Source organism: Balaenoptera acutorostrata, chromosome 4 (assembly GCF_949987535.1).
Source record: "Balaenoptera acutorostrata chromosome 4, mBalAcu1.1, whole genome shotgun sequence".
Lineage (NCBI taxonomy): Eukaryota > Metazoa > Chordata > Mammalia > Artiodactyla > Balaenopteridae > Balaenoptera > Balaenoptera acutorostrata.
In genome coordinates this window covers 85,054,275-85,330,943 of record NC_080067.1, presented here as the reverse complement: position 1 = coordinate 85,330,943, position 276,669 = coordinate 85,054,275, and the positions used below count along the sequence as shown (strand labels likewise).

The 276,669-nt window shown below is 37.8% G+C and overlaps 3 protein-coding genes and 2 pseudogenes across 6 annotated transcripts; 2 read left to right on the top strand and 3 right to left on the bottom strand.

Annotated features, from left to right (window-relative positions):
* The first annotated feature begins 47,656 nt into the window (after window positions 1–47,656).
* On the top strand, window positions 47,657–50,372 carry NR1I2 (nuclear receptor subfamily 1 group I member 2). Its single transcript, XM_007198673.2, is given in 4 exon segments — window positions 47,657–47,783; window positions 48,998–49,185; window positions 50,023–50,053; window positions 50,056–50,372. Coding segments are annotated over 4 exon segments (663 nt in total).
* Window positions 50,373–58,425: 8,053 nt separating this feature from the next.
* GSK3B (glycogen synthase kinase 3 beta) lies at window positions 58,426–258,706 on the bottom strand. 4 transcript variants are annotated; one of them, XM_007181869.3, is made up of 13 exons: window positions 257,634–258,706; window positions 191,576–191,769; window positions 158,311–158,394; window positions 136,220–136,330; window positions 134,257–134,387; window positions 126,990–127,096; window positions 123,771–123,868; window positions 99,437–99,532; window positions 90,680–90,718; window positions 87,708–87,894; window positions 73,430–73,528; window positions 67,748–67,797; window positions 58,426–58,605 (listed from the first exon to the last, which is right to left on the bottom strand). In XM_007181869.3, exons 1-12 carry the CDS (start codon window positions 257,719–257,721, stop codon window positions 67,793–67,795), a joined length of 1,239 nt encoding a protein of 412 aa, XP_007181931.1. In that variant the 5' UTR covers window positions 257,722–258,706; the 3' UTR covers window positions 58,426–58,605; window positions 67,748–67,792. The 4 variants fall into 4 exon arrangements, with proteins under 4 accessions (XP_007181931.1, XP_007181928.1, XP_007181929.1 ...); XM_007181866.3 differs by lacking the exon at window positions 67,748–67,797 and having other exon boundaries at window positions 257,634–258,705; XM_007181868.3 differs by lacking the exons at window positions 58,426–58,605; window positions 67,748–67,797 and adding an exon at window positions 67,837–69,569.
* Window positions 151,589–152,558, bottom strand: LOC102998348 (hypoxanthine-guanine phosphoribosyltransferase-like; annotated as a pseudogene).
* LOC102998622 (nuclear cap-binding protein subunit 2-like) lies at window positions 235,811–236,514 on the bottom strand (annotated as a pseudogene).
* Window positions 257,895–268,620, top strand: LOC130708068 (proline-rich protein 12-like). Its single transcript, XM_057544933.1, has 3 exons — window positions 257,895–257,920; window positions 258,120–261,944; window positions 268,326–268,620. Exons 1-2 carry the CDS (start codon window positions 257,895–257,897, stop codon window positions 258,985–258,987), a joined length of 894 nt encoding a protein of 297 aa, XP_057400916.1. The 3' UTR covers window positions 258,988–261,944; window positions 268,326–268,620.
* Window positions 268,621–276,669: the final 8,049 nt, after the last annotated feature.

Genomic DNA, 276,669 nt, shown 5'->3' with positions numbered 1-276,669 from the left:
TTTTCCCACAATACTGTGGAATGGACATTGACAGTGGGGAATTGTAACAAGAAAAGAGCCAATTTTGACTCCATGTTGGATCTGTTTCTTTGACTTTAACCTTTGCTTTTTGTAACTTTTGTTATACATAATGGTCTGCCTCAGGGAACCCTGTCCCTCTGCCTGAATGTTAAACTAAAGTGCCTTTGTTCAGCTCACTGGGAGACGATGTGACCCTGCCCACCTGTGAATGACTGCAGACAAGAAGAAATTAATACATCCCCTCCCCATGCTGGCCAAGCCAAGCAAAACTAATGGCCTTTTTACTTTACTTCCTCACCTCCTCCCCCTCTCTGTTCTATAAAAGAAACTGGCATCCAGACCCCGATAAGATGGTTATTTTGAGACTTTAGTCTGCCATCTTCTCGGTCTGCCAGCTTTCCGAATAAAGTCACTATTCCTTGCCTCAACACCTCGTCTCCTGATTTATTGGCCTGTCGTGTGGCGAGCAGAGCGAGCTTGCACTTGGTAACAACATTACTATAGGAAACAACCTTTAGAAACTATCTGCTTGGTGTTTTTAATAAGAGGCAAAAAGAAATGGCCTCTTAGAAAACTGAAGCAGGGAATCATAAGAACAGACAGAGGTTAGCCCTGGATGACCAATCCTACAAGCAGTTGGAATTCTTAAAGATGAAACAAAAACAAATAAAATAGAAACAATAATCAAAATTATAATAAAAAATTTCCTGAGCTGAAAAAATACCTGATCATACAAACTTGAAAGGTTTTACCTTATCCTAGGAAAACTAGGATTGGGGCAACGTTTTTGTTTTTTGTTTTGTTGTTTGCCTTGAGGATCACTGATCGACAGAAAAGTACTGCACAAGTAAGAGGCAAGTGAATTTTATTTTGTTCCTTTAAAATTGCTAACCTTAACTAGGTAAAGGTTGTATTATTCACTTGTGAAATGGAAAATCGGGAACACAAAATGAGAAGACATGAGTTAGGGATGATGGGGTACAAGGTGGGAGGAAGGGAACAGCAGAGAACAGGAGACTTTTTCTGTAAAGAGCCAGATAGTAACCATTTTAGACTTTGCAGGGAAGATGGTCTCTGTTGCAACTACTCAGCTCTGCCATTTTAGGGTGAAAGCAGCAATGGATAACACATAAATGAATGACTGTGGCTGTGTTCCAAAAAAACTTCAGGTACAAAAACTGGTAGCAGGCCAGATTTGGTTCATGGGCCATCGTTTGCCCACCCCTGCTATACAGCAGTGAACTAAAGTTAAAATCAATACCTACTTTAATAAAGGATTTAAAGCAGCTTCTACTAAAGAACATATGATGAAACTTACAATAGAATATTTTCTAAAAAAATCTTTATCCTTGTATCGTCTTCTAAAATTAAACTTTGTGTTTAGGCAAAAAGAAAACTATAAGGTATTACAAAATTCTCATTACCTAATTGAAGTTTACCAAGAAAGGAAAACTTTTTCCTGATACTGGCAGCCCTCTGCTTATAATGACTTGAGTTGAAACACCCCAACTTTAATAAATCTTTGCTCTTGAAAAGAAAACATCCTGAGTGATGAGCAAAACTTGTGTTTAAAGCCACGTGACCATGACAACTGGGGCCATGTAGTAGGTTGGGGTTGCTGCAGTAGTACAGTCAGTAGCAATGCACAATCACAACAAACTGATTTCTGAGGCAGGAAAAGTTTTTTGCATGCATGCATAATTAGTCACAGTGAATCCTTGTGCTTCTTGATAAAGGCCTTGCCTCTCTTCAAAATGCTTAAGAATAGACAAGGTAAAATCCAAGGAAGAAGTCTGTAGTGTGACTAAAGGATCGCTTTGGGATGAGAAACTGTTGGCACAAAATTGTTGGAGAGTCCGAATTCCTGAAGCACAGAGCTCCCAGACAAATTAAAGTCTGAGTATATGTTAGTTCAGGGGAAGCTCCCACTACTGACTCTCATCCCCCTCCTCAATTCTAGATCATGGTACACACTTGGGAGTGAGTTGCATCTACTAGGGAGACTTGGAATACTTTTATGCAGCAAGCATACATGGAAAGTAGCCCAGTGGGTTTCAATCTCTAACCAATCAGATGAGTTTCTCCATCTTACCTGGAGAAGAGTAAGAGAGAGACAGAATATGGATATGCTGTCATAAGTGAAGAAGTGAGAGGAATGAGTGCCTCATGTTCTGCAGAATCTAAGTGTTGATAATAAGGGGTCCCTGGCTACCAGACATCACAGCAGTTAGAAGGAAGCCGTAAGTACCATGAAGAAGAATTTCCCAGAAAACTTAAAAAACCATTGAAGAAGGAAGTATCTTTATTGTAGGTGTCAAATGTTAAGAAAACTGGAAATGGGGACCACAGTGGTTCTCAACCACGGCTGCAGCATGTTAAAATCATCTGAGTACTTTAAAAAAGTGGCTCTTCAGCCTCTGTCTAGACCAATCAAGACAGATCTTTAGAAGAGGAGCAAGGCAAGGGTATTTTTTCCAAGTGATCTAATGTGCATTCAAGTTTTAGAATTGAAGACTTTCCCAAGGAAACTGTCCCTCCCCAAGCATTTACCATTCAGAGAGATTTACCATGGAAGACATGTCTTCAGTACAGGTTTTAATGATATTTTATTTCTAAACCCTCAAGGATTCCAAAGGAAAAAATGTGGGAGCAAACACTGATACTGGGCACAATCATAACACCTGAGCTTCCTCTGCCATGGCACATATCACACTTGATCCTAACTGCTTATGGAATCATCTCTTTCACCAGTTGGCCTCTTAGGTCTGAGGGGAAGGCAGGAGCTGCGTCTCGTGAGTTCACTTGTTTATAGCCTGGTGCCTGGTACAGTCTCTGGCACATGGTAATCTCTCAATACGTATTTATTCAATGAAGTTCTACATACCTAATGCTTGTAGAAGCAAATATTTGTGTGGTTTTGGAAAACATTTATGATGTCTTGGTATTTTATATTATAAAATGAGTTAAGAACATAATTCTAATTTATAACATTAATTTATAGTAAATAATATTTAACTTTTTTTTTAATATTAAGAATATTCTCTTTTTTTTAACAGCTTTTTTAAAATTTATTTATTTATTTATTTATTTATGGCTGTGTTGGGTCTTCATTTCTGTGCGAGGGCTTTCTCTAGTTGTGGCAAGCGGGGGCCACTCTTCATCGCAGTGCGCGGGCCTCTCACCATCGCGGCCTCTCTTGTTGCGGAGCACAGGCTCCAGACGCGCAGGCTCAGTAATTGTGGCTCACGGGCCCAGTTGCTCCGCGGCATGTGGGATCTTCCCAGACCAGGGATCGAACCCGTGTCCCCTGCACTGGCAGGCAGATTCTCAACCACTGCGCCACCAGGGAAGCCCCAATATTTAACTTTTTATGATTCAACTGGTTAAGGTTATCAAGGAACCAAGTAAGTCATAAAGGGAGTAAGGGCCTTCTGAATCCTGAAAGGGACTTATCCCATTTATCATTGCACAAACAACATTCAACAACTTAAGAAACCTCCAATGGAGGATTTAGAAAAGATGCAGAAATGTTCTCCTCACTGTTTTTTATTTTAAATAAAGGTTAAAGGACTTCCCTGCTGGCACAGTGGTTAAGAATCCACCTGCCAGTGCAGGGGACATGGGTTTGAGCCCTGGTCCGGGAAGATCCCACATGCCACAGAGCAACTAAGCCTGTGCGCCACAACTACTGAGCCTGTGCTCTAGAGTCTGTGAGCCACAACTACTGAGCCCACGTGTCACAACTACTGAAGCCCTCACACCTAGAGACCATGTTCCTCAACAAGAGAAGCCACCGCAATGAGAAGCCCACGCACCACAACGAAGAGTAGCCCCCCTGCTCACGCAACTAGAGAAAGCCTGTTTGCAGCAACGAAGACCCAACACAGCCAAAAACAAAAAATATAAATAAATAAATTTATTTTTAAAAATAATAAATAAATAAAGGTTAAAGACATTATATTAAAACATAATTATAGTCAGCTTCCAATTATGGCAGAAAGAAGAGGTCAGCAATCCACCTTACTAAAAAAGTATATATCTGGGGGCTTCCCTGGTGGCACAGTGGTTGAGAGTCTGCCTGCCAATGCAGGGGACACGGGTTCGAGCCCTGGTCTGGGAAGATCCCACATGCCGCGGAGCAACTGGGCCCGTGAGCCACAACTACTGAGCCTGCGCGTCTGGAGCCTGTGCTCCGCAACAAGAGAGGCCGCGATAGTGAGAGGCCCGCGCACTGCGATGAAGAGTGGCCCCGCTTGCCGCAACTAGAGAAATCCCTCACAGAAACGAAAACCCAACACAGCCAAAAATAAATAAATAAATTAAAAAAAAAAAAGAGTACTGTTTAAAAAAAAAAAAAAAGTATATATCTGGACAAAATTGTCAAAACACCCATTTTTAGGGTAGTAGTAATCTACCAGAGATGGACAACAAATTGAAAACTTGCTGAAGATTCAAGTAAGAGCAGCAGAAGTCTAGTACCCACCCACCCCCAACCCCTCATCTACCTCAGTCAGCAAGAATGGTAGTCTTCTAACCCAGCGGCTCTGCTGCCAGACTGGGAAGAATGGATTTAGGGTAGGCAGTGGAGGAGAAATCTTGTCACTTTACATGCCAAACTTAGTGAACTTAGTTAGAAGTGAACAGGGAAAACCCACAGCTTTGTTAGCCCAAAGATGTAGTCTCAGTTGGGATGAGCAGCAGACCAACCAGAAATTTAATGGGGGAGACCCTGGAAGGGTTAAGACAAGTTCTCCATGCATCCCTAGTTGACTGGGAATATGAAAAATTAACCCAGATGAGGGAAAGAATGGAAAAACAGAAGACCACAACACAGATGGGACAAATAGAAAACAAACAGCAGGGACTTCCCTGGTGGCGCAGTAGTTAAGAATCCGCCTGCCAAAGCAGGGGACATGGGTTTAAACCCTGGTCCGGGAAGATCCCACATGCCACAGAGCAACTAAGCCAGTGTGCCACAACTACTGAGCCCGCGCTCTAAAGCCCATGAGCCACAACTACTAAAGCCCGCACGCCTAGAGCCCATGCTCTGCAACTAGAGAAGCCACTACAGTGAGAAGCCCGCGCACTGCAACGAAGAGTAGCCCCCACTCGCTGCAACTAGAGAAAGCCCACGTGCAGAAGTGAAGACCCAATGCAGCCAAAGATAAATTAATTAATTAATTAATTTTTTAAAAGTTTTAAAAAAAGAAAGGAAACAAATAGCAAAATAGTACACCTAAACTCAGCTATAACATGCATTAAATATAAGTGGATTAAGCACTCCAAATAAAAGGCACAGATTGTCAAAATGGATTTTTTTAAAAAAACGCAAAACCCAACTATATGATACTTGCAAAAGACCTTTAAATAGAAAAAGAGAAATAATCAGAGTAAATAGATGGAAGAAGTATGCCAGGAAAATATTTAACACAAGGAAACTAGAGTGGCTCTTTTATTATATCTGGCAAAGAAAGCTTCAAGGCAAGGAGTATTACCAGAGATTAAAAAGGACGTTTTATAATGATAAAAGGATCAATTCATCAAGAAAACTGAATAATCTTAATTATTTATGCTCCTAATAACTGAGCTTCAAAATTCATGAAGCAAAGCTGAGTTTGAAAGCCTGTGCGCAGCAACACACAGGCTGTATAGGGATGCTCCCACATAAGGACACCCCTTCAAGATCACAATAGGTAACTTACACAAATTTCAGAGACAGAGAAACATAAGAAAAATGAGAAGACAGAGGAATTTATCTCAATTGAAAGAGCAAGAGAAAACCACTGAAAAAAACAACTAACAAAACAGAAATAAACAATTTACTAGATAAATTGTTCATCTAGATAAAGAATTCAAGGCATTAATAATAAGAATGCTAACTGAATTAGGGAAAAGAATAGATGAGCACAGTGAGAATATTGATGAGGAATTAGAAAATATAAAAAAGATCCAGTCAGAACTGAATTATACAATAACTGAAATGAAAAACACACTAGAAGGACTGAGTAGCAGACTAGGTATTACAGAACTCATAAGTGATCTGGAAAAAATAATGGAAATCACCCAATCAGAATGGCAAAAGAAAAACAAATTTAAAAAACTGAAACCAGTTTAAGGGATTTCTGGATAACATCAAGTGTACCAATATTTGCAATAAAGGGGTCCAGAAAGAGAAGAGAGAGAAAAAGGGGTGAAAATGTATATAATGAAATTATGACTGAAAAACTCCCAAGCCTGAAGAAGGAAATGGATATGTAGATACAGGAAGCACAGAGGCTCCCAAAGAGATGAACCCAAACAGACCCACACCAAGACATACCATAATTAAAAGACATAGCACAATTAAAATGGCAAAAGTTAAACAGAGAATTCTAAAGGCAGCAGGAGAAAAACAGAGTCAAAGGAACTCTCATAAAGCTATCAGCTGATTTTTCTGCAGAAATGTTGTAGGCCGGAAGGGAGTGGCATGATAAAGTGCTGAAAGGGAAAATCTGCAACATAGGATACTCCATTCAGCAAATTACCATTTAGAATTGAAGGAGGGATAAAGAACTTTTCAGACAAGCAAAAGCTAGAAGAGTTCATCAATATCAGACCAACTCTAGAAGAAATGTTAAAGGGTCTTCTCTAAGTGGAAAAGAAAAGTCTCTAACAAGAAAAAAATATCTATAGGAAAGGAAAAATCCCACTAGTAAAAGCAAATATAAAGGGAAGTCTGATCATCAACCACTTAAATAAGGTAGCATGAATAGTAAAAGACAAAAAAAAATTGTGAAATTAAGTATAACTATAATAATCAATAAAGGGATAAACATGAAGATGTAAAATATGACATCAAAAACACTAAGTATGGGTGAAGGGAGTAAAAAGGGTACATCTTTTAGAATGTTTGAACTTAAAGGACTACCTGTTTCAAGTTATAGGTCAACATATATGAACTCCATGGTAACCACAAATCAAAAGCCTATGATAGATACACAAAAACAGAGAGGAAAGGAACACAAACAAGCATACCACTAAAAAAAAAAACATCAAACTACAAGGGAGGAAACTAAATGAAGAAGAAAAGAACTACAAAAACAACCAGAAAACAAGTAACAAAATGGTAGTAAGTACAAACTTATCAATAATTACTTTAAACGTAAATGGACTAAATGCTCCAATCAAAAGATATAGGGTGGCTGATTGGATAAAAACACAAGACTCATCTATATTGTGCTTACAAAAGACTCACTTCAGAACTAAAGACACACATAGACTGAAAATGAAGGGATGGAAAAATATTTCATGAAAATGGAAATGACAAGAAGTTGGGAGTAACAATACTCTTCATTAGACAAAATGACTGTAAAACAGTCTATAACAAAAGACAAAGAAGTGCACTATATAGTGATAAAGGGATCAATACAAGAAGAGGATATTACACTCATTAACATATATGCACCTAATACAGGAGCACCTAAATATAGAGAGCAAACATTGACAGACACAATGGGAGAAATTGACAGCAATACAATAATACTAGGGGACTTTAACACAGCACATACATCAAGGGATGTATTATCCAGACAGAAGTGGTCTTAAATGACACAATAGACCAGTCAAACTTAATAGATATGTGCAGGACATTCCATCCAAAACCAGCAGAATACACATTATTTTCAAGGGCACATGGAACATTCTCCAGAACAGATCACATGCTAGGACACAAGTTTCAACAAATTTAAGAAGATAGAAATTATATCAAGCATGTTTTCTAACCACAATGGTATGAAACTCGAAACTAATTACAGAAAGAAAAATGGGAAAAGTGCAAACACATGGAGACATACTACTAAAAAATCAATGGGTCAATAAAGAAATCATAGAGGAAATTAGAAAATACCTTGACAAATGAAAATGGAAACACAACCTTCCAAATATCTATGGGATGCAGCAAAAGCAGTTCTAAGAGAGAAGTTTATAGCAATATTATAGCCTTCCTCTAGAAACAAGAAAAATCTCAAATAAACAACCTAACCTTCCATCTAAAGAAATTAGAAAAAGAACAAACAAAGCCCAAAGTCAGCAGAAGGAAGGAAACAATAAAGATCAGAGAAGAAATATATAAAATACAGACCAAAACCAAAAAAAGAAAAAATAGAAAAGATCAATGAAATCAAGAACTGGTTCTTTGAAAAGATAAACAAAATTGATAAACCTTTAGCCAGTCTCATCAAGAAAAGAGAGAGGGACCAAATCAACAAAACAGGAAACGAAAGAGTTATCAAAATAAGAAATAACAACCAGTATCACAGAGATACAAAAAATCGTAAGAGAAGGGACTTCCCTGGTAGTCCAGTGGTAAAGAATCCACCTTCCAATGCAGGGGATGCAGGTTCGATCCTTGGTCGGGGAACTAAGATCCCACATGCCATGCGGCAACTAAGTCCATGTGCCGCAACTACTGAGCTAGCATGCCTCAACGAGAGAGGCCAAGTGCCACAAACTACAGAGCCCACATGCTCTGGAGCCTGTGCACCACAACCAGAGAGAGAAAAACCCCTCACGCCACAACTAGAGAAAAGCCCATGCACCGCAACTAGAGAGAAGCCTGCATGCCACAACGAAGAAGCTGCGCACCACAAAGAAAGACCCCACATGCCTCAGTGAAGATCCTGCATGCCACAACTAAGACTTGACGCAGCCAAAAAAAATAAAGAAAATTTCTTAAAAAATAAGAGAATACAATGAACAGTTATACACCAACATATTTGACAACCTACAAGAAATGGACAAATTTCTAGAAACTTACAAACTTCCAAGACTGAATCAGGAAGAAACAGACAATCTGAACACACCAATCACTAGTAGTAAAATGGAATTTGTAATAAAAATATCCCAGCAAACAAAAGTCTAAGACCAGACAGCTTCACAGGGGAATTTTACCAAACATATAAAGAAGAGCTAATAGCTATACCTCTAAAACTATTCCAAAATATTGAAGAGGTGGAACACTCCCAAATTGATTCTATGAGGCTACCATTACCCTGATACCAACACCAGACAAAGATACCACAAAAAAGAAAATTACAGGCCAGTATCTTTTATGAATATAGATGCAAAAATCCTGAACAATATATTAGCAAACTGAATCCAAAAATATATAAAAAGGATTACAAACCATAATCAAGTGGGATTTATTCCAGGGATGCAAGGACAGTTCAATATTCACAAATCAATCAATGTAATACACCACGTTAACAAGTGGAAGGGAAAAAAATCACACGATTATCACAATAGACAGAGAAAAGCATTTGACAAAATTCAACATCCATTCATGATAAAAACTCTCATCAAAGTGGGTATAGAGGGAACAAATCTCAACATAATAAAGGCCATCTATGACAAACCCATAGCTAACATCATATTCAATGGTGAAAAACTGAAAACTTTTCCTTTAAAATCAGGATCAAGACAAGGATGCCCACTCTTGCCACGTATATTTAACATAATACTGGAAATTCTAACAAAAGCAATTAGACAAGAAAAAGGAAAAAAGGCATCCAAACTGGAAGGGAAGAAGTAAAACTGTCACTATTTGCAGATGACATGATACTATATATAGAAAACCTTAAAGTCTCCACCAAAAACTATTAGAACTAATAAATTAATTCAGTAAATTTGCCAGATACAAGATTAATATATAGAAATCTGTTGCTTTTGTATACACAAATAATTACTATCAGAAACAGAAATTAAGGAAACAATCAGGGAAGTTTATTTCTAGGTATTTTGTTCTTTTTGGTGTGATTGTAAATGTGATTCCATTTACAATCACACCAAAAAGAATAAAATACCTAGAAATAAACTTCACCTAAGAGGTGAAACACCTATATTCTGAAAACTATAATATATTGATGAAGGAATTTGAAAATGACATAAAGAAATGGAAAGATAGATAGCCTGTGTTCTTGGATTAGGAGAATTAATATTGTTTAAATGACCATACTACCCAAGCAATCTACAGATTTAATACAACACTATCAAAATACTCATGACATTTTTCACACAACTGGAACAAATGATCCTAAAATTTGGGGCTTCCCTGGTGGCAGAGTGGTTAAGAATTTGCCTGCCAATGCCCACAGGTTCAGGTCCTGGTCCAAGAAGATCCCACGTGCCATGGAGCAACTAAGCCTGTGCACCACAACTACTGAACCTGTGCTCTAGAGCCCGTGCACCACAACTACTGAGCCCGCGTGCCACAACTACTGAGGCCCACACACCTAGAGCCCATGCCCCACAACGAGAAGCCACCGCAATGAGAAGCCCGTGCACCGCAATGAAGAGTAGCCCACACTCACCGCAACTAGAGAAAGCCTGCATGCAGCGAAGACCCAACACAGCCAAAAATCAAAATAAATAAATTAATTAAATAATAATAATCCTAAAATGTATATTGAACCACAAAAGACCCCAAATTGCCAATGTAATCCTGAGAAAAAAGAACAAAGCTGGAGGTATAACTCTTCCAGACTATACTACAAAGCTACAGTAATCAAAACAGCATGGTACTGGCATAAAAACAGACACATAGACCAATGGAACATCATATAGAGCTCAGAAATAAACCCACACATCTATGGTCAATTAATCTATGACAAAGGAGGCAAGAATATACAATGGAGAAGAGACAGTCTCTTCAACAAGTTGGGCTGGGAAAACTGCACAGCTACATGTAAAACAATGTAATTAGAACATTACCTCACACCATATACAAAAACAAACTCAAAATGGCTCAAAGGCCTAAATGTAAGACCTGAAACAATAAAACTCCTATAAAAGAACATTGATGGAAAACTCTCTGACATAAATTGTAGTAATATTTTTTTGGATCAGTCTCCTAAGGCAAAAGAAATAAAAGCAAAAATAGACAAATGAGAACTAATTAAACTTAAGAGCTTTTGCACAGCAAAGAAAACCCCTGACAAAATGAAAAGACAACCTACAAGCAAAGAAAATATTTGCATATGCTATGACAGATAAATGGTTAATGTCCAAAATTAATAAACATCTCATAAAACTCAATATCAAAAAACCAAGAACCCAATTTAAAAATGGACAGAAAACCTGAATGGACATTTTTCCAAAGAAGATATTCAGATGGCGAACAGGCACATGAAAAAAATGCTCAATATCACTAATCATCAGAGAAATGTAAATCAAAAACAGAATGAGGTATTACCTCACACCTGTCTAAAATGGCTATCATCAAAAAGTTTACAACTAACAAACATTGGTTAGGATGTGCAGGAAAGGGAACTCTAGTATACTGTTGGTGAGATTTTAAATTGGTATAGCCACTATGGAAAACAATATGTAGGTTCCTTAAAAAACAAAAAGTAGCACTACCACATGATCCAGCAAATCCACTGCTGGGTATATATTCAGAGAAAATGAAAACGCTAATTCAAAAAGATACATGCACCCCAATATTCACAGCAGCATTATTTACAATAGCCAAGATATGGAAAAAAACTAAGTGTCCATCAACAGATGAATGGATAAATAAGGTGTGATACACACATGCGCACACACACACACACACACACACACACCCCAGGATATTACTCAGCCAAAACAAAAGAACTGCATTCTACCATTTGCAAAAACATTTATGGACATAGAGAATATCATGCTTAGTGAAATAGACAAAGACAAATACTCAACATTATTACTTGTAAGTGAAATCTAAAAAATAAAACAAATGAATGTATATAACAAAACAGAAACAGACTCACAGATATAGAGAAGAAACTAGTGGTTACCAGTGGAGAGAGGGAATGGGGGGAGGGGCGAGATGGGGTATGGGATTAAGAGACACAAATTACTATGTTATAAAATAAATAAGTAACAAGGATATATTGTACAGCCCAGGAAAATATAGCCATTATTTTGTAATAACTTTAAATGGAGTATAATCTATAAAAATACTGAATCACTATATTGTATACCTGAAACTAATGTAATATTGTAAATCAACTATATTTCAGTAAAAAAAATCCTAACGTTACCATCCAGAAAAAAAAAAAGAGACTAGGGGAAGGTATCACTACAATGAAGGAGAGAATGCCACTACAGATCATACAGGCATTAAAAGATTAATAAGGGAACATTTTGAGGACTTATGACAATAAATTTGATATTTTAGCTGGAATGGACAATGTCCTTGAAATATAGAATTTACCAAAACAGATACGAGAACAAATAGAAAATCTGAATAGCTCTATACCTATTAAGTAAAATGAATTTGTTATCAAAAAACCTTCCACAAAGAAACCTCCAGGACCAAATGGTTTCAATGGTGAATTCATCAAATATTTAAAGATACCAATACCAATTTTACACAAATAAAGAGGAAACACTTAACTATCACGTTTTAAAAGGCCAATATAACCATGATACCAAAACCTGACAAAGATAAGAAAATAAGTTTATAGATCTATATCTCTCATTAATGTAGATGCAAGTCATTAACCAAATGTGACCAAATCAAATCCAGCACTACAAAAACAAACAAAAACCTGGACAATACATCAGGACCAAGTGAATTTATTCCAAAAATGCAAGGTTGGTTCAACATTCAAAAAATCAGTACAATTTACCATATTAATAGAGAAAAAGGAGAACATCATTATCATCTCCATAACTGAAGAAAAATTCAACAAAATTCCACTCATTCATGATCAGAAATTCTCAAAACAACTAGGAATAGAAAAAGATTTCCTCAATCTGACAAAAGCATCTATCAAAAACCTAAAGCTAGCATCACATGCAACAGTGAAATAGTGGATGCCCCCCACCTCAAAACTGGCAACAAGTCAAGGACATACACCCCACCACACTTCAATTTTGTAGTAATGGTTCTAAATGGTTCAATAAGGCAAGAAAAAAGCACAAAGATTGGAAAGGAACAAGTAAAACTGTCATTATTTGCAGAAAACATGTTTTTTTTTAACATGGAAGACCTAAGGAGTACTAAGGAGCAACTACTGGAGCTATTTAACAAAGTCACAGGACATAGGGCAATACACAGAGGAAGGAAAAATATGTGTGTATGTGTGTGTGTGTGTGTGTATTAGCAACAACTAGAAGATGAAAAATTTTAATTTATAATAACAATAGTATAAAAACCTAAATACTTAATAATAAATTTAACAAAAGATATGCAAGATCTCTGCACTGAAAATTACAAAACACTGTGAAAAAATAAATGACCTAAATAAATAGAGAGATATACCACGTTCATGTATTGGAGCACTCAACATTATGATGATGTTGATTCTCCCCAAATTGATCTATAGATTTAATGATAACAATCAAAATACCACAGGCGGGCTTCCCTGGTGGCGCAGTGGTTGAGAATCTGCCTGCCAATGCAGAGGACACGGGTTCGAGCCCTGGTCTGGGAAGATCCCACATGCCGCGGAGCAACTGGGCCCGTGAGCCACAATTACTGAGCCTGCACGTCTGGAGCCTGTGCTCCTCAACTAGAGAGGCCGCGATAGTGAGAGGCCCGCGCACCGCGATGAAGAGTGGCCCCCGCTCGCCACAACTAGAGAAAGCCCTCGCACAGAAACGAAGACCCAACACAGCCATAAATAAATAAAAATAAATTTTAAAAAAAGAATAGAGAAGATGATCTTTAAAAAAAAAAAATACCACAAGCATTTTAGTAACTTTGATAAGTTGATTTTGAATTTTATATGTAATGGACATAGGTCAATTTTAAGCAAAGTTGAATGGTCCACACCACCTGATTTCAAGACTTGCTGTAAAGCTTCCATCAAAACACTGTGATATTGGCATAAGGATAGATAACTAGATAAATGTTACAGAATAGGGGGTCCAGACTTAGGTCCAAGCATATATAGTTAAATGAGTTTTGACTAATGTGCCAGAGCTGTGTAATGGGGAAAGGATCGTCTTTTCAACAAATGATGCTGGAACTAGTGAATAAATGAAAGGGAGGAAAATGAATCTTAACACTTACATCACACCAAATACAACTAATTTGAGATGGATCTCAGAATTAAGTTAAAAGCTTAAACTATAAACCTCTTAGAAGAAAACATAGGAGAATATCTTCATGATTTACCTGCACAGGAACCAAAAAGTACTAATCATAAACTAAAAAACAAAATGATGGATGCCTACAGCTCCTTCTGGGGAGAGGTCATTCACCATTATGGCCAATGTGGACGCAAAGCCCAACACAAAAAGGTCTTGGGCTTGCGGACAAAAAAAAAATGTTGTCTGCCATTTTAGTAAACAAAGAATGCCTCACAAGCCATCAGTCACTGCAGCTACCAACGATGGTGCACCCTGAGGGGCATTCAGGATGGAGAAAAATAGGCTATTGGCCCTAGATAGTTAAGATGCATGTCAGAGGAATAATCTCAATGAACCCAGACTCTTGCATCTTCCCATACATAAAAAGGCACTAAAATCATTAACTCAAAATGTCTGGATTTTTTTGTGACTTGCAGTAATCTCTTCATGTTCAACTACATTTTTTTTTTCCAGCAAAACCTCCTTTATATCTTGGCTCCTCTCTTACCTCTTCAGAAAGTTCTGCAAAGCTATCTAAGAGGCTGTTTACATACTATAATCCTCAGTAATATCCTCGAGTAAATCATAATTCTCAACTTTTAGGTTGTGCATTTATTTTTCAGTTGACAGACTTCTGGAATAGGCTTGTTTTGTTTTAGCGATCATTTCTCTCAAAAGGAAAGCCTCACTACAAGCTCCCTGTATCATCTCCTGTACAGAAAAAGGAACTGAGACAAACACAAAGTTAAGAAGTGAGTCATCCACGAGCACTGATGTCAGCAAAATGGCAGAATGGGCGGCTCCGAACTCCTGTTCCTCTACACAAACACTGACAAACAAGCAGCACCTGTCAGAACCAACTTTGCCAGAACTCCTGAGAAGAGTCAGAAGTTTACAGCAACCAAGCAAATGCTGAATTAAGAAAAAGGCCACTTAAAAACGGTAGGAAAGCTCTGTGGCAGTTTTACTTTTCTTGCTACATCCCCTCCCTGGCTCAGCAGCAGTCTTGAAATCAGCAGCCTGTATTCCCAGTGTGGACCCCTGGTCCCTGGTTCTGAAGGGAGCAGAGCAGACCTTATTCACTAATTATTGTGTCTGTGTGTCCTAACCTGTCTGGGGGCCAAATGAAGGACTGTGTAAAGTGCTGTCTCTGTTTTGACTCACTTGGAACCCACACGGGGAAGGGTGTGTGTGCGTGACAAGCACTGCTCAAGAACTCTGTAAGGCAAAGAAAAAATCCACAGCTTCCTGTGGACAAAAGATTCAGGTGGAGACATACAACAGACTGCCTAAGGCCTGGCAGGAAAAGCCAGGGAGAGAGTCTTTGGGAAATAAGGACCATTCAAAAGTGTAAAAGACTTGAGAAGACCCTAGGCTTTTATAGTTGGCTACTCTCCAAAGTTCAGCACAAGCAGGAAGTGAGGGCTGATGGAGAGTTGCAAATGGCTAGGTGTTAAAAGCAGTGCCCTAGGACAAGCCACTCCACAAAGAGTAGGAAAGGTGGAGGGTTTGTTTGTTTTGTTTTGTTTAGCTCCTGGATTTCAAGGAAATCTCCGTCAAACACTAACTGAATATAAGCTAAGCCTTCAACAATTAAGAAAAGCAAACCCAGGGGGACAGGAAGAATCTGGCTTCCAGAGTTAACACATTATAATATTTGAATGTCAAATTTTCAACAACAAAAAAAATCACAGAGCATACAAAGAAGCAGTAAAGTATGATCCATTCAAAGGAAAAAAAAAAAAAAAAAGAACTGACAAAACTGTCCATGAGGAAGCTCAGATACTGAACTTACTAGACAAAAACGTTTTAAAAACTGTTTTAAATATACTCAAAGAATAAAAGAAAACCAAGGACAAGGACTAAAGGAAACTAACTACAGCTGTTGAGAGAAGGTCATTGCCATTAATATTGCCAGAAAGAGGCACTGTCGTGTTATCAGATTCCAGATTTTCACATTCTTTCCTCAATTCCTTTATCCCTCTTATACACTATAGTGATTTATTTAAAAATAAATTTAAAAGTCCAAATCATATCTTAGTTTTTAGGTAATTCCATATATATTTAATACCCAAGTATTTCTTTACTGTCAAAATATAATTTATCTCTATCATGACTTCTGCCATCATTGTGTACATAAGTTTTAAAAAATTAAAATTTAAGAGGTTTTACTCATTTGAGTAATAATTCATTTAATAATAAATTAAAAGTAAGCATGAGTTTCATTCAATGCTATCGTGAGCTGCAAGGAAGATTCTTTCAAGGTGGTTGTGAGCTGATTTCTTTTCTCCTTTTCAATCAAAACAGAACTTTATTAAAGCAGTGTTAGGAAAGACCATCTTTAAAAGAATTATTGAACTGAACAGAGCATTCACCAAATGAATGTGGTACAGGTGATAGAAAACAGGTCAGGGGCTCTGCCCTCAGGGAGATTACAACCTACTAGCAAAATCAGACACAGGTATCACATTCTGCAATATAATTCATAAATGAGGGGAAACCAGTGTTCCAAGACTCTGAGAGGAGAGATACTGGGGCTCAACTGATACTGAGCAGGACTTGTGGGGCTCCTGGGCACAAAAGCCTTTCTGTGTCCCCCATTTCTTAATTACAGGAAATAGGCTTCATTCAGCCTCCTTGACCTCCTCTGAGTTGCAACAGGCAGATTCAAACAGATGCTAATTAGGAAGGGAGGAGATGCAGAGACAAGGGGGGAGCAGTCAAGAGGAACAACAGTGCAGCCTTGGGTCAAGGTCCTGGTCCCCCCTCAGGGGATACACATAACAGTATCTTTGAGCTGTTGTGCAGATACGGAAGCCCCACCAGGTGGGAGAAGTTAGCGGTCTGCTGCCCACAAGCCCACAAGCACGTAGACCCCAGACCGGTTGGAACCAGAAGGATGATGCTGCTGCCTCCCACTTACCTCACCACCAACCAATCAGAAGAATGACCACAAGCTGACCACGCCCTCTTTGAACCATTACTATAAAACTCCTCACTACCCCTCCAGGTGGGGACACAGAGTTTTGAGGGCATTAGCCCACTGTGGCCCCCTTTGCCTGGCAAAGCAATATGGCTATTCTTTTCTACTTCACCCCAAACTCTGTCTCTGAGATTTAATTCGATGTCAGGGTACAGAGGCTGGATTCGGCTTCACAACCACAAGTATGACTGATGGTGCCTTGGAGCAATTATAGGGTCTGGAACAGCTGGAGCTCAATTTTAGTAGCTCCCCCAGTTGCTGAAACCTGCCATTTCTAGGAAGGGAAGATTCTTGGCACTGCTCCCACTTACGAAAAATGGGACCACATTCAAAGAGAAGGTTCCTATTCCTTGTCTTCTTGGGTCTTTTCTATCTCCACCCAAGGACAAAAAGGGAGAGGGTTCCTCCAAGATTGCGTCACGTGGGTCAGAGCTGCACCTCCATGTGTCCTGCCCTGGCTGCCCCCTTTTCCAGGGGTCTCCTAGAGTACACCCCAGGGGCATCCTAAGAGATTTTGAGAAGGATACCTGTCTGGTTGATAAACATCTATTTTCCTCAGGCTCGACCTGAATTTATACCATTAGTGAAGAAGTTTTATTCGGGGATCTTACTGAGGACTATAGCCTGGGAGATGGCCTCTCAGACAGCTCCGAGAAACTACTCTGAAGAGGTAAGTGAGGAGCCAGGATATATAGGAGTTTGGGGGCTGGAAAAACAAAACAAAACAAACACGTGGTCGAACATCAAAAGATTACTGTGAATCACAAGGAACAGACATCTCAAGTTAATGATTTTATTGCTTTTCTATGTACGGGAAGATGCAAGAGTCTAGACTCATTGAAATTATTCCTTAGATATGCATCTTAACTATCAAGAGCCAGTGTCCTAAGCACAGGATGTTTCCTATTTTTCTCCATCCTGAATTCCCCTCAGGGGGCACTGCTACAGTGGCTAATGGCTTGATCCTTGTAGACCTGGGGTGGTGAGCAACATTCCCTGTCCACACATTTCTCCTTTAGTTGACTCTCTCTGTTCTTTTTAAAAATACAAATATTCCTCAGAGGGAGGTAAAACATTAAGTGGATTCACACTAAGGAAACTCCCTAGGTTTATCAGATATGCTTTTCTGTTACCAGCAGCTTAAGAGCTTCACATTTCTGGTTGCTGCAAAAGAGTAGAATATAGGTCAGGGACTCAAAATTTCTCCTACTTTTCAGCTGTGCTTGAGGCTGACTCATCTGGAGACATCAGTGTGCTGTTCTTAATAACAAGAGTGTACTTTCTGGGTGTTTCTTAGCTTAGAGCTGTGCCTAAAGTTAAAACTGCCCTTATAGACTCAAGAGGCCTGGCAGTCCTGCAGCCTTTTTCCTGTCTTCTGACCACACAAGAGACCCAAAGGAAAAGGGATCCAGAAGATCCCTGCAGAAACCTGAGAATAGTTTCTTTGCCTCAGTGGTTTTATTACCTGTTCTTAGTTCCCTGTTCCTACTGTAAATAATTTGCTATTTTTATAAGAAAGATAAGGCCAGGCCCTTGTGAGCCAGGAAGGACTGAGAAATGAAAGCTATGTATTTTACCCATGACCCAAGGACTTCTGGCAAGCTGCCTTACCTGAGCTGGGATCTGCCTTTTTCTCCTGGACACAGAAATAAATGCCTGTCTTTACAAAAGGGCCTACTTCTTTTTTTAAGACTTTGGTTTTTTTTAGAGCAGTTTTAGTTTCACAGCAAAACTGAAAGAAAAGTACAGAGTCCACATATACTCTCTGACCCTCACTTGCACAGGCTCCCACCAAAATGGTGTAACAGGGAAGAGCCAAACCTAACTACATGTTGGATCTGTTTCTTTTACTTTAACCTTTGCTTCCCATTGCTTTTGTTCACTAAAATGATACTGTCTATACACAATGGCCTGCCTCAGGGAACCCTACCCCTCTGCCTGAATGTTAAACCAAAGTGCTTTGTTCAGGGAAGCATCCTGACCCTGTCCACCTGTGGATGGCTGCAAGAAAGAAGGAATTAACACATCCCCTCCCCGAGGCTGGCCATTCCAGGGGATATGTGCAAATCTTTTGGCCTTTTTACTTTACTTCCTCATTTCCTCCCCTTCCCTATGCTATAAAAGAAACTGGCATCCAGACCACAACAAGATGGTTATTTTGAGACATTTAGTCTGCCATCTTCTCCGTCTGCTGGCTTTCCAAATACAGTCGTACTCCTCGCCTCAACACCTTGTCCCCGACTTATTGGCCTGTTGTGCAGCCAGCAGAGCGAGCTTGGACTCGGTAACAATGGGACATTTGTTACAATCAATGAACCTACACTGAAACATCAGAATCACCCAGAGTCCAGAGTTTACATCAGAGCTCATTCTTGATGTTATACATTCTATGGGTTTGGATAAATGTATAATGACATGTATCTACCATTATAGTGTCCTACAAGATTATTTTCACTGCCTAATTATCTCCTTTGCTCCCAGAAAGACCTACTTTGAATCTTGGAAATAAAGTCTCCTGGGATGAGTTCCTAACCATTTTCAGCCTTCCAACCCCATGTGGCTGTGGTCATGACCTTCTGGTCATAGCTTAACAGGGTACCAGAGGTGCCATGGGGCTCAGCATGCAGCCCCCAGGGCACACTAGAGAGGCTGCTTCCATTGGGACCAGGATCCAGTATTTCACTTATTGTAGGTTCTTCCTGTCCAAGGCCCAAGTCAACCTCCCAACCAGTGGGATGTATTATTCAGTGCTTCCCAGTCTTAGCAGAATCCCCCGTGGACAGTCAGAATCTTGACTGAAAGAAAAGAGCTCCATGCTCAGGGGTCCCAGTCACCACTGCTGCTGCAGATCTCTTGCAGTGGGCTGTGTGAGCTGCCCTATTCTCTGCGCTTGGCTGGGAGGAGCAAAGCAAGCAAGCACTTGAGAAATGTTGACCCCTAGGAAGTCCCAGACTCAAATCTTCCTTATCCCCTGGGAGGGGCAAACTGAGTAGAAGAGAGGAAACCAATTTAAACACCAACCAAACAAACAAAAACCATACTTAGATATTCTTGCTTTTCTCATTAGGAGGGCTGGATTAAGACATGAGTTCAAAATAAAAACAATTTAAGTCAGGAAATAAGTGTAAGGAATCCGAAATTTTCACACGAAGATTGCCACAATAATTTTTTGGGAATCCCTAGTTCTCTTCCCCCTCCCCCACCCCCCATCTAATCAACAGTTCTTCTCCCCTTCCTCTCCCCCTCCCTCTTCGTGGCCAGGACCCTCTTACTGTTGTCTGAAACATGTATCTAGCCCACTCCCTACATCTGCCATAAAGCATCCTTAAGAACAAAGCAAGTGGAAGAAACATATCCTGTGAAACTCACCACTTTGGGCTTTTGTCTCCTCTTTTCCCTTGAGAGCTAGAACAGCCACCAGCAGCTGCTGCTGGGAACCCAAAGGATTAGGCTGAGGAATGAGGGGCTGCTGGCTGCTGGCAGGGCCTGGTGGAGGAAAGAACCCTGAGAACCTTTCCGCATGGTCCATGCTCCCTGCTCCTGGTCAGCCAGCCGTCCTGAGGTCAGAGCCACAGGTCACACTCTTGTGAGCTGTGCTCAGACCCCTCATCTCAGACTCTTTCCCTCTCCCTGCGAGCTTGCCTCTCTTACACAAACATGCAGTTTCAAGTAAGTAACCCTATCCAGGAAGGTGGCTCAGACAAAGGAAAGCAGTGTTTGGAGATCTAAGTTCGAATTAACTTTGCCCCAGGGGCTAAAGTGCAGAGCCCCTCAGATGCATGAAATTTGCTCAGAACTAATTAGACAAAGCAGATACTAGCAATATTCCTCCCCTTCTCCTATGTTTTACAGTGAAGACATCTGAGAGAAAAAGTTAGGGGCACATAATGAGAGCAAATACGGTAATCTGGTCACTTGCAAGTTCAAGTACTGGACTTGGGACTTAGTAGTGCCAGATGGGGGGCACTTACAGCCTCCCTCTGACCTGGACTGAAATGTGGGTGACAGACGAGATTGGCTCAGATCCTGGGAAATAATAACCTATGACTACAGCACAGGGAAGAGGAAGCACTGCCCTGACGAGAGGCAGCCTCTCGCCCAAGAGAAATGTTCACTCCTGTGAAAAGCAAAAGATTAAGCTAATGCTCCAGTCTTCAACAAGGCAACTACTTCAGGGATACTGATGTTTTGATTGATCCTTTATTCCTGATTGTTCAAAGTGGACCTCAAAGGAGAAGTCAGAGCAAAGAAGTTACCACCTGACAGGTATGGTTTTTCTTTTTCTTTTGCTGGGGGCGGCCTGCCCCCAGTTCCATGTGAAAGAAATGTGGGAACACAAATGTATCTTAAGTTTGAGGTCACCTTCGCAGTGGGACGTGTATGTGTTGGCCTTGCTGCTCTCCACATTTCCGGGGTGGAAAAAATCATGAAGGAAATCACTTAATATTGAGTCTCATTCATAATGCTTCCTGATCCCGCACTTGCCTCCTAGAGAAATAATCACAGTGGAAACCTCAACCATAATGAACCGCCATGAGTCATACATACACTCAGCCCACTCTCTGTTGCAGTTGGAGTCTCCTGGCCCAGAAGATACCATGGTCAGGGACTCTGGGAGCTAGACAGTGGGAGCATACCAGCCCTGGTTCCGCTCAGCCTGCTGAATTAGCGTTGGCAGACCCTGGGACCACGGCTGAGACAAAGCAGCATGACAGTCACAGGGCCTCAAGTCCTCAGTGAGGGGTCCCTCCTAGGCCTGCCACACACTGCACAGCCCTGGGGCTGCGCTGGCTTTGCCTCAGTGAGTTTTCTGCCTCCACTTGCCAGGACAGGCACCTTGTCCCATAGAACCAAGCCTCTCCTACAGGTGTCAGCACCACCAAGCCCTCCTCCCCACCTCACAGCCCAGCCTGGCTGAGCCTATGGCCAGAGACTTTGCTTTAAGGCAACTCCACATCTGGGGATGGTCAGGAGTCACCTCTGAGGCCACTGAACCTTGACTCAGTGAGTCACGTGTGGCAGGCACTATCCCCGCCATCCCATGGATGGCTGTGCGACTCTGCTGCTGGGAAGGCCAATGGTCACCACTGAGATGGCCAAGGTAAATGGATTATCTCCACTGGGATGGGTATTTGGTCTCTAATGATATGTCCAGAGTCTAAAACATTCTAAGCAAGGCCCCAGAAGCTACAGCTTATTTAATTAGTTGGTTAATACAAAAGATTATTTTTCCATACAACAAAAGCACTTACTTAAAATACATTTTAGTTACATAATAAACTTAGTCTAAACAAGGGGTTGGCAAACTAAACCAAACTAAACTAAACTAAAACCATTTGGGGTTTTTTTTTATCATTTTTATTGGAGTATAATTGCTTTACAATGTTGTGTTCTTTTCTGCTGTTTAACACAGTGAATCAGCTATATGTATACATATATCCCCATATCCCCATATCCCCTCCCTCTTGCATCTCCCTCCCACCCTCCCTATCCCACCCCTCTAGGTGGTCAGAAAGCACCGAGCTGATCTCCCTGTGCTATCTGGCTGCTTCCCACTAGCAATCTATTTTGCATTTGGTAGTGTATATATGTCCATGCCACTCTCTCACTTCGTCCCAGCTTACCCTTCCCTCTCCCCGTGTCCTCAAGTCCATTCCCTACGTCTGCATCTTTATTCCTGTCATGCCCCTACGTTCATCAGAACCTTTTTTTTTTTTAGATTCCATATATATGTGTTAGCATACGGTACTTGTTTTCCTCTTTCTGACTTATTTTACTCTGTATGACAGACTCTAGGTTCATCCAACTCACTGCAAATAACTCAATTTCATTTCTTTTTATGGCTGAGTAATATTCCATTGTATATATGTGCCACATCTTCTTTATCCATTCATCTGTTGATGGACACTTAGGTTGCTTCCATGTCCTGGCTATTGTAAATAGTGCTGCAATGACCTCTGTAGTACATAACTCTTTTTGAATTATGGTTTTCTTAGGGTATATGCCCAGTAGTGGGATTGCTGGGTCACATGGTAGTTCTATTTTTAGTTTTTTAAGGAACCTCCATACTGTTCTCCATAGTGGCTGTGTCAATTTACATTCCCACCAACAGTGCAAGAGGGTTCCCTTTTCTCCACACCCTCTCCAGCATTTATTGTTTGCAGATTTTTTGATGATGGCCATTCTGACCAGTGTGAGGTGATACCTCATTGTAGTTTTGATTTGCATTTCTCTAATGATTAGTGATGTTGAGCATCCTTTCATGTGTTTGTTGGCAATCTGTACATCTGCTTTGGAGAAATGTCTACTTAGGTCTTATGCCCATTTTTGGATTGGGTTGTTTTTTTGATATTGAACTGCATGAGCTGCTTGTATATTCTGGAGATTAATCCTTTGTCAGTTGCTTCGTTTCCAAATATTTTCTCCCATTTTGAGGGTTCTCTTTTCGTCTTGTTTATGGTTTCCTTTGCTGTGCAAAAGCTTTTGTTTCATTAGGTCCCATTTATTTGTTTTTATTTCCATTTCTCTAGGAGGTGGGTCAAAAAGGATCTTGCTGTGATGTATGTCACAGAGTGTTCTATGTTTTCCTCTAAGAGTTTGATAGTGTCTGGCCTTACATTTAGGTCTTTAATCCATTTAGAGTTTATTTTTGTGTATGGTGTTATGGAGGGTTCTAATTTCATTCTTTTATATGTAGCTATCCAGTTTTCCCAGCACCACTTTTTGAAAAGGCTGTCTTTTCTCCATTGTATATTCTTGCCTCCTTTATCAAAGATAAGGTGACCATATGTGCAGAGGTTTATCTCTGGGCTTTCTATCCTGTTCCATTGATCTATATTTCTGTTTTTGTGCCACTACCATACTTTCTTGATTACTGTAGCTTTGTAGTATAGTCTGAAGTCAGGGAGCCTGATTCCTCCAGCTCCGTTTTTCTTTCTCAAGATTGCTTTTGCTATTCAGGGTCTTTTGTGTTTCCATACAAATTGTGAAATTTTTTGTTCTAGTTCTGTGAAAAATGCCATTGGGAGTTTGACAGGGATTGCATTGAATCTGTAGATTGCTTTGGGTAGTATAGTCATTTTCACAATGTTGATTCTTCCACCAAGAACATGGTATATCTCTCCATCTGTTTGTATCATCTTTAATTTCTTTCATCAGTGTCTTATAGTTTTCTGCATACAGGTCTTTTGTCTCCTTAGGTAGGTTTATTCCTAGGCATCTTATTCTTTTTGTTGCAATGGTATATGGTAGTGTTTCCTTAATTTCTCTTTCAGATTTTTCATCATTAGTGTATAGGAATGCAAGAGATTTCTGTGCATTAGTTTTGTATCCTGCTACTTTACCAAATTCTAGTAGTTTCCTGGTAGCATCTTTAGGATTCTCTATGTAAAGTAACATGTCATCTGCAAACAGTGACAGCTTTACTTCTTCTTTTCCAATGTGTATTGCTTTTATTTCTTTTTCTTCTCTGACAGCTGTGGCTAAAACTTCCAAAACGATGTTGAATAATAGTGGTGAGAGTGGACAACCTTGTCTTGTTCCTGATCTCAGTGGAAATGCTTTCAGTTTTTCACTATTGACAACGATCTTAGCTGTGGGTCTGTCATATATGACCTTTATTATGTTGAGGTAAGTTCCCTCTATGCCTACTTTCTGGAGGGTTTTATCATAAATGGGTGTTGAATTTTGTCGAAAGCTTTACTGCATCTATTGAGATGATCATATGGTTTTTATCCTTCAATTTGTTAAAGTGGTTTATCATGTTGATTGATTTGCGTATACTGAAGAATCATTGCATTCCTGGGATAAACCCCACTTGATCATGGTGTATGATCCTTTTAATGTGCTGTTGGATTCTGTTTGCTAGTATTTTGTTGAGGATTTTTGCATCTATGTTCATCAGTGATATTGGCCTGTAGTTTTCTTTCTTTGTGACATCTTTCTCTGGTTTTGGTATCAGGGTGATGGTGGCCTCGTAGAATGAGTTGGGGAGTGTTCCTCCCTCTGCAATATTTTGGAAGAGTTTGAGAAGGATAGGTGTTAGCTCTTCTCTAAATGTTTGATAGAATTCGCCTGTGAAGCCATCTGGTCCTGGGCTTTTGTTTGTTGGAAGATTTTAAATTACAGTTTCAATTTCAGTGCTTGTGATTGGTCTGTTCATATTTTCTACTTCTTCCAGGTTCAGTCTCGGAAGGTTGTGCTTTTCTAAGAATCTGTCCATTTCTTCCAGGTTGTCCATTTTATTGGCATAGAGTTGCTTGTAGTAATCTCTCATGATCCTTTGTATTTCTGCAGTATCAGTTGTTACTTCTCCTTTTTCATTTCTAATTCTGTTGATTTGAGTCTTTCCCCTTTTTTTCTTGATGACTCTGGCTAATGGTTTATCAATTTTGTTTATCTTCTCAAAGAACCAGCTTTTAGTTTTATTGATCTTTGTGGTCATTTTCTTCATTTCTTTTTCATTTATTTCTCATCTGATCTTTATGATTTCTTTCCTTCTGCTAACTTTGGTTTTTTTTGTTCTTCTTTCTCTAATTGCTTTAGCTGTAAGATTAGGTTGTTTATTTGAGATTTTTCTTGTTTCTTGAGGTAGGACTGTATTGCTATAAACTTCCCTCTTAGAACTGTTTTTGCTGCATACCATGGGTTTTGGGTCATAGTGTTTTCATTGTCATTTGTTTCTAGGTGTTTTTTCATTTCCTCTTTGATTTCTTCAGTGACCTCCTGGTTATTCAGTAGTGTATTTTTTAGCCTCCATGTGTTTGTATTTTTTACAGATTTTTTCCTGTAACTGATATCTAGTCTCATAGCGTTGTGGTCGGAAAAGATACTTGATATGATTTCAATTTTCTTAAATTTATCAAGGCTTGATTTGTGACCCAAGGTATGATCTATCCTGGAGAATGTTCCATGAGAACTGGAGAAGAAAGTGTATTCTTTTGCTTTTGGATTGAATCTCCTATAAATTTCAATTAAGTCCATCTTGTTTAATGTGTCACTTAAAGCTTGTGTTTCCTTATTTATTTTCATTTTGGATGATCTGCCCATTGGTGAAAGTGGGGTGTTAAAGTCCCCTACTATGATTGTGTTACTGTCAATTTCCCTTTTTATGGCTGTTAGCATTTGCCTTACATATTGAGGTTCTCCTATGATGGGTGCATAAATATTTACAATTGTTATATCTTCTTCTTAGATTGATCCCTTGGTCATTATGTAGTGTCCTTCGTTGTCTCCTGTAATAGTCTCTATTTTAAAGTCTATTTTGTCTGATATGAGAATTGCTACTCTGGCTTTCTTTTGATTTCCATTTGCATGGAATATCTTTTTCCATCCCCTCACTTTCAGTCTGTATGTGTCCCTAGGTCTGAAGTAGGTCTCTGTAGACAGCATATATATGGGTCTTGCTTTTGTATCCATTCAGCCAGTTTATGTCTTTTGGTTGGAGCATTTAATCCATTTACATTTAAGGTAATTATCGATATGTATGTTCCTATTACCATTTTCTTAATTGTTTTGGGTTTGCTTTTGTAGGTCTTTTCCTTCTCTTGTGTTTTCTGCCTAGAGAAGTTCCTTTTGTATTTGTTGTAAAGCTGGTTTGGTGGTGCTGAATTCTCTTAGCTTTTGCTTGTCTGTAAAGGTTTTAATGTCTCCATTGAATCTGAATGACATCCTTGCTGGGTAGAGTAATCTTGGTTGTAGGTTTTTCCCTTTCATCACTTGAAATATGTCCTACCACACCCTTTTGGCTTACAGAGTTTCTGCGGAAAGATCAGCTGCTAACCTTATGGGGATTCCCTTGTGTGTTATTTGTTGCTTTTGCCTTGCTGCTTTTAATATTTTTTCTTTGTATTTAATTTTTGATAGTGTGATTAATATGTGTCTTGGCATGTTTCTCCTTGGATTTATCCTGTATGGGACTCTCTGCACTTCCTGGATTGATTGACTATCTCCTTTCCCATATTAGGGAAGTTTTCAACTATAATCTCTTCAAATATTTTCCCAGTCCCTTTCTTTTTGCCTTCTTATTTTGGGACCCCTAAAATTTTAATGTTGGTGCGTTTAATGTTGTCCCAGAGGTCTCTGAGACTGTCCTCAATTCTTTTCATTCTTTTTTCTTTATTCTGCTCTGTGGTAGTTATTTCCGCTATTTTATCTTCCAGGTCACTTATCTGTTGTTCTCCCCCAGTTATTCTGCTATTGAGTCCTTCTAGAGATTTTTTAGTTTCATTTATTGTGTTGTTCATCATTGTTTGCTCGTTAGTTCTTCCAGTTCTCTTCTAGTTCTTGTTAAATGTTTTTTGTATTTTCTCCATTCTATTTCCAAGATTTTGGATCATCTTTACTATCATTACTCTGAATTCTTTTTCAGGTAGACTGCCTATTTCCTCTTCATTTCTTTGGTCTGATGGGTTTTTACCTTGCTCCTTCATCTGCTGTGTATTTCTCTGTCTTCTCATTTTGCTTAACTTACTGTGTTTGGGGTCTCCTTTTCACAGGCTGCAGGTTCGTAGTTCCCATTGTTTTTGGTGTCTGTCCCCAGTGGGTAAGGTTGGTTCAGTGGGTTGTGTAGGCTTCCTGGTAGAGGTGACTGGTGCCTGTGTTCTGGAGGATGAGGCTGGATCTTGTCTTTCTGGTGTGCAGGACCGCGTCTGGTGGTGTGTTTTGCTGTGTCTGTGAACTTAGTATGATTTTAGGCAGCCTCTCTGCTAATGGGTGGGGTTGTGTTCCTGTCTTGCTAGTTGTTTGGCATGGGGTGTCCAGCACTGGAGCCTGCTGGTTGTTGAGTGGAGCTGGGTCTTAGCATTGAGACGGAGATCTCTGGGAGAGCTCTCGCTGATTGATATCATGAGGGGCCAGGAGGTCTCTGGTTGACCAATGTCCTGAACTCGGCTCTCCCACCTCAGAGGCTCAGGCCTGACACCCAGTCAGAGCACCAAGACCCTGTCAGCCACATGCTGTTGTTGGCAGGAGCCAGTTCCTCACAAGCTGGCGAACTGAGGAGGTCAGTTCCTCATTGGCTGTTGGCCGGAAGTCTCAATCCTTTGCCATTTGAATCTTTCCGTAAGGTAGCTTACACATGGCAGGTGGCTCCATACATATATGTCTCTGCGGATTCTCTCCCTGGTAGGCTGCTCTCACACCAGTGTTCCCTGCTGGTTATGGAGCCATTTGTTTTTATAAATAAAGTTTTATGGGAACACAGGCATGCTCATTCATTACGCAGTATTAGTTATAGCCGCTTTTGCCCTACAACAGCAGAATAGCTGCAAAACTGCTGGTGTAGCTCCCAAAGCTTAAAATATTATCTGCCCTTTTATAGAAAAAGTTTGCCAACTGCTAGTCTCAAGCTATCAACTTTTCTCTCAATTATTATGGAATAAACATAATAGACAACCACAAAACTGACTAAATTACTGTTAGTAATAGCTTTTAAAAATTATAAATGTAATACATGATTACACGCTCCTTGTAAAATGACAAAGCCGTACCGATGAAACTAATTCTCCTTTAGCCATCCTGCCAGGGCCCATCCCCTGTTCCTCCAAAAGTAACTGCTCTAATCAGTTTGGTGTGCTATTGTCTGACGGTCTCCTCTGCATTCACACATACATATATGTCCTAATATACTATGTATTGTCTTATTATTCTCCTTGTTTTTCCACTCAACACTTTCCATATGCATATTCCATATGAAGACTTTCCATACCTATGTATAGCTTTATCTCATTAATTTTAACTGCTACATAGTATTCCACAGAGTACAATCCTTTCATTTAGCCATTTCCTTTTTAATAAATATTTTAGCTGTTTCCAATTTTTCACTCTTACCAACAACGTTACAGTGACCCTCCCTCTCTCTGTCTTCTTGTGCCCACGTGAAGTGTTTCTCTAGAGGAGACAATGAGAAGTTGAATTGCTCCATCATAGGATATGTGCATTTTAATTTTTGATACTGCCAGATGGCCCGCCACCGTGCCTGCACCATTTTATACTCCCCCAGCAGAGAACAACAGTTACTGCTCCTCCACACCTTGATGCTTGCTATTTATTAAACATTTGATTACTTTTCCAACTGGATGAGTGAAAATAGTAACCCATTTTAAAAATACTTAACTTTCTCTGGTTACTAATATATTAGTTTGCCAGACTGGCTGGCTTAAACAATAGAAAATTATTTTCTCACAAGAAAGGCAAAAAAGTCCAAGATCAAGGCGTCGGCAGGTTTGACTTCTCCTGAGGCCTCTCTCCTTGGTTAGCTGATGGTGCCTCCTGTGTCCTCCCATGGCCTTTCCTATGGAGTGCATCCCTGGTGTCTCCGTTTGTGTCCACATTGCCTCTTCTTACAAGGACATCCATCATACTGGGTTAGGGCCCACCCTAACGACCACATTTAAACTTAATCACCTCTTTAAAGGCCCTCTCTCCAAAAACAATCACATTCTGAGGTCCTGGGGGGCCCAAGTCAACCCATAACAACCAGTGAGATTGGGCATTTTTAAAATATAATTCTTGACCATTCTATTTCCTCTTAATTGCTCATTCTTATCCTTAGTTCATTTTATATTGGGTTATCTTTTTCCACCCATTGTAGGAGTCTAGTATTTATTCTTGATGCTAATCCTTTGATATACATATAATAAATATTCTAAGTCTGTTACTTGTGTTTTTAACTTTGCATTGTGTTTTTAGTCAACAGAAGTATTTACTAATATCGTTTTTGCTATTGTTATTTTGATGTAGTTGAATTTATTGACTTTCTGCTTTATGGACTTTGTTCTTTATTTCTTATTTAAGAAAGCCTTCTCAACAGCCAAGATTTTGGCACACTTTTATCATTTAAAAAATAGGTCGTTAGTCTACCTGGAATTTATTTCTATTAATTATTCCAATTGCATTTATTGAAAAGTCTGTCCTTTCCCTATTCATCTGAAATGTCACCTCTATCATGTACTAAGTTCTCTATCTTACATGTCTATTCCTGGATACTTTGTTATTTTGTATTTATTTCCTATTCCTGAGCCAATTTCCATTATAGCTTTACTGTGTCTAATTGATTTTTTTTTACTGATATAGAAAATCTATTTTGTGTTTTGATATTTCATCTGGTCACCTCACTGAATTATCTTAATCGTTGTATAAATTTATCTGTTGATTCCTTTGGAATTTCTTGGTAGACATCATATTATATGTAACAAGAGTTTTGCTCCTTCCTTTCTAATTTTTACACAGTCCTTTTTTTGGGGGGGGGTCTTATTGCCTTTTCTTGGCCTTCCAGCACAATGCTAAGTTATAGCCATGACAGAGGATAGTCGCAGGGCTAATGTATACAGTTGTGTATGTTGTACACCACACAATTCTAGGGGTACCAATCACACTTAGATGTCTTAGGTATTCTTGTCATGTTCCCAATTTTAATTCATTGTTATTTCATACTGTGAACTAATATTTCTCAGTGATGTCTCTGCAGGATTCTATGGGGCTGGGGTTGTGCCCTGGTCACAACCTGGGAACAACACCAGAGTGTGTGTGGGACTCTTCTTGCACACAGGGGCCTTCTAACTGGTGTGATCTGAAGGGGACTGGGAAGAATTCTCTGCCACCCGATACCTGTTCATCTACCTGCCGTACCTCCTGAACTTCTGTGAAACACTGAAATAACAAACTGAATACCCAACTGAAAATTAAGATAAGGAGACACAGTTAAATCCCTCATGTAATATATGAAACGATTCTCCGGGATCTCCACAAATTCCAAACAGAGTCAAACTATAAAACCATAGGCAATAAGAGCACTTCACATGTATGTAAGAGACAGGCAGTTAAATCAGAGATCAGTGCACCTTATTAAATATTGGAAGAGGGGGGGATTAACCAAGATGGCGGAGTAGAAGGACGTGCTCTCACTCCCTCTTGCGAGAGCACCAGAATCACAACTGGCTGCTGGACAATCACTGACAGGAAGACCCTGGACTTCACCAAGGAGGATACCCCACGTCCAAGGACAGAGGAGAAGCCACAGTGAGACGGTAGGAGGGGCACAATCAGAGTAAAATCTAATCCCATAACTGCTGGGTGGGTGACTCACAGACTGGCGAACATTTATACCACAGAAGTCCACCCACTGGAGTGAAGGTTCTGAGCCCCACGTCAGGCTTCCCAACCTGGGGGGCCGGCAAAGGGAGGAGGAATTCCTAGAGAATCAGACTTTGAAGTCTAGTGGGAATTGATTGCAGGACTGTGACAGGACTGGGGGAAACAGAGACCCCACTCTTGGAGGGCACACACAAAGTAATGTGTGCATCGGGACCCAGGGGAAGGAGCAGTGACCCTGGGGGAGACTGAACCAGACCTACCTGATGGTGTTGGGGGGGTCTCCTGCAGAGGCGGGGGTGGCTCTGTTTCACTGTGGGGACAAGGACTCTGGCAGCGGAGGTTCTGGGAAGTGCTCCTTGGCGTGAGCTCTCCCAGAGTCTGCCATTAACCCCACCAAAGAGCCCAGGTAGGCTCCAGTGTTGGGGTGCCTCAGGCAAAACAACCAACAGGGAGGGCACCCAGCCCCACCCATCAACAGTCAAGTGGATTAAAGTTTTACTGAGCTCTGACCGCCACAGCAACAGTCAGCTCTACCCACCACCAGAGCCTCCCATCAAGCCTCTTAGATAGCCTCAACCACCAGAGGGCAGACAGCAGAAGCAAGAAAAACTACAATCCTGCAGCCTGTGGAACAAAAACCACAGTTATAGAAAGACAGACAAGATGAAAAGGCAGAGGGCTATATACCAGATGAAGGAACAAGAAAAAAACCCAGAAAAACAACTAAATGAAGTGGAGATAGGCAACCTTCCAGAAAAAGAATTCAGAATAATGATAGTGAAGATGATCCAGGACCTCGGAATAAGAATGGAGGCAAAGATTGAAAAGATGCAAGAAATGATTAACAAAGACCTAGAAGAATTAAAGAACAAACAAACAGAGATGACCAATACAATAACTGAAATGAAAACTACACTAGAAGGAATCAATAGCAGAATAACTGAGGCAGAAGAACGGATAAGTGACCTGGAAGACAGAATGGTGGAATTCACGGCTGCGAAACACACTAAAGAAAAAAGAATGAAAAGAAATGAAGACAGCCTAAGAGACCTCTGGGACAACATTAAACGCAACAACATTTGCATTATAGGGGTCCCAGAAGGAGAAGAGAGAGAGAAAGGACCAGAGAAAATATTTGAAGAGATTATAGTCGAAAACTTCCCTAACATGGGAAAGGAAATAGCCACCCAAGTCCAGGAAGCGCAGAGAGTCCCATACAGGATAAACCCAAGGAGAAACACGCCGAGACACATAGTAGTCAAAGTGGCAAAAATTAAAGACAAAGAAAAATTATTGAAAGCAGCAAGGGAAAAACGACAAATAACATACAAGGGAACTCCCATAAGGTTAACAGCTGATTTCTCAGCAGAAACTCTGCAAGCCAGAAGGGAGTGGCATGATATACTTAAAGTGATGAAAGGGAAGAACCTACAACCAAGATTACTCTACCCGGCAAGGATCTCATTCAGATTCGATGGAGAAATCAAAAGCTTTACAGACAAGCAAGAGCTAAGAGAATTCAGCACCACCAAACCAGCTCTACAACAAATGCTAAAGGAACTTCTCTAAGTGGGAAACACAAGAGAAGAAAAGGACCTACAAAAACAAGCCCAAAACAATTAAGAAAATGGTCATAGGAACATACATATCGATAATTACCTTAAACGTGAATGGATTAAATGCCCCAACCAAAAGACATAGATTGGCTGAATGGATACAAAAACAAGACCCATATATATGCTGTCTACAAGAGACCCACTTTAGACCTAGGGACACATACAGACTGAAAGTGAGGGGATGGAAAAAGATATTCCATGCAAATGGAAATCAAAAGAAAGCTGGAGTAGCTATACTCATATCAGATAAAATAGACTTTAAAATAAAGAATGTTACAAGAGACAAGGAAGGACACTACATAATGATCCAGGGATCAATCCAAGAAGAAGATATAACAATTATAAATATATATGCACCCAACATAGGAGCACCTCAATACATAAGGCAACTGCTAACAGCTATAAAAGAGGAAATTGACAGTAACACAATCATAGTGGGGGACTTTAACACCTCACTTACACCAATGGACAGATCATCCAAAACGAAAATAAATAAGGAAACAAGCTTTAAATGACACAATAGACCAGATAGATTTAATTGATATATATAGGACATTCCATCCAAAAACAGCAGATTACACGTTCTTCTCAAGTGCGCACGGAACATTCTCCAGGATAGATCACATCTTGGGTCAAAAATCAAGCCTCAGTAAATTTAAGAAAATTGAAATCATATCAAGCATCTTTTCTGACCACAACGCTATGAGATTAGAAATGAATTACAGGGAAAAAACGTAAAAAAGACAAACACATGGAGGCTAAACAATACGTTACTAAATAACCAAGAGATCACTGAAGAAATCAAAGAGGAAATCAAAAAATACCTAGAGACAAATGACAATGAAAACAAGACGACTCAAAACCTATGGGATGCAGCGAAAGCAGTTCTAAGAGGGAAGTTTATAGCTATACAAGCCTACCTAAAGAAACAAGAAAAATCTCAAGTAAAGAATCTAACCTTACACCTAAAGAAACTAGAGAAAGAAGAACAAACAAAACCCCAAGTTAGCAGAAGGAAAGAAATCATAAAGATCAGAACAGAAATAAATGAAATACAAACAAAGAAAACAATAGCAAAGATCAATAAAACTAAAAGCTGGTTCTTTGAGAAGATAAACAAAATTGATAAGCCATTAGCCAGACTCATCAAGAAAAAGAGGGAGAGGACTCAAATCAATAAAATCAGAAATGAAAAAGGAGAAGTTACAACAGACACCGCAGAAATACAAAGCATCCTAAGAGACTACTACAAGCAACTTTATGCCAATAAAATGGACAACCTGGAAGAAATGGACAAATTCTTAGAAAGGTATAACCTTCCAAGACTGAACCAGGAAGAAACAGAAAATATGAACAGACCAATCACAAGTAATGAAATTGAAACTGTGATTAAAAATCTTCCAACAAACAAAAGTCCAGGACCAGATGGCTTCACAGATGAATTCTATCAAACATTTAGAGAAGAGCTACCACCTATCCTTCTCAAACTCTTCCAAAAAATTGCAGAGGAAGGAACACTCCCAAACTCATTCTATGAGGCCACCATCACCCTGATACCAAAACCAGACAAAGACACTACAAAAAAAGAAAATTACAGACCAATATCACTGATGAATATAGATGCAAAAATCCTCAACAAAATACTAGCAAACAGAATCCAACAACACATTAAAAGGATCATACACCACGATCAAGTGGGATTTATCCCAGGGATGCAAGGATTCTTCAATATACGCAAATCAATCAATGTGATACACCATATTAACAAATTGAAGAATAAAAACCATATGATCATCTCAATAGATGCAGAAAAAGCTTTTGACAAAATTCAACACCCATTTATGATAAAAACTCTCCAGAAAGTGGGCATAGAGGGAACCTACCTCAACATAATAAAGGCCATATATGACAAACCCACAGCAAACATCATTCTCAATGGTGGAAAACTGAAAGCATTTCCTCTAAGATCAGGAACAAGACAAGGATGTCCACTCTCGCCACTATTATTCAACATAGTTTTGGAAGTCCTAGCCACGGCAATCAGAGAAGAAAAAGAAATAAAAGGAATCCAAAGTGGAAAAGAAGAAGTAAAACTATCACTGTTTGCAGATGACATGATACTATACATAGAGGATCCTAAAGATGCTACCAGAAAAGTACTAGAGCTAATCAATGAATTTGGTAAAGTTGCAGGATACAAAATTAATGCACAGAAATCTCTTGCATTCTTATACACTAATGATGAAAAATCTGAAAGAGAAATTAAGGAAACACTCCCATTTACCATTGCAACAAAAAGAATAAAATACCTAGGAATAAACCTACCTAGGGAGACAGAAGACCTGTGTGCAGAAAACTATAAGACACTGATGAAAGAAATTAAAGATGATACCAACAGATGGAGAGATACACCATGTTCTTGGATTGGAAGAATCAATATTGTGAAAATGACTATACTACCCAAAGCAATCTACAGATTCAATGCAATCCCTATCAAATTACCAATGGCATTTTTTATGGAGCTAGAACAAATCATCTTAAAATTTGTATGGAGACACAAAAGACCCCGAATAGCCAAAGCAGTCTTGAGGCAAAAAAATGGAGCTGGAGGAATCAGACTCCCTGACTTCAGACTATACTACAAAGCTACAGTAATCAAGACAATATGGTACTGGCACAAAAAGAGAAACATAGATCAATGGAACAAGGTAGAAAGCCCAGAGATTAACCCACGCACCTATGGTCAACTAATCTATGACAAAGGAGGCAAAGATATACAATGGAGAAAAGACAGTCTCTTCAATAAGTGGTGCTGGGAAAACTGGACAGCTACATGTAAAAGAATGAAATTAGAATACTCCCTAACACCATACACAAAAATAAACTCAAAATGGATTAGAGACCTAAATATAAGACTGGACACTATAAAACTCTTAGAGGAAAACATAGGAAGAACACTCTTTGACATAAATCACAGCAAGATCTTTTTTGATCCACCTCCTAGAGTAATGGAAATAAAAACAAAAATAAACAAATGGGACCTAATGAAACTTCAAGGCTTTTGCACAGCAAAGGAAACCATAAACAAGACGAAAAGACATCCCTCAGAATGGGAGAAAATATTTGCAAACGAATCAACAGACAAAGGATTAATCTCCAAAATATATAAACAGCTCATTCAGCTCAATATTAAAGAAACAAACACCCCAATCCAAAAATGGGCAGAAGACCTAAATAGACATTTCTCCAAAGAAGACATACAGACGGCCACAAAGCACATGAAAAGATGCTCCACATCACTAATTATTAGAGAAATGCAAATCAAAACTACGATGAGGTATCACCTCACTCCTGTTAGAATGGACATCATCAGAAAATCTACAAACAACAGATGCTGGAGAGGGTGTGGGGAAAAGGGAACCCTCTTGCACTGTTGGTGGGAATGTAAATTGATACAGCCACTATGGAGAACAGTATGGAGGTTCCATAAAAAACTAAAAATAGAACTACCATATGACCCAGCAATCCCACTACTGGGCATATACCCAGAGAAAACCGTAATTCAAAAAGACACATGCACCCGAATGTTCATTGCAGCACTAGTCACAATAGCCAGGTCATGGAAGCAACCTAAATGCCCATCAACAGACGAATGGATAAAGAAGTTGTGGTCCATATATACAATGGAATATTACTCAGCCATAAAAAGGAATGAAATTGAGTCATTTGTTGAGAAGTGGATGGATCTAGAGACTGTCATACAGAGTGAAGTAAGTCAGAAAGAGAAAAACAAATATCGTATATTAATGCATGTATGTGGAACCTAGAAAAATGGTACAGATGAGCTGGTTTGCAGGGCAGAAGTTGAGACACAGATGTAGAGAATGGACATATGGACACCAAGGGGGGAAAACTGCGGTGGGGTGGGGATGGTGGTGTGCTGAATTGGGCGATTGGGATTGACATGTATACACTGATGTGTATAAAATTGATGCCTAATAAGAACCTGCAGTATAAAAAAACAAACAAAACAACTAATACTAAACTTTCATTGGGTTATTTGTATGGAAATATGTTAATATAAATGTTTCAGACATTACATGAAATTTCTAAAAATCTTATATTTGTATTTGTATGGAAATATGTTAATATAAATGTTTCAGACATTATATGAAATTTCTAAAAATCTTATATTTGTATTTATATGGAAATATATATGGAAATATGTTAATATAAATGTTTCAGACATTACATGAAATTTCTAAAAATCTTATACGTTCTGGTATAATGTTATAAGTAATAATCCTAGTTATTACTTTAAAATGTATATCTCAGAAATAACTAATTTTCTTGTCAACTGCATTATTATGAACTTTCATCAAATCTTTAACAGTGGTCATTTTTAAGTCTTTTGTCATTTACAGACAGTTCTGGGTGTACTCTGATGCTTTTGCAAATATGTTCCTATAAAAGGCTTTCATCTTCAAGAAATTCATGGAAAAGACTCTGACAATACAGGTTTCTGGTAACTGACTGTACTGCTGAACTGAATGAATAAGCATTTTCAGAACTCTAATGAAAAACTGATGAACTCATAAAAGTGCTAACAAAAGATCAAGATGAAAAAAAAAATTAATTACATGGGACTGAGTGAACTGATGAGGATGAGTATAATTTTTGTGACTGTCTGAATTAAAAAAAAAAAATCCCACAAGGACTCAGAGGCAAAGAATATACAAATCAATTTTCACTGCAAAGTAAAGGAGCTGTTACAGTGGAGGATTACTGGACTGAATGTCAATATTGTGACTTAGTATGAGTGTGTTTCATGTTTGGTAATTGCAATCATTGTTGCTTTTGTTGTGGTCATCCATGTACAATGCTTGGTGTCAGTCTATTTATCTCTTGTAAAAATAAAATACAGTGTGTGTGTGTGTGGAAAAAAAAAATATATTGGAAGAGGGCACTGGGTGTACTTTTGACTTGGGCTGATCCATGTCTAGGAATGAACCTTCTAACCTCTTTGATGACTGTGTCCCAGGAAGCACAAAGGCCAAATTTCACTTATGGCCACCTGAAGATAGCAGCTGACCTCTCATAATTAAATTCATACAAGGTGATTATTGCTGAGTTTCCTCTGGGTGTCTGTCCCCTGCCAGGGCCAAGGAGGGGGAGACTTTTGTTCAGAGTATTTGATTCATTTCCAAAAAACTGTAAATACATGAGCTCATTTTATCCCCATGAGTTTTGTGACAAAAATTTAACGTACATAGTGTAGTGTATCTATTTGCACTATAGAAAAAATCATAATAAAGGGGAAAGAAAAGAAGCTCTATCACTTACTGCCTTTGTGACCTTGGACACACCTCAAAGCCCCAATTTCCTCATTTGTTAAAAAGATAATACAACCTGCCTTGCCTTGCTCCACTGATGATAAGCCCTGCTCTGCCCACCTCACAGCACCTCCACGTGAGATTATGATTTTGAAATCATTTTGTAACAACAAAACCTGTGAAATGTGAGTTAATAAGTTTACCAAACTTCTCCCTTCGCTGAAAAAAGCCAACAGTTTTATAAGCTTCACTGTTAACTTCTTAGAAATTCTATTCTTATATAATTTCCCTTTACCTGCTTTTTTTCCTCTTTACCCTCTGGCCCCCCCCCCCCACACACACACATTAAAGTTGGAGAATCCCCATCCTAGATTACAAGCAGGTGCTGGGGTTACCTTAAGCAGTGGGGATTCTGAAGCAGATGTGGAGAGAAGGACGGGGGACAACAATCTTAAATGCCGCAGGCCCCGGCCTCACAGAGACTTAAATGTAGTTCAAGAACTAAGGTCATGCAGGATCAAATGCAGCTTAATTGACCTGGTTATCTTTTTATTCCTCATTGTAGTGTTTTTAACCATTGTTAGTACTTTCCTTTTTGCTGCTTCTCTGCCTCATAGCTTCGGCCTCCTCACAGCCCTTCCTGGCTTCATGACCCACCTTCTGTGTGTGCATATCAGAGCCCATGCAAGGCAGGACTGAGATCTGTGGGCACTCACACTGGTCTAATATTTTGTCTTTCTTTTCTTTTCTCCTTTCCTTCCTTCCTTCTTTCTTGGCTGTGTTGGATCGTTGCTGCTCATGGGCTTTCTCTAGTTGCGGCGAGTGGGGGCCAGTCTTTGTTGTGGTGTGTGGGCTTCTCATTGCAGTGGCCTCTCCTATTGTGGAGCATGGGCTCTAGGCACGCAGGCTTCAGTAGTTGTGGCACGTGGGCTCAGTAGTTGTGGCTCGTGGGCTCCAGAGCACAGGCTCAGCAGTTGTGGCGCACGGGCTTAGCTGCTCTGTGGCATGTGGGATCTTCCCGGACAAGGGCTCGAACCTGTGTCCCCTGCATTGGCAGGTGGATTCCTAACAACAGCACCACCAGGGAAGTCCCTGGCTTCTCTTTTAATATTCTCTAAATATTTGATGAAAAACTATTTAGTGGCCGGTGATTTTTTTTTTAATTGTGTACAAAACACATAACATGATATTTACTATCTTAACCATTTAAGTATATTGTTCAGTAATGTTAAGTATATTTATATTGTGCAGTCACTCTCCAGACCTTTTTCATCTTGTAAAACTGAAACTCTATACTCGCTATTCCTCACAGCCCCTGGCAACCACCATTCTACTTATTTTTAACTTTACTGAAAAAATAATTGCAATATAATTATATATAAAGTGTACAACGTGATGATTTGATATACACATACACTGTAGAATGATTACCAAGATCAAAATAATTAACACATCCATTCCCTCACAAAGGGAACAAAGTTAACTCGTGTGTGTGTATGTGTGTGGTAAGAATGCCTAAGATGTGCTCTCAACAACTTTCAAATAAATAACACAGTATTATTAGCTGTAGTCACTGCTGTACATTGCCACCATTCTTTCTGTTTCTGTGAGTTTGCCTACTCTAGGTACTTCATATAAGTGAAGTCATACAGCATTTGTCCTTTTGACTGGCTTATTTCACTTAGCATAATGTCCTTAAGTTTCATCCATGTTGTAGCATGTGTCAGAATTACCTTCCTCTTCAAGACTGAAAATATTTCATTATGTATATACCATAGTTTGTTTATCCCTTTATCTGTTGATGGATATTTTGGTTGCTTCCACCTGTTGACCACTGTGAATAATGCTGTTGTCAACATGGGTGTGCAAATGTCTCTTCAAGACCCTGCTTTCAATCCATAAGTAGAATTGCTAAACCATTTGGCAATCCTATTTTTAATTTTTTTGAGGAAACTCCATACTGTTTTCCATAGCGGCCACACCATTTTATATTCCCACTAGCAATACATAAGGGGTTCTAATTTCTCCACATCCTTGCCGTCACCTGTTATTTTGTTTTTGTGATAGCAGCCATCCTCATGGGTGTGAGGTGAGGTCTCATGATTTTGATTTGCATTTCTGTAGTGATTAGTGATATTGAGCAACTTTTCATATGCTTGTGGGCAAGTGATGTTCTTCTCATACAAAATGTTTATCATGTATTTCATAGTCAAAATAAGTGATTTATCCTGTGCAATTTTCTAACCAGATGACTTCTTGGAAGGCAAAAGTGTTTACAGAGAATAAAACAGTCCACTCATTCCCTGCAAACAGCCCTACACCACACATGATTCTGTTTCTGCCTCTGCCAATTTCAGGAAGTTGTCCAGGTGGTTGGCTGGAGTGGCCCTGTGTATAGGCATATGAGTGCCCCTGATTGCTCCACAGACTAGTCTGCACTGTCAAGGAGTGTTTTAAATCTCCACCTCAGGGTGATGACTACCTTGGTAGGAAAGAAAACAACTTATGGTTTACCTCGTTACTGATCTATTCCAACAATGTTTTAGTGTCCTTTGAATATGGCAATAGCCCAGTCAGCGGGCCCTTTAATTTGGCCCCGTCTGTATATCTGATATTCAGATTCACTAGGAGAGGATATGAACGGGTCAGTGGATCCCTTGTCCCTGGGAGAGAGTCATTACAGCATCCCGCACAGGCCCCAGGAAGCCTATGGACCCCTGGTTCAGGAGCCACTCTGAGGGCAGCTCTGGGTGGGAGAGGCCTACCAAGCATTCCCCCCTCCCCCCCCCGCCCCCCCGCTGGGGCAGGGTCAGTCTGGGCGCGTTTATGAGTCTCCTTCCCAAGGACAGAGATGGAGGCTGTGAACACGAAACGGTAACGCCGTTTATCCCCTCAGTAACTGTCTCACAAATGTCGGCATTTTATCTGACACATCCCGTCTTCTTTTGCTATGAGGGGACGGGAGAGTAGTACTTTTTTCTATCAAAAGCTTTCCTTGATCTCGCGCATTTCAAAATCCCAGAGCTCACTTTAAGTCCCACCTTGCTGCCAAAACCCACTCCTCCGGCTTCGGAGCTGCCAGAAGGAAGAGTGAGCCTCAATCATCGCCACTCGAGCGAGACGGAAGGGTTAACAGTGCGGCAAGGAGGCCGGCGGGGTCGGCCGCAGGCCAGGCAGTCCCACTCTGCCTGGTGCCTGATCCACGGAAGGGGCCTCTCTGAGGACTCTTGTTTTGCCATGTTTGTCAAGGCATTTGGGCCTGACGATAGCATCAAAATGTAACACAGAGGAGACTGGGCAGCAAAGGCTCTGTCTGTTGGTCTGAGGTGTAAGCTCCCCTGTGTGGCTTAGTTTTATAGGGGGTGTGTGTGTGTGTGTGTGTGTTTTAGACGTGTGTAGTTTTACAGGTGTTGTATAAATATATATACAAAGTACATATATACGTGTAGTTTGACAGGTACAACAGAACCAGAGCAGAGGTGGATTTAAGCTAATGAAGCTTAGGTTTCTGGCCCTTCACTTACATGTGCTCCTCCCCACGTCATATGCTTTTGTAACCCTTTCAAAAGTAAGATATTTAACCACAGTTGTTTTAGATGATTTCTACTCACTGTCATATTTTACCTGAAGTCAAGTGGGGATGGAATGGCCGTGGGCACGTCTGGGATCAGGCTAAGGGCAGTGAGCGGGGGATACACACAGTGTGGGCGCACGGCAGCAGTTACCGAAGCAGAGCTGAGTTACTGCGAGCTACCCAGCGTGGATGCAGTCCTGGGAATGCCCCACTCTGCCTGCTCGTCCACCGTCCTGACAGGAACGTGCAGGGCCTGACTGTGTCACATCACCGCATCCTGTGGTGTCCAGCACAGGCTAAAGGAGGGGGTGGAGGTGTGAAATGTGTGGAGCCACTACTTAGACTATGGAAACTTCTTCCAAATATGAACACTTACATGAAAAAAATCTTGATAGAGGTTTTCTTAAGTTGACAACAATCCTTGACGTAGTTGTGAAGATGAAACTTTTCTCTAATATCATAGTAAAAAGCAAATTTTGATCAGCAGTGCTAGAGGAAAGACCTATCTTTCTGTTCTTTTTTTTTTTTTTTTTTAATAAATTTATTTATTTATTTATTTTAGCTGTGTTGGGTCTTCATTTCTGTGCGAGGGCTCTCTCTAGTTGCGGCAAGCGGGGGTCACTCTTCATTGCGGTGCGCGGGCCTCTCACTATCGCGGCCTCTCCTGTTGCGGAGCACAGGCTCCAGACGCGCAGGCTCAGCAGTTGTGGCTCACGGGCCCAGTTGCTCCCCGGCATGTGGGATCCTCCCAGACCAGGGCTCGAACCTGTGTCCCCTGCATTGGCAGGCAGATTCTCAACCACTGTGCCACCAGGGAAGCCCTCTTTCTGTTCTTTATATTACAAAATGACATTACAAAATCATTATCCTACAAGGAATACAATTCACTTGCTATTGCTGTTGTAATAATATCAGAAACTGGTGGCTTAAACGATACAAAATGGATTATCTTACAGTTCTGGAGGCCCAAAGTCCAAAATCAGTGCCACTGTGCTAAAATCAAGGTGTCACCCAGACTGGTTCCTACAGGCAGGCTCAGGGGAGAACCCATTGCCTTTTCCAGCTTCTAGATGCCACCCATGTTCTTGGTCTCTTCTTCCATCTTCAAAGCCAGCAACGTAGCACCAGACCTCTTTTCCATCATCACATCTCTTTCTCTGAATAAACCCAGGAAAGCCTTTTGAGAGCTCTGGTAATTAGATGGAGCCCACCTGGGTAACTCTGGGTAACTAATTCTCTGTCTCAAGGTCTGTAACCTCAATCACAGCTGCAAAGACCCTTTTGCCATATAAGGAAACATATTCACGTGTTCCGGGGATTAGGATGTGGATGTCTCTGGGGGCCATTATTCTGTCTCCCACAAGGAGACAATCAAGATATCATAGAGGAGTGTCAGGCAATTAATTAATTAAAATGTTAGGCTATTTTTCTGGATTTCATGATGTTTGCTACTTGTCCTTTTTAGTATTTGTTATTTATTGTGATTTCTCTTTTCATTCTTTCTCACAAATACATATTCTCTTTGGTACCTAATTATGTATCTGCAACTTTGTACTCTTTTTTGTAAAGAAGCTCCTCCAATTGTGTAAGCCTCAGACCCCACACAAGCCGACACATGGGCACCTCTACTCACCCACTGACTCAACTGAGAACTTGATGAAATCTCTCCCACCGCCAGCTGGGGAGGGTCTGCTGCTGGCAGGGGGGGGCGACCCGTGGGCTCACAGGCCAGCAGGGGAGCCAGGGAGTGCCAAGTGGAGCTGACTCGTGTCTCACAGTGACGCTCCTTCTGTCTGGGCCCTGGAGAGTCACTTTCCCAGCAAATGCAGCACATGGACATGCCCGAAGGGCTGCCCGGAATGACATCTCTGCTAAATTTCAAAACCTAACAGGCAGCACCTTGGACCTCTCACTGGGCATCTTCTTTCTTGCACCTAAAGACAACCAATTCCCACGTCAATACCTGATTTCTGGCCCGCTGGCCTGGACGTAGCCACGGCACCGTTCCGGTGGTCTCTAAATATCTGACTCCAAAGGTGACTAGTTGATGGCTTCCCATCCTCCTATTTCCACCCCCAGGCAAAGTCCTCCCAGCACCTTCCTTCTACTCCTTCCCTTTCACATGTTCCTTCTGTAGTAGAGGAGCGTGCACGTCACACATTTTTCTGATGTTTTCTAGTTTGGAGTCGAGATCAGCCACCTATCCCGTATCATTCATGCTGAGGGTGCTGCATCTCACAGCCTAATCCCCTGAGCAACAGGAAATGCCGGGTCCTGAAGCAGGGTCTCATTCAGCCTAGTTTAGGAACCTGAAATTGCTGAGTCCTCTCGCAGCACCAGGCTCCCTTTGTGAGCCTCCTGTAACCTGTCATCCTTCTCTGCTGCTCCCAGCTCACCCCTGGGCTCCATCTAGTTCCCATCCTCGAGGATGCCTCTGCAGTCCTTTCCTTGCTCCCTTTTCACCCATGAAAGTGGCACCCTGTGCTACTCTCCTTTCTCCCCTCCCTCCCCACTCTGTTCCTCTCCTCTGCTCTCCCCCCCCCCCCACCCCGGGGATCCTTGTTCCTTCTACTGCAGAAACAATTCACGTTTTCTTTAGAATTTACCCCCTTGTCCTCTGGTCTCGGTATGCACCACTCTCCTTCCTTTCTTCCTCCCCAAGCTGGAATCTTCTCCCTGAACAGCATGCTCTCCACCCACAGTGGTTCCCTCTGGGCCCACTTCTGAGGGACACGTGCCTCTACAGTTCCTCCTCCACTTCTCTCCCTGCCAGATCAGCCTGTGGATGGACACAGATCAGCTGGTAACATCCCCAGAAAGGCACACTCTCCTCTTCCTTTTCATGCTGAAGGCCATGTCGGCCTCTTCCAGCAGGTTCCATTTATTTATGAGGATCCTGAGCACCAGAGAAGTTAGTGAGTAGAGAGAGTCAAAGGCCAGTGGCAGGGGCTAGGCCCTCTTGACAATGAGAGCGGGACAGTACCTGCCACATCTCCAGCCCCAGGGAGCAAAATCCAAAGTCCTCTGACCTCCAGGTGACAGTAGGACAGCTGGGTCCTGTTTGGTCACAATTAGTCATTCCCATGTGTACCCCCATGTATGTCATTCATGGAAGACCTCCCTTCTCCCTAATTTAATAGGAGACCTGGGGACTTCAGCAAATGAAGTTACTGCATATATTTAAATCAGCCTGGTCAGGCCACTGCTGCATGCACCCAGGACTGAGCCTTCCACAATGTCAATGATTTCTTAGGCAGCACACACTGTGGAACCATCCTGAATGTGCAGCCACCCCAAAGCTCTCCAAAGGTCCTTTGCCAAAGCTGTTTTTTTCTAAAGGGCTTAGTAAAAGGCCCTGGCTGGTGAGAAACAAAAGAAAAAGCTCCAACATAAACAATGACGAAATTACAAAGGCTAAGAACCACTGAATCTGCAGAAAACAGGCAGCATCAGCCCCAGAAAAACTGCAGGTCCTTTTAGTGGTATGGCCATCTGCTCACATGAGCCTCTGCTTAGAAAGCGAAGGATGTGGAATACAGATGGAGCCTCCCTGGAACTGGTCAAGAGCCAGTGGACGGACACATGCTCCTCTGACTGTGAGAGGGAGGACCCGCAGCTCTCCAGAGGGTGCAGGACCAGGTGCCTCTGGATGTGAGGAGTTTGCTGGAGTGACAGCAAAGTTCCTTGGTCCCTTCTGCTGTAACCAGCATTGAGATGGCAAGAATTGAGGACCTTAGGGAATCACTTTCTGCCCAAGAACAGAGAGCTACCTCAAAGGACTCACATGACATGGAGGGCTCTGTGTGAAATGAACTGCCGAGGAACAAGTGTGCACAGACACGAAGGAGGTTTAATAAATGGTTCACCCACTCAGAAACACATCTTGTGAAGGATGCGGCACAATGCTGAATTAAGAACACAGGTCTTGTGACTTCCCTGGTGGCGCAGTGGTTAAGAATCCACCGGCCAATGCAGGGGACACGGGTTCGAGCCCTGGTCTGGGAAGATCCCACATGCGGCGGAGCAACTAAGCCCATGCACCACAACTACTGAGCCGGCACTCTAGAGCCCGCGAGCCACAACTGCTGAGCCCTCGTGCCACAACTACTGAAGCCCGCGCACCTAGAGCCCGTGCTCCACAACAAGAGAAGCCACCGCAATGAGAAGCCTGCGTACTGCAATGAAGAGTAGCCCCTGCTCGCTGCAACTAGAGAAAGCCTGCACAGCAACAAAGACCCAATGCAGCCAAAAAATAAATTAATTAATTTTAAAAAAAGAACACAGGTTTTGGAGTCAGATTGACATGGGTTCAAATTCTGGCTCCACCTCCTACTAGCTAAGCAATGCCAACTAATCACTCGCCCAAAGAGGGGGTGAGGATGTGTGCACTCAGGGCAGCAAGCCCCAGTCACATACAAACACTGTTTATTAACTTATTCATTCATTTATTGATGGCTCTTCCTTGCTGAGAATTTATCCCATCTTTGGTATTCAGCCTAAATACTGGATTTTACAATTACTTATTCTTGCAAAGGCCTCACTGAAGAAGTATTTTACTTTCATGGAATTGAAGAGGCGATCATTTCCACCCTCTGCTGGCTAGATTTCACACATTCCCAAGCAGCCAGGAACAGGTGCAAACCTCAGAGTAAATACAGCTGGATTGAATTGAAACGGCACAGCTAACTGGTCTTATTAAATTCACATGAAAGAGAGATGTGGCCGACACATACCAGTCACCTAGTCACTGTCATCTTCCTGCCCACAGGGCATCATTCTGTAAGGAGGGCTGATGTAAGAGTGGAATAGGATCAAGACTGGGGGTGTCGGCTGGCACCCCATCGACCCCAGTCCAGATCGACATCTAACAAAGCTCCAGGCCCTCTGTTTCCATGATCTCTTGCCAAGTAACAAACCTCCCCCAAACTTACTAATTAAACCAACCACCATTTCATTTCCTGTCACGCTCCTGTGTGTTGACGGGGCTCTGCTGGCTCCTCTGCTCCACACAGCATGGGGAGACACTCAGCTGGACTGGGACACCCAAGAGGGCTCGCTCACATGTCCGGAGCATGGTGGGGAAGCTGGAAGGCGGAGGCAGCTGGGCCTCCCTCATGCGTGTCATCCCAGGGCTCTCCCTTTTCATGTGGCCTCTGTGCATGGCAGCAGGGTGGACAAACTTTCTCACATGGTGGTTTAGGCCATAAGGAGGTTAAGATCTCTAAAAGGCATCTACCCCCTTGTCTCCCTCCTGGCACAGCTGTGTGGGGACGTGTGGGTGCAGGGCCCGCTCACTCCACTATTACGGGTCTCTGAACCTCTCTGTTCCCCTAGGTCCATCAGGAGAATCTGTTTTTCCAAGGGGGAAACCTTTGTCCAGTGAGGTAGAAAGCTTCCCATAGTCTACCCGGTCCTCTGGCTGCCTCTGGCCCCCCAGTCTAGAATGGGGACTGGGGAAGGCAAGGAGCTTCTTTTGTCTCTTATACTCCTGGGGACAGGTTTCCTCCGGCTCCCTCTTCCAAGAAGGAGAAATCCAGGAAGAGGCCGCCTCCACAGAAACCTGGGGGTGCCTGGGGGTGAGGGGGAAGAGGGCAGAGTGCGGGAAAGAGCGAGGCTCGGCCTGGCGCTGAAGCATCCCAGAAAGCGGCTCTGGCGCAGGCCCTGTTGGAAGCAGCGCCCACCTCCCGCATGAATGTTGCAGGACAAGTCTCCTCCCCCGCTCCCCTCCTCCAGCCGGCTCCGGGGCCCCTGGGGAAGCCCAGCACCCACCGACAGAAGCCTGAAGAGCCTCCGCCTGTACCCCTCCTGTGGCCCCGACCCAACTCAGAGGCAAAGGCAGGGCCCCCAGAGGGTGTGACTAGTGTCCGTGTCGGGAGGGGACAGGGAGCCAGGGTGCCCCACGCGGCCTACCTCTTGCTCTTTGTCCTCTCGCAGCACAGCCATGAAACGCAACGCCCGGCTGTGGTGCCCCTTCCAGAAGGGCACCTACGAGATCACCCGGAAGGGCCGGCGGCAGTGCCAGGCCTGCCGCCTGCGCAAGCTCCCGGAGAGCGGCTGGAGGAAAGACGGCGCAGGCGGGCGTGGGCACGTGAGCCCGAGCAGGCTCGGGCCGCGGGATGTGTGCGGGCGCATGCGCAGACGGGCAGGCGTCGGCCTGAGACCAGGTGCCTCTCCTGAAGGGCCGGAGGGGTGGAGTGTGTCTCCGTTCTCTGCTCTGGGAGGCCAGGTTCTCTCTGGCCAGGGTCGTGCCTGCTTCTCCCCTCTGTTGCGCTTGTGTGATTCATTTTGTTCCCTTCTTAGTTGTTTAAGGCAAATTGGGGGCGGTGAATTGGGGACGGGAAGCTGGAGACCCGTGGTGTGCTATGACCCCCCGCCTTCCACCAGCTGCCCAGACCCGGCGTCCTCCAGAGGAACTGTTATCAGGGAGTTGATAACCGCCAGTGACAGGGGGGTTCTCATTTCCCCTGTCCAGCTTTGGTATAACTGTGCTCCCAGGGACTCTGAGATTAAAGCGCATGCGGAAAAGGCTGGAAGCTTCCAGAGCGTATTTCTCTCCATCAATCACAGAGGGACCCGAGACCTTGGGCAGCCTTTCAGGGGCCAAGTTCCTTGGGCATTTGGGCAGAGAGCCTTTCCTGCAGACCAGCAGTCCCTGCCGTCCCCTCCCTGCTTTGCTCTGCACACACAAGTGGGCCCCGGAAATCCATGGAAGACCCTAAGGCTACCGGCTACATAGGAAGTGGCTGGAGTCGATATTTCTTGCTAAGCAGTAGTCCCAGCTCTCTGGGGTCTTGGAGACCCAGAGATCTTGGGGGACTCTGAGGAGTCTTGTTGGTATCTGATCCACCAGAAAAGAATAATCAGGTGCATTTATTGAACAACTATTATGTACCAGGAGCTGTTATTAGGCATTTCCTGTGCAGTGTCTGATCCTAACAGCAGTGTGAGGTGAGCACTGTCACTGCAGATTACCAAGAAGGAAACTGAAGGCAAGAGAGGTTAGGGAGCCTGTCAAGGTCACCACTAGAAAGTGGCAAAACCGTCACTCAAGCTGGTGCCTTAAGATCCAGAAGCCTGAGCAATTCCCATCGCTCCACGAAGTTGTCTTGAACCCCACAGTTACAGGCAGCACACCCGTCCTTCCCCAAGTGTTTCTCCAGAGCAGCTCAGAGTCCTCGAGAGTCTGGAAAAAGGCAGGTTTCTTGTCACAAGCATGTCCCCATCCCCTACTCCGGCTCGAGCCCTTGCAGGTGCCTGAGGCTGCTCCTGGCTATCCCTGCAGTGATCATGTCTGACACGTCGGTGGCGCAGAAGCGGGCCTTGATCAGGAGGAAGAAGAGGGAACAGATTGGGACTCAGCCCCCTGGAGCCCAGGGTCTGACTGAAGAGCAGCAGATGATGATCAGGGAGTTGATAACCGCTCAGATGAAAACCTCTGATAGCATCTTCACGCATTTCAGGAATTTCCGGGTATGAGGCTTTAAAGACGGCTCAGCTCCTGCGCTAGCTCCTCAGAACCCCAACCTCATTCCCAGGGGTTCTCAAAGAGTAGCCCCTGGACTTGCGGCAGCAGCAGCATCTGGGAACTTGTAAGAAATGCAAAACCTCAGATCATCCCCTATCTCCTGAATCAGAAACTTTGAGGTCGGGGCCCAGCAGTCTGGGCCTTGACAAGACCCCTCAGGTGATTCTGACTCATGCTCAGGTCTGGAACTCTGCTCTCTCCTTCTGCAGCAGGTAGAAATTGAGTCTGAGCCATAAATGGAGTTATGGAAAGCTGAGTTGCCCCAGGGTTGCTGGCGTTCAGGGCTTTATGAGGACAGGGGCAGGACCTGCAGGGGGCAGGACATTTGTGAACTGGTTTTACTGAACCAAGAAACTCTAGTGATCTCAGCAGTGGTAGCCATGTCTGATCCCGGTGCCCTCTTCCACCTGTGCTCACAGGTATCTCGGTGACCCGTCCAGCTCAGAGAGCTGGTAGCCAGTGGCCTCCAAAGTCTGTTTCTTTCCATATTTAGCTCCCAGATCCTTTTCTCTGAGTTTCCTGAGTGCAAGGTCAGGGATGCTTGGGACACACCCGTGACCAGGCAGGGATGTGAGGGACCATGAATTAATAGATCCACCTGATAGGAGAAGACCAAAAAGAAGGAACAAGTGCTGTGTGTGGAGGTGGGGTGTACACTCTTGCCACTGTGCAGCCACTCAGGGTGCAGCTGTGGCTGTGTGTGCCTGTCTGGGGCCTGTGTCAGAACCTGTTTGGGAGAATATATGCTGTCTCTTCTCTCCCCCTTCCGGCTCATGTCCCAGCTGCCAGAGGTGCTTAGCAGTACCCACAAGATTCGGAGTCTCTGCAGACTCAGTCAAGTGAAGAAGCTGCCAAGTGGAGCAAGATCAGGGAAGATCTATGTTCAGTGAAGGTCTCCCTGCAGCTGCGGGGGGAAGACGGCAGCATCTGGAACTACAAGCCCCCGGCCGACAATAGTGGGAAAGAGATCTCTTCCCTGTTGCCCCACATGGCTGACACGTCAACCTACATGTTCAAAGGCATCATCAACTTTGCCGAAGTCATTCTCCTATTTCAGGTAGGACACAGGGGCCGGGTGGATGGTGTGGAAAGGAGCAGGAAATGGCCAACAGGTTCAAATGGTCTGGGGTAGATTCCTCTGAATTTGGGGGACGTTGGTGCCAAAAGACCCTCCTTTACCTCTGCCCCCAGGGCACCTGGTCCTGCTGGGGAATGGAGCCCTCGCTGTCTGTATGGCTCATTAGCTTTGTGACTGCGGCCTGCCCTTTAACCTGTGTCTCAGCCTCCTCATCTGCTAGACAGGGGCTAATAATGCTGTACTGACAGCACTTAATAAACGTGTTCCTGTTTACACACCTGTTTTCAGAGCTCAAGAGTATGAAAGTGTCTGCTTTGTTTGTAACGACTTTGAGTAAAAATGCTGCATTTTTCGAAAATTACATTTTGACTAACTTTACATAGGGCATCCCACACCTAAGAACCAGGCTTAGCAAATATGATCCTGTGGTCAATGTCAAATCAAGGCAAGAGGACTTCAATAATTAACTTTTGGTTAGAGATTTAAGCCTTTTTTGGCCTTCCTTTCTGGGGGGAAAAAGAAATGTGGGGGTGGTGAAATAGAGATATTATATATTTGTATATATTTCTACATTTTTAATATTTATTTTACTATTGCCCTTTACATATCTGAAGACTGTTGGTGTGAGAACATAAAAATGCATTATTTGAGCTTCCCTGGTGGCACAGTGGATAAGAATCCGCCTGCCAATGCAGGGGACACAGGTTCGAGCTCTGGTCCGGGAAGATCCCACATGCTGCGGAGCGACTAAGCCTGTGTGCCACAATTACTGAGCCCGTGTGCCGCAACTACTGGAGCCCGTGTGCCGCAACTACTGAAGCCTGTGTGCCTACAGCCCATGCTCCACAACAAGAGAAGCCGCCGCAATGAGAAGCCCACGCACCGCAACAAAGAGTAGCCCCCACTTGCCGCAACTAGAGAAAGCCCGCGCGCAGCAACGAAGACCCAACGCAGCCAAAAATAAGTAAATAAAATATATTTATTAAAAAAATGCATTATTTAACTTGGTTTGCTCATAATTATTCTATATAAAAATTTAAAACAAATGATTTAAAATGTAGTTATTAATTTTAAATGGTTAATATTTTGATTCAAATGAAGCTACAAGTTAACTGAATTTTAAGAAACAGATACTGGCTTAGCTTTTACCATTTTACAGGAAGGCCAAACTTGGAGAACATAAATCATTGAGACTATAAATCAAAGCAAACAAACATATTCTCTGCCATCCCTCCAGCCTCTTCTGCATCAAGGGGACAGAGAACGCACTCATTTTTAGAAAAGAAACTGCGGGGAAAGGAGCTCCTCTTTCCAAACACAATGAATGCAGATTTTGCCCCCAGTAATTGTGTCTAATTATACTCATTTGGAAATATAAATGTCATTTAACTGTATTCATATATACATCTCTTCTTTCCCATTGAAATAATTTTGAGTGTGCTATTCACTCAAGAGCCTGAAATGGTTGTTAAACGTAGACTACGATAAGGTGAAAGCAAGGTGAGATTAAGGTAGGATGTAGAGTATACTCCCATCTCCCAGTATTGATTTTAAAAACACCTGGGCAGTTTCACAAACATTGAATTGATATGTACATATGAATTACATATATTATAAAAACTAAGTGCAGTCCAAGCACAGTTAAGATACAATGTTAGATGCACCAAAGAGCTCACACTGGATACTTCCTTTCAGCAGCTTTGTGCATCTCCAGTTTACAGGGCTAGGAGCTAGATTCAACTTTCCTACTCTCAAACATTTGAATTTCCCTATACTCCCTTCCCTGAGCCCTTGAGCAGTTGAACTAAATGTCAGTTTCTAGGCATCCCTGCGGCCCCCATTCTTTTTCTAGGTCTTGCTTCAGTCAGGTGAGGATGGAGTCAGTCTCCAAAGCTCAGGAGAAAAGCCCTTCTAAATAAGTTACTGCTTACCTTCTGGCTGCCCTGTTAGAGCCCTCCGCCACCAATCTCTACCTAGCCCGGACTTTAAGGATCCAGTTAAAGCCTTGACATCAACAACTCTTGTGGGAAGGCCCAGGGTGTCCTCTCCTTTCCAGAGAAAAGAGGATGTAAAGAGAAACATACATTTAATGGACCATCCCTTCCCAGCTTCTGACAACTTGTTGGCCTCATCATGCCGTCTTCTACAACTGTTTTAGTTTTCCCCTTAACTGCAGCTCTCCTAGACCTGAAGGTGCTCGTGGGTGGGTGAAATATTTTTGCACCTGAGAGAGGGGTGACAGCCCCATCACTTTTGTTCACTTCCTTTCACAGACTTCTCCAGGAAGGGGAGCTGCAACCTGAGTGCTCCCTTTCCTAACTACACTTCTAGAGCACCTTCTCAACTGGCATCCAGCATCACTGCTCTCCTGAGACATGATCCCGAAGGACTGGTTTGTCACAACATTTTGGAAGACCTTAGAAATTAATGATGCAGTCTTTCAGGAGTTCTTAAGTTAAAAAGATATCTTGCTCAATCCCAATTCAAATATGGCAGGAAATAAGACAGTAGTATATCCCAAACAAATGCACTTCAATGCCATCAGGAGACCCATCCCACAAGTGACATCTTGCATATTTGTGCTGATCCCCACCCTTCCCCCCAAACCCCCGCAACTGGTAAACATGTTAAACTATTTTACAAATATTAGCTAAGCCCACCACCACAATAATAATAAAGAGGACCAGAATTTATCCAATATAAATTTGTTTTTATTGAAGCAGCAGTCACATGACTTTATATCTAGCCTTTAGATTAGGCCTGACAGAGTGAGCCAGCCCTAAAAAAAATGATGTTTCTTTTTTGCACTAAGAGACATAACATGTTTACATACATCATCCAGTATTGGAAATGAGCAGACTCAAACACAACATGTGTTGGTTACCTGGGAGGTACAGCCCCACTGTTTGTGGTGTTCATATAATTCACAGATACTCCCAAAGACCATTACTAATGGGATGAAAGTTAAAAGAAAATACAGCTACACCAAACCATGAACACAGTAATCAGACAGCAGCTTATACACATTTAAAAAATTTGTCCCTTTCAGGGATGTATTCTTTCTTTTCAAAGCAGTGTCTGCAAAGCTTCCTCTACATCAAAGCCAAAGGTTTCCAAGATGGAAGCTGCACCTCTTGGGGCTATCCAATGGAATAAGATCATTTGAAAGAAGGAGAACTAGTGTTCACATCCTGATTTTTGTAACAAAGATTCATGTTTCTCTAACTGGAGGAACGAAGTGGTGATATGACTACATATTGCAGTGGCAGAATAGGTAGGGTGAAGAAAAGAAGGTTGGGTACTGAAATAAAGACCACACACTTGTGAATTTTAATTTCATTTCCAGGCTAACCTACTTTTTATTTAATGCAAATTACAGTACCAGTTAACTATTTCCAAACCAAGTCACATAGAACGAAATGTATTTACAAGGGAATGGGGAAAGGGGAAAAAAAACATTGAGCATACTTTTCACAAAAAAGTTTATATTTAAAATGAAAAAAAAAAATCAGTCACAGAGGCATTCAAGTAGTAATAATGTTATACAGATTTTGCTTTTCCTTTATATCAAGACAGATTTGCACAAGTGTTTGCAATAGTTTGTATACAACCCACAGTCCTTTATATATATATATATATATATAATAAATTTTGTTTTTTAGATTTGATTTTAAGATGGAAGTGGTCACGCTAATTGGTATGTGTACAGGCCCAAGTGATCCATCGGCAACACATTTATGAATGCAAATTTTACAGGCAAGCACATTTTCATACATCTATCTGTATCTGCCTGTAGACAGATATAGTAAGAAAAAAAACTTAAAAATTAACACAAGGAAGTCTACTTTGTCAAGCTAACCCCTTATGTACTGGTTGTCATTTTGCTTTTATTGCAGAGGTGCAAAACGGAGCAACAAACTTGAATAAAATGTCATAACCCTTGTGAAAATAATCCAAACCCCAGGGATTACTTTCAAAGCCTCTCAAACATAGACCTTAGTCTGGGACTCTACTCTGCTTCTAGTTGTTTCTCTTATTTTCAGTGGCTCAGGTTTCTATCAGAAAAGACAGATTTTATCGTAAAGCATGCTTAGTTTATTTTTCTGTATGGGGAGAAAGTGTTCGACTCTGTGATTAGATGATCACTAACATGAACAAGAAGAATCAGATACAATTTTGGTTTAAAACAAAGAAAAATCCCCAAACTTCTGGGAATCTGGCATTGGCCAAACTTCCTTTGGAAGATTCCAAAGTTAAATCCCTTAAAAAGGAAAGGGAAAAAGAAATGAAATGCCAGTGTCTTTATATCCACAGGGATAGAGAATACAGTAGTCCTCTCAGAAACCTTTGCATTGGTGCAGACAAGATGACTGGTTAGGCAGGCTTTGTTAAAACACAAGTCAAAAATACGTGTCTAAAAATTAAGAGGACTTAAAAAAAAAAGGACACAGCATGTTGCTGGAAAGAAGGTGCAGTCTTCTGCCTTGCTGGAATGAACACGTGATATTTCAAAAATAGCAACCTTTGGTTTGGTAAAGTTTGTTTTTTTCTTCTACTCAAGACATATGGAGTACTTGGAGGCAAAACAATTTTGATTTTTTTTCTTTCGAAAAAGGCCTTCATGATGTGCGCACAGTAAGAATTAAACTGATTTTTTTCAAAGATAAATTAAAATGACATTTCATTGAACAGGGGTAGAGGTGGCAGGAGGGAGGAAAGTTCCCTTGCGAAAACAACAGTCCTCATCATGCGGGCGGCAATCGTGCAGCAGACACTAGTAATTGCACCACAGCATTTTAGATCACTCATGTATCAAAAACTGATACATTAAGAAACTTTGATTTATAAATCAAATTCTCTATTTCTTTCTCTCACTTGGGAGGGAAGTAGACAAGGAGGAGAGAGAGAGAGAGAGAGAGGGTGGAAGTCTCCTGGAATCTGCTGTTTGTAAGACCCATGGTTAGGGTTTGGGGACAGAGACGAGCAAAATCTAATCTATTCAATATCCTCCAGCTCTAGGGCTCCCTGGCACTACACGAAGTCCCTGGATGGACCGAGTGAAATGAAACTGGTCACTGCAGCTGAGGAGGAAACAGATGTTCAGAACCAAATCAAAGGCAGGGCTTAAATGAAATGAGATTATGAACATGGTTTCCTCTTTCCACTCCTGAGCATGGTATCACTGAAATTAACTGCGGAAGGGGCAAAGATACTGTGTTATGAGTGAGCTATTATTTCAAAGGGAAAGGGGCGGGACAGGGAGACATGGATAGAGAAACCAATTAAAACTTCCAAAATGAAAACCAAAAAAACAAACACATGGAAGCGAAGGCACTCCAAACTATATAGATACACTATACATTGCTAGAGTTATTGTTACAATAATACAGGCCGGTACCTACTGTACAGAGTTAAAACTATATGGCTTTAAAAAGCTCGTCTACAATTTGTCTGATTATTAAACAGAATCACTGCCCTGAACAGTAACTTTTTGCTCATTAATAACAGTTCCTGGGTCCACATATTTACATACAAAACAATAAAACTTAAATTTAAAAACATTGAAAGAAAATATAATGTACAAGCTTGAATTTGGTGAGGAGCTTTTTATTATTATTATTATTATTATTATTATTTACAAAAAGATATTCAGAGACCTGGATCTCACTTGTATAAAAGAGTTCTGTGATCCCGCCATGATCCTTGAGAAAGAAAAATCATGCACCTCAGCCCTCACACACACACACATACAATAAAATAAAAGCATTTGATTTTTCTCTCTTCTTCTCTTACCCCATTTGTGGGGGGAAAGTGTTTCCTAAAACAAGCACAGATTTTTATGGACTTTAGCAAGTATACCAAGTCCAGAGTAGTGTCTGTGTCCAAATGTTTGGCTGGGCAGTTTGGTCTGAAAGTAGGTCCATTCCCGTGTCACAGACCTGCCGTCCAGCTTCTTTACAAATCTTTTCTGAAAATGGTCTATCAAAGCCATTCCCTTTAAGAATTATGCTGCCAAATACTTTGATTCAGACTTCTTTCAAATCTTAATTTGCTCTCGGAAGCTTATTATGCAAAGTAAAATTCAATTTGATTTGGTTTGACTGAGTGTGTTTCCTTTCTCATGAACTCTGATATAACCAGAGGTTTGAGAAATGCTTCTGTGGCTTAAGAGCTTAGCTAGACAGTGAGTGAAAACTAAGATGGCTCACAGTTGTCTCTCTGGGTACTGGTTCATGTCAGCAGGCAGTACGACTCTCTTGGAGAGTCACACACACTTTGTTAAGAAGCAGGATAGGGTGCTGGGACCTGCATGAGGGCTGCCAAGACACTCCACTTCCAAATCACCTGGAGGGCGAGACCCCTAACATGTCCTAAGGTGGCAACAAGGAGGGTGAAGGGAGGTTACACACAATCTGGGGCTCAGCTCTGCAGCCCTACAGTTATCAGCTAACCTTGGAAGGTGTATGGGGAAGGAAGGAAGGTAGGCGGGGAAAGGCGGCCATCACTCAAGTGACCTTTAAATGTAAAGTACAACTGATTGTGCCTTAAAGATTCATTAGGTCAAGTAATGGCCCATAAGCACCAAGGTGACTAAGGTTCATTTTAGAGTATATAAGGCCCGCATAGATGTCAACCTTAAACATATAAAACCAAACTAGTTGTGAAAATCTATTTCCTCACTGCCAACATAATCCTTCAATTCTCCTTGCTTTCCAAGGAATATTGCTTTTTCTTCAAAAACAGAGACTGATTCTTACACTGTTCACTGATTATACAAAGAAAAACAGAAACAAAAATTCTTAACTGGGTTTGGGGGGAAACATTCTTCTCATGCTTCAACCAGTCAATTTTGATACTGTGGACAAAAACAAAAAAACAAACAAACAGACAAAAAAAAACCCAAAACAAAAGGCAGTATTGAATCTATGTATACAACATATATACACACATTTATATAATCAGCTTTCCTATAAAGTCAGCAGGTACAAGTGACTGTTTATATCATTTTGATGTGTAGTTTTTAATACTCCTACCATCTAAATTCATAATGGTCTATCTCACATGCATCAATAAATAAAATTTAAAAAGCATGAGGTTAAAAAGGCTGAAATTAAATACAGATTCTAGATTTGGATTTAAAATCAGAACTATGTGCAGAGTGTGGCACTTCCTGCAAGCTCATTTTGCAATTAAAAAATATGAAAAATAAACCAGTAGACTGTTACAGTTCACATTATTTAACTATGATGTCCTCTCAAGTGTATCTTTCCAAGGGAAGCAACTTTAGAAAAAATCGGGACAAGTTCATCCACAGTGGTGAGACCTGCCCCTGCCTGTCCCCTTCCTCCAGGTTCGTCAGCTTTTGGCCTCTGCAGTCAGAGTGGCCAGCTCAGCACCCTTTTTAGTCTCCTCCTAGGTCACTAGATTAAAACTGTACTAAGATTTATAGAGAGCCTTTGGTCAGGCAAACAAAGATCCACACACAGAGCACACATGCTCCTCCTTTGACAGCTTCCTATGTAAGTTTCTTCACCACTAGCACTGATTAAGAGCAAAATAAAACCTTAACAAATCAATTAAGAATTTTCCCCTTATAGATTCAAACTTTATTGACCTCCCGGGTTACAAATGACACACATTTCCTTTTTTGTCTGCCACACCTGCCATCAACATGCCAAAGGCATGTCTTCAAGTACCCGAGGATATGGATTAATTTTACAAGTGACATTTAAGTCCCCATTGAGTTACACCTGCTAAGCTCCCAACCAATTTCAAGCTGTGCACTATACCCAAGTCTTACACTTGACTTTAAAAGAAAACAAAGTTCAAAAAAACTTCCGCACAGAACAAAGTTTTCTTCTTTTGTGGAAGGGGCATGAGGCAGGAGTCCTGTTTTTAAAGTATACAACAGCAGACTTTTGATTAAAAAAAGACTGTCGTGGGAGAGAGACTGTGTTCTAGTGCTCCGCTTTCCCCTCCCCGTGACCCCTCCCAACCCCTGGGTCTCCCTCAAAGTGAGAATACAATGAAGTTGGTTTGTATTTATAGATATTTTACAAGGTTAAATAAGGACAACAATAATAATAAAAAAAATTGAACACTAAAATGAACAGGTTTTTTTTTCTCTTTTTAATTTTCTTTCCAAATGTGACCAGTGTTGCTGAGTGACACTCAAGTAACTGGTGGTTTTTCCTGTGCAGCTGGCTGCTCGGGACTGTTCAGGTGGAGTTGGAAGCTGATGCGGAAGCGGCGTTATTGGTCTGTCCACGGTCTCCAGCATTAGCATCTGCAAATCAAAAGCCCCAAGAGAGAGCATGAACAATGCTGTAACACCCCAGAGAGAAAAGTACGTGGCCTCAACTGCAGGCTGAGAGCTATATCTGGAACATTGTTTTGAATATGGCCAATACTATGAAATCTGAATTTCTTTCTGCTTACAGTTAACTATGTGCCTTGGCCAGGTCTTGGTGCAGACAAGATGGTATCTTTGAGTAAGTTACAGACTCAGGGAGCCAGAGACCATTTCTGTCAAAGCTCTTGCCACAGCTGGGATTAGCAGAGCATGAATACTCAGCTGGAGTCTAGCTCACTTGAAAATAAATGAACAGTGTACAGCTGCGAAAACTTGCTAAAAATTCTGAACGGTGTTACAATATGCCATCTGCTTAAGTGGGTGAATGAGTGGAGGCAATGAAAGTAATATGGGTCAGTGGTGATAGGAGAAGCACCAAGCATAAATCAAACTCAGCTGCTTGCTTTCTAGGTACAGTCCCTCTTCGTTATTCATACAAATGGAAGACACAACCAGCAAAAAAGAAATAGCCATTGTAGTACCAATTCCCTTATTCAATTCAATAAAGCATCTTATAGTCAAAGGTCTTAGCACTTGAGCTTACTTTGCCTAATCCTTTAAAAATACATATAACTTTACAACTAGCTTGAACCCCTGCCCCTCCCCCCACACACTTTTTAAGGTCCATTATTATTTCACAGCCTCCATTAACATTTAAACAGACATTTAACTGTGTCCAGACTGGCTCTCCATCTCGGGTAGGCAAGATACTACCGTTTCAGAGGCTTGTCAAGTTGCATCCCTGTCATCACACACGTGACTGGGAATATACTGCTAGGCAAATTTTCTCTCAAAAACTTCACACTAAGCCCTGAGCAAGAAGGGAGGTGGCTTGACTGAGATGGGCAACTTCCAAGAGCCATTGCCCTAGAAGTCCACTGCCCTTGGCTATCAAGGCTAGGGACACCAAAAAACAGACTCAGAAGTTTTGTCTCTCTCTGGAGACTGTAGCTCTCCTGTATCCTATGTTGAGTAGAGTAAATGTTATGGTTGAACGCAACATTTGGTCCTTGGATCTTTCTACTTTGAATTTTTTAATTGAGCAAGAAACAAAACACCCCAAGGATACACAGCAACTGTAGCTTAAGGAACTCTTAAGGATTAGCTATTCAGTTTATCATTTTGATAGCCACTCTTTAAAAACTATACTTCCTTCCTAAATTCCCGATTGTTCCTCAAAACAATCTACCCTTACATACATTTAACTCAGCCTTTGGGGAAAAAATGTTTATATCTCTTAATAAGAATGGTTGTGTTTAATTCATTTTATTTCCTTCAAAACATCTATAGCACTATTTTCATGAAAATAAGCACAGACATTATCACATCAGGATCCACGCGTTAGTTTCATATTGCCCATGGCATGGCATCATGTTAACTTATCTGCATGGCACATGGACAGGTGGCAAGAGACGGTATATGATATATAGCATAAAACCTACTCTCCAAAGGCAGGTAAACAGCCTTTCCGAATAATCAGTCAGTAATTGCACTAATACTTCATTCATAACTCCTGGTTTTTCTTGGATATGCCCTACTTGGCAGGAGTTTTACTCTGAATGATCATCCAAATTCTCTGCATCAATAACCTAACATCAATTCCTATCCAGGCCACAGGTTCCTATAAGGCTTTCTCTGGAAAAATGTTCATTTTCATAATTTAGGCGCAGGCTACATTAAAAACAACACTCCTGAGAAAGCCTGGAAGGCACAGAGATATTTCAGAATTATAATGCTCCTCACAAACCCATGCTTATTGCAGCATTTCTCATGTTTTGGATGACACTCAGAACCTGCATGATTATCATCAAACAGCACTTCTCTCTCATTTTCAGCATGTGAAGATGACAGGTAAAACTGTCACATTCTGGTCTTCCTCAGGACTTAAGAGATCAGCACACATACCAGCAGTGTTAGCAGCTCTGGCCATAGCAGCCATTAGCTACTGGCCAACATTCACCCAGGCTCCTCTACATTGCCAGCCAGCCCATTACATTAATTTACTCTTTGGCAATATCTTATTTAGCTACTAATCTGCTATTGTCCTTTCAGTGGCTATTACCTATGAGCTTATGACATTCCCAAAACTAGTCTTCCCTTCCTTGGATAAATTCAAAGGCTGCTTGTATGATCATAATAAAAAGCATAAGCCTTTTAAGTGGGCATATAACCAGAAACAAAATCACGTTCTGAATAATAAAATTTTAAAAACATTCATATTCCTCAGGTTTGGAATTTAATGATCTCTTATTTTTCTTTGAATTATTTCCAAATCACCTGATGAGTAAAATTTTAACAGCTAATTATTTTGATTACCATTATCCTTGATATCACAGGATAATATAAAGTCACAGCACTGGACTCATTCATCAAAAACAAAGAAACAAAAACCCTTTGCCCAGTGCAATGAACTCTACTTAAAATCAAATTATAGGGCTTCCCTGGTGGCGCAGTGGTTGAGAATCTGCCTGCTAATGCAGGGGACACGGGTTCGAGCCCTGGTCTGGGAAGATCCCACATGCCACGGAGCAGCTGGGCCCGTGAGCCACAACTACTGAGCCTGCGCGTCTGGAGCCTGTGCCCCTCAACGGGAGGGGCCGCGATAGTGAAAGGCCCGCGCACCGCGATGAAGAGCGGTCCCCGTACCGCGATGAAGAGTGGCCCCCACTTGCTGTAACTAGAGAAAGCCCTCGCACGAACTGAAGACCCAACACAGCCAAAAATAAAAAAAGAAATAAATAAAGTAGCTATAAAAGTAATGGATTTAAAAAAAAAAAAAAAAAAAAATCAAATTATACATGTCTTTCCTGAGAAAGGAGAGTTCTCTGCTTTTCAGAGGGAGACAAAGCACAGGGAGGAGAAAAGCAAAACAAACGTGAATCTCCATAAACTCAATAGTAGCTCCAACAGACTGCCTGGTATACTAAATGAGCAAAACTATGCTCTTAAAGTTCTTCTTGGTACATGCTTATTTTGATCTCACTGTCAAGTCTGTAAATTTATTTTACAGAGTTGAATCTGAATTAATATGGACCCTCTATAATAAAAAATGTTCATTAATGTAAAATTCTGATAAACTGTCACTAGACTTAGATGTTTACTGCAATTTCTGTAACTTTTCTTCTCAAGCATTTAAAACAGTAACTTTTTCTTTGACATTCTTTTTTTTAATATTCTTTTCCGTTATGGTTTATCAGACAGGATACTGAATACACTTCCCTGTGCTATACATTAGGACCTTGTTGTTTATCCACTCTATATATAATAGTTTGCATCTGCTAACCCCAAACTCCCAGTCCATCCCCCCCAACACCCCTCCCCGCTGGTAACCACAAGTCTGTTCTCTATGTCTAAACAGTAACTCTTTAAAAGCAGCAAAGCTCATTTTGCTTCTCCTTCATTCCCTTCCCTTTACATATGTACTGGTAAAAGTGATGCAATCCGGCATTATGATTTAAACTAAGATCTTTTGATTATAAAGGATCCAACTATGAAGAGTCAAAGACTGACTATATAGTCTCCTGTTTTCAGTCTTGAGATGCTCTTCTGAAGTTCACAGTGATATATCTTCCTTAAATCTAATCCCATTTCACAAGGTTGTACAACTTAATAACTGTGTGATTTTGGAACAAGTTATTTAACCTCTCTACCCTCAATTTCCCCATCTATAAAATGGTGATAATACCACCCATCTATGTAATAAGGCCTAAGAAGTGCTTAGTAATTGTCCAATAAATGGAAAGGTAAAAGAGACATCTAGAAATACACAGATGTATAGTTTAGTGTGACTGCAATAACCACCATCACCACCACAGTAAGTATCAGTGGTAGCAGTTGTTGACATCTGGGTGCTTACCAATGTGCTAGACATCATACTAAGTATGTTGCAAGCATGTCATTTAGCCTACAAAGCAAGAAACAGGTACAATTATTGCACCCATTTTGCAAATGGGAAAAAATGGATGCACAAAGCGATGAGATAATGTGTCCAAGGTCATAGAGCTAACAAGTGGAGAGCTGAGCACAGAGGGAACAGAGGAAGAATATGATTACCTTTATGCCTGTAGGAGACAAGCAGAAAAGATTTCCTAGCAAAGGGAGAAGAGAGGACTTTCATTCAGACCTAACCCCTACATAATCCAATGTGATTTCCAGAGGCCTATTTCTATTAACTAAAGAGCTACACTACATTAAAACAGGTGAATTTATAATATGAAGAATTAAGAGGATGGCTATTTTATTATCTAATTTTCAAACAGTCTGTATGGGGTATACAGAGATAGAAGTGTTTTGGAAACAACTATAGAGCTGATATTTCACTGACTTAAAACATTCCTAGAAACCAATGCTCATTACCACCCTTCTGATACTTCTGCACAATAAACCAACCAACCAACAAACCAAACGAAGGATGGACTTGAGGGAGAAAGGAGAGAATAATCAGTTTTGGGGGAGGAAGGTATAAGACCATTCTTTTACACTGTGGTAGCCACCCTCGAAGATGACTTCAATGAGGCATGCACCTCTTGATGTCCATGCCCTCATGCAGTCCCCTCCCCCAGTAAATAGGGTTGACCTGCATACCCAACAGGATACTGCAGAAATAATGGTGCGTGACTTCCAAAGTTAGGACATAAAAGACACTGTGGCTTCCACCTTCTCCTCCTTGGATTGCTTGGCCTAGGGGAAGTCAGCTGCCACAATGTGAGACACTCAAGTAGCACTACAGAGAGGTCCACATGGTGAGGGACTGGGCCTTCTGCATACAGCCAGCACAGATTCACTAACCACACGAATGAGCCATCCTGGAAGTAGAGCTTCCAGCCCCAGGCAACCAGCCTTCAGATGTCTGAAGCCCTGGCTGACATTTTGGCTACAACCTCATGAGAAATCCTGACCCAGAATTATACAGTTAGGCTGCTTCTGAATTTCTGACCCATGAAAACTGTGTGAGATACTAAATGTTTATTCTTTTTTTTTTAAATGTCTTCTTTGTCTTTTATTCTTTTTTAAAAATTTATTTATTTATTTTTTTACTTTTGGCTGCTTTGGGTCTTCGTAGCTGCACGTGGGCTTTCTCTAGTTGTGGCGAGCAGGGGCTACTCTTCGTTGCGGTGCGCAGGCTTCTCATTGCAGTGGCTTCTCTTGTTGTGGAGCATGGGCTCTAGGCGCTCGGGCTTCAGTAGCTGTGGCTCGCGGGCTCTAGAGCACAGGCTCAGTAGTTGTGGCGCACGGGCTTAGTTGCTCCACGGCATGTGGGATCTTCCCGGCCCAGGGCTTGAACCCGTGTCCCCTGCATTGGCAGGCGGATTCTTAACCACTGTGCCACCAGAGAAGCCCGAAATGTTTACTCTTAAGCTGCTAAATTTTGGGGTATCTTGATACACAGCAACAGATAACTAATGCATACATATAGGTCAAATAACTTAAACGCCAGTTAGGGTTTGTGTTCACAAGCCCATGAACCAAGTCCCTCTACAAAATTAGGTATGCTCCTAATAAACTGTATAAGCAAGAAAGATTGCATCAGATGTTCAGTTGTTCTTTCCCTAATGCTGAGAAGAGTCTATGGTTCTATGACTTTTGTACTGGATATGGCAAAGGGAATTTGTGCATGTACTGTATTGAGACCAATTTTACTCTGTGTGACTTCAGATGTAAAAATGACAAGTTGGGCAATCCCATAGTGAAACTAAGGGTGAAGCTCTAAGGTATTAGGTTCCCAACAGAGTCCACCAGGCTGCAATTTTTGCCCCAGAGTAAATTTTTATGTACAAAATTCCATATCTGATACATATATTTTTCAGGAGAGGATTCACAGTTTTATTCTCAGATTCTCAAAGATCTGTAAGAGTTGCTACATAATCGAGTCATGGATTTGATGGGCAGCTGTCTCAATTCCGAGGAAACTGCATCATCTAGTTGCTCAGGTGGTAAACCAAAAGTTCTTACCTCGATTCTTCACTCCCCAACCCCCGCCAATGCATCAGCAAGTCCTGTCCATTCTCCCTCCAAATGTGTCTGATCAATGTGTAAATGGGGAGGGGAAGGAGAGTGAATGGAAGGTCCCACATTTACAAACTGTCACCGAAAGGTTTAAATAGAAAAGCAGAAAACAAGGGAACAGGTCAGGAGGAAAGGACAGAGAATAAACAAAGGAGCTGGGGTTCCTAAGGCTCTGCTCAGTATTCCAGAACTATGGGTCTATAAAAGTTAAAACCTTCTAATTGATACAAGTGTTCATTGTCTGGCTCAACAGCAATAATGGAAATGTTTTGTCTGAACTCTCTAATAGGATGACTGCTAGCTACATATGGTTATTTAAATTTAATTGAAATTAAATAAAAATAAAAATGTAGTTCCTTATTTACCCTAAACACGTTTTCAGATTCTCAAAAGCTATAACATCATTATTGGCACATTAGTAGAAGAGCGGATTTCAGATATATCAAATCCTTTTTGTGCTTTACATGTACTTTACAAGTATACTTGGGAACTTTAAGTATACTTTTATTTCCTTATTTCCTTTATTATGCTCTCCCAAGCCTATATTACGTATTTCTATTCGCTAGCTATCCTGTTTTTATAACAAGTTAGAAATGTCTCATGACAGGTCAACTCCTCTAAAAGATAAAGTTTTGGAGGCCTGGGCCACGTTGTTTGTACTGTGCAGCTAACTCAAGATGTTGCTCTTCAAGCTGTTCCAAGTGGAAATGCCTCTATTATAAAACTATGTCTCAGACATTCATGTTATTAACTGACACGTGAACAAACAACACATGAACCATTACTCACAGAGAATTAAAGGTATACCCCAAAGTTATATTTAAACCGAAATCATAATCCACACTAATGAAATCAAAGTAGTATCAGTATTAAGGAAAAGGATTCAATTTTCACCTTTCTCTTTATACTGTCTACTATGATTTTGACAATTTTGTGTGTGTCATAATGAGGGAGAGGGAGGGGAAACACTCCTCAGCAAAGCATCATCACCTCTCGTGTCATATTATTCCAAGGAAAAGGTGTGGCACAAGACTCCATGGTGGCTTCAGTCATTTAAAAAATAGAACTGAAATTCAGGCGCTAGTGAGCCAATTAATCCAGCAGCAAACCTGGAGGGCTTATCAACAACACTGTTTATACTTGAGCTGCCAGCAGTAGAGGTCTTAGCTGCTGTGAGTTCAGGGGCAGAGCACATTTTAATTAGGAGGCCTGGTTGTTCAGGGTAAAAAAACTGAAGGCCATGGGGACACAGGATATATTTTCATCTTTTAAGTTAAAAGACTTAGTTTAGGAATAAAGAATAAGAAAAGGCATATGAATATAAACAGGTAACTTCAGGTAAGGAACTGAGGAACACTTGAAGAATACCCGGAAGAATGTCTTATAGGACACTCACCAACTTAATCAAGAAGGTTTTATTACATTACTTTTGGAGGAAGGAGGAAGAATGCAGGTAACATTTTTGACTTAATAGGAAAGAACATGTTTTACATAAAAAGAAGCAATTTCCTAGAAGTGATACTTAGCACTGCTCTGGTGAAAATAATGACAAAGATGGTTTGACTTTAGGTACCTATATGCAAACTCACTAACTGAACTTGAAATTCTAACAGAGGGTAGATATAGTCTCATTGGTGTCAGTGAATTTGTCAAATTGGCACATATGGATGGAAGTCTGTATTTCAAACACAGAGCCAACAGGAGGAAATGGGTATAGCACTGTACCTACACCCACCTTTTTCGTCTACTAAGTTGGTAATGCATAAAAATACACGTGTGCACATGCACTCTGCACCTCCCCCACCCCACTCTGGGCTGGCTAGTGTTGAAGTAATAGAGAAATGAAAAAATTTGTGCATTACCAATGTAGACTGGGACAAACTTTCTGGAAGGCAATTTGACAATATGTATTAAAAACTTAAAACTTCCTTATATTTTTTGACTCAGGAATTCTTCTAAAAACTGGGACACAACCCAAATGTCCAAGAATAAGGAATTAGTTACAGAAATTATGGTACAGGCTTAGAATACTGGTTGAATACTAAAGTCATGTACTCCCCTTCCCCCAAATAGCATAAGCCCATTAAAAAAATGGGACAGTTTATCTCTCTCCACTGATAACTAGACTAAAATATATTAAATAGTGTTACCTTTGATTTTCTTTGGAAGTGAGAATATGGAGAGTCTTATTTTCTAAAATAATTATATATTGTATTTTTAATAGAGAAAAATCCTTGGGTTTTTTAAAAAGTTATATATTTTTATGAAATTCCACATACATTTAGGTTAAGACAAAGAGAAAATAGACAGGAAAGAGTACAAAAGATGAACACCTGAGGGCAACACTGTGGGTTCTGCAGCTAGACAGCGTATGGGTGCAGCTTTCCCAGAGCACACTATACAAGTGCCACAGAGGCAAAGGGTAATCATACTTGCGGGGGGGAGAGGGGGGATGAAGGGATGGTAACCATCGTTTTAGGAAAGTAAGTATTTGATACACTGACTTAATTTAACATTTTATTTTTCAAAATCAGTGGAAACAAACAATGGGAGAAATTATTTTGGGTTTAATTCTGCCCGGCTAGAAAAAATTGTCTGTGATGTAGAAGGTGACAGGGTGACAGAAATTCTGGGGTAAAAATAACTATAATAGTAAGAAAAAGGGATCACTAGCCCTGGCTAAACTGAAACATGACTTTAGCAAAACGCATTTCGAAAAGCTTAGGGAACAAATAGGTATGATTTTGTAGTTACAGTCTTCAAAAGGGGTTAATAACTGACAAGAAATAGAAAATTATGAAAATCAAAATTCTGACCAACCAAACAATTGCACATACTCTCAATGCAAAGTAAAAGGAGAAGAACCAAAGAAACCAACTAAAAGGGTTTTCTTTGATGGGCTCATAATTTTCAAAGTAGGGCACACATCCCAGGAAGAGTAGAAAATAAAAATGTGCACTTGTCAGAACAGGCCAGATTTGGTTTTAATGAGGTAACAGCAAAAGGTTTTCAAAGCAAGATCAAGAAACGTTAAGCCCCCTGACCAGGTAAAAAGACAGAGAAGACAGACCTTGTCCAACTCTTATCATGATTCCCTTTTCTGTTAGAAGGGTTTTCAACCTGGAAAGGATATAACAAAAATCCTAATAAACAAAATGCAGCCCAAGGAAGGTGAGGGAAATCTATACATTTTAAATGTCATTAAACCCAGAATCTATAGTGCAACAAACACATTCTAAAATGGATTACAGAAATTCAGTTTACAAATATTTAAGTACTAGAAATTTCCCTAAGTCTTAAAAAAAAAAAAAAAAGATTTCATTTCCATCTTTGACAGAGTTTCTTTTATGATGGAAAAAATCTGAAAGTTTTCTTGACAACAGCAAAGCATTTTACTTAGTTTTCATAAAATTATTATATAAATGAGTATTGTAAGGTTGGTCTGTAGTTAAGAGACCAGTTATTCAGAGACCATCAGAAGAATAATCCCTAGTAAGCGTTGCATAATCCCATTTAACTTATTTTATCAGTAACTTCGGTAAAGGCAAACAAAACAGAACAAAAAACTAGTAGACTCTGCCTTGTCTTGTTTAATATATTCTATTAAGTTGCTTGGATAGAGGCAAAAAATTGATGTGTTTATGAAATGTGCAGATGACAAATAATTGTATAGAAAACCTAACATCCTGGTACTTTTAGAACATATTCAGGATTAGGATTTAAAAATCCTCATTAGTATGGAGGGGATGCTAGCCATCATTAAAATTTGAAGGACTTCTGCGTGCAAGAGTTGGGTTGGTTTTCTATAACCCCAGAGTAGGATCACTGAATGAAAGAGGTATAGGGGGACAAATTTCTAACAAAGTGATACAAAGATGGAATGTGTTACTGAATATTCCAGTTACTGAATATACACAAGCATGGGACACTAGTTCTCAGTAGATAATAAGGAAAGTGAAGTGAAATCAGTGGTTTTCAAATTTGTTTTAATAGCAGAGCCATTGCACTGGAAGAAACCTTACCCAGAAGACTAATATACAAAGCAGAGAGAAAACTGCTCTAGCTGAAATTCCCAACCACATCTCACACTTAACTCAGGTGGCACTGGATCAGATTATCTCTAAAGTGGTTCATATTTGATTAGCAAAACTATAATTCCTCAAGATCTATTACTCTAGATGGTCCAGATGAATGGTCTCCCAAATGGAATAATTGGGAGGATCTGTTGGGGGTGTGGAGAAAAATCAGGTATAAATATCAAAATAAGAAATTATACTTTATGGACTGAGAGTGGTATGTATACTTTTCAGGAGTTTCTCATGTCAATCAGAGCCACAGTCAGATATAATGCCCCCAGGCACTGAGGTATTCTAAAAACAATTTAAAAGAATGAAAGTTTTTGAGGGGAAAAAAAACCCCACCACCAACAACATCCATACCCACTAATTTAACACAACTGTTTTAATTTCTGTATATTTGTATCTAGTTCCTATCCACACACAAATACACATTTTGGCACAGTTACCAACATGGTACATAAGACTTTTAAATTTTCTCCACATAAATTAAGATGAATATTTCCACAAATGTAAGTTTCATAATAATTGTCTTTCATGGTTACATACAAATGGAGATTTCATATGTACTGAAACATTTTCCTACTGTTGACCATTCAGATCATATTGGCCTTCTTTTTTTGTTATTATATAATTATTCCTATTCATATCTCTGTACATGGTAGCTTTTTTTCTTCTATTAGATGTACCCTGAAGTTAAGATCCCTAAAGTGGGATTAGTGAATAAAAAAGTATGAACTCTGCTGTGATAGCTCTTGTACATAGTAATGCTTTCCAACAGGTCTTTATCCATTCATCTGCAGTCACTACCGGAACCTTGAATACAACACATGGAAAAAGTAGTTGAAACATCTGCAAAAACAGTTCCCTCAGTATTAATGTCATTAAACTGATAGAAGCTATCTTTACTATTTTCAAGAAAGGTGAGAAAAATAGCTATTACTGTGATATTCTATTGTACTGATCAAGGTTCTTTTGGAGAGGCTAGAGAATAACAACTATATATTCCCAGAGTAATCTCACCTTTAGGCCATGGAATAATAACCTTTAGGCCACAATCTGGATAAGAAAAGGTTTACTTTCTTTGCTTTTCCAGAAGCAGCAATACAGAGACTACATTGAGATTTCTGCCTACAATGTATTTAAAATTTAATAAGACCTAACATCTGAATACCATTTAATAACTTTGGCTACCAAAAGAAATTGACTAAAATCTAAAGCTTATTTCATGATAATATAGTCAGTATGATCCCAGTTGATGGCATCTTCATCATTCTACTTTGATCCTCTTCTGTTTTTATCCTACCTACTTTAGGATTTAGCTTTGCTCCCAGATCAACATAAATGCCACAGAACTCCATTCTTATTTAAGCCAGCTCTAAACAACATAAAAGCTTCTGAGGCAGCCATCTAGGAGCCTCTGTATTCTGATGATCTTGCTCAAGATACAAACATGTGTGACAGAAGATGAACTTCAGTGGTGCAGAACATCAGCAGAAATGGTATTTTAACAGATCAGAAGATAATTTCAATGCTTCTCTTCCGAAGTTGTATCTTAGTGATCTAAATCCAATGTTAGATGACTAGGAGGCACATTCTCAGGCTAGTCAAAGTAGATATTCTGCTTCTTGTTGATATGGTTTTGTCCTTAACTAAAAGTGGCTCTATTTTCATGTATATTCTCCATTAAATTGACTTAAACTAAGTAAGCCAATTGTTTAGTTAGAGGTACATACTGCAATTAATTCACCCAAAGACATATTGGGTTCTATTATTGTGGTGCTGCACCTAGGGTGGGTGATTAGAAATTCTAATTTTGATAATTTTAAATTAGAAAAATTTCCAGGTTCAGATCTTCAAGGTCTGAGGCTTTGTAGCTTAACAGTTTACTTCTTCATACCTTGGAGCAGACCCGGAAATGCTTTGTGAGGAAAGTTTCAGCCATGTCAGCAGGCATTCATTCCCTCACTGCTTGGGTGGAGAGATGGGGTGTCTATTTATTCAGGTGAGGAGAGTCACAGTTTCTTTCATAAGAATGATCCTTTTTCATAAGAGGATGGATGTCAACCTGCCTTTCACATGGCTGGTTTTTAACATTTCTGGATCTGTCCTGACTTGGCAATAACAATAATAAAAATAGTGCAGCAGTTTCCTTTCACTGAAGGTCTACCATGTGACCAGGCGAAGTGTTAAGCACTTTGTACATTTTATATCTTACTTCTCACAACTATATGTAGTGGGTATTTACTATTCCTGTTTTATGGATAAAGAAACCGAAGCTAAGAGAGACAACAAAGAGCATGTATATTTTAAGGTCTTACTAAAGAATATAACTTATACTACCAAATTCTTATTTAAAGTATGTGTACACGCACATACATATATATTTACTTAAATACAGGCGGCCGTTAAGGTCATACAGTCAATCCCTTCATCTAGATGAGCATTTCCTGAGGTATGTCTGGTGACATTTACTTTGGCTCTCATAACTTTGGCCCCAAAGAAAACTGTTTTCCTTTAACTACACTGTGGTGGTATGCCTTTGGCTTACACTGAAGGGCACTTAAAAAAGTATCCAAATGGAACTCACCATTACATTTATTGTTGAAACTTTATTGTTGAGAATTTCATTTACTCTTATCTCTTAAGAGTACCAAATCTGCGGCCCTAAAGGAGAAATACTTCTCAAACAGCAGAGTCAGAAACACTTTGCTTCTCCTAAGCCACCAGTGTGCTTTTAATCTAATGAACAATGGAAATTTTTAACAGATATCATTTCTTTATTTACTTTAGCCACTAGGAGGCTCAGAGAAATATCTGAAATCCTTTCTGGTAACTATTAAGATACTCAAGGCATACATTGCTTTAATTTTAGCTCTGCCCTTAGCCTACTATTCCTCTATTAAATTCCTCATACCCTGATCTATTTCAACTTTAAAGTAAATTCTCAGGATCAAAGTCCAATGTCAGTTTCCATATTTATGTTGAAATTCAATTTCAACAGCTATAAAAATGTATATACTACAATAAAATATTTTTTGATGACTGCTGTAACCTGTATCAAAGCAACATCAAAATCAGGTTATATACTAGGATCCTACCAGGCAGACAATTTGCCCAAAACCTTAGTTGCAATCATTAACTAGTTTAGTATTTCACATTTAGAAAATCATTTAAAATTACCCAAAACTTACCAATCATAATTCTCATTGTTATTCACAGTCTAAAACAATTCCTAGAAACTAGCTCAACAAGTAAATGTACTAGTTCGGGGTTAGGGCCTATTTAATGTTTTGAACAATCTGTGCAATCTAACCTTGGCCAGTGAATTATTAAGTTTATTAATAGCTCATCTAAGCAATTCTGTCTTCCTTCTAAATAGAGGTCATAGTTAAAAACAAAACCAAAAACAACCTCTATACTTTTACATTTAAAAAATTCAAAGCACATTTCAGTACATAATTGATTTGTACCATATTACTCTAAGAGAGCACTGCCACTCATTTTACAGATTGAGAAAACTAATAAGACATTACTAAAACTAATAAAGTTCATATGACTTTCTCAAGGTTAACATGTGCTGATGAAACTAGAACTAGAAAAGAGACCTTTCTTTCCAAACTTTTTCTGGAATGGAGACAGGCCACAGATTAGAATGAAATGTTTTAAATCCTTATTAGCAACATTCTAAAAGAGTAAGATTGGACAGGAACAAACAACTCTTGTGTCAGACAACAGGAGAGAGATTTTGACCTCACTGTTGAATGCTAAGAACTAGTAATGCAAGATTTTATCTCTTGGAGCATAAACGCCGTTGGGCAAAAACGGGTCTGATCCAACTCAATTCAATAGAAAACAGATGATTAAATAAAAATGGAGTCAGCTCCTGACATCTGCTTTTTTGGTGCTGGTGGTGGTAGTGGGCTGTTGAGGGGAAAACACCAAATTCTTTGTGAGCCCAACTGTGCTACCTATTATATTTCTAACTTCATTTTAGCTGTCATTCGGAGGACCTTCAATTCACTCAAGGGTTGGGTATTTTCAGAATATCTGTAATGACAGTAATTCTCACTAAATCAGGTCCCAACATTAGCTAGCTACAGAACCAGCAGTGTACCTGAGCTCTAAGCTGGGAGACCGTGTGGGCATTCTTTTCTTTTTGGATAGACAAGATTTGGTCATATTCTGATCTAAGTCTTAGCTAAATGTATTGGCATTGCAGTTTTAGCCCTTTCAAATGATTAAATTACACCAATCTATATTCATACTTCTTGAAAATTTGCCTCTCTAGTATATTAATATAATTTACATTCAGGGTGATGGAATTAAAGTGAATTATCTTCAATAATATTACATTTGTACAGACTGCTTTCTGCTATAAGCATCTCACTTGACATATTAATCAAGAAATTATACAGAAAGCATGATTTTGAAAATAACAATTATGGTGACATCACTTAACATTATAATAAGATATTTATACCTCATATATAAAGTATTTATGGGGTCCTTTTGTGCTTTTTGGAAATTAAAGCAACATTTTATTCACATTTAATCATTTGGCTATGTTATGTTTTTGATACTTGGAAGGCACTAAATGTTCACATTCATCAAATGAGATAAAATGAAGACAAAAACAAAATACGTTTTTATAGAAGAGACTTGTGTGTTCTCACCTGAGGCTGCTGTGGTATTTGAAGGGGTTGAAGCAGCTGCTTGAATCCGAGCATGAGGAGGAATAAGGATGGTAGCTAGAGGTGGATTACTTGACAGTTCTAGAGAAAAGGTAAGACACATGTGTTAGAATCCACTCTTAAATTTTATGTGAAACTATTTTATTGGTAACACTAACAGAAGATACAGCATTAAAACATTGGTTTAACAGAAAAAAAAAGACATGATAAACCTACATCTGAAACTAAATCATGAGCTAGCAATTAACATATAGAGAAAGTCCACAGAAACGGTGTGATACATAACAAAGGCACTATCTGCTAAAATTAGGGTATCTCTGAGAACTAAAGATAGGCCGGTGAAAGGTATTGGTCAAAAGTTTGAGGGTAAGCATATTAATAAGATACATTTCCATCTTTTATTAACTTAAATATACTAGGTTTTCCCTTGGTACTCTGACAGTATTTGACTGCAGGGATTGAGGGTGACAGTGTCACAGAAAAGAGAATATAATTTCAGTTTGTACTTCGGCATGCACAGACCAAGTTACTCGATGGCAGGTAAGATTTATCCAAACAGTAGTGGAAACGGGATTTAAGGAACATCTGTTTAAATTCTCACTGCTTTTATTAAAAATGTCTTTACTGAATTCTACTTTGCTTTTTAACTTAGTAAGATTATTACTTTTAAAAAGTTTGAAATAGGCTTTTATCTGCACGTGGAAAGTTTCTGTCAACTGTATACAAACTGGCTTTCTTTAAAGAATTAAGTTCTGTATATGAATCTTGAGAAAAAGATGATATTGGACTTAATAACGTAAACAACTACCGAGACATGGTGGTGAGCTTGTACATAAAAGTATCTGGTGTTAACTTCCGATAATATGACTTCTTCTAGTCTGCCTGGGATAACCCTGGTTTATTCTTGTAGTTCCGGCATTTAACTAGTGAGTGCTTATTTCCATTCTAATAAGTGTCGCTATTAATAATTCTTATTCCAATAATTTGAAGGAATAATTATACGACCATACTAGCTAAAGGAAGATGTTATCCTCTGAGCTACAAGCAATTCACAGTTACGGTACGGACTAAAAAAAGTTAGGAAATAGTATTTTCTTTAAATTAAAGTAAGATTCACATAATATAAAATTAATCATTTTAAAGTGTATAATTCATGGAATTTAGTACATTCACAATGTTGTACAACCATCACCTCTACCTAGTTTCAAAATATTTTCATCACCCCAAAGGGAAACCTTTAAGCAACTACTCGCCATTCATCCCTCCTGCCAGCCCCTAGTAAGGGAAATATCGTTTTAATGCAGTACTTTACAAAGCCCCTGGCAATACTGATTTATTCAACTTAGTGCCTTAGTAGCTAAATTTTGTACTAAATCCGATACTAAATGATAACCAGATTCTGGTAAAAAGAAGCAACATGCTGATGTCAAGATATATGAAAAATGAATGGGAGGAAAAGCTCAAAACTGAAAGAAGACTACTCATTATCTTTTCCCCTTAAATGAGAAGACATATTAGGTCAGCTCATCAAATAATAACCTTCCCTGAGTTGGAAAATCACTGCCCTAATGATCAGGTTTGAAGAGATGCTGTTTTCTCATAATCAGCTTTAGTAGCTGTTTCAGTTCTCACTGAGGTACAGAAAGAGCCAATGTAGTTTTACTTCAAATCAGTCCAATTTTAATGCACAATCTTATACCTAGGAAAACAAGAGAATCACTGATAATTGCCATGGCTGATGACTTTATGGTTCTAAGAATAAAAATTAATGTAAGATGTGGTAGTTACTCTTCAGTAATCCAAAAGAAAGTCAGACTTACCATCCCAATTAAGATGAAAATCTCCTAAAATAGAAAAGCTTCTTTAAAATCCACCCATCCATCTACCCACCCACACCCTCATCCAACTAACAATACTGAGCATGAAAGATTGTGTTAGGTCCCAGGATAGACAGATAAAAAGATAGTTGTCTTTGTCTGTTCAACAGAAACAGAAAATGGAAGGACAATTACACAAATAAGCTGGCAAGAAAGGCATTCAATCGATTCGAGACTGGGACACTTTTAAATTAAAAGATCTCTATGACCATGCGCCCAACATCTAAAAGAAAATCCAGAAGAGGAAAAGATGACCAAAGATTTTAATATAAGACATTTTGACAGAGCTACAATTGAGATCATCTTTAAAATAAACTGAGTATCAGTGGTCTGTGGTCACATGATGTCCATTTTCTCCCACTCACTCAATCTCTTTTACCAGATCACCTGTCCTTATGTATCTGCATGTCCAATTGAGGGCCATGGTGGTTTTGTCTTACTCTGGTTAAGGTGTATGTATGCGCGCGCGTGCGCACACACACACACACACACACACAGTTGCAGGGTTTGAGAAAAACAATCCTCTTTTTCCCTAGGTGGTAGAGGGGTAACTAATGAAAGTGAAAGATAGGAAACAGTAAAGAAAAGACGACGATAACCAAAAAAAAAGGAAGCTATGGGATCCTGGAGGCTTTGCCACATCTAAAGACACAGGGGAGAGGTAAGTAAAGTTCATGAAACAACTTAAAAGACTAAGTTCTTACCCTAGAGTGAACAGTAGATAGCCTTTGGGGGCAGGGAGAACTTTTGTGAAATTTTTGAGTCACACATCCAAAAACTTAAGAAATTCTAAACTGGACAGCCACATATAGCTCTACATCTCTCCAACTTCTATACACCATTGTCCTTTCCTCTTCCTTAATTATATGTATTCCTTCAGGTCCACTGCTTTCCATCCATTAGCTCTTCTCCACTTCAGAGAGCTTGCTAACTGTCACAGCTTTTGCTTGTGTGAATGAGGAAGCCTCCATGTATTACAGCACTGTTTTCTACACTGCAAGTCTGTCCCTTTTGTGGGGAGAGACTATGGGCACTTCTGTGGGCTGTCACAAGTAGTCCAAAATGCTTGTAATTTTTTTTTTTTTTGCATGTAACAATTACAACCTACTCCCAATCTCCCTGTCTATCCATGGCACTGAATAGTAAGGAAACGGAGGCAATGAGTATGGATACAAAATGCACTGAAAGAAAGCAAAAAAAAAAGATGGCATTTTGGATGACAGAAAGAGCAAAGCAATAGACATTTTTAGAATCAGGGAAAGTATATGTATTCTTTTTTTCTTTAAATTTTATTGATTGATTGATTGGCCATGTTGGGTCTTCATTGCTGTGCGCGGGCTTTCTCTAGTTGCAGTGAGCGGGGCAACTCTTCGTTGCGGTGCGTGGGCTTCTCATTGTGGTGGCTTCTCTTGTTGCGGAGCATGGGCTCTAGGCGCTTGGGCTTCAGTAGTTGTTGCATACAGGCTCTAGAGCGCAGGCTCAGTAGTTGTGGCACACGGGCTTGGCTGCTCCGTAGCATGTGGGATCTTCCTGGACCAGGGCTCGAACCCGTGTCCCCTGCATTGGCAGGTGGATTCTTAACCACTGTGTCACCAGGGAAGTCCCAGTATATGTATTCTTAAAGGCAGAGAATATGGAGTGTAGAAGAGATTGAAAATGAAAAGTTAACATTTATTCACTAAATATATGTGTGAGGCTTGAGAGCAGGGAGATTATTAAGGAAACAAGGAAGCCCATAATATAAAAGTGGGTCTAGCTATGGAAAAGAGGTGGGAAGAATAAGAGACTGCATTACTCCAGAGACATGGTTCAAACAAAATGGCAACAGGTTCCAGAATGTTTTAGAAAACTTCATGCATGACAAGGATTTCTTCAACCAATTGAAGATGCCATAAAACTACTCATTAAAAAAAAATCACATAGTAGTTTATGAGGAAACATTATGAATGTTTTGATGGTGTATCAATCATTATGTGGTCCACCATCAAAACATAACGCACAATCCAAACAAAAGTAAAATGAATTTAAAAATAGCTATCAATAAGCCAACCAAGAGAGGTATCAACCAACCAAAAGGTTAACCAAACTCATTTAAATAAATTTTGCTGCACTGTTGACACTAAAAACTATAGAAGAAAAATTCCCATGAAAAAACCACTGTAAGTTAAGCAATCTTTTTAAATGTTAAAAACAAGAACAGAACCTACATCTAGTTGTTTTGGAGAAACCTGAAGCTTCCCTTAAAGTTTCTCTTCTTCCAGGGCTTCCCTGGTGGCGCAGTGGTTGAGAATCTGCCTGCTAATGCAGGAGACACGGGTTCGAGCCCTGGTCTGGGAGGATCCCACATGCCGCGGAGCGGCTGGGCCGGTGAGCCACGGCTGCTGAGCCTGCGCTTCTGGAGCCTGTGCCCCGCGACGGGAGGGGCCGCGATAGTGAAAGGCCCGCGCACCGCGATGAAGAGCGGTCCCCGCACCGCGATGAAGAGTGGCCCCCACTTGCCGCAACTGGAGAAAGCCCTCGCACGAACCAAAGACCCAACACAGCCAAAAATAAATAAATAAATAAATAAATAAATAAATAAATAAATAAATAAATAAATAAAAAATTAAAAAAAAAAAAAAAGTTTCTCTTCTTCCAAATATAAGATTTCTAAATTTATTGATAAGAAAGGGCGGGTTTTTGTTTTTAATTTGCAGGGGTGGGGGATAGGAGTAGGGGTGGGAAGAGGTATATATGTTTGTTCAAACTGTGTTGTGTGAAAGCTGAGGATAAATTTGAGAATAGCAATCAATGTACAAACCAGAAGGAAGAAATCAACGCTTTATTAACTAGACCTCTTACAGTGATAATAAAATACTAGTCATAAGGTAGAAGGAAATCTTCTTTCTTTGTTATCTTTGAAAGGGCTCAACATACAGACCCCCAAAAGGAGTCACTACAAGAGGCAAACTTTCTTTTTCTTCTATAAGTAGTCTGAGGTTTTCATGTGTGTATCAGGTCTCTTAAGAATAAATGAAAATTGCCAGTGGTTGTCTATACAGTTAAAACTGCTATTTTTTTTCCTATTCACAGAAAATGACTTAACAATGGCATGGTACTTTTTTTTTGAGGAGTAATTCAAATGTTAGGATGGTGAACCTTGATCTTACACACTGAATTCTAATGTTGCTTGTTTGGATATATTTTTTTTAGATGAACAAATAACCCCATTACAACTGTTTCTCTCCTAACAATTTCAAAGGGCCCAGGAAATCTCTGACCAAGTTCCTAACGTTGACTACATACTCCATACTCATTCAGAAAAGTAAACAAATACTAAACTAATCAGAAGATCAGACAAACAGTAAACAAATTACAAGGCTTGCTCCTGCTGCTTGGTAATATTAGCAATGTTTCATGTGCGGACTACATGATACCTGTAGAAACCCATGACTACTTTGCCTTGGAACTGCCCAAGAGGGAGCATCACAATTTATACCAGTCACCCAAAAAGGTGTGTACTACATTTATAGTAATGCATTGTGTACTACATTTATAGTAATGCATTTGTGTACTACATTTATAGTAATGCACTGTGTACTACATAATGCATTTTGTGTACTACATTTACAGTAATGATACATTTACAAGTTATCTAGCAAAATGTTAGTATTTTGAAAGTCCTGGTGATTAAAAAGAATAAGCTTTAGTAACCTGAAAATCTTAGAACTCCATTCTTGATGAAATGTAATAAGTGTAGCATTTATGTTGAATTCTGCAGGAACCAGTTTGTGGTTTTTTTTTGTGTCCATTTATACCATGATTTTACATATCTTACCCTTTCATGCTCTCTGTTTTTAGCTTTATTTCTCATTTTTTCTTTGTCTTTCTGGAGTCAACATTTTTACAATCAGAATTTTGGAGCTGTATGTGTCTTTGAATATCCTTTAATCCAACTACCTCATCTTTTTAAATTAGTAAACTCAGAGATAGTGTCTTGGCCAAGATCTGCACCTAGTTAGAGAGAGACTGGGAAGGAGACTTTAGGTCTGACTTACTCCATATGCAATACTGCATATCTTTATTGCCTTGGTTATAAATCACATACCACCAGTATTCTGGTCTTCCTGGAAGTGTATCTGTCCAAACTACACACAGAACTTTAAGTCCAGACATTAGTTTTTCATTGTTTGTTCCTATAACATTCCACATTCTCTCCAGTAGTACAGTCGAGGCAGCAGAGACACTGAAATCTCAGGGAAAGGGAAAATAATCCTCATAAATAATTGATAATTTAGATCCTAAAATTTCGAATACAGTCAACACTGTATGTCAGTAGTACTCTAGTTGCCGGAACTAAAACTAACCTGCCCCCTCTTACTGGCACTCATGAATTTCCTAAGCTCTCCCTTGTGTACTTCCTTGGTTTAGCTTTCAATACCTAGAAGAGTACAGCTTACCTCGATATTTTCCTCTTCTAAATTATTCATAAAATATTAAAGAATAATTCTGATACCAATTCTTTTGATAAGTATAAACAGCTCCATCTCTCATTTATTTATTAGAATAATCCTTTTATTTATACCCAAATTTCCTCAAGTCCATTTATCAAGATCTTTTATAGCCATTTTTTCACCCAGAAGAACACAATAGAAAAACAGGGATAGCCACGTGAAAGGTTTATAGTTCAGTTAAAAAAAAAAAAAAAAAAAGAGGGGCACTGCAAGTGAGAGCAGTTTGAGTTTCTCTTTAGGATTTGATTCATATCCTACATATAAATCAAGAGTTCCTATCTTATGTAAATTTATTCTTGCTATTGTAAATTATAATAAATCTAAAACCAAAAAGTCCCTACTCAAGGTTAGAATATTAGAAGATACTTCATTACCTCAAGGTGGTTGAAACACTATGTCCACTTTATTTATTTTTTTAACTTTTTACTTTATATTGGAGTATAGCCCATTAACAATGTTGTGATATACTATGTCCACTTTAGATGTGGCTGAGGGTAAGACAGGCTAGAAGAAAATGCCCAGGATATAGAAAGCCAGGTAAGCAGGTGGGCTGACCATATTTATGCATATCACTATTTCATAACAAAAAAACTGGTTTAAAAATCATTGCTATAAAGATATGGAGCCTCCTAATTATCACAAATAATGAGTTACAACAGATTTTATAAATAAGTAGTCTACTGCTTTCAGATGAAGAAGTATAACCCTTTGGTAAGCTGGCCTTCTGTAACACTTGCTTTTGTTGCCCACCCCCAACTTGTCCTCAGCCCCTGTTTTCATCACTCCCTTTTCTTTAACACAGTCCTAAACTCATTAAAAAAAATCTCTTTCTCTGATCCTTCCCCCATTCCCTTTGCTTTTCTCTTACTCTTCCTTTTACTGTTTTTTTTTTTCACTTGATTTCTGGAGCCCCTTTGCTGTCTCATCACTGTTTTCCTCATGTCCGGATACTCTTGTCCCTGTATCCCAAGACATCCGTTGTCTGCCTGAGTTTGCATGCTGTTTTCTGAATGCTCCAAATATTCTGTTTTAACTCTCATTTAAGCAGTCCCCCCTTCTTCTGGCCTAACCAATACGCCACTCTTCCTCCTTGTTCCCCCACAAAACTATCATTCCGTCAGATAACCCAGCTAAGTGGCAGAGCAGTAGACTCTTCAAACTAAGTCACACTAATGTAAACAGTTGATAATCTTTACTTACACCTGCCCAACCCCCATCCTATCCAATGCCCTCAGGGGGACAATGTTCACTAAAATAATTTTACTTGGTAAAATCTCATAAAATTAGGCTAGAAAATTGGAACTGGGGATGTGTGTGGTGGAATTAACTGGAGACACATCTTTAAACATACAAAACTACCTATTTCCAGTATATTCCAGTCTTGGAATAGGTAAGGAATTCGTAAACAAAGAGAAAATCGATCTCTGTTGGGATTTCCTGATTCTATTTGATTCCTAAGGCCTGATTAAGTTATGTTCAACCTTTGAGATCCAATTACTGAGGGAAAGGGAAAGAAGGGTATGGTATGCTAAAGGTCTGTCCTGGTTTCCAATGCCTAGATGCAGGTAATACTGTCAGTCAGGGGATCCTAGAACACAGAAGCCCCAGTGCCAGAAAAAAAGAGAGGTGTAATAGTTATGGATCCAGAAGGTCAGAAGGATCTCAAAGTTTTCTGTCCCATATCTGTTCACCTCTCTTCTCCCTCTAGCTGATCACAGAAACACTTGTTTTGATTATATGAAAGTAATATTAATTAACATTTATGGCTATTTACTCATGGCACAGTAACAAACATCAAATTGTAGTTAGCTATAAGCTTTACTATATTCTACTCAAGTGTTTAATCTTCATAGTTCTGTTCATATGGTAGGTTTACTTGACTAATTAAAACAACAGTACCAACAACTAGAGGGAACATTAGAAATGCCCAATAAGTACAGGTTGCATGAATTAATAAATACTGTGTGTATTTAAAGTAGCAGGTATCAATCACTCAAACAGTCATTGAGCACCTACTATATGTAGATCAGGGATTACCTTTAGTTTATCTGGGGAAAATAGTATAGACTTCACTGAAAATTTGCTGTAAGGATGGAGGAGGGTTTTATTCTACCTACATACAGCAGAACCTCACTAATGACACCCTCCATCCCCCCCTACCTCTGCCCCCACGTTTCCTATCTCTGCACTCTCTCTAGCTATACAACCAACTGGAAAGTCAGTTCTCCTTCTTCATTCTCTTGAATTAGCCAGTTTTATTCTGATCATCCATTAATTGCTATTAATTAGTATGTGCTTTAAAGTTGCATCTGCACAACAGTTACATCTTTGCCTTAGTAAATAAGATGACTATTTGCAAAGACTGCTCCAAAATCAGAATAGGGAGGATCAAACAGAAATAACACAAATTGTTGACATCAAGTAGCACCTCTTTCCTGGACAGCTGTGTCCTTATATGGAAACACTGTTCAAGTATAATAGTGATCTAGAAGGATAGGGAGAAAGTACTACTAAGTGATCATAGCCCAGTTTCAGAATGGCTGCTAAGACAGGGCAGCATTTAACAACTTTAATAAAGAAGGGCCATATTACAAAATGATGTCATGTTCAACTTAATACATTGAGTTTTATGAAAAACCAATTCAAGGATATATTCACAGGGCCCATTCGAAGAGGTACAAAGATTCATGCACATCCTTTTCACTGATATCCACAGAATCACATAAAGAGTCTGACAGCCACAGAGATTGCATGCCACGTCTACATATACCACATCCATGTATACACATATTCTTCAACTCCTCAAAGTCATATGCACATTCAGACATACACAGAGTCATATTTATGTTTGATATTCTGGGCAAATATAAAAAGTTGAAATATCAAAATAAAACATTCTTCATTCCTTTTTAAAAACTTATAACTATTAGATATGTGTGAACAAAGTCTGAATTAAATTATTTACTCTTTAAAGTGAGCCTTTTCTTTACTTTAGTTGATTCTATTATTTGACAATATGAAAACTGCCCACTCACAAAACTCCTTCCAATATTTTAGAGACCATATTCTAAAATCTAAGCCAATTTACTTTCATGTTAATCTGTCTTATGAACACAATTTATTAAAGAACAGGTAAATAGTATTTACCAGGTTCTAAATCATTATATTGCAGTAAGCCTTAGGATCAAATGAGATACCACTTCACACCCACTGAGACGGCTATTAAAAAAAAAAAAGGAAGACAAGTATTTGTGAGGATGTGAAGAAATGGGGACCCTTGTAACATTGCTGGTAGGAATGTAAAATGTGCAAGCCATTGTGCAAAATGGTTTGGTGGTTCCTCAAGAAATTAAACATAGAAATACCATATGACTCAAAAAAACTGAAAACAAGTATCCAAAAAAATTCATACTTGTACACAATGGTCATAGCAGCACTATTCACAATAGCCAGAAGGTAGAAACAAATCAAATGTCCATCAGTACATGAATGGATAAACAAAATGTGGTATGTCCCTATGCTATGGACTGAAGGTTTGTATCCCCTTAAACTTCATATGCTGAAGCCCTAATCCACAATGTGATGGTATCTGGAAGTGGAGCCTTTGGGAGGAAATTTGGTCATGAGGGTAGAACCCTCATGAATGGGATTAGTGGCCTTATAAGAAGCGACACAAGAGAGGTGATCTCTCTTCACCGTATGAGCAAGAAAGTAGCCATCTGCAAACCAGGAAGTGGGCCTTTGCTGAACACTGAATTTGCCGGCATCTTGATCTTGATGTTCCCAGCCTCCAGGACCGTGAGAGATAAATGTTTGCTGCTTAAACCTAAGTGTCCATCGACAGATGAATGGATAAAGAAGATGTGGTACATACATACAATGGAATATTACTCAGCCATAAAAGAAACAAAATTGAGTTATTTGTAGTGAGGTGGATGGACCTAGAGTCTGTCATACAGAGTGAAGTGAGTCAGAAAAAGAAAAACAAACATCGTATGCTAACACATATATATGGAATCTAAAAAAAAAATTGGTTCTGAAGAACCTAGGGGCAGGACAGGAATAAAGACGCAGACGTAGAGAATGGACTTGAGGACACGGGGAGGGGGAAGGGTAAGCTGGGAAGAAGTGAGAGAGTGGCATTGACATATATACACTACCAAATGTAAAATAGATAGCTAGTGGGAAGCAGCCACATAGCACAGGGAGATCAGCTCGGTGCTTTGTGATCACCTAGAGGGGTGGGATAGGGAGGATGGGAGGGAGACGCAAGAGGGAGGAGATATGGGGATATATGTATATGCATAGCTGATTCACTTTGTTATAAGGCAGAAACTAACACACCATTGTAAAGCAATTATACTCCAATAAAGACGTTTAAAAAATAAATAAATGTTTGCTGCTTAATCCACCTAGTCTATGGTATTTTGTTAATAGTTGCCTGAACTGATTAAGAAATGATATAATGAAATATTATTCTGCCATAAAAAGGAATGAAATACTGATACATGCTACAACATGGGTGAGCCCTGAAAACATGTTAAGTGAAAGAAGCCAGACACAAAAGGTCTCACATTATGTGATTCCATCATATGAAATACCCGGAATAGGTAAATCTATAGAGACAGAAAGCAGACTGGTGGCTGCCAAGGGCTGAAGGAGGGATTAATGGAGACTGAGTGCTTAATGGGTACGGAGTTTTCTTCAGGAGCAATGAAAATGTTTTGGAATTTGACAGAGGTGATAGCTGCACAACACTGTGAATGTATTAAACACCACTGGATTGTTTACTTTAAAATGGTTCATCTTATGTTATGTGAATTTTATCTCAGTTTTTAAAAAAGTTTAGAAATTCATAAAATAACAAACCTAGTTGTTTTAAATTTTATTTTCTTAGTAATAATAGAAAATTGTTAGCCAGTGACTAAAGAATCAAATGTAATTACTTCGAAAATGGTGCATGGTAACAGTGAAGCTGAATCCTGGATTTTTAAATCTGATCAAAGAAAGGTTTAAGCAGCATCTCATTTTCAATCAACACATACAGGTGCACACGCACATTGAAGAGTATGTATCAAAATATGTCTCAATTTAAGGAGAATTATTCTCCAAAATGTATCCATCATAAATATCATCTTGTATGCATTTGAGTTTCTACCAAGTTGTTCACTTGACAAGGGGCTGTCTTGATTTGTGTATTCTGAGAAACAAAGTACTTGCTGGAGAAGATACTTAGCATGAGAAAAAACTCAATCAAGGTTCCCTTCAAAATTTGGGAAACTTTAAAGTTACCTGACAAAAATGGTAAAAAAAGAGGTAAAGAAATTTAGCACACTGGGGCTTCCCTGGTGGCGCAGTGGTTAAGAATCCGCCTGCCAATGCGGGGGGCACGGGTTCAAGCCCTGGTCCGGGAGGATCCCACATGCCGCGGAGCAACTAGGCCCGTGCGCCACAACTACTGAGCCTGCGCTCTGGAGCCTGCGAGCCACAACTACTGAGCCCACGAGCCACAACTACTGAAGCCCGCACGCCTAGAGCCCGTGCTCTGCAACAAGGGAAGCCACTGCAATGAGAAGCCCGCGCACCGCAACGAAGAGTGGCCCCCGCTCGCCACAACTAGAGAAGGTCCTCGCGCAGCAACAAAGATCCAACCCAGCCAAAAATAAATAAATAAATAAATAAATAAATAAATTTAAAAAAATGAAATTTAGCACTGACTTAGTAGTTTCTGATGTCAAGACTCCACAGTTCCACTGGATGTCACTGCATACAAAAGCCTTTTAGATACCACTTTAAAAAGCAATCCACTAAATAATTATATTATGCAGACAATAAACATATACCTACAGTACAAAAAGGAAAACAATGTATCATGTTATGTAAATGGATACATGTAGAATTTCCAATGGTGGTCTCAGACAGATTCAAAAAGTTCTTCATATTAAAAACTTCAGGTGATGTAACCTAAAAACCTATATAGATGGTTCAAAAAGTAGCTCTACTGATAACAAAGACACAGATGTAAAAGATGCATATAGAGTTTGAAAAAAATTGTTTTATGAAATTTGAGATGTAAAAAAAATTCCTAACCTAATATTAACTTTATATAATATATAATTTTAAATATATTCAAGTTAACAAAAAGAACCCTTTTGGGATCTTCTACATGGGAAAATAGAGGATCACTTTATATTCAAGGATTACCAGCTTTAGCATTAGAAAAAAGATTGAAAAGAGTTACACCATAAAATGCTAAAAGTGATTATTTTGAACGCTAAAAGTAATTACTTCGGGATTGTGATTTTAATTTTCTCTACTTCCTCTGCATTTTCAACATTTTCTTCCATCTACATGTATTACTCGATTAAAACAAAAGCAGTAAGAATTAAAAATAAAATTTATTTTCTCAAGAGGTCTAAAACTTGTATGACATGGAATCAATGAATTTCTGTTCTGGAAGAGGCCAAGAGTCTCCCAGTCTAACCTTCTGCCAAATCGGAATCATCTTATCTACAATATTTGACATCATCCAGCTTTTCCCTGATATACAGATCAATATTCTGAAAACAGCTTGTTCCACTATTACCAGTTGAAAACTTCTTTATTGATTCATCAGTAATATTATTTAGTCTCTATTTATGCCAGGGGCTGAGGTCTTTATCTGAGGTATTTTTCTCAGGAGTCCCTTAAGTCTTCACTTTTCCAGGCTCTATATCCAATTCTGCTCCTTTGTATACCCTACCTGGCATTCATTAACATTCTTCTTAGAGAGGCATAGCCAGGACTTAAAACAACATTCCAAATGATTTCTGATCAGCCCTAGTCAAAATTAATAGTCCCAGGATACCTGAACATTTTTCTTAGATGAATGTAGACTACATCAGCATTGCCAGCATTACATAATAGTGACAGCTTAAGATTATAGTCAACTGAATCATCCAGGTCTATTTTACTAGCAACTTAGATGTCCCAAATCTAAAGTTTAAGCAGCGCATTTTTCCACAATCAATTTTAGAAAAGTTTAAATATGGGGGAAAAATTGGGCTTTATAATAAAGGAAATATATCTATTTCCTCATCACAGAAAGCTCTCCATCCCCCTTCTACATTTTTAGCTTGACTAATCAATCAAAACAAGCAATCTATTTATTCCTTGTTTTATCTATAGGGAATTGTACACATTTAATGTTCAGTTTAGGAAGAAAATCATATCATCAGAGGCAGTGTGGTTGATGAATGAATGAAAAATGAACACAGAAATGGTGAAGAAATGACTATCCCTGGGCTTTTTAGAAACCACCAATGCACAAACTTAGTTTTCCAATCAGTGTTTTCTCAGCAGCGATGATGCCAAGTCCCAGAAGGGATGAGAATTTCTCTTCTACATCCCTTATATATAAAGTTATATTAAGTTCCAAGAAGGGGTTTATAGGACTCTAGTTTTCCCCTTCTGTATAATGTCTAAAATTACAAAAATACAGCCACCAATTTATTCCCAGGTTAAAAAAACTTGATATAAATCCTTGGGAAGCAAGAAATTTTAATATTCTAAGTTTCAGATGCAAAGCTGAAGGTTAAATTATACGTTAGTCTTACTAGTGATAAACCTCACTCAGTGAAATCTCTATATATCTTCTCCAAGTGCCAAGATTTATCATAATCTGCTAAAAATTAGAGAAGCTATGCCTATTTGAAACTTTTTACCTGCCATTATTTTGTTCAAAACCATACAAGTGGTAGCCTAATAAGTGGTTAGATAGGATGCTTTCTACCTGCATAAGTACTTAATATGCCTACTTTTATCCTACACAGATTTAATTAACAGAGTGTCACTTCACACACATCTGTAATTTTCCCAGAAATGGTAAAAGAATTAAGTGTTAGGAGTTACCTTGAGTGGTGAAGTTGAAGAGTGCAGGTGTGTCTCGCCCATTTGGTAGTTTGACATTTGGGTCCCGTAATTCATCAAAAAATGAATGTGCACAAGCTTCCAGTGGTGTCAATCGGGCAGTTGGGGTATACTCCAGCAGACGGCTACATAGTGCAATCGCCTCTGGTGGAGTTCGAGGTCGGAAGACCTACAGCATAAAAAAAGAGAAGGTACAATTAATGTTTCCTTGTAAGAATCTTAGCAAATTATCCTCTGAGTACTGAGTTAATTCCCACCATGTACAAAAACATGGTTGCATTTGTGAAAGGAACCTTCTAGAATGAAAGGAGTTAACTGCATATGATTTACCACAGTGATGTGAACTGCTAATTAAAGACTATATGAGAAAAGCTCAGAGAAAAAACTAGGGGAAATGGAAAAAAATCTATATATGCTAATCATAAAGCAGTACAATCAAACATGCACACAAAATGTGACAGGCACAAAAGAAAGCCTGGGTTCTGGAGGCAAGCACAACTAGAAGAATACAAAATTAATTTTAAAGTTTTGACTGCTGTGGCAATAGACAAAAGGTTGCCTCTTTTGTGTGATTTTTTAAGCAACGATTATGGATAATGGACAGCACTGTTCAAATTTTGGCAATTAATATCTTTTAAAAAAGAAAAGCTGTTTTACTCTTGGTCTATAAATATTAATGATTTGGTATTAACTCTTCAATAAGCAGAGACTATTATTATTTGAAGAAATTCTTGAATATCCAGAACGTCGTAAAATGTCCAAAATTGTTTTCTCAGGTAGCTGTTGTCATGAACACGGCCAGTTTACTCTCATTTGAATAAATATTCTAGGGTTTTAATCAGGAATAGAGAAATGTATTTTTCATTAAGAGCTATTAACTCACAGAAAAAGTAAATTGAAAGCTATACTGAAACAAAATGCAAATAAATAAATTTGCTGAAAGGAATAGAAAGCTTTCTACTCATCTATGTCTTAAAACTCCTAATAAATACATGAAACTATGAAAAATATACTGTGTTCTAAATTATGGACAGTTAAAGAATAACAGCAGAAGGGGAAAAACAAATAAACGAACAGAAAGCCTTTGAAACTAAAGAAAAATGAAACATATATCCCTTGATAGGAAGAAAACAGAATCAAACAGAAGGTGTAGTAGTGGCAGTGGTGGAGGTGGACAGACACATAAAGAGAAAGAGATGTGTAAAAATGGAGGGAAATAGACCTAAAAGTAAGGAAAGAACATGTAGATTGTGACAAGGCACAGAGGAGTGTGGGAGGCTTAAGTTTTCCTAAGAGAAAGGCTCATGTAACACTTGGCTATTCGCCTAGGCTGAAAGCAGGAGAACTGGTTACTACTACAGAACTCATTAGGTTATAAGAGACTATTTATAAGAGTACTCTACTCTGAAAATCTTTTTTTATTCCTTTTGTTTTTATACAAAGTTTATTATTAATAAAGATATTTTCCATGGAAATTGAGAAATTGGTTGGGTAGGATATTAGAAATTTATTTCCAAATATTAAAGGCCTTAGTTAATTTATTTGGCTTGTTAGAAAACCCTCTCTCTAAGGTCAAAAACTGCTTTATCTTTATTCTTTTGAGTAATCTGACTTGCCTCAGTCAAGGAGTTACTGTATTATTTGAAATGTTTAGATCTTACACTGTTCTTAGTCATTTTCCCCTTTCTTGCTCCCCAGCCAGAACCATAATCAAAGTGTGAAAGAAAATAATCAGTGGAAATATTTAGAAAATTTTTCATAAAAATATTAAGCACTACTGACATATTTTATCCCTGAGGGCAATTTGCATTTGACAGCATATGGATTTATTTTCCTAGCTAGTCTAATAAAAATGTCTCTGCACCAATATAGTAACACATAAGTAGAATTAAAAGTACCACCACCAAAAGCAGAAATAAATATCTTCTAACATTTAAATGCAGGGTAGCTAGACAGTGAGTGTAGTTTAAATGAAAAAAAATTTTGTGTTATTGCTATTAATAAATCAGTATTGTAAGCTTATTTCTGATTATTAAAAAAAAAGTCATCCACATCTTTCTGGTTTCTTACTGGCTACAAGTGACCATCCATGTTGGTACTAAGACACATATTAGCTTATTCTTGCCAGGGAATCCTAACTCACAGTATCAGAGAGTTAAAAACAATAAAGAAAAGAATTCATTCCAAGAGCCTAAAATCAAGACTTAACCTGCCTTTTAAAAATGTATCCATTATTAATTTAAACCCCTTGAGAGATTCTTGATGAGAAAAGTCTTGGTTCAGTAATCTATGGATAAAAGTTAAGCGGAAAATTATATGGGGTCAAAACCCAGTGCACCCAAAGTCCAGATTTCTGACCATAAGACTGGGTGTGATAGCATGCAACTTTCAAAAATTACAGGCCAAACTAGAAATAGCTCTTCTGAATTATGTTTGTGTCTAAAGAAAAGGAAACCAGTAACTATTGAGATTTGGCTTTTTTTTTTTTTTTTTTTTGGCCGCAATGCGCGGCATGCGGAACTTCCCCAACCAGGGATCGAACCCGTCCCCACTTCAGTGGAAACACAGAGTCTTAACCACTGTACTGCCATGGAAGTCCTTGACTTTTAGTTTCTGCTGCTTTTCATTCCTTACTCATTTAAATTGCCTAACACTCGGAATCTTTGGTTCTGTGGATCTTTGTCAATATTTATTCTTGTAAAAATAATAATTTTTAAACCCCTCAACTCCTAAACTTCGGATTAGATGTCAATAAATCACTCAGGAAACTGACAATCTAAATATACTATAAGCAAAACCTATACCATACAGTGAGTAAAAACAGAAATCACAGCTACCTACATTGTTTTTACTATTACATTTCAAGAATGAATAACTAGCCTTTCAAAAAAAGTTTTCCCCCTAGTTTTATAGACCTGCCCTGAAATTTTGGGAAAAAAAAATTAAGTACATACCCGAACTCCTGAGGTGAAATGTCCTGTTCCTGACGAATCCTAAAGATGAGAATGCAGTGAAATAATCCAAACAGGGGAAGTCAATCCAAAAGAGAATAGTCCAGCAAGGAAAAATATATCCAATGTTATAAGAAATCCATGGTGTGGGGGGGGACATAGAAAATGTTTATACAGTTATAAACTTTAAACATCAGTCTCCACAGTAGCAAGTCCAAGTTTTAAAAATTATTTCACCACAGTGTATGCAAAAAAATTTGATTGTGCAATGGTGAGGCACAGTAAAGAAACATTTTAATTTTAGTTAATCATGTTCCGATGCCAGTGCGTTTATTAAAAAAATACAAAACCAAAAAAAGTTAAAATCAAAATGAAATCTAGAAGTAAAGTTCCCAAAGTAAAGTGTTTGGTCTTCTACGACCTGGATTCATTGTCCATTGACATGGCTTGGGAGGGGGCATATCAGACTGCTTTTAAAGATACGAGTTCTCAATTTGCTAATTTTCTCTATTAATGAATTTCAGTACACAGTATAAACATTTTTTTCTAAATTATTAGTGATGAGAGAAAAGTAATAAATATATTTAATTTATATTACTATAGATTTCAAGCCAGATATTTTCAATTTGTGTGAGCTAAGAAGGATCAGGCCACCGCGGATTATTCTTCATTTTGGATTGACTTCCCTGCTAAGAGATATTTACTGACATTCTCATTATCTTAGAGGACTCTTCAGGAAATTGACATATCACCTCAGGAGTGCGGGTATAAACTTACTTTTTCTATTGTGGGCTTTGCCTCCTGATACCCTTGCACCCATTACTTAGGAAAAATCATGAACATTCTTTCTTTTTGGAAAAACTCACTGAAAAAAATTCTATATCTTTGAGCACTACAAATTCAACACAGTTCCATCTGCAAATATGCCCAATTCACCCACCAAAAGCTAAACAAAAATATATACAATGAACAATACAACTAAGGGACGGTCACAGTTATAGGTGACATGCATAGTAATGTACACCAACACCTAGGCACAACGGAGCCAATTATGCAAAAGGGAGGTAGTAGGGTCTATTATGTCTAGGTATTGAGAACAAAAAATGGCAGACCTCACCAGTAGCTGTGAATTCCCTTGGCTATTCTAAGAGAATTTAACATTCTTTTAGGATAGTTTCCAGTGGGGGAATTAAATATTTTGCAAAAATAAATAATCCGCGGATTATTTTTAGTCTGCAGACTAAAATTTAGTACACGGATTAAAATCCGGCCCATCAGGATAAAAATCTCTCATGAACTTAAAACACAACCAGGTGGACAAAAATAGAAAACCAGACTAAAAAAACTGAGAGCACAAAGTAAGACTCAACTGGGCCAACTAACAATTAGTGCGCAGACTAAATATGGCCAGCCAAGAATGTCAGCAAGGCCATGAAGAGCCCAAAACACCCCCTGTAAAAACTAAAACCAAAAATAAATAAATAAAACAAAACAGAACAAAGCAAAAAATAAACAAAAGAAGGAAAGAAAACAAAAGAGAAAGGAAAAACTGAAAAGAACCAAAACACTGACATGAACTTTTAAGTGATTCAAATACTACCTCACCTGTGCAGCAACTCATTTTCTTAAATTGAAACAAACTCTCATCACAAATACTAGTCTATAGAAGAAACTAAGAGAAAAAATTCATTTTTTTCCAAAATAAATTCTCTGTGGTACTGAACAAATGCAAACGAGTCCTTAACAGAAGAGTTATTCAAAATAAATTTGCATTTGGATAACTCAGAAAGGACAGAGGTATTTTTCTCCTTTACATGTCCTAGAATAGACTTTTGCCATCAAACATCAAATATCAACCTGGAGCTAATTGTTATGACTGAATCATAAGCCCCTTAAAATTACCATTTATAAATGGTCATATATACCACATCAAGGCCTATGGTTGATTCTCATAGCATCAGCTTTCAACAATTCCACTGTATTAAACAGCCAACCAGAGCAATGTAAGAATGCCTATGGGCAATGATAATTAATCTAAGTAGAATGCAGAACAAGTACTGTGCCTGTTTCGAACAGCTACTCCTCCCAAGTTTTCATTGTGATAAATGTACAATACAGACACTGTTCTCTGGTCATACACAAAATACACAAGCATCCAATGTTAAAAACTGATACACCATGAACACTCCTGAAGAGCAACCCTAATATATAAAATTATTTGCAATTTGTAAGCCTAAATACAGGACTAAAAGTGAGACAATGCCATGGATTTGCTGACTAGTTAATTATGTTAATTAATCAAGTTAATTAAGAAAAGAACTTAAGTCTACTGAAGTGCTCATGTGCAGTACATAATTCATAAGAAACAAAAACATCCTTTCCTTAGCCACAGCAGAGCCAGCATTCAATACATTTCAGCTGCACTAATTAAAAGGCTTATGGAGCTTTCCTGAGCTCTAATACACATAAGGAATATCATATGTGTGTTGATATCAGCATTTAACTATGAAATGAAATTTCTCTCTCTAATCTCATTTACTGATAAAATAGTACTATACTATAGAAGTGTGAATTACCAAATGTCCACTTTTCCAATCTAATCTTTCATTGTTCATAAAATGGTTACTATAGTCAGGTTGACCTTCCTAAGAATATAATATTTTCTTTTCATCCACACCTCCTTATCTTAAGGGATAGTCCCCTAAACTACAGCAATTCCTAACTTTAGCGACACCTAAGCAAATCTAAATCCTCCTTCAACAGTACCCACCCTCACTCCCCATAGCCCTCTATCACCGTTAAAGGAGGCTTCCTTTCTCCCTCCACCACCCACGCTAGAAATCTTCCCTATGATACCTAGAGTATGTGAAACACCTTTGAATACCAATAGCACATAATCAAGTATATGGTTATATATTATTCAATACTTGCTTCAACTGAGTCAGTTATATCATCTCTAAGTTTTTCAAAGAGGAGGACTATATCTTTTAGTTCTTTTGCATCCTTTACGGTAGCCAGCACAGCACTGATTACATAGGAGATAAGTGTTTTAAAGAACAATTGATTAAGTCAGAAACAGATTTTTGCCTTCTTTTTCAATCCACCCTCAACCCTATCTTTTGCTCCCCACAAGTGATCTTGAAACTTATGTCTTAGCATTCTTTCTTTTTTATATTATTCTTCCCACATATGCACTAGCCACACTAGTAGCTGGATTTTAATGTGCAATAGTTTCCAAAGAAATAGGGGTAAAGCCAGCATAAACAGAAAAGTGAGGAGGTCTATTCACATAGGAAAATAGATGATGTAGGTAGAAAATTCAGTAGAGAACGTAGTATATTTATGAGACAAGTGACAATGTACTAGTTGAGGTCAGCATGCAGATGGGGTTGAGTAATAATATAGAAATTGATTACCTAAGCAATAGAACAAAACAGACAAGTGGCAGACTTAGGAACCAACAGAAATCCCCAACACAGTTTTATGCTTTCTGGAATACATGCGAGCAAAACAAGGCAGATAGACCAGAAAGGTAGAGTGGACTTGCAAAAAAAAAAAGTTTGACAGCAATTTTTGTTTTGTGCTCTCTAAGACCCTCTGAAGACATTTTTGGTAAAGTGTGAAACTGTAGTTAGAACAGGTAAGTTTACCAAGTGAAAAATCTTGTATTCAAAGGCTCAGGGAATAAAAACCAACATTGTGAAGAAAGTCTTTTAAAAAAAATTATAGTGGGGCTTTTTGGTTTAGCTTTAAGCATAGAGAATAATACATATAATAAGCAGCTCATCTGGTCTGAGTCCTTGATGGTTGAAATAACCTCAATTTTCTGCTTACTCTATTAGCTAGCTGGAAACACTAGTATTCATTCATTTCACAGCATGTGGCCTGTGTTCTAAGAAATCAAGTATGTAAGGATTGATTTTTGTAGATAAGGCTTTCTGGGATATTTAACCAATGATCCAAGGTCCTCACATACCCTAAAGACAATTAACTATTAAGTAAACTTAATACTTAATATTAAGTTTTGGCATACATACTCATGGTATGCCAAAAACTCAGCAACAAACATTTTGAGGTAATAGATATTCATTTTATTACTACCATTACAAAAGAGAAATTAGAAACTGCTATAATACATATGGTATGAATTGATAGGTACTACAGGAGTTATGTGGTGGGAATAATCACGTAGAATTTGGATAATTAGAAAATGCTTCACGGGAGAAGTGAGATTTGAGGTCTTGACAGAAGGGCAAGACTTGGTAAGCAGAGAAAAAAAGAACGTTCTAAGTGTTCACTAGGAAGAGGTAGAAACGAATGTGGCTTCTCGGGGGAACCATTAGGAGAACAGTTTGATTAGACCAAAAAATTCAGCATGACTGCGTGATCCCTTCAAAGTGACGACAACACTGTCATATGTAGCTAACATATTAAACAGCAGCACTAGGTCAACTGAAAGAGACCAAGGCCCTTGGGATTCTAATCTACTTCCTACTAACCAGATATATCATTTATGAATTTCATTACTCTGAAAGAATATACAGACATCTGTATTATCTAACTGACCTCACAGGATTACTTATTACTGGGATAAAGGGGAATACTTGTTTTAACTTTAAACAAAACATTACTCAAAATTGGGAAGAAATTTATATAACTATTACAATGTAACCTTATTAGAAACCCTTAATCTACCCTAACTAAACACTAAGCTTTTAAATTCATTGCTTAACTGTATGCATTTAAGGGTGAAGGAGCTGGAGCACTTGGGAAAGACTGGGTTTAACGGACTAGACGCCTCAGGAAAGGTTAAGAGCAGGACAAAGAACTAAATCTCTTGTCTTTCTGGAAAGAAAAAGCAGAAATGATTAGGAGCAGAGTGACTGGATAATCTGTCACCCAAACTAGGACAGTGAAGAGTGTGAAGGAACATGGCATTAATAATTTCACTGGACAAGCATAAATTGGGACACATGATCACTCTTGTCTTTATGTGTATAGTATGTCAAATTTGCCTAAAGGCAATGAGGAATCAGAAAAATTTTAAGTAGGAGTGACAGTATCACATGTGCTTTTAAGAAAGCTGACTTTGACAGCAATGAGGGTGTGAAAGATATGAAGGAGGGAACTCAGGATGTAGGAGGTTGTTTTAACAATTCTATGATACGATGATGGGCTAAACTAAAGTCAGGGCAGTGGAGACAGAGAGGACAAATCACAGAACTACACTGGAGGTACAATCTTTACATTTACTCTGAACTAAAATGAAATAATCCTTTATATGCATATTTTGTTTTCAAAAGAATTTGGAGAAAAGACACAACAGCTAATTGCTATCTTACCAAAACAAAACAAAACAAAAAAGACAAAAATAAAAAAAAATTTGAGGCACAAAGAACGGGAGAAGTGCTTAAACTAGATCATTACTTCATACCTAATAGAACTGTCATTTGACCAAATCTCCATGTACCAAATGCAGAATATTTCAGCTTCTTCTCTTCTTCCAACCAATCTCCATCTCTGTTTAATTCTCAATTTACTTTTATTATCACTTCCTCTTGCTTCCCATCTGGCTTTTATTCTTTTAAGTGTACACCATACACCAGTGGGGAGGTATTTATCCTCCCCACTGTCACTCTCAATATCGGTCCCTGTTTCAAAACATTAGAACATATTTCCTTTCCAACTTAAGCCTCAAATGCTTATCCAATGAATTAGGTTGTTATGGCTATTAAGTAATAGTCAAGGGCATCTTATTGGATTTCTAAATTCTCAAGATTCCTGCTATATATCACACTAGGATTATTTCATTGTTTTGTTCTTCTGTTTGCTATCTTTCTTACACATCTTAATACCCTCACCTCAATGTTTCCACGGTAGACATTTTCTCCCTTGATCTTTTTGTCTGCCTACAGTTTCTGAGAACAAGAGCTCCCGGATCTGGGGCTATAGCTGTACTACACTACCGCATAGGAAAGGAGGGTTTACATGCTCACAGCTTCAGGAAACGGGGCTAAAGTGGGTTTTAACAGAAGACCTCAATAAAGGCAAAGCAGGTTTTGTTTCCAGACTCCTGTTTACCTGCCCTCCAAAGGCAAAAAGCTTTTCTCTTTAGAGAACATTTTGTATGTTTTAAAAAAATAACTCCATTGGCTGCCTAGCATAAGAGAGCATTTCTCAAGTTGGTGTTCACTATCACAAGGCAGGGGAGAGGGAACTGAGTTCCCTTTAGAAATTTAAAATTTTGTATTATTATTTTGATAACAATCTAGTTTTAAAAATCAATATATTCTGGATCACCTGGATGACACAGTAGTGCCATGGAATTTATATGTCTGAATTTGGTTTTGTGTTTACATCCACAATAACAGCAACCTAATGGTGTGCACTATTAAGAAATTAACATAAGTGTACTATTACATAATAAATGCATTTGTACCAAGTGAGAACCCAACTATGTTACATATATGAATGAAGAGTTCACAAGAGTTTGAAGAGACAAAATAGGTGGGGGAATTGAGTTATTATTCTACACATGGTACAGGAATGGAAGCCTAAATAAAACAAACAAGTAAAAGGGCTTTGTATAGTTTATTCAAGTTTGAAAAGCATTAGTGTAAGATATAGAAACATCAGGAATCCACAAAGGCAAAAGAAGATGTAAAGCATGCAAATTCACCACAAATCTTCTATTGCCTGCATGGCAATTATAATAAATCATTCTTCACATTCCATCCCGGCTAATACTTGAAGAGATATAATCCAGGGGAAAAAAATGCAGAATATGACACACACTAATACCGGTGTCAGTCTTGATTTAAAAAAAAAAAATTGAGGACAAGGACTACTAAATAAGATCTCATGACCTCATTTCAGCATTATATTGGTCAGAAACTCTATACATGTGATGAATACGTAGGTTAGATTCAACCAAAAAGAATTTTACTTTTCTTTCTTCATAAAAATAACATGCTTATTAAAGAAAATATGGAAATACAGAACAAAGAAAATAAAATCACCTACACTCTTCTTACCCTAACTACTGTTAGCATTTTGGAATATTTCCCTGTATTAATTCAATACACAGAATTCTCTTTGCTTTTCGTTTCTCTTTAACATGGTTGAAATCACTTGTTATAAACACTTTAACTTGGAGTAACTTTGCTGGATTCAAACTGTAACTCAGCTTCTAAATCCAAACAGGCCACCTAGGATTCTCTGAGTTTAGAATGAATGAGAGACCCTAAATATCTTCTGACCCAGATTCAAAATAAACTTGAAGTACAAAGACCAAAGAATGATTTACCTCAGAATATTTAGTGTTTATTGTAAACTTAAAAAGAGGATGGGGGAGGGCAACATCTTAGTCAGTGAAAGCTACAACCTATATAGTTTTGGCACTAAAATATTACTGAGGTCTTTGATTCTAAACAATAAATAATTAGTAATAAGAGGATTTTCTGAAGTGAAGAGAGGTGAAGAGAGGTGAAGAGAAGTGAAGATAGTGATAACTCAAAGGAAAGTAACTTGAATCATAATACAACTTAGAGAAAGACACCTACTTTTAATCTAAAAATGTAAATTATTTCACCTAGCCCTAAATTACTTCACCTCTTATTATAAAAGATCTATAACCAATTAAATGAACTTGTCAATGATCAAAACATGTTATATATATATATTTTTAAATATACCAAGTCTCTGCTTGAAATACATATTAAAAAGCTGAAAACTTCCAACCCACAAAATATATAATGAAATATATGTAAATTGGGAAGGGGGATGCATGCATGGCACGTAACTAGAAGTTTAAAAGACCAGGCATTAAACACACACACACACACACACACACACACACACACACACACACACACACACGAGAAGAAGCTTAATCCTGGCTTTGTCACAGCCACCTATGGAATCTTGGATAAGTCATTTGACATGTTTAGCCAGAGTTTCAGAATCTATAAAATGAGAGATTCACTCTAGCTATAAACCCTATTGAGATTTTTTCTTTTCCCTCTGCATACAATCTCACAAATCAAACTGACATGAAAACAACTTTGTAATAAAATCTCTCTAGAATCATTTCAATTAAGTATCAAAGCAAAAAATAAAGTCTTCTCATAAATTAGTACTTATGGCTCTTAGAATTGGCTCCGTCTAAATGTTGAGGTTAGGCTTTTCCAATGGCTAGTGACACGCTGTTGACATATTAATTGCTTTCAATGTATACTACTAGTATGATCAAATCTTCATTTTATTCCTGCTCCCAAAACACCAATAGGAAAGTAAACTAAAGAACACAAAATATCATCTATAATAAGGTCTATATATTAACAGTTTAAAAAATAACAATATATAAAATGTATATTTTCATATGCTATATGATACTGAACTAATAATAAACACTTCTGTGTAAAGAAATTACTTCTGAATTTTAAGTAGTCAAAATTTATATATAAGATCCTGCTCCTAATGAAATTCTTTATTTGAATGCTATGTATATGTACTGTCCTCATCCTACAAATAAAAACCCAGGCTGGAAACTTTCTACAGGAAGTCAGTGGGGATGAAACTATATGGTCAATGAAACACTGAAGTACAGCTATCTAATTATCTTTACGTGCAGAAGTGCTATTGTACTTTGTACTCTGGCAGCCATCTAGTCTCGAAATAGTTTACTTTAAGAACAAAGAGAAATCCAACTTCTAGTTAACTACTGGTTAATGTGCTTTTTAAAAAACTCTTTTGACTCACCTTAGTCCAAGGATGTGCCTTAATTTGAGGGAATTTGAATTCTGTGTAGTTTGGGTTCATTTCTCTAATTTGCTCCCTTGTTGGTGTCCCCAGGACCTAGATAAAGAAAGCAAGTTACTGCCATGTTTTTCTATATACTTACAAATATAGTCTTTATGTCTTAATGTACTGGTTTTACTGGAAAAAGGAATTCCAAAGTTATAAAATACATAGCTCATTAAACAGAGCAGACTTTATAAAAAGACTTTAATTTCTAACTGACTACAGAACCCATGCTATACTACCGTATACAGACATTTATGACAATAGTAATGTTAAATCAGGCTTGTAAAAGAAAGATCACTCAAAAATATTCAAGTAAAAATCAGGCATCCTCGTTCTCTCTAGAAAAACAATCTATTGCAATGATGGCATCTGAAATGAGAGCATCTTTTCTTCATTTAGTAAAGTAAGCCAAAGGTTTTATTATTAATAAACTATTGATATTTAGGAGGCTCTTAGTCAAACATGGTCATCAATAATTCCATTCAATCACTGAATATTAAGTGAGTGTCCCTGTGTACTAGGAACTACACTATGGTATATGAAGGGTACAAAGAACAAGAGATTTCCTGCTATGATAAACTTACTTATTTGTGTGTGGAAAAAAGTCTAACTATAATACAAGATGAAAATATATCGAGTACTTCATTGCCTCCAGAGCTGTATTAGGCACCAGACAAAGGAAAGTATATGGACCGGAGTGCACAAAGCAGATGATGGGAAGAAACACTAAATACTAAAATGAGTACTTTGAAGAAAGATGACATTTATTACCCATCGTTATAACTCTAGGGCCTGATATAAAACAAGTTTGTTAAAATAAAATGTTAAGTCATTTACAATTCAAGGATAGTTGTGCAGAAGGAGTAGAATGTAATGATAAGTACTTGATTTGTGGTGAATAATCAGGGCAAAGTAAGAATTTTAGGTTTTTGTTGTTGTTGTTTCTACTTCTGTAGACTTCATGAAAACTTGCAGAACTTAATCAAAATTTTAAAAGTTTTATTCTTCAAAAGACACTCTTAAGAAAACAAAAGGTAAGCTAGACTGAGAGAAAACATTTGCAAAACATATTCAAAGGACTTCTATCTCGAATATACAAGGACTCTTATAATTCAAAAACAGAAAGACAACACTATAAAAATGGGCAAAAGATATGACCAGATACTTCACAGAAGACACAGAGATGGCAAATAAGTACATTAAAAGATGCTCAATATCACTGATCATTAGGGAAATGCTAATTAAAACTAGAAGATACTACCTACTAAGGCGGCTAAAATTAAAAGGACTGACTATGTATACAAAGTCTTGTTGAGAATGTAGAGCAAGTGAAACTCTCATCCAGTGCTGGTGGAATTGTAAAGAAGTTATACTCATCATTCCCTCTCCTAGGTAGTTGCCCAAGAGAATTAAAAGCATATGTCCATACAAAGACTTGTATACTGATGTGCATAGCATCTTTCTTGCCACTGCCAGAAAGTGGAAATAACTCAAATGTCCACAACAAGGTGAATGAACAAATAGTGGTATATTAATACAATGCAATACTAGTCAGTAATAAGAATAATAATAATAAAAAAAACATGGATGAATAATTATACTGAGCAAAAGCAGACGAAAAAAGTACCTACTGTATAATTTAATTCATATGGAATTCTAGAACATTTTCTGCCTACAGTGACAGAAAGAAGATCCATGGTTATGAGGAGCTGGAGGCAAGTATTACAAAGAGGTACTAGGACATTTTTAGAGGTGATAAATATTTATAAACTTCATTTCCTTCTTGTAGTAGAATTCCAGCTTTACAGAGCGAAGCAAGGTGTATTGAGAAGGGAAATCTCTGATCTTTGTAGCTGTAACTATCAGATATTTAAAAGTCAGGAGCTATCTATACTTAAAATATGAAAAATAAAAGTTTTTATTTTTAAATAATAAAGCAAGCACTTATGTTCTAAATTAGACCCTTGATGAAGGGTGTACATGTGTAACATGTAATGGGGAAAACAGTGAAAAAGAAGGGAGAGTGAACTTATCGATAATTCTACCTCCTAAATGCAACTCCACTAGATTTTTTTAAGTGCTAAAGAAAAACAGCAATGACTTGAAAAAAAATGAGTATTTAAAATGCATACCTTCAGGGACTTCCCTGGTGGTCCAGTGGTAAAGAATCTACCTCCCAATGCAGGGGATGCAGGTTCAATCCCTGGTCAGGGAACTAGGATCCCACATGCTGTTGGGCAACTAAGCCCGCGTGCCACAAACTACTACAGAGCCCACACGCTCCGGAGCGCGAGTGCCACAACTAGAGAGAGAAAAGCTGCACGCCACAACTAGAGAGAACCCCACGTGCCACAACAAAAGATCCCACATGCCGCAACGAAGATCCTGTGTGCCACAACTAAGACCCAATGCAGCCAAATAAATAAATAAGTATTTTTTTAAAAAAATGAAATGCATACCTTCAATGATGCTACAACCCACTAGTTCCATTTTAAGGCATATACTCTAACCTAGAGAATCTCTTTACATATATATATATATATATATAGTCTGTAATATATATATGTAGTCTGTAATAATATAATATTGCAGGCAAAAACAAAAATCCAAAAGTAGAATTAATAAATAAACTAAATTGTGGTATAGTCATACAATGATATACTAACTAGCAATGAAAATAAATGAACTAGAGCTACACATACCTCATGGATGAATCTCACACAGTGGTGAGTTTTCACTCAATAATGAACACATATAGTATAACTGCCTTATATAAAGTTTAAAAACAGGCAACACTAAACTATATTTTAGTTTACATAGTAAAACCAAATCAAAAGCATGGGAATATTCATTAGAAAAATCAAGTATAGATTATTTAGCTTACTAGAAAGGATGTAGGATGAGGGACTGTGAGTGGGATGGGCATAAGTAGTTCTTCTAATTCTAATTCTTAATATGAGTGGTACTTACATGGATATCCACTTTATTATTATGCTTTAAACTTAATACATTTTAATATATTTTTGCATTATAATATGTTTCACAATAAACAAAATGACACTTAAGAAATGCCCACTCTCAAATCAGTGAGTATTTTTTGCACAGTCTCCCTATATTTATTCAATACCTTGTTAACACAAGGCATGGTCCTAACTCCCTACAAGCTGGTAAGAATGCCAAAAGAAATGAGCGTTGTATGCTATCTATTAGTAAATACATTTTTTTACTGTATGAACACAGATCACATGAACTTATCAGCCATTTGGCTGACTGTCCCATACTTACACACTATATAACTAAAAGGCAGGATGCTCCTTGAAGTTTCGATTCTTATGTTTTTTATTATAGCCTATGAATATTCCCAGGGGAAGTAAATCTGTGAAATATACACTAAAACAGCTGAGAAACTTATGACATGTACAAAAGGTTTGCTTAACATACAAATTTTAATAATTTACTTTATGTGAAAGCAAGAAGGTATACTGTATGTGTGCATATGTGTAGTCACTCCCATATTCTCCCTAAACTCACTGTCTCACAACCACTTAGATCTAAACATTTATCCAAAATTTTATACATGAAAAATTTCAAACATGAGAAAAGTTGCACCTTTTCTTAAATAGTGAAAATGCCCTCGCCTATACCACCTCGATTCTATGATTAATATTTTACCATATTTGTTTCATCACATTTCCACCCCTCAATCCATATATCAATCCACCTTATTTTTTGATGCATTTGAAAGTCAGTTGCAGACACTAGTACATGTCAGCATACATATAATTAACTAAGGTTCAATATTTCTGGCATTTTCATCTAAGCATTTTTTACATACCTAGAATTCTCCTTCGATATACACCAGGTGCATGGATGTGGAAAAAAATCTTTTATCACAATGGGAAATAATCTGCTTTGATGAATAGTTATGATATAAAAAAGATTCTTAATTATACTTTTTATTAGTGGTCAGTTTAACTGTGTTCTTTACCTTCAAAATGTGGATATTTGTGACTTCTAAGAAACTTAATTACTAACTAGTAAATGGAATCATTGATATATTCACTATAGATTATTTAAAAGCAATTAAGCAAATAAACTAGCATGTTACCACAAAGTGGCAATAGAGATCTCCTTACTCCTTTGTTACTGCCACATGACCTTGAATCACTAACGCCATTAGATGGGGAAAGCGAAATTCCAATGTCACAGTCTGTTCTATGTTTAATTTCTCTTGCCAAATATTCAACTACTATAATAATTTTTCTATTCTTTTTCTTCTCACTTTTAAATCTTGAAAGCACATTCTCCCCAGGCTGGCTAACAGAGATGAAAAGTAGATGGGAGATCCACTAGTCAAGGGATTAGCAAACTTTTTTTCAAGGGCCAGAGAGTAAATACCTTAGGCTTTGTGGGCCATACAGCCTCTGTCACTAGTCAGCTCTACTACTGTAGCACAAAGCAGCCATAAATAAATAGGCAGCAGACTTAATTTGGTCCCTGGGCCCAGTTGCTGACCTCTAATCTAGTCTAAACATTTTTAGAGATGAGAAAAACTGAGGCCCAGAAAGAACAACTTTTCAGAGGTCAGAACTAATCAGAAGCAGAGCTAGAACATAATTTAAATCTCGGGACTTCCCTGGTGGTCCAGTGGTTAAGACTCCACATTCCCAATCCAGGGTTCAATCCTTGGTCAGGGAACTAGGTCCCGCATGCCGCAACTAAAGATCCCACGTGCCGCAACTAAGACCTGGAGCAGCCAAATAAATAAATAAATATTAAAACAAACAAATAAACAAAAAAACAACATAAGAAAGACAAATCTGGGCTTCCCTGGTGGCGCAGTGGTTAAGAGTCTGCCTGCCAATGCAGGGGACACGGGTTCGAGCCCTGGTCTGGGAGGATCTCACATGCCGCGGAGCAACTAGGCCCGTGAGCCACAATTACTGAGCCTGCGTGTCTGGAGCCTGTGCTCCGCAACAAGAGAGGCCGGGATAGTGAGGCCCACGCACCGCGATGAAGAGTGGCCCCCGCTTGCCGCAATTAGAGAAAGCCCTCGCACAGAAACAAAGACCCAACACAGCCATAAATAAATAAATAAATAAATAAATAAATAAATAAAATTAAAAAAAAAAAGAAAGACAAATCTTAAAAAAAAAATTTAAATCTCATCAGTGGCAAACCAATTTTAGGAGATGGTATGAAAGAATCTGTTTATTGACTTGGTTGGAGGACAGACAATTTCAGCTTTTAATGTTGGTAGTTGTGAAAAATTTTGATGCTATTAAGTATGAAGGAACAGAGCTGGAAGAGAAAAAAGTATTTAAGATATTCAAGAAGAACCTGGAGGAGTTCTCCACCAAGTGGTGGATATTAAGTATATCATTTAGAAGTGAGCTTGAGGATGGAAAAACAGCTTTGGTAGTACCTGATGCACAGACGCTAGGTGGTTGTGAGAGTAAGAGGCAAAGCACGTTGAAGAAGAAGAGTGCTAAAGATGGGGACTCAAAAGACATGAATATATGGAAAAAGGGAAATTTAAAAAGAAGGTTGAGACAGAAGCCTAAAAGACTGGAACAGGTCCTACAGACGATGATACCATGGAGGACAAGGAAAGTGAACACTTAAAGGACTGAGAGGTGGGTATCTGACACAACGAGCCCAGGTAAAACAAAGCCCAAAAGGTGTTCACTGATGCTGGTCATGAAGACTTCCTTTCTGACCTTGGTGAGGTCATTCGTGAGAAGAGCAAGCAGACTATAATCATCTGAAATGAGCAAGTAAAGACAGCATATATAAGTTCTCCTTTTAAAAGGTACATCAGTGAGGGAAACGGGAGAACAAAAAGAAGAAATGTTTACTGAGTAACCAGTATTAAGAGCTCTATGCTAGGTATATTAATTTTCTTCTCTTGTTTAAACTTTACAGATACTCTATTAGCCCATTTCACACTTAAGAGAAACCTAACGTTCACTATGGTAAACAGACTTCTCAGAGTTACAGTCTGCCAATGGTAAATAAGGGATTCAATGCATGTGTAGTTGACTCCCTAAAATGGTCTACCTAATATTAAGGGCAGGAACAAGAAAAGGTTTCTAAAAAATAATTTAAAGGGACTTCCCTGTGGCGCAGTGGTTAAGAATCCGCCTGCCAATGCAGGGGACATGGTTGGATCCCTGGTCCGGGAAGATCCCACATGCCGCGGAGCAACTAAGCCCATGCGCCACAACTACTGAGCCTGCGCTCTAGAGCCCGCGAGCCACAACTACTGAAGTCCACGCGCCTAGAGCCCATGCTCCGCAACAAGAGAAGCCACCACGATGAAAAGCACTGCCATCGCAACAAAGAGTAGCCCCTGCTCGCCGCAACTAGAGAAAGCCCACGTGCAGCAACAAAGACCCAACACAGCCAAAATTAAATAAATAAAATAAATTTATTTTAAAAGTAATAATAATTTTTAAAAAATCACTTTCTTAAACTCCATTGGTTATACCATAAAATAAAACTGAATTCTTCGGAGTCATGTGTAATATATTTAGATTTTATAAGATCACAAGGCTATAGTTAAAAGTTAAACAAAAAGGTTGGACTTTTCTTGACAACTTAAAAAAAAACATGATTTAAATAAAATCTACCTATATCATGGTAAAATCTAACTATATCAATTTAATAAAAGGAGTATCTTGAACTGTTAACTTATGGATTATAGATCTTAGGCAACAGAAGAATAATATGAAGAAATACAGGCATCTATTTGTCTAAACAAGATCAAAAAGTGTAACAAATCTCAAATTTATTTTATAAATTTTTGTAAAAATGCTTTTAATAATTGAGCAATTTTGATAAATCACTTTCAGGCTCCTTTAGCTGTAGATTTTCACTGTAAATCCCATGCTTACTCATGCTTAAGCATATCTGCAATACCAAACATGTAAGTTTAGTACCTTGTATGTTAGTGATTGTTTCACACATGTAGAATTTAGATTGGAATGTTAAATGATGGGCAAGTCCCATGGATGTGCACATGATAAGTAATTCTATTGCTTAGAATTTTTAATCTCAAGGCCTAAGTTACAGAAACCATTGTTATGGAATTGCTTTGGGTATAAATATTGTGCATATCTAGCAGGGAGCCATAACTACTTTAAGGTGGTCTAATGTAAACTAAAAGCCTTATATAACATAGTACAATTCTGCATAACCTGGCATCAGTAGGTCAATAAATTTGGAATGTCATGCAGAGGCTTGCATTATTAAAAAAAAAATTATCATGGACTTCTCCTTCTAGTCATTATTCAGTACTAGAATTGCTCTCTAGAGTAAATAACTAGAAAACTAACTGACAAAATACTCTTTAAAGAAAAAGGTAAATATGATCCAAAAAGAAGAGGGGGGAAAAACTGGTCAACAGGTACAGATCCAAAAATGACAGAGATGACAGAATTGACAAATAAGGACTATAAGACAGCTATTATATTGAGGAGACACATGGAGGATTAAAAAAAAAAAACAAACCACACAGTAACTGTACAGTTGAAAAGTATGACACGTGAAATGAAAACTTCCCTGGAGGTCTAACACATCACAGAAGACAATCAGTGAACTTTAAAAAACAAAAGAAAAACAAAAAATAGAAACTACCAAAGCTGAAGCATGGAGGTAAAATGGCTAGAAAAACATATGTACGTGTGTTTGGAGTCTGAGTAGGGTAATGGGGGGAAAGATGTAGAAAAACTATTTGAAGAAACAGTGGCCAACATTTTTCCAAATTTGATGAAAATCTCAATGAAACCTATGCAGTATAAATACAGAAAATAACATAACAAGTCACAATCAACTAATAAAAGCCACTGATAAAGGGAAAATCTTTCCCAAAACAAAGGGACACATTTTAGACAGCCAACAATAAGAATGACAGCTGACTTAGCAGAAACAATGCAAGCCAGAAGAAAATAGAGACCTTTCTAAAAAAAGAAACAAGAAACTGGAAACCAAGAAATTCTATATCCAGTGAAAATATCCTTCAAAAGACATTATTAGGCAAACAAAAGCTAAGAGAGTTTGTCACCAGGAGATTTTCACTAAAAGAAAATACTTTAGGATGAAAGAAAAGGATTCCAAACGGACATTCCTCTCTATACAAAGGAATAAAGACCACCAAAAATGGTAAATACAGGCTATATGTATGACATTTCCCCTTTGCTTTTAAATTGCTTTAGAAGAAAACTGTTTAAAGCAAAATAATAAAGTACTGTAGGAGTAAAAAATGTCTGACAACAAGAGCATGAAGGACAGGAAGGGAAAATGGAAATACATTGTTGTAAGGTTCTTACTTTATATGCAAAGTGGTAAATTATTATTTGTAGTCTGTGACAGAGTAGGATGCCTATTTTCAATCTTAGAACAAACTCTAAAAAAAATGCAACATGGTGATATAGCTTAAAAAGTCAATAGGGAAAATAAAACACACTCATTATAAGCCACAAGGTAGCAGTAAAAGAGAAAAAGCGAGAGAAAGGAACAATAAAAAGAAAACAAGTATCAAGGTGGAATACTTAAACCCAAGCATATTAATAACTGCATTGAATGTAAATGGTCTAAACATTCCAATTAAAGGTAGAAATTATCAGACAATTTAAAAAAGAAGACCTAAGTATATATTGTCTGTAAGAAATGAACTTTAAATATAAAGACACATAGATTAAAAGTAAAAGGATGCAAAAAGATACACCATGCAAACACTAATCATAAGAAAGACGGAGTGCTTATTACATTAATATCAGAAAATTGTAGACTTCAGGACAAGGAAATTAAACAAAAACAAAGAGGGACATTTCCTAATGATAAAAGCAATTTTAAGACTAAACTTAAAATTATTATGAATACCGTATGTTGGTAAGAATGTAAACCACTGGAGGTCTCATACACTGCTGGTGGGAGTGAGAAACAGTGAAATTGCTTTGGAAAACAGTTTGATGATTTCTTACAAAGTTTACATACACTTATCATATGACCAGCAATTTCAGTCCTAGTTCTTTATTGAAGAGAAATGTAAACACATGTCTGCAAAAATATTTGTAAACAAACACAGAAACTTTACTCATAATAGCCAAAACAAAAAAACAAGTCAAATGCCCACCCACAAGTGAATGGATAAACAAATTGTGTTATATGCATAGAATACAACTAAGCATAAAACAGAATAGGTAATACAAATAAAACGATGGATGAGTCTCAAAAACATGATGTTGAGCTAAAGAAGCCAGATATAAAAATATATATATACTGTATGATTCCATTCATATGAAGTTCTGGAATAGGAAAAACTAATCATCAGTGACAGAAAGCAGACCTATGGTAACCTGAAACAGAAGATGGGAGACTGCAAATGTATACAAACAAGGTGATCAACTGTTGCAGTTTACCTGGGACTATCCTGACAAATCCCTCAGTCCTGGGCAAACTGGGACATTTGGTCACCCCATTTTTTGGGGTGATTGATGGAAATGTTCTAAACCTTGACCAGGATAGTGGTTATATGTTTGTCAAAACTCATTCAACTGTACACTTAAAGTTGCTACGTTTTATTGTATGTAAATTAACATCTCTATGAAATTAATTTAAAAAGTAAAAAACAGACCATTATGTAATTTGTGATGATGTTACTACCCTAAATACAACCATATGTTTATCCTTCTTCTGTTGCTATCTTAAGGTTAGCATTAAAAGTTATCAGAGTCTGTCAAACCCTAAAATCAGAATTATTATTTTATATACAGTATGTTTAGTCTTTAAGAAAGCAAAGGTATGAGTTAAGATGCAAAGGAATGTAAGAATGCAAAGGTTAGACATAATTGAGAGGCATTTAAAAATTTTTTTCAGCCTCCTTAAGTCACTCACTCAACAAAGTTCCTATGCTCAAGGAGCTCTAGGGCAGAGAGACTTGTACATTATAAATCAAGTTCAAATAGCCAAGATCAGTACAACAAAATAAGCACAGATAATGGGTAAGGTGAAAGTGCTAACAATGCACTGGAGTAAGGAAAAGATTCAGGAAAGGATCCTGAAAGGAGAGGCAAGAGCTAATTTTACTTAAGGAATCTAGGAAGCAAGCGAGTCAGATGCACATTCTATGCGCTCTAGGTACGAAGTGGAGAACAGCATGATTTGGATAACTGTAACAGTTGAGTGCTAACAGAAAATAAGGATTAGAAAATGGATGGATGGCAACATTAAAGGCTAAAAGGTAAACAAGTGACAGATTATGAAGAGCAAGATTCTGAATGCATCACCATCTGCAATCAATACCACAAACATAAAACATTTAAATAAATCAACTATCCCATTTCTACTTCTGAGTATATCTTTAAGTTTTACGTTAAGTTTCTATTAGGTTCAGAGTGTATTTCTACCTGATTTATTTCAGCTGATTTATATTTGGAAAATCTGAAATCATATACTAAAACTTTTTCATTTTATAGATTAAGAAAAAGCATGTTTGACGTGGACTTTATCACTTCAGACACAAGACAAGTCTTAGGATTCCGCCAAATATTAAGAGGTGGAAAAGTAATTTTTTTCCAAAACTTTTAGACTAAGGGTACACTTAAAAAATAATTATTATTCCTGGATTTCCTAAAAACTGAGTCCCCCACAACTTAAAGGAAACGAAACTGCACGTAATGTTTTATGCACTTTTCTGTAAGTGTATCTCTCACACAATAAAAGGGGCGGACGTTCAAAATTATCACACCATTGGGAAGTGTGTACTCTGAGTTATCTGTTATTAGAATAAGATCTTTCCATTTATTGCAAAAAAGTATTTTTTAAGTCCATTGTCCTAGAACATCATGTGGAGTAGGTGGTGGAAAGACTCAAAGTACCAGAGATTAGCCTGTCACAACCCTTTGGCGATGCTATTCATCCCTTATGATTAAATCAATCATTTCATTTGTACCCAGTCCCATCATGCTTGTTTTAACATTTTTTTCATTCATTTAGTTGCAAATTTAGCTAACACCAATAAATATCAAGTCAGGAATTATGTCTTCAAAGAAATAAAACACAGCCAAAAATCATCTGACAAAAGCTCTGAAATACATTTCTTTCACAGCTTTGCGTTTTAATGGCTCAACACCAGAGGTCGCCAAACTTTAGCAATAGAGCTGTATGTGCAGCCTTTAAAGCAAATGTGAAATAAAAGAAATTCTATTAGAAATCTGTTACTCCTCTGCTTAAAATCCTACAGTGGCTTCCAGCTGCTTACAGACTAATGTGTTCTGGCCACTGCCCACAGCTCCAGCCTTCTCTCTCCTGGTAAACTCATATTCTATCCCCACCATTCAGAACCTTAGGCTCAAACCATAAAGCAACACACAATAGACCTGACTTCACTAAGCATCCTTGTCCAAATTAAGCACGTATGTCCTCCATTCCCGTCCTTTCACTAAATGGTGAATATCTTTCCATGTTTCAAGAGTCAGCTCAAGAGTTACCTCTTCTATGAAGTCTTTCCAGATAGGATTTACCTCCAAATAGGATGTTCCTGCCTTTGTACTCTGCTCAGCCTTCTGGGATCATACCTGCCTTACTTTATTGCCCTCATTTGTTCCCTTCCTCCCCTCAATGAGTCTCTGAACTCCTTGAGGGCAAAGACCCTCTATGTTCTAGCCCAGATAGTTCACTAAATCAACATGTTGTTAACGTGGTATGTACCCTGAAAGACTAAAAGGATACATGACCAAGGCTATACATAATAAATTCAATCAAAGCTTTTAAAATAAGCAGATAAAAACTGTGTAACACAGAAGCAAAAGAGATTATATGTGACATGGCTGAATAATTAAACATCTTTATTTCCTTTCTGCATAAAAGAAATGTTTATTCAAATTGCATAACTGTCAAGTTGGCTGCCTATATCATAAATGTGACAAATTTCTCTAATTAGAAAACTGGAAAAGATGTTACTGAGCTATTCTATTTCAAAATATTAGTACTCTATTGACACTGGAATCATTTCTACACATTTTCACTTCCACAGGATTGATATAAAATGCTATGTCCTCTGGTATATTCCTACAATTTACAGGCTTTCCTTTTTTAAATCCACTAGATGTAGGTAGCCAAAATACTTAACTCTCAAGAGACACAGATTTTATCCAGTTTCTATCTACCTCTTTCTTACAATATAGGAGTGAGATTTTGGTATAAGAATTTTGTTTTTTTGGTGGTGTATGCAACGTTTCCTTCTCAGGGTTCTCCACTGATTTCCAAAAGGCAAGGAACCCCACCCCCACCCCTTCCCCGGCAAAAAAGTGCAGCAATACAAATCTTAAAATCCCATTAGGAACATCAGTGAAGAAAAGAGCATCAAGCTGTCATGTTATTTGAACACAACTAAACAATTTGGCGAAAGCATTTTCTCAGCCTAGAGGGGATAAACTAGTACAGGAGGGTCCCTTTATGTGTCCATGCTGTACTCCATTTAATCCTGTGCCATCTGTCACTTAACTTGATCTGAGTCCTTTGCAAAACTATGGTCAGAGTTTATTGCCTTTCTTAAAATATGGTGAAAACAGCAACACGACCTGACCAAAAGTTCTGTAGGTAGATAGATGCCTTCACTCTAGTCTTCAAAACAAAAATCTTTCAGATATACTTCATATATTATGAAATTCACCCCTTTAAAGTATAGAACTGATTTTTTTTAGTATATCCAGAGGTGTACAGCCATCAAGTGCCATCTAATTTTAGAACATGTTCATCACCCCAAAATGAAGCCCTGCACCCATGAGCAGTCACTCCCATTTCCACACTCCCCAATTCCTGACAACCACTAATCTACTTTCTGTCTCTACAGATCTGCTTATTCTGGACATTTCATATAAATGGAATCACATTAACATGTGGTCTTTTGTGTCTGACATTTTCTTTATCCATTCATCAACTGATGGACATTTGAAACATTTCTACTTTTTGGCTATAAATAATGTTGCTATGAACATTTATGTGCAAGTTTTTGTGTGGATAAATGTTTTCAATTCATTCCTATGAATGGAACTGCCGGGTCATATGGTAACTCTCTGTTTAGTATTTTGAGGAAGTTCCAAACCATTTTTTGTTTACACCATTTTACAATCCCTCCAGCAATGTATGAAGATTTCAATTTCTCCACATCCTTACCAATACTAGTTATTGTCTGTCTTTATTTTAGCTGTCCTGATGAATGTGATGTAGTATTCATTATGGTATTGATTTGCATTTCTCTAATGACTAACAATGTTGAGCATCTTTTTTGTGTATGTGTGCTTACTGGTCATTTGTATGTCTTCTTTCGAGAAATGTTATTCGGATCCTTTGCCCATTTTTCTATTGGGCTGTCTTTTTATCATTGAGTTGTAAGAGTTCCTTATTCTGGATACAAGTCCTTTAATCATATATATGGATTTGCAAAATTTTTCTCCCATTCTGTGTGCTGTCTTTTAATTTTCTGGATGGTGTCCTTTGAGACACAAATTTTTAAATTTTGATGAAGTTCAGTGTATCTGTTTTTTCTACTGTCACTTGTGCTTTTTGTGCCGTATCTAAAAAGTCACTGCCTAATTGAAGGTCACAAAGATTTACACCCATGTTTCTTTCTAAGAGTTTTATAGTCTTGGCTCTTATGTTTAGGTCTAACCATTTTGAGTTAATTTTTGTATACGATGTAAGAGGTAGGTGTCCAACTTCATTCTTTTGCATATGGATATCCAGTTGCCCAAATATCATTTGTTAAAAAGACTATTGTTGCCCTGTTGAACTGCCCTTGTCAAAGGTCAACGGACCATAAATGTAAAGGTTTATTTCTAGACTCTCAATTCTACTCCATTGATCTACATGCCTACACTCATGTCAGTACTATACTTCCCCCAACCCTTTCTTGAGGTTTAACTGACAAAATTGTAAGACATACAAAATGTACACAGTGGTGATTTTATATATATATAAAGGATTTCCACCATCTAGTTAATTAACATATTCATCACCTCACACTTTCTTCCCTTCCTTCCCTCCTTCCTTCTTTTGGTGAGAACATTTAAGAGTGTTATCAACTATAGCCACCATGTTTTACATCAGATCCTCAGATCTTATTCATCTTATAAAGTCTGTCCTCTTTTACCAACCTCTCCTCATTTCCTCCACCTCCCTAAGCCCTGGTAACCACTTTTCTACTCTGTTTCTATGACTTGACTTTTTTCTTTTCTTTTTAGATTCTACACACACGGAATACCATGCAGTAGTTGTCTTTCTCTCTCTGGCTTATTTCATTTAGCACAATGCCCTAAAGTCCATCCATGTTGTCACAAATGGCAGGACTTCCTTCTTTCTTGTGTGAATAATATTCCATTGTATATGCTTGTATATGCACAATAAGTTTCAAAAATGGGAAGTATGACTTTACTCTTTTTTTTAAAGATTGTTTTGACTCTTATTTTTTCTTCCTGAATAAAATTTTATATTTGGCAACAAGTACTCGCCTTCCTCCCGAAAAAGGTGATTACTGTTTTGATTATGCAAATTATTCAACATAAAGTAAAAAAGTCATTCTTGGTTAATACATATTCACAGGAGTCAAAGGCCTTTTTTTTTCTAGGTGAATCTCAGCCATAGTGGTATGCTCAAGGTAGGAGTACAAAACAGAAAAGGGGCTAGGGGTGGGATTAGAATCTCTTGGGTTTAAAAAAAAAAACACCTCACTGTATTTCTCAAACTTTTAAAAATCACACTCTGCTTTGAGACACGTAAACATTTTATACACACGTCACCCAGCTCTTGCTTCCTTTGAGAATCACTAACACTATAGTTCTTCATAGCACCACAAGCCAAGATATTCTTCATGTTTTCCTTCTATTATATATGTATCAATAAAATAAAAATTATGTTTTATAAATATGAAATGTCAATCAGTATGCTTTTAACAAAATAAATGCCTGTCTACAAGATTCCAGTGTTTCTTTATATTGGACCCTGAAATTAAGCAAACACACCAAAGAACTCAAAATGCAACCATGTGGAAGCATCTGCAGTTGATACGTGAAGCGTATTATATCCCATAAAGAGTAATTCTGTGGATGGTCTTCTGAGTCGGGTTGTAAACTATAACTATCAGTACAACAGTTTTGAGGTCACAATGTCATGAAACTTAGGTCTGTGTGAAAAAAGTTTCTTTGCATAAATAAAACATATCCTGGCAACTTAGTAAATCGTTTTATACTGCTTGTTTTGGGGAAATTAAAGATTTCAAATGGATGTCATTATTCTCAAGTCAAAAGCTAAACTAGACCACATTGCCAGGAAATAACTTCTCTGTGCCTGGGCACACTTACATATAAGCGCACAGAGATTTAACCAAGTATTAGTATTACTGTAGAGTCAGTAAAATTTCATAGTAGTTACTTAAAACTTGATGTTTCTTCTGGTCTATGTACAACATATTAATGTAAAGATGTAGTTGAGGAGTTTTACATTAAAATGATTATTCTAATACTCATTTACTCATTCACTTCTTTTTAAAACGTTGACATTATGTGCATAATATTTATACTGCAGGCAGTTACTACAAATTGTAACCATAGTTCCTTGCACTAGTATAGGGATATTTAAGCTAGGGATTCTGGATGAGCTTCAGAAAGTCCAAAGTTCATCTGATATCATACGCAAAACTCTGGCATGACTGCATTTTTCTGGGGGAGAGTTCACTGCTATGAACAGATTTTCAAAGAGGTCCATGATCCAAAAGCTACTAAAAGTTGCTGCTCTAGTCAGTAATAAACATAGAAAAATTTAAACAATAATACAAGAATGAAAAAAGCGATAAGATTTTTTTTATATATTGCATACTATATTGATACATTACAAGTAAAAATCTGTACCACAATATGTAATGGGGTGTACTTACTTGTTCTGGAGAGTGGAAAAAGGAGAGAGAACTAAGTTTAACATGCTGTCCCTGCAGTCTGTTAACAACACAAGAGCTCTATAATATGACAGCACAAGAAGTATCACCAGGTAACATATGATTAAGCTCCAAATGCATGTTAGCAAAGATAACGTCATGGATCCGTCAAAAAACTTAGGAAAAAAAGTATTTTATACTTATTAAATTCTGATTTAGTTAATATCTGAGACCTCTGTCTGAAAGACTGTTTAATGGTGAAAATGTTAAGACAGGAGAGAGTGCACACACAGGTGCTAAACAACTCATAATACGGAGATAACTGAAAGCTAAACTATTTGCTAAACAAAGATGATGAAAATGACACTGAGCTGTACTTGAAAGCAAGGAATCCACTATTACAACCTTGATTGCTTTAGATGAAGCACAACTAAATCTAGTCCAAAGACATCACAAACTGATTTCGTATACTCATTACAATAAGATTTAGGGGCTGTTTCCTTTATTTTGTGGTCACACTTTAAAAATACTAAATTAATGGGTTCTAGACAACAAGTTGACATTAAGTATCATATTGTTTTCCCCAGAGCTACAAAATACCATGAATAGAGGACACCAATTTAGCTAAAGATGAATCAGACAGGATTTTCCTACCACCCAACCCCTCCCAGATAACAGTAGTGGTGGTACTCATCTTTGTCATTATCATCTTTCTAGGATTAAGGTAAGGATTAAATGTGGTAATATATGTAAAGTGCTTAGCCCAGTGCCTGGTGCAGAGGAAGTTCTCACTGAGTGGTAGCTTTTATAATTAGCAGTATTTTACCAATATTTGAAAATGTAGACTTCTGAGGGGCCAGATAATCACTGATCTATTTGTCTATAAATTATACTGCAAAGAGCCATCAGTCAAACTGGAAGACCAGGAAAACAATGATTTAGACAGACATTTGTAATAAAATGCAGCTCTCTTAACTCTATGTAACTGTTTTTATTTGTTTCCTAACAAAAGATTCTGGCACAAAACAACTGAAAACATCTATTTTTTTCATAGTTCCTGGGATTTCAAAAAGCTGATTGTTTAAAAAAAAAAAACCAACATCACAGAACAGTAAAAAGTGAAAATCCTCTTTTTTCCCTCTCTCTCCTTAATCCCACTCTCCACTGCTAAACCTTTTTCTACTGATAGGCATCACAAGAAATGAAGTCCACTTACTTAGCTATAATAACATAATCAAAAGATTATTTGGATCTGTTATTTACTTTCAAATTTCTAAAGTTTCTGCTAGAGATAAGATTTTACTAGTTCTTACCTGTGTAAAAGCCATCTACACAAATATCTAAATTGAGTAATTATTGCTAAGAGAAAATTAAACAATAGCTTAGTAAAGTTATTTTAAAAGGGAAATTATGTAATTTTAATTGCCTTATAACAAATTATTTAAGTATGTTTTACACCCCAATGTTCATATCAGAACTATTTACAACAGCCAAGACATGGAAGCAACCTAAATATCCATCAGCAGATGAAAGGATAAAAAAGATGTGGAAGATGTGGTGTACGTATTTACACACGCACAAAACAGAATACTATTCAGCCATAAAAGGAATGAAATAGTGCCATTTGCAGCAACATGGATGGACCTAGAGATTATCGTACTAAGTGAAGTAAGTCAAAAAGAGAAAGACAAATATCATATGATATCACTTATATGTGAAATCTAAAATATGACACAAATGAACTTATTTACGAACAGATACAGACTCACAGACACAGAAAACAAACTTATGGTTACCAAAGGGGTAAGGTTACCAATGGGGGAGGGATAAATTAGGAGTCTGGGATTAGCAGATACGAACTACTATGTATAAAATAGATAAACAAGGTCCTACTGTATAGCACAGGGAACTATATTCAATATCCTGTAATAAACTATAATGGAAAAGAACATGAAAGAATATGCATATATACGTATACCTGAATCACTTTGCCGTACACCAGAAACTAACACAATGTTGTAAATCAACTATAAAAATTAAAAATTAAAAAAAAACCATCTATATGTTTAATGTCATTTTTTCTAAAAGAGATATATCCACATTTAAAAGGCTAGTTACTACAGTTATGAAAGCTATAGAGAAATTCTATCATCTAGAGGTGGACTCCTAACTACTTCTGCCTTTAAAGCTCTTCCATTAGAAAGAAATGGTCAAATTATTACAAAGCATAAGTAAATGTTTATGGAATAAATCAAAGTATATCTCTAGGAACATTAATACATTTAAAACTTGAAATTCTACAAAATGGTTGGTTTCTTTCAAATATTAAGTTCTGTGATATTTTAATCCAAAAATTCAACTCTGGACTGAAGCTTGCCTTTCCTTACTTGAAATTTACATTTTAAAATTTGGAGGCGGGAAAGAAACTATTAGTAAAACCTACAGCATTCCCAGGTCCAGAATTTCCTAGACTGCTTCAACTTCAATCCATCTGGGGAATTTTGGGGACCTCTGTCATTTATATAAGGAAGTTAATGATCAAATCTTTGAGAAGCTAAATATGTAATTTCTTTTCAAAAGCAACAGTTTATCACTTTATCTTTATATTATTCTTTTCAGAATCAATTATGTATTCAGAATAGAATCTACAATAGAATCTATGCAGTCATTAAAAAAATCACTTAGTCAACATACACTTCTTCACATGAGAAATACATTTAATTATTTAGTAAAAAAAAGTCTACAAAACAGATGGCACTTTTGTTTTAACATACATATGCATAGAAAAGTGTATAAAAATATTCACAGAAGTTATTTTTCATGATGTACCAGAACAGAAAGTGATTACTTTTGTTCTTTTCTTTGCATTTGTGTCTGGGTATATTTTCTGCTTTGAGCATATAAAATTATAGCATATATAATTATAAAAAAGTAAATCATCATTAAAAAATACTACCTTTTCCAAGTCTTCAGAAGACTCTTTAACCCCACTGCTATGACTTATGACAGAGGTGCCAAAGGACAATGCTATATCACTGAACCTATGGTTTGTGAAATTCCTGACAGATGTTCTCCCGAAATGTTTTATTTTTATCCAGGTATCTGAAACCACATCAAATATTTCTTAAGGGTATTTTAACTAGTACGTTAAGGAAGAATTTAAGAAAAAAAATCTTATTATCTGAGAAGTCCCAAACAGAATCTCTCTGTTTACAAATGCTTTGAAAATCCAAGCACTTTTTTTTTTTTAAACATCTTTATTGAAGTATAATTGCCTTACAATAGTGTGTTAGCTTCTGCTTTTTAACAAAGTGAATCAGTTATACATATACAATATGTTCCCATTTCTCTTCCCTCTTGCATCTCCCTCCCTCCCACCCTCCCCATCCCACCCCTCTGGGTGGTCACAAAGCACCGAGTTGATCTCCCTGTGCTATGCGGCTGCTTCCCACTAGTTATCTATTTTCCATTTGGTAGTGTATATATGTCCATGACACTCTCTTACCCTGTCACATCTCACCCCACCCCCTCCCCATATCCTCAAGTCCATTCTCTAGTAGGTCTGTGTCTTTCTTCCCGTCTTGCCACTAGGTTCTTCATGGCCTTTTTTTTTTTTTCCCCTTAGATTCCGTATATATGTGTTAGCATACTGTATTTGTTTTTCTCTTTCTGACTTACTTCACTCTGTATGACAGACTCTAACTCCATCCACCTCATTACAAATACCTCCATTTCATTTCTTTTTATGGCTGAGTAATATTCCATTGTATATACGTGCCACATCTTCTTTATCCATTCATCTGTCGATGGACATTTAGGTTGCTTCCATGTCCTGGCTATTGTAAATAGAGCTGCAATGAACATTTTGGTACATGACTCTTTTTGACCTATGGTTTTCTCAGGGTATATGCCCAGTAGTGGGATTGCTGGGTCGTATGGTAGTTCTATTTGTAGTTTTTTAAGGAACCTCCATACTGTTCTCCATAGTGGCTGTATCAATTTACATTCCCACCAGCAGTGCAAGAGTGTTCCCTTTCCTCCACACCCTCTCCAGCATTTATTGTTTCTAGATTTTTTGATGATGGCCATTCTGACCAGTGTGAGATGATATCTCATTGTAGTTTTGATTTGCATTTCTCTAATGATTAATGATGTTGAGCATTCTTTCATGTCTGTAGGCCATCTGTATATCTCCTTTGGAGAAATGTCTATTTAGATCTTCTGCCCATTTTTGGATTGGGTTGTTCGTTTTTTTGTTATTGAGCTGCGTGAGCTGCTTGTAAATCTTGGAGATTAATCCTTTGTCAGTTGCTTCATTTGCAAATATTTTCTCCCATTCTGAGGGTTGTCTTTTGGTCTTGTTTATGGTTTCCTTTGCTGTGCAAAAGCTTTTAAGTTTCATTAGGTCCCATTTGTTTATTTGTGTTCTTATTTCCATTTCTCTGGGAGCTGGGTCAAAAAGACCAAGCACTTTTTGATACTCAGAGATTAACTGGCATAATGAGATTCTGATCTGATAATCCTATGTATGAAATCAACTTCAGAAAGCTAAGTGTTTTTCATGCTTAAAAATGATTTCTCATGACTTTCAATTCCATTCTGCCTTATACTTCTAACTTACTCTGAAGATGTATTTTAATTTTATTCTAAATATTTTTCAAAAGCCTTATTTGAGGGTAAGTAGGGAGGTTAAGGTTAAGCTAAGTTAGCTCAGTTCAAATAATACTCTGTGTTACTCATTCTGTAAATTATTGGCATGGACATCCAAGCCAATAAAATTTAATAAACAACATATACAACAACAATCACACTAACTTTTCTTATTAATTCCCAGGTAATTCCAAATTCATGAATGAACAATGATCTAGTAGATTAATTCAATTTAAATACTTACTGAAAACTATTTTGGTGTCCTTGGATATTAAAACACAACAATAAAAGAAAGTCCCTGCTCAGAAAGTTTATAAAATAATTAGGTAATTCTACCATTTAAAATTTATAAAGTTTGCTGTACGATTGTCACTTTTTGCATAAACTCAAAATCAGAGAGAAGAGTACCTATTGTACTGGGGGCAGGGGTGTGGGGGGCTGCGTCAGCTACCTCCAGATACTCCAGAGGAATACCCATGAGGCTTTCAAGAGAGAAAATGGAAAGAGCAGAAAGGAACAGTGACATAGATTCCCTAGTTACCGAAAGGACTAAGTGTGCATGACTAACATCTCAAAAAAGCTGAGACTTGAGTTGGGCAACTGTGAGACCACTTTTCATGGAAAACTCAAATCTATTCTTGAAGTCCCGATTAGCAGAAATGACAATATTTGCTTAAAATATAAAATGTCTTAATACATTTAACTTCGAAAGCTAACCTATACAACTCTTTTCTGACATACAACTTAGATCAGGAAAACTGGAACAGTTATATCAGAATTAGTTAAGAGTTCTTATTTCAATGAAACATCACAGACATTCAATATGTAAAGTACAGATACACAGACAGGATCAACAAGACTTAGAGCTAACTTAAACACATAAAATCCCTAAAAAGTTTATTAACCTCCATGCAATAAGATTTAGAGCTATACTATACACACATACACCCCCCCCCCCAATACAATGTCTATTAATTAACCTCAATGTAATGTATAACTTTAGGTCACCAAATGGGTGGTAAACTAATACTGATATATCATTTATCCTGGGTAGTACTGCTTAAAACTGTAAAAGGGACTGAGAAGCTTGATATCCCAAACTGCCCTGGGATGTTAACTCCATTATATCATCTTCAAAACATCTATAGAAAGTGATCTTGGAACTTCAGTAGGTGATGACTATGTATAAATGCAAGATGACAAGATAACATATAAATGAAAAGTGTTTTGTTTTAGAGATGGCCTGCTACAACAAATTAATCATGGACAAACTTGCAACAAATAAGCCCTAAATAAAAATGAAGTCTTAAACCATCAGTAACAAATTGACAGTTTCTACTAAAATTAAATAAGCACACACCAATATTAGTAGAAAACTGAATTACAAGGACTGACAAAAAGTGGTGAAATAAGCTCTGGACTTAAAGGTTTATAAGATATGAGATATAGGATTTATCACAGATATTCAGTTCAGCTTCCTAAGCAATTTCATTTGTGTCATGTATGAATTCATTAAAATTAATGACAAAGAATAAACCATCACACAGTTCTAAACTATAATCAGTAGAGAAATGACGCAGTTCTAATAAGCTAAACATATATGACAAATAGAATGTCAATACGCCAGGAGAATTGTAGTATGGTAAACTCAAGTACATCAACTGAAAGCCTGGGGATACAAGAAATGCTGAATGGTTGTACTGACTAAGGGTCAGCAAACTATGGCCCAATCTCTGTTTATGTAGGAAGGGCCCAGGAACTAAGAACTGATTTTAAAGATAAACATTTGCAATCAATTTGATGATACGAAACACTGACTTTGAACCCCAATTAAGAGAAATGTTATAGCCCCCTCAAAAGAAATCCATTCCTCTAATTAGCAGACTTGAATTTCATAAATGAAAAATTTGTGGAAATTTGTTTTTTTGTTATATTGAGTTGGCCAAAAAGTTCATTCGGTTTTAAGTACAAATAAAAGACACATTTTTCATTTTCACGAAGAACTTTACTGAACAACGTGTTCAGTAACTGAACAAACTTTTTGCCCAATCCAATATATCTCAGACATCCCTAACCTTCATTTTAGCCCACGAAGCCTAAAATGTTTTATCTAGCCCTTTATAGAAAGTTTGCCAACTCCTGTATTAGAATACTAATTTGAATAATAATGAAGAATACATAGGCTTTTAGGAAACAAGGAAATCAAACTATCTGAACTTAGATCTGAGTGTAGTGTGGGAATCAGGAAGGAAGTAGATCTGTTGAACTAAGTTTAAAGTTTCAATTTGAAACTAAAAGATGGTTACTAAAAAAAGACAGCAAAATATCAGTGATCTCAAGTGCAAACCATAAGAAATTATATAGATAGTAAGGAAGATTCTTGATCACACATGGGTGTTTTCAACCACACTTGCACGCACTGATACCTAGCAAAATCATTTTATCAAAAGTAACATATTCTTATAAATGAGGTACAAGGATTTTAAAATAACTTAATCACTGTCCTGTGTATAACTAGAAAAAGCTACTGAGAACCAACAAGGACCTACTGAATAGCACAGGGAACCCTGCTCAATACTCTGTAATAACCTAAATGGGAAAAGATTTAGAAAAATAGATAATGTATATGTATAACTGAATCACGTTGCTGTACACTTGAAACTAACACAACATTGTTAATCAACTATACTCCAATATAAAATACAAAAAATTTTTAAATGAATAAATAAATAAATAAAAAAGCTGCTGAGGCTCAGCACAATAAACACTAAATTCAAGCTGCCCAGATACAGAACAGGCTGCATTCCAAAGTAGCGATCTGATGTTGGAAGTATTCAAGAAAACACTGAAAAATCATCTGTCAGGAATGTAACTAAGAAGGTTCTTTCATTGGATGGAGAATTGGACTACATAACCTCTAAGGAGATTTTCAATTTTCCACTTCTGTGAAACATTTGGAAAATCAAGAATAAAGACTAATAGAGAGTAGGTGTTATTGCTTTGGACAAACTATAACCTTAGAATCAACCAATCTAGTGGTCTAAATACAGAGACACTAGATATTACTAAAGGGGGGGTGAGAACTTATTTAAGATCTCAAATATTAAAAACTTTAAAATGTCAGTGCTGCTGTTCTTAAGAGACAATATGAATTCCAAAATAATAATACTTTGGATCTGATGTTGTTAATAAAGGTGTTGACAGACCTAATAAATAAAATTATAAGTAAAAATTTACTTAAATTATAAGTAAAAATTCTGCTTCTATCAAGTGGTCTAGTCATACATACTCATTTTTTCATTTTATAAATATTTAAATATTGACTAAATACAAGCACCTCCTATGTGCTCAGCGGAGTATTATGAGCAGAGAGCACATGGTTAACAAAAATAGACATAGCTTGGGTTTTTATTCAGTTTATATACATTTTAGTGATCTATTGCTTTTAAGTACTTTAAATAACAGATATATCCCTTTCTTGCATCATCAGATAGCCAAAATAGCTTTTCTAGTGTCACATAACAAGAGAATAACTCAATTAGAAAGCAAAAGCTGGGTTCTTAAACTTCTTCCATAGCTGAACTTGCTATGTGATCTTAGATCACGTTCTCCATTTCCTCAGTTTTTCATGTGTGTGACAGATATGGATTCTTAGAGAACAGCAATAAGATTCCTTCCAGTTCAAAAATTCTGATCCAATCTTCTCACCTTGATTATTTCTACCAATTGATCCACACCACTGTCCCCTGGAAATATTGGTTGTCCTAGCAACAGCTCAGCCAACACACAGCCTGCAGACCATACATCTGAAGAGAAAAGAAAACAAAAGCTTATTAATACTCTGTAGCTTAAGTTGCATTAAAAACTGTATTCATTTTCTAATTTTACTTTGGTCAGAGAAATATCACAAGGAAAAGACTGTATAATCCAAAACAGAGGGAAAAAAGTCATCAAACTATCCTTAATGCATTTTAAAATTGTGTTAAACTTACTAAACAGGAAACAGGACAATAAGAATATTCTAATAAAGGGTAATATCTATTTAATTATCAAATACCAGATGTTCCAGTCTTCAACAACCAAGACAGGGATTATAGAATGAAAACATAGCACATGATTATTTACTTATTATACTTAAAAATAAGTCAAGGGGCTTCCCTGGTGGCGCAGTGGTTGAGAATCTGCCTGCCAATGCAGGGGACACGGGTTCGAGCCCTGGTCTGGGAAGATCCCACATGCCGCGGAGCAACTAAGCCCGTGAGCCACAATTACTGAGCCTGCGCGTCTGGAGCCTGTGCTCCGCAACAAGAGAGGCCGCGACAGTGAGAGGCCCGCGCACCACGATGAAGAGTGGCCCCCGCTTGCCGCAACTGGAGAAAGCCCTCGCACAGAAACGAAGACCCAACACAGCCATAAATAAATAATAAATAAATAAAATTAAAAAAAAAAAAAAATAAGTCAAAGTGATACATTCTCTTCACATTGGCAGGTACTTATACAGAGTAGCAGAAAGCAAGGGCTTAATCTCCTATATACAGGGTTGTAAGCCAATGGAAATTTCTAAGAAAAAAATTTTAATACTTTAAATGGTTAACTTTTGTCTTGTAATATGACTGACAAAAATGTGCTTAAACATATGAATATTTTAGAATGCAAAGATAGAAGAATACATTTTATTTTACAAATTACAAAATATAATTCACTTTTAAGTCAAAGCAGAAACCTCAATCTTGAGAGAAAACTTTAAAAAAATAATTTAATTAATAAATTTTAATAATTTATAAATAAATTTACTAAATAAAAAAAATAAAGCATACATCCTGGCTTACCCACGATAGTCCTGGTCTAAATGACTGTCCTGGGATAATTATGAAGAGCATCCCCTTTCTCTCTTAAAAAGTATTACCAAATGAAAAGATAAATTATATGGGCACTCTATTTAGAGCCCATTACCTAAGACTTCCTGCAAGAAAAAGCTAATTTTCAGTTTCTGGATTCCTGGGTTTTGTATGAATCAGCAAACAAGTGTTTTAGGGAGATGAACATAAATCATTGCTGGGCTTTCCATCTACCAGTAGGGAAGGAGAAGAATGGTGAATGGCATGGGGACAACAAATAATTTTATCAGTCTGATGTGGTAAGATGCACTAACAAGAGGAATTCGAAACTAACACAATATTGTAAGTCAACTATATTCCAATATAAAATAAAAATTAAATTAAAAAAAAAAGAGGAATTGGAAATCCCTGCTCCAATGACTACATTTTACTGGCTTGGAAAAATAATGACAGAAAATTCATTTAAGAAATTCAAGTTGATTTTGTCCAGCTACTCTTTCACTTTTAATACCATTGTTAAAAATATTTCCAAAATATATTTGTATTAGAACACTTTTAAATATATTTATTTTTGTTTATTTATAAATCTTCCAGAGTCTTAAGAAGCAAGTATCCTAAATCTAAAAGGGAAAACCAAATCTAGGCTTGTTAGGGTTCAAAAGGCCCCAGCTGTATCAGTGGCCTATGGTGAGTCCTATGCCTAGAACATCAGAATCTGGTTTTAGTCATGCAAAGGAGGCTACTGGAAAGCAGATACTCATAATATCCAGAAAATTGATTCCTAGTAGAGGAAACAGATTACACTGGCCCTTTTTTTGTGAGAAGTGTTCCCAAAGAACTGCTAGGCACATGGACATTTATAAAAGTAATATACTCTTAAGAGGGTTAAAGGTTTATGTAAACATGCCTTAATATGTCAGATAATATGGTCATGACTTTTTTAAAAGAAGCAAACCAGGACTTCCCTGGAGGTGCAGTGGTTAAGAATCTGCCTGTCAATGCAGGGGACATGGGTTCGATCCCTGGGCCAGGAAGATCCCACATGCCACGGAGCAACTAAGCCCGTGCGCCACAACTACTGAGACTGCGTTCTAGAGCCCGTGAGCCACAACTACTGAGCCCACGTGCCGCAACTGCTGAAGCCCACGCACCAAGCCCATGCTCCACAAGAGAAGCCACCGCAATGAGAAGCACATGCACTGCAACGAAGAGTAGCCCCTGCTCGCTGCAACTAGAGAAAGCCCACGTGCAGCAATGAAGACCCAATGCAGCCAAAAATAAAATAAATAAATTAAAAATAAATAAATAAAAGAGTTTGCAAACCGCATTTATTTTTTTGTTTGTTTGGTATTTGTATGCTTTTGGACTAAGGAATTCTCTTCAGAAGCAATATATAACAATAAAATAAAGTTGACCTCCACCTGCATGCCACCCTAAGGTTGCTCCTTTCTTAGCTTCTTATTCATGTCCAACTGATCATACTCTGTATGTGCACTACTACTAGTGGGCTAAAATGAGGTAGACGAGGAGGTCAATGAAGAATGAAGCAAACTGTCTCTATTCAATTCCTTCTATCATTAAAGGTCTTTTGTGACAAATTCTACAGAATCGGTGGGTTTATCCAAACTACTAATGAAAAAATCAGATTGTTCCTTTTGAGCTGACTTAAATAACCAACTGAGACAGCACAGCAGGAGTGTCAGTAATATGGTCATCCTGCCACTTTAATCATAAACTTAATGGATGCAAATTCTCCAACTGGCGATCAAGCTCAGAAAGGAATATTTCAGGGGAATTTTCTTTTTAAGTGAAGAAAAGGTATACTTAGAATTTATTTAAAATTTTAAGTTAAAAATAACTGTAATCCTAAAGAAATCACACAATCACAAAGGAGTAGCTTATAATACAAGAAACGTAAAAGTAGAATAGTAAATATATCTTAAATTCTACATATTTTTGCATATCAATCTTTAAGAAGAAATATATTTCAAGGCATATTTATATTTAAGTACAGATTAGTAATACTAAATTACTAAAAACAAGATGCAATAAATAATTACAAGCCATTATATTCAGGTCCATTACTTACCTATACTAGAGGTATAATCAGTGGCTCCAAAGATCAACTCTGGTGCCCTATAGTACCGAGAACAGATATACGAAACATTGGGTTCTCCTCGGACCAGCTGCTTTGCACTAATAAAAAAATCAAAAGCAGAAATTCTTTAAATTAAATCTAAACCGTATCATTGCTATCGTAAACTGCTATCATTCGCAGCACAATGCTTATCTAAGATTCCCATAATTCCAATCATGCAATATATAAGAAAAAGAAAATATAAACCATAACTATCTCTGACAAAACAAACTTATAATTTTAACATATCACTCTGAAAAAAGAACAGTAACTTTTAAAGAATGCATTTGTTAACTGTCACCTGAGGAAAAAGATTTTTAAAAAAATCACAAAATGATAAATGTTGAATTTCTTCTGCTCTTGTTCCCTGAATTCCACCTTTAAAATACAAAGAAGAAAGGGCAGAAAAATGAGAGGTACTTCCCCTCACCAAAAAGCACAGTAATAGATTATAATATAAGAATGAATACTGCTTACCCAATATGTTTTTTAAAAAGGTAAGAAATTGGCCACTCTCTTAAAATTTGACTTCTGACTCAGAGTGAGTATCCCAAAGCTTGCAGATCCAATCTACTTTATTTTTTTCCACCATTTGGTCAATTTATTAACTGTCTAAACATTCGTTATCCAATAAAAAAAGATAGGCCCTTTCCTGTAGGGCAGAGATAACTCACAGTCCATGAATTCTAATTCTGCTGTCGTAAGTTAAATCACACATTCTCTTAATCCAACTTTCCTTCCCAAATACTTTGTGGCATGTATTTTAACTATTAAAATTAGTTTCTTTCGAAGTACCTCTCAAGAAAACTTGAAGACACACTGAAATAAATAAACTGCTATAGAAGCTAACCATTTTGACATAAAATAAAAGGAAAGATAAATACAGGAAATAAATACAAACAACAAAATCAAAATAGTAAAAAAGTAAGTAACAAGAAAAGGTAAAAAAAATTTTTTAGGTAAAGGTACAGGAAAATCAGAGTAGAGATAGATGAAAGTAGTCACAAAGGTTTCAGTTTGAGCTTTCTTTTCTTCCATTTATTTCTGGTCGATGATAAGTCTGACCATAACCTGGTCTTCCTTCATCACAAGTTTTGAAGGTGGGAGGCAGTTTATTTAACATTCTCACCAAGGTTTGACATACAGCAGCCATTTCATAAACTAATAAACACTAATCCCTGTTTTTAGGCTGCATGAAAATTAAGACACTTTTTCAGCAAAACTGATAAAACCTTTCTACCTTATAAAGAATTTTCTAAATTAACAAGACGGATTCCAATTATTTAGTCAGAAAATTCACTGATAAAAAAGGTAATATTAGAAATGCCACTTGATGGAGCTACCTTCAAAGTGTATCCCAAACTCTACTTGCTCAAACTAGCCGTTAAAAACAAAAAAGCAGCTTTGTTATCAGAGCTATTAAAAGTGAACTAGGCAGAGTCAAGATGGTGGTGTGGGAAGACACAGAGTTAGCTTCTCCCCACAACTAGTGTGCCTGCCAGCCGCTGGTGGGGAACGCTGACACCCAAGGAGATAGCAGGAACCCCAAAGTGAACCGGTAGGAAGTAGGGGGACTGAGGGGGGAGAAGAAGTGGAGGCCAGACAGGATTTGCGCCCCTGAGGCCAGGGAGGGAGATCAGGAGAGGCAGGCGGGAGGGACTCTCTGGGAAGAGAAGGAGAGGAGCAGAGGGTGATCGCCTGGCCCACTTGGGCCGGGGAGCCTGCTGAGCTCTCAAGCCAGTACCCCGCCTCCAGAGCCCCAACCAGGCCATGTGGGTCCTGGGGGCATAAGAGGGAAGCTGGGGAGATGAGGAGTGGCAGGCGGGAGGAGCCATCCAGGAGGGACAGGAGAGAAGTAGAGGGCGACTGCCCCACCCACTGGGGCCCCAGGCAGCCTGCTGAGCTCCCAGGCCGATCCCCTGCCCTCCAAAGCCCCCTCCAGGTCTCGTGGGTCCTTGGGGGCATAGGAAGGAGGCCGAGGGGAGAAAAGGAGAGGCAGGCGGGAGGGGCCCTCCGGGAGGAGAGGGCAAGGAGCAGAGGGCAACTGCCCCACCCAACAGAGCCCAGGAAGATTGCTGGGCTCCCCTGTGAGGTCCCCCACCCTCTGAGACCAGGGCTGGGGGGGGCAAACCTGGGTCCCTTCTGTTCCTTGAGCCTAAGCCCCCCCCCACAGCCCCCAGGGCCTTTTCCAGCCCTGTCAGTCCTGAGCATTGGCTCTGCCCACCGCCCAAACCTCACCCTTGCTTAGGCCCCGCCCTCCACAGCCAAGGCCTCCCCCCGCCCCTTTTTTTTCTTTTCCCTCCTCCTCTTTTTTACTATTATGGTACTGATGTGCCTTCTGGCTGTTGATTCATCTATACTTTTATTTTTATATTCTTCCTAACATATCTGTTTATTTTTTACTTTGTTATTGTTTTTTTTTTGCTGCCCCAGGCAGCTTGTGGGACCTTGGTTCACGAACCCAGGGTTGGGCCGAAATTCCTGTGGTAGGAGCTCCGAGTCTGAACCACTGGACTAACCGAGAACCTCAGGCCTCAGGAAATGTTCATTGGAGTGAGATCTCACAGAGTTCCTCATCTCAGCACCAAGACCCAGCTCTACCCAATAGCCTATAAACTCCAGTGTTGGAAGCCTCAGGTCAAACAACCAGTAAGTCAGAAACACAATCCCACACATTAGGGGGAAAAAAAAAAAAAAAAAGAGATGGCTAAAAAATATGTCACAGATGAAGGAGCAAGGTAAAAACCTACAAGACCAAATAAATGAAGAGGAAATAGGCAATCTATCTGAAAAGAATTCAGAGTAATGATAGTAAAGATGATCCAGAATCTCGGAAATAGAATGGAGGCATGGATTGAGAAAATACAAGAAATGTGTAACAAAGATCTAGAAGAACTAAAGAACAAACAGAGATGAACAACACAATAACTGAAATGAAAAATACACTAGAAGGAATCGATAACAGAATAACTGAGGCAGAAAGACGAATAAGTGAGCTGGAAGACAAAATGGTGGAAATAATTGCTGAGGAGCAGAATAAAGAAAAAAGAATGAAAAGATTGAAGACAATCTCAGAGACCTCTGGGACAACACTAAATGCACCAACATTCGAATTATAGAGGTCCCAGAAGAAGAAGAGAAAAAGAAAAGGTCTGAGAAAATATTTGAAGAGATTATAGTTGAAAACTTCCCTAACAGGGGAAAGGAAATAGTCACCCAAGTTCAGGAAGCACAGAGAGTCCCATACAGGATAAACCCTAGGAAAAACACATCAAGACACATATTAATCAAACTAATACAAATTAAATTCAAAGAAAAAATATTAAAAGCAGCAAGCGAAAAACAAAAAATAACATACAAAGGAATCCCCATAAGGTTATCAGCTGATTTTTCAGCAGAAACTCTGCAGGCCAGAAGGGAGTGGCAGGATATACTTTAAGTGATGAAAGAGAAGAACCTACAACCAAGAGTACTCTACCCAGCAGGGATCTCATTCAGATTCGATGGAGAAGTCAAAAGCTTTTCAGACAAGCAAAAGCTAAGAGAATTCAGCACCACCAAACCAGCTTTACAACAAATGCTAAAGAAACTTCTCTAAGCCAGAGACACAAGAGAAGAAAAAGACCCACAAAAACAAACCCAAAACAATTAAGAAAATGGTCATAGGAACATACATATCGATAATAACCTTGACTATAAATGGATTAAAGGCCCCAACCAAAAGACACAGACTGGCTGAATGGATACAAAAACAAGACCCATATATATGCTGTCTACAAGAGATCCACTTCACACCTAGGGACACATACAGACTGAAAGTGAAGGGATGGAAAAAGATATTCCATGCAAATGGAAATCAAAGGAAAGCTGGAGTAGCAATACTCACATCAGATAAAATAGACTTTAAAATAAAGACTGTTACAAGAGATAAGGAGGGACACTACATAATGATCAAAGGATCAATCCAAGAAGAAGATATAACAATTATGAATGTTTATGCACCCAACATAGGAGAACCTCAATACATAAGGCAAATGCTAACAACCATGAAAGGAGAAATTGACAGTAACACAATAATATTAGGGGACTTTAACACCCCACTTACACCCATGGACAGATCATCCAAACAGAAACTAAATAAGGAAACACAAGCTTTAAATGACACAACAAACCAGATAGATTTAACTGATATTTATAGAACATTCCAGCCAAAAGTGGCAGAATACACTTTCTTCTCAACTGCACATGGAACATTCTCCAGGACAGATCACATCTTGGGTCAGAAATCAAGCCTCGGAAGATTTAAGAAAATTGAAATCATATCAAGCATCTCTTCTGACCACAACGCTATGAGACTGGAAATCAATTACAGGACAAAAACTGTAAAAAACACAAATACATGGAGGCTAAACAGTGTGCTACTAAATAACCAAGAGATCACTGAAGAAATCAAAGAAGAAATAAAAAAATACATAGAAACAAATGACAATGAAAACATGATGACCCAAAACCTACGGGACGCAGCAAAAGCAGTTCTAAGAGGCAAGTTTACAGCAATTCAACCTCACCTCAAGAAACAAGAATAATCTCAAATAAACAATCTAGCCCTACACTTAAAACAACCAGAGAAAGAAGACCAAAGAAAACCCAAAGTCAGCAGAAGGAAAGAAATCATAGAAATAGAAATGAAGAAATCTATAGCAAAGATCAATAAAACTAAAAGCTGGGTCTTTGAGAAGATAAACAAAATTGATAAACCCTTAGCCAGACTCATCAAGAAAAAAAGGCAGAGGATGCAAATAAATAAAATTAGAAATGAAAAAGGAGAAATCACAAATGACACTGCAGAAATACAAAGGATTATAAGAGACTACTACAAACAACTATATGCCAATAAAATGGACAACCACGAAGAAACTGACAAGTTCTTGGAAAGGTACAATTTTCCAAGACTGAACCAGGAAGAAGTAGAAAATATAAACAGACCTATCACAAGTAATGAAATTGAAACTGTAATTAAAAATCTTCCAACAAACGAAAGTTCAGGACCAGATGGCTTCACAGGCAAATTCTAACAGGCGAATTCTATCAAACATTTAGAGAAGAACTAACACCTATCCTTCTCAAACTCTTTCAAAAAATTGCAGAGGGAGAAACACTCCCAAATTAATTCTATGAAGCCACCATCACACTGTCACCAAAACCAGAAAAAAGATACCACAAAAAAAGAAAATTATAGACCAATATCACTGATGAACACAGATGCAAAAATCCTGAACAAAATACTAGCAAACAGAATCCAACAGCACATTAAAAGGATCATACACCATGATCAAGTGGGATTTATCCCAGGGATGCAAGGATTCTTCAGTATACGCAAATCAATCAATGTGATGCACCACATTAACAAGTTAAGGAATAAAAACCATACGATCATCTCAATAGATGCAGAAAAAGCTTTTGACAAAATTCAACACATATTTATGATAAAAGCTCTCCAGAAAATGGGCACAGAGGGAACCTTCCTCAACGTAATAAAGGCTATATATGACAAATCCACAGTAAGCATCATACTCAATGGTGAAAAACTGAAAGCATTTTCACTAAGATCAGGAACAAGACAAGGATGCCCACTCTCACCACTCTTATTCAACAGTTTTGGAAGTCCTAGCCACAGCAATCAAAGAAGAAAAAGAAATAAAAGGAATACAAATTGGAAAAGAAGAAGTAAAACTGTCACTGTCTGCAGATGACATACACTATACATAGAAAATCCTAAAGACGCCACCAGAAAACCAGTAGAACTAACCAGTGCATTTGGTAAAGTAGCAGGATACAAAATTAATGCACAGAAATCTCTGGCATTCCTATACACCAACAACGAAAAATCAGAAAGAGAAATTAAGGAAACACTCCCATTTACCACTGCAACAAAAAGAATAAAACAACTAGGAATAAACCTGCTTAAGGAGGCGAAAGACTTGTACTCAGAAAACTATAAAACACTGATGAAAGAAATCAAAGATGACATAAACAGATGGAAAAATATACAATGTTCTTGGATTGGAAGAATCAATATTGTGAAAATGACTATACTACCCAAAGCAATCTATAGATTCAATGCAATCCCTATCAAACTACCAATGGCATTCTTCACAGAATTAGAAGAAAAAATTTTACAATTCATATGGAAACTCAAAAGACCCCGAACAGCCAAAGCAATCTTGACAAAGAAAAACGGAGTTGAAGGAATCAGATTCCCCGACTTCAAACTACACCACAAAGCTATAGTAATCAAGACAGTATAGTACTGGCACAAATGCAGAAATATAGATCAATGGTCCAGGATAGAATGCCCAGAGATAAACCCACGCACATATGGGCACCTAATTTATGACAAAGAAGGCAAGAACATACAATGGAGAAAAGACAGCCTCTTCAATAAGTGGTGCTGGGAAAACTGGACAGCTACATGTAAAAGAATGAAATTAGAACACTCCCTAACACCATACACAAAAATAAACTCAAAATGGATTAAAGACCTAAATGTAAGACCAGACACTATAAAAGTCTTAGAGGAAAACATAGGAAAAACTCTTTGACATAAACCACAGCAAGATCTTTTTTGACCCACCTCCTAGAGTAACGGAAATAAAAACAAAAATAAACAAATGGGACTTGCTCCTAGGAGCAATCAATATTATGAATTTATATCATTCCAAAAATAAGCTATGCATCTGTGTACATATGCCTATACTCTCTGTGTTTTTAGAATACAAAAGGGAACATACTATACAGAGTCTTGACCTTGCTTTTTTGAATTTAATAATTCTTAGAGATCATTCCTTTTCGGTTCACAGAGAGCTACTCCTTTCTTTTTAACAGCTGCATGTATTACATTATATGTATTATGTACCATAATTTATCTGGTAATGTTCCTACTGCCAGCCATTTATATACAATTCTATGATAAAAATCCTGGTATATACAATATTTTGTAAATGTGTGAGTATTTGTAAGGGAACAGTTCCTAGGAGTTAAATTGCTGGATGAAAGACTAAAATTCTGACAGAAGTTACCAAAACTACCCTCACAAGAAACTGCACTAGTTTATAGTCCCTGAGTAAGGGTAACAAAAAGTAACGAAAAGAGTATACAGGGTGGGAGGGTGGGGCTGGAGAGGAGGGAAGGAAGGGAGAAGAAAAGAGAGCTAGCTTACCTTCCAAAGTCACAGAGTTTTAAGACAGCTGTATCAGGATCCAACAAGAGGTTCTGTGGTTTAATATCCCGATGGCAGATTCCAAAGGAATGGATATAGGCTAAACTTCGGAACAGCTGATACATATACAACTGGAATAAAGAGTAAAACTTAATTGAATACTTACTTTCTATCCCAAACAATTCAGAGTCCTTACGCAGGAAACAAAGTAACAGATTTCCAGAAAAGAATAGTGAAAAGCTGGGGATTGTTTGCACTCAGTCTTTCTTAAACAAGTTTTATGTCATTTCTCTATCCATTAGCTAATTATAGTTTAGTTAACCAATGTTGTATTTGTACCATCTTTTAATAACTTAAAAAAGGAAAATTTACAATGTGCCTTTATAATTTTTATTTTACTAACATCTCACCACAAACCTTTTTTCCCCTAAACACAGATTTAAAAAACTCAGAGGGGTATTCCAAATCATGTGACTAACAAGTACCAATGTTTAGACCAGAAGCCAAGTCTTCTGTTTTTTAAGTTCATCATCCTTTGTCAGGGCCAGAGGTTATTGATACAGAGGTCTGGGAAAACTCACACGTGAACTGAGAAAATCTGTTATCAATGGACTATCAAGACATCAGTAAATCTATTAATAGCAACACCATTCTTCCTGTTAATATCCTTCAGAATTAAGTAGACTTCAAAATGCCATTTAAAAACAGATCCTAGATGACTACTGACATCAATTTAAAAGAATATTTATTTCAATTTTATTACAAAACAACATACACTGAGAAACTGGGTCTGTGTGGGAGAAAGAATTAGACTCTTGACTGGAGAAGAGACAGTCTTTGTGAAGAAAGTGAGTATATCTTAAACCTTCTATTTGTTCCAAGGTCAGTGTTCTGGTTCACTTATAAATTTTTCTGACTCCTCACCTTCTGACCTCTACCCCAAAGTTATATACCATGAAAAGAACCTTTGAAATGATTCAAATCAGAGATACCACTATCTTGGTGAAAAACAACAAAAAGAGAGTTAAAAGTCAGATAAAGCACTGACATAAGGTATCATCTACATATGAAGTGGTCTTGACTCCTACAAAAATATACTGAATCACCAATTTACAGGAAATACTGAGGACAGAGGAACATATTAACACCACTATAGTAATCCCATCAGCAAAATCCATTTTATTACTATAAAGCTTAAAACTATAACTATTAAGTAAAAACTTCAATACTCAAAAACATTCAGAATCAATGCCATTTTATTTTCTAGAGCTATTTGTGTAAAAGGTAAAATGCAAAAAATTATACTTAGAAAGCTGAACTTTTAAACTTAACTCCTAGTTAATTTTCACAATGTCATAGTTAAACAAATAATCTGTTTCTAATAATCTACCACAACTTCAGTCATAATTATGTTGGATAAATTGCAAGCCACTCTAACATGAGTTGTATCAAATAAAAAAGATGACATTGACATCAGGTACCAAAAATTAATTAACACCTTAATAGAGCCTGTGCATATTTAAAATTACGCAAAGTTTAAACTTCAGCTATGGACATACTATATCTATAAATGGCAATAAAACATTGCATTTGGTAATATTTATAACCATATTTTTATAATTTTATAGGATATGCTTGCTCCTATTTCAGCCTGTGGCACAATAAGGGTTATAAGAAATTAAATTAAAAGGTGCTATAGGTAGCAAAATAAAAACCCATAATTGTCTGTGAAAAAGTTCATTTGTCAGAAAGATGACAAGTATCTTTAATACCCGCGTCATGAAAGTTTAAAAAGGGAAGACTTCACGCTTTAAAACTGTACAAAAATTTAATGAAACTCTAGCAATACCTACTTTGCAGCTTTCCCCCCTCAGAACGAGACGTAATAATATAGTTAAAATACACCCAGCACTCTCCCTTGTTCATAATAACTAAAATGGGAAATTGTTCCATTTTTACATACCTTAACATAGATCACAGGGAGCGTCTGTTTGGCTCGACTATAGTGTCTGGCAACTCTGTATACTGTTTCCGGAACATAGTCCAGCACCAGATTAAGATAGACCTCATCTTTCTGAAAGAGTTTATTAAAAACAAACAAACCAAAAAAACAAGATTAGGAACTAGTCTTTAAATATTCAAATTAGAGTAAATTCTCTATACATTCACTTATTCAGATTTTTAAAGAAAAGATTCATGTGTTCCATTTTAATTATACAAAATTAATTCAGAATATAACCATAATAGTAAAAACAAGTCTACCACATTTTTTTTACTAACAATTTCATGGCAAAAACACAGCCATTTCAAGACTGTTAAGATTGCTAGTCATATTTAAATAGTTATTTTGGTTATATGATTTTAGAGGATATTACCTGTCACAAAACTTCATATTTTCTAGTTTGAGAATCATTGCTCTTACATCCTATCAGGAAAGGTGTCATGGTAGTAAAATAAGTATTGAACTGGGAGCTAAGAAATGTGCATTTCTAGCCCTAGCTCTGCTAACTGATGTATGCAAGTCATTTAATCTCTCTATGCTTCCGCTTCTTCAACTATAGCATGAAAAGTTGGACTTCAAAATTTCTCCTTAAAAAGATTCTATGGTTATTTGATTAGTTATATTAGTTAATTAGTCTATAATTAGTAAAATAATCACTTGTCTTCTAAAATTAACTGAAGAAAAAAAAAGAATAACTTATAAGGCAGCGAGTTACCATACTCACAAGTTTACTGCAGGTCATATGTTTAAACATCCATTCACAGCAGCATAAAGACACCAATCCAAGATCAGTGGAAAGAAAGAAGGGAATTCCAACTAAGTACCAAGTAGGAAAGAAGAAGAGAGTGCTACCCTCACCCTGTTCATGTGAATAATATCAGATAAGCAAACTGAAGCAGAACACAAAGTTGAGAATCACTGTGTTCAAGTCTAGAACTGGCTACTGAGTAGGAAAATCTGCAGGTAAAACTTCACAATCTTCCCAGTTTGAAATCATCTTACCTGCCAAACTAAAGTGAAGAATTTCAATTTTCAGCATTTATTGAGCATTTTCTATATGTCAGTAGTCATTGCAGAGGAAGTAAGGAAGTAAGGGTGCAGGTAAAAGACATGTCATCTAAATTGAGTATGAAAGGGGCATTTCAGGCAGAGAGAAAACTGTATTCAAGATGTGAGGTCGGGCTTCCCTGATGACACAGTGGTTAAGAATCCGCCTGCCAATTCAGGGGACACGGGTTCGAGCCCTGGTCCAGGAAGATCCCACATGCTGCAGAGCAACTAAGCCCATGCGCCACAACTACTGAGACTGCGCTCTAGAGCCCGCGAGCCACGACTACTGAGCCCACGTGCCACAACTACTGAAGCCCGCGTGCCCAGAGCCCGTGCTCCACAACAAGGGAAGCCATGACAATGAGAAGCCTGTGCAACGCAACAAAGAGTAGCCCCCACTCACCGCAACTAGAGAAAGCCCGCGCGCAGCAACGAAGACACAACACAGCCAAAAATAAATAAATTAAAAAAAAAAAAAAAAAAAAAAAAAAAACGGGCTTCCCTGGTGGTGCAGTGGTTGAGAGTCTGCCTGCCAATGCAGGGGACACGGGTTCGAGCCCTGGTCTGGGAGGATCCCACATGCCGCGGAGCAACTAAGCCCATGAGCCACAACTACTGAGCCTGCGCATCTGGAGCCTGTGCTCCACAGCAAGAGAGGCCGCGATAGTGAGAGGCCCGCGCAAATAAATAAATAAATAAATAAAAAATTAAAAAAAAAAAAAAAAAAAAAAGATGTGAGGTCAAAGAACAGAGCAGATCTCAGGAAACAGTTGAGTGAGGCAGCATGCCATTGACCCTACTACCTTTTCACTTTCCCTCAGTCTTTCATGTTCTCCTCTCTTCCCTCCATATCCAGCTTAAATTCCATGGTCTAACATTACCCTCACTCTCTAACAAGGGAGTTAGTAAACAATAGCAAAGGCCTGTTTTTAAACTCTTCTCCCATCCTCACCCTCAGCTGATACCTTGCTTGTACCACTACATGTACCCATTTACCAGCATCTACCCCCAGATGCTTTTCCTTCACTACTCTAACTAGAGATAAGCTGACCAAGCTCCTTTCTAAGGCAAACTCTGCTGCATGTGAACAAACTACTGTGCTTTTCCTATTCACACTCATTGCTTCAGTAATTTTTCTTTCTCTGTCGATTATTCTCTCTCTGTGAGAGCATTACAATCAGCACATAAACTTGTTATTTCTCCCATCGTTAAAAAGAATCTCTAATCGCACTAATCACCACCATCCTATTTTCTGGCCCCTTTAACAGCAAAATTCTTCAAGAGATGTCTAAACTGACTTTCTCCAATACCTGGCTCTTCTCATTCTCTCTAAAACTTACTCCAATAGAATTTCACCACCACTATTCCACAAGAATTATTCATCAAGATCAATAATCTCCTTGTTGCTGTATTCAATGCTAATTTTCAGGCATCATCTTTCCTTCTCTTTTACTTGACTTAGCACTACCATCTGACAAGTCGATCACGTTCCCTTCTTTGAAACACTTGCTTCACTTGGGTTTTAGAACACTATACTCTTCTGGTTTTCATCCTACCTTAAAGACAGCTCTTCTGGCTCTCTATTTCTGGTTCCTTCTATTCTCCTTTATCTCTTAAGGAATAGAGGATCTTAAGGCTCAGTCCTCAGACCTCTGTTCTTTGTGTAAGCCCACTCATCCAGTCAAATGGCTCAATACTACTATACACTGATGACTCCCAAATTCATATATATCCTGGGACCTCTGCCTTTAAGTCCAGGCTAGTATATCCACTAGCCTGGACTTAAAGGCAGAGGGGGAAGTTGGGAACATGATAATGAAAGCAGTGTGAGCAGCTGGAAACCTCCTACAAGAATCCAAGGCCTAGACTAGGGCATAGGTAATAAGGATTTTTAAAAAAGGAGGTGGGAGACAGGTATATTGGCTAGTTAAACGAGCGAGTAATAGAGAACCTGAGAAACAAAGAAGTTTGGATTAATTTAACAGTCTCTAAACCTGGGCAACTAGGCAGGTAATGAGACAAGGAACGTAAAAAGAGCAAAAAGGTGTGAGGGAAAAAGTTGAACTTTTATTTAATGAATATCAGAACATTTTAGGTAGCTTTGTTCCACAGGTGGTTGGAAATACACAGGTGGTTGGTCAAGTCAAACTCAGAAAACAAGAGTAGAGCATAGCTAGAGATTTAGGCAATAGCTGAAACTGTAAGAACAAGAATCACTCACCTAAGAAGAGTGTATACAGTAAGAGAGTGAGGAAAGGATTGAGTATAAGATTCTTGAAAATTAAGAACGAAACTTCCCTTAAGACATTAGGGGACAACTCAGCAATGAGAACTAAGAGGCATAAAAGCGCAAGGAAAGACTAGCATCGAAAGATCCAAAGTTGAGTTTCAATAATGATGAGATGTGGAACAGCAAAGTGTTTCAATGGCAGGAAGGATGGGATTGAAGAGGCTGTTGGATCTGGTATACCACGGTTCAGTGACTGTGTTGGAAAGAGCAGTTTCAGAGCATGGTGCCAATAGCAACCAACCTGTACTGAGTTCATGAGTGAGCAGATGGCAGGTAAGAAATAGGAGGCAGTTAATTTAGTTTGTTCTCACAAAATCTCTAGTGGAGAAAGTAAGGAGAGAGCTGGGAGCTGGTAACTTGAGGGGAAACAAAAGTCAAAGAAAAATTTTAAAATGTGCTTTTTGTTTGTAGTTTTTAGTGGCTAAGAGACCCAAATTTATTTGTATGCTGACTGGATAAAGATAGAAAAGTTTTAAGAAACAAAAGAAAAGGGACAACTGATGAAACAAGGTTCTAGAACATCACAAGAACAGGAAAACAAGAACACAGAGAAGTTATAGCGTGTAGTAATTAAAAGGCAAGGTTAGCATGAGTCACACAAACTACACGGAAGTCCCAACACTGCTACTACAAGCTATGCGACCACAGCAAGTTACTTAACCTCCTGAAGCCACAGTTTCCTGTAAAATAGTGCTAATGATGATACCTACTTTAAAAGGTTGTCATGCGATTATTAGAAATAATCATACACAGCTCTTGAAGCATATTACCTGGCACATAATACTTAATTTTAACTTTTATCGTCTTTAAAAAGAAACGATACCACATTTCTTCCCCCTGTACATCTAAAATAAGTGATTAGGTGTTAGAAAGAATAAATAAAATGAATGTATGTCTGATGACCCTATTTCTTGTAAAATAAGAGATAGGTTATATGTAAAACTGAGGGTAGCAAAAGTAATGCTGAGGGCTAAGGGAAGAAAATTTCAAAGATCAAGATTTAGGTAAGAATTAGTTCCAAGTGAAGGTGAGGTCTGATAAACAGAATAAACAAATAGAAAATGCTGAACTGGTGTTGAAGGGGTTGCTGCGTGAGTAGAACCCGAGGAATGGTAAGTCTTGGGTTTTGGAAGGGTCATCAATACGGATGCCAAAATTATTCTTTTTTTTTTTTTTTTTTTTTTAAAGTTTTACTTGATTTTATTTATTTATTTATTTATTTTTGGCTGTGTTGGGTCTTCGGTTCGTGCGAGGGCTTTCTCCAGTTGCGGCAAGCGGGGGCCACTCTTCATCGCGGTGCGGGGACCGCTCTTCATCGCGGTGCGCGGGCCTTTCTCTATGGCGGCCCCTCCCGTCGCGGGGCACAGGCTCCAGACGCGCAGGCTCAGCAATTGTGGCTCACGGGCCCAGCTGCTCCGTGGCATGTGGGATCTTCCCAGACCAGGGCTCGAACCCGTGTCCCCTGCATTAGCAGGCAGATTCTCAACCACTGCGCCACCAGGGAAGCCCCAAAATTATTCTTTTTTAACTATTATTTGATTACAAGGTTTCTTGATTTTAATAAATCACTTGACAAAGTTAATCACAATATATTTATAAATGACCTGGAGATGTGTACGGTAATTTAATTCATTTGCTAAATAATCATATCAAAAGTGAAGAATAAAAAGACTAAAAAATGAATACTAAGTTCAAGGGAGATTTCTAGCTGTAGGGCTACAAACTCTGTTCTTCCCTTGTCCTAATCAAATTATTGTAAATGATTTCCTTTATTAGGGGATGCAAGAGTAAATGGCTAAACAAGAAATATAAATGTGTGAAGCCAAAATGTATAATGCAGTAAGAGGCAGTGGTTGGTAAATCAGATAGTACAAGGCTTAACTAAAAGCATTCTAATTAAAAAAAAAAAATTAACAATGTGCTTGTAAAATAAAACACATCAGAGGATGAATCTGGCAGTCAATTTACAATTTTCTGACTTTAACACAACCACCTAATATTGCCACAAACCTAGGAAGAATGGCTTAAAATGGAAGACTAAATATGAATTTAAAGGACTCTAGTAGTCTAGAATGCTAAGCCAAACCCACAACTTAAAACTTAACAAAGATAAATATAAAACCCTATGATTAAAATCAAAGTATCAATTTATTATGTAGAATGACAGATTAAGACTTAGTAATTCATCTGGAAAATAAATGATAGGTGTAACTGAACAGAGCTCAAAAGGAATCAACATTGAGATGCAGCTAATGAAAAAATTTGACGCAATATTAGGTTACAGTAGAAGTATTGTGTTCAGATCAACAAAGATAATTCCACTCTACTTTGTACAATTCAGGCTTCATTTGATGTACTGATGATATCCATTTTTAGGCAGTATATTTTATTCATAATATTAACAAAACAAAACACATCAAAGGAAGGTTATCGAAACCATGTCTACGATAGGTCAAATGTTCTCATTTATTATACTGTGAGAAATATGGAGGCTCAAATTATATTTGGAGCAGTACTTGGCAGATTAATATAAGCTTATCCTTTTGCTCAAATAAATTTTATTTATTCACTTCATTAACTAATCAACAACTTGTCAATTTTCCTTAGCACCATAGAGGGGGTCTGTCCATTTTGTAAGTATAACTATCTCTCTGACATTTAAAAGTTGTCATTTTGACTATCTTCATTTTCTGAGACACTGGAGGTGTCTATACTCAAAGGCACTTTGAACAACCCTTCACTTCATGGCTCTGCACTTGTATTCAAATCAAATCCACTTAAAAATATATATATATACAATTAGTCCTAAGACTGAAAACCGAAACTAACAACAAGTAATACTACCACCAATACCAATTTGAAATAAATGGGCTCAACATCATATTCTTTAAATGCTCTTGTTAAACCTACAGATGTTCTGCTGTAAATTAAACAGCCTCAGGAGTAATCCCTGAGGGGGAAGTGCCCATTCCTAGGAAATGTCATCACAGCAGAGAAACTACTATTTTCACGTTTCCAAAGTAGCTTTGTTTGGAGGTTTACGTAAAAGATAATTCACGAGACTGAGGATACTAATATTTCAAGAAGAAAGAAGGATCAGGCTTCTGCATTTCTATCACTTGTAATTTTCTGGAAAATCTCAGGCCTGCCCTTTTCTTAATGTAATCTCTCTCTTTTGAGTTAGCAAACAGAATGCCTGAATATTCACAGATTAGCAGTGAATTGTAAAAGCCAAGTATAAAAATACAACATAAAGAGTATCATTTAGCTGGAGATACTGAAAACAGTCTACTAACATAATGAGAAAGTACTAATTTCAGAGAACAGTTACTAGGCTTCCAAATTACATGATGTACAACTTCGGGAATATTTCTCTCAATGGTTCAGTTATCATTTTTATTAATAAACTATTCTCTAACTGCTGATAATCCCTCCTCTATGAACTCCACTCTAAAACTGTTCACTGAGTTAAGAAATTTGAATGACAAAATTTTGATCACACCTAACAAAAACTCAGCAAAAGCTGTGATAACTTCATCCATTGGAAGACAGACACTACTTACTATGATGCTCTTACCCCCAAATAATTTTTCAAGTCAGGGAAACAAAATTGCTTGAAGCTGCAGTTTTAAGTAGAACCATGCTAGCATTCTAAAAATTTGATGGGATGCAAAGCAGCATATAAGAGAACCCAGTAAAAAGTCATCCAACAAAGTACCATGATAGCCCTGGATTCTCCTCAGAATTGGGTTTAGGGAACTTGCACCAGCAGAAAAACCTTCAAAGTAGATGCCTTTTCTCTGATGAATGTGCCAGGCTGGCTAAAGATGGAAATAATACGAACAGTAAAGTGGGTGTGGCTTAGGAAAAAGAGAAACATTCTTTTGCTTGGGAGACTGAGGGAGGGAATGGGGAAAGAGATGAGAACCTAGCATACAACAATGATTATGGCAAGCTTCATCCTTATCTCACACCTTCAAAGAAAATAAATATCAAAATTACATAAAAATGTACCAGAAGAAAAGATGTTTGCAAATATTGTAGGGCAAAATATTTATAAGCTATTAAGGAAAATAATGCCAATCTGATTACATAAAAATGTAAAACATTTATACTACTTTCAAAAAAACCAGAACAAACCAAATATATGACAATTTGGAAAAAAATTTTGCTTACACAAGACAAAGAACTAACTTGTTTTTGTTTAAAATGCAAATGAGACTTCCCTGGTGGCGCAGTGGTTAATAATCCACCTGCTAGTGCAGGGGACATGGGTTCGAGCCCTGGACTGGGAAGATCCCACGTGCCGCGGAGCAGCTAAGCCCGTGAGCCGCAACTACTGAGCCTGAGCTCTAAGAGCCCGCGAGCCACAACTACTGAAGCCCACATACCTAGAGCCTGCGCTCTGCAACAAGAGAAGCCACCGCAATGAGAAGCCTGCGCATCACAACGAAGAGTAGCACCTGCTCAATGCAACTAGAGAAAGCCCGTGCGTGGCAACAAAGACCCAACACAGCCAAAATAAATAAATAAATAAATAAATTTACAAAATGCAAATGGCTCTTATAAGTCAATAACAAAAGACTAACATTCTAATAGAAAAAAATGGAAAGGGGCACAAATACATGGCCATACAAATGGCAAACAAAAATGTAGAAAGATGCTCAACCTCATTCATAATTAAAGAAATACAATAAAAATAACAATCAGCTACCATTTCTTATATATCAAATTGGAAAAGAAAATTCAATCTGAGAAAACTAAGTATTGGAACGGTGTCACTGTCCGAAATGCACCATTATACACTTCTGGTGAATGTCCCAACTCTTGCAATCTTTTGGGAAGTCAATGGGCTAATACATTCATCCCAAAGTGAAGATGAACAGACACCCATTTCAACTCAGCAATGCCATTTCTAGGAATTAAGTCTATGAAAACAATTCCATGTGTGTGTGCTTATGTATATGTGCATGCACATACACAAAGATGATTGAAGATCTGTGAAAAGAAATTTAAAATAATCTATATGCCAGAAAGTAGACATGCTCAAAAACACAAACCAAAACAAAACTGAGGCCCACATTAATGGGGGTATGTCAAAGGAGAACAGATGCTAACTGCAAAGAGCTCCCAATAACCAAAGCAGGAACAATTTGATTAATAAAATATAGTACTAGATTATAACCCAAAGTATAAAATAAATATGCATGAGTCCACACTGATATAAGTAAATAACAGATTAATAAATGGGGGAGAAGAGACAATCTTTCACGCAAAAGAAATCCAAACAGTTTATGTAGCAACTTTGCCCTTAAGGAAAATAACTCCCCTCTTCTTAGGTGTGGGCTATGGATAGTGATTTCCTTCCAAAGGATACAGCATGGAAATGGGGGAAAAAGAGCAACTTTACAGTGGAGAAAACTGAAAAATACAAGGTCAGCCAGGTAATCAAGATTAATAGCATGTCTTATTGATAGCACATACCCTTGATATGATGTAATGAAAATAGCACTCTGTGGTCTTTTTCCAAATAACCTATAGCCCTAGTTTATTATGAGATAAACATCAGATGAATTCCAATAGTGAGGCAGTCCACAAAATCTCTACCTAGTATTCCTCAAAACTGTCAAGGTCATCAAAAACAAGGTAAGTCTGAGAAATTGCCAGGGCCAAGAGGAGCCTAAGAGACATAATAACTAAATGCACTATGGTAGCTTAAACAGGATCATGGAAGAGAAAAAAGACATTAGGTAAAAACTAAGGAAATCTGGGACTTCTCTGGTGGTCCAGTGGTTAACACTCCATGCTCCCAATGCAGGGCACTGGGTTTGGTCAGGGAACTAGATCCCACATGCCTCAAGTAAGAGCTGAATAAGTATATAAATATTAAAAAAAAAAAAAAAAAAAACTAAGGAAATCTGAATAAACTATGGATACATAATAATGTTATCAATACTGGTTCATTAATTATAATAAACGTACCATACTAACATTAGATGTTAACAACAGAGGAAACTGGGTGCAGTGTCTATGCACATAGACATAAAGGCCATATTATTATGCTGTTATATTAATCTATGATATATGTGCTCATATATGCACATAGGAAATTTACCTCTGTGGAAAGGGATTTGGGGAGTTAGGGATTAGGGTAAAGAAGATTTTACTGTTGTTTACTGCCTTTCTGTGTTACCTCAATTTTTTTATAATATGAATGTAATAATATTTTAGTTTTAGTAAAATATTAAAATAACATAAAAACAAGGTAATAATTGACATTAAAAAGAAACTCTTAGATTCACATTTTCAAGCAGATGATAGTTAGCATCTTATTGCTGTTAGTAACATTTATAATTTATGAGGAGGTCTTGATAATTCATCTACTGCAGGAGTTTTACATTACCTATATATTTATTCTCTAGGTCACACTCCAATAAAAACGTCAGCATTTCATCAGTAAAAGTTTCATCCAGATTATCAATGTGCCACTTTAGTAGAAATCACCATAAAATTTTAAGGAAGATACAAAACTGGCCTTATTTAGGCAACCTCTTTATTTAAGTGAATAAAATTCCTTGCTATCAATAATTTTCACACAGTAAGAAAGGCGAGAGAAAAAAAAAGTGACGGGGGTTTATTTTGTAAACTTGGCCATGTATACACTTAGCTATAACTTTGTATACCATTTCTATATGTATGCCATTTCTGTAACAGGGTCTCATTTAATTTAAAACAACAACATAACAAGAAATCTTTTTCATATAGGGAGGCTGACCTTGACCCAAACAATTATGAACCCACTTTTACTTCCTCAGCTTCACCTCCCACTACTGTCCCCACACTCCCCTAACTTTATATACCTGAAATTTCAAAATACCTGTATCTCCTTAAACAGACTATGCTGTTTAACTCCAACAAACTTTTCAAACATCCTGGACTTCTAACTTGACACATACTTATTCTGCACTATTTATCAAAATAGCTCCTATTTGGCCTTCAAAACCCTGAATAAGCATCACCTCTCCTATGTAATTCCTTTGCTGACTCCTCTGGATAATTTATTACTTTCCTCCATCCTATTTCTGTTCATAGTACAAATAATTGTCTTTCCATGTATCATTTTGCAGTATTATTTCTCTTCTTGTCCTTCTTCAAACTCATTTAGACAGATCTTATACTTTGTCTTTGTACCTAAAACACTACACAGTGCCAGTAAATTGAAATGAAGTAAACTTTACAATGTGAAGAGAATAGGAGGTTGGAAAGAACACAGACTTTATAGTTGAAGAATCAATGTTTGAAAATGGTTCCCATGGTTACTAACTAACTATATAACATTGGACAAATTCTTTAATCACACAAGACTCCAATATTCCCAGTGATAAAACTAACGAAATAGTACTATTATCTATCTAGAGTACTGTTATGATGCTTAAATGACAAAAATGCATTAAAAAAGGCACTTTATAAATCATAAAATTTTAAAAGAAAAATCTGTATTTTTATTCACGATTTAAGACATTATGTAATTCTACAGTTAACCAAAAGAATATCTCTATGAATTTGAATGTGATAAAAATTATATATAGGATATATTATATTTATTTGGTATATGTTTTATAAAGTATTAGTAAAAGGTACTAATTTTTTTGTGTTTACTTAAAATTTTTTTAGCTAATGAGGTAAACAGACATAGACGATTAGCATATGCTCAGTCATTACTTTTTAGTCTATCCCTCTACACTACAGTATGCACCCACTACAGTTGGAGGCCTCTTTTTATTCATCTTTTCTACCTAGAATAACAATTTCACTAAGTAGTCCACAAACAAAGTGTAGAAAATAGTAAGAGGGAGAGCAGGACTTCTGAAATAGCAGCACAAGGAGTTCAGATTTTCTCCTCAACAAAGCAAAATGATAAAATGATTAGCAAACAGTCGTGTAAAGTACCTGGAAATTGTTCTAAGAGTGCACAGCAAGTGAAGAAACAAATCTTGGTAAGAACTGCAAGACTCTATGGCATTTTAGCACAGACCTGCTCCTTTACCCTGCCATCCTACCTTCATGTTTGGGAAGGTCTACCCAGCACTCTTAAACCAGACAGCACCCTCTCTGCTCAGCAACCAATCAGGAACTATGGTTTCACCCCAGGAGGGAAAAGCTGCACCCCAAGTTGCAAAAGACTTATCCCAGCCAAGAGAACTGTGTCTCCCTTCCCCCACTCAGTCCCCACTAGTAAGTCAGAGAAGGCCTACTCCAGGCAGAGTAGGCTAGGGCCCCGAGAGCCTCATCCTCAATTTGCTCACAGGGAAGATCTCCTACTCTGAGAGGGCCAACTTGTGAAGACCAGGGGCTGCCATTGCATTGTGCCTCCTCCAGTGCCCTACATAAAGTGGGGATGTTACTCTGGGAAAAGTGAGTTCTCACCCCAGTTCTAGGCCAGTAGAAAAGGGGTTCTGTCCAGAGGGAAAGGCAGGCTAAGTGCTCTGCTAAAAGAGACTATTTGCAATACAGTAGGAAGAACTCTAGCCTATAGGCGTTGCCTAAAAACAGTGGAGATCTTTGTGGAGAGCAATTAAGAGGTGGCTGGTAGGTTCATAACACAAACAAGGCAAGGGAAGGCACCAGAAGTTTAATAGAAAGGACAGAGATAGCCAAGAAGAGCCTACTTGGGATTACAGTCATCTCTGGAGGTCGATAAGAATGTGTACAGGTGCTAGCTGAGCAGCATGCAGGACAAACTTGAAGCATTCCCCAAGTTGCACACAGATACATCAACGTACAGCAGAAGCATCACTGGCACAAGGGGCTTACAAGCAACCTCTGACCAAACATTTGACTAAACAATAAACTACTCTGACTCAAGAGCAACTCCCAGGAAGTAAAATCACATTCATCCTGGCAGTCAAAAAGACTGTGAATGCCCAAGGCTGTACCCTCTCAGGAGCAATCAGAGGGGAAAGTCCAAGCTATTAGTCCCTGGTTCAACATGTGGCAAAAAAATATGAACTCCCTGAACTATGATAGCAGCACCCAAGCCACTCAAACATCCAATGGTTAAGGATAAAAATATAACTGGCTAATGGGACTTTAAGCATAGCCTCTGAACAATAAGTGACATTTAAAAGAGGAAAGATCTCCAATCAATAAGCTTAACTTCTAGCTTAAAAAACTAGGGAAAAAAAAAGGCAAAATAAACCCACAGGAAGAAAATAATGAAGACTAGAACAGAAATAAATAAACTGGAGAATACAAAGGCAATTTAAAAAACTTAATGAAATCAAAAGTTGGTTCACTGAAAAAAAGAAATCAACAAAATTGACAGGTCTTGAGCTAGACTGACCAAGAAACATAAGAGAAGACTCAAATTATTGAAACCAGGAATGAAAGAGGAGACATCACAACTGACTTTAAAGAAACAAAAAGAATTTTAAGACAAAAGTATAAACTTTATACCAATAAATAAGATAATTTAGATGAAATGAACAAATCACCAAAATGGACAAAAGAAGAAATAAAAAAATCTAAGTACACCTATTACAAGTAAAGTAACTGAATTAGTAATTTAAAATTTACCACAAAAAGTGACCTGTTGTAAATGGCTTCACTGGAGAAACCTACCAAACCTTCAAAGAAGAATCAATACCAATTCTTCACAAAAATTTTCAAAAAAATAGAAGACGAAAACACTTCCTAACTCATTCTATGAGACCAGTATTACCCTGATACCAAAACCAAACAAAGCCATCACAAGAAGAGGAAAGAAAGAAAGATGACTAATTTATATTCCGTATGAATATAGATGCAAAAATCCTCTAAAAAATACTATCCAGCAACATATAAAAATTATACACCACGACCAAATGTTATTAATTCCAGAAATGCAAGGTAGGTTTAGCATTCAAAAAATTAATGTAAAATACTTTATTAACAGAATAAAGGACAAAAACTCCCAAGAGATGGGGGAAAACCATTTGAAGAAATCCAACAACCTTTCATGATAAAAATGCTCAACAAACTAGGAATGGCCAGGAACCTCCTCAACCTGATAAATGACATCTACAAAAAACACAGCTAAAAATCACACTTAAAAATGAAGGACTAAATACTTTTTCTCTCTAAAATTGGAAACAAGACAAGGATGTCTGCTTTCATCTCTTCTCAACATCATGCTGGAGGTTCTAGCCAGGGCAGTTGCAAGAAAAAGAAATAAAAGGCATTCAAGACATTATATTTTGATAAAAGGGTCAATTCATCAAGAAGATATAACTATTATATAATATATTCACTAAACAACAGAGTTCCAAATACATGATGCAAATATTGAGAGAAGTGAAGGAAGAAATAAACAATTCTACAACAATAGCTGGGAGACTTTAATACACCACTTTCAATAATGGACATCTAGACAGAAGAGCAATAAAAAAAATAGAGGACTTGAACAGCACTGTAAACCAACTGGACCTAACAGATATATATAGAATACTCTACCCCAAAACAGAAGAATACATATTCTTCTCAAGTGTACATGGGATGTTATCCAGAATATGTCATATGTTAGGTCACAAGACAAATCTCAATAAATTTAAAAAGACTGAAATCATACAAAGTTATCTTCTCCAACCACAATGAAATAAAACTAGAAATCAATAACAGAGGAAACCAAAAGATTCACAAATGTGTGGAAATTAAACAACACATTGTTAAAAACCAACAGGTCAAAGGAAATTAAACAACACACTCTAAAACAAGAAAAATTAGAAAATACTTAAGAGATAAATGAAAACAAAAACACAATATACCAAGACTTATGAGAGGCAGCGAAGGCAGTACTCAGGGCAATCTACAGCTGTAAATGCCTACATTAAGAAGAAGATCTTAAGTCAATAACCTAACTTTACACCCTGAAGAACTAGAAAAAGAAGAGGAAACTAAACCTAAACTACTAGAAGAAAGAAAATAATAAAGATTAGACCAGAAATAAAATAAGAGAACAGAAAAAAACAAAAGATTCAAGAAAACCAAAAGTTGGTTCTTTGAAAAGATCAAAGTTGACAAACCTTTAGCTAGACTGACAGAGAGAAGACACAAATAACTAAATCAGAAATGAAAGTGAGGACATTACTACCGACCTTATAGAAATAAGGACCATAAAAGAATACGATAAACAACTGTGTGCCAACGAATTAGATAATGCAGATGAAACTGATAAATTCCTAGAAACACACCAATCACTAAAATGACTCAAGATGAAATACAAAAATCTCAACAAACCTGTATGACAAGTAGAGATTGAATCAGTAATCAAAAACTTCCCCAAAAGTCCAAAGCCAGCTGGTTTCAATGGCAAATTCTAACAAACATTTGAAGAAGAATTAACAACAATCCTCTCAAAAGCTCTTCCAAAAAAACAGAAGACTAAAAAAAAAGAGTAAGTAAAGTGTTTAGGTTATAGTCATATAGTAAGCACCATATCAGTTTGGGCTATTATTACTATTTACTATTAGTATTACTACTTACAATTACTACTATTACTATCATACAGCAAAAGGCTATTTATTCTCTTCTAAAAAAGTTCTACAAAGTAGACACTGTAAAATCTCCCCTTGTTAATCATTACTAAGACATTTTTTTTTCTTTTAAAGAGACCGCCTTTATTTTAAGGATTTTTACATTGAAGACTTCAAAAAGTGGTAGGTTTTTAGAACTTATTGACCTGTATTTAAAAGGAACTGTTGACAGAGATTCACCAGAAATAATCTGAAAAAGTGGGAAAATACAGTTAATACTACTGAAACCTACCAAAATAACTCCAGGACATATGGTTTATCCGACATAAGGATACCTCTAAATGCTGTCACCGATATGAAACTGACTGCTTCTTTTCTAAACACACAGTGGTATAATTAACAATATTCAATCACTTCTGTTCTTTCCTGAATATATAAAAATTAAAATACCAATTTAAAAACTAATATATTTTTCTCTTTCAATGTTTCTTACAGATACAATTTCAATATTTTCATTCAATAGTGGTGTGGTTTAAGAGACTTTTCATTCACAAGTCAAACAACAATCCACCCAAAGGGAACTGATAGTCTATAGGCTCATAGTGCAAATAAAGAGTTCAGGAATGCAGCAACTGACCTTTCTAAAGTACAAAACGGATAAAATTCTTAGAAGATACATGCAATAAGCTCTACTAAGCACATGGCCATAGAACTAGAACATTTGATAATTTTCCTGGTGATTTCAATGGGACTCCAGATGTTTCCAAACTCAACTTGAACTCTCATCTTAGGCTTTGTATTTTGCTTTTCCCGTTTCGCTAATGACACAAACATGATTCAAATCCCTGAAGTCAAGGGATTATAGTCAAGGGCACATCCTACAACAAACTTGTCTGGAATTTCAAATCCAACAAAGTCTGGTCTATATCCAACACATCGAGGAGTCTTTTTCACCAGCAAGCTTGCAACCTTGACCATCTTTGGATTATGCTGCTTGACCAAGGAAAGCAAGGTGTACGTTGTTTTGCCAGTGTCAATTATATCTTCAACAATCAAGACATTCTTTCCAGTTAAAGTTGAGAGATCATCTCCACCTATTACTTTTATGTCACCTGTTGACTGGTCATTATGGTAGCTCTTCAGTCTGATAAAATCTACAGTCACAGGTATAGATCTATCATTACTTCTGTTCAGTGCTTTGATGTAATCCAGCAGGTCAGCAAAGAACTTATAGCCCCCCTTGAGCACACAGAGGGCCAGGATGTGATGGCCTCCCATCTCCTTCATCACATCTTGAGCCAGCCATTTGGTCCTGTCCATAATTAGTCCATGAGGAATAAACACCTTTCCCAAATCCTCCGCATAATGATTAGGTATACAGAATAAATCTAGGTCATAACCTGGTGCATCATCACTAATCACGACGCTGGGGCTCCGGGTAGCCATAACGGAGCCGGCCGGGGCGTGGGCTGAGGGCAGTCTGGGGAGGAGGAAGCCGGCGGCGGGGCTGAGCAGGAGGCAGAGGCGCGGCGGAAGGCGGCGCCGCGCGGGAAAGCAGAGTGGTCCGCCCGAGCGCTCTTCCCCGCCGCCGCCTCTGCAGCTCTACTAAGACATTTTTAAGTGTTACATTTCTAACACACTGCTTCTAGAGAAATCTACATTCTATGCTAAATGGTATAGCAATACTACACAGACTCTGGACACACAGACTCTGGAGGTGACTCCTAACTTTGCCACTCTGTAGTTGTAGGACTCTTAGGTAACTTACTTAACTGTGACTGCCTCAGTTTCTTCTTCTATAAAATGGGGATAATAACAGTATACCCTTTCTTCACTGGGTTGCAGTGAGGTTTAAGTGTCTGGACGCATAGCAAGTGCAACATATATTTGCTATTATTAAACAATAATTTGTAAAATAGTAAGTTAATGTGTTAATTATATGCCAGGTGCTATGATAAGCACTTAGTAAACATTATTAAATTTTTTCCTTACAAAATCCCTACTGTACAGATGACAAGGGTTGAAAAGGGCTTACAAAGGTAAATATCTTGCCCTGTCATACTGCTATCAAGTGGCACAAATAGGATGCAAACCCAAACATTTCTGGACACAAAGCCAGAGCTCTTTACTTTTCAGAATGGATTCACCCCAACCTTTCCTCTCCAGGGCTAGTGACAAACAGGCATAATCAAGCACAGCATTCTTCTCCCTGATCCCAGAAGCACTGGTACAATCTTCACTTTCTGAACACAGCCCTCCACACAGTTACTCTCAACAGAAAAGTTGGTACGAGGAACAAAATCAATTTGCGAACCTTGCTATTTAAACTGTCTCTCATACAAATAGAGGGAGAGTTTTATTTAAGGAAGATAGCCTTTATTACTCAAGTAATCAATCTATGATGTACCACAGGTAAAACATTTTTACATGTAAGGCTACTTAGAGAAATATTTCTTACAGAAAACTATTAATTGATTTAAATAAAATTGAAAGCTCCTGTAAAAACAAAATATGATTTCCATACTCCTACAGAGACCCAGGGGTCTACAAAGGTGAGCCGCAACTCAAGGGAAGGTAAAGTCAGCTGGTACCACATCCCAGTTTCAACCAGAACAACTTTGCTTTTTATCTATTCTACCTGTAGAACAGGGGTTCTTCATAAATTTCATTTAGGGGGAAAAAGGTTCCTATTGCTAAATATTAATACTAAAAAACACTATTCTCTAAGACACTTGGAATTCACAAAACTATTATTAAGCCCAGACTGTTCAAAACCTTTAAAAAATTCCATTTCTCTCTGATCAAGGAGAAAGAGTACTATTTACTCTGAACTAAATCAGAGTTAATAAAATCTATTGGTTAACCTGGAGTATACTAATTGACTGCATGATGCTCCAGTTACTACAGCAAATACTAATAATTCCAACCAGAAGACTAATGACTAGGACTAATTTGGTCACATTTCTAGTCCCTGTCCTGACTAATTCCTCCTTCTTCTAGCTACACTGGCTACTCTCTTCCACAATTATAGGCTGAAAGCTGATTATGTATAATTCCTAAAGAAAAACCATCTTTAAAATGGCAGGGTGGAGCACAATAAAGAGAAGGTCACCCAAATAGGTATAACCATTCAGTCCAACTGTGGTCAGTGGAAATATTTGTCAAATATTACAGCGGTCCTACTTGAACCCAGAGCTGGAAAATGCTTATGGACAAAAATTATGATGAGACTTTTGGGTAGCTTAGCTACAATTCTAAAATTAAAAATAACAATAGGAAAACAGTTAAGAGTATTATGTAGTACAAAAACCCAGTGGAATATTACATAACCAATAACTAAAAATATTATGAGGCAAAAAGGGAAAGCTTTTATGAGATTTTGAATACTTAACAAGGTTAAAAATAGTTATTCATACAACTATGTAGAACATGAACATATAGACTAAGATATGTAGTACTGAAGTCAAAAGCCAGGCTAGTGAGTGAAAATTTTTCCTTTTTTAAAAATTTCCCAAAAAGGAGTAATAGAGGCTCAGAGAGAAGACATACCAAGAGAGAGAATGAGGAAGGCTCAGGACAGATGGAAATCCACACAAAAATGTAGAAAGGATCAAATATTCAAAGAGAGTAGGATGGGTAGAAACCCAATGAATGAGGGGTACAGAAACCCAGAGGAAGAGGTTGAAAAGAAGTAGCCAACAGAGAGAGAAACAGATGGACAGATAGACACCAGAGTTAAAGAGGAAAAAGAAATATGAGGGGGTGCCACAGACCAAGAGAGTGGGACAGAAACCTAGAGACAGAAAGAGACAAAGAGCCCAGAGTGAAAGGGCCAGAAACCCAGAATGTGGACAGAGACTGAAGGAAAAGGAGATAAAAAGCTTAGAAGAAGAGAGTGATTGAAAATCACAGAGAAGAAAGAGAATCAGAGATGATGAAGATGATGAGAGGATTACAAAATATTCCCATTTATATTTAAACATATCCACAGAACCTGACAAGAATTTCATGCCTATAATGATGAAACACTGAAATCTTCTCTTTCTCATCCTCACAATGCCATCAACTCATTCTAATTGCCTCCTCACACCTCCTTTAGGCTCATGTTCTTACCAGAGATCTCCTGCTCAGAGCTTCCCCTAAGCGATCTGAAACCCCAAAAGAAACTCTTCACAGAGCTTCAAACCCCAGTCTCTTCAAAGAGGGTTCTTTTCACTGCCTTGCCCTAGACAAAACCTGGATCCAACCCAAAGGCACTGGATTCCTTGCACCTCTCTCAAATGAAGACTGCTCTCAACCCTCAACATATTCTAAGACAAGAGAGCAATACTGATAAACTGCTCTTTGCTCAAACAACATCACCTCTCCCTCCTTCCTGACTCCTCTAAGAGCTCTACAACATGACTACACACCCTATCTACCCAACCTTGTCAATGTCCTCTCTCCACTTAGAGTCCCACCACCACCACCTAGAAGTCTTACATGTATATGTCTACTGGGTATCTCTATTTGCATATCCCAGACGCATTTCAAACTACTAGTTTATTATTTCCTCCCCCTAAACTCTTCTAATATATATACATAGGCATATATAATGCTCTTCACAAGACATTTAGATCCCTTTCTAAACAGCAGCTCTTGAGTTCACTCTCAGTAACCTACTCTTGGAGAGTTAGAACTAACAAACCTGAGCTCTCATACCTAGAGCAGAATCCATCTTCTCATATGAGAAATATTAGTTTACTACCTGGTCTCTTGAGTGATGTTAGTCCTGCCAGAACAATTCAGAAGCAAGGAAGTGAAGATCATGAGTAGGGGAAGAAGAAATTATCATTTTGGTGGCTGGAAGATTATGGAAGTTCCTTAACCTATATACTTCTGCATATCTTTAGAAAGCCTTCCCTTTTTTGACAACGGAGGATCATTATTTTCAGCAACACATCACAACTTTTCTTTCTTTCTTTCTGTTCTCTTAATGGAGCTATCCAAAATTAAAAGGGGTCTTTTTTCACTTTGGAAAACTTACAACACTCAAGAGAAAGTTCTGAGATAAATGAAATATTAGAAAGTATATGTATTTCTTTTTTATAATAGAGAGAAGTGCATTGTCCTTCCGGTTATCTTCCCTTAATGACTTCTCAGTTGCTCTTTATCTGTAAAACCATTTAAGATAAATAAGCAGCTCTGAATAGCAGCAGGGAGGAAATCATCCTCTGGGGTACACAGGTAACAGTCAGTCCATTGTCACTCCTTCCGAAGGATTAAGTAAGGGTAAGGGCAGATTGTGATGGGGGCTTCCACCAAACCAAAACCAGACAGGTAAGCCTTTAGGTGCTACCACAAAAGGTAGCCTTGAAAAGGTTTGTTCAAAAGGTTTGTGCTTCCCTTTCTGCTCTTTATCTTCGTAAGAATTAAATGAGTTAGTATTTGTAAAGCACTAAAACAGTGCCTGGCATACAGGAAAAGCTATATACATACATACACACATATATATATATATATTTTTTTCTTTTCCACTATGGTTTATTACAGGATATTGGATATAGTTCCCTGAGCTATACAATACGACCTTGTTGTTTATCCAGGGAAAGCTATATAAATTAAGTAATCAAGAGAAGATGTTTAAGGGGCTTTGTAGGGAGGCCTTTGCAAATGAATCCACATGCAATTCAGTGGTTCATGGAACAAATAGTTCTGACCTTTATTTTCCTCCCTGGGGTATTATAATGTCTAGCATCTAATAAAAAAACCCATAGGGATGCGAAATTCCATTATAAGAGTGCTGTGAACACAACAGATGCTCCATAATTTTATTTGGGAAGGGATAGGAAAAAGTAAAGACATGTCAAAACAGGTAAGATCAAAGACATAACAGGCAGTTTGCTACGTTAAAAAAAAAAAAAAAAAGGAGCATGAACCAAATAATGGGCTTTAGGAACAAAAGAGCTCAAATATTTGAGGGTTTATGGTCCTTAATACAAGCAGAGGCCATCATTTAAACTTAAAAAAAAAATTTTTAAGAAACACCTAAGAAATGAGAGTCACTAAAGGGCCAATTTGCTAATTACGGTTGTTAAAACATTAGCTATCACACACACACACAGGCGCGCGCGCAACAACTATATATCTGTAGGCATGTATATCATAATTCTGGCTTAATACACAGGTATTTTCCCATATTACAGGCTCTGTCATGAAAAAAGAATTTCTAAGAAAATAATCTCAATAAAATTTAATGGAAAATGATTAAATGGTACACTGGGAAATATGTGAGTAAAAAGAACTGGGCTAGAAATCAAGAGGTATTATGGATCTAAGGGCTTTGGGACAGTATAAGCATGGTATGTGAGGTCCAAAAATATCAAATGAACTTATCCAAAGTAATGTTTATTTAGCCAAAAAGATGAAGTGTTTATTACTTGCCCTCCCCCTTACCCCAAACCAGTGAAGGAAGACTGAATCTGGGAAGAAGGAACAGTGAACAGACAGAAAGAAAAAGACCATGGTAAAACAGAAGAAACTGATTTTCTATGCTTCCAACTCCAGTGAGTAGTACAATGACATTAACCGTTGCATCTTCTAAAGAGAAAGACCAAGGGGGTCGGGGTAGGGGGCAAGGGGGATTCAAAGCATGAAATCTTCTTTAATTATCCTTTGCTTTCACAGAATTAAATGTGATCATAAATAGTTATCACTTATTAAGAAGTTCTGTAATATTGTATCTTTCCCAACTTTTTCCCTAGCCAAGGATAGGTTAAACTTGCTTCCCAATGTTTAAGTCTCATTCTGGTCCTACCAAAGTCCTCCTGCTTCCCCTTCCCCTCCAACACTTCCACTTAACAATATGACTTCATTTTCCTCCCTCGAATAAACAGGTGAACTATCATGGGGCTCCAGGAGCACATAAGGAACACAAAAGGTTTTAAAATGTATACAAATTTGCTTTAGAACTGAAGACAAGTGTTTTAAAAAGAAGAAAATTCTTAAAAATTAATCCCCTCTATCATTTCATTAACATTTTCCTGATATAACTAATGATATTCAATAATCATATCTTGAGGTCAGAATCACTAGGGCCTGTGTTTTGGAATACTTCCATTCAATGAGCAAAGCTGTTTCAAGGGGAGGAGGGGATATGGACTATTTCTAGAAGAATAACAAGTCTATCACAATATTCAGCATCAACGTTCTACAAGACTTACCTTTTCACCACTTGAGTAGAAGAAATAACGCAATCGGACTATGTTACAGTGATCTAGCTTTCTCATGATTTGGAGCTCTCGGTTCTGAAAAGGAAACACATGAAAATATTTTTTAAAGGATAACTGCTATTCATATTGACTAAGATGCTTCTGAAATAACATTAAGCACTACAAAGAGCAGGCTACAGATATGTTACTAAAAAGTATCATCTATAGACCAATCTGTGAACTATTTATTACTGTTCTGCAATAAGATAAATATAGAAATTGAGAATAAGTGTTCAGACTCTTTTATTGCAACTTGAAAGAATAATTTTATATCTATGAATCTTATAATTAAAAGTGGGGCCTATATTTTGTATTTTCTTGAAATTCACTTTTCTCATAATTCATTTTTATTGTATTTTATAAAAAATCAGTCTTCAATGAATTGGAAATTTTTAAAACCAGTACCTCACTACAAATAGCTTGAGAAGCACTGGTCTACAGTATGTAAGAGATATCTGAAAGAAGCTATTATTACTATAATTTTTGCAACTATAATAAAAATCAAACTTCTCACCAAACAAATAAATTTGGGTGCAAAGAAAACTCACAAACCCTATTATTTTCCAAGATACAATGAAAAATCTGAGAGTTAGCCCCATTAGAAGGGCTCAGTTGCCAGAGTTAAAATATGACATGCTAGAAATTGTACAGTCCTGGTAAATTTATAGATCCCACAGATAATATTCCCTTTGGGGAGTTTCAAAATTATGCTTCAAGAAAATAAAACATTAAATAGTATGACAACTTCCTAACACCATGAATTTTGCAGTAATAAATTTGAAGAGTACATATATATTAACAACAATTCCAACCATTATACTTAGCTGTCAGAAATTCAGTTAATAAAGTCCAAATTATATAACACAGAGAAAGAATACCAAAATGTCTGTTAAGTGGACAGAAAACATACAATTTCAATTACAATGGTGATTTAGAAGAGCTAGAAACATAAAGTACATACCTGGGAATTTGGAAGGTAAATGATGTTATGGTTAGAAAACAAGGCCAAAATATAGAGGGGTGGGGGGTGTACTGCGGACACAGAGCCTAATAAGCAGAACTGTCCTAGAGCAGAGTGGGCTCCAGTTCTTGGAAGATGGTAGCAGAAATAAGCAAATGTTCCTCCTCCTCTAGAAACTTCCGATAGACTCTATGATGGTTCTAGCATGTCCTCTAAAAGGAAATAGGAAACTCAAGATGACTCTCCTTCTGTCCCTGTAAACTGACTGTGAGAGCTGGGCTTATGTACACAGCGATATTGAAAATCCTTTTATAAAATATCAATCTTTCACTCCATTACTTGTTATAAAATGTTTATAGCTGAAGCAATAAACAGAAACTTAAGACAGTACAGTATACTTGCTTTAACAAAAATAATAACTTGTATCAGGCTATTGAGTTTTGACTGTTACAGAGAAGGACACAGAAAATTTTTCAAATTTCAAAACTTTCCATTTCTTCCAAATTGAAGCTATTTCTGAAGTATGGCTAAACTTTGCCAATTCACATCTAGGTAGCTAGTTTTGTGGGAGAACTGCTAGTAAGCTAAGACTCACTCCTCTCAGATATTAAGATTGTTTTTAACATAGACAGCCATGTTAAAATAAGCTATTTTTCCGGACTCATTAACCAAGGTAACAGAGAAACTATTAAATTCCCAGATAACAGAAGTTGTATTAAGGTTATGCATATGATCTTTTATCAAAAAGAACGCATAAGTGAAGCAAGTACAAGGACCGAAATATTCATCTAGGGACTTCCCTGGTGGCACAGTGATTAAGAATCCGCCTGCCGATGCAGGGGACACGGGTTCAATCCCTGGTCCGGGAAGATCCCACATGCCAGGGAGCAACTAAGCCCATGTGCCACAACTACTGAAGCCCGCGCACCTAGAGCCCGTGCTCCGCAATAAGAAGCCACCGCAATGAGAAGCCCACGCACCGCACCGAAAAGTAGCCCCCGCTCACCGCAACTAGAGAAAGCTCGTGCACAGCAATGAAGACCCAATGCAGCCAAAAATAAATAAATAAATGTATAAATAAATAAATGAATAAAAATTTTAAAATATGATACAAATGAACTTAAAAAAATATTCATCTACCCTTACTTCCTGTTCATATTCTATTATTTTTGAAAGGAGGCTTAAATTTTCTCATTTTAAAATTCCCCAGGACTTCCCTGGTGGCTCAGTGGTTAAGAATCCGCCTGTCAATGCAGGGGACACGGGTTTGAGCCCCGGTTCAGGAAGATCCCACATGCTGCGGAGCAACTAAGCCCCTCCACCACAACTACTGAGCCTGCGCTCTGGAGCCCGTGAGCCACAACTACTAACCCTACGTGCCGCAACTACGGAAGCCCGCACGCCTAGAGCCTGTGTCCCGCAACAAGAGAAGCCACTGCAATGAGAAGCCCGCATACCACAATAAAGAGTAGCCCCCACTCGCCACAACTAGCGAAAGCCAGTGCACAGCAGCGAAAGACACAACACAGCCAAAAAAAAAAAAAATTTCCCCAAAAGATCCAGAATATAAATTTCATAGAGCAATATTTTAAATTATTAATCAAGCCAATATTACACAAAGTTCATGTCTGAGATGCATTTAATACACAACTATCCCAAGCCTAACCATTTTTACTGAGTCATTCTTTATTAGTACACTAATGACATACTAATTCTACAGAAAAAAAATTGTTATTCTACAAATATAGTGCGCCTATTCTGTGCCAGGCATCATTTACAGTATTAAGGATACGGCAGTGAACAAGACGAACAAAGTTCTTATCCTCACGAAACTTTCAGTCTATGGAGGACAGGGAGGAATAAACAATATATTTTCATGTAAAGTAAGAGGACAGATCATGATAGAGAGAAAGGGCTATTATTTTAAATACGGAAGTCGGAGTAGACCTCACAAAGAAGGTAAGATCTGAACATAAATCTGAATGATATAAAAATGAGAACCATGTGAGGATATGGGGGAAGAGCACTACAGTTACAGGGAACTCCAAATATAAATGCCTAGAGGTGGGCTTGGCATATTCAAAAATAGCTAGAAGAATAATGTGATTGCAACATGTTGAGTAAAGGAAGAGGCAGGAGACAAGTACAGAGACAGGCAGGCAGTATGTCATATAAACTCTCATTAATAATGGTGAGAAACTGAATTTCACACTAAATGTAAAGGAAAGCCAATGAGGCCAAGAAAATGACATAATCAGACTTACTTTTTTAAATGATCATTCCAAAAACTAAAAATAAATTTGGGGGAGAAAGTGGATCAAGAGTTCTGTTTGAAATCCTTATTAGACAACCAAGTGAAAATACTGAGGCTCAAGGTAGAAGTTGGGGCTGGAAATATATGTCTGGGAGTCATCTGCATAAAGGGGACTCAAAGCAAGGGGACCTAATAATATCACCTAGGGAAGAAGTTTAGAAAAATACATATATATATTCATATATCTATATCTGTCTATCTGTATATCTGTCTATCTATCTACCTATCTACCTACGTATCCATCCATCTGTCCATCTGTCTGTCCGTCCACAGGTATAAAAAGCAGTAAATCAAGTGAAGTAATCGGTGAAGTAGGATGAAAAGCAAGAGAGATTACCTTAGAAGCCAAGTAAAATACGTTTTCAGAAAAAGGCCCTGACCATTTATATCAAAAGCTGCTGAAAGGCTGATTAAGATGAAAATAGAAGACAACTGGATATGGCAAATGCAGGATGTTAGTGACTCTTACAAGAGTGATTTCAGTGGTGACAAAAGTCTGACTAGAGTGAAATAAATTGGGGTTGGGAGACAAGAGAAAGAACTAAGAAGTCAGAAAGTTCAAAAAGAAATGAGATTTTCAGCTCTAGCGGAATGAAGAGATCAGCAAATTCACTCCCCCAAAACACTTGTAAAAAGAACTGCATTGTAGAAAACAATCATTTCAGGGCTCAGGAAATCAACCAAAAGCAACAACAAATCAAAAAGCATTTATTCAAGAAACACTGCTAGATATTGGAGTTATGACAGTGGGGGCTGGTGACCTTCTTGCTAGGGAATACTACCTTCCCCCACAATCACCTCCCAGCTCAGCCCACAGCTCTGCTACCCTGAGGATGCAACACCAGGTGGGGAAAATGACAGACTGGCAGAACACTAAGAAATATAACAGGGAGATCCTGAAAATGGAGAGGCTAAATAAGTTCTGCACATACCCTTGGGCTGATTTAGAGGCTGTGCACATATGCATGGGAGATCCAAGAAGGCCTTGGAGAAAGTAAAAGCTGAGGCTGACTTAAAAACTGCCTGAATTTTTAATGTACAGAACCCGTGTACAGAAGCATCCAAAAAATGATGGAAACTTTATAAACTCAAAATGTTGCGACATAATCTCTAACCAATAACTGGCTGACCACTAAGCCATGCAGACAAAGAGTAACTCCTAAGAAATGAGGAGAAAAAATTAAAATTAGAATAAAAATTTAACACAGAATTCAGGGGCTTCAAACTGGGGAGGAGAAAGATTCTATAGATTAGTTGCAGGTAAATTACAAAAAAAGAAAAAGAAAGAAAACCCCCAAAACAAGTTTCAGGGGGAATAAAAAAAAAAAATTAACAGAATCCAGAGTTGCTACAATATATTATCCAAAATTTCCAACTGTCCAAGAAAATTGTGAGACCTGAAAACAACAGGAAAAGTTGACCTACACTCAGGTAAAAAAGAAAAGGAGCCAGCAGAAACTGACTCTGGGTAGACACAGCTGTTGGATTTAGCAGACGAGAAACTGACTCTGGGTAGACACAGCTGTTGGATTTAGCAGACGAGAATACAAAGCAGCTATTATGTTCAAAGAATGTTAAGCTTCTTAACACTGGCCTTGGCAATGATTTTTTAGATTTGACACCAAAAGCAAAAGCAACAAAAACAAAAATAAACAAGTGGGACTACCTCAAATTAAAAACCTCCGCACAGCAAACTATCAACAAAATGAAAAGACAACCTATGGAATGGAATAAAATATTTGCAAATCATATATTAGATAAGGGGTTAATATCCAAAATATATAGAACTCATACAACTCAACAGCAAAATAAAGAACAAAACAAAACAAACCTCAAATAATCTGATTTTAAAATGGGCAAAGGACCTGAATAGGCATTTTTCCAAAGAAGACATACAGATGGCCAACAAGTACATGAAAAGATGCTCAAGATCACTAATCATCAGGGAATGCAAATCAAAACCACACCTGTTAGAATGGATATTATCAAAAAGGCAAGAAATAACCAGTGTTTGTGAAGATGCAGAGAAACGGAACCTGGGAAATGTACACTGGTGCAGCCACTATGGAAAATAATAGTACACTGGTGGATGTACTACTGGTGGAAATGTACGTTGATGCAGCCACTATGGAAAGTAGTATGGAGGTTCCTCAAAATATTAAAAATAGAACTACCTGAGGAGCTTTTTATGGAAGTGTTACCAATTTTTTTTTTTTAATTATTTTTGGTTGCGTTGAGTCTTCGTTTCTGTGCGAGGGCTTTCTCTAGTTGCAGCAAGTGGGGGCCACTCTTCATCACAGTGTGCGGGCCTCTCGCTATCGCGGCCTCTCTTGTTGCGGAGCACAGGCTCCAGACGCGCAGGCTCAGTAATTGTGGCTCACGGGCCTAGTTGCTCCACGGCATGTGGGATCTTCCCAAACCAGGGCTTGAACCCGTGTCCCCTGCATTGGCAGGCAGATTCTCAACCACTGCGCCACCAGGGAAGCCTGGAAATGTTACCATTTTGACCTCTATTATTTCAGTATATCATTGTAATGAATAAAGAGTTAAAAGCAGAAAAAAAAAAAAAAGAACTATCAAAGGATCCAGCAATTCCACTTCTGGGTATATATCCAAAGAAAATGAAATGACTATCTCAAAGAGATACCTGTACTGCCATGTTCACTGCAGTATTATTTACAACAGCCAAGACATGGAAACAATAAGTGTCCATCAACAGTTGAATGGATAAAGAAAATGTGTGTGTTTGTGTGTGTGTGTGTGTGTGTGTGTGTGAGAGAGAGAGAGAGAGAGAGAGAGAACATTATGCTAAGTGAAATAAGTCAGACGGAGAAAAGACAAACACTGTACGATAACACATGTGGAATCTAAAAAAGCCCAACTCATTCAAACAGACTAGAAAGGTGGCTACCAGAGGCTGGAGATTGGGGGAAAGGGGGAGCTGGTCAAAGAATATAAACTTCAAATTCTAACATAAACAAGTTCTGAGAATTTCATATACAGTATGATGACTATAATTAATAACACTGTATTGTATATCTGAAAGTTGCTGAGAGAGTAGACCTTAAATGTTCTCACTACAAAAAAGAAATAGTAATTACAAGCCATGACATGTTAGCAGATGCTATGATGGTAATCATTTTGCTATATATAACTGCATGAAATCAAAATGTTGTACCTTAAACTTACACAATATTATACATCAATTGTATCTCAATAAAGCTGAAAAATTTTTTAATATATACTAAATTAATATGTTCAAAGAATTAAGGGAAATTATATTTTAAAAATTAAAGAAAAATATGATGACAACTACACAAGTAGAAAACTTCAATAAAGAAATATTAACATTTAAAACCTGGAAATACTAGAGATGAAAAGTGTAACAACATAAGTAAAAGATTCACTATGGGTTCAAGATAAGATTTGAGGTGACATTTTAAAAAAAATCTGTGAACTTGAAAACAGAGAATTAGAAATTATTCAATTGAAAACCCAAAGAGAAAAAATAAGACAGCAGAAAAATGAACAGGGCCTCAGAGACCTGCTGTAGGATAATGTCACACCTACCAAACAACTAGAAATATGTATAAAGGCAATCAGAAAAAAGACCTACCAAAATATGGATAAAGGCAACATCAGAAAAGAGGAAAAAGGAGAAAAAATATATTTGAAGAAGTAATTGCTGAAAACTTCCCAAATTTGATTAAAAACACTAATCTACTGAACCATAAAGCTTAATGAACCCCCAACAGGATAAACAAAAAAAGATCCACACAGAGGCACAGCACTTTTGAACTGAAGCCACAAAAGAAGAATAATGAAAGCAGTAACAGAAAAATGATTCATCATATACACAGGGAAAACAATATAATTAACAGCTGACTAATCATCAAACTAATGGAGGCTAGAAAGCAATTAAAAAAAATTCAAAATGCTGAAAGATAAAAAACAAATAAACCCTGTCAACCAAGAATGCTATATACAGAAAAATTATTCTTCAAACAGGAAAGGAAAAATAAAAACATCCTCAGATTTTTTTTTTTAAAATGGTGAATATTCTATGGCAGAAGGCCTGTCTTTTAAAAACACTAAAGCAAGTGTCTCAGGCTGAAAGGAAATGACACCAGAAGGTAATTCAAATACACAAGGAGAAATAAGACCACTACAAATGGTAAATATAAATGGGAAAATAGAAAAAACTACACGTTTTCTTTTCTTAATTTCATCGACATAAACTGTATAAAGCAATTATGATAACAGTGTGTTAGTAGGCTTATAACAGAAATAGATATAATACATATGACAATAATAGCAGGAAGGAGAGAGGAGAAAATGAAGGTATTTTGGAAAAACTGTGCTATATTTTACTGGAATTAAGTCAGTAACTAAACTGAAGCAGACTGTGATAAACTGAAATGCACATTATAATTCCTAAAGCAGCCACTAAGAAAATAATTTTTTTAATATTAAAAATCAAACTGGACCTAAAATGGTACACTAAAAAACTTGTTCAACACAAAGGGAGGCAATAAATGAGAACGGAGGAACAAAAACAACACGAGAGATATAGAAAACAAAGAGCAACATGCAGGGGTAAATCTAGCCATATGAAAAACTGTAAAATGTGATTAAGCATACAGTCAAAGGCAAAGATTGTCAGACTGAAGAAGAAAGCAAGCTCCAACTATATTCTTTCTACAATAGGCACGCTTTAGATTCAGATTCAAAGACATAATAACTTGAGCATAAAATGGTGGAAAAAGATATGCCATGAAAACAGCAACAAAAGAGATCTGCAGTGGCAATGTTATTAGCAAAGTAAATTTTAAGAGAGATAGAAATATTCCCATTTCCTACCAGATAAAGTCTAAATCACTTCATAATCTCGTCCCTGTTTATCAACTCAATCTTACCCTCCGCTCAAGGCCAATGCGATCACAACTAGATCCCACTTCTCACTCTTCTTAAGTATATTATTTCATTCCCAGTTCTAAGCCACTGATCACACTTAGCATCACTGGAATGTCTCTACCTTCCCTCCCTCCTACATATATTCTACCCATCCTTTAAGTTCCTATTTAACTCCCACCTCTTCAAGGCCATCTCCAGCTGCCCCCACTCACACTAATCTTTTCCAATATCTAAATTCCTGTAGCACCTAAGAATTATTTTGGAATTTATTATATACTCTATTGGCTTTGTTTTATTTTACAACTATAGTTCAATGCTGTTATATAAAACACTGCTTTTCAAAAAGTAGCTTATAAAAATCAGATATATCACTGGAGATACACACACACACACACACACACACACACACACACCCCTTGCCCAACTAGCTTACTGTAAGTGCCTTCAGAGCAAAATACGGATTTTGTCTCTTTCTATATCACCCACAGGGCTCTCAAAGCCTAGCCAAATTAATAGTTTCATTTGCTAGTTCATCTAATCTCCTTATTTTCTAGACAATGGAGTAGCCAGGGCTTGGTCTCTCACCTCTTTTCAGCTATCTCAATTATCTCTTCCAGTCTCAGGGCTTTAAAGGCTGATGACTCCCAATTTTATATTGCCAGACCAGATCTTTCCTATGTAATATTCCAGAATCTTCTAGCCAACTGCCTACTTGACAATTCTTCTAATATACATCTCAACTTGACATATCATGAGTAAAATTCCTGATCTTCCTTAAACCTGTTCAACTCATAGCCTCCCTGTCTCAATTATTGACAATTCCACTATTCCAGCCGTGCAGGCCAAAAATTTGAAATCTTGATTCCTCTTTCTCTCTGACCTCACCTTCATTCTGTCAAGAAATACTGTTGGCTCCACCTTCAAAATATTTCCAAGATCCCAGCAACTGCACTGTGAAGCAATTTAATAGAAATGCAAATTTATGTTTACACAAAAAACCTACAGTTGAATGTTCATAGCTGAATTCAGAATAGCTACCAGATGTCTTTCAATGGGTGAATGGATAAACAAATTGTGGTATATACATACTATGGAATGCTAGTTAGTAATAAGAAAAGAGAACCAATTATTGATACATGCAACAACTTTGATGAATCTCCAGAGAATTATGCTGAGCAAATAAAGCCAATCTCAAAAGGTAACACACTGTATATGACTTCATTTATATAGCATTCTTCAAATAACAATATTACAGAAATAGGGAACAGATTACTGATTGTTGCAAGGGGTTAAACTGGAGGTTAGGATTGGAAAGATAGTGGGGAGAGAAATGAGTATGGTTATAAAAGGGCAGTAAGAGGGTCCTTGTGATGGTGGAACTGTTCCATATCTTGACTGTAGTAGTAAATACACAAACCTACACATATAATAAAATTGGGGAGAATTAAATACACACAAACACACACCTACAAAGTAGTACAAGAAGATATGGAGAAATGTGAAAAAGACTGGTGGATCATACTAACGTCAATATCCTGGTTGATACTGTACTATAGTTTTGCAAGATGTTATCATTGAGGAAAACTGGGGAAAGGGTACATGAGATCTCCCGGTGTTATTTCTTACTATTAATTGCATGGTTATCTACAATTATCTCAATATAAAAACTATTTATATGTGTGTCTGTGTGTATATATATATGCATGTGTGTGTGTATCTCCAGGATCGGATCATTTCTCACCACCTCCCTAGTGCAAGTCTTTTCGGAGGCTTTTGCCTAAATCACCAAGTTACTTCCTAAATGGCCTTTCAGCTTCCCCTGTTCACCTTCAATATGCTCAACAAAGCAGGCAGAGTGATCTTACATTTTAAAATGTAAGTCAGATGGTGGCATTTCTCTGCTTAAAATCTCCAGTGGTTCCCCACTTTGAACAGAGCGAAAGCCAAAAACCCTTACTGTGGCTAACAAGGCTTCTACCAATTACCCCACCCACGACCACTCACACTGTCCTTACTCAGTGACCTCACTACTTGATGCTCTCTCACTCCTCACCTACCAAACTAACCATCCAGCTGTTCCTCATATACTTCAGACACCCCTGGCAGAGTTTTTGTATTTGCTATTCCCTCCATCTGGAACCATCTTCTCCTAAATATCTGAATATTTAGTCCCTTTCACCTACTTTGCGTGTTTCCTCAAATGCCACATTGTCACACCTTAGCACTCACTCCTAGCATTCCTTCTCCTCCCTCTTCTTTACTTTTTTTCCTCTCCAGAGCAACAAATTACTGAACACATTATATCTATTTCAGATATTTATTCATTATTGTCCATCTCTCCCCATTAAAATATATGCTCTAAAATGGCATAGATTTTTGTTTTGTCCATGTTATGTTATCCCCAAACCTAGAACAAGACCCAGGCCAGAGAAAGTACTCAATAATCGACTGTTGAATTACTTAAATTGATGACAAAAACAATACATCACAATGATGCATTTCATTGTAAGAAATGTCACTGCCCGTCAGAAAAATGAAGGAGGAACTACAGAGACAAGTAAGTTCCCAAATCATGAACCTCAATCCTTCACAACACAAAGACTACTCCCCAATTCAGAAGAATTAAGCTGTGATGTCTACCTTCTCTCAAATCACTCTCCAACTTATCATTCAAGATTAAGACCTAGTCAAGGGCCCTATACACAAAGGGCAACAATGCAGACCTGAAAATAACCACTTGAGCCAGGCTCTAGCCCATGAAAAAGCATGTACTTATTTTTTGTTTTTTTTTTGGTTTTAAGTTAATTAATTAATTAATTTTTTTTTATGGCTGTGTTGGGTCTTCGTTTCCGTGTGAGGGCTTTCTCTAGTTGCGGCAAGTGTGGGCCACTCTTCATCGCGGTGCGCGGGCCTCTCATTATCGTGGCCTCTCTTGTTGCGGAGCACAAGCTCCAGACGCGCAGGCTCAGCAATTGTGGCTCTCGGGCCCAGTTGCTCCGCGGCATGTGGGATCCTCCTGGACCAGGGCTCAAACCCGTGTCCCCTGCATTGGCAGGCAGATTCTCAACCACTGCACCACCAGGGAAGCCCTGTACTTATTTTTTTATTGACATATACTCTTAAGTATGTCAATGAAACACTATACTTATGTGTCAATGAAAGAATATTTTTTAGAGTATATGTCAATGAAAGAACTCAGGAAGATACAATTACCTTAACAAAGCCTTGCAAGATGCACTGATGTGAAAGAACCTACCAATTCAACTGAAAAGTCTCCATGCCTAATTCCCTATCCTCACTCACCCACTCCCCTGCAAAAAACCCCAAGTTTTTCTATTCAATATGAAAGTATCACCAACAGTCAGGTACTACATAGCAATGACCAGATAAAATTGTCCTCAAAAAACCCTAAATTTCAGCTTAGTTGTTATCTAGCCCAAACCGTGTCTGTGAATGTAAACCATGTAACCACAACTTTGAGGGGAATCCATAGCAAGATATTCTATCATACAAATCATGAACTCCCATATCTGATACTGAAATACATGATCTGCTTAATATTTCTCATTTCGAATGTTTGTCTTGATTGTAAACTCCCTGCATGCACAGATTGTATCATATCCCTTCTTGTGACCTACATAACATCTAATTTAGTCCTTTGCACACAGTATATACAGACTGAGTTGGCTAGCCTTAGTTTACACTTGATCCTGTAACTCAAAAAGTCACTGAAGGTTTTTTAGTGGAAGGGTAAGGTATGGGAGCTTATTCAGATAAATCTGGCTAGATTATCCCAAGCCAAAGATGGTAAAATCTAACTTGAAGAGAGAAGGTCCTGATACTTGGATACTGCTTCACAGCTTTAAAAAGGTATTTTATACAACTTCTCTCATACTATTCTGAGGAAAAAAAACCCTTATAAGCATTAAATATTTCCACTTATATCTTATCAACAGAAAACTAATCCAGAGAAGTGAAATAACTTGTCCAATTTATTTAATAAAGGGCTCTATTCAATATTTTTTGAGCATTAGGAAAATGAAAAACTAGTAATGGTGGCAAAGAGGCATAAACAAGTACAGATATTGTAATCACCAAGATTTGTAACTGAAAACTAGAAAAAAAATTAAGAGAAGTAAATAAAGAGAAAGACATTCCCTAATCTATTCCTTAATAGATTAGAAGACTTTACATTAAGATGGCAGTGCTCCCAAAATTTAATGTAATCCGATCAAAATTCCAGCTGCATTTTTTTTAAGATAATGACAAGGTGACCATAAAATTCATATAGAAATGCAAGGGACTCAAATGAGCCAAAATAATCTTACTAAAGAAGAAAAAAGTTGGAGGACTCACACTTCCAGATTTCATATTGTACTACAGAGCTAAAGTAATCAAGTCAGTGTGGTGGTGGCACAGACACATACATAGATCAATGGAATTAAACTGAGAGTCCAGAAATGCCTACATTTATTTGATAAAGAGTGCCAAGACAATTCAACAGGAAAAGAATAATGCTGCCAACAAATGGAGCCCGGACAACTGGATATCCACCTGCAAAAAAGAATTATAAAACTCTTAAAAGAAATCAAAAGAGTAAATCTTTGTGACCTTGGGTTAGGCAAAGATTCTTAGATATAACACCAGAGCACGCACGCGCACACACACACACACACACACACACACACAAACACACACACAAAGAAAGAAAAAACAGATAAATTGGGTTTCATCAAAATGAAAAACACGTGTACTTCAAAGGAAACTATCAAGAAAGTGGAAAGACAACCTACAGACTGGAAAAAACATTTGTAAGTTATTTATCTGGTAAGGGGTTGGTATCCAGAATTTAAAACTCTATTCAAGAATAAAGAGATTTTTTTTTTTACACATCTTTATTGGAGTATAATTGCTTTAAAATCTATTTTTAAATGAGCAAGGAAGGACTTCTGGTCTCCAGTCTGGCATAGGAGCTTGGAAGTCATCCCTCCCATCTTCACAAGAAAAGAGCTGAATAAACTGAAAACCAACCCTCTTCTTAAGTCCATCAGAGAACTGAGGTCACGGCAAGCTGCTGCCCTAAAAACTGCAGACAAACAGGCAGACACACAGAATCACAGCTTACTGGAGGAGAAGCCCAGGAGCAGAAATTGCCTGTAGAACCAGTACCAGTACAGGAAAACTTAAACTGCAACTGACGGAGGTGCAAGTGTGGACAAATCTCAGAGTTAAAGACTCCAGAGGGTGGACCATACTTTTCTCAGTTTGACCTCCAGGAACCTTACCAGGTTCTCACAGTGAAGATCTAAGAAAAATCTGCTGGAAGCAGGAAGAAGAAAAAAGTAGCCATTAAAAATGGGCCTAGGCCTTCCCTGGTGGCGCAGTGGTTATGAATCCGCCTGCCAACGCAGGGGACACGGGTTCGAGCCCTGGTCCAGGAAGATCTCACATGCCGCGGAGAAACTAAGCCTGTGAGCCACAACTACTGAGCCCGCGTGCCACAACTACTGAAGCCCACGCACCCTAGAGCCCATGCTCCACAATAAGAGAAGCCACCGCAATGAGAAGCCTGCGCACCGCAACAAAGAGTAGCCCCCGCTCACCGCAACTAGAGAAAGCCCGCGTGCAGCAATGAAGACCCAACACAGCCAAAAATAAAATAAAATTAAAATAATAAAAATGGGCCTAGAGCATTCTCTTCTTCTTAAGACTTCCCAAAGGAAAAACTATTCCATAAGAAAAACTATTCTATCAGACCTAACTGAACTGGGGGAAAGGAAATGCCCAACTCTAGCCTTGTGTAGACTTCCAAGTGGGGGAAGTGAAATAACCAATTCTAACCTCATCTAGCCTTCCATGTGAAGGAAGGGAAATATAAAACTCCAGCCCTCTCTAGCCTTCTTGTCTCACCTATTGGGGGTAGGAAGAACAAAAAGTTGAGAAACATATATAAAGGTCAAGCCCAGAACACAGGCTCATTAAGACACTGAGACAATTTTAGGAATATAGAACACTTTCCCTCCCTCCACACCTTACCAACACTTATATAGGGCTCCCCTATAATAGCAGAGAAATATGGAAAGAACTGCATGTCTCAGACTTTATTTAAGAAGAGTTTTCTCAGGAAACCCAAAGACAAGAGGAGAGACAAAATAAAAGGCCACCAGGGGAAATTTTAACTTCTGGCACCTACAGCTACAGTAAACAGTAAACACAGTCTAATTCCTGCCAGATAAACATAAAACCTCACACTAAAGGCCTATATATTTTAAGTGACTTTTACTCAGTATATCGTGTCCAGTTTTCATCATAACATCACAAGGAATACTAAAAGACAAAAATCAGAGTGTGAATACACAGAGAGCAGGCATCAGAACTGAACATAGCAGAGATGTTAGAATTATCAGAGTAGGAATTTAAAACAACTATGATTATTATGCTGAGGACTCTAATAAAAAAAGTAGGTTAACACACAAGAAAAGATGGGTAATGTATACAGAGAGAGATGGAAACTCTAAGGAAGATTCAAAAGAAATAAAAAACACTGTAACAGAAATTAACAATGCCTTTGATGCGTTCATCAATACACTGGACATGGCCAAGGAAGGAATCAGTGAGCTTGAAGAAATGTCCATAGAAACTTCCAAAACTGAAATGCAAAGAGAAAAAAGAATGAAAGAGACAAAACACAATATCCAAGAACAACGTGGGACAATTACAAAAGGTGTAACACATGCATAATGGGAATAACACAAGGAGAAAAGAAGAAGAAAAAAAAAACAGAAAAAGCATTTGAAGCAATAATTGAGAATTTCTCAAAATTAGTATCATAGACTAAACCACAGGTACAGGAAGAGGACAAATACCAAAAAATCTACACCTAAGTATATCACATTTAAAATGCAAAAAGATCAAAGACAAAGAGGAAATCTTGAAAGAAGCCAGAAGAGGGGAGAATAAAAACTCACTTATTGACAAGCGAAGATAAAAAATTACTCGGACTTCTCCTCAAAAGTCATGCAAGCAAGGGAAGAGTAAAGTAAAATATTTAAAGTGTTGAAAGGAAAAAACCCCAACAATCTAGAATTCTGTATCCAGCAAAATTATTCTTCAAATGTAAAGGAGAAATAAAGATTTTTCTCAGAAAAATAAAAATTGACAGAATTTGTCAACAGTAGACCTGCTATCCAAGAAATGTTAAAATATAAAATTCATCAGAAAGAAGAAAAATGACACAGGTAAGATCAGGTCTGCATAAAGAAAGAGCATTAGAAAAAGAATAATAAAAGTAAAATATATTTTATTTTTCTTAATTGATCTAACATATAACCATTTGTTCAAAATAATAACAGCAACAATACCTTCAGTGATGATATCTTACAGATTAGTGATATTAATGACAGCAATGTCATATGGAATGGAAAGGAGGAACTGGGAATACTCTGCCCTGACGTACTTTCACTATCAGTGAAGTAGTATAGTGTTAATTGAAAATGGACTTCAAAAAGTAGTAAAATGTACACTGTAGACTCAAGTACAACAACTAAAAAAAGTTAAAAAGAAAAGTATAATAGATATGCTAAGAGAGGAGAAAAAACAGAATCCTATAAAATGCTCAGTCAAAAACAGAGAAAGCAGAAAAACAGCAAGACAAAAGAATAAACACAGAACAAGTTCAATGAATAGAAACAGTAACAAATATGGTAAAAATATGATTCAACTATATCAATCATCTCTTTAAACATCGAAGGCCTAAATATACCACACGAAAGACAGAGACTATCAGTGGATTAAAAAAAAACAAAAACGAAAAAACATTAAAGTTGCACAATGTTATAAATCAATTATATCACAATTTAAAAACATAAAAATAATTTTAAAAATAAGTTTTAAAAAGACCAACTCTATATAATCTAAAAGAAATCCATTTAAAATTCGAAGACACAGATACATTAAAAGTAGGGATGGAAACACCAGGAAAACTACAGACCAATATTCCTGATAGATACTGATGCAAAAACCCTCAACAAAATACTAGCAAACCAAACTCAAAAGCTCATTGAAAGGATTATATACCTTATAAACATTACCAAGTATGTGTTTTTAACTTTTTATTTTATATTGAACTATAGTTGATTAACAATGTTGTGATAGTTTTAGGTGTACAGCAAAGTGATTCAATTATACATATACATGTATCTATTCTTTTCCCATTTAGGTTGTTACATAATATTGAGCAGAGTTCCCTGTGCTATACAGTGGGTCCTCGTTGGTTAACCATTTTATTTATTTATTTTTAAATTGGAGTATAATTGCTTTACAATGTTGTGTTAGTTTCTGTTGTACAATGAAGTGAATCAGCTATATGTATATATATATATCCCCTCCCTCTTGGACCTTCCTCCCAGGACCCCCCATCTCACCCATCTAAGTCATCACAGAGCAACAAGCTGAGCTCCCTGTGCTATACCACAGCTTCCCACTAGCTATTTTACACATGGTAGTGTATTTATGTCAAACCCAATCTCCCAATTCATCCCACCCTCCCCTTCTCCTGCTGTGTCCACACGTCCATTCTCTATGTCTGTGTCTCTATTCCTGCCCTGCAAATAGGTTCATCTGTACAGTTTTTCTAGATTCTACATACATGCGTTAATATACGATATTTGTTTTTCTCATTCTGACTTACTTCACTCTGTACGACAGACTCTATAAGTCCATCTGCATCTCTACAAATGACCCAATTTCGTTCCTTTTTATGGCTGAGTAATATTCCGTTGTATATATGTACCACATCTTCTTTATCCAACATCTGTCGATGGACATTTAGGTTGCTTCCATATCCTGGCTATTGTAAATAGTGCTGCAATGAACAATGGGGTACATGTGTCTTTCTGAATTATGGTTTTCTCAGGGTATATGCCCAGTAGTGGGATTACTGGGTCATGTGGTAGCTCTATTTTTAGTTTTTTAAGGAACCGCCATACTGTTCTTCATAGTGGCTCTATCAATTTACATTCCCACCAACAGCACAAGAGGGTTCCCCTTTCTCCACACCCTCTCCATTTTAAATATAGCAGTGTGTACATGTCAATCCCAAACTGCTTAATTATCCCTACCCCTCACCCTTCCCCCTGGTAACCGTAAATTCACTCTAAGTCTGTGAGTCTGTTTCTGTTTTGCAGATAAGTTCATTTGTATCATTTCTTTTTAGATTCCACATATAAGCGATATCATACAACGTATCTCTTTCTCTGTCTGACTTAACTTCACTCAGTATGACAATCTCTAGGTCCACCCATGTTGCTGCAAATGGCATTATTTCATCCTTTTTAATGGCTTAGTAATATTCTGCTGTATATATGCACCACATCTTCTTTATCCATTCCTCTGTTGATGGACACTTAGGTTGCTTCCATGTCTTGGCTATTGTAAACAGTGCTGCAATGAACACTGGGGTGCATGTATCCTTTTGGACCACGTTTTTCTGCAGATATATGCCCAGGAGTGTAATGTAAATTGGTACAGCCACTATGGAGAACAGTATGGAGGTTCCTTAAAAAACTAAAAATAGACCTACCATATGATCCTGTAATCCTACTCCTGGGTGTGTCTCTGGAGAAATACCATTACCAAGTTTTATACCTGGAATGCAAAGGTGGTTCTACATATGGAAATCAATCAATGTAATACATCACATTAGCAACATGAAGGACAAAAATCAAATGATCATCTCAACTGATACAGAAAAAGCATTTAACAAAATTCAACATTCCTTCATGATAAGAATGCTCAACAAACTAGAAATAGAAGAAAACTGCCTCAACATAATAAGTTGTATGTGAAAAGCCTACAGTTAACATCATACTCAATGGCAAAAAACTTAAAGATTCCCCTCTAAAATCAGGAACAAGGAAAGGATGCCCTCTCTTGCCACTACTATTAACACAGTATTTGAAACCCTAGCCAGAACAATTACAAAAGAAAAATAATAAAAGACATCCAAATTGGAAAAAAAAGTAAAATTATTTCTGTTTACAGATGAGATTATCTTACATGTAGAAAACCCTGAAGAATTAAAAACAAAAAAACCCCACAAAGCCCTGTTAGAAATAAGAAACGATTTCAGCAAAGTTTTAGGATACTAAAACAAAATGAATACAAAAATTGATTGTACTTCTATAAACTAACAATGACCAATCAAAAAAGAAAGCAATCTTATTTACTATATATAGCACCAAAAAGGACAAAATACTTAGGAAAAAACCTAACCAAGGAGGTAAAAGACTTGTACACTGAGAACTATGAAACACTGCCAAAAGAAATCAAAGATAGAAATAAGTGGAAAGACCTCACGCTCATGGACTGGAAGACTTAATAACATTAAAATGTTTGTACCACCCAAAAGTCATCTACAGATTCAATCCAATCCCTATCAAAATCCCAATGGCATCTTTTGCAATAATAGAAAAACAAAATCCTAAGATCCTATACAGACTCTCAAATACCCCAAAGAGCCAAAACAATCTTGAAAAAAGGAGGACAAAGTTGGAGGTTTCACACTTCCTGATTTGAAAACAAGCTACAAAGCAACAGGAATCAAGACAGTATGGAACTAGCATAAACACAGATATATATAGACTAATGGAACAGAACAGAGAACCTAGAAATAAACCCTTATGTGTATTTTCAACAAGGGTGCCAAGACTACACAATTGGGAAAGGATAATCTCTTAAGCAAATGGTGCTGGGAAAACAGGATATTCACAGGCAAAAGAAAAAGAAGAAGAGGGACCCTTACCTTACACCATACACAAAAATTAACTCAAAATGGATCAAAGTCCTAAACAGAAGACCTAAAACCACAAAAATCCTAGAAGAAAATATAGGGGAAACAGTTCAGGACGTGAGCATTGGCAACATATTTGACCTTTGGTGACTAGTTTATTTCGCCTAGCATAGTGTTTTTGAGGTTCATCTATGTGTGATAAGTGACAGAATTTCTTTCTTTTGATGACATCAAAAAGCTCAAGTGACTACAGCAAAAAGAGACAAATGGGACTACATCAAACTTTAAAACTTCTGAGTGTTAAAGGAAATTAAAGCATAAGCTAACTTGTATGTGAAATCCTTTTTTTTTTTTAAAAAAAAAGGTCAAACTCAGAAAAATAGAGTAGAATTATGGTTACAATGGGTTGGGGGTGTGGGTGAAATAGAAAGATGCTGGTTAAAGGGTACATGCCTTCAGTCATGAGATGACATAGTTCTGGGGATCTAATGTACAACATGGTACCTATAGTTAACAGTACTGTACTGTATACTTGAAATTTGCTAAGAGAGTAGATCTCAAGTGTTCTCACCATGCACATACAAAAAAGGTAATTATGTGAGGTGATGAATATGTTAATTACTTCTTAGGGCAATCATTTCACAATTTATACATATAACAGATTATCACATTGAACACTTTAAATATATGCAATTTTGTCAATTATACTTAACAAAACTGGGGGGGGAAAGAGTTCAGCAAAAAAAAAACCCCAAAACAGAAAAAAACAGCTAAGTAAATCAGTTTAATGTTATATATTTTTTATAAAATAAAGAAAAGTAAAGGAATGGAGAACAATATACCCTACAAAGACTGATCAAAAGAAAGCTGAAGTAGTTACATTAATTTCAGACAAAGAGGACTACACAGCAAGAATAATTATCAGGGATAAAAAGGGACACTACAGACATTACATAATGAAAAAGGGATCAATTCTCCAAAGAGACATTAATTCTTAAGGTGTATGCACCTAACAACAGAGTCAAAATATTTGAGGCAAAAACTAATGGAATCACAAGGAGGAACAGACAAATCCACTATTATATTTAGAGATTTCAACAACTTTTCATCAGTTATCAGTTATTGATAGATCCAGCAAGCAGAAAATCAATGAAGGACATAGTTGAACTGAATGACACTATTAATCAACTGGACTAATTAACATATTTACAGAAAATTTTATCCAACAGTTGAATACGTATTCTTCTCAAGCTCATATAGAACATTAGTCAAGATAGACCTAATTCTGGGCCATAAAACATACCTTAGCAAATTAAAAAGAAGTGACATCATACAAGGTATGCTCTCAGACCACAGTGAAATTAAACTAGAAATCAGTAACAGAAAAACAGTCAGAAAAAAAAAAACCTTGGAGCATAAACAACATACTTCTAAGTACCATATGGGTCAAAGAAGTCTCAAGAGAAAATAGAAAATATTTTGAGCTAAATCAAAATTTGTGGATGCAATGACGGCAGTGCTTACAGGGAAATTTATAGCAATGATCGCATATATTAAATAAGAAGAAAATCCAAAATCAATATCTAAGCTTGCAACTTAGAAAAGCAGAAAAAGAACAAATTAAATCCAAAGTAAGCAGAAGAAAAGAAATATAAATTAAAGATGAAACTGAAAACAGGAAATCAATAGAGAAAAATTAGCAAAATCAAAAGATAGTTCTTTGAAAAGATCAATAAAACTGATAAAATCTAGCCAGGTTAGCTAAGAAGAGAGAAGACATATATTACTAACATCAAAAGCAGAAAGATGTCATCATCACAGATCTCATGGACATTAACAGATTAAAGGAATATCACGACAAACTCTGTACTCACAAATTTGATAACTTTGATAAAATGAGCCAATTTCTTGAAAAACACAATCTACCAGAACACACACAAGGACAACTAGATAATCTGAAAAGTTGTGTATCTATTAAACAATCTGACATACAATTAATCACCTTCCAAAATAGAAAGCACCACACCCAGATGAGTTCACTGGTGAATTCCACCAATCACTTAAGGAAGAAATTATATCAGTTCTCTACAGTCTCTTCCAGAAGACAAAAGCAAAGGGAATATATCCCAACTCATTCTTTGAGACCAGTATTATTATCCTAATACCAAAAACAGAAGATATTAAAAGAAACAAAAACTACAGACCAATATCTCACATGAACATAAATGCAAAAATCATCAACAAAATATTAGCAAACTGATTCCAACAATGTATAAAAAGAAGTATACACCAAGACCAAGTGGGATTTAGTCCAGGTATGACAAGCTGGTTCAACATTTAAAATTAATTAATATAATCCAGTCCATCAACTGGCTAAAGAATTATCTGATCATATGTATAGATGTAGAAAATGTATTTGACAAAATTCAACATCCGTTCATGATTAACAAAAAAAGAAAAAAAAAAACTCTTAGCAAACTAGGAATAGAGGGGAACATCTTCAACTTGATGAAGAACATCTACAGGGACTTCCCTGGTAGTGCAGTGGTTAAGACTCTGTGCTCCCAATGCAGGGGGCCTGGGTTCGATCCCTGGTCAGGGAACTAGATCCCACACGCATGCCACAACTAAGAGTTCGCATGCCACAACTAAGGAGCCTGCCTGCCGCAACTAAGACCCGGCGCAACCAAATTAATTAATTAATTTTAAAAAAAAAAGAACATCTACAAAAAATTCTACAGCTAACTTTATACTTAATGCGGAGACACTATGCTTTCCTGCTAAGATCAGGAACAAGCCAAGAAAAACTTGAGACTCTCACCACTCCTATTCAACACTGCATATGCAATAAGACACCCACCCCCCAAGAAAATAAAGGGTATACAGACTGGGAAACAGGTAAAACTATCTTTGTTCACAGATGACATGACTGTCCATGTAAAAAATCCCAAGGCATCAAAAACGAAAAACACCCTGGAATTAATAAGGGACTATATAGCAAGATTGCTGGATACAAGATTAAGGTACAAAAGTCAAGCACTTTTTTATATACCAGCAATGAACAATTTACATTTGAAATTAAAAAACACAATACAATTTACATTAGTACACAAAAAAAGAAAAAAAAGGAATACTTAGGTACAAAGCAAACAAACTAGATAAAAGATTTATATGAGGAAAACTATAAAGCTCTGAGGAAAGAAATCAAAGATCTAAATAAATGGAAACATATTTCATGTACATGGAGAGGAGGACTGAATAGTCAAGATGTCAGTTCTTCCTAACATGATCTATAGATTTAATGCAATCCCAATCAAAATCCCAGCAAATTATTTTGTGGATATGGAACAGTCAACACAATACTGAAGAAGAGTCAAACGATTGACACTGACTTCAAGACTTATTATAAAGCTAGAGTAAAAATGGATATGATATTAGAGAAAGAACAAACAAATAGATCACTGGAACAGAACAGAGTGTGCAGAAATAGCCACAGATATAATTAACTGAACTTTGACAAAGGAACAAAGGCATTTCAAAGGAGAAAGGATAGTCTTTTCAACAAATAGTGCTGTAACAACTGAACAGCAACGAAATGAATCTCGACACCGATCTTACATCTTTCACAAAAATTAACTCAAAATGGATCACATACCTAAATGTAAAAGGCAAAACTATAAAACACTACAAGATAATATGGGAGACAATTTAGGTGTCCTTGTGTTTGGCAGTGACTTTTTAGATGCAACTCCAAAAGCACAATCCATGAAAGAAAAAAGTTGTAAATTGGACTTTTCACTAAAATTAAAAATTTTTGGTCTAAGACACTAATGAAAAGACAAGTCACAGACTGGGAGAAAAGCACTGTAAAACACTTATCTGATAATAGAATTGTTAACTAAAATACACAAAGAACCCTTAAAACTCAATAGAAGAAAACACTCAACCATTAGTAACGGGCAAAAGACTTGAAAAGACACCTCACCAAAGAAGATATACGGATGGCATATAGGCATATGAAAAGATGTTCAACATCGTATTTCATCGGGAACTGAAAATTTAAACAACAGTGAGATACTACTGCACTCCTATTAGAATGGCTAAAACCCAAAACACTGATAACACCAAAGGCTGGTAAGGATGCAGAGCAACAGGAACTCTCATCAATGCTGGTGGGAATACAAAATTATTCTGCGCAGTCACTTTGGAAGATAATTGGGCAGTTTCTTTAAAAACTGAACCATACTCTTACCATACAATCTAGCAACTGTGCTACTTGGTATTTACCCAAATGACCTGAAAACTTTTATCTACACAAAAACCTGCACATGAATGTTTAGAGCAACTTTATTCATAATTGCCAAAACCTGGAAGCAACCAAGATGTCCTTTAATAAGCAAATAAAAAAAACAAAATGTAGTATATGCATATAATTGTATTTTTTCAGAGAGAAAAAGAAATGAGCTATCATGCCAAGAAAAGCTATGCAGGCACATTAAATGCATACTGCTAAGTGAAAAAAGTCAATCTGAAAAGGCTATGTATGTACTGTTTGATTCCAAGTATATGACATTCTAGAAGAGGCAAAACTACAGAAACAGTTTTTAAAAAAATCAATGGTTGTCAGGGTTGAGGTGAGGAAGGGAGGGATGAATAGGTGGAGCTCAGGGAATTTTTAGGGCAGTGAAACTATTCTGCATGACACTGTAATGATGGAAACATGTCATTATACATTTGCCAAAGTCCACAGACTATACAACACAAATACTGAACCATAATGCAAACTATGGACTTTAATTACTACTGATACATCAATATTGCTACAGTTGTAACAAATCTACATTAACGCTAAAGGTTGAAAACGGGGGAACTGAGTGTATACAGGAACACTGTACTTCCCATTCATTTTTCTGTAAAACTAAAACTGCTCAAAAAATAGTTATCTGTTAAAAAGAGAAAATTTCAAATTAAAAAAAAATTCTAATGGGTAAAGAAATTCAACAGACAGGGACTTCCCTGGTGTCACAGTGATTAAGAATCTGCCTGCCAATGCAGGGGACACAGGTTCGAGCCCTGGTCCGGGAAGATCCCACATGCCAGGAAGCAACTAAGCCCGTGCACCACAACTACTGAGCCTGCTCTCTAGAGCCCAAGAGCCACAACTACTGAAGCCCGTGCACCTAGAGCCCGTGCTCTGTAACAAGAGAAGCCACCGCAATGAGAAGCCCGCGCACCGCAATGAAGAGTAGCCTCCGATCGCCGCAACTAGAGAAAGCCCACATGCAGCAACAAAGACCCAACGCAGCCAAAAATAATAATTAATTAGTTAATTAATTAAAAAAAAAGAAATTCAACAGACATTTCTCCAAAGAATATATACTAATGGCCAATAAAAGAAAAGATGAAGAGATGCCCAACCTCATTAGCCACCAGGAAATTCAAAACAAGACAAGATGTATCAGTTTACTCTAAGACAGATATCTCAAAAACCAGATAATAATAAGTATTGGCAATGATGTGGAGAAACTGCAATGTTTATCCAGTGCTTGTGGATTGTAGAATGGTACAGTGGCTTTGGAAAACAAGTTCGCACTTCCTCATAATGTTAAGCACAGAGTCACCATATGACCCACCATACTTCCAAGTATATACCCAAGAGAACTGTTAAAAAAAAAAAAAGTCCCCACAAAAACTTGTATGCAAATGTTCAGAGGAGCATCATTCATTATAGCCAAAAACTGAAGACAACTCAGATGTTCATCCACTGATGAATGGATAAACAAAATGCAGCATATCCATAAAATGGAATATTATTCATCCACAAAAAGTACTTTAAGTACTGAGACAGTACAACGTGGATGAACCTTGAATACATTATTCCAAGTGAAAGAAGACAGAAACAAAAAGGTCATATGTTATGATTCCATTTATATGAAATGTCCAGAATGGGCAAATCCATAGAGATAGAAAGTAGATTAGTGATTGCCAGGGCCTAGGGGAAGAGGAGGATGGGGAGGGACTATTAATAAGAATTGAATAGGGAACTATTAAAAGAGTTCCTTTTTGAGGTGATGAAAATATTCTAGAATTAGTAGTGACAGTTGCACAACTCTGTGACTATATTGAAACCAATGTATATACTTTAAAAGGGTGAAAGAGTGTTTACTTTAAAAGGGTGAAATTTATGGTATAGGAATTATATCTCAATAAAACTGTTAATAAAAAAAGAATCAAGCAGCTGACCATCCACAAAAATTGCAAAGCCTTTAATGAAACTAGTCAAAAGAGCAGATCTAACTCCGGATGCTAAACACTTCTTTGGAACTTACCACAGACATATAGGAATTTGAAAAGGCATAAACACTAAAGAATAATAAAATTAAAAGAAAAAAAGTGAGAAAACTCAGAAGTGTACTATGCCTCATATTAAAGTTTTTTTTTCTTTTTTCTTTTTACCTTTTGACCCCCTTCACCTATTTCTCCCACCTCCTGCCTCTGGCAACCACCAATCTGTTCTCTATATCTACAAGCTTGTTTTTTGTTGTTGCTGCTGTTCATTTTTTAAGATTTCATACATAAGAGAGAGCATATGGCATTTGTGTTTTTCTGTCTGACTTATTTCACTTAGCATAATGCCCTCAAGGTCTATCCATGTTGTCGCAATGTCAGGATTTCCTTCTCTTTATGGCTGAATAATGTTCCATCATACACACAACAAACACACACACACCCCACAATTTCTTTATCCATTCATCCACTGATGGACACTTAGGTTGTTTCCATATCCTGACTATTGTAAATAATGCTGCAATGAACATGGGGTACATATATCTTTTCAAGTTAGTATTTTCATTTTCTTCAGATAAATATCCAAAAGTAGAATTGCTGGATCCTATGGTAGTTCTATTTTTAATATTTTGAGGAACCTCCATACTGTTTTCCATAGTGCCTGTACCAATCCACATTCCCACAAACAGCACACAAACGTTCCCTTTCCCCGCATCCTTGCCAACACTTGTTATTTCTTGTCTTTTTCATAATAGCCATTCTAACAGGTGTGAGGTGATATCTCATTGTGCTTTTGATTTGCCTTTCCCTGATGATTAGTGACGTTGAGCATCTTTTTCATGTACTTGTCGGTCATCAGTATGTCTTCTTCAGAAAAATGTCTATTCAGGTCCTGTGCCCATTTTTAAATTGGATTGTTAGGTTTTTTTTTTATATTAGCCTGTTATCAGACATATGATTTGAGAATATTTTATCCCATTCAGTGGGCTGCCTTTTCATTTTGTTGATGGTTTCCTTTGCTGTGCAGAAGCTTTTTAGTTTGATGTAGTCCCACTTGTTTATTTTTGCTTTTGCTGCCTCTGGTTTTGGTGTCAGATTCAAAAAATCATCACCAAGACCTATATCAAGGAGTTTAACATTTATGTTTTCTTCTAGGAGTTTTATGGTTTCAGGTCTTACATTCAGGTCTTTAATCCATTTTGAGTTAATTTTTGTGTATGGTATAAGACAGTTGTCAAGTTTCATTCTTTTGCATGTGGCTCTTCAGTTTTCCCAACACCATTTATTGAAAAGGCTGTCCTTTCCCTGCTGTATATTCTTGTCTCCTTCACTGTAAATTAATTGACCATGTGTGGGTTTATTCCTGGATTCTCTATTTTGTCCCACTGATCTATGTGTCTGTTTTTATGCTAATACCATATTGCTTTAATTGCTGTAGCTGTGTAATATAGCTTGAAATCATGAAGCATTATATCTCCAGCTTTGTTCTTCTTTCTCAAGAATGCTTTGACTATTTGAGGTTTTTGTGGTTCTATACAAATTTTAGGATTATTTGTTCTATTTCTTTGAAAAATGACATTGGAATTTTGATAGGGATTGCAGTGAATCCGTAGATTGTTTTGGGTAGTATGGACATTTTAACAATATTGATTCAATCCATGAGCACATAATATCTTTCCATTTATTTGTGTCTTCAACAATTTCTTTCATTAATGTCTTAGAGTTTTCAATATACAGGTCTTTCATTTCCTTGGTCAAATATATTCCTAGGTATTTTATTCTTTTCAGTGCAACTGTTAATGAGATTGTTTTCTTTATTTCTCTTTCTGATAGCTTGTTATTAGTATACAGAAATGCAAGAGATTTGTGTGCACTGATCTGTGTCCTGCAACTTTACTGAATTGGTTTATTCTAACAGTTTTTTTTTTTTAATGGAGTCTTTAGGATTTTCCATACATAATATTATGTCATCTGCAAACAGTGACAGTTTTATTTCTTCCTTTCCAATTTGGATGCCTTTTACTTCTTTTTCTTGCCTAATTGCTCTGGCCGCCTTCTATTAAGCTTTATTTCTCTTTCTCTCAAGCCATTCAAGCCATGAAAGGCAGAAAGAAGACATTCAGGACCACAATATCATGCCTCCATTTTCTTCTCTCTGGAATAATGGAGGCAATAAAACTATATATAATTTTAAAGCAAAATCAATACAATCCTTACCAATAAACCTTTGTACAGTCTCTGAAAATTCAATTCAATTTGAAAAAACATTTTACCAGTCATCCTACATAGGCACTTGGGAAAGTAGCATAATATAGTCTATATCCTTAGGAAGTTTGTTATGTCAACTATGAAAATGTGCCTCTCAGATATCCCACTGCAGGAAACATTATTGACCAATGGTCCCAGCTGCTGAGCTCTCAAAGCTATTCTCTTGTTTGGGGCCAAGCCAAGCTTCTCATGAGCTGTTCCCTGCCAATGACTCAGCATGGCAGACATATTTAATGAAACTCTTTTCCCAGGAGACACTGGACTCCTCTGATGGCTCAACCTTGCACTGAAAAAAATCCAAAGTAAATAGCAGTTTGTAGTAATTCAGAAGCCTAAAATTAAAACCAATAGAACTTAATTATAAGGAGTTTTAAAATTTAGTAAATGTTCTCATAATACATTGTTTCATTTAATTCACGCAACGTTGGAGTAAAAAGGGAGCACAATACTTATTGAGTTCTTTTATGCACCAAACACTGGACTGGGGCATTGCTGTAGTAACAGCATTCCCATTGTACACATGATGAAATTGAAGCTCATAAAGTTAATGGATATGCTTAAGCTTACAAAACTAATAGTGGACCAAGGTCTTATTTCTCCTTTGTTGTCTCCAGAAAATAATACAGAAAATACAGAAAATAATCATATCCCTAAGGACTGAGCCCAGACATTCTCTCTCCTCACTCTCCAAAATGGTATATATTAAAAGTAGGGCTCAAACTCTCTATTCACAACAGAACAACAGTGACACTTCACTTCACCCCCACATCCTAACTACAGAACAAATGAAACTAAGCAGGACACCTGAAACCTATGACTTAGTTCAAAGGAGAACTGAAATTAATAGTTAATGAAGCTAAGATTACTAATTAATTAAAATGTAGCTTACTGATTTTCAAATTGGAAAAGCCAGCCTCAACAACCATCTGTAGCCTTTGGGATTGATTAATCTTCTCCCTGCTCTAATATCAAAGGTCTCCTACAGTAGGTACCTAGCTGGACTCTACCCCTAACATCACAATAGCATTTTCTATCACAAGCACTTTCAAAATGGCCAATTGAAGTAGCTTAATTTTAGTTATTTGCCACAGTATGATGGGTCCAGAAGGAAAAAAGTATTCAAATTGTAAGTAAAACACTACTGAAATGAAACTTGTTACACCAGAAATTCTTTAAAAAAAAAAAGGTTCAGTATCTTAGATATAGTTTTCATGACTACAGTGCAGGGATAATTACTCTTGTTTTCTTTCTATCTCTGACCATTCTTTCTCTTCTTGTTTTTTCACCACAACAAACTGCCTCTCACTGACACCAGCAGGTTAAGCATGTTGGTTTATGTAATTGTGCAAGAAGATCCTATTCCACCTTTTCCTGAAAATATGTAATTATTTAATGCAAAATACATGATTATTTAATCCTAGGTAGCAGCTATGTAAAAATTACAAATGTGAAACTACAGAATTTTAAGTTATCAGAAAAATGCCTATTTTATGATAATCAAGAGAAATGAATTGGTCAATACACCAAATTTTATACTTTTGGAAACAGTTAACATTTATTAGCAAGGCGAACAAAGAATACTTAAGTTTCACAAAGAAAAGGTGATACACTGGAAAGAACTGAGGCTGGTGTCACACAGCCTGCCACGTTATAGCACTTAGCAGAAAAAAATAAAAAGAAAAACAAAATTATATAATAGCAACAAAAGCAATAAAATACTTAGGAATAAGCTTAATAAGAAATGTCAAAGCCTATATAAGTAAAACTCCTAAAAGATACAAAAGTAAACTTGAACAAATGGAAAGGCATCTCTTATTCCTGGATAAGGTAATTCCGCATCATGGACAGGTGATTTAACTCCCTAAGTTAGTTTATAAAGTTGATGAAATTCCAATTAAAAATATCAACGAGCTTTTTCATGGAGTTAGTCAAACTGTTACCAAAGTTCATTGGGAAAAATAAACATCCAAAAATGCTAGAAAACATGAAAAAGAAAAGCTACACGGGCGGATTAGCCCTACCAGACATTGAAATATACTATAGAGCTCTATAATTAAAACAATGTGGTACTGACTTAGGTATATGCAAATGACCTAGTAGAACAGAAGGGAAAGTCCAGAAATAGACCAAATTACGCATGGAAATTCAGCATATAATAACAATAGCATCTCAAATCACTGAAACAAACATAGACTTTTTAATAAATGAGACAAATGATTAATGATTTAGAAAGGATAAAATTAAATCAATAACTCATACCATACATAGGAATAAACTCCACACACAGGAACAAACTTCAAATGGATCAGGGATCTAACTGTAAAAAGTGAAAACTTACAACTGCTAGAAAATATGGATGAATTTCTCTTTAACCTGAGGAAAAGGCTTTCTGTAAGACTTTATAAGGAAGAGGCTTTCTAATCACAACTAAAATTCAGATATGATAAAAGTGGACATTAAACACATGGAAAGATGTTAAACTACATTCATAAGACTGTAAATTAAAACTACAATGAGATACCATTTCTCACCTATCAGACTGGCAAAAACTGAAAAAGTAAATCAATGCATGTTGTCAAAGCTTGTGGGTAAATAGGCATTCATATATTACTAGAGAGAATGCAAATCTGTACAAGCTCTTATGCAGGAGAATTTAGCAATATCATACAAAACTACATATATGTTTATGTTTTCATTCAGCAGCCCTAGTTCTCTTAATTTATTGTGAAGATACACATCTAATAAAAAATACCTATGCACAAAGTTTTTCATAACAGCCCCCCTGGAGATTACAAAATATTGAAAAGTAATTCATTATCCATACATAGAAGAATGGTTGGAATCAACTCTGCAATACTATGAAGCTCTAAAAAGGATGAGAAAAATCTCTGAACTGATAAGCAATGACTTTCAGGAACTATAGTTAACAGAAAAGGAAAGTACAAAAGAGTATCTCTAATACTACACTTTGTGTAAGAAAGAAACCAAGAGAACTACAGTCACCCTCTGCATTCATGGATTCCACAACCAGGAATTCAGCCAAGCTGGGATCAAAAATATTCAGGGGGGAAAAGCTCTGGAAAGTTCCAAAAATCAAAACTTCAATTTGCCACATCAGCAACTATTTACATAGTATTTAAATTGTATTTACAACTATTCACATAGCATCAACAAGGTATTATAAGTAATCTAGAGATAATTTAAAGTATATGGGAGGATGAGCTTAGGTTATATGGAAATACCACACCATTTTATATACGGGACTAGAGCATCTGCAGATTTTGGTATTCACTGGGGGCCCTGGAACTAGTCCACTGTGGATACCAAGGGATGATTGTACACTTACAGCTCATTTGTGCAAAAGAAACCCAAAAAAATAAATCAGAACATAATGAGATTGGCTATCTAGAGGGAGTGGGTGGAAACAAGACAGAGGGAATGACGTTTGTGTATCTCTGACTTTTAGAACCACATTAGTGTTTCACAGACTGAAAATATAAATTTTTTTTAAAAAGTCAAAAAGAATGGGGATAAAGTTCTACAAAGGGATACATACAAAAACAGATGAACCAAACTGTATTTCAGTTGAATAACTTAACTATGATAAAGGGAAAAATTTAAATTTTTTTTAAAAGCAAGAAAAAGAAGAACTAACCGAAGTATCTTCTGAACAGAATATACTGGTTTGATACAGCAATGATAAAATGTAATAAAGCACTCTGGAGTCAGACTGCTTGGATTCAAATACCTGCCCATCTATCCACTTGCTAACTGTATGACCCTGGAGAAGTTAATTTATAATCTCTTTGTGTGTAGGTTTCCTTATCTGAATAATAACAGTACCAATACCACAGTACTAACGGTAAAGCTCCTATAAAACTACTCATGTAAAAGCCTTAGATCACCTGGGATATTTTAAGGATTTGATAAGTATTTGCTATCAGCAACTATTAATTCAAAAACACATTAAGTGCGTGGATATCCTGGAGGCACACATAATAAAAATGGAGTCCTTGTCATGAAAAAATTTGGAATTTCCTAGTTTATGAACAATAAGTGTTCAAGGAATCTAGACTAGCAAGATCCATAGGGCTGGCTGGAATCATCTGGGAAATTTCATAAAGGAAGAATCTGACATGGATCTTTATATATGCACAAGGTTTAGACAGCAGGAGAATGCGAGTGACAGAAAGGAAACTGATAAAAGCAGAGAGGACATAAAAACCAATATATCTCAAAGATAGTGATACATAAGGTTTGTAAAAGCTGAATATCTGGAGATAAGGCAAGACTATGGAAGCTCCCAAATGTACAATTAAAACTGGGCAGTCTTTATTTTCTAGGCTATGAGGAACCCAAAGAAGATTTGTGTGTAGGAGAAACAACATGACCAAACTGAACTGTGGGATTATTCTAATGTTGGTATGCAGAAGGACTGGAAGTGAGAAGATCAGAAGCAAGAGTCTTACTAGTGGTTAAGACAAATAATGACAAAGGTCTGGCTAGAATAGCAGTGATGAGAAAAGGAAAGAAGGTATAGCTCAACAAGGCAGTGAGGGCAAAAAAAAAAAAAAAAAAAAAAAAAAAAAATCAACCAAATTTGGTAATCACTGGATATGAGGTATGAGAGAATGAAAGAGGCTGAATGACAGGTAAATGAGAAAACCATTAGAAGGAAAGAGCCACAACGAATGGGAACCAATAGAAAGTATTTCCTTTAAGATTGAAAGTTTAAGTCAGAGTCAGATAAGAAACCTTGCCAATTTGAAATAACGGTACCTTCAGATATCAAGATCCAGTGGGCACTGGGCAACGTGGGACTAGTGCTTGGGAGAGAGAGAACTGAAGACAAAAACTTTAGAATTTTTTTAAAAAAAATCTCTTTAGAAAGTTCAAGACATTCTGGAGCATACAGACACTAGGCTGTGTGCTATTTCAGAGCAGTGATCACCTCTTTTTTTTTTTTTAATCCCTTAATGTTTAGCACAGTTCCTAGTACACAGGAGACTCTCAGTAAAATGTTGCAGAGGTGGGAAGAGTAGGGAAGGGAACAGAGTTACATGGCTTGTTAATGGCAGAGCCTTGATTAGAGCACAGGTCTCACTGGTTCTCCACTATACCATAACGTACAGATGACTCTGACCATCTATGTACAGGACACCCTAAAGAGACGGTGTAAGAAATAAAAATAAACTGAACTGTGGGGAGTACTGCTTTCTAGGGGCAGATGAAAGGGAGACATAAGAAGATAGCAAAGAAAGGTCAGTTATGGGGGAAAAAAATGATAGTGTTGTTATCACAGACTCAAAGGAAATTTTTCAAGAGAGGAAGCATAGTCAACTGTATCAAATGATCATATGCTACAGGTAATGTTTCTCTGGTCTCCTACACCAGTAACAACCAAGGCAGAGAAAGGTCACATTTTAAAATAGAAATTAAGAAATTTTAATCTATATTTCACAGCATTTTAAATACATATATCACTCACAGCAGTTCAAAAAAATATTGCAATCTTCAGTAAATTTTATCTCTACATAATACACAATGTGAAATAAAGTCACTACAGTAGTTGAGCTGAAAAAAAAATTGTTCAATAAATGAAATTTAAAGCAAAGAGAAACAATTGAAAAAATATTTACATGCACTGACAGCAACAAAATACATGAAATACTGAAGGTCTTACCTTAAATCTCTTGTCCTGCAATACTTTCTTGATGGCAACCAGTTCTCCTGAATCACAAAGTTTGGCTTGATATACCACACCAAATGACCCATTCCCAATCACTTTAGTGTCTGTATAGCTGACTTCTTGTGGCCTGTCTGGACCCTGTCCAGGAGTTGCCACCACTGTGGTCACCTTGCTGCCATCCTTGTCTCCTAAAAGAAATAAGGGATAGAAAAATGAGAACTGTAAAGAATTCAACAGAGAAAATTGCCAAAGTATACCAAGTAAACTATATTCTTTACTACAAATTATTTTTAAATGCTCATCTTAGTTTATCACATAGTATTACTTCAACTATTTGTTTCAATTATAAGTAATTATTTTAACCACCATTTATTCAGTCATTCCATAGACCAGACACCATGCTTAGTTTATATATATGACTTCATTTAATGAAAACAACCCCATGAAGTAGACAAAACTGTTCCTATATTAAACATAATGAGAAGAATGTTACATTTGTCCAGTCAAAAGGTGAATGATGGACCCACCAAAGAATCCTTATCTGTCCAACTCTAAAGGCCCTAATTCTTTCCTCAGGGCTTTCTTATTTTACTTGAAAATAAGATAAGTGCAATTGAAAAAGTCTAAATATGCTGACTCTATTCAGACCACTCTCCCTTTAGGAAGGTAAGGCTTTGAGTTTTTGCTTCTCTGTGTCTTATTTCTTCTTAAGAAAATAATGATGCCTTTCCAAGAAAGGTCTGATGGGTAAAAGACATAGGGGAATGTTAAATTTGGGGGTAAGAAATGCAAAACTTAAAAGAAAAATCAAACCCATTCTGAACTGAGCCTCATTCATAACTAGCTCTCCAGCTCTGGGGTCTCTGCCCACTCATGACCGTCTCCTTACCTCTTCTGCCTTCCCTCCCCGCCAGTAACAATCCAAAGACTCTCTTCAATTCAAGCTCAAGAGCCACCTCCTTCTTGCCTAAGCACAGTTCATATCTCGGAATTCTTAAACTATTCTAAACCATTCTATACTACCTAGCACTTAATTTTAAGAAGCTTTAAATTGTTCTTTTAGTGATTTCAGAATACACAAAGATTCTAGGGACTACAATCGTTGTGAAGTAGCAATTATGACTTTGTGCTTCTTCTCTCTTTCCTAACAAATCTAAAACCAATTCTCAGTACAATGTAAGTCCTTAGGCTCACTGACTAAACTTCACTTCTTTTTCTTCTCTGACTCTTCCATTATAGCAATTTTATTTTTAAGATGCTCACTGAATTCATACTAACCTCATAGAAGAAAAATAATGTAATATTTAACCCTAGATACCAAACCAAACAACAACAACAAAAACCCCTGCTATCTTAGTAAAAATTAAAAGGTTTACTCTGTTCTCTTTCGAGCAGTTAGAGAAACTGCTGAGAACTCTTACAGACTATACTCTCCCACTAGTAGGAAATCCTGGGTATACAAGGAACAATGGCTCTTTCTGCCTAAGCATCTTGGAATTTTTATTCAGAAATCACCAAGCTCTTCAGACTGCTCCATCAGAGATCTGAAATAGCAGAGCTGTAAAGAATGGCAAGGTAACACCGGGGGTGACTTGGTATGAGCATTAGTAATGCATGGGACAGTCAGCAGCTAGTGTGCCAAGGAAAAGCATGTCACCATTTGTCACTGCAATTTGCTGACTCAGCAATAAAATAACAGCTGTATAAAATTTCACTGTACAAAAGAACTTTCCGATTGTTTCATCTACTCTAACACTTAAATGGAGGGCCATGTTTACTATGCAAATAAGGAAAGTAAGAGAGATTACTCGTCCAATATCATAAAGCTTTAAGTAACAGAACTCTTTGCTCACGTCAGGCTGCCTCTGCCATATTTTACAACCTTCCTACTACAGCTGAAAGACCAACTTCATATACCATTACCCACACCCACCCCCCGCCAAGAAGCAGATGTTTCTGAAAATATAATGTAAAAAAGGTCAGCTCCAGAATAATAGTAAGAGAACACATGAATAATCTTTTGCAGTTTTCAGTCTCAACTATTCATTTATTAATAGCTAAAGAGCTTTTTCCAAAGATACTTTGGCAACATTAGAGTTTGAAAGTTATCCCACAGCAAAAGCATATGGAAAACAAAAATGGAAAACAATTGATTCTGTGATGTTCAAACAATTTAACTTTTGCTACTAGAAACTGCGTAACTTTGGATCTTAACAACAGAGCAGCATTTTAAACACTGCTACCAAGAAACCAAAATCCTCATGAAATGCTAGAATTCATAACAGACATGCCTCATTAAAAATAAAAAAGTCACCACTTTGCCCAATACTGAATTTCCCAGAATGCATGGTATCATGAGTTTCACACCAACTACAATAAAATTGGTCCCTAAAAAATGCCACTGTCTCTCAGGAGCAACAACAGCAAAGCAGTGGGAACAGCTCAGTTTCAGGCACTCTCTTCTGGCCAGAGAACTCCTGGGATCCGCTATTACAATTAAAATTCACTCAGGTGGTATGAATTTCCTATTCTGATTAGAACGTAGAATTAAATCCCCTATTCTTTAGCACAGTGGATAAATCTTAAATATATAAACCACAAAAGCCTCCTCACAAAGCAATGGAAAGGTGGTATGCAACAGAACAACCACTTTCAATTGAAGGCTGTTAAATATAGAATACAATTTTACAAAAGCCCCTTAGATGTATCCCAAAATGATACGTGCAGCCTTGTTCTCAGTCTCTCAAACACAGCAACACCTTGTGGTTACATTTTTTTGTCTTCTGAAGTCACTCCTCAGAACAATCGATCCATCCAAAACCCAAAAGGCCACTTCGGGCATATGTAAATATTTAGGAGGTATCTGACACTGACATCTAATTTTAGTATTTCTTAATGATTCAGAGCAGATAAAAAGCAACTGTGACCCTTTTTAACTAGGAGGTTTTTAGAGATGTTAATAAGTCATACTACTAAATAAACTGAACAAAGTCAGCAACGACTATCTATATTAAATCTTCCTTTACCTCCAGAAGAATGTCTCCCGTGTAGAAATAACAGAAAATTAAAAGTCTACAAAGCCCAGAGAAACCAGCACACCCAGTATGATACAAGGAAGATACAAGGTATTTTTATGAAGCTTTTTAACCTAACAATAGGATTAGTAAGGAAACTAGCTCTGACTATTGTTTCTCATGAAGAGATATAACAGATAGCTATTTCTATGGATGTTCAACAACAATATAACAAACAGTCTATTGAAAAATATTATTATATAAATTACTTAAAAGAACCAAAAAACCTTATTTTCAGGCATGATTAAGATAGTCTGAAGGGGAAACACTGACCACTGTCAAATTTTCAGGTTTTTAAATTAAAGTTCAAACAACTCTTTATCCTAAGTATATGGCTAAGGAACTTCTATTAAAGCAAGATGTCCTCCCCCAAATAAACACAACAGCTTAGAAACATGAAAACAACATAAAAATTAATAAGCAAAAGAAATAAGAAACAAGGAACTGAGGTCCACAGAAAATCAGAGTTAGACAAATTCTAAAATAAACTTATTATTGTCAAGAAACAGGGCCTCTACTCTATGATGTGGAAGCTCTAGCGAGAGTGCAACTGCTCTCATACCTTGGAGCAAAACTATGAAGAAAGAAAGGGAATGCAAACTAAGCAGCTGAATCAGTCAAATCAACCCTAATGTCAACAGCACGATAAAAAATTTTAGGACAATTTCTATGTAAACTTGTGATAAATATCTTTCTAGCAGGGCCTTTCCCCTTAGACATGATTCATCTCCACATGATTCTATCTAAAGAACTGGAAACAAAAAACAAAAAATTACTAAATTTCCTTTGGGGATAGGAAGAGTAAACAAAGAGAGGCAGGGAAAACAAAATGGACAGATGTTATACATGAGCTGGCTTTTGGAGATGTTTTCCTGTATATCGCTTCTAGAAATGAAAGGAAAACATAGGGTGATAGAGGATAAAGATGAGCCAGAAAAGACCCCCAAGTCCTTGATAGCGCAATACCACCACATTTTCAATCACAGGCAGATACCATGCCAATGGGATTAACAAGCATCAATTCTGAAGAACCATAAAATTAATCTTAAGAAAAAAAAAATCAGTCAAGTTTTTGTCCTTAGAGAGAGGCATAATGGTGTTAATACGGGCTCTGAAGTCAGACCAAGGTTTGAATCACATATTCTACCACTTAGTATCTATAAAATGTAAATAGCTGCCACTTCATAGGGTTGTTGTAATGATTAAATAACACAGGTTAAGCAGTTTTGTTTTGTTTTGTTTTTTAAGTACATGCCATATAGTGAGTGCTCAATAAATTATAGTTTCTCTGAAGAATTATTGGTAGTGGGAATTGGAAAAAAAAATTCTTCTGCTATGCTATTTTACCACCAGGTACATGCCCTACTACAGTGCTCATCACAATGTTCTATAATTATTAAGAGTCCGAGCCCCCCACTTGACTATGAGCTCTTAGGAAAGCCAGACATGACCTAAATCATTTAGATTTATTTCCCTAGTACTTATTAGTAGAGGGTTCAGCACAATGCAGGTGGCTCAGCAAATGTCTGCTCTTGAATTTATATAAAAATCACTCAAGCAGAATTATTAGGATTTGGGAACTGACTACTTCCTGCTAAACAGCAGTGTTTTTACTTCTTACACTTGCCATTGATCAGATACAAATCCCTAGGGATAAGGTATATAGAAGCCTTACAAATAGCAAAACAGAATGGGGGGTTTACTGAAAACATGGCAACAACAAGCAGCCAAAACAAATAACACAATTTGCCACATGTGTATCATTTTACAGGTAGAATTACTCTGTTCATAACCCTTTTCCAAAAAATTTTGGTTTCTTCGGAGCATCAATATGCAACAATGGGTAAGAACTGGGCAGGGGACATCTCTGAGCTCTGAAGCTCAATTTACATCAATACATACATAAGTATATTCCTTGAGCACTATTCTACAGTTTGCAAGCACCACTCACAGTGGACTTAAGAGTCACCTGGGAGAGTTTACTAAAAATGAAGATTCTAGAATTTCACCACTAGAAAGACTCAGTAAATCTGCAGTAGGGCTCAGGAAACTATTTTTAATAAGCGCCCCCCCCCGCCCCAATGATTCTTAATGCAGTTCTAGCTACCATTCTTTTTTTTTTTTTTGGCTGAGTTGGGTCTTTGTTGCTGAGCGCGGCGGCTTTCTCTAGTTGCGGTGAGTGGGGGCTACTCTTCATCATGGTGCGCGGGCTTCTCATTGCGGTGGCTTCTCTTGTTGCAGGCCACGGGCTCTAGGCGTGCAGATTTCAGTAGTTGTGGCTCGTGGGCTCTAGAGTGCAGGCTCAGTAGTTGTGGCACACGGGCTTAGTTGCTCCGCGGCACATGGGATCTTCCCGGACCAGGGTTCAAACATGTGTCCCCTGCATTGGCAGGCGGATTCTTAACCACTGCGCCACCAGGGAAGCCCCTAGCTACCATATTATGAGAAAGAACCATAATACCATTTAATTCGTACAACTTTGTGATGTACTCGGATAATCATTTAACAAATGGGAGAAACTAGGATGTTTGAAAGGTTCATTGGTAATTTGCCCAAAGTAACCCCTTCAATAAAGTGTACCCACAGGATTCAGACCTATCCATTTACTCTAAAACCTGTACCCTACTACACTACTTTGCTTAAGACTTATGCCATGAAAATAACACACAGGGGTCAAGGTCCTAAAATCAACTTTCTATTTTCAGCAAAACTGAAAATTTTAAATATTTTACAGAAGATTCTGATGGAAAACTCTTCCTTCAAGTTACCTATACTCCTTTTGAACTAATTTTAATTTACTCAATTTTTAAATCTTCTCTTAAAACCCAAATTTTACTTTAAACCAAAATCAGAATGAACTATGCTAATTTTCAACAGCCTGAATTTAAATATTATTTTACTCATGAACCATGAACTGGAATCAAGCACATTTTTTCCTTTTTTCTAACTCAAGTGAACTGGAATAAAATCAAACCAAACCCAAAATTAATAAATATTTTACTTGGTCTTAAGCCTTCACTTGAAACAATATCAAGATGTATCAATATTTTAGGAACAGGTTTATTTCCCATGGAAGTCTAAAAGGCTTGCAGCATGTGTCTAAAGAGCTTTGGCTTTTAGGAACTAACATTAGAATCTTTAAGTCTTAAACATGCTTATCTGCTTGATTTACAAAAACTGCCCAATTTGGGGCAGGGAGAAAGTAGACAAATACATTAAAATCTTTCTTAATGAGGAAGTTTACCATATTACCAAAGAAACAGTATACCATACGTGGGTAGGAAGAGTAAATGGTAAACACTTAGACTAAAGAAACAAATAATTACTTTAAAAAACACAGTGACTCACTGATCAGTGATCACACTTCTGGCAACTTCAATATTGAACAGCCGTGAATCCAGAAGAAAGCCAAAAAATAGCTCTCACAAAACTGATATATTTTATTGTAGTCTTTAGTGAGCGCAATATTAAAATCAGCACTCTATAATTTCTTTTAATAGATTACGTCTGTTCTTGGCCTGACACACATCCCCTCGATGCTCAATATTACCTTCTGACAACCCAAAACCCTGACTCAGTCTTGCTTTCTCCTGAACTACGCGTCAAAGTTATCTCCACCCCTAAATCCAGACTGCTTTTCCGATAGCACAGCATACAAATTTACAAGCGTTTTTATATGCATTTTAAAGAAGTTATTAACCTAAAATTTTATGCTATATTTCAAACAGCAGTAAAGGAGAGAGGGGAAGGACAGGATCTGTTTTCTCCCAGAAGACTTGGTTACTCTAGGTTGGTCCCATGTGCTTTATCAATTACAATTTAACAACTAATATCCAATCCATGAGGGCAACAATTAAGTTTATCACACGTTTCTTGCTGCAACCCATTTTATGCCTATGCACGCAGCCGGCTGTATAATATTTGCTCATTTATAAGTGAACAGCTTCCTACAGGATTCCACTAAACTTTGAAATCTGCTAAAATTCTTAAAGTCACTAAAACAAGTACCTCTAATTCCTCCTCTAAAATGATACAAGACTCTGTAATCTCTCAAAAGGACTGGGTCACTCAGTAGACTGAGAAGAAAATGCAAAGACAAATTCAGTGGTTTGACAATTTTCCCTGGGACCAACCCTGATCACCACACATCATCTTCACCAATAACATATCTGTGGAGCACTTGATAGTTTATGAACATGTTTAGACCCATAACCTCACTTTATCCAGGCAACAGTCCTATGAGGGAGGTAGAACCAATAATGAACTGTAGAACTGAAGCTCAAAAGATAAGCAAAATTGCCCAGGTCGTCCAATTCCCAAGTTTAATACACTTTCCAATGCCTATAAAAATGGAAGCAAACCAAGCCATTTATTTCTATTCCAAAATAAATCCATAAAAATAACTCAGCCAATAGTACCACACATTTTAAGCATCCTCACACATTTTTTAAATTTTTATTTATTTAGTTATTTATTTCTGGCTTCGTTTGGGTCTTCATTGCTGCACGCGGGCTTTCTCTAGTTGCAGCAAGCAGGGGCTACTCTTCGTTGCGGTGCACGGGCTTCTCATTGTGGCTTCTCTTATCGCGGAGCACGGGCTCTAGGCGCGCAGGCTTCAGTAGTTGCAGCATGCGCGCTCTAGAGCGCAGGCTCAGTAGTTGTGGCACACAGGCTTAGTTAGTTGCTCCGCGACATGTGGGATCTTCCGGGACCAGGGCTCGAAGCCGTGTCCCCTTCATTGGCAGGCGGATTCTTAACCACTGCGCCACCAAGGAAGCCCCCTCACACATTTTAATATAAACTGCAAAAATACTTTTTTTAAAAAAAATTATTTATTTATTTATTTTTGCCTGTGTTGGGTCTTCTGTGCGAGGGCTTTCTCCAGTTGCGGCAAGCGGGGGCCACTCTTCATCACGGTGCGCGGGCCTCTCACTATCGTGGCCTCTCTTGTTGCGGAGCACAGGCTCCAGACGCGCAGGCTCAGTAGTTGTGGCTCACAGGCCTAGTTGCTCCGCGGCATGTGGGATCTTCCCAGACCAGGGCTCGAACCCGTGTCCCCTGCATCGGCAGGCAGATTCTCAACTACTGCGCCACCAGGGAAGTCCTGCAAAAATACTTTTAATAAAAAATTGCTTCGTGGGTCTTCCCTGGTGGTGCAGTGGTTGAGAGTCCGCCTGCCAATGCAGGAGACACGGGTTCGATCCCTGGTCCGGGAAGATCCCACATGCCGTGGAGCAGCTGGGCCCGTGTGCCACAACTACTGAGCCCGCGTGCTGCAACTACTGAAGCCCGCGTGCCTAGAGCCTGTGCTCCACAACGAGAGAAGCCACCACAATGAGAAGCCCACACACTGCAATGAAGAGTGGCCCCCGCTCGCTGCAACTAGAGAAGGCCTGCGTGCAGCAATGAAGACCCAACACCAACAAAAATAAGTAAATTAAATAAATAAATTTATAAAAAAAAAAAAATTGCTTCGTTTTGCCTGAGACATAAGGCTACCTGATACATAAGGCTATCTAAAATGAGTAAAATGAGGGTCAGAATTCCTCTGAGGAAAATCAAATCAGTGACCTGATAGCAAACATTTAAGTACTTGAACAGATTCATCACAATACAAAATAATAATCCACTGGTTAACGACAGCTGCTACTTTTGCAGGAACAGAAGAAACATTTCCTGCCGTTTTTTTTGGTGGGGGCACGTCTGCGGGGGCGGGGGGTTTGTGTGGTTTATTCTAAATAAGAAACCTACTGGGGACAGAAAAAGCAGGGAAGCATGATTTTTCTAATCAAGAAACAAAAAAGAAATATGAAGACTACATCTCTCTACGTTACACAGTTTTAGGAATCTCCTGTTGATCTGGCTGAATTACAGTATTTCCCTTTTTTTTTAAGTTTTAAAAATATTGATTAATTCATTTAAAAATAACAGAAATAACAAAAATAAACCCATTACATGTTAACATAATTAACATACAATATTTTACTTTTCATAAATGTAAAGATAACAGCATATTTGCTTAATAATGATAATAATTGAATTCATTTTTAAAAATACCCCCAAATCTATATAATATTTGGGTGGTGGATGCTGTCCCACATCATGAAAAACCAACTCTGAAATATGTGCAAATATAAATACCAAATTAGCACACCGTTCCTCATTCCCAGTTCTAAACAGCTTCCAAAGATACCCAGCACCAGTTACTGACTAACACAGTGATGTCTAACTCAACACACTTTCTTATTATCACCTTCTCTCTCCCAGAACAGGAATCATTCACATTGTTATACTCTCCCACCACTCCCTTAAACTTGCATTATTCTTATGTCAATTAAATCCACCTCAGACAACAGACATCCTAGGTTACTTCACCTTCTGTTTTTTGTTTGTTTGTTTGTTTTCAAGTTGTAGTTACCAAAAGAAACTTTCTCCCCCTTTCTTTTCCCTATCACTTCATTCCACTCAAGAACTAAAAAAGCAACCTTAACCACAGCTGGTAAGCAAAAGGATAGCACTTCTGTTCTTACACCAGTATCAAGAGAAAGTAAAGCCGTGAGTTAAAAAGCCAATCCCATCAATCTATTAAAGCTCCTGAAAGTACCCAGAAAGATGTCAGTTTCCCATAGTCTCTATCTACTCCTCATCTCCCTCAGATTAAATCCCTTCATCAATCTAGTAGTACCAGCATTTGGAAGAATTTTTCCAAACTAATTTTTAGGGGGGTTTTAGTTTTACTAAAATAATATTATAATATGATATTATTATAATATTATATTATCAGTAATAATATAGAGAATATTATTATTCTCTATTATTTTTCACTATAGTATGTAGATATCTGAGCTAATTATGGCTTAGTTAGGCTTTTGTAGGATAGCCTGGGAACCTAATTATTTTTATTTTACATATTTACAAAACTTTCAATGAAAAATTATGTTCTGAGTTCCAAAAAAACTGATGAACTTTTAAAACACAATCTGTTTACAGGCTAAGACTATTCTGTATAATCTGGGAGGAAAATAAACATAAAATTTACAGTTTAACTTGTTAAACTGTTAAAGTGGAAATGAGATAGGGTACCTCCTAAGAACTTTACAAGAATCTCTTTAACTATGGAAAATAAAATAACCAGGTAATAAGAGTTCTGTCAATTCCATTTCTATAAGGAACACCATACACTTTCAAATAGTGGTTAATTAATTTTTAGTTTACATTTATAACTACATAAGTAATGATACTATGTTTATAGTTAATAAGAAATATGCCTAAGAGAAAAATATATTAAATAGCATTGTCCCAACTGATTCTAATCCTTTGGAATCAAATCCATATTGGTTTTCATATTTACCCCTTTCTTCCTTCCTCCAAAAGCTGACAACATCCCCCAGTACTCTCCCCACAAAAATGGACTTTAGAGAACAGAGCAATGCCATTCAAATAGGACAAGTCCCAGGCCCATCTCTCCATGGAGGAAGAGTAATGACAGATCAACTGGGTCAATTCACAAAGCAGAGTCCACTCTGCATTTCTCCTCACAAAGCTCTGCTACAAGAGAAGCTAACTGGGCTCTGTTAAATAAAGAGCATGGGAATGACACAGTCTTACACTCACAGTGGGACTATAATAAGAGTTGGCTCCAATTGCCACTGCCTAAGAAGTATGGCTGATCCTCTTACTAGTGGGTCACAGAAGAGCATGCTGGGACACCCCCATGCCAGGGTAGAGTAATTCTCACACTGCTGACTCATAACTTATAATGTAAGAAGCCTAAGAGGACTTAAAGAAAAAGAACTCTCGTCCTTGGGAAACACCTACCTTGCTAACCTTGCCTTTTCAGATGGTCTCTGTCATCTCCTTCTGTTACCTACGTGACCCAATGATAAACCAGGACAGGACCAGCGTAAGCCTAGAACAGTGACTGCTGGCTAAGTTCCTTTTTTATACCATACCCCCACAATCTACAGAAGCACTGGAACACATACTCTAAAGTCAGTGGGAAAGTGAGTACCATTTAAAATGAGAACAAGAGAGACAGAAATGCAATCCTATACTTCAAGTACTTGTATTTTAATAAATCATCTGTGTGTGGCTTTATAAAATATTAATTCTCATATGTGTTTGTGTTACATACAACCTTTCTAGTTTGTAAGTATTCTCTCATATTAATGGCACACAGTAGGCTAACTGTAGAAAGTTTCAAAAATCTTGAGAACAGAAAAAGAAGATGCAGTTGAATTTCTGGTTCAAATACATTGTTATTGATTAATTCTTCACATGCTTAATAAGCATTATCGGGGCCTCCCTGGTGGCACAGTGGTTAAGAATCCGCTTGCCAATGCAGGGGACATGGGTTTGAGCCCTGGTCCAGGAAGATCCCACATGCCACGGAGCAACTAAGCCCATGCGCCACAACTACTGAGCCTGCGCTCTAGAGCCCGCATGCCACATCTACTGAAGCCCGCACACCTCGAGCCCGTGCTCCGCAACGAGAGGCCACCGCAATGAGAAGCCCATGCACCAAAACGAAGAGTAGCCCCCACTAGCCGCAACTAGAGAGAAGCCTGTGTGCAGCAATGAAGACCCAATGCAGCCAAAAATAAATATAAATAAATTTATTTTTTAAAAAATGAGCATTCTCTGTGTACTAAATCAGTATTGTGCTAAGAACTGGGGTCCCAAAAAATGAATAAGATAAACAAGAACCCTTCCTTCATGGAGTTTTCTGTTCAAAGAGAATTTATTTGTTTATTTATTAATGAAATCTGGATTCAATATTTATTCAAAATCTGGGTTCAGTATTTCCTATAACATAATAGAGCCAGGTACCTTACTAATTATTTTCACATAATACCTTACTTAATCTTAATAATCCTGTGAAGTTCATGAAATTACTTCCACTTCACAGATGAGGAAACTGAGACTCCACGAAGTTAAGAGACTCATTGGAAATCACAAACCATGAAGTGGGGCCACATTAAAACAGCTATTCTAACTCCAAGTGACGACTCTGTTACTAATATATCAATCTGCTTCTAAGAAAAGGCCAAACAAGTACCAAGGTACCGCTGGCTGCCCAGATTATGAAATTAACTTTAACAAGAAACGAAGTTCCAAAAATCTTTTTTAAAACATTCTGGTGCAAATATATACAAATAACAGGACCAAGACTGCAATGAAGACATTTCTGAGTTGATTCCCTCCAAGACTCCATCCAATACAGCCCTCCATTCTGTGTACATTCATGCTTCACAGATGAAATACACTGTAATAAAAGTTAATTATAAAGTAAGTATCTGTAGAACCATCATACTTTCTCACCAGTTTCCATTATAAAAAAATGAAACTACGAACCCACAGAAGAGCTTAATGGTAGAGATAGAGTTTAAGGTTTCAGAGATTTGATTTGGTAAACAGTCTCACGCAACTTATGATCTTGTAGATCAACAAGATCAACAGAAAGCCATGTGAACTATTACTCTTAAAATGTTACTTTAAATCTCATCAAGGAGAAATACACTATTTCCCCCTATTTTTGAGACCCCCATACACACAACCCATAGTCACATACCTTTGTCCCAGGCCCCTGCATTATCCAAAAAGGAGCAAATAAACATTAAGGGAGAAAAGAACAAATGTACCAAACAATCCAGGTACTATAACAAATAGAGAAGAAATAGTGGACTTCAGAGACCAGTAACAGCAGTTGAACCTTGACAAATTCACTAATATATCCATCAAAGCAAGTGAAGCAACACGCTCCTGCAATAAACTGTGTCCCAAGTAGACAACAGAACCCATAATTTACAAATGTCCTTGGAAACCTGAAATGTTTGATTCCAAATTTTAAAAAGAGAGAATACTTTAGTTGGGCTATTCCACTTCTTGGGTAGGATAAATATTCCACATAATCTAGTCAACAACATAAATGGACTCCAGAAATTAACCTGGCACTGACATCTTAAGCTTTCCTTTAGTGACAGATTTTCTCGAGTCATATTTCTGGGAGAGTGTAATAGACAATGCTTATGTCCAACACATGTACATAAAGCCTAATTTACCACTAATTTTCTAATTTTTCAGCTTACGTTTTCAACTATTAGTAGTGTTGTTACATTGAGAGTTAATACACACACTTAATTAATACCCTCCCTCTCTTCTCTAAAAACTTCCCCCCTCCCATTGGGTTGAGCACCTGAATGTATTCATCCACGTACTTATTTCTTCCTAGACTAGACAGTGGAAAATCAACAATAAACAACAAACTCCTTGCTTTCATGGACCTAGAGTCCAGTGAGAAAAGCAAAGATTACTTATACAAATAATTTTCCAGTTATATAACAACTGAGGTAAGAGTATGTAAAAGAGAACTACAGGATGCAAGGAAGCCCATAATGGAGGATCTAGAACCTAATTAGGGTTGGGTCACCTAGAGAGAGTGATATATTTTGGTTGAAATCTGAAGAAGTGTGAAGGGGGGACAACAGGATGCGAAAAGATAATAAAGGCGTGTTAAAAGAAAGACATTGAAGGAGTTCAGGAAAACAGGAATAAAAGAAGGGTAGTCAGTCACAAAGACAATATATTGCATGATCCTGTTTATATGAGATGTCCAGAAAAAGCAAATCTACAGAGACAGAAGGTAAATTAGTGGTTGCCTAGGGTTGGGGAGGGGCGTGGGGGAGAAGATAGGGAGTGATTGCTAATGGGTTAGAGATTTCTTTGGGAGATGAGGGAAATGTTCTAATATTAGATTGTCGTGATGATTGCACAACCCTGTAAACACACTAAAGATAAATGAATTGTACAATTTAAATGAGTGAACTTTACAGTATGAAAATACATACTCTCTAAAAGTGGGAGCACTCAAAGCCCAAGGCAGCGTGGTTAGAGCAAAGTGAGCAAAAAAGAATGGAGGCAGGGGAATGGAGAAGAGGCCAGGAGCTGTATTACTATGCAGGTCTGTAAACCATTTCAGTATCACTAGATTGAATTAAATGACTTCTTGTCTGATACCTCAGTATATATTCACCGCAACTCAGAAATGGTTATTTGAAGAATAGATCCACTATCTCCCCAACTTTGGCTTTACAGCAAAAACAGGTAGTTTAACTACTTTAGCTATCAGATACTTTAAATGAAACTGATGTCACTGAGAAATGAATGGTTTCTAATTAAGCAGATTATTTATAAAATTAGACATTTTGGCAGGCTACCTCTAGAAAAACAATGACCATCAGTGAAAATAATACACTACAGCATGGTTCCTAACACTGCTCATACTTCTAAAAGCAATTCTGAAGGAAAATGGTGAAAAGACAACGTACTGAGAACTCTCTCTGATACTCCTCAATATGGTAAAAAGTAGAACATGAAAATGCCATAGGCAGCTACGGAGTTGGGAGTGGCAAGGTAGGGGAGGGAGGGTCCAAGAAAAGTCCGCAGCTAGTGTTTTTTACCCCCGAAAGCCCCTTACACACCACCTGTGAACCTCAGCAAAGGCTGAAAGGCCAATGTCTTCAAGGTTATTATACTAAATTGAGGGAAAAAACAGAAGCCCACAAAAGTGGAATGTACCCATGGCTTAGTGGTGGAAAAAATGCTCAGAAAGGATTACACTGGCTAATAGACTTCTTTACCTACTATACCCCTCAGGCTACAGAAGAGTGGTTGAAAAACAATGGCCACATTAGTAGAAGACAAAGATACCCAAACTAAGGTGAAAAAGAAAGAATTCACTGATAGACATGGTATCAAAACAAAAGATCTGGAAAGAGCTGCCCAATTTAACCATAAGAAAGGTGAAAAAAACTGACACAAACACACTACAGGAAAAACATGCAAAAGCCAAATCAAACACTTATCTGAAAGAACAGGAAAAAAATTCCTTCCAATAGTGAGAACTTAAAAAGAACGTAATTAAAACAAGAGTCCAAAGATAAGGTCATAAAACAACAGAAAGATTAAAAAGAAAAATTATTTTGGTCCTTGTATTAGTTTCCTGTGGCTGCAGTAACAAATTACCAAAAACTGGGTTGCTTAAGAGAACAGAAATTATTCTCTCACAGTCCTGGAGACCAGAAGTCTGAAATCAAGCTGTCAGCATGGCTGCGCTCCGTCCGTAGGCTGTAGGACAGAACCCATTCCTTGCATCTTCCAGCTTCTGGTAGCTGTCCACGTTACTTGCATTGTAGCCTTGTGGACACATGATTCCAAATCTCTGCCTCCATGGTCACATAGCCTCCTCCTCTGTGTGTCTGCTCTCTTCTGTGTATCTCATAAGGACATCTGTCAGTTGGACTTATATCCTACCAGGATAATCTAGGATGATCTCATTTCAAGATCCTTAATTTAACCTGCAATCTGCAAAAACCCTTTTTCCAAATAAGGTAACATTCACAGGTTGCTAAAGTTTGACATGGATATATCTTAGGGACTCATTTTTCAGCCTACCACAGTTCTCAATTTGTTCCTTAGCTTAGCAAAACAACCATAGATCTAACAAACTAGAAACAGCAAAGAACAGAAGAGACTTGGTGAAAAATTAATGCAAGGGGGAAAGGAAATCAGAGTAATGCAAAGGGAATCAATGAAGAGATTAAAGTAATTCTTGAGAAGATAAAAAATGTGGAGAACAAAAATGATAATTATTGCTCCAAGAATGGATTCCAACACATGAGTAGAAAAAGTATTCACAGATACAAATTTCCTTGAAATTGAGCAAACTACATCTGCAGGACAAAAAGTTATGGTGTATACCAGAAAGAACTGACTCAGAATGGTTGAAGTATCCTGGTTAAACTAAAGGATAAAAAAAGATTCTATCAGGCATCCAAACAGAAAAAAAATTAGTCACCTAAAAGAGGAGGGGGGCAGGGGATGTTTGAGGAAAAGCCAACAGACTAGCTATGAAAAAACAAGCCAGCTTTTTTGTACCACTGCTTGGTTTATGACTTTGGCAAAGTCAAGGAAGCTCCTTTCTAAACCTCACTTTCCCTATCTGTAAACTGAAAGGAGTGAATAAATATGAGCTTTTAGATCCTTTTCAGGTCTTAAAGTATATGATTTCATGGCAGCCAGATGAAGAGGATAAATTTCAAACACTAGGTTTTAGAACCTAATTCTCACCTTCCAATTTTTATTCAGTTACAGGCTGGGAAATAAAGAAGTTACTATTTCAGTCACTCCTCCTACCCCCAAATATAGCTATCATTTATACCCAGCAAATTAGCAAATATTAAAAAATAAAAAGTAAACACTTGAGGTTTAACAAGGAGACAATAAAACTAGGCATCCTCAAACACAATTAGCTCTTACTGAGTTCTAGAGGTTTTATCAATTTACACTTTCACTTCCAGTGTTGGAGAATTAGTATCTTAAAACTATTAAAAAGTCTTAAAATTGTTCCCAAATATCAAGCAAGAATGTTAGAAAAAAAGTTCACTTAATGAAGAAGGAGTATTTGTTAGGGGCAATGAGAAGGTATCTGCTGGAGTAAGGGCAGTGAAAGATAAGGTGTGAGAGAGAACTGAAGGTTTATATATAACATAATCTCCAGTAGTAGTCTCAACATTTGAGCCAAAGAGACCCTGTAGAATTTGTTATTGCAAGGGGGTCTCCAAATCCATAAACAAACCAACCATTGTTGGAATTGCACAATAAATAATGTCATACCCACAAATATATACACATATGTATATAGATTATTAAATATGAAATCCTGTATTAAGTATATTTTTCCTTAAAAGCATCAACAATGACAAACAACAACAAAACCCTACCCTTTGCCTCAGTATTTCCCTTTCTAGGAATATGGTGGGGAAAAAAGTAATCAGAAGGACTTCCCTGGTGGCGCAGTGGTTAAAAATCCACCTGCCAATGCAGGGGACACGGGTTCAATCCCTGATCCGGGAAGATCCCACGTGCCGTGCAACTACGCCTGTGCGCCACAACTACTGAGCCCGCGCGCCTAGAGCCCGTGCTCCGCAATGAGAAGCCACTGCAGTGAGAAGCCCGCGTACCACATGGAAGTGTAGCCCCAGCTCGCCGCAACTAGAGAAAGCCTGTGCACAGCAACGAAAACCCAATGCAGCCAAAAATAAATAAAGAACATAAACATTAAAAAAAAAAGTAATCATAAACTGAGAGAGAATGATTGCTTTATGTACATTCATATTCATTGAAGCAATATATGTATCAATAAATTGGAACCAATCTAGATACTCCAAAATAAGAGAATAACTAGGTAAATATGATAATGCTCCAGTGAACAGAATATTAAACAACCATTAAAATTAACTTTCAAAGAATATATAAGTTTACAAGGAAATATTCATGATTACATGAAAAAGCAGGTTACAAACTGCTATATACTGTGTGATCCCAATGTTGAAAAAAATATTACAAACACATCAAAAAGTAAACAGGAGCTTTACTCTGGATAGTGAGAATACAGACAAATTTCCTTTTTTGTACCTCTTTGTAATTTCCAAATTCTCTATAACTGAGCATGTAAATTTTTTAAAGATGAATTTGCTTAAAGTTCTAAAAAGATAATCTTTTCACAGAAGTATTACTGTTATAATCTAACGTTTCATCACTGGGTTCTAAAATATCCAAGTAAGCTTAAGGAACTGTCTAAACTAAAAAAAGAGCAAATGCCTACTTTCTGAATGTCTCATCCTTAGTTTTAAAATAGAGTATAATCAGTATTATGAAGAGATGGATTGAGTGCCTCATAGCCAATGTTTATTTTTCAGTTAAGCATTGATTCTTATATTCAATACAGAAAAGAGTGACAAGAAAATAAGCTGGATAAATCATGACTCATTATGATGTACATTTAAAAGATATCCTAAAGGGCTATCCGTATTCAGATTCAACTTTTATGAACCACTCTGTGACTGTTCATTTAAATCATAAAACAATCAATGAGGTATTATTACTATTTAATAAATAAAAGGATTGAACAGGCCAGCCCAGAGCCTCACCATACCACAACTAGAACCTACTAAAGCCAATTTACATCACCAAAAACCTGTTCCTCCCCCAACAAACTATTTGAAATTGTCCAAATTATACCACTAAGGCCATAGATCCCTCCAGCCTACAAGAAACTTTAAGGACTAAATCTATCACACTGCATATCCTTGTTTACCTAAGTCTTCACCAGAAATACAAGCCCTTCTTATTTGCTATTAACTCTCATCCCCCACCTACTCTATATATCCTTCTCATCTGAGTCAACTCCTCGACTTCCCCTTCCACAATGTCCTCTGAATTCTTACTCTGATCAGCAAACTCCCATCTGCTGGCCTTAAGGAAAACATAATTTCCCCCAAGGATACTACTTTCAGAAATCCCACAGAGGTTGATTCAATTCCTCGACACATCTCAAATAATGTCCTTCCTGCTCCTTATTTTCATTTCAGAACCTCTGGTCATCCAAAACAACCCCCACCACCCCGCAAAAAGAAAAAAACCTTGCTTATAATTGAGGGACTCCTGTCTATTCTGATTCCTCCTCTACAAACCTCTAAATGCTGGAGGTCTTCTGGTCTGGGTCCTAGACCTCCTTTCTCTTCTGCCACTATACTTTCCCCAAATTTATCTTCCACATTCCCAGAACTTTAATTACATGGTATTCAAATTATTAACATTTGAGAGCTGTTGGTTCTCAAATTTATTTCTGTAGCCCAGACCTCTCTTTCAACCTTTAGAGACCCTTATATTCAACCTCCCATTTCAGTGTTACACTTGTCTAAATCATGTCCCTGATTAAAATACTTGAAAGGGTTCAACATGTTATACAAGACTCTACAAAATCTGGTTGGATTCTCACCTCATGCCATTCTTCCCCTTGCTCACCATCCTCAGGTCACACTAGGCTTCTTTCAATTTATTAGATACACAACGCTCTTTGCCTCCACAGGACTCTTTTACATATTTCCCTGTGCCTGGAATGGTATTTTTCTAGGCCACTAGCAGACTCCTTTTATCTTTTAGGTCTCAGCTTAAATATCACTTTCTCAGAGAAGCCTACTCTATGACCATCCTAACAAAGTAATTTTCCTCTGTTATTATCCTCTCACTGTAACCAGCTCTTTTCCTTCAAAGTATTTATCACAATCTGTAAATATAAGTAAATACACAAATAATGTCCTGACCACATTAAATAATCAAACTGTATCTTTCAAATGAATCGAAAATCAGTGAATGAATGGACTTACCACAACCATATAGCTAACACACAAGAAAGCAAGATCTGCCCAACCTAAATCCAGTGTTCAACATACAACAATAATGTCACTACAACTCCTCATCTCAAACTTAACGTAACTAACTTTAATATTTAACTAGATTTAATAATACTTACTGTAAAAAAGTATGGTAAAGTTTTGAGATCTTAGAATGTAAAAATTACAAGGATCAGAGTGCTCAGAAATGTAATGGGAAGTCTGAATTATTGAAAAAGTAATAAAGTAATTTTACTTCAACACTTCTCAAAATATTTCTGAAACACTTTCTTATCTGAATAAGCAAAAGACAATAAATTTAGCAGGCAGAGCTCCAAATTTTCACTCATAGAACAATTGTTTGGAATGAAACATTAAAATTTACAGAAAAAGCAATAATTTATGTTCTTAATCCAGTCCATAAAAACCTATTTAACACTGGTTAAATAGGCCTTAGTACTAATAGTACAAACCTGAGTTCTGGGTCCAGGAAGCAGGACCGTGTAGTGAAAGAAGGCTGAGGGTAAAAGAAGAAGGTAAGAGTTCATTTGAGTCCCTGGGTAGCCTGCTTGTTTTTTGACTCTGCCATGTCCTAAGCTTCTTTTTCCCATGCCCTGATGCATGCATTCAACAAGGGACAGAGGAGGAAGTGGGAAGAAAGAAAGAGAAGAGCAGTATTTATTAAATACTTGGCAACAAGTACAGTGTTGGGCATATCGTATTTCACTTACTCCCACCAACCCCACAAGGCAGTTATCATCATCCATTGTTTCACAGGGAATAATTAACTTTAAGCCTATGCTCTTTCCACTACTTCTTAACCAATTCTAATTAAATAATTGTATAATTAACTGTTTAATGTACTGTCCACAAGGAGATAAGACAGGTCTGCATTTTACACCAGTTTTCATAAAAGAGCTCAAAATCTCTTGGATGAATAAATGACTGAATCAATAAATGAATGAGTGAGCAAAATAAACTGAAGCTCCATCTCCTCTGTGACCTGTCCTAACCATTCTAAACTATGATTATTCCTCCTCTGGAGTCACACTGACTGTCTCTATCTGTGCTGTCTAACACAACAGTCACCAACTACATGAGGCTATCGAACACTTGAAAGTGGTTAGTCTGAATTGAGACGTGCTGTTATTACATAACACATTTTGAAGACTCAGTATAAAAAACAGAATGTAAAATATCTCAATAACTTTTATATGTATTACATGTTAAAATGTAGTAAGTTTTGAAATTGGTAAGTGTAAGTCCTCCAACTTTGTTCTTTTTCTTTTCAAGATATTTTTGGCTATTCAGAGGCTGCTATGGATTGAATTGAGTCCTCCCGCAAAAGACATATGCAAGTTCTAACCCTCAGTACCTCAGAATGTGACCTTATTTAGAAATAGGGTTTTTACAGAAGTAATCACATTAAAATGAGGTTATTCTGGTGGCCCCTAATCCAATGACTGGTGTCCTTATAAAAAAGGGTATTCTGGAAACACAGACAAACACATAAAGGGCAGACAATGTGAAGACACACATGGAGAAGACATCTAGGTGAATGGAGTGATGCATCTACAAGCCAAGGAATGCAGAGGACTGTCAGCAAACACCAGAAACATGAAGAGGCAAGGGAGGATTCTTCCTCAGGGCTATCAGAGAGCATGGCCCAGCCAACATCTTGATTTTGGACTTCTAGCTTCTGGAACGGTGAGACAATAAATTTCTGTTGTTTTAAGCCACCTTGCTTTTGGTACTTTGTTATGGAAGCCCTAGAAAACTAATACAAGATCCTTTGTATTTCCGCATGAATTTCAGGACCAGCTCATCAATTTCTGCAAAAAAGCAGTTTTGATAGAGATTGCATTGAATCTGTAAATCAATGAGGAGTACTGCTATCTAAACAATATTAAGTCTTCCAATCCATGAACCTGGAATGTCTTTCCATTTATTTAGGTCTTCTTTAATTTCTTTCAACAAAGAAACAAATTATGTTTTGTAATTTCCAGTGTAAGTTTTGTATTTCCTTTGTTATATTTATTAAATAATTTATTAGATTTGTTAAATTTATAAGTATTCTATTTCTTTTGATGTTATTGTAAATGGAATTGTTTTCTTAATTTCATTTTCAGTTTGCTCATTTCTACTGCATAGAAATAAAACTTTTCTTAAAAATTTTATTTATTTTTTATATAGCAGGTTCTTATTAGTTATCCATTTTATACATATTAGTGTATATATGTCAATCCCAATCTCCTGAAATACAACTGACTTTTATACAGTGATTCTGTCATGCTAATAAACCCACTGATGGGCTTCCCAGGTGGCGCAGTGGTTGAGAGTCTGCCTGCCGATGCAGGGGACACGGGTTCGAGCCCTGGTCTGGGAGGATCCCACATGCCGCGGAGCAACTGGGCCCGTGAGCCACAACTACTGAGCCTGCGCGTCTGGAGCCTGTGCTCCGCAACAAGAGAGGCCACGATAGTGAGAGGCCCGCGCACCGCAATGAAGAGTGGGCCCTGCTCGCCGCAACTAGAGAAAGCCCTCGCACAGCAACGAAGACCCAACACAGCCAAAAATAAATAAATAAATAATTAATTAATTAAAAAAAAAAAAAATAAATAAACCCACTGATTCGCTGTAATAGCGGATTAATAGTGGATTTCTTGGACTTTCTATACACATCTGATCTATACACAAACAGAGACAGTTTTACTTCCTCCTCACCAATTTGGATGCCTTTGATTTCTTTTTCTTGCCAAACTGCCCTAGCTAGGACTTCCAATACAATGTTGAATAGAAGTGGCAGAAGTGGACATTCTTATCTTGCTCCTGATCTTAGCTTATCCATAGCAATTAAGAAACACATACTTCTCTATCCAGAAGTTCTGTAACATTGAAGAACTGAAGACACATTACCTTAAAAAACTCATACTCTTTTTGGGAAGATTAACTCAAAATCTAAAACAAATTATTCTAAACACATAAGCAAGCAGATAGCATGTAATTCATCACATACAAAGAAGTGAAATATGTTTTCATAGACACTATAGCTCTTCTTTCACCATCACCTTTTACATATAACTGTTAGTCTTGAGCTATTCGATATTTATTGAGTTTAGAAAACAATGAGCTTGCAGAATGAAGTAAGCACTCAGTTTTTTATACTTTACGCACTTTAAATGATGATTATACTAGGTCAGTCATTAAACTCCCTTATGTAAATCTGCTTCTGCCAGGAAGTCATCAATAACAACAGAAACAGTCCAAGTATAATGTTTATTCTTGTTTAGATTAACACCATTATTATTTCTCTAGAACACGCTGTAGGGAATAAAGTAACAGAGATTAGAAAATTAAAAGTATATAAAGCATTTGGGGGTTCCTTTTTTTTTTTTTTTAAACAGATCTTTATTGGGAGTATAATTGCTTCATAATACTGTGTTAGTTTCTGTTGCACAACAAAGAGAATCAGCCATATGATAGGCAACATACTGTACCACTTTATATTACATATTTTTCACTTAGCATAAGAATAGTTTTTACACACGAGGAGACTGAGGCACAGTTAGGTAACTTGTCCAAGGTCACAGCTAGTAAATGGCAAATTCAGAATCTGAATAAAAGAACTGACTTGTCCTAGAGCCCAAGCTCTTACTCAATATGCTACTACCTCCTAAACTACTCTTAAACTCTATAGATCAGGGCTCCCCTGGTGGCGCAGTGGTTAAGAATCCGCCTGCCAATGCAGGGGACACAGGTTCGAGCCCTGGTCCGGGAAGATCCCACATGCCATGGAGCAACTAAGCCCGAGTGCCACAACTACAGAGCCTGCGCTCTAGAGCCTGTGAGCCACAACTACTGAGCCCGCGTGCCCCAACTACTGAAGCCCATGCACCTAGAGCCTGTGCTCCGCAACAAGAGAAGCCACCGCAATGAGAAGCCTGCGTACCGCAACGAACAGTAGCCCCCACTCACCACAACTAGAGGAAGCCCGTGCACAGCAATGAAGACCCAACACAGCCCCCCCCCAAAAAAAAAAATTTAAACTCTATAAATCAAAATGATGATAATCTCAAGTTCCTTATTTTATTTTAATAATCATAATTAACACTTGAGCACACCTCCACTGAAAGAGGACATCAAAAAAGCATGACAGGTTTTCAAAAAAATTGTGGTAGATCAACTAGACATCTACTTGTAAAAAAGAAAAAATTTGAATATAAACTGAGCTTACACCTTTTACAAATATTAACTTAAAATGGATCACAGATCTAAAGTCAAATGCAAAACTATAAAACTTCTAAAAGATAACACAGGAGAAAATCTAGCTGGCCAGGGGTTTGGTGATGACTTTTTAGATACAACACCAAAATCAAATTCCATGAAAGAAAAATTGATTAGTTGGACTTCTGCTTAGCAAAAGACACTGTTAAGAGAATGAAAAGCCACAAACTGGGAGAAAATATTTGCAAAACACATATCTAATAAAGGACTTGTATCCAAAATATATGAAGAGTTCTTAAAACTCAACAATAAGAAAACAAACAACCCAATTAAAAACAGGCAAAAGACTTGAACAGACGTCTCACCAAAGAAGATATACAGATGGCAAATAAAGTATGAAAAGATGCTCAACACTGTATGTCATTAGGGAATTGCAAGATTAAAATAAGATACTACTGCAAACCTATTAGGAAGGCTAAAATCCAAAACACTGACAACACCAAAGGCTGGTGAGGATGTAGAGCAACAGGAACTTCCACTAATTTCAATGCTAACTGCAATAACTAATTGGGAATGCCAAAGAGTACAGCTATTTTGAAAGATAATTTGGCAGTTTCCTACAGAACATATTTGTATCATACAATCCAGCAACCGCACTCAAGGCTATTTACCCAAATAAGCTGAAAACACGTCCGCTCAAAAACCTGCACACAAACGTTTATAGCAGCTTTATTCATATTTGCCAAAATGTGGAAGCTACCAAGATGTCCTTCAATAGGTGAACGGATAAACAAACCTTGGTATATTCACACAATGGAACAGTATTCAGCAATAAAGAGAAATGAACAATGAATGCCACAAAAAGACATGGAGGAACCTTAAGTGCATATTGCTAAGTCACAGAAGGAAGTCTACAAAGACTACAGTACTATATGATTCCAACTACATGACATTCTGGAAAAGACAAAACTATAGTAAAAAGATTCCTGGTTGCCAGAAATAGGAAGGGAGTAAGTCTTAACAGGAGGAGCTCAAACTAAGGCAGCAAAACTATTCTGTATTTGTCAGAATATGCATTTGTCAAAAACCATAAAACCATCCAACAAAAAGAGTGGGCTCTAATGGCAACTATGAATAATAAACTACGGACTTTAGTTAATAATAATGTATCAATATTGGTTCATCAATTTTAACAATGCAAGATGTTAATAACAGGGGAAGCTGTTGAGTGTGTGGAGAGGGAGTATATGAGAATTCTCTGTATTTCCTGTTCAATTTTTCTGTAAACCAGAAACTGCTCTAAGAAATAAAACCTATTAATTAAAAAAAAAAAAAAAAAGGCATTACACCACAATGGTTCTAAGCCAGTAGAGTGTGTACTGCTTGGAAAATTTACTCATTACCAAAAATTTGAGGGGACAGAGTGGTTTGAGTTTTTATTTTGCTTTGTTACCTTATTACACATGCCTGGTTCCCATCCCAAATCTAATAAAAAAACTCCTTTGGGAGTAGGACCCTAACATGTTTAAGTTTATAAAATTCCCCAAGTGATTCTACTGTCAATATGATGCAAAAGAGCCAGGAACTTTTGAGTTAAACAGACTGGTTGACTGATGATTTGTACTGAACTAGCACGTAACATAACTTCTTTGCACCCCAATTTCCTCAAATGTAAAATGAGAGGATTAAACTTGACAAACAAGAACATGAACCAGAATACTAGGGTCACTTCTGGCTCAAAATTTCCTTCTCCTCTACATGAATATAAGTTTGAACTAGAATGATTTCTAAACCACATACTCCTTTACTTATTTTAATCAAGACAGACAATTTTTATTGTTTTAACTTAAGTGATACAAAAGACCTATAAACTACACCTAAACTGTCTTACCTGATCAAATAAACCAATGCTTTTTCTATCACAGTTCTCTTCCCACAAGAACAAGAGCATTTAGTCTTTTGCAACTGTTTGGGGTATTCAAAAAGATCATTTAGGGTGTAAGTTAAGAATTTGAGATAACTAAGAAATCAGATACTCTCAAGAAAACAATCTAATAGATAGACTGCTATTATCTCTCACTGGTAGCAAATTTCCCATATTTCCTAACATTCACAAGAGCAAAGACCAGCACACACTAAACTCAATGCCAGTACGGTTCAATTTCCTTGTTTAAAAATTGGTCTAAGTATCATGCTGAATGTCAAAAGTCTCACCCTAGAAAACTAAAATTTACCATCTACCTCAGCACCTAGTATATTAAGCAGCACCTGTGTACCATGTAATATGTATATAGGGAACAATTAAGTATTTTTAGTTAGCAAATAATTGTTAACCATTTACTATATACCAGACACTATGCTGAGCAATGGAAAAGAACAGTGAGCAAAACCAAGTCTCTGTCCTCATGAAGTTTACACTTTAAGTAGAAAAGACAAACTAATATATACCAAGCTGTAATAATTGCAATTTTTGAAAATAAAGCAAGATAAGGGATGGGGCATTTACTGACTGGGAGGGGCCACAAGAGAGCCTTCTGGAATGATGATGAAAATGTTGAACACTTTGCTTGATCTCTGTGGTAGTGTATTCACTGAGTTGTACACTTAGGCTTTGAGTAATCTGCGATATATAAGTTGTATATCCAGGTGTTTTTTTAAGCTGGCTAAAAGCAACACCTAGAAGCTCCAATGATGATTTCCTCTTGATTACCACAGTTATTAATATATTTCCAGGTTTAGGGACTATATATACTCACAGCTAAATAAATTTATACCTTCTACAGCTACATACATGAATTTGTTTCATTATATGTATATTTAACTTTCAGCTGTAATACACTTGCCTCTATTGCCCCACAGTTCTTTGCTTAAAGCCAACCATTTAGTAAGCACTTACTGTATACATACAAGTTAAGCCAAAAGAAAAGCAAACTCTTGCCTCAACTTGCAGTAAAAGATAAAAGGAATTCTATCACTAATCACGAAAAATATAAAATGGGATATACATGTCTTTTTTAAGAAAACTATCTTTAACCATTTAGTACTTCCTCCTTTCCCCACTGGCCCCAAATTCCAGAGTTTTGTTTTAAAGAGGAAGGCAATGAACACAAGAACTGTGCACTCAGATCATTCCATGATCCATGAAGGAAAAAGTCCATCGTACTGACCAAGAGCACCTAGTCTGGGGCCAGACAGCTGGGGTTAAATTCTGGCTCCACCATCTATTAGCTGTATTACCTTAGCCAAGTTTATTTATGTCACTTCCCTGTGCCTCAGGCCCCTCATCTGTAAAATACGGATAACAGAATCTACCTCATAGGTTATAAATGAGTTAATTTATGTACTACTTGCTTAGAACAGTCGCTGGCACATAAAAAGCACTAGACAGGTGTCGACAATGACAATGACAATGATGACTCCTCCTCCTCCTCCTCCTTCTACTTCTACTGGTAGGAAATCTTATGAGGACCAGCACCTAGGTCCCACAAACAGGTATATTAATCTAGTAAAGAAAAAGTATAGATAGCTAACAGCTAATGGCAATAGTAACATATTCCATTTGTTTCCATTTACACCCAGACTAACTCAGTACTTTTATTTTTTTATTTTTATTTTTTTTTATTTATTTATGGCTGTGTTGGGTCTTCGTTTCTGTGCGAGGGCTTTCTCTAGTTGTGGCAAGCGGGGGCCACTCTTCATCGCGGTGCGCGGGCCTCTCACTATCGCGGCCTCTCCCGTTGCAGAGCACAGGCTCCAGACGCGCAGGCTCAGTAATTGTGGCTCACGGGCCTAGTTGCTCCGCGGCATGTGGGATCTTCCCAGACCAGGGCTCGAACCCGTGTCCCCTGCATTGGCAGGCGGATTCTCAACCGCTGCGCCACCAGGGAAGCCCCAATAACTCAGTACTTTTAGAATGACTTTGTCCTGTATTAATGCATCAACTTAGCACATTCCATCTATCTTGTTCCTTATATCTGCACTATGCAGGGCATATGATGCCTAATTAATGGCACAAAATATTAAATTAAAATCAATTAAATTGCCCAGTACAGAAGAGAATAAAAAGTGCCTATATATGACAAGGGGGGAAAGTTAGTAATTAAAACAAATCAAGTCCCCTTTTAATGGGCTTAGCCAGATAGCCTCTCTTTGATAAATGTTCATTCTCCCCAAAAGGAATCTTTTGCTTCCTTTATCTAGATGACAATTCAAACCAAGAATTTAACCAATAACTGTACCTACTATGGATATAGCATTTCCCTAGATACAATCAGAGGAAGTAAAAGTTGTTTAAGACATAATTCCTGCCATGACAGACTAGTTAGGAAAAGTTTAACACAAAAGCAATCAATTCACCCAGTCAACAAACACTTCTTGAAGGAGTAATTCAATACCTGGCTCCAGGCCTGGCCCAGGGTTGGTTTTAAAGTCTACTAGGGGAATACCATTAAATGGATAAGATTGCATGATGGGTATGTTAAGTAAAACAAAAGTTGTAGAAGGTATGAAGGAGGCAAGGAAGAGGGAATAATCTAGAATATCAGAAGATTTCTTAGGAAAATAACATCTGTGCTAGATTTTGAGAGACATATAAATTTACCAGAAAGAGAAAAGAGAACATTTCAGGCACATACCAGAGAGACTAAGATGCCTTCTGAATGAGAAAATAAGCCAAGAGAGGTAAGCAAGGGCTTTATGCATGATAAGAGTCTTAAACTTTATTCAATAGGGAATGAATAGTAAATAAAAGATTCATGCAATGGGATATATGGTCAGACTTCTGAATATTCACCTGGAGTGGTAGACACGGTAAAGACAGAAAATCCAAGGGAAGGCAAATCTTTTCTGTAAAGGGTCTGACAGTAAATATTTTAGGCTTTGCAGGCCATGTGGTCTCTGTTACAACTATACAACTCTGCCGCTATAGCATAAAATCAGCCATACACGATGAATACCTAAAACTAATGAGCAAAGCTGTATTCCCATAAAACTTGATCTACAAAAACTGCTGACGGCTGGCCATAACTGGTCTTTGGGCTACAGTTTGTGAACCTCTTTCTAGGCAAAAAGTGATAAGGTCCTAAACTAAAGTGAGGTCTATAGAAATGAAAAGGAAGAGATTCCAGAGATATTTAAGGGGTGGAGTGGACTTGAAGAATGACTAGAGGTAGAGAATTAGGTACTCATATAAAGAGGAAACAACTCTGACTCCCGGGAACAAACCCAGGGATCTCCATGGATAATGGTGCCATTTACCAAGAGAGAGAATAGAAGGAAGAGTAATACTAAGGTTTCATTTCATTTAAGGAAGGAGAGAGGGTAAGGAGAGAAAAGGATTTCAATTTTAATATGTTCATTTTAAAGTAGTTGTGAAACATCCAGGTGGTTAATTCCAGCAGGTCTGGAATTCTGATGATATCTGGGTTAGAGATCTCAATTTGGCCACAGAAGTAGTTAAGATCACCCAGGGAGAAGGAAGGTGGAAAGAGTAAGAACAAAGGGCTGAAGTCAATATACAAACATTAGGGGGAGGGCCCTCTCCCTCCCTTCCTGCAAAGGAAGCACCCTGCAGGAAAGACTCAGAGGAAACAACCTGAGAAAAGGAAAAGCAGTTCCAGTGGAGTGCAGTGCTAATGTTCACTGCAGCTAAATTAAACTACAGGATACAATCTCTGTGAGGAGGAAGAAATAAGTGGGCCAAATACTGAAGAGGTCTAATAGGATTCTGGATACTCTGGGCAGAAAGAGCAAAACCGGATGTATAGAGGATAAAAACAAATGACAGCCCAGAATAAGTAAATCCATAGGGACAGAAAGCATATTGGTGGTTGCCAGGGGTTTATAGGAAGACTTGAGTAGGTGATCGCTAATGGACACAGATTTTTCTTTCAAGGTGATAAAAATGTTTTGGAACTTGATAAAGGTGGTGGCCACATACTGTGAATGTAAACGCATGTATACTTTAAAGTGTTTGATTTTTTTGCTGTGTCAATTTTATCTCAATTAAAAAAAAAAATGACAGGGAGAAAGTCACTGGGCAAGCCAGAGAACAGAACTCTGGGAAATAAAACTGAATAGACTATGAGAAAGCAGATTATTAAAAAAGCCTTCAAAGAAAGGCAGGAAAATTAATCAGATTAAAATAGGCAACGGAGGACAATTTTAAACATCTCTTCCAGTTTTCTTAACTAAATAGGACATAACTCAACTGTTTAGTTAGGGAACCCAATTTGCATTATGTAGGAAAGCTGTAACTGTGAAGGAAATAAGATAAAAGCTGTTTGTAGGTATAGCACAGCTACTCAGCGGAGTAGGTATGTGCTTTATCACTAATAAAGGTTTAAAAGTATATGACTGGGTAATTGGAAAAAATCACTATACTAAATGTGGGAGTTTTTTTTTTTAATTGGAGTATCGTCCATTAAATGTGGGAGACTGACTGTAAAAGTTCCCCCAATTTTTCAGGTCTCCCTATATTTACACACTTCACAGTGTGACTCTGTAGTCTTTCCCCACCTCTTGAATTTGAATTGGACTGATGACATGCTATGGCCAATAGAAGGCAGGAAAAATGACAGTTTGCCAGTTTTAAGCCTAAGCCTCAAGAACTCCTGCATGCTTCCATATCTCTCTCTTGAAAATATGTTCTGCCACAGTGGAACAAGCCTAAGTCAGCCTCCAGGATATCTAAAGACATGTGGCCCAGTCACCCTGGTACCCCAGCTGACATGCACATGCACATGCACATGTGCAGTGAACATTAGCACTGCACATGCCAACCAGCAAATCATGAGTGAGACCACGCTAGACAAGTTAGTCTTAGACAATCTATTGACTAAATCCACGAGAAATATGAGCAAACCCATGTAAGATACGTAAGCCTGGCCCAGATCAGCAGAACTACCCAGCTGATCCAAAGACTCATGGGCAATAACAAATGGTTGTTTTAAACCATGTTTTCAGTGATTTGTTACATGTCAATAGCTAACACACACTAATGATACCAGTGATGACAGGTAAAGGCCATTAATCTGGTGCAAAAGCTAGCTTTATGTCATCAAATACTCACTTGTTCAGTGTGGCTTAGGTTCTATAGATATACAACCTATATCTTAAAGAGAAAAAGAAAACCTATTAAACTTGTACAATTACTTTGTGATTAGGAATCTGAAAACCAATCTACTAAGCCACCACCACCCTTTTTTCTAAAATTTTAGCAACTTAAAACCATTAATAACAAATGCAATTTTTGATAACATGACATTTCTTTGGAAAAACAACTATCACATAATGGCCACTGACTGTACTTAGAGGGGAGGTATTTATATGGTTAACTAAAACTGGAGTTTTTAGGGTTTTTCCTTTTGCTTAAGTAAGGGAATTCTCCAGGAGTTTCTATATTTTCCAGAAGAACTGTATCATGAGAGCCACTTTTTAATACAAGACAATTAAATCTTACTTTGACAAGTCAAAAATACTAAACCTTATTAATCCAATACCTCCCACAAATGGTACAATAGTTTTCTCAACGGGCAAGCACCTAACATATTTCAACAGAGGACAGAGATCTCATCCCCCTTTCAATGAAAAGCTAGCACTGCTTTAATAGTCAGGTCACTGACCTAACACTGCCAATGCCAACAAGCTCTACCTACTGCTGAGAGGGTGATTTTGTAGCAAGGCACGAACCAAGGCACTCGTGTTTCATTTGGTATGATTGCAGATATGGAGAGACTTGCATACAGGAAGTACTTTTTTTTAAAAGAAGCAATGAAACCTTTAATGTTTTCTTAAATCATTCTGAATTTAACATGGTCTTTTTACTAAGCCAGTTATCAATAAAAGTAAAACCTGTTTTTATGGCATTTAAAACAAGTGAAAATTCCCGTGTGGGTTTAGCAGCTTTATAAATTTTCAACTCCATTAACACATCCAGAGACATTCTCAGAAGGAAACAATTTAGTTTACTATTTTTAAACATATTAAATGCTCCTCTCCTTTATAAAGGGGGTCTGTGGGTGTTACAGAAGTTCAATGGCGAGGCTTACATAGGTACTTGTACATTCACAAAAGCTACAAAACAGGATGTTCCATCCATTAGTGTTTTACTATACCAAAATAAGGTATAGATTCTCAACAGAACTCTAAATTGTTTGAAAGAATAGTACAACTTATTTGATAGAAGGAAGAAAAGAATGACTAAATTGACGGTTATCAAATACTAGATAATTTCATTCTCTGTCTTTTTTAAGAGCTCAAGTCTCTCAAAAAAAAGGTGAATATAGGCTTTCTCAGACCAAGGTACAAACTCTAACTTCCTGCCCTCCAAGTACTGCCCTGGGTTAAATTACAGGTTACCCAGTGGTTTTGATACTAAGCCTGCAATATTAATGAGCCTCACCAGGTTACATTAATTTCCTCTCCTAAAATAGGAGTCTACAGCAACCCCTATTCTCCTACACACACACACACACACACACACACACACACTCACTCTCTCTCTCTCTCTCTCTCTCTCTGTCTGTCTCTCTCAACTAAAATACCCCATAACATAATTCTAGGTCATTTTTACCCCCCTCTCATTTTAAAATACTTTTTGTATTCGATTCAAAAATAAAGGGATTACAGAACCAATTTAGAGGTATACAGCATTTCAAATGCCTCTAAGAAAAACCTGCCCTCAACAGGTATAACAACCAACCAACCTATCTCAGGAAATAAATCTCCTTCTTTATATATGCTGCAAATTCTCACTGCCCTCCCAGACACATAAAACCTACACTATGCTCTATTTTAATCTAGTCCCTTTTCAAATATAGTAACACCTCTCTAATCAAGAAAACATCCAGGAACATCAAGCCTAGAAAATCAAAACCCTGGAGACAGTAACAGCTAACAACTGTTAATCTACCTGCTCTGTACCAAGCTGTGTTTTTTTTTTTTTTTTAAAGGATTTTCTTATTTATTTATTTATTTATTATTTTTGGCTGTGTTGGGTCTTCGGTTCGTGCGAGGGCTTTCTCCAGTTGCGGCAAGCGGGGGCCACTCTTCATCGCGGTGCGGGGACCGCTCTTCATCGCGGTGCGCGGGCCTTTCTCTATCGCGGCCCCTCCCGTCGCGGGGCACAGGCTCCAGACGCGCAGGCTCAGCAATTGTGGCCCACGGGCCCAGCTGCTCCGTGGCATGTGGGATCCTCCCAGACCAGGGCTCGAACCCATGTCCCCTGCATTAGCAGGCAGACTCTCAACCACTGCGCCACCAGGGAAGCCCCCAAGCTGTGTTTTTAATGGGTTACATCATTTATCCTCCATAATGGTCCTGTGAGGTAAGTACTATTATCATCATTTTAAAAATAAAGAAAGTCAAGTTTTGAAAGATTTTCCAAGTTCAGAGTTAGTAAGTGTTGGAGTTGGCATTCTAAAGCAATCTAACTATGAGCTCTACATCCTTTAAGTGAAACAGCAGTAGAAAACCATAGATACATAGATAGATAGATCACAGATTAAGCTTTATGGAAGCAGCCATCCCCAGATCTTCCTTACAATTTACTAATTAATATCAGTAATCTCATTCAGAGCACAATTCTAACAACTGATTAATAGACTTCCCAGTTCAGTTACTTAGGCAGTACATTTGTAGGAACAGATGGTATTACTGCTAGCATCAACCACATTAATGAGTTGTGGGGACACATACACTTGCAAGGAAAAGATGAAACTGACCATCAAAAAGCTACATGATTATATTAAATAGCCCATTTTAGAATGGGGCTCTTCAGCAGAACAACAGTAGAGTAACTCATGTTTGTGACAACTGAAATATCATAAAAAGGTATCAAAAACCATAGTCAGTATTATCTAAAATATACATTCTAGAAAAATTTTTAAGAAAAGAGCAAACAAAAAGTTTGAAATCATTTCTCTAGAAAGTCCAAGATGACTGTATTTCCCCAACTCTTAGTTCAATCTCTTATTCTCCCCTCTCTTCTTCCTTAGAACATAAACACTCTCAAATCCCTATGTTTTTGTCCACTTCTAATTCACACTCCCCTAGCTTCATAAGCAAGCTTCTCAAAGAGTAGCCAATACTATCTTCCACTTCTTCACCTTTAACCTCTTTGCTATAACTTCCATACCCAGCCCCCCAGGTAAGCTGTTTTTGCTTTAGTCAACAATGCCTCTTTATTCTTAAATCTAATGAACCATTTTCAGGCTTATTTGTCTTTTTAAGCTGGATTTAACATTTCAAATCCCTTTCTCCGCTACCCTCATCCTTCTTTAAATTCTGGTCAGTTGCATTCTACACCACCACTCTTCCATTTTCCCCTCTTCTGACTACTTTTTGCTGGCTTTATGTTCCTCTGCCTGTCTCTCAAATGTTGAAGGGTCCCTATCCTTCTTCACTTCTCCCGCTAAGAATTCTCAAAGGATGATCTTAATGTTCATTCAACCACTTATGCTACACTGCTAACTCTCTAGCCCACACTCTCTCCTAACAGCTTTCCAATGCCTCCTACACATCTCCACCTGAATATGAATATTTCCAGGCCCATCAAACTCAACATGGCCACAACTGAACTCATCTTGGAAAGCAAAAGAACAGAGTCTTGGAAAGTGTAGGTGTACAAGGAGTTTTATTTTGTTAGGAGCAGAATATATTCCCTATTTTGGTAAACTTCATTATCCACCCTGTCTTTCAAGCCAAATAGCTAGGAGTCATTCTTGACTCCTACCTTCTCTTAACCCAGACAGCCAAACAAATCATCAAATACTAAAGGAAGATTATACAACCTTAATTTTTTCAAGACCACTCCCTACTCTTCACTCCCTCATCATTTTTCAACAATAGCTTGCTTAGGCTCTCCCATAATATTCATAATTGCTTACAGCTATAATAATACTTATCATATAACATGTTTATTATTTCTTCATTAACCTGCAAAATTAGTGACAAGGGAAACGAAGTCTTGTTCTTTTTATCCAAAGTACCTAGGAACACACAAAAAGTAATAAACATAAGTCTGACGAGCAAGGGATCCCAAGAAGCTAAGCAGCACATCAAAAGACATACAATTTATTAAGAGTGAGGCAGGAATTTACGTATAGTTCAACGTGCTAGCATTTTTCAATACTGAAGTAACCTCCATCACAGGACAGCAATAGTAGCATGTCTGCAGCGCTCTGCATATTCATAGTGACAAAATATTCTTTTCTCATTTATGCTTCTATGCACATTTTAGATTTCCTACAGTGATTATACATCACTTTCATAATTGGTGAGCAAACTATTTTTCAGAGCAATATGCCACAATCATCAACAGAAATAAAAAATCTTTAAGTTTTAGGACAATATATGTGAAACTGAAAGTTGGGGTTGAGGGAATGCATCAGGAACTTAAGAGAATATACCAAAATAGAGATACAACATTAAGCAAAGATCGCTAAGACTAGGGCTTTCAATCAACAGTTAAGCTCAGGCAGTAACAGCTGAGCAAGGTGGAAAGGTTTATAGCTTCATTCTAGGCAGTCAGTCAATGATTTACAAGAAAATGGGACTTTCAAAAGATGTTGGCTAATGAGTGGTGGGAGGGTAGTAATCAAATTCATTCCAGATTTAAATTCGGTCATAAAAATACAAGAAGAAAATATAATTGAATATTTATGTCAGCAGTTTTCAAAGTGTAGTCTAGATCTCTGGATCCTTTCAGGAGACCCATGAAGCCAAAACTATTTTCATAACAATAATATTTCACATAACATAACAATGCCTTTTTCACTCTCATTCTCTTTGCAAAGAGATTTGCAAAAAATGTAAAATTTCTCAATATTTTTATTTGGGAAAATATAATTATTTTTATTAAAAATGTTGTTAGGGACTTTGCTGGTGGTGCAGTGGTTAAGAATCCTCCTGCCAATGCAGGGGACACGGGTTCGAGCCCTGGTCCGGGAAGATCCCACATGCCACGGAGCAACTAAGCCCGTGTGCCACAACTACTGAAGCCCGCGCACCTAGAGCCTGTGCTCTGCAACAAGAGAAGCCACCGCAATGGGAAGCCCGTGCATCGCAACGAAGAGTAGCCCCTGCTCGCCACAACTAGAGAAAGCCCGTGCACAGCAACGAAGACCCAACACAGCCAAAAATAAGTAAATTTATAAAAAAAAAAAAAAAAAAAACTTTATGATTGTAGGCTGCCCTCTCCAAACTTTAGTTCTTTCCTTTGCAAATTTTAAATAAATAATTTGCCCCCAAACCATGAAAGTCTCAAATCACAAAACTATTATATGGCAGAGCCCAGATTTGACTCCAGGTCTCAGAAACTCTGGAATCCAAACTATCAATATATTACGTTAAATATCACCTGTATACCAAAAGATTAACAGTGGATCAACAGGACTATGGCTCTCCCCATCCCAGCTACCTTTCTTCTTTTCTCTTCTCCCTAATCTTGTATTTCTTGCCATAATGAATATATTTTATTTTTTATTAAGAAAAAAAGAGAATTTTTATTTTGAAATACTCTGGCTCAAAATTTGCAGAACAGCTTCCAAATTCAGTACATCTTGTTATTTAACATTACCTACGTGCCCCCAACCCCGCCAAAAAAAGAAAACCAGATTCCTCTGGGGAAGTGTTATAAAAAGTTTATGGACTTCAGCATCAATAGGCCTGGTTTAAAATCCAGGACTTATAAGCTATGAACCGTATGCAAATGACTTAAGCTCTCTGAAACTCACTTTTCTTCTTTGTAAAATACTGACAATAATTCCTATCTCTTAGGGTTGTTATAAGGACTACGTTAAAAGAATAAAGCAGGTAAAACGTATAAGACAATAAATGTTAATACCTTCAAAAAGACATATACATTCATACAAACTCTAGCTCAATAGCAAATTGATATTAAAATTATGCTGTGATCATACATCTCAATACTAGTTAGTGGCTCCTTTTCTATTTCAATTTAAATGAAATCAAAACCAAAAATACCCAAGAAAATAAATTCTCCTGCTTTTGGGAAATTCCACATCTAGGAGAAGCACCTGTGAAACAAACATTTTTACTATCTCCTCTTTACTGAATCTGTCCCACTGACTTTTGTATGCTCAGTAGTCTAACAGAGTGCCTAGCATATAGTTGGCCTTAAGTGCTGGATGAATAAATGTGGAGACCTTGGAAAATTTTACACTCTATAATAATAAGACTCATTATCACTCAAGTCTGAAAGCCTTCACACAAAACTGTGGTGCGAATTAACATTCAACAACAGTTTTGATTTCAAAAGAGCAATCATGCAGCAGTTTCATCAATCTCAATTCCTCACAACTTGTTATTTCCAAAGAAATATAACTAAAAACACAAAATCCCTGGGATGAATCTCAAAGTCAGAGAGAGCAAGAAAGCTCTTAAACCTTAGTCCAGCTCCCTCACAAGGACCAAAAAGGCCAGACTCTCACAGCACACTAAAAGGTTTTTCCCCTACTTATTAGTCTTTTTGGTATTCACTTAGCAAAAGTTAATAAACAATATCATAAAAGTTAAATTAATAAAGAATAATCCCTGTTCTGGAATTATTTAGAAATAAATTCAGAAATTTCAACTTGTTAATAAATTTAATTCTATTACTAGACTGACAATGAAACACCACAATACAAAACAACTACGGAATCCTGAACTGTAAACACTTAGAACTTCACCTCCATCAACTAAATAAAACATCCAATCATTCCACAAATACTGAGTACCCTCTATTCACTGTTCAAAAAATATTTACTGAAATCCTATTATCCAGGCATTGCTTTGCACTCTGGAAATACACAAGGCACGAAAGAAACAAAAATCTGCCCACTCCCTGTAACTTTCATTTTAAACAGGGGAGATGGGAAGAGCAGACACAAACAAAATAAATTAAATATAACAAGGTGATAAATGTTTTTTAAAAAAAGTGCAGGGCTTCCATGGTGGCACAGTGGTTGAGAATCTGCCTGCCAATGCAGGGGACATGGGTTCGAGCCCTGGTCTGGGAAGATCCCACATGCCGCGGAGCAACTGGGCCCGTGAGCCACAATTACTGAGCCTGCGCGTCTGGAGCCTGTGCTCCGCAACAAGAGAGGTCACGATAGTGAGAGGCCCGCGCACCGCGATGAAGAGTGGCCCCTGCTTGCCACAACTAGAAGAAAGCCCTTACTGCTGAACTGAATGAATAAGCATTTTCAGAACTCTAATGAAAAACTGATGAACTCATAAAAGTGCTAACAAAAGATCAAGATGAAAAAAAAGAAATTAATTACATAGGACTGAGTGAACTGATGAGGATGAGTATAATTTTTGTGACTTTCTGTCTGAATTAAAAAAAAAAAAAAATCCCACAAGGACTCAGAGGAAAAGAATATACAAATCAATTTTCACTGCAAAGTAAAGGAGCTGTTACAGTGGAGGATTACTGGACTGAATGTCAATATTATGACATAGTATAAGTGTGTTTCATGTTTGGTAATTGCAATCATTGTTGCTTTTGTTGTGGTCATCCATGTACAATGCTTGGTGTCAGTCTATCTATCTCTTGTAAAAATAAAATACAGTGTGTGTGTGTGGAAAAAAAAAAAAAACAAAAAAAAACAAAAGTGACTATAGAAAATATAATAGTGTCACAAGCCATTGCCGCAGCCACTGTTCTGCAACACTCACGGTCCCAGCAGCAGACATACGATCAAGGACATGCTAGAATATGACTGAGCAAGGAGAAAAGATTTCTTACTACATGGATTTGATGAACTTTGTGTATCTAGGGGACACACTGTCTGGGTATATTTCAAATACAATCACTGACTTTTTTTTGTAACTGTTATATAAAGATGCTTTATATTATCACTAAAAAAAAAAAAAAAAAGAAATGCACCTTAGGGTTCTTGGATATTAGTAGTATTCTCTGAACAGAAGACGTTTTGAAAGTGCAGATACATCGATGTCCATCAATCATTCAACAAACATTTGCTGTGTGCCTGCTATATATATATATATATATATATATATATATATATATATACACATATATATATGTATATATATATACATATATACATATACACACACACACACACACACATATGCCAGGCACTGTTTATGGCACTAAAAATATATCAGTAAACAACATGGGTAATCCTGCCTTCATGAAGGTAACCTTCTAGTGGAAGGAGAAAAATGATAAGCAATAAATATAATAAAAAAGTGAAAAAAAAAAAAAAAAAAAAAGAAGAAAGCCCTCACACAGAAACGAAGACCCAACACAGTCATAAATAAATTAATTAATTAATTTTTTTTAAAAAAGTGCAGAGGAGGGGAATGGAAAGTGCAGAATTGGGGAGCAGCTACAATTTTTAAAATAAGGGGCAAAGAAGGCCTGACTGAGAAAAACATTTTAACAAGGTCTTAAAGATGAAGCTAAGTAAAACTAGCACAAGTTCTAGTCCTACATAGATCAGATTCATAAGCAGCAACCCGGTGAACTAATTTTCTTAATTCCTGAAAAGGGTAGGAACAAGACTGAAACTATAAGACTCAGAAGATTTGAAAGAAACCAATTTTTAAGGAGAAAAAATAATTATAAGAATTACTGGACTTCCCTGGTGGCGCAGTGGTTAAGAATCTGCCTGCCAATGCAAGGGACACGGGTTCGAGCCCTGGTCCGGGAAGATCCCACATGCCGCGGAGCAACTAAGCCCATGCGCCACAACTACTGAGCCTGAGCTCTAGAGCCCACGAGCCACAACTACTGAAGCCCGCGTGCCTAGAGCCCGTGCTCCGCAACAAGAGAAGCCACTGCCATAAGAAGCCTGCGCATCGCAACGAAGAGCAGCCCCCGCTCGCCGCCCGCCGCAACTAGAGAAAGTCTGCGTGGAACAACAAAGACCCAATGCAGCCAAAATTAAATAAATAAATAAATAAATAAATAATAAAATGAAAGATATAATGAAATAAAATTTTAAAAAAAGAATTACTAAATTCCTACTGGAAAAGAGAAAATACCTGATTATAATACCATGAAAATATAGCAAGCAAAAATATAGCAAGTCCCTTTCTATTTCCTTCCTTCCTTCTTTCTCCCCTTCCTCCTTCTTTCTTTCTTTCTTTTATTTATGATAAAGCTTCACTGCCAGCAACCACAAAACTAACATACAAAAGACTTCGTCATTTTGCCATTGTCAGGCTTCAAACTTTATATGCTCCACTTAACTTCCTACTCTTTCCATTTCTAATCCCTAGAAAACACTATCAAATTAACAGAAATCAAAGACTACACTTCATTTTAATCCCTATTTTATGTGTTCACCAAAAGTTAGTTACTAATGGATTTCTACTTTAAAGGTACTTAGAGAATTTACTGTTCAGGAATCCTGAAGCAAACCCTTTTGCAAAATCAAAGAACATTTTAAAAAATAACAGGTTTCTTGTTAGACAATATATGTTCACTGTAGAAAAACTTAGAAAAATTAAGATAGCAAAAAGAATAAAAGTAACATATTTGAACAACAGGATTATAACTGTATAATAACTGTACAATAAAGGGTTATAAGCGTTAAGTATAAACATTTGGAGAATATTCTCAGTTTTCTCTATTTTGTTGCAGTTAATGCAATCACACTGCACATACTCCTTTGCAATGTGCTGTTTTCACTCATTCTTATCATGAACTTATTTCTATGTTAAATATTCTTGTACATCATCATTTTTAATCCTACTGTATAAATACTATAGGATTGTAGAAAGGATTAAATAAATGTATGGCATGGATGAAGCACTATTTAAGTAGTATTATTGTTATTAATCCCAGGATTAAATTTTTGATAAACATTCATGTAAAACTAAATTTATGAGCATAGCCTTAATTTTTTTCCTTAAAGTCCCAGAATTAGAACTTCTGAAAGTCTCCAAACTGCCCTCCAAAAAGAATACATAAATTTACTTTCCTTCTGCAATACAACTCCCAAAACTCTTGTCACCAACTAAATATGATCTTTGTAATCTTTGCCAATTTCACTGGGGAGGAAGGGGTACAATTTTGCCTCATTCTATTTTTGTATTTCACCAATTATACTAAATTGAACACTTTTTTCACATGTTAACTATTTTTATTTCTCATTATGTGAATTGCTTATCAAAATATTTTAAAGTGAATGACTCTAATATTCATCATCAGAATACTCATATATTAGATTCGTTTAAAGCACATTAATGCACACTGCCATTCTACATAAACATTTGCTTATGTTATACACTTTAAGAAAGGGAGTTATACAAGTTCGTTCCAATATAATCCTCAACTTAGTATCTTCCTCTAATATTTTAAAAACAGAACACTAGTACCAAAGTCTGGGGGGGTGAGGAGGGTTCAAATTAAAGTCTTTAAAACCACCTAATTATGTAATATATAGTATCTCCATTAATACATTCACTTAAAAGAATGAAGCAGATACTTAAGTATTGACAAGGAAACTTTCCATGATATATTAACAAATGAAAAAAGGATACAGAACATGATCCATTTATAATTTATGGTGAAAATAAAACAAATAGAGTAAGAAGAATAGGGAACCAGTCGCTGTCCTAGGTGCTAAGGACCCAGTGATAAACAAGATAGGCAGGTTTTTTCCTGTTTTTATGGAGCTCACTGGTGGTTAACAGGTATACTGACTTTATTTAGATTTCCTTTTAGTGAGTGTTAAGCCACAATAGAATACAATAAAATTTTCTCAATTTCTTTCCAAATGTAAGTTTGAGTCTAAGAAGAAAGTAAAGAGGGATATAGCTACACACACTACTTTCTTGATTTTAGAGCAAAAATTACAATACAGAAAACTTAGTAAGTTATACACACACACACAAAAAAAATATTATTGACTAGTGTTAATGAAAGAGAAGAAAAAAAGTCTCAAAATCATTTTTTAAGTCTTAGTTATACTCACGAATCTTTTTCATTATCCAAATTTAAAGCTCAATTGATAATATTACATTGAAGAAATCAAGTTACAGAATATTCATGATATGATCCCCATTTTGTTTAAAAACTATTTGTAGTATATTAAATGCTATACACTCCTAGAAAAATATCTTGAACTAAGTTACTAGTAGTAATTTCTGGAGATAGGAATAAAGGGAAACTGAGCATATGGGAATCAGATACAACTTTACAAATTTTATTGTATACACATCTATACTGTTTGAGTATTTGTGGTAAAATAATATCTTTATTCCATAAATAAAAAATAAAATACTTTGACGTTTCAGTGCCAGAAGAAGAACCAGGAACTTGGTCCCATCAAAATTTCTCTATGTAATACATTAATGTAATCAGTATGGAACTGCTTGAATTAAAAAATCAGAGTGTTAGGCAGGTTTAAAAAGCAGTAAGGGGCTTCCCTGGTGGCGCAGTGGTTGAGAATCTGCCTGCTAATGCAGGGGACACGGGTTCGAGCCCTGGTCTGGGAGGATCCCACATGCCACGGAGCAGCTGGGCCCGTGAGCCACAACTGCTGAGCCTGCGCGTCTGGAGCCTGTGCCCCGCAACGGGAGGGGCCGCGATAGTGAAAGGCCCGCGCACCGCGATGAAGAGCGGTCCCCGCACCGCGATGAAGAGCGGCCCCCACTTGCCGTAACCAGAGAAAGCCCTCGCACGAACCGAAGACCCAACACAGCCAAAAATAAATAAATAAATAAATAAAGTAGCTATAAAAAAAAAAAAAAATTAAAAAAAAAAAAAAAAGCAGTAAGGAAGAGCTCCCTATACTATGAGTGATTTCCAGGATTTGTGTTAAGTAGAAAAAAATACAAGGTGCTAAATAAAGTGTAAGTTTTATCTAAGAAAGAAAGAGAAATATGATTAAGTATATATACATTTTTTGTAAACAATGAAAAACTAATAAAAATGGTCACTTATGGGGGAAGGAGAGGATAGAGGCTAGATTTTTCTGACTATATATTGTAGTTTTGGTTCTGAAACCATGAAAATGTTTTACATAATTATAAAAGTAATCAAAAGTAAATCAAAATGAAAACAGATTATTCCCAAAAACTGACAGCAAAATGAATAAACCAAACTATATATCAAATGGGTGGCTTAGAGAGCAATTATTTCAAATGATTTTAAAACAGTAGTTTGACTATACATCCCTAGTAGAATTTGTAAGAATTCTTTTTTTTTTTTAAGTTGGTCCAATTTTATTGAAATCTGTTACAGAAGACAATTCAAATAGGAACCACTGTCTGTGGTTTTAAGGCCTACAGAAATCTGAGTTACGTTTTACTGCAAAATATAAAATACATTAATTCAAACTACAGCGTCAAAAGATTTTAATAATGAATTGTATGTCCTCATTAAGTTAGATATTTGCAAATGTTTTCCTAAATACTTACAACTAATTTAGAGATATCTTTTAAAGTTCAAATAGCCAGTTTAAATTTGAGAAAACATACTTACTGTAACATGAAAGATGTTCACATTGAGATACTTCAGCCCCAGCTTCACAAACTACTGGAAGTTAGGAGATACTCTGTTGCTAGATGAAAAAATATCACTTACGTCAGGGAAAATTATACTAGACTACCAGTTTAAAATGAGCAATAGTTCACATTATATTAGAGAAATTCTCTTCCCTTACAAATGCAAAATAAATCCTCCAGACTCCCTTGTCTGTAGAGACCACCAGCTCACTACCCAGGCTCTGAAACTCAGCACAGTTAGGGAAAAAACAAGACAGACTTCAGTATGAGAAGGAGCCAAAACATTTCCCGAGGGAAGCATTTCTGATTTTGTTTTTGTTAAGCATTCTCTTGATCTTTAAGCTCATTTAAAAACAAAAAAACAAAAAACAAACCCCACTCAATTCCCAAGATCAGTTTGAAAATGAAAAAAATAGATCTGATGGCTCTCACAGCAACCTTCATCATGTCAAGGCAATGGTTTAACTCACATCTCCTGATATTTCCTCCCCATTTCCTACTGACAGCGTCCCCCCTTGCCCTTACAGAAGTTGAGGTTCCCTGTAATACAGACCCTTGGTTTTCTTAGCGTTACCTAAAACACATATTTTGAAAAATGTGTTTAGTAAAAATACCCTTCAAGTCCTGACCTAATTTCCTGATATATAAAGCACATAAGAGGTGGTGTCCCCTGCGACTGTCTAAGGCTTACCAACTATTTAGGAGGTTCCCTTGACTCTTAAATTTGCCTTTAGAGGTTAAAATTCAACACAGAAAAAAATTCAGTTATCAAACATGTATTCCTAATTTAGAGTAAAGCTATATTACATAGCAAAACTCCACTTATTAAACTTTATCTCATGCAAACTTAAAATTTTAAAAATAGTAATTCCAGGCCCCAAGGTAGACCATGAACCTACTTAGATGCAAATATGGTAAACACTTAAAAATTTTTTTTCCAATCTTCCTAAAAGAACTGTGTTCTGGCTGATAGATCAACATTATACGTCTGTTGCTAAGGAACACAATTTTTGACCTGGTAACTGAAATCATTCTGGTAATCTGACACACGACCAAGATGCTAAGACTACAGAATTAAAGGCATTCTTTTGGATTCTGTCCTTTAATAATTTTTAAGTGGAAAACCATGAAGAGGCTTCCAGCTCAGTAGAGACATTGATTAAAGCTTGGTAAAAATGGGCAGGTTCGCAGACCTTGGGTAACGCAAGTCAAATTCAACAGGCCAAAGGAGTGAGTTTTTCATGATGGGGCTCTCACCACTCACTGGTTTTGGGCCAGTTTTCCATAGCCTCCTCTCCCAGCATCATAGTCCTGACGATACTCATCTCATACCTGGCCCCCAGAACACCCACGGCCATACTGCCTGCCCTCCTTAAAGCCTGCGTCCCAGTCTGTGCGAATGATCCGGTCATCTGGACAATTTCCATTTATGTACCGCATGGCATTTTCTGCATCTGGTCTTGAATAGTATTCCACAAAGCAGAACCCTGTTTTCTTCATTTTTATCCAGGCCCATGATGATTTTCTTTATGTCACCACTTTTGCTTAAGAGTTCATAGATTTGTTCTTCAGTTGTATAAGAGGAAAGATTTCCAACATACAATGTACAGCTTTTCTTCAGTAATTTTTCCTGTTCTTCCTTGTCACCCATTCAGGAAACACTGTAGAAATTCTACAAGACAGTATCTTACTACTACCTAAATGAAGCTATAGGCTTTAGACTGCAGAGATAAACAACAGCAAAAGTTGAATCCGTTCACTGTTTGAATCTTGCAGGATGCTTATGTAATTCATGATGGTTATGATGTGGAACTTCCTAAAGTAATGAGACCCAGAAGTGCTGGTCCCGGTACTGGCTCAGCTTGACGTAGGAGTCACTGCGCAGCGCCTTCAGGAAGCCACCTGACATAGTGCAGAGAAGTGGCTGAGGACTCCGCCACTGTGAGAATAACGAAGCCACCCCGGCGGTGGCGGAACTGGCAATTGTTTTCAGCAACCATTTTCTAAAATAAGCTCAAAATAATAATACTAATACACATACGTATATATAAGTAACATGGCAAGTAATTCATTACTCTCCAAGACTTTCAGCGTAAAAGAAAAGAGCTATAAATATAAATCTTAAAAAAGTTAAAGGGAAAATCTTATAATCCTAAACCCTTAAACTGGAAACAAAATCAGACTTAGAAATATTAGTATGAACTCAAGGTGTATTTTCTTTTCTTTTTTTTTACTTTTTAAAATTTTTATTTATTTATTTTTTAAATTTTTATTGGAGTATAGCTGCTTTACAGTGTTGTGTTAGTGTATTTTCGCATTTAAATAATCATACAACAGACTAAGCAAAGTTGCAGAATATAAGATCAACACAAAAATCATTCACGTTTTTATACACTAAGCAAATGAACACTCTGAAAAGATTAAGAAACAGTTCAGTTTACAATAGCATTAAAAATTTCAATTTAATAGCATAAAATACCACTTATGAATAAATTTAACCAAGGAGGTACAAGCCTTGAAAACTACAAAAGTTACTGAAAGAAATTAAAGAATACTTAAATAAATGGAAAGACATGCCATGTTCATAGATCAGAACACTTAATATTAAAATGTCAATACTACCCAAAGCAATCTACAGAAGATTCTAAAATTCAAATGAAATTGAAAAGGATTCTGAATAGCCAAAATAATCTTTTTAAAAAACTAAGTTAGACTATACCTAAACTTCCCAGTATCAAAACTTACTACAAAGCTAGAGTAATCAAGACAGTGTAGTACTGACATAAAGACAGAAATACAGATCAATGGAACAGAACTGAGAGCCCACAAATAAACTCATGCATCTATATAGTCAACTGATAATCAACAAGGGTGCCAAGACACTTCAATGGGAAAAGAACAGGCTCTTCAACACATTGAACTTGGACAACTGGACCCTTACTTCACACCATATATAAAAATTAACTCAAAAATGGTTCAGAGACCTAAATATAAGAAATAAAATATAAAATCCTTAGAAGAAAACATATGGGTAAAACTTCATGATTTTGGATTTGGGAATACTTTTTCAGATATGACACCAAAAGCATGAGAAGGAAAGAAGCAGGTACATTCAACTTCATCAAAATTTAAAACTTCTGTGCATCTAAGTACACTGTCAAGAGAGTGAAAAGATTACCCACACAACGGCAGAATGTATTTTCAAATCATGTATCTGGTATGGGTCTAGTATCCAGAATATATAAAGAAGCCTTACAACCCAACAACAAAAAGAAAAAATGGGAAAAGGAGTTGAATAGACATTTCTCCAAAGAAGATATACATATGGCCAACAAGCCCATCAAAAGATGCTCAACATCATTAGTCATTAGGGAAATGCAAATCAAAATCACAATGAGATACCACTTCACACCAACTAGGATGGCCATTATCAAAACATGGAAAATAACAAGTGTTGGAGAAGATGTGGAAAAATTAGAAGCCTCATACACTGCTGGTGGAAATATAAAATGAGGCACCCACTGTGGAAAACTGGCAGTTCCTCAGTAAACACCCAAGAAAACTGACAAGTGTTCAAAAAAAATTCATACACATTCACCACAGCACTATTCACAATAGCCAAAATCTGGAAACAACCCAAACATCCATCAACTGAATAAACAAAATGTGGTATATCCATACAATGGAATGTTATTCAGCCATAAGAAAGAATGGAGTACTGATACATGCTACAACATGGATGAACCTTGAAAACACCTATGCTGAGTGAAAGAGGCCAGACACAAAGACCACATGTTGTATGATTCTACTTATGAACCATCCAGAACAAGCAAATCCATAGTCAGAAAGCAGATTAGTGCCAGGGTCTGGGGAGAGATAGGAATGCAGAGTGACCACTTAATGAATATAGATTTCCTTTTGGAGTATGAAAAAGTTCAGGAACTAGATAGTGGTGATCGATAAACAATACTGTGAATGTACTTAATGTCACTGAATTGTACACTTTAAAATAGAAATGGTCAATTTTACACTGTTTATTTTACCACAAAAAAAAAAATCACACACATACACACACCACACCCCCTAGCTCTGTCCAATAAAAGGGCCTACAAACAACACAACCATAGCAACAAAGACTCAGATGATGGTCTTTAAATATAATCTTACACTAAAAGGAATCAAAACCCCTTAGAGAAATAACTGGTTCTAGATCCAAGACAGGTGATGTACAAGATGAGCCTGGAACATCTTTTTATCCTGGAAAACCGGGCTACCAAAGATTATTGAGGTTTTCTCGAGGAATACAGGAGCCAACATGAAGGGGCTCCCACTGGCTAAAGATGAGACAATTTGAGAATTAAAAAGAATAACTACAATGGATTATAACAAACATATCCAAAATCTGGGGTTCATATTGATTCTTAAAGAAAACAAAACAAACAAACAAACAAAATCCTCACTGGCCACCTCTATCAAATACTAGGAAAAGAATCAAGCATTTATTCTACTGTTCCTCAGAATAATCATACAATTGATTGAAGTAAAGAAGTTCTTTTTTATAGAAGAGCTCCAGGAAATAAAACAGAAGGAATAAAAAAATATCACCACCATCAGATAGAGTGATCTAGATTAGGGTTGGCAAACTTTTTCAGTGTCAATAAAGAGCTAAGTGGAAAGTGAAAGGGAGAAGAGAAGCAGAATAGGAAAAAGAATGAAACTGTGACTCATTCTTCTCTTCCTTCACCCTAGTTAGTGACAAGGTAGTGAGGTGCTGCTACTAGCTGTTCCTTTAAAAATGTCCTGACAAGGACAAAGAGTATTTTATTTTATAAGAAAAGGTTTCCCATGAAAATCACTCTGCCTCAAGCTGTGAAAACTGGTGTTCTTAGAGCCCCCAAAGATCTTGGCTATTTCAAAGCAGGAAATAAAAATTTAGGAAAAGAAAAAAATTTTTCAGGGGGGTGGTGGGGAGGCTCTCTCCCCCACTTCCTCAGAACTGAAGAGGAATAAAAACTGAAGGAAGAAAAATACCATACTCTGCTTAACTCAATCCACAGTTAATAGTCTTAGTGGTTTTGAAAGGCTCTAAACAGTTTTCCAAATTTTCAGAGGGCACCTCAGACTATTTAACTCTACTGAGCAAGACTATAGACATCCAAGTTGGGAGAAAAAAATCTTCACATTCCATAGTAATCTGGTTTGCCCACCATAGTTAAACATTTAATAACTAATGGTCAAATACAAACCAAACTGTCACTGCATACAGACTAGCCTGAAAACAGTTTTCAGGAGAAAAATATTTAGTATAAAAAGACTGACTAGGGACTTCCCTGGTGGCGCAGTGGTTAAGAATCTGCCTGCCAATGCAAGGGACACGGGTTCGAGCCCTGGTCCAGGAAGATCCCACATGCCGCAGAGCAACTAAGCCCGTGTGCCACAGCTACTGAGCCTGTGCTCTACAGCCCAAGAGCCACAACTACTGAGCCCATGTGCCACAACTACTGAAACCCGGGCGCACCACAACAAAGAGTAGCCCCCACTCACCGCAACTAGAGAAAAGCCCCCATGCAACGAAGACCCAATGCAGCCAAAAATAAATAAAAATTTTAAAAAAAGATTGACTACACAGTCATTAGATCTACTCAAAATACACATCTCACACTAAAAACAAACAAAAACTTTATGGGCACTAGGTCAACATCTGCTGATTATAAATAGTACTCACTGAAAAAGTGCCAGATGCCTAACAGCAACTGTAACTTTCTTAATGCCCTACAAAATATACTCAAGATAGGACTTTCATTATAGGCATACCTCAGAGATATTGCAGGTTCGGTTCCAGACCATGGCAATAAAGTGAGTATCACAATAAAGTGAGCCACACAAGTTTTTTGGTTTCCCAGCACACATAAAACTTATGTTTACACTACACTGTAGTCTATTAAATATGCAATAGCATTATATCTACAAAAAAACAATGTATACACCTTAACTAAAAAATACTTTATTGCTAAAAATGCTAACCATCATCTGACAACACAGGGTTGCCACAAACCTTCAGTCTGTAAAAAATGTGGTATCTGCAAAGTGCAATAAAGCAAAGCACAGTAAGACAAGGTATGACTGTAATTTAATAAGGCAAATGGCGATGATTTTTCCTCAAGTAAGTTTAAAAAAAGATTTGGAGGCTTTCCTTATGACCACCCTACACATGCCCATTAAGAAACAAAACAAAACAAAAAAACAGGATACAGAGAGGTAACAATCTACACCTAAGCCTTATTACTTTTATTACTACTAATAATAATGGCAGCTAAGGTTACTCTGTGCCAGACACCTTACATGGATCATTACCTCCTTTAAGCATCACAATCACCCAGAAAAGTAGGTATTATTATCACCACATCCTGATGAGGAAAATGAAGCTATAAAAAGTTTGTAACTTGTCTAAGCCCACTATATAGACCTGATGAAAGAGGGGGTTCTGGCCTTATAATGTCAAAAATAGACATAAAGCTATACATAACTAAACATACTAACAAATCTCACTCTAAAAGCACTTTAATTTACACAGTATTCTCTGAAACCTTTCCCTCTGGAGCATGGAATTCATCCATGCAAAGCAAAGGACACAGGCCATGTGTCAGGTAAGTAAATTTATCCGTTCCTTCTTCCCTAAGTAGGGCAGCTTAGTCTCTTTCCTAGTATTATTGCTAAATTGCTGTTTCTAAAGTGTAAAACCCAAATGGGCAGTTCATTACAATTATATAGTAGCACAGTAAAGTCAAAAGAGCAAAGATTTAGGAATCAGAGAGATTAGGGATCCATTCCCAGTTTTGCCCTGTTGCTAGTTTTGTGTTCTTTATCCTCCAAAAGGGCCTCAGGTTCCTTGTCTGTAAAATGGAGATATCACCTAGGTCCTGTACAGTAATGCTCTTATTTTTATTTAAATTCTCTTATTTTTATTTATTTATTTATTTATTTATTTAATTTTTGGGTGTGTTGGGTCCTTGTTTCTGCGCGAGGGCCCTCTCTAGCTGCGGCAAGCGGGGGCCACTCCTCATCGCGGTGCGCGGGCCTCTCACCATCGCGGCCCCGCTTGTTGCGGAGCACAGGCTCCAGACGCGCAGGCTCAGTAATTGTGGCTCACGGGCCCAGTTGCTCTGCGGCATGTGGGACCCTCCCAGACCAGGGCTCGAACCCGTGTCCCCTGCATTGGCAGGCAGATTCTCAACCACTGCGCCACCAGAGAACCCCAGTAATGCTCTTTAAATGTTGGTTCCCCTCCCTTCTCTTCTAAAATAAAAGCAAGACCCAAATACCTAAGGCAAAGACTCCAAAGTGTGATCCAACGAACACCAACCCTTAGAGGGACCCTATAAGCAGTATTTCCTAAACTTCTTTATCCACAGAATATTTATTACAGCATAACATTGCTTAAAGGAACTAGTGTAGGAAATGCTGACCAAAGGATTTTACATAGGTTAAAAAACAAAATGAAACTTTGCTTCAGATGATAGCTCTTTCGGCTCTCAGTGTTCATTGTTATCCACTATCTAGTTCCTGCCTACATTCTGGATAGCTGAGCTGGCAAGTAAGTGCCTTGTGGATATATGAATACTCCATTTATAAACTATTATACATTAAAACCCAGATGTCCTCTTATAAGTGTGGTCTGAAAAATCTAACAGGGCTTGTTACTGCATTGTTAACAGAAAACAGTATTTTTCCACTAGTCTTCCAGTTACAGAGTAGAGGAGACAGGGAATAAAAAGTTCACGTACCAGTTTTCATTTACCAGAACTGTAGGACATAAACTAAATTACTACAAACATAATGTGTATCTGGCCTCACCTGTAGAGAAAAAGGCAGTACAGAGAATGGGAGCCAATTATACTGCATCTGAATTTTGTATCATCACAGGATTTTATTGTAATCTGACACTTAAAACACTTATCAACTAAGAAAAGTTCCTCAGAAGCACAGAAAATTTACTCCAAGTCATGAAAACTATAAATCAACCTTTTAAATTAATATTTAACTACCCTAAAAGCTACAAAAATACTACTTAGAGAGAAAAACATGATTATGAACTGATATATTAAAATTTGGTCTCTATGCTCAAGACTCACTGCTTTAAATTTCTGATTTATTTTTCAACATTCAACATTTATTAAGCATCAACTAGATAAAGAGGATCTTCATGTGCAACAATAATGCAAAGCAACAACGAAAATTATTGAGGGACTTCCCTGGTGGTCCAGTGGCTAAAACTCCACCCTCCCAATGCAGGGGGCCTGGGTTCAATCCCTGGTCAGGGAACTAGATCCCACATGCCGCAACTAAGAGTTCACACGCCACAACTAAGACCCGATGCAGCCAAATAAACAAGTTAATTAATTAATTTTTTAAAAATTATTGAGACAAGTGACCTCAGGAAACAATAAGGATGGAAGCAGGTGGGTGAAGTCTAATGCTTGCCTTGAGTCAAGCTATGATGTGTCAAACTCAAAATCGGTGTCTTCAAGTTACCAGAGGTAGCAAGGCTCCATTTTTGCACATCATTCACATTCTCTTAGGACAGTAAAGTAGTTAAGAAAAGAGTTCTAGATTAAATTACCTTGGTTGGAATCCAAGCTCTGCCATCTGCTGGTTCTGAAACCTTGGCAAAAGTTACCTAACCTCTCTAAGCCTCAATTTCCTCAATGATAATGGGATCTGGCTCATAACTGACTTTGCAATATGGATTTCAACTATATTTGTTACCCATCTCTTATAGCCACTATTTCATAGACAGGCTGCATTAATTTTAAAGCAAGGTATTTGCTCTTAAAATTTTTACTTCAAAAGGATAAAACAATTTAACTTTACTTGTATATGGCTGACAATTTACTTTCTTCTTGGTAAGCAACATTAATAAAAAGTAAAAGTTCCAAAGCCCTACCCTAAGAAACCTTAGTTCAACCAATTTCCCAGAATCTTCCTATTTTCTTTCCAAATTATAAAGATCACATAGTGCAGCAGTTAAAAGACCAAATTCAAAGTATGGCTACAAAATTTGCTGGCTGTGTAAGGCCCTCTAAGCCTCAGTTTCCTCATTTGTAAATTGTATTTGCCTTACCAGATTCTGGTAAAGATTAAATAAGATAGAAATAAATTGCTTAGTATAGTGCAATGACATAGTAAGTACTGAAAAACCTTTTGTCTTTTATTTAAAGTCTGGCAGCCTGAGTTCAACATGCTGGGCCTATTCCCTACTAGTTGTGAGATCCTGAATATATCAATTAAAATATTTTTAACTCTATTATCCTTAAATGGGGAGAATACTGTCTCAAAGCATTATGAAAGTTATATGAAATATCAGTCCTTGGCACACAGTAAACACTCAAACAGTAGCTACATCTGAATTATTCTAGTTCTAAGATATGGGCTACCATCATAGCATCTAGGGAAACTCAATACTCATCATAACCACAATCTTTTTTCTAATTAACTTTTTCCCCAACCCTCACTCCTCTGGTCAACAGCAGCATTTCTTACCTCTTCCCTAAACTTTAGAAAGTACATAGGCTTTCCCAGGTATATATAAGAAAAAAAAATATGTTGTTGTTGTTAATTGGGACATAAAGTAAAGCTACATTTTTAAACAATATCTTACTCTTAAATTAATAATGATAGTTGACAAGCTGTACAATTTATATTGATGCCATATACAAGACAGTGGAGTCAGAGAATCTTCTGCCTCTGGGGATCTTTCTTTTCTAAGGACTCCAGGAACTGGCCCACCTGCTCCTACTTTAGTAGAAGTCATGACACACAGTTCCTTTGTTTCTTACTAAGTACTCATTCTCCACTATAGCAGAAATAAAATACTAGAACATTTCCACTATCCTTTGAAAGTGCACAGCCATTCTTTAACTTTCTGTAAATTGACAGGAGGTAAATATATACTGTAAAGTCTCAAAACTCTCTCAATAAAGGTTATCCCTGATGTTCAATGAATTTAAATAGAATTATGCTTTGTTCTTTAGTAACTCCTCTTAGGTTTCAATGGCACAGCAAGCATTTGCTACTTACAGAGAAAATAAAATAAATCTCTTCTAAGAATCATGCCCTAGGTCAGCCAAACATCTCACAATGTATACAATTAGTCAAAGAAGCAGATACAATGTTGCTCAGTAAAAACCAAATTATTATCCTGACATCATGATTTCTCAAAACCCAATACAGACAGCCAAATTTTACAGCTATTTAAGAAGTTATTTAGTGAAGAGAACCCTTATTGCTTATTAATATTTCTTACTTTCTCTGGGAAAGCTCTTGAATTGATATACTAATATACACTAGTATATCAGACAAACAAACACTATCCGAGAGACACAAAAAGAAGCCCTGTAAAAATTAAAGTTTTCATAAATCCCCACAATACAATTATATGTCTAAGTACATCCATGGTGAAAGGGCCTGTTCATATTTAAATAGTCTGTTTACTTTGTCTCTTGCAGAATAAGCTACTTGGTAAAAATAAGGAAACTGATTTATCACTTTTCATTATTCTAAATCTCTCTGCTACCCTCACCCTCTCCAAATAAACTCCTGGAAGGCTTGGGGGTATTGTACTAGCTGGACAGGCTCAATGTTTCAAACGTATTGTGCTTACCAACCAGTGCAACCTAGCATCTGAGTTCTTTCATTCAGCTATCCATCCAGAGTTCACACCACTCTGTGCTAAGCACACAGTATAACACAAGTGTCTATATCTCTGTGTCTCTTTCCTTTCCCTACTATTGTTCCTTTGTGTTTAAACAAAAACCCAGGTTTAACTTTATAACTTAATTTCTTGTATCAAAACTTAAATGTTGGGTTTCCCTGGTGGCGCAGTGGTTGAGAATCTGCCTGCCAATGCAGGGGACACGGGTTCGAGCCCTGGTCTGGGAAGATCCCACATGCCGTGGAGCAACTAGGCCCGTGAGCCACAACTACTGAGTCTGCGCGTCTGGAGCCTGTGCCCCGAAACAAGAGAGGCGGCAACAGTGAAAGGCCCGCGCACTGCGATGAAGAGTGGCCCCCATTCGCCGCAACTAGAGAAAGCCCTTGCACAGAAACAAAGACCCAACACAGCCAAAAATAAATAAATAAATTAATTAATTAAAAAAAAAAAAAAAACTTAAATGTTTCTAGAAACATCCATGACAGTTTGATGACCTGGAAACTCTAATACTATCATGTATCGTATACATGTAACTACCATGATAAATTGCTTTCAATTCAAATATGTATTAAGTAACCCACTATAGAAAGCACTGTGCTCCACACTACAGGAAATACAAAGGTGAGTAAAATACCGTTTTTGCCATACTCGAATTTATAATCACCTAGAAAGAGACAAAACAAGTTAACTAGAACACAAGGCAGCACATAAGAGGAGTGACTGTGCTACAGGAGTTACATGCAAGTGCATTTCATGCCTTGGAGTAAAGGGCGAGGAAGACTAAGTAGTTGAGGTGCCGTATGAGACTCTGAGAGCTGGGTGGGTCTTTGAAACAGCAAGGGGAGAGAATTTATGACAGAATATTTAGACTAATAAGATCTCATTGGGACCAGGACAATCATGGCAATAACAACATCTAACAAGTATACCAATAAGAATTTTAATATACTTTTTAAATGTGCTAAAATATGGGGAAAAATCATTACCTCCTATACCAAAGACGTTTCTGAAGAACATAAATCTCCCAACCTCCTTTAATGTGGTGTAAATTTCAAAATAAACTGAAGACATGACTAAAAACAAAACAAAGCAATGAGACAAATCAATGAAGTGTTTTTAAACTACATACACCTTATCTGTTCCTTTAGAATATATATATATATATATATATATATATGATTAGGCAGATTGACAACAATATTACACAATAACGTAATTCCTGGAAAATTCTAAACCTGTACTGCTCAACATGTGGCTATTAAGCGCTTAAAATGTGGCTACTACAAATTAGTATGTGCTATTAAGAGTAAAATACCCACTAGGTTGTGAAGATTCAGTACTCAAAAAAGGTGGCAAAATTTATCATTAGTAAATTTTATATTCATTACGTGTTGACATAATATTTTGGATACACTGTTTTAAATAAAATATATTCTTAAGATTAAGTTCACCTGTCTTTTAACTCTTTTTAATGTGGCTCCTAGAAAATTTTAAATTACATATGTGACTCACATTTGTGGCTTCCATTATATTTCTATTGAACAGGTCTGGTTTAAACAACCTCTTAACATTTATATTGTTCAGATTTCTGTACTTGCTTCATGTTGTTGCTTCATGTTGGCATGGTAATCACTTGATCACAATGATACTAAGTAACCTTCCAAACATCTTGCCTCAGTGTCTAGATACTGAAAAGGTGAGACACCTGCCAAAAAAGTGTGTCAGCTTCTTAACTACCCTTTTGGAGCAAATGTGGAAAAAACAACCAACTAAAAACTTTTCCAGATACATTTACCAAACAGTTAATACTCCAGGCACTGCTAGCTGATGTCATGAGACTATGTTACATAAGAACTACTCAGGGATGCAAAGAGATGGGATCCAGGAAATAGGACAGTGGACCCTAAAGAGCAATGAAAGAAGTTAGAGGATGACAGCTGTACAGCAGAGGCCTGGAGAACAACCAGGCCAGATCCCAGTAGGACAGCACTCCAGGAAAACAATGGAGGGTAGGGCAGAATCTAGAGAATGCTTAATAAAATTTGAGGGGAAAAAAATGAAGACTGTGATCACTGCAAGCTGTGCAAGAGAAAGAAAATGGCAACAAAAAAGTGTAAAAAAAAGTTGAAAGCAAAGGAAATGTGATTGTCACTTCTGAAACAGTTTGGTAATTCTTTAAAATATTAAACAGTTACCATATGACCTAGCAATTCCGCTCCTAAGTATACACCCAAAAGATCTGAAAATATATGTCCACACAAAAACTTGTTCACAAATGTTCATATCAGCATAATTCATAATAGCCAAAAAAGTAGAAACTATCCAAATGTACACTGACTGATGAATGGGTAAACAAATGGTGGCATTTCCATACAATGGAATATTATTCAGCAATAAAAAGTAATGAAGTACTGATAAATGCTACAACATGGATGAACCTATAAGACCTTATATGAAGTAAAAGAAGCCAGTCACAAAAGGCCACATATTTTAAGATTCCATTTATATGAAATGTCAAGCATAGGCAAATCCACAGAGACAGAGAGTAGATTAGTGGTTGCCTGGAGCTGGAAGGAAGGGAACTATGAGGAATGACTACTAATGGATACAGGGTTTCTTTTTGGGGTGATTAAAAATGTTCTAAAATTAGATTGTGGTGATGGTTGCATCACTCTGTGAGTACTGGAAACCACTGAACTGTACACCTTAAATTAATGAATTTTATGGTATGTGAATTATATCTCAATAATGCAGTTTTTAAAAGGAAATGTAATCATTGTACACTATTCACCTTAATGTCTAGATACTGAGTGCTGATCTGAATAATAATTTAAATAAATAATTATTTAACTAAAAATGGTGGTACAATTACATTAGTAAGATAGTAAAAGGGAGATGGTGATGACAATAAATAATATCTAAAAATAATTTTAAGACATAGACAAATAGTACACTAATTAAAATTATGATAAAACTACTAGAGGAAATAGTTGTCATAGTTAAGGTTGCGTCTGAGAAACAGAAATGAGGGAGAGGAGTTATGCTTCTATATTGAGACTTTCTGCACTATTTGATTTCTTTAAATCATATGATGGAGTGTATTACTTAATAAAAAAAATTTTTTTTTAATTTTTTAAGACTAAGGAATGCTTGGTTTAGGAGCAGAATGAAACCATGCGCTCTTAAAGAGGTAAAAGGCACAGGCTTCATTGACATTGACGCACTCTGCGCCTCTGATCTCTCAAGAGAACAGGTTTTCTCATCTAAGATGTTCAAAAACTGGAAAGTTAAAGGAAAATATCAATTATCTTTTATCTTTTCCTTTACCATGAAATAAACAGCTATTTCCAGCAAGAACACACATAATATCTACTTGACCTTATAGATCATTTCTCAAATACACAAAGAGTGGCAAATATTTTAAATGTGCCACTAAGCGTTCATTGGTTATGCCTATTATCATTTTACCTCTTATTACCAAGAGAAGCACTCTCTCATCTTTGTATTTACTCCCCATCCAACTCATACTAAAAAAAAAAGGGTTTAGTAATCTACTAGGATGAAAAACAACAGCAATTTTCTAGAATAACTGATTTAAATTGTCTTAATTCTAACACTCTTATGCTAAAGCCAGTGTTAATTTAGGTCTGTATACACAAAATGTAATTTCATAGCAGAAATAACCTGTAAAGATTCAGAATATCTATGGAAGGATACTTAAGAAATTGGAATGCTGACTGTCTCCAGGAAAGAGGACTGGTAGTTACAGAGCAGGAGGAGGAAGACATCACTGAATACTTTTAAATTTTGAATCATCTGAATAAATTCCATTTTTAAAAGCAAAATATGTAAATAAGACAAACATGGAATTGTCTATCATACAGCATCCAATTTATATTATTATTGTGATTGTTACTATACATTACATAAATATGATATACATATATACATATAATTTATTATTATTATTGAAACCCTACCAACTCAAAGCTTCCCTCTTCCCTTCAGAGTTTAAATAATGTGTAAAGTGTGAAAGCTCTGAAATTCCAGTAAGACAGCAAATGCACCTACAATACCGTCAGTCTGATGCCAGGCATAACTCCAGCACTCCAATTCTCCAGGTGCTGCCTTTACGAATTCAAAAGTCTAGGATTAGCAACTCGACTCAACTCAATAACTTCCACACAGATCATGAAGAAAGTGGTTAATCAATTAAAAAGAATTAACTGATTTTACGGAATAAGGGGAAGTAGAGGGAGTCACATTTTTAAAAGATAGGTTAGCCTTCCTTAGAAAGAAATCTGAAACATCTTCTCACTTATATTAGTCAATTAAGCCCCTAAAAATTTCTTAGACCTCCAAAAGACAAAAAAGTACTTTGTCACGATTGTCCTTTTTCTTCAGGTCAACAATTAAGATACCCACCTTTTCGATTCTCATTATAGAGGCCATAAGTGTATTTGGTAAAGTGACTCTCTAACAGCTAATCATAATTCATAAGAAAGCTTAAATGATTCCATGCAGTGCCTTCTAAGCATTCCACAAAGGTATGGGCATGTCAAAATCCAAACAGCAACTCCATATATACCGCAGAAGAAAAAATAAGACAACAAATCTTAAATCGGATAAAATGCTGTTGCTGAGTAATATACATAGATGGGCAATGGAAGAAAGAGTTGGAAACGATACTCTGGGCTAGCATACTGAAGACTTTAGTACCTTCATCCGTATCACTGAAAGCCAACTGGAATTGGTCAACCAGACAGAGATGACCCGGTTCTCTTCCTCATCACTTCAGGTAACCAAGAAATTAGAGACTGTTTAATGCAGTGAGAAGTTGAGAACCCCAGCTACCCAGAAGAGACCTTCCTGCCTCCTGTCCTTTTGAGAGAGTGAAGTTAGTATAATTTAACCTTCTCTAGACCAAAATTTTGAACAATTATCAGAGTGATTTCCCCTGGGGTTGTGTGAGGCTATACTAAGTAATCCCAATATGCTTGTTTTCCTGAACTGTCTATACTTTTTAGAAGGTGTAATGCTTAATATCAGTGTAATTCACTCCCTTCTAATTTGCAGTTTAAAAAAAAAAAAAGACAAGTGAATGACTTAAAACTATGTGTTAAAGAATAAAAAAAGAACTCTAAATAAAAGCCAAAAAATAACCTATGAGGAAAGAGCATGCACCATTTGTGTGAGGATTTTAGCTGCTCAGGAGCCTTTTTGGTTCACTTCCTGATTGTCAAATACCAACGAATTCCAAAAAGGTGATGTTCCAAATAACCCAACTGCACATTGATGCATAGCTGTTATTCTTTAACAACAAGTACAACAACAACCTGAAGGCTCACAGTTCCAGACACAACAAGTGTCCGATAGATACTTGACTAATTAGTTGTGTACATATAATAAAATTTCATGAAGTTTGCTGTCAAATATTAAAAAAAAAGAGTAGAACACTTAAAATACTTCACAACCTATAGGAAGAGATGGAGAGAAATAATCCTTAATAATGGCTAATTTGGAGAATCACATTCTAATATTACCTGGAAATATAAATACACCAGATTTACTTACGATCAATCAGTACTTTTCAATAAAAACCAGTGCTCCAACTGAACATTAAACAAAAAAATACCATATACTACTTATTTTTCTTTTTGTGCTGACATAAGCCCTAACATTTTCATTTTCAATGTTTGTCTTAACAAGTTTTCCCTGAAATCTTAAAAGAATTGAGAATTTTTTCCAATATAACTATAAGTAATTAAATACTATATTTGCTAACAGGCATGCCTGAAACTAATTTCAAAAGCAGACTAATCATGAAAGTCTTACACAGTCACTGCTAAGTTATCAATGAAAGACTATCCTAAAAGAAAAGGCACTTTAGCTTATCTCTGGAATCCAAGTGTTAAGGCAACAGCAACCCATTCTCTATAAAATACACAATAAAGAGCAAGAGCTCTAGAATCAGAATGCCTGTATTTGAATTCTAGCAGAGCAATCTTCTAGTCAGGTAATCTTGGACAAGTTGCTTTCCTTCTCTAAATGTCATTTTCCTATCTATAAGGTGGAGATAATAGTATTAGCTACTTTGTAGAGTTGTAATGATTAAAATAAGCTGTTGCATGTAAAGAATTTGGCAGATTGCTTATTAGCATTTAATAAACATTCAACAGACATATCACAAGTCAATCACGTTATTATTCACAACCCCTTTCTATTAAAGCAACCTACTTATTTTTGGCTTCCTAAACCAAGGAATTCAACATGATACAATTAATGGTAATGAAAAAATGTAGTATTAATGTTACTGCTTTGCACCAATGTTACCAATATTTTTGCCTGCCTACCTACCATCTCTTTGGCGTTAGGGCATGCTTATTCAATCCTAGGACTGTAAGTTCATTTAAATTATACCACCATCTAAAATACAAGTTTCTATGGGAGTTTGCTAGTGGCCTAGTGGTTAGGATTCCAGGCTTTCACTGCCGTGGCCCGGGTTCAATCCCTGATCCGGGAACTCAGATCCCACAAGCCGTGTGGTGCAGCCAAAAAAATGTTTAAAATTTTAAAAATAAATAAAATACAAGTTTCTAGGAAAATAGTGCCTCGTTTGTCAGGAATGTTTACTTTTCATTATTAAATTGATTTGAAAGGACAATCAAGAAATTAACAACTCCAAACTATATTAATAAAGGAACACGTTAAAGGTTCATATTCATGCCATTGTTGGCCATGGTATCCTGGAAGACAAAAGGAAAACCTGGTTTGGCAAAATTAGTTTCGAAATAACCAAAACATCACTGCCTCAATAGGATCACACTAAAATGCTTCTAAGAAAACTATTCAATACAAAAATATAAGATTCAACCATTTACAGAATTTCAACTTGCACATGCTTTTAAAGTACACCTTTCTCCCCAAAACATAAGCAAAAGTGAGAAAGGAGATCATAAACTAAGAATCCAAATCTACAAAGTTGTGTCTCTGCATCTTGTTTCAGACCAAGTATATTACAGACATGAGCATAAACTGAAATAATTTACTTAATGTCCATCACATGCTGAATATTAACTCATTATTTTAAAAAACTAGAATAAAAACTCAATAATAAATAGAATAGAATAAATATCCCTTTATTTTATCAATTTAATGGTAGGAAACTTGGGAAAACAAATTGTTCTCTTTAACTCTGTCAGTTTTTCCTTGCTGTTTTATTCACACAGGTCTTCATATAAATATACATTTCTACATCACACTCAACCAAGGTCAAAGACAATTTATATAAGGATGATTTGTACAACCCAAGATAGAAGCAAAGATTGCAACCTCTACTTTAAAACCAGTGAACCATGAAAATGCTTCTATCCTTGCAATCATGCAAGGTTCCCTCTCCATACTATCCCCTCCAACCCCTCCCCCCAGAAAACAGGCTAGAAAATGATGCTAAACATTCCAATAAATTCATTTACTCCTGCTGATTATGTTCTTAGTAGAACAATATCTGGGAAATCAGGTTGGTTCTGTTAGTACCAGCATATAATCCCATCACACCCACGTGCTCTGCCCCTCCATTCTCCACCCCTGGAGCATCACAAGAGACACCACAATCCCACAGCCTGCCCAATCCCACCCCTGTCCCACAATCCCATGAGTTATTAAATGTATGGAACTGCGGCACATGCACGTTTCACAGCCTTCTCTACACATAATGCACACACAAAAACAGAGCTCCCTTGGTCTCAGAATCTGCTGCTGACACTTAAGAAACTCTGGCTTCCCCAGCCTTGCTGTTTCTCCAAAACAGTATCTCACACCAGCAACCTAAGTCCAAAACAAGGGGCAGACAGCACAGGGTACAAGTATATACTGATTTTCAGCTGAACTATGCAAGTGAAATGAGAAGATGTCGCCTCTTTTTCTAAATGCAATTCCCAAACAGTCATAAATTGATTTGTGAACCTCTGGGTTCCCTTGAAGTTTTTTCTTAGTACCTGTGCCTTAAAGTCATTTCACAATTAGCATTCTAGAGGTGCATGTAACAAGAGAGCATGCAATTTTTATATGAAGATCTAGTTTTTTAAACAACTCTGGAAAGGTCTGGTTGGGAAAGGAATGAAAACAATGAAAATATAAGTCTGGTTTTCAGTTTCACACATGAGCTCTCTTCCACAATGAATAATCTAGAAATTGGTTAAATTCTAATAACCTGATTTTTATATGTCACAAAGAGATTAAATTCCCTCGGGAATAGAGAAACTCTAAGTTGCCACCTGCTCTTTGGTTTGTTGCCATACAACTAAATACTGCACAGTAATATGCAACTACTATTAATTATTCACTTCACTAAAAAAAAAATTGATCTAAAAAAGTTTTGTATGAGGAAATAACTTCTCCTTGACTTAGCTAGACAACTAGCTAAATTTTCACTAATAGTTTATCAAAAAGATTTATTACTAATATTTTAACCAAAAATCACCATAGACAGTCCCTTACTTTCTCTATTTTGAGTAAAATATCATGTGATTCTACAGAAGAACTTAATAACTATTTACATTTATTTAATAACACTTGAATATGGATGAGGACAAAAAAAATGGGTTCACCATAGTGAGTAAAAAAAAAAAAAATTCAGGGACTTCCCTGGTGGCACAGTGGTTAAGAATCTGCTTGCCAATGCAGGGGACACGGATTCGAGCCCTGGTCTGGGAAGATCCCCCATGCTGCGGAGCAACTAAGCCCGTGAGCCACAACTACTGAGCCTGTGCTCTAGAGCCCACGAGCCACAACTACTGAGCCCACACACCAGAACTACTGAAGCCCGAGTGCCTAGGGCCCGAGCTCTGCAACAAGAGAAGCCTCCGCAATGAGAAGCCCGTGCACTGCAACTAGAGAAAGCCCACGCGCAGCAACGAAGACCCAATGCAGCCAAAAAGAAAATTCAAATATACTGTTTTAAACTTAGCTCAACAAAAAAAGGCAAAAAATACTTGTCATAAAATCAACTTTTAATTTCTGCTGGAGTCTGCATATTACCATTATTTTAAACGCACGGTTTACTTAAGAATAACCATTATTTTTGAAAAACTAGTTTCAAGCATGTACCGAAGATTAAATTAAAGGCTGTATAAAATACCTAAAATTTTTATGTCACAGTTTAGCCCAAAAAATATTTTCATTGTTTTCAAATAAATTACCATCGGGTTATTATAACTAGGTTTCAAGTGTGAGGTTTTTGAATCTACATAAAAAATTATTTTCTTTTTTAGGACTTTAAATGGAATGCATATAAATTAAAACCTTCAGTTTACTACTCCTGAAAATAAATCTGACAGTTTGGGGTTCAGAAAAATTAGAAACAATTCAAGACTGTAAAGTTAAATATCATTGCCAGTAACCAACTGCTGCCTCTGAATTTCAAGAAAACCTATTGTATATTAAATTTTTAAAAAGTGAACTCAACTACCCTCTCATCTCAGCACTTTCTCAACTTTCCCATTACAATCAACAATATAACTTGGTGGTCAAATCTTCCAGACCAGTAACATCAGAATTTATTTTTAACTCCTGACTCCTTCCCAAATATTCCCCTTCAATCCAATCCAAAGCCCTGCCAGTTCTTCATTCACGCTGTCTCGCAAATGTGTTTTCATCTCATTTTCACACTTTATATACTCTCTTTCTTCATGACATACCCTACTACTTCCTAAAATGGCTCTGATGTCGTTTCTAACCCATCAACTCAGCTGCCCAAATCGTCTTCAAATATTTCGTTCAGCAACCTACACTAAATACCAATCTCTCTTGAATCTCAACCAAACTTACAGGCCCCCTTTGCCCTCCATCAGTTAACACGTTTCTCAAATTCCATCTCTTCTTATTTTCCTATTTAGGCCCCTTTCATTCAGATTTACTAACCTGCTTTATAAATACAAAAATACAAAAATCACTACCTCTGTGCGTCTGTCCATTCCTTCCATCTAGAATCCTCTATGCTTCTCTGTCAATTCAAGTTACTGCCTCCTTTAACATCTGTCTTAAAACACACCTCTACAGAAGTCTTCTCTCTCCGGTCCTCTACCTCATCCCTTCATTTCTTGTCCCTCTGAACGAAGCATTCTGTTTGCATTTATAATCTTGCGGCCATCATGATATTGTTTTCACATTTTGACCTATAACCTGTCTCAACAACTGACAAGCTTTTCAGGCCAAGGACTATAATTTCTTACATATCTCTCATTTGAAAAGGGGTCCCTTAGAACACTAGCACTCAAACAAACGCTTAATTACTCCCCTTTCTTCCAAAATGTCCTTAAAGTCAGGGTTGTCAAAACCACATAATTAGCACTGATCTACAACTTTTAAAATGTTACGTTGACCTATATGGTAACAGAAAAGTCAACATTTTAACCTGCACACTTTGCAAGAGTTACTCCATCCTCAGGCAACATCCACACAGGATTCAAAGAGAATCCTGGAAACTAAATGAAAAGTCCCCAAATTTAATATTATAAGCTATCCTATTTTGCTCTCTGAAATAGATCTAATATATTAATCACCTAAAATTGATTTCGAGTGGTTTTTAAACCAAGATGAAAAACATCCTAACACTCCAGTACCACAAGAGGCTCTTAAGTAGCTATCAAAAGATTTGCTTCATCATAGCAGAAAATTACCCCAGAACTTTAAAATATTCCTCTCAAATGACCCCATAAAGTGCTTAGAAAGCTTGACCATTCCCTGAAAGATGCATCATCAGCTTCCCCCTTCACATACCCTGCATTCTGAACTAGCTAGTCACAAAAAAAAAAAAAAACTTAACTCTCAAAAATAATCTCCCATTCAGTTATTACCTTAGACTACCCTGTTTCAGGCAAGTTCCAAAAGCCAAAATGAATTGAAATCCTGAGTTCAAATAAGAGTGATCATTTTATGTTGCTTAAGGACATAATCAATTTCATATAACAGCATATACTTTTTAAAAATCTCAGTTCAATTCTCTCCTTCTAGGCAGCAAAACAGTTTTTCTTTACCCTCATCATGCCCCTTTCTGGAGGAATAAGGAAACAATATAGATATTTTTGTCAAATTCTGTAAGTATGTTTAAATAAACTGTCATTAAATACCACATAAACATATCCACATATAGAGAACATTAGAACATTGGACACTTAGTATAGACTTGGACACTCAACATATACTTTTCTGCACAAATCAGGGAAGACGGTACAGTCTAGCAACAACCTTGAACACAGCCCAAGTATCCTTATTATATGCAGGACCACAGCCTTCTGCAAAACCTATGATGGAAAGGTCTAAATCCATATTCTTCTAACTCCATAGTCTTATCTAAATTCAACAGGAAACCAATGCAAGAGTATTTTAGTCTTAAGAAGGAACCCCTGAACTCTAGATCATTTAGCAAGTACTGAGTGCAATGGCACCCTAAAACTGAACTTTAATGATGAGTCAGTGACAATTAACATTCAACTTAGCATTTGGCAACATGACAATACAAGCCCCAATCAAAACTTGGATGTACTTCCAAATTACCTTTTGATTAAACGTTAATTCTATAGTGGTAGATTGGTAATGTCAAAATGGGAAGGTTAAGAGATAACATATTATACCACTTATCCAATTTAGAACAATGCATGTTGAGATACTACTGCTACTGCATATCAATCAGCCCCACCGGTCCCTTCTAAAGGGAAGAATCAAAGCTTGCCTCCAAACCGGAATGTGGTTACGGAGCAAGTTCATCTCTGGATTATGAACACATACTTTGTATAGTCACATAGGCAAGAAAGAAATGTTACGAGACAGTGACATTTAGCTCCTCTATTAAGTATACAAAACTATGATAACCCCTGAGACCTGAGCTAACTAAACTATCCCTCATTCCAAAAGACACACTCTGCAAAAGCACATAATGGTTTATGAGTCTTGTCCTTCGCTTTATTCAAAAGGATGAGCAAGTAAACACTTCCATCGCTATTCTAAGATGGAAAAACTCAACCGCTTGATAAAGCTATCAACTGCAAGAAAACTATATGAAAAGAACTAAGTTTCAGATCGAATCATCCAAATAAAAATCATATTCCCTCAATTCAAGGTTAATAAGACCGGGGGAGGGGATATGGGAGGAGAAAAGAGGGAGCTGCCTCATCCTTGACTGAAGACAGGTTTTTGCCCTTTTCCATTACCTCCGACTGTTATATCAGAAGGTCTCATATTTTAAGATCCTGATATTTTAAAGTCTCTTATTTAAAGGATGAGGTGGAAAAGGGGTGTAAAATAAAATCAATACTCACTGCTAACTTTCATGCTGCCAAACGCTGAAGGCTGCTGCACTGGCTTGCAGCTCTCCGCAAAGGAGGTGGTTCTGGGCCGCCCTGACATGATCACTCTCTTCCCGAATCACCTTCTTTTCCTTCCTTCCTCCTTTTCTTCCTTTTGTTTTATGTTGGGGTGTTAGGTTAATGATAAATGCAGCATTAAGTTCTCCCACAAGAAAAAGACTTCGTCCTCTTGGCTTTTCACTCCTTTTGTACAGCTATAAAAAAAAGCGAGCGATGTATTTCTCCTTGAAGACAGATCAGTACGGATATTTAACATATAGACTGATCGGAAGCTGGGAAAAAAATACAATTCTTTCCCCTCCCTTTCCTTGGAGGAGAGAAATGGTTGGGAGGTCCTAAAAAATATATATCACGTGAAACGGGGGCAGATACTTGATTGAAAATAAGTACTCTGAATATTATATTTTCCTCGGGGATTTTTTTTCCGAGTCAATGAAGAAGGGAAGCGGCGGAAGGATCACGAATCTCACGCTTGAAAAGAAAGGGGGATGGGAAGGAGGGAGGGAGAGGGAGGGGGTGGCTCGGAGATGCGTCGGGAAACGCTGCGGCTCCGACAGCGGCGGGATCCGGCAGCCTGACGGCACGGGCCCGGCGAACTGGAAGGCGGCGGAGTCGCGAGTCAGTCAGAGGCGGGCGGTGGCGGCGACTCCTCTCCTCATTGCGCCAGGAGCAGCTGCAGGCGGCGGCTGGATCCAGCGGCCATGGCGGCGGCGGTGGCGGAGGCAGCTCCCTTCAGACCCCAGGCAGCGGCTCCTCGACTGCTCCCCATACGCCGGGGACATGGGAACCCAGCAACCGCTTCCGTCCCTCGGGGCCCCCTCCCCCGTCCAAGGCACCAGCGCGGCCGCCCTCCCGCCCCTCGCTTCTGCACGGTCCCGCTCAGGAAGTGTCCGCGCTTTGCCCCCAGCCCGGGCCCTGTCAGTGGCTGCGGGGCCGGCTCCTCCTCGCTTCCTTCCTTCCTTTGTCACTCGGCCCGGGCGGCGGCGGCGGCGGCGGCGGCGGCGGCAGCGGCAGCACAAGCCTGCATTCGCCCGGGTCGGGGGCAGCTCTGTGTGAGGAGTGCCGTTCTGCGCAGCCGCCTAGCTTTTCCCCACTCCCCCTCCCCCCTCCTACTCGTCCTCCGCCTCCTTCCTCCCCCACCCAGCCTTACACCGCCCAGCGCCCCCGCGTCCGCGTAACAGGCGTCTGGGAATCGCCGGCCGAGCCGAGTGTCCTCCCCCTTCGGCAGGGGAGCCGAAGCCCGAGCGGAACCAATCACGGATGTCGTTTGTTTGCGGATCCTCCCGGAAAAAGCCGATCGACCTGAGGAGCCAATTAGAAAGTGTCGCTGGAAATTCACGCCCAAGGACGGAAAATGCCGAAGATAGCCGACCGAGAAGAAGGTGGGTTCGCCTTGTCTTGTGGCTGGCTGGAGGAGAAATTCGACAATGGCAACAGTGACCAATCAGAGTCGCCGGCCCTCAGGAAAAAGCTTGAAGAGTTAAGGACGGTGAAGCCCGGAGTCGCTGGTGAAACCGCACGGCTGGGCGCCGGGGCCGCTTTGTAATTGGCCGAAACTCCGCTGGGAGTGCACCTCCCTCGGTGATTGGTGAAGGAATGGGGCTTCCGAGGACAGTCTGGCCAGTCAGGACGTCTCCTCCCTCGACGAGGTGGGGAGAAGTTGAGAGCGAAGGGAGGGCATCTATAAAGCGCCTTCTCATTGGCCTGAAGCTCTGGAGCCGGAGTCGGGGCAAAAGGGAAAAGGAGGGAGGTCGAAACCGGTAGCGGCAGCCAATCGGCCCTCGCTGCCGTCCAATCGCAAGACCTAGCTGCAGTGTGATTGGCCTTCAGCCTCCGGTGGCGGTCCCAGGAGCGGGGAGAAGCGCGACTGGGGTCGTGGCGGATGGTTAGACGGGCTTGCCTGCGGCTACTTGCAGCTTGTGTGGAAACCGCAGATAGGGAGCGGGAGCCCTTCGCGAGCCGGTGTGAAACTGCTGCGGTCGGCGGCGCTGGGCTCGGAGCGCTCGAGCGAACGGAGGGTTGAGGGGTCTCCCCACCCACTGGAGGCTCTCGGCGGGGCGGGGCTAATTCTGCGCGCTCGAGGCGCCCCTCCGCCCAGGAGAGCGCGTCCTGAGCGCCGGCGTCTTCCCCGGAAGGGCCAGACGGATCCAGGGCGCCTCCCCGGCTGGGTGCGAGTTCTTGGGCGCTAAACTGAGAACAAAGCTTCCAGAGAGGCAGCGCCCCTCGGCGGCCGCGCCCCGCCCAGTCGCGGAGGCCATTGATAAGAGTGAGGGCGACTGCGCCTCGTGCGCCAGGCCAAGCCCGGCCTTCCAGAAACGCCCCTGAGAAATGAGCTCATGCTGGCTGCGCGCGCTCCTCGGGCGCGACTGCCCAGCGCAGAACTGGCCCCAAAAGCAGGTGAGGGGAAGTGCCGTCAGGTCGGATATCCCGAAGACTGAGGAAACGGGGAGTCAGAATGGTCCTTTGTAGTTTTTTTTCTTTGGAACTAGGGTGATCTATAAAAGTACTATATAAGTTGGTTTCGCACGTAGGCCAGTGGTCAGATTCCCATGGTTTGCCTAAGGACAGTGAGGTATGGCTACAGAAAAAGTAGAAAGGACAGTTGCCATCAATCCCGTGGTGGCTGTAATTTCCACTTGCAGAGTCATCCCTTTCTGTTAAGATACTATCTCTGGGAGCACATATAAAAATACACATACTTGGTCAGGTTAACTAGCTGTTGCTTTGGAAAACTGATGAGGAAGTTGGGACAGAACAAAGTAAGCTTTGATGGGAGAACGGAAAGGTCTAGATAGTGTTTGCAAACTCAGATGTCTACAGGGGCCAGAAAAGCAAAGCAAATGAGTGAAACTGGCCTGGTGTAAAACAATAGGGAATGATAAGCAACGTGGCAAATTGGAGTGTCCGTGCTGTAACTGAAAGGAGCAGCTGTTCGGCTCTAGCAGATTGTTGCCCTGAAGAATGTGGATCCAGTGTTCTGAGGTATTCTGTTTTTTTCCCCCAAGAACCGTAAAGCAGGATTTTTGTATGAAATCCCTCGATTTTTACACCAATATTTCCAAACCCTACAGGCCGAATTAATAACATCCCGGGGTAGATGTGGCCAACATGCAATCAATTTGTAATCTCAAACCTGGACATAGGTTTTTTAATATAGCCCAGGAGTGGTAGCAGCTCTTGTTCTTTGCAATGAAGAGAGGTTTTTTATATACCCCAGGAGTGGTAGCAGCTCTTGTTCTTTGCAGTGAAGAGAGAACATGAGGCTTCTGGATGTCATGGAGAAGGGTAAAGAATGTTAAAAGCAAACTCAGTGCATGGCAATTTTGTCAAATGATTGTTGCCTCTCCCTGCAAACTATGATGAAAGACCTTTGCCACTAGTCCCTAAAACACTGAGGCAAAGCTCGAAATCCTGCCTTCCTCTTTACTCCCCATCCCTACTCCCAGTTATACCAGCAGGAAAGTGAATAACAAATGTTTAGGTTATACAAATTGGAAACATGGCTATTCTTTTGTATATAATAAAGTACAAAAATAGTCTACCTTAAGGTTATGATTAGTAGCTTTACTGTTGCTGCCTTCAAATATTTTGAACTGATGCTGTTTAAAATTTAAAAATCTGACCAAGAGGGGGGAAATTTTATAGGAAAAGAAAAAAAAGTAGTTCAATCTAGAATTAGGACATAAGGAGGGAGAAGTTTAGGAAAAAATATAGAACCACTGAAATTAACATTCCATGATTGTTTCTCTGACCTTTCAAATTCTTCCTCTACCTTCCCACCTGCTGTCAACCATTTATCAGTTTTTAATAATTTTAATAGTTAATGCTTCCTGAGTGTTTATAATGTGCCAGACACTGTTCTTAAGTGCTTCACACCTGCTATCTCAAATTATAATCGTATGATGTAAGTACTGTTATCACCTCCACTTAAAAGATGAGGAAACTGAAGGTCAGAAAGGTGTACTGACTTATCTAAAGTCCACAGAGCTAAAGTAAGCAGAACCAGGATTCAGATCTCTTGTACTTCTCTCTCAAACATAGTCCCCACCTCTCCTGGTCTTGCTTTATCTTAAATTCTAAGCCTTATGTCTTCAACTGTGTGTGCCTGGTTGTGAATACATCCCCTAGTTTGGTTTCTAATGGTTTGGTTTCCTTTAGGGCTCATCAGGTGGTGCCTTGCAAATATCAGTGATTCTGAGACACAGTAACCAACCAGAGGACTAGAAAAAGATGAATATAGGAAAGCTGGGTGATACAGAACAGGTAAGTAGTGTAGTAGAGGGGGGGAAAAAAAGAGGTTGGTGAGCCTGTCCACAAGGTAAGAGTTATAAATTAAAGTGCACAATGAACTGGCTTCTATAGTAATTACATGTATTTGTATAGCACTTTGCACTTAGGAAGTACTATTACGTTAATGAAGTTTATGAAGTACTGTTATGGAACTATTATTGTTTTTACAAATGAGGAAACTATAAACTAGAGTAAGTGACTTGCTCAGAATCACTTAGCTGCATTTTTAATTGAAACTAGAAGAAAATGTATGCAGGTTTAATAATGAAGATAGCAAATAGAATATGAGATGCTGTTTATTTAGATGAACCCAGGGTCAGTCAGTACAAACAGAAGTTCACAAGCAAACTCTTCCTAGGACCTCATTTAGTTAGCCAACGTATATTAAACACCTAAATGTTGTTGGGTGCTGGCCTTCAAAATTTAATAAGATATGGTCTCTGCTCCAGATACTTGCAGTCAGATACTATAAGATGGAAAAGAGTTGTTTAGTAATGAACCCTAGGAAAACCCTCCAATAACAAGGTCAATGTGAAGATGAAGAGGAAGGAACAAATTTTGCATTTACTGAGTGCCTGTTCAGTCCTTCCCTAAACCTCAAGAGATTGCCATTATTAACTGTTTTGTTAATAGATTGGGGAGGGGGGGATGAGCAGTAAGTACATTGATGAAGGCCACACAATTAGAAAATGGCAGAGCTGGAATGGAATCTACAGCCGAGTATATTTGATCCAGCTTCTTTATATTAGATTACTCTGCTCTCCATCAAAAAACAATATTGTTTATCCCATTTATGTAAAACTGCATATGTGTGTGTGCTTGCACACCCACACATAGGAGTCTAGAAATATTCATTTTGATGGCATTTTGGATGATACTTATTGTATTCATGATTTCCAGTATTGTCTTCATTTTCCACCTTTACATAAGAAACAAAATACTTAAAAAGAGAAAACAGGGCTTCCCTGGTGGTGCAGTGGTTGAGAATCTGCCTGCCAATGCAGGGGACACGGGTTCGAGCCCTGGTCTGGGAGGATCCCACATGCCACGGAGCAACTGGGCCCGTGAGCCACAACTACTGAGCCTGCGCATCTGGAGCCTGTGCTCCGCAGCAGGAGAGGCCGCGATGGTGAGAGGCCCGCGCACCGCGATGAAGGGTGGCCCCCACTTGCCGCGGCTAGAGAGGGCCCTTGCACAGAAACGAAGACCCAACACAGAAAGAAAGAAAGAAAGAAAGAAAGAAATAAAATTTAAAAAAAAAGAGAGAGAAAACAAAGGTAAGACTGCAGAAGAACCAAAGAAAAAAAGTAGCAGTGTGAAATTGCTCAATTTGATTTATAGGACACTGTGCCAAGTCTTAGGAATACAGGAGTGTGAAGATGAATAAAAGTCATTCAGAGGTGACTGTCTTGCTCCATTCTTAGGGGGAGCTCTTGTAGAGTGGAGACGTGTAAACAGACAACACCACAATGTCATCTGGGCAGCTATGGAAGAAAAGCGGCCCAGAGATCATTTTCCAAGTTGTATTTAAACTACCGGTCTCCAAAGTTGCGTGTATATACCCAGAGGTTGTATAGGATGATCCTTTGGAGTGCTAGAACTACTAAATCTTATTTTTATCTTAAAATGTAAGAAATTACCTTTCCAATGGTTAATTTACTGGTAGACAGTGGTGCCCTCCTCAGTCCCTATGTCAAAGGAAGGGGTCACATGGTCCACCATACAGTTTTCCTAAAGGAAGGGGATGAATCCACAGCCTAGAAGGGATTGTGAATATACGGTACCCTCCTGCTTTTTAAAATTTTCAGCAACGGGGCTTCCCTGGTGGCGCAGTGGTTGAGAGTCTGCCTGCCGGTGCAGGGGACACGGGTTCGAGCCCTGGTCTGGGAGGATCCCACATGCCGCGGAGCAACTAGGCCCGTGAGCCACAATTACTGAGCCTGCGCGTCTGGAGCCTGTGCTCCGCAACAAGAGAGGCCGCAATAATGAAAGGCCCGCGCACCGCGATGAAGAGTGGCCCCCGCTTGCCGCAACTAGAGAAAGCCCTCGCACAGAAACGAAGACCCAACACAGCCATAAATAAATAAATAAATAAATAAAAATTGTATAACTTAAAAAAAAAAAAAAAATTTTTCAGCAACATATGACACTTTACTTGTGCTTAATTAATGGATTTGCAGTCATATTATTTGATTTTTAACTAACTTGACCCTCATAGATTGAAAATGATTCCTGCAAATAAAGTGTAGATAAAAGAACAAACAAAATGGCAAAGCTCACATTCTACTCTTAGTAGGAACTCTTCATCAGTCACATCAATAGGTTAAAAACAGTAATGAGCTAATCAAATTGGACAAGAAGTAGGCCTGAAATTTTTGGAATTCTCAAGAATTTTTGAAATATGAACCATCCACTATTTTTTAGTCAAAGTTTACCCTAAGGTTAAGTATGATAGATATAGCAAATGCCAGTGTGAAGTCTTCACAATTAGCAAAACATTTAAAGACTATGCATCTGGGACAGTTAATAATTTGGGGGGGTGGGGGATTAGTGGTGAGAATAAAAAAGTATTGGGGGGACTTCCCTGGTGGCACAGTGGTTAAGAATCCGCCTGCCAACGCAAGGGACACGGGTTCGAACCGTGGACCAGGAAGATTCCTACAAGCCGCAGAGCAACTAAGCCCATGCGCCACAACTACTGAAGCCCTTGCACCCGTGCTCTGCAACGAGAGGCCACCGCAATGAGAAGCCCACGCACTGCAACGAAGAGTAGCCCCCGCTCACCACAACTAGAGAAAGCCTGCGTGCAGCAACGAAGACCCAATGCAGCCAAAAATAAATTAATTAATTTAAAAAAAAGTATGGGTCTTAAATAATATTGTTTTAAAATATTGCTTATTATGCCTGTTATCCTTTTTTATTCCTGTATATGTCTTATATATACATATCATATTAGCTCAAGAGTATATGTTTTATAAATATGCAGAATATTTGGGGGTTAGCTCAAGAATATATGTTTTATAAGTATGCAGAAATTTTGGGGGTTGATATTAAAATTTTTTACTAGTACAGTATAAGAACAAAAAAGTTTGTAGACCACTGTTTTTTTTTGTTGGTTTTTTTTTTGTTTTTTTAATAGATCTTTATTGGAGTATAATTGCTTCACAATACCATGTTAGTTTCTGTTGTACAACAAAGTGAATCAGCCATATGCATACACACATCCCCATGTCCCCTCCCTCTTGAGCCTCCCTCCCATCCTCCCTGTCCCACCCCTCTAGGTCATCACAAAGCACTGAGCCGATCTCCCTGTGCTATGCTGCTGCTTCCCACCAGCCAACTATTTCACATTCGATAGTGTATCTATGTCGATGCTACTCTCACTTTGCCCCAGCTTCGCCCTCCCACCCCATGTCATCAAGTCCATTCTCTATGTCTACCTCTCTATTCCTGCCCTGCAACTAGGTTCATCAGTACCTTTTTTTTTTTTTAGATTCCATATATAAGCATTAGCATACGGTATTTCTTTTTCTGTCTCTGACTTACTTCACTCTGTATGACAGACTCTAGGTCCATCCACCTCACTACAAATAACTCAATTTTGTTTCTTTTTATGGCTAAGTAATATTCCATTTTTTATATGTGCCACATCTTTATCCATTCATCTTGTAGACCACTGTTTTAAACAAAGATTAGTTTTTTAGATGATGGAAGAGAAGAACATTCTGGGCAAAAAGAAGTTATGCAATGGCGGAAATATATGTTACAAGGTATTCAGAGAACTGGAGGTAGTTTGAAATTATGTAGCATGTAAGATCTGGGCCTAGAGAAAAGAAAGGGAAACAGACTCAGATAATAAAGGTGTAGTTAAGTAAATTATGTTCTACTAAGTCCATATTATATAAACAGAAAAAAGAATAAATACAAAGACTAATAGCAACTCAATACTAATTAAAAAATATAGAACTTGATTGTATATTACCATATTTCCAATTCTGCAAAATATGAACATTTGGATCAAGTTTGAAAAGGAAGACAGAAATTAGAATAATTTTGTTAATATATTGGGATATTATAGATGAAAATATTCACTTTAACTTTTCATGTCATATTTTTACAATAAATTAATGTTTGTTGGGTTTTAAAAGAAAATTGGCTCCCTTCTTTTCTTCACTGTGATTCACATATTCCTCAGAATGGCTCTCATTACATGGAATTCTTAACAAAAACTCCAAATTTCTCAGCAAAGCTTTCCAATGCTAACATTTCTACTGATGATAATCCTTTGTAATATAAATTATATACTGTATTAATAAAACTAGCCAACATTTGTTACATGCAAGACATCTGCTAGGCACCTGATATAAAGAAGTACATGAGCCACCTGAGTGGCTCTGTGCCCTCGGTGAACTTATCCTCTGGGGAAACAACCTCATGAAAAGCTAAATAAGTAATTATTTAAGATCATATTTGAATCCATAAACAAGTTGTAAGGCAGAACATAATTTGCTAATATGGTTGTTACTCATGCTCAAATGAATTGGTCATGCTGTCCTATTTAAAATAGGTAAATGGAGGACACTTCAATCTAAAGTGAATCTTAAAGGATAGGTAGTAGGATTTGGAGATGAAGAAAGGAAAGAGGAAATAAACTATTTTCTGCCACTTCATTTCCAACCCATCAGACAAACCCCCTTCTTAGTAAACTTAGGTGGATCCAGCTGTCAGAGCAATTAAGGACAGTGTGAGTCTGTTCATCTGACTGTAGGAAAGCCAGTTTGGCTAGAACAGAAAGCCGATAAAGGAGACTAATGGAAGATAAAGCTTAAAAGGTAGTTTGGGGCCAGATTTGAAAAAGCTTTGAATGTTACACCAAGAAATCTGGGCTTTGTCTTGTAGACAGTGGAGAATTATGGGAGGTAGCAGATGTAAGACATTGTCACTGCGGGAGAGCCTCTGAGGTAACATACACTGTGTGGTTTTTCCCGTTGCTGAAAATGTGCCCAGGGTAACAAGACAACATATTTGATCATGCTTCTTATAGCCAGTGGGATGTGCCCAGGGTAACAAGACAACATATTTGATCGTGCTTCTTATAACCAATGAGGTGTGCCCAAATGGGAAAATAATGGATGACTACCCAAAAAGAAGACGGACAGTGTTTGAAACATTGCCACTATGAAGTAGACTCTGGTTATATTAAAAGTTTCATATCAAGCCTTTGATCATATAAATACTCTAACATCTAAAGGAGTATACTATCTAAAATAAAAAGAAAGCAAACACTCGGTGAATCCTTTTAGTTTTTTATGCTTGTCATATTTTTGCTCCAAAGAGGGTATAATCATGCAGTTAATACATTAGAACTGATTAGATTATTTTGAGCTGTTTCAATTTTATTTCTTTTACTCCATTTCTATTCACAATTTTAAGAAAGGGCTTCTTTAGACACGAGTGTTAATATTTCCACATTGAACTAAATAAGTGAATTCACATGAATTGAAAACGACAAGTACGTATTGATTGAATACTTTGACTCAAGTATACTTCTTTACAACATTCTAGGTGATTCAGCCTTGTTTTATGTGCATTAAATGTATTAAAAGTCTGCAAAACTCTCAGTTGGAACAAATACTTTAAGAACTCATTAGCCAGCAGTAAATCAGAAATGGTCATATTTTCTTGTTCACATGGAACTAGGATTCAAATCTGAGAATACAACAAAACTCTTTAGGTCTTTAATCTATGTCTGGTTGATGCTGAATGTGAAAGTTACAAGAAAATTGTCATTCTGTTCCTTGGCTATTAAATAGCTTAACTTGGAGTTGGGGGAAACATTTGAAGAGAAATTAAGTCCCATGGATTATCCAAGAAGGAATTCCAGAATGCAGAGAGGGCCTGTCTTCTTCAGTCAGGCCACAGTTTCATTTGGATTGTGGCCATCAAGAGGCATCATTGCTCTGACTTCATTCCTGTGCCCTGTGGGATGGAATTCTGAAAGGGGATGGGAGAGAATGCACAAAGCCCCAAGGAATGTGTGTTCCTGTTATGACATCCAGATCAGAGGGTAGTAGGAAGTACCATATATCAGACCAGAAAGAATTCTTGGCAGAAGGGTTTTTTATAGCTCAGTTTTGTAAACCCAGTAATATTTTGCTTTGTCTATTATTCATTATTTTTATAATTTATACTGTATATGTATTGATAGTGCCCATTACTTGAAAATAAAAGTAATAATTTAGGAAAAAGAATCCTAAATGATTCTTACTACTTTTTAGGAGCATTCAAGAGTCTCAGAAAAATACTAACACAGATGTTTTTTTTCTTTTTGCGGAATCAACGTGTCTGAGACAGCTGAGCACGTCCTCTCGTCAGTACTCTTCTATTTTCTCGAATTATTTCTTTACAATTTGAATACAGTTTTACATTTAGTCTTCCTATCAAAAGTGATCCAGTTGGGACTTCCCTGGTGGTCCAGTGGGTAAGATTCCACACTCCCAATGCGGGGGGCCCAGGTTAAATCCCTGGTCGGGGAACTAGATCCTGCATGCATGCTGCAACTAAGTCTGCATAACGGAACTAAGAAGTCTGCATGTCGCAATGAAGATCCCACATGCAGCAACAAAGATCCTGCAAGCCACAACTAACACTGGCGCAGCCAAATAAATAAATAAATATTAAAAAAAAAAAAAAGTGATCCAGTTACTCCAATTTTTATCGTTAAATGCTTTGGCTGTGGTTCTATAAAATTTTTATAAATGTTGCTGGGTTTGTGTTTGAAAAACACAATATTGAATATCCTGATTCCATTAGGAAGTGTTTATTATGTGTCTGCTGCATGCCCAGAACTGTGCCAGATATGGTGGGAAACACATTTGCTCACAGCAAATTGAGAAAACTAAAAACTATACATGTTTAAACTATAAACTATATATGTTTTAATATTTTCAAGGTCAAAAGGGTATGGGCTCCTTCAGAATTCAAAACAAATCTCTTACAGAGCAAAGTCAGCTGGAGCGCTATGTAAGTAAACTATTCCATAGAGGTTAAGCTTTTAATCTAGCATGAGAGGAGTTAAAATGAAGTACTTCTAAGCACCAGAGAAACCATCAAGTGAAAAATTCATCAACAGGAGTTGCCAAAAGACACACATAGTTTACCTGTTATCTTTCTTCCTGCTTAAATGGAATTACATGGAGATGTAAAGCATTTCTCTTGATCTCAGTTGATGCTGTGCACATAATAGGAACTCAGTAAATGCTGGCAAAATGAGCAATATGATTACAATTGAAAAAGTGAAACCTAATTATAACCGTTAAAATTAGAACTTTATAAAATATTTGCATATGGAGAAGGACTCTGAGGAAATGTCTAAGAATAAAAATATTTGCTTTATTGATTTGTTGGTTTTCTGAAAGTTTTTTCTTACATTAAATTTTTTTCCATTATTGTTGCTGCAATATAACTTGGGTATCGAATTTTAAAAAATAGGTGCATTCAAATACTTTACAGAGAATCACAGCTTGGGACAAACCTCTGTCCACCACTGGGGTTTCAAACATATCTTGGCATAGCTGGCAAATTAGTGGGTTTAGACTGCCAAGAGGGTGATTTACATAACGGTTTTGGCAGAAAGACTGCCAAGAAGTGTGGGTGCCATCAAAGAGGGTGTTGGCCAGGCTACTTTTTGATCAATTTGCACCGCTACAATGCACTAGTCAGTATTCCACTTGGTCAATGCCCATACCAGGCCAGCTGAACCAATTTTGAATGTTAACTCTTGGATTGAGAGGACAATGCTTACCTATCTTAAAGATTCATACTCTCATGCAGTCTCATGGACTCCTCATGGGGAGCACCATAACCAGAAATAGGAGTGCACTAAAATCTTTATTACATCACAAAATATAATCCGAAGATGAGTGATTGGGCCTTGTTTCTACTTCTGAGGAAATATGATACAATTTTGCAGTATTGGAGACTACAGCAAACACAGAAGCATTTTGATTCCTTGAGAACCACACTGGAGATCATGAAAATGTCCAGTAGAAGGTTGTGGTGACCTGGCTTAATGGGACTGACTCAGCTATGAGTGCCAGAAGTGTTCAAAGACAACAGAAATCTCAGCAGCAGGCATCCACGTGGCCACAGACAAGACTTATTCTTGAGTCCATGTAGAACACTCCCCACGGGCTCTTAGAAATTATGGGCAGGGGACTTTGCAAGGAGCTGGAGGTCCTGCAACAGCAGGGAAGCCAGGAGCCAGTGAAATATGGATTATAAAATCATTACTAATAAGTTCATAAAGACTATGAAATGTGAGAAGTGAATCTGCTGAATCTCCCTCAGTGCTCCCCATCCCCCACATGCTACTTATCAGTGTGAGCATTTCATGGAACTAAGCTTGCTGATAGTTTTTAAAATACAGGGCTTGGGACTTGCCTGGTGGTGCAGTGGATAAGACTCCATGCTCCCAATGCAGGGGGCCCAGGTTCAATCCCTGGTTGGGGAACTGGATCCCACATGCATGCTGCAACTAAGAGTTTGCATGCCACAGCTAAGGAGCCCATGTGCCACAACTAAGAACTGGCAAGCCACAACTAAGGAGCACAGCTGCCACAACAAAGACCCCGTGCAACCAAATAAATAAATGTTTTTAAAATAAATAAATAAAATACAGGGCTTATTCTTCTTACAACATGACCCATAATACAAGTTAAATACAATTCTTCATCTGGTTCAATGAAAGAAACAGTGATATGTTCCAATATTGGGAGAAAAACTAATAAATAAAAAGACAGACTTTATTATTTATGGTCCTTTAAAGAGTAATTTTAGATGTATACATCCAAAAATGCTGTTTTTAGAACCTAAATCTTGCCAAAGAGGCAACTCCAGGGGTTTACCTTTCATATAGTGCTTAATAGGCTCATAATGAACATTATAGAATTGGACAGGTACCAGATAAAACCCATAAGGTAGATGAAACAGGTAATAGTACTCCCATTTTACAGATTAAAAATGGAGGCAAAGAGAACTATAATTAGGTTTCTGGCTCAACTTTACCACATCGATCAGTAAATATTTACTGAGCAGTCACAGTTATATGGCATTCCACTATGTTCTTGGAATAATATATTTTTTTAAAGGCATGAAGGTATGCTCTGAGCAGGCAAGAGAAGTCTCTCATAAAATGAAAGTACCTTACAATGTGACATCGTTTTAAAATTTTTTTTCATGGGCCTTCTTTTTCTCATTGGTCTATTTACTCCCTTTATATGGTGTAGTAATTGGTGTTTAATAACTGCATAAAAATAAACAGACCCCTTGAAAACAAATACTGTTGGAGTACAGAACACTATTCATGGCATCTACCATATGAATCAGAGATTTTTTTAAAAGAAAGATGTACATATAGAGTCCCACCAGATTTGAAATACGGTTGCAACTGGAGTTTAACTAGTGAACACACTGAATACTTATTATGTGCAAAGTGGTGTTCTTAATGAGAGTGAATCAAAAAAGAATATGAGACATGATCACTGCCCTTAATAATTTTTTTATAAATTTGTTTATTTTTATTTTATTTTTTTGGCTGTGTTGGGTCTTCATTGCTGTGCGCGGGCTTTCTCTGGTTGCAACGAGTGGGGGCTACTCTTCGTTGCAGTGCGCAGGCTTCTCATTGCAGTGGCTTCTCTTGTTGCAGAGTGTGGGCTCTGGGCGCATGGGCTTCAGTAGTTGTGGTGCATGGGCTGAGTAGTTGTGGTTTGCGGGCTCTAGAGCGCAGGCTCAGTAGTTGTGGCTCACGGGCTTAGTTGCTCAACGGCATGTGGGATCTTCCTGGACAAGGGTTTGAACCTGTGTCCCCTGCATTGGCAGGCAGATTCTTAACCACTGTGCCACCAGAAAAGCCCCTACCCTTAATAATTTCTAATCTGTATAGGAAGGGATAAGACAGATATATTGAAAATAAACAAACAACAGTCCTACTGTATAGCAGAGGGAACTATATTCAATATCCTGTAAAAAACCATAATGGAAAAGAATATGAAAAAGAATATATTAAAAAACTGAATCATTTTGCTGTATACCAGAAACTAACACACAAAAAAAGCCTCAATAAATATTTGTTGAATGAATAAATAGATGGCTGACTATAATAATTCATTATTGGTCCACAGTAGCATATGATAAATACCAAGAAAATGAGAGAATGTCTATATATAGATAGGAGTTCAGGTGATAGTTGGAATAGAGAATGGAATACTCTACTGGTCAGACCCATCTTGCATACTCACTCCTGCACATAGAGTAATGTCCCTACAAGAAAAAGAGGAATTCTGTTACAAAAAAATTTTAAGGTGAAAGGCTGGGACAGCACACTGACAAAACTACAGTTACCCCTGGCCACTATAGGCCCATTTCGTTTAAGTTTTTCAATAGGGTATTTGCCATACCCAGAAAGCAGCAGGAGGTGCAAGGCCAGTGCCTAGAAGGAAATCTGGAGCTATATCAAGAGAACAAGGGATTATCCACTAACTCTGTAGGATGAATGAGGCATCTAAGAAACAGTGGAATTTAGAGAACAGAGTTGAGATGTTGACTCCCTCATTTTTAAGGATTGCAAAGGTATGGAAATAGTAGAAAGAATGGTTCGAGAGGGTAAGCAGTGGACCATTATATCAATTTTTTTAAAAGACTGCAAAATGATATTATATTTATCATTAGGAAGTCATTAGAGTCCTCTATAACTATGTAGAGTCAGAATTATGAAGGTGAGGTCAGGTTGCAGATCAATTTTGAATAGCCAAAAGAATAATTCAGCTGAAGAAATCAGGGATTACAGGTAAGTAAGAGTATACTAAGAAGATATGTGGATACTAATGTTTATCTTGGAAGCAAAACAGAAATTGTTCTGATACCAGTAGTGTCTTGGAGGAGCAACTTGAGGTCAGTATGATGATCACTCTAGAAGCCAAGAGTTGGCACAGAGACAGGTATTCTTCTAAGTTAAGATTTGCATTACTTGGTCATACAATGGAAAATTGAGCTTAGTTTGGAATCTCCTTCTTGGAAAAAGTACAATTTGAGATAATCCACGTTGACGTTTTATACATTTACAGGGAACTTGGTACTCTATAGGATTTTGGAAAAGACACACTAAAATTTATCTCCAAAGTGAATGAGTACAAAGTTGCAAATTTCAGAGACTGGCTAAAGCTTCATCAAGCAATCTGATAGATTTTTTTTTTCTTTTGGAAAGTGGCTCAGGACCCAGTGAATCTGGGAACAAACTTGAGTACTTTTGCCAGGTGCCCATTTAAAAGACTGATCCCTGGGACTTCCCTGGTGGTGCAGTGGTTAAGAATCCGCCTGCCAATGCAGGGGACACATGTTTGATCCCTGGTCCGGAAGTTCCCACATGCCACGGAGCAACTACTGAGCCTGCGCTCTAGAGCCCACGAGCCACAACTACTGAGCCTGCGCGCCACAACTACTGAAGCCCGCACACCTAGAGTCTGTGCTCCGCAACAAGAGAAGCCACCACAATGAGAAGCCTGCGCACCACAACGAAGAGTAGCCTCCGCTCACCTCAACTAGAGAAAGCCTGCACGCAGTGAAGACCCAACGCAGCCAAAAATTAATTAATTAATTTATTTAAAAAAATAAAGACTGATCCCTCTCCTTGAACTTTAATGTTGAGGCCATAACCTATTGGCATTCAAATTACAATTTATGAAAGAGGCCTCATCATGCTCCCTAAGAAACAACTTGTTCCCTGCCAAAATTAGGATTACTTTACTTTAGGAAGCAGGTGCCTACTATGCTGACAGCCAAATGATGATTTGCCAAAAATATCAAACTGCCATAGTGGATGGCAAAGGAGCTTCATATAACCCAGAAGGGAGAGGGTATTAGGGATGGCCTTCCAGGCAGTTGATGAGGGACCTGCTGAAGTCTGTGCTGAAAGCAAAATAGTTATAATTGGGCATGGTACTAACTTAATGAGCTGGCAAATCGGAAACCACATTGGTAAAGGTAAATCACTGGGTAGGGGTTTTAAGCCCTAAGTGTTAAGGCCTAGGGCAGGCATAGCAAAAATGAGGACCTGTGGCACCATTTATTCCATTTCTATGCACGTAGAGACATGGATGACAGATAACTCAGTCTCAGAGTCCTTCTCAGTCTCAGGGTCCTTCTCAATCAACACAGCATTTTAAGTAGGCACTGCCTATTAGTGGGATCTGTCAGGTCATTCGAAACCTATTTCCTTGCCTGTGAACTGCTCCCATATGACAGATGCCTGGTCTACCCTTAGGTGAGAGGATAATGGTCCTGAAGAAAAGGACTTGGCTGTGGGAGGGGCTTCCATCTCACAAGAGGCTGGGGAACACAACTAAGTGAATGTCCACTCATGAGGATGTCCAGGAGCTCAGGGATCCACTTGCGTTCAGCTCACCCCCAGAGGTGGACTGCCATGCTTCATTACTCACGGCCCACTGCCCAAGAGTACCTGATCTGAGTAGACATCAGCTAAGCAAACCTTTCCATAAAGAGATGCTAATGCAGCCAGGCTGCCTAAAAGAGTCTGTGGTTGGTTGCTTCTTGGCCTTGGCTTAGGACTGTTTCTGCTGTTGGAAAACACTTGGTTTTTGAGGGGATGTAATGAGACAACACCTGTGAAAATTGTTTGAAATCTTTAAAGGCCTGTACTCATGTAGGGGATATGGGTGAGGATGATTATTGGGAGACAACAAAGAGTTAAGCCCAGAATTTTTCCTTAGGCTTACAATTTCTTATTTAATTAGTTCTTTTCCATAATACTGGAGTGGAATATTTTCCCCTCTGGGAGGCCAAAATAATGAAATGAATGCTTGACTTTGTTATTACTGTGTATGTATAACATCCTTAAATCCACTCCAACACATCCTACACACTTGTCAAATTAACTCTCACACCATTGTCATCACTTCACCCAGCTGCTCAGGAACCTAAATTGATTACCCTGTCTGTTGTAGAAAATTTAAGCTCTTCTGTCTTGCATTCAAAGTTGTCCTTCAAACATCACTAATTATTAGAGAAATGCAAATCAAAACTACAATGAGATATCACCTCACACCAGTCAGAATGGCCATCAACACAAAATCTACAAACAATAAATACTGGAGAGGGTGTGGAGCAAAGGGAACCCTCCTACAATGTTGGTGGGAATATAAATTGGCAGAGCCACTATGGAGAACAGTATGGAGGTTGATTAAAAAACTAAAAATAGGGCTTCCCTGGTGGCGCAGTGGTTGAGAATCTGCCTGCTAATGCAGGGGACACGGGTTCGAGCCCTGGTCTGGGAAGATCCCACATGCCACGGAGCAGCTGGGCCCGTGAGCCACAACTACTGAGCCTGCGCGTCTGGAGCCTGTGCCCCGCAACGGGAGGGGCCGCAATAGTGAAAGGCCCGCGCACCGCGATGAAGAGCGGTCCCCACACCGCGATGAAGAGTGGCCCCCACTTGCCGCAACTAGAGAAAGCCCTCGCACGAACCGAAGACCCAACACAGCCAAAAATAAATAAATAAATAAAAAATAAAGTAGCTATAAAATTAAAAAAAAAAAAAAAAAAAAAAAACTAAAAATAGAACTACCATATGACCTAGCAATCCCACTCCTAGGCATATACCTGGAGACAACCATAATTCGAAAAGATACATGCACCCCAGTGTTCATTGCAGCAATATTTACAGTAGCCAGGACATGGAAGCAACCTAAATGTCCATCAACAGAGGAATGGATAAAGAAGATGTGGTGCATATATACAATGGAATATTACTCAGCCATAAAAAAAGAACAAAATAATGCCATTTGCAGCAACATGGTTGGACCTAGAGATTGTCATACTGAGTGAAGTAAGTCAGACACAGAAAGACAAATATTATATGATATCACTTATATGTGGAATCTAAAAAAAATATGATACAAATGAACTTATTTACAAAACAGAAACAGACTCACAGACTTTGAAAACAAACTTATGGCTACTAAAGGGGAAAGGTGGGGGAAGGGATAAATCAGGAGTTTGGGATTAACGTATACACACTACTACATATAAAATAGACAATCAACAAGGACCGACTGTATAGTACAGGGAACTCTACTCAACACTCTGTAATGGCCTATATGGGAAAAGAATCTAAAAAAAGAGTGGATATATGTATATGTACAACTGATTCACTTTGCTGTACACCTGAAACTAACACAACACTGTAAATCAACTATATGCCAAAATTTTTTTTTAAAAATTAAAAAAAAAAAAACCCAAAGTCCTCCTTCAACTATACACCCCTTCCACTCATCCACCAGCCTCCACCACCTTTCCAGTCTCACCCCTTCCTGCTTCACATTGTAGAAGCAGGTACTGTTGGAACTGGCAATCATCAAAAAGATGGTGCTCCCAATGTTCATAGCAGCACTATTTACAAGTGCCAAGATATGAAAGCAACCCGTGTTCATCAACAGATGAATGGATAAAGAAAATGTGGTATATGTATACAATGGAATACTATTCAGCCATAAAAAAGAATGAAATTTTTCCATTTGCAGCAACATGGATGGACTTAGAGGGCATTATGCTAAGTGAAATAAGTCAGACAGAGAAAGACAGACACTGTATGATATCACTTATATGTGGACTCTAAAAAACATAA

Coding starts and splice junctions, on each gene's coding strand:
- LOC130708068 (XM_057544933.1), top strand. CDS start 257,895: ATGTATTTCTCCTTGAAGACAGATCA. Junction 257,921..258,119: donor TTCTCCTTGAAGACAGATCA/GTACGGATATTT, acceptor GAGTCAATGAAG/AAGGGAAGCGGCGGAAGGAT.
- GSK3B (XM_007181866.3), bottom strand. CDS start 257,721: ATGTCAGGGCGGCCCAGAACCACCTCCTTTGCGGAGAGCTGCAAGCCA. Junction 123,869..126,989: donor TGATTATACCTCTAGTATAG/GTAAGTAATGGA, acceptor TTTTCTCTTCAG/ATGTATGGTCTGCAGGCTGT. Junction 99,533..123,770: donor AATTGGTAGAAATAATCAAG/GTGAGAAGATTG, acceptor TTCTTTATCTAG/GTCCTGGGGACACCAACAAG.